The sequence below is a fragment of the Spea bombifrons genome, chromosome 5 (genome assembly GCF_027358695.1).
Source record: "Spea bombifrons isolate aSpeBom1 chromosome 5, aSpeBom1.2.pri, whole genome shotgun sequence".
NCBI classification, from domain to species: domain Eukaryota; kingdom Metazoa; phylum Chordata; class Amphibia; order Anura; family Pelobatidae; genus Spea; species Spea bombifrons.
This window is the reverse complement of record NC_071091.1, coordinates 18,188,252-18,476,609: the sequence shown is the minus strand read 5'-3', so window position 1 is coordinate 18,476,609 and position 288,358 is coordinate 18,188,252. Positions and strand designations below refer to the sequence as shown.

Sequence of the window (288,358 nt, the reverse complement as noted above, 5' to 3'; positions counted from 1 at the left end):
TGTTAACTGACAACGCCCAAAATTCTGGCCTACCTCCAGCTCCGTTATCTTCTATGTCTATTCCCACAGTGTCATTGTACCCAGTAGTTAATCCGGATGGCACATTTGTATTACCTACCCAGATTACAGCACCCAGACATATGGTCCCAATCATGATAATGGCAAGCGGTGAGGAAACAAAGAAGGAAAATATATCTACTAGTGCTGTTATGCTTCCGGCCCAACACCAGGCTGAGGAAGGCCTACTACTCCAGGAAGGCAAAACACTAGAAAAACCTCAAACAGTACTATTTCCACCCACTCCTCCCGTAGTTACACCCCCGGTACCTACACCCAGCACTACTGTCCCGTTAATGATGATGGGCCCAGGCGACAGTCCAGAAGGGGAGGAAATAGATACGACCGAGGGCGCAACAGCTGCCCCAACCCAATCCGATGCCGACAGCAGTATGATACTTAAAAAGGGAAAAAGGTTACCTAGACCGAAACCAATAACTAAACCCCAAAGAAGAACTAAGCCCAAACACACACAGTCCCCCTTGGTGGGTTTTGACCCACCTGTTCTCCATGCTGAGGAGATGGGAGCTAGGCCTAAGCACCAACCTATTTTCACTGATGAAGAAATAGGCACTCATGACAGTCTATCAGAAGAAGAGGGCTCAGAGGAGGGGGAGGAATCCCAAAGTATTTACCAGAGCTTACCTTTTGTACGTTCTCCTATAGGCCATCGCCGTATAAGATATACTCGACAATCTGATACCGAACAGCCCTCAAGTACGTCAGCCCCTCAGCCACCATCCATGGGGAATACAAATCCCAATAATCCGTTTTCTTCTCAATTCGCTGAAATTATGTCTGCAGCTATAGTACAAGCCACCCGACTCGCCACAGAAAATGCTACTCCACGAGATGGTCTCGCTTCCACGGAGCCGCGTTCCAAGTATGTAGCATTCAATCCGCAACAACTGTATACAATCGTCAAAGATCTCCCTGAATCTGATACACATCCAATGCCATTTTATCGAAAAGTTTCACAGGCCTGGACTACCTATGGATGTACCTGGTCTGACCTTGTTAGTATTGTCCAAGCCAAAGCAGGAGACTACGCAGATCTTATTCTCAACCAAATTATACGAGACCCATCTTATCTACCTTGCGATCCCAGATCCACTGAATCAGGTCAACAGTTTATCAAGCAATTGGAAATCTGGGCGAAGGACAGATTGTCCGAACAAACAGTATCTCTACAGGATATAACTCAAGAAAAAGGAGAGTCAGTGGAGAAATATGCCTACAGAATCAAACGACATTTTCGTGATCTAGGATTCTCACTCCAAGAAGTGGCACATATTCGTATGTTGGGTCGTGCCTTTGTAGACGGCCTCCATTCTGATCTCAACAAAGTACTCACTACCTGCCGCCCGGAATGGAGGTCAATGGATCTTGAAGTCCTTATACAGGTTGCTAAAGGATTGGAGGCAGGAAACAGCAAGAAAAAGTCCGCCATCATGGCGGTAATGACCGGAGCCGACGCCACTAATGAAGCCACGGACAGACAGCGACAACCTCGTAAATGTTTTGGATGCGGAAAAGTCGGTCATCTTAAAAGAGTATGCCGTAGTCGCCATCTGTGGGCCGCTTATCAAGCCCAGAACCAAAACCAGAACCAGAACACTCTTCCTCCACCTCCTCCTCCTCAGCCATAGGAAATAGGCGAGCAAATGGAGGAGGGGGACTCTATTTGCATGGCCGTCTCCGCCCCTCCTTCCGGCCCTTCCCCTAAGATCACTCTTGATGTAGCCGGAAAACCTTGCTCATTTCTTGTTGACACTGGCGCTGCTCGTAGCGTGCTTTGTGAGACGGATGCATTACCATCCTGGCTATCTGATATACAACTCCCCTGTAGTGGGTTAGAAGGCGTGGTTCAACACAACCCACTCACACGCCCCTTACCCGTCACAAGCTCTTCAATACATCTGCCTTCATCTACTCTAGCTCAATTTGTGGTCAGTGCCACTTGCCCTTTCAATCTTCTAGGAGCGGATTTTCTCAGCAAAATCCAAGCCAATATTACCTTCACTGACAAAGGAACTGTCACTCTCAACACTGCTCTTGCCCCTGAAGAAACCTGTATGCTTATGGCAGTAGTACATGATCCTGGTGCCGAAACCTGGGATAATCTATTTAATTCTTTGAATACCATGCTAGACCATCTTCCAGCTACCCTATGGGCCTCTGGACCTATGGACATTGGACGTCTCAATGTCCCACCGGTACAAGTTGTGCTTAAGGATCCTAATGTTCTTCCATACAAGGCCCAATATCCTTTATCAGTGGCCCAACTAGATGCAATATCTATTCAAGTAGCTGCACTCCTAGAATCCGGTGCAATAATACCTACTACTTCTCCTTGCAATACTCCGCTGTATCCAGTCAAAAAGAAGCAGATCAAAGGCCAACCTCCAGTGTACAGGATGGTACAAGATTTACGCGCTGTCAACGAAGCCACGGTTCTGGATACCCCTATTGTGCCAAATCCACATACTCTTCTATCCAGTATTCCACCTACGGCATCCTGGTTCACTGTAATTGATCTTGCTAATGCCTTTTTCTCCATTCCATTACACCCTTCGTGTCAATATCTTTTTGCATTCACACATGCTGGTCGGCAATACACCTGGACGGTGATGCCACAAGGAGCTCAAAACAGCCCGTCCAGTTTCAGCAAAGCTATGTCTTCTGTGCTTTCTTCATGGCAAGACGCTCACCCGGAAGTTGAGCTCCTGCAATACGTGGATGACCTACTTCTTTGTGCTCCAGACCCATCCACGTGTCAAGAAACTACCCTGGACCTACTCTATTTTCTAGCTACAGCTGGCTGTAAGGTCTCCAAATCGAAACTACAGTTATGCCTTCAAAAAGTGATTTTTCTGGGACACTGTATTACCAAAGGCCGTAAACACCTTACAATGGCACGAAAAAAGGCCATCCTGGAGTTGGCTCCGCCAGAAACTCCACATCAGCTACTGACCTTTCTGGGTCTCATTTCATACTGTCGTCCCTGGATTCCCGACGCTTCTGTGCTAATGCAACCACTCTATGACTGTATACCTCGAGAACTACCAGCAATTTTTTATTTAACACCAGAGGCACTGGACTCATTCGACGCTCTACAACAAATGATTGCCTCATCTCCAGCTTTAGGAATTCCGAACTATTCTCTGCCGTTCCGTCTCTATGTTATGGAACGGCAAGGCCATGCCACAGGTGTTCTCACTCAGATGCACGGTGGTCGACATCGTCCCCTCGGATTCTACTCCAAACGATTGGACCCAGTTGCTCGCGCGACACCTTCCTGTGTAAGGGCTATTCACGCTGCCAGCTGTCTTCTGGACGTCACTTCAGATATTGTCCTCGGACATCCCTTGACAATTCTAGCTCCACATGACATCTCAGCTATTTTACAACAGACTCAACCCAGACATCTCACTGCTCAGCGTCATCTTCGTCTCCAAGGGAGTCTGTTGTTGCCCGACAATGTTACTATTCAACGATGCAATGTTCTCAATCCGGCTGCCCTCCTTCCACTTCCAAGGGGGGAGTATACTGATATTCCGTCTACGGATTTTATTGATCTAGCCACAGAAGAAGATCTTCAGGAACAGCTATTGTGGCATACACAGTCATCAAATGTCGATTTTCCAGATGTACCACCCGAGGACGATCCACATGATTGTCTGACCATGATGCAAGCGGAAGTCGGTTCGCCTCCGAATATACAGGATACCCCACTCTCAAACCCAGAATGGACCCTATTTGTGGACGGCTCCAGATATGCCGATGACAAGGGTCATTTCCATACGGAAATGGCGGTTACGACTGACACGACTGTACTCTGTGCAAAAGCTCTACGACCGGATCAGTCGGCTCAGGAGGCTGAACTAGCTGCCCTCACCGAGGCCTGCATTATGGCTAAAGATTCTACCGCGAATATCTATACGGATTCCAGGTACGCCTTTGGAGTTGTACATGATTTTGGAGTCATCTGGAAGGCAAGAGATTATATCACCGCAGCAGGGACTCCAATCAAGAACGGGAAAGCAGTTGAAGCTTTGATGACTGCGGCCCTACTCCCGAAACAAGTTGCAGTGATCAAAGTCAAGGCACACTCACGGGCTGACACTATGGAAGCAAAAGGAAATGCCTTAGCAGATAGTGCAGCCAAGCAAGCAGCTCTCGATGAAGACTCAGTGGTCCCTTTAATGACGGTGACCAAGAAAGCACCAATGGAATTAGACTGGGATATTTTAATTCAATTACAACAACAAGCTTCAACCAAGGAACAAAATCAATGGATACAAGAAGGAGCATCCGAGGATGAGCGGGGAGCCTGGGCCAGAGGCCAATATCTTTGTTTACCCCGGACTTTATATCCTTTAGTCGCATCACTAGCTCATGGACCGATGTATCAGTCTAAAACCATTATGAAGGAGATTATCGACAAAATCTGGATCGCACCAGGAATCACCCCAATGCTAGCACGAACCACCGAATCATGTTTAATCTGTGCTCAGTGCAATACCGGAAGGACAGAACCTACACCATCCAAATGTTTACCGAATGCTCAATACCCTTTCCAACGGATTCAAATTGACCATATTCAAATGCCGATGTGTCAGACATTTCAGTATGTACTGGTAGTGGTAGATGTGTTTTCCGGATGGCCAGAAGCCTATCCAGTACGAAACCAAACCGCACCCACTACCGCAAAGAAGCTTATTCAGGAACTCATTTGCCGGTTCGGTGTCCCAGAAGTCATAGAAAGTGATCAGGGACCTGCATTTACGGCAAACGTCACTCAAGAAGTGTGGAAAATTATAGGTTCACATCTTGCTTTCCATACTCCCTACAGACCGCAGAGTAGCGGGAAAGTGGAAAGATTAAATGGCATAATCAAATCAAAGATATTGAAAATGACACAAGAGACTGGTCTAAATTGGGTACAGTGCCTACCCATCGTACTTTTTGCTATCAGACATACGCCAAAGGCGTCACACAAACTGACCCCACACGAAATACTTTTTGGAAGTAGCCCTAGGTTAGGACAATACTTCCCACAACAGTTGCAAATGAATTATGAAACAATGGCAAAATATGTTATTGCTTTGACTACTCAATTATCTAATATATATACCCAAGTTTTCTCTTCTATTCCAGATCCCAATATCCTCGAAGGTACTCACTCTCTATTGCCTGGAGAGTGGGTGGTCGTGAAGAAACACGTCCGATCTACTTTGGAACCGAGATTCGAGGGCCCTTTTCAAGTGCTACTAACGACTCCTACCTCAATAAAAGTTGAAGGGAAACCCACGTGGATACACGCATCGCATTGCAAGAGAGTCAAAGGATACGATCCTCCAATCAATGACTCCTAGAATGCATATCCTTTGCAAAAGAGTGGGCATCCCACTATTATTATCATTCATTTTCCAACATACATGGGGAAAACCAGCCCAAGCTATCAGTCACCAGGGGGGTCGGGTAGCCATTACAAGAGATGCAAAACAAGCAGGTCCTCCCATTTTTTGGTACAACTCCAGTAGCACAACAGTAGCCACATACTCATTCCAATTTTGTCACATTATAGATTGTGTTTCTAAACGCTACACCAATGTATATACCGGGGTGATGACACAAGAAGGGGATACCACCGACAATTTTGACCCCGGGTATTGTGATGTTCAAATAGGAGAATGTGTTGGGTACATATGCTATGTTGGAGGGCAATGTGGGGACGACTGCAGGTATTGGGGCTCTGTTATAACTAATTCAGGAACCAAATGGGGATATAAGCCCCCTGAAGCCCTAGCCCTCAAAGATCAATATGGTAAATCATTGCTCTCACGAATGACTCTCATATCCACCGGAACTGGTGATAACCAACGATACACCCTTACTATAGAGAATCCCCGGCCAACTGATGCTCGAAAATATATTTTCGGGATTTACAAATATGGTTTCATGAGCGGCAAGGCCCCCTTCTATCTTAAAGATATGTACAATAGTTTAGAATGGGAAGAGCCACAAGGTAAACCATCAAACCAACCAGTTTCGAAACCACCGGAAATTCCATATGCTGTTCTGCGCGCCATTCAAAGTATGATAGCTATAGCGAATCCCATTTATGATGATACTTTAGTGTTATGGAACCATTATATATATCAGCAAGAAACGCTTATTGCTTTAATGAATATAAGCTGGCCTCGACCAATAAAGGGTTACACCTCACGCAGATACGTGAGAGACGCAAGTAGCAGTGTATTCAGTTATCTATATTTTACTAACCGCAAGCGCCATTCTGGCTATATCTTGTTGCAGGAAAGTATCTAATATTTGTTTCTAACGGTTTTCTGCCTTTCTGCCTATTTCCGCATAGTTTCAGGATTAACCAATTAATAAGCTTTACGTAACCTGACGTCCCTTTTTTTCTGGACACTATATAATCTATAATATAAACAAAATAAAGCAGAGTGATTTTGGACCTGACCCAGAGTGTGTCGTGTGTCTTATTTTTCTCTCCGTGCACGTACATTTATATTCACATAATTTGGAGCAGTTCAACAATTGAAGAAAGGCTTTATTGGAAAGCATCCAAAACAGTTGGCGCCCAACGTGGTCAGGTGACACCACCCACCAATCAGGAGGCTAGGACTAAGGGGCAGCCCCTGATTGGCCGAGACTAGTCAGCTGACTCCAGCAACCAATCAGCAGCCAGCCCGGTTCCCCCCTCTCTCTGATTGGTCAGCCCTGGTCAGGTGACACCACCCACCAATCAGGAGGCTAGGACTAAGGGGCAGCCCCTGATTGGCCGAGACTAGTCAGCTGACTCCAGCAACCAATCAGCAGCCCGCCCGGTTCCCCTCTCTCTGATTGGTCAGCCCTGGTCAGGTGACATCACCCACCAATCAGGAGGATAGGGCTGAGGGGCAGCCCCTGATTGGCCGAGCCTAGTCAGCTGACTCCAGCAACCAATCAGCAGCCTGCCCAGTTCCCCCTCTCTCTGATTGGTCAGCCCTGGTCAGGTGACACCACCCACCCATCAGGAGGCTAGGGCTGAGGGGCAGCCTCTGATTGGCCGGGTCTAGTCAGCTGACTCCAGCAACCAATCAGCAGCCTGCCCAGTTCTCCCCTCTCTCTGATTGGTCAGCCCTGGTCAGGTGACATCACCCACCAATCAGGAGGCTAGGGGTGAGGGGCAGCAACTGATTGGCCGAGCCTAGTCAGCTGACTCCAGCAACCAATCAGGAGCCAGCCCAGTTTCCCCTCTCTCTGATTGGTCAGCCCATATCAGGTGACATCACCCACCAATCAGGAGGCTAGGGGTGAGGGGCAGCAACTGATTGGCCGAGCCTAGTCAGCTGACTCCAGCAACCAATCAGGAGCCAGCCCAGTTTCTCCTCTCTCTGATTGGTCAGCCCATATCAGGTGACATCACCCACCAATCAGGAGGCTAGGGCTGAGGGGCAGCCCCTGATTGGCTGAGCCTAGTCAGCTGACTCCAGCAACCAATCAGCAGCCTGCCCAGTTCCCCCTCTCCCTGATTGGTCAGCCCTGGTCAGGTGACACCACCCACCAATCAGGAGGCTAGGGCTGAGGGGCAGCCCCTGATTGGCCGAGCCTAGTCAGCTGACTCCAGCAACCAATCAGCCCTGGTCAGGTGACATCACCCACCAATCAGGAGGCTAGGGCTGAGGGGCAGCCCCTGATTGGCCGAGCCTAATCAGCTGACTCCAGCAACCAATCAGCAGCCTGCCCAGTTCCCCCTCTCTCTGATTGGTCAGCCCTGGTCATGTGAATCCACACATCAATCAGGAAGCTAGGACTGAGGGGCAGCTGCTGCTTGACAAGGAGAAGTTTTTTATAATTAAAAACTAAATCCAACATCTCAACCATTGCACAACAGAGAACAGGTATAAGGCCCTACAGAAACAATCCTTTCATTTTTACAGTCCTTTAGCTAGCCTGACTCACAAACAAATTCACTAAATAAACTAAAGAAGGGTGGCTTGTAAGGGCAAAGACAAGATGGCTTATGTTTTGGTCTATGGGCTTACTTAATATAAAAAAAAAAAAAAAACAGAACAGTGACAGATGAAGCCTACGGGAATTGAACCCAGAACCTCAAGTCACCAAGTCCGACACCTTAGCCATTAGGCTACAGAGACTAGACGTAAGAACTGCATTCAAACACACTAAATAAACTAAAGTATGGTGGCTTGCAGGGGCAGAACATGCTAACACCTAACCCAATATGCTACAGAGAGAAGCGTTTTCCAGTATCTCTGACTTGGAGTTGTGGTTAAGGTGTAGGACTTCCACCCTGTTGCTCGTAAGTTCGAATACAGCTACTGCCGCCTTGTTCCCACACCAGTAAGCTTAGGCGTGGTAAATGTGGTGGTAATTGTTAATCATGTTGTAATTACCATGGTAAATTCAAGAGGCAAAAAACAGCCGATGTTGTTATTAATGATTCATTTAACAAATTAATAATTAGTAATAATTAAATAATCATAAAGTGCCATGCAATATGATACCTCTCTCTGTGACATAACGCACTAATCAGGAGGCTAGGGCTGAGGGGCAGCCCCTGATTGGCCGAGCCTAGTCAGCTGACACCAGCAACCAATCAGCAGCCTGCCCAGTTTCCCCTCTCTCTGATTGGTCAGCCCTGGTCAGGTGACACCACCCACCAATCAGGAGGCTAGGGCTGAGGGGCAGCCCCTGATTGGCTGAGCCTAGTCAGCTGACTCCAGCAACCAATCAGCAGCCTGCCCAGTTTCCCCTCTCCCTGATTGGTCAGCCCTGGTCAGGTGACACCACCCACCAATCAGGAGGCTAGGACTAAGGGGCAGCCCCTGATTGGCCGAGACTAGTCAGCTGACTCCAGCAACCAATCAGCAGTCTGCCCAGTTTCCCCTCTCCCTGATTGGTCAGCCCTGGTCAGGTGACACCACCCACCAATCAGGAGGCTAGGACTAAGGGGCAGCCCCTGATTGGCCGAGACTAGTCAGCTGACTCCAGCAACCAATCAGCAGCCAGCCCGGTTCCCCCCTCTCTCTGATTGGTCAGCCCTGGTCAGGTGACACCACCCACCAATCAGGAGGCTAGGACTAAGGGGCAGCCCCTGATTGGCCGAGACTAGTCAGCTGACTCCAGCAACCAATCAGCAGCCAGCCCGGTTCCCCTCTCTCTGATTGGTCAGCCCTGGTCAGATGACATCACCCACCAATCAGGAGGATAGGGCTGAGGGGCAGCCCCTGATTGGCCGAGCCTAGTCAGCTGACTCCAGCAACCAATCAGCAGCCTGCCCAGTTCCCCCTCTCTCTGATTGGTCAGCCCTGGTCAGGTGACACCACCCACCAATCAGGAGGCTAGGGCTGAGGGGCAGCCTCTGATTGGCCGGGTCTAGTCAGCTGACTCCAGCAACCAATCAGCAGCCTGCCCGGTTCTCCCCTCTCTCTGATTGGTCAGCCCTGGTCAGGTGACATCACCCACCAATCAGGAGGCTAGGGGTGAGGGGCAGCAACTGATTGGCCGAGCCTAGTCAGCTGACTCCAGCAACCAATCAGGAGCCAGCCCAGTTTCCCCTCTCTCTGATTGGTCAGCCCATATCAGGTGACATCACCCACCAATCAGGAGGCTAGGGGTGAGGGGCAGCAACTGATTGGCCGAGCCTAGTCAGCTGACTCCAGCAACCAATCAGGAGCCAGCCCAGTTTCCCCTCTCTCTGATTGGTCAGCCCATATCAGGTGACATCACCCACCAATCAGGAGGCTAGGGCTGAGGGGCAGCCCCTGATTGGCTGAGCCTAGTCAGCTGACTCCAGCAACCAATCAGCAGCCTGCCCAGTTCCCCCTCTCCCTGATTGGTCAGCCCTGGTCAGGTGACACCACCCACCAATCAGGAGGCTAGGGCTGAGGGGCAGCCCCTGATTGGCCGAGCCTAGTCAGCTGACTCCAGCAACCAATCAGCCCTGGTCAGGTGACATCACCCACCAATCAGGAGGCTAGGGCTGAGGGGCAGCCCCTGATTGGCCGAGCCTAATCAGCTGACTCCAGCAACCAATCAGCAGCCTGCCCAGTTCCCCCTCTCTCTGATTGGTCAGCCCTGGTCATGTGAATCCACACATCAATCAGGAAGCTAGGACTGAGGGGCAGCTGCTGCTTGACAAGGAGAAGCCTATCTTGGCTCAACAGGCAGTAGAATGTCTCCAGCAGTCACTTCCTTAATTGGAGAGTATTCCCTGGAAGGAGGGTTGACGGGAGACTCCATAGGGCCCATACTTATAGGTTCCTCTTGCTAGAAGGGCTGAGCTGCTCCTGTACAGTGCATAATTAAAAGGTTAGGGATTTTCCAGCGACATCACATTGACTTAGCTATGCATTATACAGGGCCAGCCAAGCTCTTTACGCAGCAGAAACGTATTAATAATCTGGAAATTAGAATGTATAGCAAATTCAAGGAGTTTAAATCAGGTCTCTGCCGTAGACTTGCTTCTGATATTGAGGTGGTCTGTTATAGCAACAATCCACAAATAGCCAGGACAATCTTGCCCAGAGCTGCAAATTCACTCACATTAAACCCCTATGTTTGCTTTTGTACAACAGTCCACGAATCCTCACACTGGAGGAGGGAAAGCAGAAGGCTTCACCAAGCTGGTTCACTTAGCATTTTGGTTACATTAGCATTTTCTATAGCCTCCCTCTAAAGGTACAGGCACTAGCACTTCCTACAATCTGCAGTGACAACTACATACCAAAGGAATATAAAAAATAATAATAATAACACACACACACACTTAAATAATTCATTTGATTTCCATAAAAGATAAAAAATGTGAAGTTCCTTAATGCGCCACGTCAAGTCACTTCCTGGGTGGGAGTTGCGTCTCTATTGGCTCAGCAAGACTCCATTTGTGATTGGGTGTAGCATTTTCCATACTTTGGTTAACTCCAAACTGGGATAGCAAAGGTGGAGGCAGGAAAAAAACTAAAACACAAAAGAAGAGACAGGGGAAATACTGTACAAAGATAAGCCCTGGCCTGGAGACATCCTACTGCAACCACAGCACCTCGATCTCTCAAAGAAAATGGATGAGGACAATACACAAGGGTGTGGGGGGCAATGGGGCATTCATTTACATGGAGGGCTGGCTGAGGGTCATCACATAAATCAATACACAATGAGGGGCTGTCTGGTGGGATAAATACACAATGTGGGGATGTACGGTGGGATAAATATACAATGCAGGCGTAATTTTTAAGTTCATAATTTTGTATGGTCTCTGAATGATGATATAAATATCCAGATGTGGGGGAAATGGCTAATGCTGACAGAGTGACTCAAATCTCTTTGACTAAATCATTCAATTTAAATGCATCAACTGGGTGGCTTGTATTTTGGTCTACCTGGTTGCTAACAATAGCTTTTTTCTCCATCACCAAACAACAACAAAAAAAACACAATGTTCAAGAGAGCTGAGTAAAGGCTCAAGATGGAGCAAAGAGGAATTGAACACATGCCCTTAAGTACTCCAGCTTAGCTCCTTAACCATTACTCTACATAGCCATATGAAAGCAGCCCCTAGCTTGTCTCCCACACAAACACAATTAATAAACTAAAGAAGGGTAACATGTACACTACAGACACTAGCAAACCTATCCCCTGCAAACAATCCATTGTTTTTTTAGCTCAATGCAATCTTGTTGCTTGCCTTCCTCCCAAACACACCAAATAAATCAATTGGAGTAAATTAAACCCAGAACCTCAAAAACTAAATCCAACATCTCAACCATTGCACAACAGAGAACAGGTATAAGGCCCTACAGAAACAATCCTTTCATTTTTACAGTCCTTTAGCTAGCCTGACTCACAAACAAATTCACTAAATAAACTAAAGAAGGGTGGCTTGTAAGGGCAAAGACAAGATGGCTTATGTTTTGGTCTATGGGCTTACTTAAAAAAAAAAAAAAAAAAAAAAAAAAAGAACAGTCACAGATGAAGCCTACGGGAATTGAACCCAGAACCTCAAATCACCAAGTCCGACACCTTAGCCATTAGGCTACAGAGACTAAACATAAGAACTGCATTCAAACACACTAAATAAACTAAAGTATGGTGGCTTGCAGGGGCAGAACATGCTAACACCTAACCCAATATGCTACAGAGAGAAGCATTTTCCAGTATGTCTGACTTGGAGTTGTGGTTAAGATGTGGGACTTCCACCCTGTTGCTCGTAAGTTCGAATACAGCTACTGCCGCCTTGTTCCCACACCAGTAAGCTTAGGCGTGGTAAATGCGGTGGTAATTGTTAATCATGTTGTAATTACCATGGTAAATTCAAGAGGCAAAAAAACAGCAGATGTTGTTATTAATGATTCATTTAACAAATTAATAATTAGTAATAATTATTAAATAATCATAAAGTGCCATGCAATATGATACCTCTCTCTGTGACATAACGCACCAATCAGGAGGCTAGGGCTGAGGGGCAGCCCCTGATTGGCCGAGCCTAGTCAGCTGACACCAGCAACCAATCAGCAGCCTGCCCAGTTTCCCCTCTCCCTGATTGGTCAGCCCTGGTCAGGTGACACCACCCACCAATCAGGAGGCTAGGACTAAGGGGCAGCCGCTGATTGGCCGAGACTAGTCAGCTGACTCCAGCAACCAATCAGCAGCCAGCCCGGTTCCCCCCTCTCTCTGATTGGTCACCCCTGGTCAGGTGACACCACCCACCAATCAGGAGGCTAGGACTAAGGGGCAGCCCCTGATTGGCCGAGACTAGTCAGCTGACTCCAGCAACCAATCAGCAGCCTGCCCAGTTCCCCCTCTCTCTGATTGGTCAGCCCTGGTCAGGTGACATCACCCACCAATCAGGAGGATAGGGCTGAGGGGCAGCCCCTGATTGGCCGAGCCTAGTCAGCTGACTCCAGCAACCAATCAGCAGCCTGCCCAGTTCCCCCTCTCTCTGATTGGTCAGCCCTGGTCAGGTGACACCACCCACCAATCAGGAGGCTAGGGCTGAGGGGCAGCCTCTGATTGGCCGGGTCTAGTCAGCTGACTCCAGCAACCAATCAGCAGCCTGCCCGGTTCTCCCCTCTCTCTGATTGGTCAGCCCTGGTCAGGTGACATCACCCACCAATCAGGAGGCTAGGGGTGAGGGGCAGCAACTGATTGGCCGAGCCTAGTCAGCTGACTCCAGCAACCAATCAGGAGCCAGCCCAGTTTCCCCTCTCTCTGATTGGTCAGCCCATATCAGGTGACATCACCCACCAATCAGGAGGCTAGGGGTGAGGGGCAGCAACTGATTGGCCGAGCCTAGTCAGCTGACTCCAGCAACCAATCAGGAGCCAGCCCAGTTTCCCCTCTCTCTGATTGGTCAGCCCATATCAGGTGACATCACCCACCAATCAGGAGGCTAGGGCTGAGGGGCAGCCCCTGATTGGCTGAGCCTAGTCAGCTGACTCCAGCAACCAATCAGCAGCCTGCCCAGTTCCCCCTCTCCCTGATTGGTCAGCCCTGGTCAGGTGACACCACCCACCAATCAGGAGGCTAGGGCTGAGGGGCAGCCCCTGATTGGCCGAGCCTAGTCAGCTGACTCCAGCAACCAATCAGCCCTGGTCAGGTGACATCACCCACCAATCAGGAGGCTAGGGCTGAGGGGCAGCCCCTCATTGGCCGAGCCTAATCAGCTGACTCCAGCAACCAATCAGCAGCCTGCCCAGTTCCCCCTCTCTCTGATTGGTCAGCCCTGGTCATGTGAATCCACACATCAATCAGGAAGCTAGGACTGAGGGGCAGCTGCTGCTTGACAAGGAGAAGCCTATCTTGGCTCAACAGGCAGTAGAATGTCTCCAGCAGTCACTTCCTTAATTGGAGAGTATTCCCTGGAAGGAGGGTTGACGGGAGACTCCATAGGGCCCATACTTATAGGTTCCTCTTGCTAGAAGGGCTGAGCTGCTCCTGTACAGTGCATAATTAAAAGGTTAGGGATTTTCCAGCGACATCACATTGACTTAGCTATGCATTATACAGGGCCAGCCAAGCTCTTTACGCAGCAGAAACGTATTAATAATCTGGAAATTAGAATGTATAGCAAATTCAAGGAGTTTAAATCAGGTCTCTGCCGTAGACTTGCTTCTGATATTGAGGTGGTCTGTTATAGCAACAATCCACAAATAGCCAGGACAATCTTGCCCAGAGCTGCAAATTCACTCACATTAAACCCCTATGTTTGCTTTTGTACAACAGTCCACGAATCCTCACACTGGAGGAGGGAAAGCAGAAGGCTTCACCAAGCTGGTTCACTTAGCATTTTGGTTACATTAGCATTTTCTATAGCCTCCCTCTAAAGGTACAGGCACTAGCACTTCCTACAATCTGCAGTGACAACTACATACCAAAGGAATATAAAAAATAATAATAATAACACACACACACACTTAAATAATTCATTTGATTTCCATAAAAGATAAAAAATGTGAAGTTCCTTAATGCGCCACGTCAAGTCACTTCCTGGGTGGGAGTTGCGTCTCTATTGGCTCAGCAAGACTCCATTTGTGATTGGGTGTAGCATTTTCCATACTTTGGTTAACTCCAAACTGGGATAGCAAAGGTGGAGGCAGGAAAAAAACTAAAACACAAAAGAAGAGACAGGGGAAATACTGTACAAAGATAAGCCCTGGCCTGGAGACATCCTACTGCAACCACAGCACCTCGATCTCTCAAAGAAAATGGATGAGGACAATACACAAGGGTGTGGGGGGCAATGGGGCATTCATTTACATGGAGGGCTGGCTGAGGGTCATCACATAAATCAATACACAATGAGGGGCTGTCTGGTGGGATAAATACACAATGTGGGGATGTACGGTGGGATAAATATACAATGCAGGCGTAATTTTTAAGTTCATAATTTTGTATGGTCTCTGAATGATGATATAAATATCCAGATGTGGGGGAAATGGCTAATGCTGACAGAGTGACTCAAATCTCTTTGACTAAATCATTCAATTTAAATGCATCAACTGGGTGGCTTGTATTTTGGTCTACCTGGTTGCTAACAATAGCTTTTTTCTCCATCACCAAACAACAACAAAAAAAACACAATGTTCAAGAGAGCTGAGTAAAGGCTCAAGATGGAGCAAAGAGGAATTGAACACATGCCCTTAAGTACTCCAGCTTAGCTCCTTAACCATTACTCTACATAGCCATATGAAAGCAGCCCCTAGCTTGTCTCCCACACAAACACAATTAATAAACTAAAGAAGGGTAACATGTACACTACAGACACTAGCAAACCTATCCCCTGCAAACAATCCATTGTTTTTTTAGCTCAATGCAATCTTGTTGCTTGCCTTCCTCCCAAACACACCAAATAAATCAATTGGAGTAAATTAAACCCAGAACCTCAAAAACTAAATCCAACATCTCAACCATTGCACAACAGAGAACAGGTATAAGGCCCTACAGAAACAATCCTTTCATTTTTACAGTCCTTTAGCTAGCCTGACTCACAAACAAATTCACTAAATAAACTAAAGAAGGGTGGCTTGTAAGGGCAAAGACAAGATGGCTTATGTTTTGGTCTATGGGCTTACTTAAAAAAAAAAAAAAAAAAAAAAAAAGAACAGTCACAGATGAAGCCTACGGGAATTGAACCCAGAACCTCAAATCACCAAGTCCGACACCTTAGCCATTAGGCTACAGAGACTAAACATAAGAACTGCATTCAAACACACTAAATAAACTAAAGTATGGTGGCTTGCAGGGGCAGAACATGCTAACACCTAACCCAATATGCTACAGAGAGAAGCATTTTCCAGTATGTCTGACTTGGAGTTGTGGTTAAGATGTGGGACTTCCACCCTGTTGCTCGTAAGTTCGAATACAGCTACTGCCGCCTTGTTCCCACACCAGTAAGCTTAGGCGTGGTAAATGCGGTGGTAATTGTTAATCATGTTGTAATTACCATGGTAAATTCAAGAGGCAAAAAAACAGCCGATGTTGTTATTAATGATTCATTTAACAAATTAATAATTAGTAATAATTATTAAATAATCATAAAGTGCCATGCAATATGATACCTCTCTCTGTGACATAACGCACCAATCAGGAGGCTAGGGCTGAGGGGCAGCCCCTGATTGGCCGAGCCTAGTCAGCTGACACCAGCAACCAATCAGCAGCCTGCCCAGTTTCCCCTCTCCCTGATTGGTCAGCCCTGGTCAGGTGACACCACCCACCAATCAGGAGGCTAGGACTAAGGGGCAGCCGCTGATTGGCCGAGACTAGTCAGCTGACTCCAGCAACCAATCAGCAGCCAGCCCGGTTCCCCCCTCTCTCTGATTGGTCACCCCTGGTCAGGTGACACCACCCACCAATCAGGAGGCTAGGACTAAGGGGCAGCCCCTGATTGGCCGAGACTAGTCAGCTGACTCCAGCAACCAATCAGCAGCCTGCCCAGTTCCCCCTCTCTCTGATTGGTCAGCCCTGGTCAGGTGACATCACCCACCAATCAGGAGGATAGGGCTGAGGGGCAGCCCCTGATTGGCCGAGCCTAGTCAGCTGACTCCAGCAACCAATCAGCAGCCTGCCCAGTTCCCCCTCTCTCTGATTGGTCAGCCCTGGTCAGGTGACACCACCCACCAATCAGGAGGCTAGGGCTGAGGGGCAGCCTCTGATTGGCCGGGTCTAGTCAGCTGACTCCAGCAACCAATCAGGAGCCAGCCCAGTTTCCCCTCTCTCTGATTGGTCAGCCCATATCAGGTGACATCACCCACCAATCAGGAGGCTAGGGCTGAGGGGCAGCCCCTGATTGGCTGAGCCTAGTCAGCTGACTCCAGCAACCAATCAGCAGCCTGCCCAGTTCCCCCTCTCCCTGATTGGTCAGCCCTGGTCAGGTGACACCACCCACCAATCAGGAGGCTAGGACTAAGGGGCAGCCCCTGATTGGCCGAGACTAGTCAGCTGACTCCAGCAACCAATCAGCAGCCAGCCCGGTTCCCCCTCTCTCTGATTGGTCAGCCCTGGTCAGGTGACACCACCCACCAATCAGGAGGCTAGGGCTGAGGGGCAGCCTCTGATTGGCCAAGTCTAGTCAGCTGACTCCAGCAACCAATCAGCAGCCTGCCCAGTTCTCCCCTTTCTCTGATTGGTCAGCCCTGGTCAGGTGACATCACCCACCAATCAGGAGGCTAGGGCTGAGGGGCAGCCTCTGATTGGCCGAGCCTAGTCAGCTGACTCCAGCAACCAATCAGGAGCCAGCCCAGTTTCCCCTCTCTCTGATTGGTCAGCCCATATCAGGTGACATCACCCACCAATCAGGAGGCTAGGGGTGAGGGGCAGCAACTGATTGGCCGAGCCTAGTCAGCTGACTCCAGCAACCAATCAGGAGCCAGCCCAGTTTCCCCTCTCTCTGATTGGTCAGCCCATATCAGGTGACATCACCCACCAATCAGGAGGCTAGGGCTGAGGGGCAGCCCCTGATTGGCTGAGCCTAGTCAGCTGACTCCAGCAACCAATCAGCAGCCTGCCCAGTTCCCCCTCTCCCTGATTGGTCAGCCCTGGTCAGGTGACACCACCCACCAATCAGGAGGCTAGGACTAAGGGGCAGCCCCTGATTGGCCGAGACTAGTCAGCTGACTCCAGCAACCAATCAGCAGCCAGCCCGGTTCCCCCTCTCTCTGATTGGTCAGCCCTGGTCAGGTGACACCACCCACCAATCAGGAGGCTAGGGCTGAGGGGCAGCCTCTGATTGGCCAAGTCTAGTCAGCTGACTCCAGCAACCAATCAGCAGCCTGCCCAGTTCTCCCCTCTTTCTGATTGGTCAGCCCTGGTCAGGTGACATCACCCACCAATCAGGAGGCTAGGGCTGAGGGGCTGAGGGGCAGCAACTGATTGGCCGAGCCTAGTCAGCTGACTCCAGCAACCAATCAGGAGCCAGCCCAGTTTCCCCTCTCTCTGATTGGTCAGCCCATATCTGGTGACATCACCCACCAATCAGGAGGCTAGGGCTGAGGGGCAGCCCCTGATTGGCTGAGCCTAGTCAGCTGACTCCAGCAACCAATCAGCAGCCAGCCCGGTTCCCCCCTCTCTCTGATTGGTCAGCCCTGGTCAGGTGACACCACCCACCAATCAGGAGGCTAGGACTAAGGGGCAGCCCCTGATTGGCCGAGACTAGTCAGCTGACTCCAGCAACCAATCAGCAGCCAGCCCGGTTCCCCCCTCTCTCTGATTGGTCAGCCATTGTCAGGTGACATCACCCACCAATCAGGAGGATAGGGCTGAGGGGCAGCCCCTGATTGGCCGAGCCTAGTCAGCTGACTCCAGCAACCAATCAGCAGCCAGCCCGGTTCCCCCCTCTCTCTGATTGGTCAGCCCTGGTCAGGTGACATCACCCACCAATCAGGAGGCTAGGGCTGAGGGGCAGCCCCTGATTGGCCGAGCCTAATCAGCTGACTCCAGCAACCAATCAGCAGCCAGCCCAGTTTCCCCTCTCTCTGATTGGTCAGCCCATATCAGGTGACATCACCCACCAATCAGGAGGCTAGGGCTGAGGGGCAGCCCCTGATTGGCTGAGCCTAGTCAGCTGACTCCAGCAACCAATCAGCAGCCTGCCCAGTTCCCCCTCTCCCTGATTGGTCAGCCCTGGTCAGGTGACACCAACCACCAATCAGGAGGCTAGGGCTGAGGGGCAGCCCCTGATTGGCCGAGCCTAGTCAGCTGACTCCAGCAACCAATCAGCCCTGGTCAGGTGACATCACCCACCAATCAGGAGGCTAGGGCTGAGGGGCAGCCCCTGATTGACCGAGCCTAATCAGCTGACTCCAGCAACCAATCAGCAGCCTGCCCAGTTCCCCCTCTCTCTGATTGGTCAGCCCTGGTCATGTGAATCCACACATCAATCAGGAAGCTAGGACTGAGGGGCAGCTGCTGCTTGACAAGGAGAAGCCTATCTTGGCTCAACAGGCAGGAGAATGTCTCCAGCAGTCACTTCCTTAATTGGAGAGTATTCCCTGGAAGGAGGGTTGACGGGAGACTCCATAGGGCCCATACTTACAGGTTCCTCTTGCTACAAGGGCTGAGCTGCTCCTGTACAGTGCATAATTAAAAGGTTAGGGATTTTCCAGCGAAATCACATTGACTTAGCTATGCATTATACAGGGCCAGCCAAGCTCTTTACGCAGCAGAAACGTATTAATAATCTGGAAATTAGAATGTATAGCAAATTCAAGGAGTTTAAATCAGGTCTCTGCCGTAGACTTGCTTCTGATATTGAGGTGGTCTGTTATAGCAACAATCCACAAATAGCCAGGACAATCTTGCCCAGAGCTGCAAATTCACTCACATTAAACCCCTATGTTTGCTTTTGTACAACAGTCCACGAATCCTCACACTGGAGGAGGGAAAGCAGAAGGCTTCACCAAGCTGGTTCACTTAGCATTTTGGTTACATTAGCATTTTCTATAGCCTCCCTCTAAAGGTACAGGCACTAGCACTTCCTACAATCTGCAGTGACAACTACATACCAAAGGAATATAAAAAATAATAATAATAACACACACACACTTAAATAATTCATTTGATTTCCATAAAAGATAAAAAATGTGAAGTTCCTTAATGCGCCACGTCAAGTCACTTCCTGGGTGGGAGTTGCGTCTCTATTGGCTCAGCAAGACTCCATTTGTGATTGGGCGTAGCATTTTCCATACTTTGGTTAACTCCAAACTGGGATAGCAAAGGTGGAGGCAGGAAAAAAACTAAAACACAAAAGAAGAGACAGGGGAAATACTGTACAAAGATAAGCCCTGGCCTGGAGACATCCTACTGCAACCACAGCACCTCGATCTCTCAAAGAAAATGGATGAGGACAATACACAAGGGTGTGGGGGGCAATGGGGCATTCATTTACATGGAGGGCTGGCTGAGGGTCATCACATAAATCAATACACAATGAGGGGCTGTCTGGTGGGATAAATACACAATGTGGGGATGTACGGTGGGATAAATATACAATGCAGGCGTAATTTTTAAGTTCATAATTTTGTATGGTCTCTGAATGATGATATAAATATCCAGATGTGGGGGAAATGGCTAATGCTGACAGAGTGACTCAAATCTCTTTGACTAAATCATTCAATTTAAATGCATCAACTGGGTGGCTTGTATTTTGGTCTACCTGGTTGCTAACAATAGCTTTTTTCTCCATCACCAAACAACAACAAAAAAAACACAATGTTCAAGAGAGCTGAGTAAAGGCTCAAGATGGAGCAAAGAGGAATTGAACACATGCCCTTAAGTACTCCAGCTTAGCTCCTTAACCCCTTCAGCACCGGGACGTACCTGGTACTTCCTGGTTACTGGTCACCGGTAGACCGGGACGTACCAGGTACGTCTCCTCCAAAAAACGCCCCCACATCACCACGATCGCGGTGATCGTGGAGGCGCTGCTGCTACTGTCTGCCCAGGACTCCTGGGCAGACAGCACAGCCTGTCTAAGCCCGCCCCCATGCCTACGATCACTCCCACGGAGTGATTTTGTAGGCAGAAACAGCGATTGCAGAAAGATCTGCAATCGCGGTTTCAGCTGCCACAGGCAGCTTCAGGGAAGGGGTGGGGGTGTTGAATGGGTCCCCACACAAGTGTGGGGACCTGACCCAACACCCCCCTGCTGCCTGATCGCTCCATGAGAGCGTCAGTGCAGCGTTAACCCCTTCAATGCCGCAATCGCGGCATTGAATGCCGCGATCGCGGCATTGAAGGGGTTAATTCCCGTTTTGTAGGGGGCTCTGCTGCTGGTGGTCTGCCTGGAAACCCAGGCAGACCAGCAACAGCAAAAACGAGCCCCCAGAAGTCCTCTGATCAGTCCTGTAGGACTGATCAGAGAGACTCCTCCCCTACAATCTCCAGTCTGTTGGAGATTGTGTCCCAGCTGCCAGAGGCAGCTTCAGGGACAGGGAGACAGGGTTCTTTGGTCTCCACATGAGTGTGGAGACCAGCCCCCCCACCCTCACCCTTCCTCAGTTAACCCCTACCCTCCTCTTCCTCAATTAACCCCTTCAATGCTGCGATTGTGTATGACCCCCATCGCAGCATTGCAAGGGTTAATATTAGTCCCCACAAGCTTGTGGGGACTAAATACCAGTCAATGCTGTGCTTCAATGGAGCATCAGCATTGAAAGAGTTAAAAAAAAAATGTAAAAAATAATAATAAAAAAAATTAAAAAAATTAATTAATTTAAAAAAATTAATAAAATAATAATAATAATAATAAAAAAAATAACAGCACTGACCTGAAAGTCCAGGGTGCTTCCAGGTCAAATGCTGGGCTGATCAGATCGCTCCTGGCCAATAGGAGTGATCGGATCATTATGGCAGCCCACGGATGACCCTGCTCTACAAAGAGAGAGGGGTCATCTAGGGTAATTATGAAAAAGCAAATTATTAATAAATGAAAAAATCATAATTATTACCTGATCACTTGTCGGTGACATTTTAAGTCGCTGATTATTGATCGGTCTCCCTGATTGATGTCAGCGGCCTAAACCTGTCACTTACAAGCAATCTGATAAAAAATATTTAAAAAAATGTAAATGCACATGTTCCAGTTTTGCCCTCATAGCTTCCTCAAATAATGCATGAACCATGCATGTGAGGCCTTGTTGGACTCATGGGATGTTGGTGAACAAAATGTGGTGCTTTCTTTCACTGTTGCACTTATGGTGTGCAAGAAATTCAGTGCAACATTGAAATGTATGCGTTAAAAACGCAATAAAATAATTTCCCTGTGAAGTTTGGCAGACATCAGTGAAGAAATGGCTAACTGAAAACTGTCAAAACTACCCTAGTTGAACACCTTGACTTGTCTACTGTTCATAAATGTATACTTTTATGGGGTAATTTACATTGGGGGGCTTCCAAAATCTCCCAAATGGGATATGGGCCCAGGAAACCAATTTCTGAAAATTCCAAATGTGAAAACTAAAATGCGCATGTTCCAGTTTTGCCCTCATAGCTTCCTCAAAAATTGCATGAACCATGCATGTGAGGCCTTGTTGGAACCGGGGGATGTTGGTGAACACAATTTGGTGTTTTTTTCTGCAGTTGCACATATTCTATACAAAATATAATATAAAATCTAAAGCAACATTGCAACATATGCAAAAAAAAAATAAAAATATAAAAATACCTCAAAATTTGGCAGCAATTGGCGATAAAATCCCTGTTTGAAAAGTGTCAAAATGACCCTAGTTGTACACCTTGATTTATCTACTGTTCATAAACATATAATTTTGGGGGGATAATCAGTATCTGTGACAACTATTGCAGTTATTAGACTACCATGCCAAATTTGAAAAAAATTACATTTCAAAAACGTAATGCATGCCTTGCAATATTTTCCCCTATACTGGTCAAAATAGATAAAAATCCTGGCCATGTTGGGTGGTTTCCAAATCAGGACAACTTAATGAATATATTTGGGATAATTTTTTCCCATTGGTTCAATGTGTGTACAATTTGTATGTATACAAAACTGTAAAAAAATGCATTTTTTTCATTTTTTTCCCCACTTTTTCCAGTTTATTTCAAATAAAACAATGTACTACCCAGCTTAATATGGTTTCAAATGAAAGCCCTACTTGTGCTGAAAAAAACAATATATGATTTGTGTGGGTGCACCACTTGATAAGAGAAAAATTACAGTTGAAGAAAGACATGGCAAAAACACAAAAACGGCTCCGGTCCTTTAGCGACACCCTAGCTTAAAAATCCCGGTCCTGAAGGGGTTAACCATTACTCTACATAGCCATATGAAAGCAGCCCCTAGCTTGTCTCCCACACAAACACAATTAATAAACTAAAGAAGGGTAACATGTACACTACAGACACTAGCAAACCTATCCCCTGCAAACAATCCATTGTTTTTTTAGCTCAATGCAATCTTGTTGCTTGCCTTCCTCCCAAACACACCAAATAAATCAATTGGAGTAAATTAAACCCAGAACCTCAAAAACTAAATCCAACATCTCAACCATTGCACAACAGAGAACAGGTATAAGGCCCTACAGAAACAATCCTTTCATTTTTACAGTCCTTTAGCTAGCCTGACTCACAAACAAATTCACTAAATAAACTAAAGAAGGGTGGCTTGTAAGGGCAAAGACAAGATGGCTTATGTTTTGGTCTATGGGCTTACTTAAAAAAAAAAAAAAAAAAAAAAATGAACAGTCACAGATGAAGCCTACGGGAATTGAACCCAGAACCTCAAGTCACCAAGTCTGACACCTTAGCCATTAGGCTACAGAGACTAGGCATAAGAACTGCATTCAAACACACTAAATAAACTAAAGTATGGTGGCTTGCAGGGGCAGAACATGCTAACACCTAACCCAATATGCTACAGAGAGAAGCGTTTCCCAGTATCTCTGACTTGGAGTTGTGATTAAGGTGTAGGACTTCCACCCTGTTGCTCGTAAGTTCGGATACAGCTACTGCCGCCTTGTTCCCACACCAGTAAGCTTAGGCGTGGTAAATGTGGTGGTAATTGTTAATCATGTTGTAATTACCATGGTAAATTCAAGAGGCAAAAAAACAGCCGATGTTGTTATTAATGATTCATTTAACAAATTAATAATTAGTAATAATTATTAAATAATCATAAAGTGCCATGCAATATGATACCTCTCTCTGTGACATAACGCACCAATCAGGAGGCTAGGGCTGAGGTGCAGCCCCTGATTGGCCGAGCCTAGTCAGCTGACACCAGCAACCAATCAGCAGCCTGCCCAGTTTCCCCTCTCTCTGATTGGTCAGCCCTGGTCAGGTGACACCACCCACCAATCAGGAGGCTAGGGCTGAGGGGCAGCCCCTGATTGGCTGAGCCTAGTCAGCTGACTCCAGCAACCAATCAGCAGCCTGCCCAGTTTCCCCTCTCCCTGATTGGTCAGCCCTGGTCAGGTGACACCACCCACCAATCAGGAGGCTAGGACTAAGGGGCAGCCCCTGATTGGCCGAGACTAGTCAGCTGACTCCAGCAACCAATCAGCAGCCTGCCCAGTTCTCCCCTCTCTCTGATTGGTCAGCCCTGGTCAGGTGACATCACCCACCAATCAGGAGGCTAGGGGTGAGGGGCAGCCCCTGATTGGCCGAGACTAGTCAGCTGACACCAGCAACCAATCAGCAGTCTGCCCAGTTTCCCCTCTCCCTGATTGGTCAGCCCTGGTCAGGTGACACCACCCACCAATCAGGAGGCTAGGACTAAGGGGCAGCCCCTGATTGGCCGAGCCTAGTCAGCTGACTCCAGCAACCAATCAGCAGCCTGCCCAGTTCCCCCTCTCCCTGATTGGTCAGCCCTGGTCAGGTGACACCAACCACCAATCAGGAGGCTAGGGCTGAGGGGCAGCCCCTGATTGGCCGAGCCTAGTCAGCTGACTCCAGCAACCAATCAGCAGCCTGCCCAGTTCCCCCTCTCTCTGATTTGTCAGCCCTGGTCAGGTGACATCACCCACCAATCAGGAGGCTAGGGGTGAGGGGCAGCAACTGATTGGCCGAGCCTAGTCAGCTGACTCCAGCAACCAATCAGCAGCCTGCCCAGTTCCCCCTCTCCCTGATTGGTCAGCCCTGGTCAGGTGACATCACCCACCAATCAGGAGGCTAGGGCTGAGGGGCAGCCCCTGATTGGCTGAGCCTAGTCAGCTGACTCCAGCAACCAATCAGCAGCCTGCCCAGTTTCCCCTCTCCCTGATTGGTCAGCCCTGGTCAGGTGACACCACCCACCAATCAGGAGGCTAGGACTAAGGGGCAGCCCCTGATTGGCCGAGACTAGTCAGCTGACTCCAGCAACCAATCAGCAGTCTGCCCAGTTTAACCTCTCCCTGATTGGTCAGCCCTGGTCAGGTGACACCACCCACCAATCAGGAGGCTAGGACTAAGGGGCAGCCCCTGATTGGCCGAGACTAGTCAGCTGACTCCAGCAACCAATCAGCAGTCTGCCCAGTTTCCCCTCTCCCTGATTGGTCAGCCCTGGTCAGGTGACACCACCCACCAATCAGGAGGCTAGGACTAAGGGGCAGCCCCTGATTGGCCGAGACTAGTCAGCTGACTCCAGCAACCAATCAGCAGCCCGCCCGGTTCCCCTCTCTATCTGATTGGTCAGCCCTGGTCAGGTGACATCACCCACCAATCAGGAGGATAGGGCTGAGGGGCAGCCCCTGATTGGCCGAGCCTAGTCAGCTGACTCCAGCAACCAATCAGGAGCCAGCCCAGTTCCCCCTCTCTCTGATTTGTCAGCCCTGGTCAGGTGACATCACCCACCAATCAGGAGGATAGGGCTGAGGGGCAGCCCCTGATTGGCCGAGCCTAGTCAGTTGACTCCAGCAACCAATCAGCAGCCTGTCCAGTTCCCCCTCTCTCTGATTGGTCAGCCCTGGTCAGGTGACACCACCCACCAATCAGGAGGCTAGGGCTGAGGGGCAGCCTCTGATTGGCCGGGTCTAGTCAGCTGACTCCAGCAACCAATCAGCAGCCTGCCCAGTTCTCCCCTCTCTCTGATTGGTCAGCCCTGGTCAGGTGACATCACCCACCAATCAGGAGGCTAGGGGTGAGGGGCAGCAACTGATTGGCCGAGCCTAGTCAGCTGACTCCAGCAACCAATCAGGAGCCAGCCCAGTTTCCCCTCTCTCTGATTGATCAGCCCATATCAGGTGACATCACCCACCAATCAGGAGGCTAGGGCTGAGGGGCAGCCCCTGATTGGCTGAGCCTAGTCAGCTGACACCAGCAACCAATCAGCAGCCTGCCCAGTTTCCCCTCTCTCTGATTGGTCAGCCCTGGTCAGGTGACACCACCCACCAATCAGGAGGCTAGGGCTGAGGGGCAGCCCCTGATTGGCCGAGCCTAGTCAGCTGACTCCAGCAACCAATCAGGAGCCAGCCCAGTTCCCCCTCTCTCTGATTTGTCAGCCCTGGTCAGGTGACATCACCCACCAATCAGGAGGATAGGGCTGAGGGGCAGCCCCTGATTGGCCGAGCCTAGTCAGCTGACTCCAGCAACCAATCAGCAGCCTGTCCAGTTCCCCCTCTCTCTGATTGGTCAGCCCTGGTCAGGTGACACCACCCACCAATCAGGAGGCTAGGGCTGAGGGGCAGCCTCTGATTGGCCGGGTCTAGTCAGCTGACTCCAGCAACCAATCAGCAGCCTGCCCAGTTCTCCCCTCTCTCTGATTGGTCAGCCCTGGTCAGGTGACATCACCCACCAATCAGGAGGCTAGGGGTGAGGGGCAGCAACTGATTGGCCGAGCCTAGTCAGCTGACTCCAGCAACCAATCAGGAGCCAGCCCAGTTTCCCCTCTCTCTGATTGATCAGCCCATATCAGGTGACATCACCCACCAATCAGGAGGCTAGGGCTGAGGGGCAGCCCCTGATTGGCTGAGCCTAGTCAGCTGACACCAGCAACCAATCAGCAGCCTGCCCAGTTTCCCCTCTCTCTGATTGGTCAGCCCTGGTCAGGTGACACCACCCACCAATCAGGAGGCTAGGGCTGAGGGGCAGCCCCTGATTGGCTGAGCCTAGTCAGCTGACTCCAGCAACCAATCAGCAGCCTGCCCAGTTTCCCCTCTCCCTGATTGGTCAGCCCTGGTCAGGTGACACCACCCACCAATCAGGAGGCTAGGACTAAGGGGCAGCCCCTGATTGGCCGAGACTAGTCAGCTGACTCCAGCAACCAATCAGCAGTCTGCCCAGTTTCCCCTCTCCCTGATTGGTCAGCCCTGGTCAGGTGACACCACCCACCAATCAGGAGGCTAGGACTAAGGGGCAGCCCCTGATTGGCCGAGACTAGTCAGCTGACTCCAGCAACCAATCAGCAGCCAGCCCGGTTCCCCCCTCTCTCTCATTGGTCAGCCCTGGTCAGGTGACACCACCCACCAATCAGGAGGCTAGGACTAAGGGGCAGCCCCTGATTGGCCGAGACTAGTCTGCTGACTCCAGCAACCAATCAGCAGCCAGCCCGGTTCCCCTCTCTCTGATTGGTCAGCCCTGGTCAGGTGACATCACCCACCAATCAGGAGGATAGGGCTGAGGGGCAGCCCCTGATTGGCCGAGCCTAGTCAGCTGACTCCAGCAACCAATCAGCAGCCTGCCCAGTTCCCCCTCTCTCTGATTGGACAGCCCTGGTCAGGTGACACCACCCACCAATCAGGAGGCTAGGGCTGAGGGGCAGCCTCTGATTGGCCGGGTCTAGTCAGCTGACTCCAGCAACCAATCAGCAGCCTGGCCAGTTCTCCCCTCTCTCTGATTGGTCAGCCCTGGTCAGGTGACATCACCCACCAATCAGGAGGCTAGGGGTGAGGGGCAGCAACTGATTGGCCGAGCCTAGTCAGCTGACTCCAGCAACCAATCAGGAGCCAGCCCAGTTTCCCCTCTCTCTGATTGGTCAGCCCATATCAGGTGACATCACCCACCAATCAGGAGGCTAGGGCTGAGGGGCAGCCCCTGATTGGCTGAGCCTAGTCAGCTGACTCCAGCAACCAATCAGCAGCCTGCCCAGTTCCCCCTCTCCCTGATTGGTCAGCCCTGGTCAGGTGACACCACCCACCAATCAGGAGGCTAGGGCTGAGGGGCAGCCCCTGATTGGCCGAGCCTAGTCAGCTGACTCCAGCAACCAATCAGCCCTGGTCAGGTGACATCACCCACCAATCAGGAGGCTAGGGCTGAGGGGCAGCCCCTGATTGGCCGAGCCTAATCAGCTGACCCCAGCAACCAATCAGCAGCCTGCCCAGTTCCCCCTCTCTCTGATTGGTCAGCCCTGGTCATGTGAATCCACACATCAATCAGGAAGCTAGGACTGAGGGGCAGCTGCTGCTTGACAAGGAGAAGTTTTTTATAATTAAAAACTAAATCCAACATCTCAACCATTGCACAACAGAGAACAGGTATAAGGCCCTACAGAAACAATCCTTTCATTTTTACAGTCCTTTAGCTAGCCTGACTCACAAACAAATTCACTAAATAAACTAAAGAAGGGTGGCTTGTAAGGGCAAAGACAAGATGGCTTATGTTTTGGTCTATGGGCTTACTTAATATAAAAAAAAAAAATAAATAAAACAGAACAGTCACAGATGAAGCCTACGGGAATTAAACCCAGAACCTCAAGTCACCAAGTCCGACACCTTAGCCATTAGGCTACAGAGACTAGACGTAAGAACTGCATTCAAACACACTAAATAAACTAAAGTATGGTGGCTTGCAGGGGCAGAACATGCTAACACCTAACCCAATATGCTACAGAGAGAAGCGTTTTCCAGTATCTCTGACTTGGAGTTGTGGTTAAGGTGTAGGACTTCCACCCTGTTGTTCGTAAGTTCGAATACAGCCACTGCCGCCTTGTTCCCACACCAGTAAGCTTAGGCGTGGTAATTGTTAATCATGTTGTAATTACCATGGTAAATTCAAGAGGCAAAAAAACAGCCGATGTTGTTATTAATGATTCATTTAACAAATTAATAATTAGTAATAATTATTAAATAATCATAAAGTGCCATGCAATATGATACCTCTCTCTGTGACATAACGCACCAATCAGGAGGCTAGGGCTGAGGGGCAGGCCCTGATTGGCCGAGCCTAGTCAGCTGACACCAGCAACCAATCAGCAGCCTGCCCAGTTTCCCCTCTCTCTGATTGGTCAGCCCTGGTCAGGTGATACCACCCACCAATCAGGAGGCTAGGGCTGAGGGGCAGCCCCTGATTGGCTGAGCCTAGTCAGCTGACTCCAGCAACCAATCAGCAGTCTGCCCAGTTTCCCCTCTCCCTGATTGGTCAGCCCTGGTCAGGTGACACCACCCACCAATCAGGAGGCTAGGACTAAGGGGCAGCCCCTGATTGGCCGAGACTAGTCAGCTGACTCCAGCAACCAATCAGCAGCCAGCCCGGTTCCCCCCTCTCTCTGATTGGTCAGCCCTGGTCAGGTGACACCACCCACCAATCAGGATTGGCCGAGACTAGTCAGCTGACTCCAGCAACCAATCAGCAGCCAGCCCGGTTCCCCTCTCTCTGATTGGTCAGCCCTGGTCAGGTGACATCACCCACCAATCAGGAGGATAGGGCTGAGGGGCAGCCCCTGATTGGCCGAGCCTAGTCAGCTGACTCCAGCAACCAATCAGCAGCCTGTTCCCACACCAGTAAGCTGACACCAGCAACCAATCAGCAGCCTGCCCAGTTTCCCCTCTCTCTGATTGGTCAGCCCTGGTCAGGTGACACCACCCACCAATCAGGAGGCTAGGGCTGAGGGGCAGCCTCTGATTGGCCGGGTCTAGTCAGCTGACTCCAGCAACCAATCAGCAGCCTGCCCGGTTCTCCCCTCTCTCTGATTGGTCAGCCCTGGTCAGGTGACATCACCCACCAATCAGGAGGCTAGGGGTGAGGGGCAGCAACTGATTGGCCGAGCCTAGTCAGCTGACTCCAGCAACCAATCAGGAGCCAGCCCAGTTTCCCCTCTCTCTGATTGGTCAGCCCATATCAGGTGACATCACCCACCAATCAGGAGGCTAGGGGTGAGGGGCAGCAACTGATTGGCCGAGCCTAGTCAGCTGACTCCAGCAACCAATCAGGAGCCAGCCCAGTTTCCCCTCTCTCTGATTGGTCAGCCCATATCAGGTGACATCACCCACCAATCAGGAGGCTAGGGCTGAGGGGCAGCCCCTGATTGGCTGAGCCTAGTCAGCTGACTCCAGCAACCAATCAGCAGCCTGCCCAGTTCCCCCTCTCCCTGATTGGTCAGCCCTGGTCAGGTGACACCACCCACCAATCAGGAGGCTAGGGCTGAGGGGCAGCCCCTGATTGGCCGAGCCTAGTCAGCTGACTCCAGCAACCAATCAGCCCTGGTCAGGTGACATCACCCACCAATCAGGAGGCTAGGGCTGAGGGGCAGCCCCTCATTGGCCGAGCCTAATCAGCTGACTCCAGCAACCAATCAGCAGCCTGCCCAGTTCCCCCTCTCTCTGATTGGTCAGCCCTGGTCATGTGAATCCACACATCAATCAGGAAGCTAGGACTGAGGGGCAGCTGCTGCTTGACAAGGAGAAGCCTACCTTGGCTCAACAGGCAGGAGAATGTCTCCAGCAGTCACTTCCTTAATTGGAGAGTATTCCCTGGAAGGAGGGTTGACGGGAGACTCCATAGGGCCCATACTTACAGGTTCCTCTTGCTACAAGGGCTGAGCTGCTCCTGTACAGTGCATAATTAAAAGGTTAGGGATTTTCCAGCGAAATCACATTGACTTAGCTATGCATTATACAGGGCCAGCCAAGCTCTTTACGCAGCAGAAACGTATTAATAATCTGGAAATTAGAATGTATAGCAAATTCAAGGAGTTTAAATCAGGTCTCTGCCGTAGACTTGCTTCTGATATTGAGGTGGTCTGTTATAGCAACAATCCACAAATAGCCAGGACAATCTTGCCCAGAGCTGCAAATTCACTCACATTAAACCCCTATGTTTGCTTTTGTACAACAGTCCACGAATCCTCACACTGGAGGAGGGAAAGCAGAAGGCTTCACCAAGCTGGTTCACTTAGCATTTTGGTTACATTAGCATTTTCTATAGCCTCCCTCTAAAGGTACAGGCACTAGCACTTCCTACAATCTGCAGTGACAACTACATACCAAAGGAATATAAAAAATAATAATAATAACACACACACACTTAAATAATTCATTTGATTTCCATAAAAGATAAAAAATGTGAAGTTCCTTAATGCGCCACGTCAAGTCACTTCCTGGGTGGGAGTTGCGTCTCTATTGGCTCAGCAAGACTCCATTTGTGATTGGGTGTAGCATTTTCCATACTTTGGTTAACTCCAAACTGGGATAGCAAAGGTGGAGGCAGGAAAAAAACTAAAACACAAAAGAAGAGACAGGGGAAATACTGTACAAAGATAAGCCCTGGCCTGGAGACATCCTACTGCAACCACAGCACCTCGATCTCTCAAAGAAAATGGATGAGGACAATACACAAGGGTGTGGGGGGCAATGGGGCATTCATTTACATGGAGGGCTGGCTGAGGGTCATCACATAAATCAATACACAATGAGGGGCTGTCTGGTGGGATAAATACACAATGTGGGGATGTACGGTGGGATAAATATACAATGCAGGCGTAATTTTTAAGTTCATAATTTTGTATGGTCTCTGAATGATGATATAAATATCCAGATGTGGGGGAAATGGCTAATGCTGACAGAGTGACTCAAATCTCTTTGACTAAATCATTCAATTTAAATGCATCAACTGGGTGGCTTGTATTTTGGTCTACCTGGTTGCTAACAATAGCTTTTTTCTCCATCACCAAACAACAACAAAAAAAACACAATGTTCAAGAGAGCTGAGTAAAGGCTCAAGATGGAGCAAAGAGGAATTGAACACATGCCCTTAAGTACTCCAGCTTAGCTCCTTAACCATTACTCTACATAGCCATATGAAAGCAGCCCCTAGCTTGTCTCCCACACAAACACAATTAATAAACTAAAGAAGGGTAACATGTACACTACAGACACTAGCAAACCTATCCCCTGCAAACAATCCATTGTTTTTTTAGCTCAATGCAATCTTGTTGCTTGCCTTCCTCCCAAACACACCAAATAAATCAATTGGAGTAAATTAAACCCAGAACCTCAAAAACTAAATCCAACATCTCAACCATTGCACAACAGAGAACAGGTATAAGGCCCTACAGAAACAATCCTTTCATTTTTACAGTCCTTTAGCTAGCCTGACTCACAAACAAATTCACTAAATAAACTAAAGAAGGGTGGCTTGTAAGGGCAAAGACAAGATGGCTTATGTTTTGGTCTATGGGCTTACTTAAAAAAAAAAAAAAAAAAAAAAATGAACAGTCACAGATGAAGCCTACGGGAATTGAACCCAGAACCTCAAATCACCAAGTCCGACACCTTAGCCATTAGGCTACAGAGAATAAACATAAGAACTGCATTCAAACACACTAAATAAACTAAAGTATGGTGGCTTGCAGGGGCAGAACATGCTAACACCTAACCCAATATGCTACAGAGAGAAGCATTTTCCAGTATGTCTGACTTGGAGTTGTGGTTAAGATGTGGGACTTCCACCCTGTTGCTCGTAAGTTCGAATACAGCTACTGCCGCCTTGTTCCCACACCAGTAAGCTTAGGCGTGGTAAATGTGGTGGTAATTGTTAATCATGTTGTAATTACCATGGTAAATTCAAGAGGCAAAAAAACAGCCGATGTTGTTATTAATGATTCATTTAACAAATTAATAATTAGTAATAATTATTAAATAATCATAAAGTGCCATGCAATATGATACCTCTCTCTGTGACATAACGCACCAATCAGGAGGCTAGGGCTGAGGGGCAGCCCCTGATTGGCCGAGCCTAGTCAGCTGACTCCAGCAACCAATCAGCAGCCTGCCCAGTTCCCCCTCTCTCTGATTGGTCAGCCCTGGTCAGGTGACACCACCCACCAATCAGGAGGCTAGGGCTGAGGGGCAGCCTCTGATTGGCCGGGTCTAGTCAGCTGACTCCAGCAACCAATCAGCAGCCTGCCCAGTTCTCCCCTTGGAGAGCCCTGGTCAGGTGACATCACCCACCAATCAGGAGGCTAGGGGTGAGGGGCAGCAACTGATTGGCCGAGCCTAGTCAGCTGACTCCAGCAACCAATCAGGAGCCAGCCCAGTTTCCCCTCTCTCTGATTGGTCAGCCCATATCAGGTGACATCACCCACCAATCAGGAGGCTAGGGGTGAGGGGCAGCAACTGATTGGCCGAGCCTAATCAGCTGACTCCAGCAACCAATCAGGAGCCAGCCCAGTTTCCCCTCTCTCTGATTGGTCAGCCCATATCAGGTGACATCACCCACCAATCAGGAGGCTAGGGCTGAGGGGCAGCCCCTGATTGGCTGAGCCTAGTCAGCTGACTCCAGCAACCAATCAGCAGCCTGCCCAGTTCCCCCTCTCCCTGATTGGTCAGCCCTGGTCAGGTGACACCACCCACCAATCAGGAGGCTAGGGCTGAGGGGCAGCCCCTGATTGGCCGAGCCTAGTCAGCTGACTCCAGCAACCAATCAGCCCTGGTCAGGTGACATCACCCACCAATCAGGAGGCTAGGGCTGAGGGGCAGCCCCTGATTGGCCGAGCCTAATCAGCTGACCCCAGCAACCAATCAGCAGCCTGCCCAGTTCCCCCTCTCTCTGATTGGTCAGCCCTGGTCATGTGAATCCACACATCAATCAGGAAGCTAGGACTGAGGGGCAGCTGCTGCTTGACAAGGAGAAGTTTTTTATAATTAAAAACTAAATCCAACATCTCAACCATTGCACAACAGAGAACAGGTATAAGGCCCTACAGAAACAATCCTTTCATTTTTACAGTCCTTTAGCTAGCCTGACTCACAAACAAATTCACTAAATAAACTAAAGAAGGGTGGCTTGTAAGGGCAAAGACAAGATGGCTTATGTTTTGGTCTATGGGCTTACTTAATATAAAAAAAAAAAAAAAAAAAAACAGAACAGTCACAGATGAAGCCTACGGGAATTGAACCCAGAACCTCAAGTCACCAAGTCCGACACCTTAGCCATTAGGCTACAGAGACTAGACGTAAGGACTGCATTCAAACACACTAAATAAACTAAAGTATGGTGGCTTGCAGGGGCAGAACATGCTAACACCTAACCCAATATGCTACAGAGAGAAGCGTTTTCCAGTATCTCTGACTTGGAGTTGTGGTTAAGGTGTAGGACTTCCACCCTGTTGCTCGTAAGTTCGAATACAGCCACTGCTGCCTTGTTCCCACACCAGTAAGCTTAGGCGTGGTAATTGTTAATCATGTTGTAATTACCATGGTAAATTCAAGAGGCAAAAAAACAGCCGATGTTGTTATTAATGATTCATTTAACAAATTAATAATTAGTAATAATTATTAAATAATCATAAAGTGCCATGCAATATGATACCTCTCTCTGTGACATAACGCACCAATCAGGAGGCTAGGGCTGAGGGGCAGCCCCTGATTGGCTGAGCCTAGTCAGCTGACACCAGCAACCAATCAGCAGCCTGCCCAGTTTCCCCTCTCTCTGATTGGTCAGCCCTGGTCAGGTGACACCACCCACCAATCAGGAGGCTAGGGCTGAGGGGCAGCCCCTGATTGGCTGAGCCTAGTCAGCTGACTCCAGCAACCAATCAGCAGCCTGCCCAGTTTCCCCTCTCCCTGATTGGTCAGCCCTGGTCAGGTGACACCACCCACCAATCAGGAGGCTAGGACTAAGGGGCAGCCCCTGATTGGCCGAGACTAGTCAGCTGACTCCAGCAACCAATCAGCAGTCTGCCCAGTTTCCCCTCTCCCTGATTGGTCAGCCCTGGTCAGGTGACACCACCCACCAATCAGGAGGCTAGGACTAAGGGGCAGCCCCTGATTGGCCGAGACTAGTCAGCTGACTCCAGCAACCAATCAGCAGCCAGCCCGGTTCCCCCCTCTCTCTGATTGGTCAGCCCTGGTCAGGTGACACCACCCACCAATCAGGAGGCTAGGACTAAGGGGCAGCCCCTGATTGGCCGAGACTAGTCAGCTGACTCCAGCAACCAATCAGCAGCCAGCCCGGTTCCCCTCTCTCTGATTGGTCAGCCCTGGTCAGATGACATCACCCACCAATCAGGAGGATAGGGCTGAGGGGCAGCCCCTGATTGGCCGAGCCTAGTCAGCTGACTCCAGCAACCAATCAGCAGCCTGCCCAGTTCCCCCTCTCTCTGATTGGTCAGCCCTGGTCAGGTGACACCACCCACCAATCAGGAGGCTAGGGCTGAGGGGCAGCCTCTGATTGGCCGGGTCTAGTCAGCTGACTCCAGCAACCAATCAGCAGCCTGCCCGGTTCTCCCCTCTCTCTGATTGGTCAGCCCTGGTCAGGTGACATCACCCACCAATCAGGAGGCTAGGGGTGAGGGGCAGCAACTGATTGGCCGAGCCTAGTCAGCTGACTCCAGCAACCAATCAGGAGCCAGCCCAGTTTCCCCTCTCTCTGATTGGTCAGCCCATATCAGGTGACATCACCCACCAATCAGGAGGCTAGGGCTGAGGGGCAGCCCCTGATTGGCTGAGCCTAGTCAGCTGACTCCAGCAACCAATCAGCAGCCAGCCCGGTTCCCCCCTCTCTCTGATTGGTCAGCCCTGGTCAGGTGACACCACCCACCAATCAGGAGGCTAGGACTAAGGGGCAGCCCCTGATTGGCCGAGACTAGTCAGCTGACTCCAGCAACCAATCAGCATCCAGCCCGGTTCCCCCCTCTCTCTGATTGGTCAGCCATTGTCAGGTGACATCACCCACCAATCAGTAGGATAGGGCTGAGGGGCAGTCCCTGATTGGCCGAGCCTAGTCAGCTGACTCCAGCAACCAATCAGCAGCCAGCCCGGTTCCCCCCTCTCTCTGATTGGTCAGCCCTGGTCAGGTGACATCACCCACCAATCAGGAGGCTAGGGCTGAGGGGCAGCCCCTGATTGGCCGAGCCTAATCAGCTGACTCCAGCAACCAATCAGCAGCCAGCCCAGTTTCCCCTCTCTCTGATTGGTCAGCCCATATCAGGTGACATCACCCACCAATCAGGAGGCTAGGGCTGAGGGGCAGCCCCTGATTGGCTGAGCCTAGTCAGCTGACTCCAGCAACCAATCAGCAGCCTGCCCAGTTCCCCCTCTCCCTGATTGGTCAGCCCTGGTCAGGTGACACCAACCACCAATCAGGAGGCTAGGGCTGAGGGGCAGCCCCTGATTGGCCGAGCCTAGTCAGCTGACTCCAGCAACCAATCAGCCCTGGTCAGGTGACATCACCCACCAATCAGGAGGCTAGGGCTGAGGGGCAGCCCCTGATTGGCCGAGCCTAATCAGCTGACTCCAGCAACCAATCAGCAGCCAGCCCAGTTTCCCCTCTCTCTGATTGGTCAGCCCATATCAGGTGACATCACCCACCAATCAGGAGGCTAGGGCTGAGGGGCAGCCCCTGATTGGCCGAGCCTAGTCAGCTGACTCCAGCAACCAATCAGCAGCCTGCCCAGTTCCCCCTCTCTCTGATTTGTCAGCCCTGGTCAGGTGACATCACCCACCAATCAGGAGGCTAGGGGTGAGGGGCAGCAACTGATTGGCCGAGCCTAGTCAGCTGACACCAGCAACCAATCAGCAGCCTGCCCAGTTTCCCCTCTCTCTGATTGGTCAGCCCTGGTCAGGTGACACCACCCACCAATCAGGAGGCTAGTGCTGAGGGGCAGCCCCTGATTGGCTGAGCCTAGTCAGCTGACTCCAGCAACCAATCAGCAGCCTGCCCAGTTTCCCCTCTCCCTGATTGGTCAGCCCTGGTCAGGTGACACCACCCACCAATCAGGAGGCTAGGACTAAGGGGCAGCCCCTGATTGGCCGAGACTAGTCAGCTGACTCCAGCAACCAATCAGCAGTCTGCCCAGTTTCCCCTCTCCCTGATTGGTCAGCCCTGGTCAGGTGACACCACCCACCAATCAGGAGGCTAGGACTAAGGGGCAGCCCCTGATTGGCCGAGACTAGTCAGCTGACACCAGCAACCAATCAGCAGTCTGCCCAGTTTCCCCTCTCCCTGATTGGTCAGCCCTGGTCAGGTGACACCACCCACCAATCAGGAGGCTAGGACTAAGGGGCAGCCCCTGATTGGCCGAGACTAGTCAGCTGACTCCAGCAACCAATCAGCAGCCCGCCCGGTTCCCCTCTCTATCTGATTGGTCAGCCCTGGTCAGGTGACATCACCCACCAATCAGGAGGATAGGGCTGAGGGGCAGCCCCTGATTGGCCGAGCCTAGTCAGCTGACTCCAGCAACCAATCAGCAGCCTGCCCAGTTCCCCCTCTCTCTGATTTGTCAGCCCTGGTCAGGTGACATCACCCACCAATCAGGAGGCTAGGGGTGAGGGGCAGCAACTGATTGGCCGAGCCTAGTCAGCTGACTCCAGCAACCAATCAGCAGCCTGCCCAGTTCCCCCTCTCCCTGATTGGTCAGCCCTGGTCAGGTGACATCACCCACCCATCAGGAGGCTAGGACTAAGGGGCAGCCCCTGATTGGCCGAGACTAGTCAGCTGACTCCAGCAACCAATCAGCAGTCTGCCCAGTTTCCCCTCTCCCTGATTGGTCAGCCCTGGTCAGGTGACACCACCCACCAATCAGGAGGCTAGGACTAAGGGGCAGCCCCTGATTGGCCGAGACTAGTCAGCTGACTCCAGCAACCAATCAGCAGCCCGCCCGGTTCCCCTCTCTATCTGATTGGTCAGCCCTGGTCAGGTGACATCACCCACCAATCAGGAGGATAGGGCTGAGGGGCAGCCCCTGATTGGCCGAGCCTAGTCAGCTGACTCCAGCAACCAATCAGGAGCCAGCCCAGTTCCCCCTCTCTCTGATTTGTCAGCCCTGGTCAGGTGACATCACCCACCAATCAGGAGGATAGGGCTGAGGGGCAGCCCCTGATTGGCCGAGCCTAGTCAGCTGACTCCAGCAACCAATCAGCAGCCTGTCCAGTTCCCCTTCTCTCTGATTGGTCAGCCCTGGTCAGGTGACACCACCCACCAATCAGGAGGCTAGGGCTGAGGGGCAGCCTCTGATTGGCCGGGTCTAGTCAGCTGACTCCAGCAACCAATCAGCAGTCTGCCCAGTTTCCCCTCTCCCTGATTGGTCAGCCCTGGTCAGGTGACACCACCCACCAATCAGGAGGCTAGGACTAAGGGGCAGCCCCTGATTGGCCGAGACTAGTCAGCTGACTCCAGCAACCAATCAGCAGCCAGCCCGGTTCCCCCCTCTCTCTCATTGGTCAGCCCTGGTCAGGTGACACCACCCACCAATCAGGAGGCTAGGACTAAGGGGCAGCCCCTGATTGGCCGAGACTAGTCTGCTGACTCCAGCAACCAATCAGCAGCCAGCCCGGTTCCCCTCTCTCTGATTGGTCAGCCCTGGTCAGGTGACATCACCCACCAATCAGGAGGATAGGGCTGAGGGGCAGCCCCTGATTGGCCGAGCCTAGTCAGCTGACTCCAGCAACCAATCAGCAGCCTGCCCAGTTCCCCCTCTCCCTGATTGGTCAGCCCTGGTCAGGTGACACCACCCACCAATCAGGAGGCTAGGACTAAGGGGCAGCCCCTGATTGGCCGAGACTAGTCAGCTGACTCCAGCAACCAATCAGCAGCCCGCCCGGTTCCCCTCTCTATCTGATTGGTCAGCCGTGGTCAGGTGACATCACCCACCAATCAGGAGGCTAGGGGTGAGGGGCAGCAACTGATTGGCCGAGCCTAGTCAGCTGACTCCAGCAACCAATCAGGAGCCAGCCCAGTTTCCCCTCTCTCTGATTGGTCAGCCCATATCAGGTGACATCACCCACCAATCAGGAGGCTAGGGGTGAGGGGCAGCAACTGATTGGCCGAGCCTAGTCAGCTGACTCCAGCAACCAATCAGGAGCCAGCCCAGTTTCCCCTCTCTCTGATTGGTCAGCCCATATCAGGTGACATCACCCACCAATCAGGAGGCTAGGGCTGAGGGGCAGCCCCTGATTGGCTGAGCCTAGTCAGCTGACTCCAGCAACCAATCAGCAGCCTGCCCAGTTCCCCCTCTCCCTGATTGGTCAGCCCTGGTCAGGTGACACCACCCACCAATCAGGAGGCTAGGGCTGAGGGGCAGCCCCTGATTGGCCGAGCCTAGTCAGCTGACTCCAGCAACCAATCAGCAGCCTGCCCAGTTTCCCCTCTCCCTGATTGGTCAGCCCTGGTCAGGTGACACCACCCACCAATCAGGAGGCTAGGACTAAGGGGCAGCCCCTGATTGGCCGAGACTAGTCAGCTGACTCCAGCAACCAATCAGCAGTCTGCCCAGTTTCCCCTCTCCCTGATTGGTCAGCCCTGGTCAGGTGACACCACCCACCAATCAGGAGGCTAGGACTAAGGGGCAGCCCCTGATTGGCCGAGACTAGTCAGCTGACTCCAGCAACCAATCAGCAGCCAGCCCGGTTCCCCCCTCTCTCTGATTGGTCAGCCCTGGTCAGGTGACATCACCCACCAATCAGGAGGATAGGGCTGAGGGGCAGCCCCTGATTGGCCGAGCCTAGTCAGCTGACTCCAGCAACCAATCAGCAGCCTGCCCAGTTCCCCCTCTCTCTGATTGGTCAGCCCTGGTCAGGTGACACCACCCACCAATCAGGAGGCTAGGGCTGAGGGGCAGCCTCTGATTGGCCGGGTCTAGTCAGCTGACTCCAGCAACCAATCAGCAGCCTGCCCAGTTCTCCCCTTGGAGAGCCCTGGTCAGGTGACATCACCCACCAATCAGGAGGCTAGGGGTGAGGGGCAGCAACTGATTGGCCGAGCCTAGTCAGCTGACTCCAGCAACCAATCAGGAGCCAGCCCAGTTTCCCCTCTCTCTGATTGGTCAGCCCATATCAGGTGACATCACCCACCAATCAGGAGGCTAGGGGTGAGGGGCAGCAACTGATTGGCCGAGCCTAGTCAGCTGACTCCAGCAACCAATCAGGAGCCAGCCCAGTTTCCCCTCTCTCTGATTGGTCAGCCCATATCAGGTGACATCACCCACCAATCAGGAGGCTAGGGCTGAGGGGCAGCCCCTGATTGGCTGAGCCTAGTCAGCTGACTCCAGCAACCAATCAGCAGCCTGCCCAGTTCCCCCTCTCCCTGATTGGTCAGCCCTGGTCAGGTGACACCACCCACCAATCAGGAGGCTAGGGCTGAGGGGCAGCCCCTGATTGGCCGAGCCTAGTCAGCTGACTCCAGCAACCAATCAGCCCTGGTCAGGTGACATCACCCACCAATCAGGAGGCTAGGGCTGAGGGGCAGCCCCTGATTGGCCGAGCCTAATCAGCTGACCCCAGCAACCAATCAGCAGCCTGCCCAGTTCCCCCTCTCTCTGATTGGTCAGCCCTGGTCATGTGAATCCACACATCAATCAGGAAGCTAGGACTGAGGGGCAGCTGCTGCTTGACAAGGAGAAGTTTTTTATAATTAAAAACTAAATCCAACATCTCAACCATTGCACAACAGAGAACAGGTATAAGGCCCTACAGAAACAATCCTTTCATTTTTACAGTCCTTTAGCTAGCCTGACTCACAAACAAATTCACTAAATAAACTAAAGAAGGGTGGCTTGTAAGGGCAAAGACAAGATGGCTTATGTTTTGGTCTATGGGCTTACTTAATATAAAAAAAAAAAAAAAACCAATCAGCAGTCTGCCCAGTTTCCCCTCTCCCTGATTGGTCAGCCCTGGTCAGGTGACACCACCCACCAATCAGGAGGCTAGGACTAAGGGGCAGCCCCTGATTGGCCGAGACTAGTCAGCTGACTCCAGCAACCAATCAGCAGCCAGCCCGGTTCCCCCCTCTCTCTGATTGGTCAGCCCTGGTCAGGTGACATCACCCACCAATCAGGAGGATAGGGCTGAGGGGCAGCCCCTGATTGGCCGAGCCTAGTCAGCTGACTCCAGCAACCAATCAGCAGCCTGCCCAGTTCCCCCTCTCTCTGATTGGTCAGCCCTGGTCAGGTGACACCACCCACCAATCAGGAGGCTAGGGCTGAGGGGCAGCCTCTGATTGGCCGGGTCTAGTCAGCTGACTCCAGCAACCAATCAGCAGCCTGCCCAGTTCTCCCCTTGGAGAGCCCTGGTCAGGTGACATCACCCACCAATCAGGAGGCTAGGGGTGAGGGGCAGCAACTGATTGGCCGAGCCTAGTCAGCTGACTCCAGCAACCAATCAGGAGCCAGCCCAGTTTCCCTTCTCTCTGATTGGTCAGCCCATATCAGGTGACATCACCCACCAATCAGGAGGCTAGGGGTGAGGGGCAGCAACTGATTGGCCGAGCCTAGTCAGCTGACTCCAGCAACCAATCAGGAGCCAGCCCAGTTTCCCCTCTCTCTGATTGGTCAGCCCATATCAGGTGACATCACCCACCAATCAGGAGGCTAGGGCTGAGGGGCAGCCCCTGATTGGCTGAGCCTAGTCAGCTGACTCCAGCAACCAATCAGCAGCCTGCCCAGTTCCCCCTCTCCCTGATTGGTCAGCCCTGGTCAGGTGACACCACCCACCAATCAGGAGGCTAGGGCTGAGGGGCAGCCCCTGATTGGCCGAGCCTAGTCAGCTGACTCCAGCAACCAATCAGCCCTGGTCAGGTGACATCACCCACCAATCAGGAGGCTAGGGCTGAGGGGCAGCCCCTGATTGGCCGAGCCTAATCAGCTGACCCCAGCAACCAATCAGCAGCCTGCCCAGTTCCCCCTCTCTCTGATTGGTCAGCCCTGGTCATGTGAATCCACACATCAATCAGGAAGCTAGGACTGAGGGGCAGCTGCTGCTTGACAAGGAGAAGTTTTTTATAATTAAAAACTAAATCCAACATCTCAACCATTGCACAACAGAGAACAGGTATAAGGCCCTACAGAAACAATCCTTTCATTTTTACAGTCCTTTAGCTAGCCTGACTCACAAACAAATTCACTAAATAAACTAAAGAAGGGTGGCTTGTAAGGGCAAAGACAAGATGGCTTATGTTTTGGTCTATGGGCTTACTTAATATAAAAAAAAAAAAAAAAAAAACAGAACAGTCACAGATGAAGCCTACGGGAATTAAACCCAGAACCTCAAGTCACCAAGTCCGACACCTTAGCCATTAGGCTACAGAGACTAGACGTAAGAACTGCATTCAAACACACTAAATAAACTAAAGTATGGTGGCTTGCAGGGGCAGAACATGCTAACACCTAACCCAATATGCTACAGAGAGAAGCGTTTTCCAGTATCTCTGACTTGGAGTTGTGGTTAAGGTGTAGGACTTCCACCCTGTTGTTCGTAAGTTCGAATACAGCCACTGCCGCCTTGTTCCCACACCAGTAAGCTTAGGCGTGGTAATTGTTAATCATGTTGTAATTACCATGGTAAATTCAAGAGGCAAAAAAACAGCCGATGTTGTTATTAATGATTCATTTAACAAATTAATAATTAGTAATAATTATTAAATAATCATAAAGTGCCATGCAATATGATACCTCTCTCTGTGACATAACGCACCAATCAGGAGGCTAGGGCTGAGGGGCAGGCCCTGATTGGCCGAGCCTAGTCAGCTGACACCAGCAACCAATCAGCAGCCTGCCCAGTTTCCCCTCTCTCTGATTGGTCAGCCCTGGTCAGGTGATACCACCCACCAATCAGGAGGCTAGGGCTGAGGGGCAGCCCCTGATTGGCTGAGCCTAGTCAGCTGACTCCAGCAACCAATCAGCAGTCTGCCCAGTTTCCCCTCTCCCTGATTGGTCAGCCCTGGTCAGGTGACACCACCCACCAATCAGGAGGCTAGGACTAAGGGGCAGCCCCTGATTGGCCGAGACTAGTCAGCTGACTCCAGCAACCAATCAGCAGCCAGCCCGGTTCCCCCCTCTCTCTGATTGGTCAGCCCTGGTCAGGTGACACCACCCACCAATCAGGATTGGCCGAGACTAGTCAGCTGACTCCAGCAACCAATCAGCAGCCAGCCCGGTTCCCCTCTCTCTGATTGGTCAGCCCTGGTCAGGTGACATCACCCACCAATCAGGAGGATAGGGCTGAGGGGCAGCCCCTGATTGGCCGAGCCTAGTCAGCTGACTCCAGCAACCAATCAGCAGCCTGTTCCCACACCAGTAAGCTGACACCAGCAACCAATCAGCAGCCTGCCCAGTTTCCCCTCTCTCTGATTGGTCAGCCCTGGTCAGGTGACACCACCCACCAATCAGGAGGCTAGGGCTGAGGGGCAGCCTCTGATTGGCCGGGTCTAGTCAGCTGACTCCAGCAACCAATCAGCAGCCTGCCCGGTTCTCCCCTCTCTCTGATTGGTCAGCCCTGGTCAGGTGACATCACCCACCAATCAGGAGGCTAGGGGTGAGGGGCAGCAACTGATTGGCCGAGCCTAGTCAGCTGACTCCAGCAACCAATCAGGAGCCAGCCCAGTTTCCCCTCTCTCTGATTGGTCAGCCCATATCAGGTGACATCACCCACCAATCAGGAGGCTAGGGGTGAGGGGCAGCAACTGATTGGCCGAGCCTAGTCAGCTGACTCCAGCAACCAATCAGGAGCCAGCCCAGTTTCCCCTCTCTCTGATTGGTCAGCCCATATCAGGTGACATCACCCACCAATCAGGAGGCTAGGGCTGAGGGGCAGCCCCTGATTGGCTGAGCCTAGTCAGCTGACTCCAGCAACCAATCAGCAGCCTGCCCAGTTCCCCCTCTCCCTGATTGGTCAGCCCTGGTCAGGTGACACCACCCACCAATCAGGAGGCTAGGGCTGAGGGGCAGCCCCTGATTGGCCGAGCCTAGTCAGCTGACTCCAGCAACCAATCAGCCCTGGTCAGGTGACATCACCCACCAATCAGGAGGCTAGGGCTGAGGGGCAGCCCCTCATTGGCCGAGCCTAATCAGCTGACTCCAGCAACCAATCAGCAGCCTGCCCAGTTCCCCCTCTCTCTGATTGGTCAGCCCTGGTCATGTGAATCCACACATCAATCAGGAAGCTAGGACTGAGGGGCAGCTGCTGCTTGACAAGGAGAAGCCTACCTTGGCTCAACAGGCAGGAGAATGTCTCCAGCAGTCACTTCCTTAATTGGAGAGTATTCCCTGGAAGGAGGGTTGACGGGAGACTCCATAGGGCCCATACTTACAGGTTCCTCTTGCTACAAGGGCTGAGCTGCTCCTGTACAGTGCATAATTAAAAGGTTAGGGATTTTCCAGCGAAATCACATTGACTTAGCTATGCATTATACAGGGCCAGCCAAGCTCTTTACGCAGCAGAAACGTATTAATAATCTGGAAATTAGAATGTATAGCAAATTCAAGGAGTTTAAATCAGGTCTCTGCCGTAGACTTGCTTCTGATATTGAGGTGGTCTGTTATAGCAACAATCCACAAATAGCCAGGACAATCTTGCCCAGAGCTGCAAATTCACTCACATTAAACCCCTATGTTTGCTTTTGTACAACAGTCCACGAATCCTCACACTGGAGGAGGGAAAGCAGAAGGCTTCACCAAGCTGGTTCACTTAGCATTTTGGTTACATTAGCATTTTCTATAGCCTCCCTCTAAAGGTACAGGCACTAGCACTTCCTACAATCTGCAGTGACAACTACATACCAAAGGAATATAAAAAATAATAATAATAACACACACACACTTAAATAATTCATTTGATTTCCATAAAAGATAAAAAATGTGAAGTTCCTTAATGCGCCACGTCAAGTCACTTCCTGGGTGGGAGTTGCGTCTCTATTGGCTCAGCAAGACTCCATTTGTGATTGGGTGTAGCATTTTCCATACTTTGGTTAACTCCAAACTGGGATAGCAAAGGTGGAGGCAGGAAAAAAACTAAAACACAAAAGAAGAGACAGGGGAAATACTGTACAAAGATAAGCCCTGGCCTGGAGACATCCTACTGCAACCACAGCACCTCGATCTCTCAAAGAAAATGGATGAGGACAATACACAAGGGTGTGGGGGGCAATGGGGCATTCATTTACATGGAGGGCTGGCTGAGGGTCATCACATAAATCAATACACAATGAGGGGCTGTCTGGTGGGATAAATACACAATGTGGGGATGTACGGTGGGATAAATATACAATGCAGGCGTAATTTTTAAGTTCATAATTTTGTATGGTCTCTGAATGATGATATAAATATCCAGATGTGGGGGAAATGGCTAATGCTGACAGAGTGACTCAAATCTCTTTGACTAAATCATTCAATTTAAATGCATCAACTGGGTGGCTTGTATTTTGGTCTACCTGGTTGCTAACAATAGCTTTTTTCTCCATCACCAAACAACAACAAAAAAAACACAATGTTCAAGAGAGCTGAGTAAAGGCTCAAGATGGAGCAAAGAGGAATTGAACACATGCCCTTAAGTACTCCAGCTTAGCTCCTTAACCATTACTCTACATAGCCATATGAAAGCAGCCCCTAGCTTGTCTCCCACACAAACACAATTAATAAACTAAAGAAGGGTAACATGTACACTACAGACACTAGCAAACCTATCCCCTGCAAACAATCCATTGTTTTTTTAGCTCAATGCAATCTTGTTGCTTGCCTTCCTCCCAAACACACCAAATAAATCAATTGGAGTAAATTAAACCCAGAACCTCAAAAACTAAATCCAACATCTCAACCATTGCACAACAGAGAACAGGTATAAGGCCCTACAGAAACAATCCTTTCATTTTTACAGTCCTTTAGCTAGCCTGACTCACAAACAAATTCACTAAATAAACTAAAGAAGGGTGGCTTGTAAGGGCAAAGACAAGATGGCTTATGTTTTGGTCTATGGGCTTACTTAAAAAAAAAAAAAAAAAAAAAAATGAACAGTCACAGATGAAGCCTACGGGAATTGAACCCAGAACCTCAAATCACCAAGTCCGACACCTTAGCCATTAGGCTACAGAGAATAAACATAAGAACTGCATTCAAACACACTAAATAAACTAAAGTATGGTGGCTTGCAGGGGCAGAACATGCTAACACCTAACCCAATATGCTACAGAGAGAAGCATTTTCCAGTATGTCTGACTTGGAGTTGTGGTTAAGATGTGGGACTTCCACCCTGTTGCTCGTAAGTTTGAATACAGCTACTGCCGCCTTGTTCCCACACCAGTAAGCTTAGGCGTGGTAAATGTGGTGGTAATTGTTAATCATGTTGTAATTACCATGGTAAATTCAAGAGGCAAAAAAACAGCCGATGTTGTTATTAATGATTCATTTAACAAATTAATAATTAGTAATAATTATTAAATAATCATAAAGTGCCATGCAATATGATACCTCTCTCTGTGACATAACGCACCAATCAGGAGGCTAGGGCTGAGGGGCAGCCCCTGATTGGCCGAGCCTAGTCAGCTGACTCCAGCAACCAATCAGCAGCCTGCCCAGTTCCCCCTCTCTCTGATTGGTCAGCCCTGGTCAGGTGACACCACCCACCAATCAGGAGGCTAGGACTGAGGGGCAGCCCCTGATTGGCCGGGTCTAGTCAGCTGACTCCAGCAACCAATCAGCAGCCTGCCCAGTTCCCCCTCTCCCTGATTGGTCAGCCCTGGTCAGGTGACACCACCCACCAATCAGGAGGCTAGGGGTGAGGGGCAGCAACTGATTGGCCGAGCCTAGTCAGCTGACTCCAGCAACCAATCAGGAGCCAGCCCAGTTTCCCCTCTCTCTGATTGGTCAGCCCATATCAGGTGACATCACCCACCAATCAGGAGGCTAGGGGTGAGGGGCAGCAACTGATTGGCCGAGCCTAGTCAGCTGACTCCAGCAACCAATCAGGAGCCAGCCCAGTTTCCCCTCTCTCTGATTGGTCAGCCCATATCAGGTGACATCACCCACCAATCAGGAGGCTAGGGCTGAGGGGCAGCCCCTGATTGGCTGAGCCTAGTCAGCTGACTCCAGCAACCAATCAGCAGCCTGCCCAGTTCCCCCTCTCCCTGATTGGTCAGCCCTGGTCAGGTGACACCACCCACCAATCAGGAGGCTAGGGCTGAGGGGCAGCCCCTGATTGGCCGAGCCTAGTCAGCTGACTCCAGCAACCAATCAGCCCTGGTCAGGTGACATCACCCACCAATCAGGAGGCTAGGGCTGAGGGGCAGCCCCTGATTGGCCGAGCCTAATCAGCTGACCCCAGCAACCAATCAGCAGCCTGCCCAGTTCCCCCTCTCTCTGATTGGTCAGCCCTGGTCATGTGAATCCACACATCAATCAGGAAGCTAGGACTGAGGGGCAGCTGCTGCTTGACAAGGAGAAGTTTTTTATAATTAAAAACTAAATCCAACATCTCAACCATTGCACAACAGAGAACAGGTATAAGGCCCTACAGAAACAATCCTTTCATTTTTACAGTCCTTTAGCTAGCCTGACTCACAAACAAATTCACTAAATAAACTAAAGAAGGGTGGCTTGTAAGGGCAAAGACAAGATGGCTTATGTTTTGGTCTATGGGCTTACTTAATATAAAAAAAAAAAAAAAAAAAACAGAACAGTCACAGATGAAGCCTACGGGAATTGAACCCAGAACCTCAAGTCACCAAGTCCAACACCTTAGCCATTAGGCTACAGAGACTAGACGTAAGAACTGCATTCAAACACACTAAATAAACTAAAGTATGGTGGCTTGCAGGGGCAGAACATGCTAACACCTAACCCAATATGCTACAGAGAGAAGCGTTTTCCAGTATCTCTGACTTGGAGTTGTGGTTAAGGTGTAGGACTTCCACCCTGTTGTTCGTAAGTTCGAATACAGCCACTGCCGCCTTGTTCCCACACCAGTAAGCTTAGGCGTGGTAATTGTTAATCATGTTGTAATTACCATGGTAAATTCAAGAGGCAAAAAAACAGCCGATGTTGTTATTAATGATTCATTTAACAAATTAATAATTAGTAATAATTATTAAATAATCATAAAGTGCCATGCAATATGATACCTCTCTCTGTGACATAACGCACCAATCAGGAGGCTAGGGCTGAGGGGCAGGCCCTGATTGGCCGAGCCTAGTCAGCTGACACCAGCAACCAATCAGCAGCCTGCCCAGTTTCCCCTCTCTCTGATTGGTCAGCCCTGGTCAGGTGATACCACCCACCAATCAGGAGGCTAGGGCTGAGGGGCAGCCCCTGATTGGCTGAGCCTAGTCAGCTGACTCCAGCAACCAATCAGCAGTCTGCCCAGTTTCCCCTCTCCCTGATTGGTCAGCCCTGGTCAGGTGACACCACCCACCAATCAGGAGGCTAGGACTAAGGGGCAGCCCCTGATTGGCCGAGACTAGTCAGCTGACTCCAGCAACCAATCAGCAGCCAGCCCGGTTCCCCCCTCTCTCTGATTGGTCAGCCCTGGTCAGGTGACACCACCCACCAATCAGGATTGGCCGAGACTAGTCAGCTGACTCCAGCAACCAATCAGCAGCCAGCCCGGTTCCCCTCTCTCTGATTGGTCAGCCCTGGTCAGGTGACATCACCCACCAATCAGGAGGATAGGGCTGAGGGGCAGCCCCTGATTGGCCGAGCCTAGTCAGCTGACTCCAGCAACCAATCAGCAGCCTGTTCCCACACCAGTAAGCTGACACCAGCAACCAATCAGCAGCCTGCCCAGTTTCCCCTCTCTCTGATTGGTCAGCCCTGGTCAGGTGACACCACCCACCAATCAGGAGGCTAGGGCTGAGGGGCAGCCTCTGATTGGCCGGGTCTAGTCAGCTGACTCCAGCAACCAATCAGCAGCCTGCCCGGTTCTCCCCTCTCTCTGATTGGTCAGCCGTGGTCAGGTGACATCACCCACCAATCAGGAGGCTAGGGGTGAGGGGCAGCAACTGATTGGCCGAGCCTAGTCAGCTGACTCCAGCAACCAATCAGGAGCCAGCCCAGTTTCCCCTCTCTCTGATTGGTCAGCCCATATCAGGTGACATCACCCACCAATCAGGAGGCTAGGGGTGAGGGGCAGCAACTGATTGGCCGAGCCTAGTCAGCTGACTCCAGCAACCAATCAGGAGCCAGCCCAGTTTCCCCTCTCTCTGATTGGTCAGCCCATATCAGGTGACATCACCCACCAATCAGGAGGCTAGGGCTGAGGGGCAGCCCCTGATTGGCTGAGCCTAGTCAGCTGACTCCAGCAACCAATCAGCAGCCTGCCCAGTTCCCCCTCTCCCTGATTGGTCAGCCCTGGTCAGGTGACACCACCCACCAATCAGGAGGCTAGGGCTGAGGGGCAGCCCCTGATTGGCCGAGCCTAGTCAGCTGACTCCAGCAACCAATCAGCCCTGGTCAGGTGACATCACCCACCAATCAGGAGGCTAGGGCTGAGGGGCAGCCCCTCATTGGCCGAGCCTAATCAGCTGACTCCAGCAACCAATCAGCAGCCTGCCCAGTTCCCCCTCTCTCTGATTGGTCAGCCCTGGTCATGTGAATCCACACATCAATCAGGAAGCTAGGACTGAGGGGCAGCTGCTGCTTGACAAGGAGAAGCCTACCTTGGCTCAACAGGCAGGAGAATGTCTCCAGCAGTCACTTCCTTAATTGGAGAGTATTCCCTGGAAGGAGGGTTGACGGGAGACTCCATAGGGCCCATACTTACAGGTTCCTCTTGCTACAAGGGCTGAGCTGCTCCTGTACAGTGCATAATTAAAAGGTTAGGGATTTTCCAGCGAAATCACATTGACTTAGCTATGCATTATACAGGGCCAGCCAAGCTCTTTACGCAGCAGAAACGTATTAATAATCTGGAAATTAGAATGTATAGCAAATTCAAGGAGTTTAAATCAGGTCTCTGCCGTAGACTTGCTTCTGATATTGAGGTGGTCTGTTATAGCAACAATCCACAAATAGCCAGGACAATCTTGCCCAGAGCTGCAAATTCACTCACATTAAACCCCTATGTTTGCTTTTGTACAACAGTCCACGAATCCTCACACTGGAGGAGGGAAAGCAGAAGGCTTCACCAAGCTGGTTCACTTAGCATTTTGGTTACATTAGCATTTTCTATAGCCTCCCTCTAAAGGTACAGGCACTAGCACTTCCTACAATCTGCAGTGACAACTACATACCAAAGGAATATAAAAAATAATAATAATAACACACACACACTTAAATAATTCATTTGATTTCCATAAAAGATAAAAAATGTGAAGTTCCTTAATGCGCCACGTCAAGTCACTTCCTGGGTGGGAGTTGCGTCTCTATTGGCTCAGCAAGACTCCATTTGTGATTGGGTGTAGCATTTTCCATACTTTGGTTAACTCCAAACTGGGATAGCAAAGGTGGAGGCAGGAAAAAAACTAAAACACAAAAGAAGAGACAGGGGAAATACTGTACAAAGATAAGCCCTGGCCTGGAGACATCCTACTGCAACCACAGCACCTCGATCTCTCAAAGAAAATGGATGAGGACAATACACAAGGGTGTGGGGGGCAATGGGGCATTCATTTACATGGAGGGCTGGCTGAGGGTCATCACATAAATCAATACACAATGAGGGGCTGTCTGGTGGGATAAATACACAATGTGGGGATGTACGGTGGGATAAATATACAATGCAGGCGTAATTTTTAAGTTCATAATTTTGTATGGTCTCTGAATGATGATATAAATATCCAGATGTGGGGGAAATGGCTAATGCTGACAGAGTGACTCAAATCTCTTTGACTAAATCATTCAATTTAAATGCATCAACTGGGTGGCTTGTATTTTGGTCTACCTGGTTGCTAACAATAGCTTTTTTCTCCATCACCAAACAACAACAAAAAAAACACAATGTTCAAGAGAGCTGAGTAAAGGCTCAAGATGGAGCAAAGAGGAATTGAACACATGCCCTTAAGTACTCCAGCTTAGCTCCTTAACCATTACTCTACATAGCCATATGAAAGCAGCCCCTAGCTTGTCTCCCACACAAACACAATTAATAAACTAAAGAAGGGTAACATGTACACTACAGACACTAGCAAACCTATCCCCTGCAAACAATCCATTGTTTTTTTAGCTCAATGCAATCTTGTTGCTTGCCTTCCTCCCAAACACACCAAATAAATCAATTGGAGTAAATTAAACCCAGAACCTCAAAAACTAAATCCAACATCTCAACCATTGCACAACAGAGAACAGGTATAAGGCCCTACAGAAACAATCCTTTCATTTTTACAGTCCTTTAGCTAGCCTGACTCACAAACAAATTCACTAAATAAACTAAAGAAGGGTGGCTTGTAAGGGCAAAGACAAGATGGCTTATGTTTTGGTCTATGGGCTTACTTAAAAAAAAAAAAAAAAAAAAAAATGAACAGTCACAGATGAAGCCTACGGGAATTGAACCCAGAACCTCAAATCACCAAGTCCGACACCTTAGCCATTAGGCTACAGAGAATAAACATAAGAACTGCATTCAAACACACTAAATAAACTAAAGTATGGTGGCTTGCAGGGGCAGAACATGCTAACACCTAACCCAATATGCTACAGAGAGAAGCATTTTCCAGTATGTCTGACTTGGAGTTGTGGTTAAGATGTGGGACTTCCACCCTGTTGCTCGTAAGTTCGAATACAGCTACTGCCGCCTTGTTCCCACACCAGTAAGCTTAGGCGTGGTAAATGTGGTGGTAATTGTTAATCATGTTGTAATTACCATGGTAAATTCAAGAGGCAAAAAAACAGCCGATGTTGTTATTAATGATTCATTTAACAAATTAATAATTAGTAATAATTATTAAATAATCATAAAGTGCCATGCAATATGATACCTCTCTCTGTGACATAACGCACCAATCAGGAGGCTAGGGCTGAGGGGCAGCCCCTGATTGGCCGAGCCTAGTCAGCTGACACCAGCAACCAATCAGCAGCCTGCCCAGTTTCCCCTCTCCCTGATTGGTCAGCCCTGGTCAGGTGACACCACCCACCAATCAGGAGGCTAGGACTAAGGGGCAGCCGCTGATTGGCCGAGACTAGTCAGCTGACTCCAGCAACCAATCAGCAGCCAGCCCGGTTCCCCCCTCTCTCTGATTGGTCACCCCTGGTCAGGTGACACCACCCACCAATCAGGAGGCTAGGACTAAGGGGCAGCCCCTGATTGGCCGAGACTAGTCAGCTGACTCCAGCAACCAATCAGCAGCCTGCCCAGTTCCCCCTCTCTCTGATTGGTCAGCCCTGGTCAGGTGACATCACCCACCAATCAGGAGGATAGGGCTGAGGGGCAGCCCCTGATTGGCCGAGCCTAGTCAGCTGACTCCAGCAACCAATCAGCAGCCTGCCCAGTTCCCCCTCTCTCTGATTGGTCAGCCCTGGTCAGGTGACACCACCCACCAATCAGGAGGCTAGGGCTGAGGGGCAGCCTCTGATTGGCCGGGTCTAGTCAGCTGACTCCAGCAACCAATCAGCAGCCTGCCCGGTTCTCCCCTCTCTCTGATTGGTCAGCCCTGGTCAGGTGACATCACCCACCAATCAGGAGGCTAGGGGTGAGGGGCAGCAACTGATTGGCCGAGCCTAGTCAGCTGACTCCAGCAACCAATCAGGAGCCAGCCCAGTTTCCCCTCTCTCTGATTGGTCAGCCCATATCAGGTGACATCACCCACCAATCAGGAGGCTAGGGGTGAGGGGCAGCAACTGATTGGCCGAGCCTAGTCAGCTGACTCCAGCAACCAATCAGGAGCCAGCCCAGTTTCCCCTCTCTCTGATTGGTCAGCCCATATCAGGTGACATCACCCACCAATCAGGAGGCTAGGGCTGAGGGGCAGCCCCTGATTGGCTGAGCCTAGTCAGCTGACTCCAGCAACCAATCAGCAGCCTGCCCAGTTCCCCCTCTCCCTGATTGGTCAGCCCTGGTCAGGTGACACCACCCACCAATCAGGAGGCTAGGGCTGAGGGGCAGCCCCTGATTGGCCGAGCCTAGTCAGCTGACTCCAGCAACCAATCAGCCCTGGTCAGGTGACATCACCCACCAATCAGGAGGCTAGGGCTGAGGGGCAGCCCCTGATTGGCCGAGCCTAATCAGCTGACCCCAGCAACCAATCAGCAGCCTGCCCAGTTCCCCCTCTCTCTGATTGGTCAGCCCTGGTCATGTGAATCCACACATCAATCAGGAAGCTAGGACTGAGGGGCAGCTGCTGCTTGACAAGGAGAAGTTTTTTATAATTAAAAACTAAATCCAACATCTCAACCATTGCACAACAGAGAACAGGTATAAGGCCCTACAGAAACAATCCTTTCATTTTTACAGTCCTTTAGCTAGCCTGACTCACAAACAAATTCACTAAATAAACTAAAGAAGGGTGGCTTGTAAGGGCAAAGACAAGATGGCTTATGTTTTGGTCTATGGGCTTACTTAATATAAAAAAAAAAAAAAAAAAAACAGAACAGTCACAGATGAAGCCTACGGGAATTGAACCCAGAACCTCAAGTCACCAAGTCCGACACCTTAGCCATTAGGCTACAGAGACTAGACGTAAGGACTGCATTCAAACACACTAAATAAACTAAAGTATGGTGGCTTGCAGGGGCAGAACATGCTAACACCTAACCCAATATGCTACAGAGAGAAGCGTTTTCCAGTATCTCTGACTTGGAGTTGTGGTTAAGGTGTAGGACTTCCACCCTGTTGCTCGTAAGTTCGAATACAGCCACTGCTGCCTTGTTCCCACACCAGTAAGCTTAGGCGTGGTAATTGTTAATCATGTTGTAATTACCATGGTAAATTCAAGAGGCAAAAAAACAGCCGATGTTGTTATTAATGATTCATTTAACAAATTAATAATTAGTAATAATTATTAAATAATCATAAAGTGCCATGCAATATGATACCTCTCTCTGTGACATAACGCACCAATCAGGAGGCTAGGGCTGAGGGGCAGCCCCTGATTGGCCGAGCCTAGTCAGCTGACACCAGCAACCAATCAGCAGCCTGCCCAGTTTCCCCTCTCTCTGATTGGTCAGCCCTGGTCAGGTGACACCACCCACCAATCAGGAGGCTAGGGCTGAGGGGCAGCCCCTGATTGGCTGAGCCTAGTCAGCTGACTCCAGCAACCAATCAGCAGCCTGCCCAGTTTCCCCTCTCCCTGATTGGTCAGCCCTGGTCAGGTGACACCACCCACCAATCAGGAGGCTAGGACTAAGGGACAGCCCCTGATTGGCCGAGACTAGTCAGCTGACTCCAGCAACCAATCAGCAGTCTGCCCAGTTTCCCCTCTCCCTGATTGGTCAGCCCTGGTCAGGTGACACCACCCACCAATCAGGAGGCTAGGACTAAGGGGCAGCCCCTGATTGGCCGAGACTAGTCAGCTGACTCCAGCAACCAATCAGCAGCCAGCCCGGTTCCCCCCTCTCTCTGATTGGTCAGCCCTGGTCAGGTGACACCACCCACCAATCAGGAGGCTAGGACTAAGGGGCAGCCCCTGATTGGCCGAGACTAGTCAGCTGACTCCAGCAACCAATCAGCAGCCAGCCCGGTTCCCCTCTCTCTGATTGGTCAGCCCTGGTCAGGTGACATCACCCACCAATCAGGAGGATAGGGCTGAGGGGCAGCCCCTGATTGGCCGAGCCTAGTCAGCTGACTCCAGCAACCAATCAGCAGCCTGCCCAGTTCCCCCTCTCTCTGATTGGTCAGCCCTGGTCAGGTGACACCACCCACCAATCAGGAGGCTAGGGCTGAGGGGCAGCCTCTGATTGGCCGGGTCTAGTCAGCTGACTCCAGCAACCAATCAGCAGCCTGCCCGGTTCTCCCCTCTCTCTGATTGGTCAGCCCTGGTCAGGTGACATCACCCACCAATCAGGAGGCTAGGGGTGAGGGGCAGCAACTGATTGGCCGAGCCTAGTCAGCTGACTCCAGCAACCAATCAGGAGCCAGCCCAGTTTCCCCTCTCTCTGATTGGTCAGCCCATATCAGGTGACATCACCCACCAATCAGGAGGCTAGGGCTGAGGGGCAGCCCCTGATTGGCTGAGCCTAGTCAGCTGACTCCAGCAACCAATCAGCAGCCAGCCCGGTTCCCCCCTCTCTCTGATTGGTCAGCCCTGGTCAGGTGACACCACCCACCAATCAGGAGGCTAGGACTAAGGGGCAGCCCCTGATTGGCCGAGACTAGTCAGCTGACTCCAGCAACCAATCAGCATCCAGCCCGGTTCCCCCCTCTCTCTGATTGGTCAGCCATTGTCAGGTGACATCACCCACCAATCAGTAGGATAGGGCTGAGGGGCAGCCCCTGATTGGCCGAGCCTAGTCAGCTGACTCCAGCAACCAATCAGCAGCCAGCCCGGTTCCCCCCTCTCTCTGATTGGTCAGCCCTGGTCAGGTGACATCACCCACCAATCAGGAGGCTAGGGCTGAGGGGCAGCCCCTGATTGGCCGAGCCTAATCAGCTGACTCCAGCAACCAATCAGCAGCCAGCCCAGTTTCCCCTCTCTCTGATTGGTCAGCCCATATCAGGTGACATCACCCACCAATCAGGAGGCTAGGGCTGAGGGGCAGCCCCTGATTGGCTGAGCCTAGTCAGCTGACTCCAGCAACCAATCAGCAGCCTGCCCAGTTCCCCCTCTCCCTGATTGGTCAGCCCTGGTCAGGTGACACCAACCACCAATCAGGAGGCTAGGGCTGAGGGGCAGCCCCTGATTGGCCGAGCCTAGTCAGCTGACTCCAGCAACCAATCAGCCCTGGTCAGGTGACATCACCCACCAATCAGGAGGCTAGGGCTGAGGGGCAGCCCCTGATTGGCCGAGCCTAATCAGCTGACTCCAGCAACCAATCAGCAGCCAGCCCAGTTTCCCCTCTCTCTGATTGGTCAGCCCATATCAGGTGACATCACCCACCAATCAGGAGGCTAGGGCTGAGGGGCAGCCCCTGATTGGCTGAGCCTAGTCAGCTGACTCCAGCAACCAATCAGCAGCCTGCCCAGTTCCCCCTCTCCCTGATTGGTCAGCCCTGGTCAGGTGACACCAACCACCAATCAGGAGGCTAGGGCTGAGGGGCAGCCCCTGATTGGCCGAGCCTAGTCAGCTGACTCCAGCAACCAATCAGCCCTGGTCAGGTGACATCACCCACCAATCAGGAGGCTAGGGCTGAGGGGCAGCCCCTGATTGACCCAGCCTAATCAGCTGACTCCAGCAACCAATCAGCAGCCTGCCCAGTTCCCCCTCTCTCTGATTGGTCAGCCCTGGTCATGTGAATCCACACATCAATCAGGAAGCTAGGACTGAGGGGCAGCTGCTGCTTGACAAGGAGAAGCCTATCTTCGCTCAACAGGCAGGAGAATGTCTCCAGCAGTCACTTCCTTAATTGGAGAGTATTCCCTGGAAGGAGGGTTGACGGGAGACTCCATAGGGCCCATACTTACAGGTTCCTCTTGCTAGAAGGGCTGAGCTGCTCCTGTACAGTGCATAATTAAAAGGTTAGGGATTTTCCAGCGACATCACATTGACTTAGCTATGCATTATACAGGGCCAGCCAAGCTCTTTACGCAGCAGAAACGTATTAATAATCTGGAAATTAGAATGTATAGCAAATTCAAGGAGTTTAAATCAGGCCTCTGCCGTAGACTTGCTTCTGATATTGAGGTGGTCTGTTATAGCAACAATCCACAAATAGCCAGGACAATCTTGCCCAGAGCTGCAAATTCACTCACATTAAACCCCTATGTTTGCTTTTGTACAACAGTCCACGAATCCTCACACTGGAGGAGGGAAAGCAGAAGGCTTCACCAAGCTGGTTCACTTAGCATTTTGGTTACATTAGCATTTTCTATAGCCTCCCTCTAAAGGTACAGGCACTAGCACTTCCTACAATCTGCAGTGACAACTACATACCAAAGGAATATAAAAAATAATAATAATAACACACACACACTTAAATAATTCATTTGATTTCCATAAAAGATAAAAAATGTGAAGTTCCTTAATGCGCCACGTCAAGTCACTTCCTGGGTGGGAGTTGCGTCTCTATTGGCTCAGCAAGACTCCATTTGTGATTGGGTGTAGCATTTTCCATACTTTGGTTAACTCCAAACTGGGATAGCAAAGGTGGAGGCAGGAAAAAAACTAAAACACAAAAGAAGAGACAGGGGAAATACTGTACAAAGATAAGCCCTGGCCTGGAGACATCCTACTGCAACCACAGCACCTCGATCTCTCAAAGAAAATGGATGAGGACAATACACAAGGGTGTGGGGGGCAATGGGGCATTCATTTACATGGAGGGCTGGCTGAGGGTCATCACATAAATCAATACACAATGAGGGGCTGTCTGGTGGGATAAATACACAATGTGGGGATGTACGGTGGGATAAATATACAATGCAGGCGTAATTTTTAAGTTCATAATTTTGTATGGTCTCTGAATGATGATATAAATATCCAGATGTGGGGGAAATGGCTAATGCTGACAGAGTGACTCAAATCTCTTTGACTAAATCATTCAATTTAAATGCATCAACTGGGTGGCTTGTATTTTGGTCTACCTGGTTGCTAACAATAGCTTTTTTCTCCATCACCAAACAACAACAAAAAAAACACAATGTTCAAGAGAGCTGAGTAAAGGCTCAAGATGGAGCAAAGAGGAATTGAACACATGCCCTTAAGTACTCCAGCTTAGCTCCTTAACCATTACTCTACATAGCCATATGAAAGCAGCCCCTAGCTTGTCTCCCACACAAACACAATTAATAAACTAAAGAAGGGTAACATGTACACTACAGACACTAGCAAACCTATCCCCTGCAAACAATCCATTGTTTTTTTAGCTCAATGCAATCTTGTTGCTTGCCTTCCTCCCAAACACACCAAATAAATCAATTGGAGTAAATTAAACCCAGAACCTCAAAAACTAAATCCAACATCTAAACCATTGCACAACAGAGAACAGGTATAAGGCCCTACAGAAACAATCCTTTCATTTTTACAGTCCTTTAGCTAGCCTGACTCACAAACAAATTCACTAAATAAACTAAAGAAGGGTGGCTTGTAAGGGCAAAGACAAGATGGCTTATGTTTTGGTCTATGGGCTTACTAAAAAAAAAAAAAAAAAGCAGTCACAGATGAAGCCTACGGGAATTGAACCCAGAACCTCAAGTCACCAAGTCCGACACCTTAGCCATTAGGCTACAGAGACTAGACGTAAGAACTGCATTCAAACACACTAAATAAACTAAAGTATGGTGGCTTGCAGGGGCAGAACATGCTAACACCTAACCCAATATGCTACAGAGAGAAGCGTTTTCCAGTATCTCTGACTTGGAGTTGTGGTTAAGGTGTAGGACTTCCACCCTGTTGCTCGTAAGTTCGAATACAGCTACTGCCGCTTGTTCCCACACCAGTAAACTTAGGCGTGGTAAATGTGGTGGTAATTGTTAATCATGTTGTAATTACCATGGTAAATTCAACAGGCAAAAAAACAGACGATGTTGTTATTAATGATTCATTTAACAAATTAATAATTAGTAATAATTATTAAATAATCATAAAGTGCCATGCAATATGATACCTCTCTCTGTGACATAACGCACCAATCAGGAGTCTAGGGCTGAGGGGCAGCCCCTGATTGGCCGAGCCTAGTCAGCTGACTCCAGCAACCAATCAGCAGCCTGCCCAGTTCCCCCTCTCTCTGATTGGTCAGCCCTGGTCAGGTGACATCACCCACCAATCAGGAGGCTAGGGGTGAGGGGCAGCAACTGATTGGCCGAGCCTAGTCAGCTGACTCCAGCAACCAATCAGGAGCCAGCCCAGTTTCCCCTCTCTCTGATTGGTCAGCCCATATCAGGTGACATCACCCACCAATCAGGAGGCTAGGGGTGAGGGGCAGCAACTGATTGGCCGAGCCTAGTCAGCTGACTCCAGCAACCAATCAGGAGCCAGCCCAGTTTCCCCTCTCTCTGATTGGTCAGCCCATATCAGGTGACATCACCCACCAATCAGGAGGCTAGGGCTGAGGGGCAGCCCCTGATTGGCTGAGCCTAGTCAGCTGACTCCAGCAACCAATCAGCAGCCTGCCCAGTTTCCCCTCTCCCTGATTGGTCAGCCCTGGTCAGGTGACACCACCCACCAATCAGGAGGCTAGGACTAAGGGGCAGCCCCTGATTGGCCGAGACTAGTCAGCTGACTCCAGCAACCAATCAGCAGTCTGCCCAGTTTCCCCTCTCCCTGATTGGTCAGCCCTGGTCAGGTGACACCACCCACCAATCAGGAGGCTAGGACTAAGGGGCAGCCCCTGATTGGCCGAGACTAGTCAGCTGACACCAGCAACCAATCAGCAGTCTGCCCAGTTTCCCCTCTCCCTGATTGGTCAGCCCTGGTCAGGTGACACCACCCACCAATCAGGAGGCTAGGACTAAGGGGCAGCCCCTGATTGGCCGAGACTAGTCAGCTGACTCCAGCAACCAATCAGCAGCCCGCCCGGTTCCCCTCTCTATCTGATTGGTCAGCCCTGGTCAGGTGACATCACCCACCAATCAGGAGGATAGGGCTGAGGGGCAGCCCCTGATTGGCCGAGCCTAGTCAGCTGACTCCAGCAACCAATCAGCAGCCTGCCCAGTTCCCCCTCTCTCTGATTTGTCAGCCCTGGTCAGGTGACATCACCCACCAATCAGGAGGCTAGGGGTGAGGGGCAGCAACTGATTGGCCGAGCCTAGTCAGCTGACTCCAGCAACCAATCAGCAGCCTGCCCAGTTCCCCCTCTCCCTGATTGGTCAGCCCTGGTCAGGTGACATCACCCACCCATCAGGAGGCTAGGACTAAGGGGCAGCCCCTGATTGGCCGAGACTAGTCAGCTGACTCCAGCAACCAATCAGCAGTCTGCCCAGTTTCCCCTCTCCCTGATTGGTCAGCCCTGGTCAGGTGACACCACCCACCAATCAGGAGGCTAGGACTAAGGGGCAGCCCCTGATTGGCCGAGACTAGTCAGCTGACTCCAGCAACCAATCAGCAGTCTGCCCAGTTTCCCCTCTCCCTGATTGGTCAGCCCTGGTCAGGTGACACCACCCACCAATCAGGAGGCTAGGACTAAGGGGCAGCCCCTGATTGGCCGAGACTAGTCAGCTGACTCCAGCAACCAATCAGCAGCCCGCCCGGTTCCCCTCTCTATCTGATTGGTCAGCCCTGGTCAGGTGACATCACCCACCAATCAGGAGGATAGGGCTGAGGGGCAGCCCCTGATTGGCCGAGCCTAGTCAGCTGACTCCAGCAACCAATCAGGAGCCAGCCCAGTTTCCCCTCTCTCTGATTTGTCAGCCCTGGTCAGGTGACATCACCCACCAATCAGGAGGATAGGGCTGAGGGGCAGCCCCTGATTGGCCGAGCCTAGTCAGCTGACTCCAGCAACCAATCAGCAGCCTGTCCAGTTCCCCCTCTCTCTGATTGGTCAGCCCTGGTCAGGTGACACCACCCACCAATCAGGAGGCTAGGGCTGAGGGGCAGCCTCTGATTGGCCGGGTCTAGTCAGCTGACTCCAGCAACCAATCAGCAGCCTGCCCAGTTCTCCCCTCTCTCTGATTGGTCAGCCCTGGTCAGGTGACATCACCCACCAATCAGGAGGCTAGGGGTGAGGGGCAGCAACTGATTGGCCGAGCCTAGTCAGCTGACTCCAGCAACCAATCAGGAGCCAGCCCAGTTTCCCCTCTCTCTGATTGATCAGCCCATATCAGGTGACATCACCCACCAATCAGGAGGCTAGGGCTGAGGGGCAGCCCCTGATTGGCTGAGCCTAGTCAGCTGACACCAGCAACCAATCAGCAGCCTGCCCAGTTTCCCCTCTCTCTGATTGGTCAGCCCTGGTCAGGTGACACCACCCACCAATCAGGAGGCTAGGGCTGAGGGGCAGCCCCTGATTGGCTGAGCCTAGTCAGCTGACTCCAGCAACCAATCAGCAGCCTGCCCAGTTTCCCCTCTCCCTGATTGGTCAGCCCTGGTCAGGTGACACCACCCACCAATCAGGAGGCTAGGACTAAGGGGCAGCCCCTGATTGGCCGAGACTAGTCAGCTGACTCCAGCAACCAATCAGCAGTCTGCCCAGTTTCCCCTCTCCCTGATTGGTCAGCCCTGGTCAGGTGACACCACCCACCAATCAGGAGGCTAGGACTAAGGGGCAGCCCCTGATTGGCCGAGACTAGTCAGCTGACTCCAGCAACCAATCAGCAGCCAGCCCGGTTCCCCCCTCTCTCTCATTGGTCAGCCCTGGTCAGGTGACACCACCCACCAATCAGGAGGCTAGGACTAAGGGGCAGCCCCTGATTGGCCGAGACTAGTCTGCTGACTCCAGCAACCAATCAGCAGCCAGCCCGGTTCCCCTCTCTCTGATTGGTCAGCCCTGGTCAGGTGACATCACCCACCAATCAGGAGGATAGGGCTGAGGGGCAGCCCCTGATTGGCCGAGCCTAGTCAGCTGACTCCAGCAACCAATCAGCAGCCTGCCCAGTTCCCCCTCTCTCTGATTGGTCAGCCCTGGTCAGGTGACACCACCCACCAATCAGGAGGCTAGGGCTGAGGGGCAGCCTCTGATTGGTCGGGTCTAGTCAGCTGACTCCAGCAACCAATCAGCAGCCTGGCCAGTTCCCCCTCTCTCTGATTGGTCAGCCCTGGTCAGGTGACACCACCCACCAATCAGGAGGCTAGGACTAAGGGGCAGCCCCTGATTGGCCGAGACTAGTCAGCTGACTCCAGCAACCAATCAGCAGCCCGCCCGGTTCCCCTCTCTATCTGATTGGTCAGCCCTGGTCAGGTGACATCACCCACCAATCAGGAGGATAGGGCTGAGGGGCAGCCCCTGATTGGCCGAGCCTAGTCAGCTGACTCCAGCAACCAATCAGGAGCCAGCCCAGTTTCCCCTCTCTCTGATTTGTCAGCCCTGGTCAGGTGACATCACCCACCAATCAGGAGGATAGGGCTGAGGGGCAGCCCCTGATTGGCCGAGCCTAGTCAGCTGACTCCAGCAACCAATCAGCAGCCTGTCCAGTTCCCCCTCTCTCTGATTGGTCAGCCCTGGTCAGGTGACACCACCCACCAATCAGGAGGCTAGGGCTGAGGGGCAGCCTAAATTGGCCGGGTCTAGTCAGCTGACTCCAGCAACCAATCAGCAGCCTGCCCAGTTCTCCCCTCTCTCTGATTGGTCAGCCCTGGTCAGGTGACATCACCCACCAATCAGGAGGCTAGGGGTGAGGGGCAGCAACTGATTGGCCGAGCCTAGTCAGCTGACTCCAGCAACCAATCAGGAGCCAGCCCAGTTTCCCCTCTCTCTGATTGATCAGCCCATATCAGGTGACATCACCCACCAATCAGGAGGCTAGGGCTGAGGGGCAGCCCCTGATTGGCTGAGCCTAGTCAGCTGACACCAGCAACCAATCAGCAGCCTGCCCAGTTTCCCCTCTCTCTGATTGGTCAGCCCTGGTCAGGTGACACCACCCACCAATCAGGAGGCTAGGGCTGAGGGGCAGCCCCTGATTGGCTGAGCCTAGTCAGCTGACTCCAGCAACCAATCAGCAGCCTGCCCAGTTTCCCCTCTCCCTGATTGGTCAGCCCTGGTCAGGTGACACCACCCACCAATCAGGAGGCTAGGACTAAGGGGCAGCCCCTGATTGGCCGAGACTAGTCAGCTGACTCCAGCAACCAATCAGCAGTCTGCCCAGTTTCCCCTCTCCCTGATTGGTCAGCCCTGGTCAGGTGACATCACCCACCAATCAGGAGGCTAGGGCTGAGGGGCAGCCTCTGATTGGCCGAGTCTAGTCAGCTGACTCCAGAAAACCAATCAGCAGCCTGCCCAGTTCTCCCCTCTTTCTGATTGGTCAGCCCTGGTCAGGTGACATCACCCACCAATCAGGAGGCTAGGGCTGAGGGGCAGCAACTGATTGGCCGAGCCTAGTCAGCTGACTCCAGCAACCAATCAGAAGCCAGCCCAGTTTCCCCTCTCTCTGAATGGTCAGCCCATATCAGGTGACATCACCCACCAATCAGGAGGCTAGGGCTGAGGGGCAGCCCCTGATTGGCTGAGCCTAGTCAGCTGACTCCAGCAACCAATCAGCAGCCAGCCCGGTTCCCCCCTCTCTCTGATTGGTCAGCCCTGGTCAGGTGACACCACCCACCAATCAGGAGGCTAGGACTAAGGGGCAGCCCCTGATTGGCCGAGACTAGTCAGCTGACTCCAGCAACCAATCAGCCCTGGTCAGGTGACATCACCCACCAATCAGGAGGCTAGGGCTGAGGGGCAGCCCCTGATTGGCCGAGCCTAATCAGCTGACTCCAGCAACCAATCAGCAGCCTGCCCAGTTCCCCCTCTCTCTGATTGGTCAGCCCTGGTCATGTGAATCCACACATCAATCAGGAAGCTAGGACTGAGGGGCAGCTGCTGCTTGACAAGGAGAAGCCTATCTTGGCTCAACAGGCAGTAGAATGTTTCCAGCAGTCACTTCCTTAATTGGAGAGTATTCCCTGGAAGGAGGGTTGACGGGAGACTCCATAGGGCCAATACTTATAGGTTCCTCTTGCTAGAAGGGCTGAGCTGCTCCTGTACAGTGCATAATTAAAAGGTTAGGGATTTTCCAGCGACATCACATTGACTTAGCTATGCATTATACAGGGCCAGCCAAGCTCTTTACGCAGCAGAAACGTATTAATAATCTGGAAATTAGAATGTATAGCAAATTCAAGGAGTTTAAATCAGGTCTCTGCTGTAGACTTGCTTCTGATATTGAGGTGGTCTGTTATAGCAACAATCCACAAATAGCCAGGACAATCTTGCCCAGAGCTGCAAATTCACTCACATTAAACCCCTATGTTTGCTTTTGTACAACAGTCCACGAATCCTCACACTGGAGGAGGGAAAGCAGAAGGCTTCACCAAGCTGGTTCACTTAGCATTTTGGTTACATTAGCATTTTCTATAGCCTCCCTCTAAAGGTACAGGCACTAGCACTTCCTACAATCTGCAGTGACAACTACATACCAAAGGAATATAAAAAATAATAATAATAACACACACACACTTAAATAATTCATTTGATTTCCATAAAAGATAAAAAATGTGAAGTTCCTTAATGCGCCACGTCAAGTCACTTCCTGGGTGGGAGTTGCGTCTCTATTGGCTCAGCAAGACTCCATTTGTGATTGGGTGTAGCATTTTCCATACTTTGGTTAACTCCAAACTGGGATAGCAAAGGTGGAGGCAGGAAAAAAACTAAAACACAAAAGAAGAGACAGGGGAAATACTGTACAAAGATAAGCCCTGGCCTGGAGACATCCTACTGCAACCACAGCACCTCGATCTCTCAAAGAAAATGGATGAGGACAATACACAAGGGTGTGGGGGGCAATGGGGCATTCATTTACATGGAGGGCTGGCTGAGGGTCATCACATAAATCAATACACAATGAGGGGCTGTCTGGTGGGATAAATACACAATGTGGGGATGTACGGTGGGATAAATATACAATGCAGGCGTAATTTTTAAGTTCATAATTTTGTATGGTCTCTGAATGATGATATAAATATCCAGATGTGGGGGAAATGGCTAATGCTGACAGAGTGACTCAAATCTCTTTGACTAAATCATTCAATTTAAATGCATCAACTGGGTGGCTTGTATTTTGGTCTACCTGGTTGCTAACAATAGCTTTTTTCTCCATCACCAAACAACAACAAAAAAAACACAATGTTCAAGAGAGCTGAGTAAAGGCTCAAGATGGAGCAAAGAGGAATTGAACACATGCCCTTAAGTACTCCAGCTTAGCTCCTTAACCATTACTCTACATAGCCATATGAAAGCAGCCCCTAGCTTGTCTCCCACACAAACACAATTAATAAACTAAAGAAGGGTAACATGTACACTACAGACACTAGCAAACCTATCCCCTGCAAACAATCCATTGTTTTTTTAGCTCAATGCAATCTTGTTGCTTGCCTTCCTCCCAAACACACCAAATAAATCAATTGGAGTAAATTAAACCCAGAACCTCAAAAACTAAATCCAACATCTAAACCATTGCACAACAGAGAACAGGTATAAGGCCCTACAGAAACAATCCTTTCATTTTTACAGTCCTTTAGCTAGCCTGACTCACAAACAAATTCACTAAATAAACTAAAGAAGGGTGGCTTGTAAGGGCAAAGACAAGATGGCTTATGTTTTGGTCTATGGGCTTACTAAAAAAAAAAAAAAAAAAACAGTCACAGATGAAGCCTACGGGAATTGAACCCAGAACCTCAAGTCACCAAGTCCGACACCTTAGCCATTAGGCTACAGAGACTAGACGTAAGAACTGCATTCAAACACACTAAATAAACTAAAGTATGGTGGCTTGCAGGGGCAGAACATGCTAACACCTAACCCAATATGCTACAGAGAGAAGCGTTTTCCAGTATCTCTGACTTGGAGTTGTGGTTAAGGTGTAGGACTTCCACCCTGTTGCTCGTAAGTTCGAATACAGCTACTGCCGCTTGTTCCCACACCAGTAAACTTAGGCGTGGTAAATGTGGTGGTAATTGTTAATCATGTTGTAATTACCATGGTAAATTCAACAGGCAAAAAAACAGACGATGTTGTTATTAATGATTCATTTAACAAATTAATAATTATTAAATAATCATAAAGTGCCATGCAATATGATACCTCTCTCTGTGACATAACGCACCAATCAGGAGTCTAGGGCTGAGGGGCAGCCCCTGATTGGCCGAGCCTAGTCAGCTGACTCCAGCAACCAATCAGCAGCCTGCCCAGTTCCCCCTCTCTCTGATTGGTCAGCCCTGGTCAGGTGACATCACCCACCAATCAGGAGGCTAGGGGTGAGGGGCAGCAACTGATTGGCCGAGCCTAGTCAGCTGACTCCAGCAACCAATCAGGAGCCAGCCCAGTTTCCCCTCTCTCTGATTGGTCAGCCCATATCAGGTGACATCACCCACCAATCAGGAGGCTAGGGGTGAGGGGCAGCAACTGATTGGCCGAGCCTAGTCAGCTGACTCCAGCAACCAATCAGGAGCCAGCCCAGTTTCCCCTCTCTCTGATTGGTCAGCCCATATCAGGTGACATCACCCACCAATCAGGAGGCTAGGGCTGAGGGGCAGCCCCTGATTGGCTGAGCCTAGTCAGCTGACTCCAGCAACCAATCAGCAGCCTGCCCAGTTTCCCCTCTCCCTGATTGGTCAGCCCTGGTCAGGTGACACCACCCACCAATCAGGAGGCTAGGACTAAGGGGCAGCCCCTGATTGGCCGAGACTAGTCAGCTGACTCCAGCAACCAATCAGCAGTCTGCCCAGTTTCCCCTCTCCCTGATTGGTCAGCCCTGGTCAGGTGACACCACCCACCAATCAGGAGGCTAGGACTAAGGGGCAGCCCCTGATTGGCCGAGACTAGTCAGCTGACACCAGCAACCAATCAGCAGTCTGCCCAGTTTCCCCTCTCCCTGATTGGTCAGCCCTGGTCAGGTGACACCACCCACCAATCAGGAGGCTAGGACTAAGGGGCAGCCCCTGATTGGCCGAGACTAGTCAGCTGACTCCAGCAACCAATCAGCAGCCCGCCCGGTTCCCCTCTCTATCTGATTGGTCAGCCCTGGTCAGGTGACATCACCCACCAATCAGGAGGATAGGGCTGAGGGGCAGCCCCTGATTGGCCGAGCCTAGTCAGTTGACTCCAGCAACCAATCAGCAGCCTGCCCAGTTCCCCCTCTCTCTGATTTGTCAGCCCTGGTCAGGTGACATCACCCACCAATCAGGAGGCTAGGGGTGAGGGGCAGCAACTGATTGGCCGAGCCTAGTCAGCTGACTCCAGCAACCAATCAGCAGCCTGCCCAGTTCCCCCTCTCCCTGATTGGTCAGCCCTGGTCAGGTGACATCACCCACCCATCAGGAGGCTAGGACTAAGGGGCAGCCCCTGATTGGCCGAGACTAGTCAGCTGACTCCAGCAACCAATCAGCAGTCTGCCCAGTTTCCCCTCTCCCTGATTGGTCAGCCCTGGTCAGGTGACACCACCCACCAATCAGGAGGCTAGGACTAAGGGGCAGCCCCTGATTGGCCGAGACTAGTCAGCTGACTCCAGCAACCAATCAGCAGTCTGCCCAGTTTCCCCTCTCCCTGATTGGTCAGCCCTGGTCAGGTGACACCACCCACCAATCAGGAGGCTAGGACTAAGGGGCAGCCCCTGATTGGCCGAGACTAGTCAGCTGACTCCAGCAACCAATCAGCAGCCCGCCCGGTTCCCCTCTCTATCTGATTGGTCAGCCCTGGTCAGGTGACATCACCCACCAATCAGGAGGATAGGGCTGAGGGGCAGCCCCTGATTGGCCGAGCCTAGTCAGCTGACTCCAGCAACCAATCAGGAGCCAGCCCAGTTTCCCCTCTCTCTGATTTGTCAGCCCTGGTCAGGTGACATCACCCACCAATCAGGAGGATAGGGCTGAGGGGCAGCCCCTGATTGGCCGAGCCTAGTCAGCTGACTCCAGCAACCAATCAGCAGCCTGTCCAGTTCCCCCTCTCTCTGATTGGTCAGCCCTGGTCAGGTGACACCACCCACCAATCAGGAGGCTAGGGCTGAGGGGCAGCCTCTGATTGGCCGGGTCTAGTCAGCTGACTCCAGCAACCAATCAGCAGCCTGCCCAGTTCTCCCCTCTCTCTGATTGGTCAGCCCTGGTCAGGTGACATCACCCACCAATCAGGAGGCTAGGGGTGAGGGGCAGCAACTGATTGGCCGAGCCTAGTCAGCTGACTCCAGCAACCAATCAGGAGCCAGCCCAGTTTCCCCTCTCTCTGATTGATCAGCCCATATCAGGTGACATCACCCACCAATCAGGAGGCTAGGGCTGAGGGGCAGCCCCTGATTGGCTGAGCCTAGTCAGCTGACACCAGCAACCAATCAGCAGCCTGCCCAGTTTCCCCTCTCTCTGATTGGTCAGCCCTGGTCAGGTGACACCACCCACCAATCAGGAGGCTAGGGCTGAGGGGCAGCCCCTGATTGGCTGAGCCTAGTCAGCTGACTCCAGCAACCAATCAGCAGCCTGCCCAGTTTCCCCTCTCCCTGATTGGTCAGCCCTGGTCAGGTGACACCACCCACCAATCAGGAGGCTAGGACTAAGGGGCAGCCCCTGATTGGCCGAGACTAGTCAGCTGACTCCAGCAACCAATCAGCAGTCTGCCCAGTTTCCCCTCTCCCTGATTGGTCAGCCCTGGTCAGGTGACACCACCCACCAATCAGGAGGCTAGGACTAAGGGGCAGCCCCTGATTGGCCGAGACTAGTCAGCTGACTCCAGCAACCAATCAGCAGCCAGCCCGGTTCCCCCCTCTCTCTCATTGGTCAGCCCTGGTCAGGTGACACCACCCACCAATCAGGAGGCTAGGACTAAGGGGCAGCCCCTGATTGGCCGAGACTAGTCTGCTGACTCCAGCAACCAATCAGCAGCCAGCCCGGTTCCCCTCTCTCTGATTGGTCAGCCCTGGTCAGGTGACATCACCCACCAATCAGGAGGATAGGGCTGAGGGGCAGCCCCTGATTGGCCGAGCCTAGTCAGCTGACTCCAGCAACCAATCAGCAGCCTGCCCAGTTCCCCCTCTCTCTGATTGGTCAGCCCTGGTCAGGTGACACCACCCACCAATCAGGAGGCTAGGGCTGAGGGGCAGCCTCTGATTGGTCGGGTCTAGTCAGCTGACTCCAGCAACCAATCAGCAGCCTGGCCAGTTCCCCCTCTCTCTGATTGGTCAGCCCTGGTCAGGTGACACCACCCACCAATCAGGAGGCTAGGACTAAGGGGCAGCCCCTGATTGGCCGAGACTAGTCAGCTGACTCCAGCAACCAATCAGCAGCCCGCCCGGTTCCCCTCTCTATCTGATTGGTCAGCCCTGGTCAGGTGACATCACCCACCAATCAGGAGGATAGGGCTGAGGGGCAGCCCCTGATTGGCCGAGCCTAGTCAGCTGACTCCAGCAACCAATCAGGAGCCAGCCCAGTTTCCCCTCTCTCTGATTTGTCAGCCCTGGTCAGGTGACATCACCCACCAATCAGGAGGATAGGGCTGAGGGGCAGCCCCTGATTGGCCGAGCCTAGTCAGCTGACTCCAGCAACCAATCAGCAGCCTGTCCAGTTCCCCCTCTCTCTGATTGGTCAGCCCTGGTCAGGTGACACCACCCACCAATCAGGAGGCTAGGGCTGAGGGGCAGCCTCTGATTGGCCGGGTCTAGTCAGCTGACTCCAGCAACCAATCAGCAGCCTGCCCAGTTCTCCCCTCTCTCTGATTGGTCAGCCCTGGTCAGGTGACATCACCCACCAATCAGGAGGCTAGGGGTGAGGGGCAGCAACTGATTGGCCGAGCCTAGTCAGCTGACTCCAGCAACCAATCAGGAGCCAGCCCAGTTTCCCCTCTCTCTGATTGATCAGCCCATATCAGGTGACATCACCCACCAATCAGGAGGCTAGGGCTGAGGGGCAGCCCCTGATTGGCTGAGCCTAGTCAGCTGACACCAGCAACCAATCAGCAGCCTGCCCAGTTTCCCCTCTCTCTGATTGGTCAGCCCTGGTCAGGTGACACCACCCACCAATCAGGAGGCTAGGGCTGAGGGGCAGCCCCTGATTGGCTGAGCCTAGTCAGCTGACTCCAGCAACCAATCAGCAGCCTGCCCAGTTTCCCCTCTCCCTGATTGGTCAGCCCTGGTCAGGTGACACCACCCACCAATCAGGAGGCTAGGACTAAGGGGCAGCCCCTGATTGGCCGAGACTAGTCAGCTGACTCCAGCAACCAATCAGCAGTCTGCCCAGTTTCCCCTCTCCCTGATTGGTCAGCCCTGGTCAGGTGACACCACCCACCAATCAGGAGGCTAGGACTAAGGGGCAGCCCCTGATTGGCCGAGACTAGTCAGCTGACTCCAGCAACCAATCAGCAGCCAGCCCGGTTCCCCCCTCTCTCTCATTGGTCAGCCCTGGTCAGGTGACACCACCCACCAATCAGGAGGCTAGGACTAAGGGGCAGCCCCTGATTGGCCGAGACTAGTCTGCTGACTCCAGCAACCAATCAGCAGCCAGCCCGGTTCCCCTCTCTCTGATTGGTCAGCCCTGGTCAGGTGACATCACCCACCAATCAGGAGGATAGGGCTGAGGGGCAGCTCCTGATTGGCCGAGCCTAGTCAGCTGACTCCAGCAACCAATCAGCAGCCTGCCCAGTTCCCCCTCTCTCTGATTGGTCAGCCCTGGTCAGGTGACACCACCCACCAATCAGGAGGCTAGGGCTGAGGGGCAGCCTCTGATTGGTCGGGTCTAGTCAGCTGACTCCAGCAACCAATCAGCAGCCTGGCCAGTTCTCCCCTCTCTCTGATTGGTCAGCCCTGGTCAGGTGACATCACCCACCAATCAGGAGGCTAGGGGTGAGGGGCAGCAACTGATTGGCCGAGCCTAGTCAGCTGACTCCAGCAACCAATCAGGAGCCAGCCCAGTTTCCCCTCTCTCTGATTGGTCAGCCCATATCAGGTGACATCACCCACCAATCAGGAGGCTAGGGGTGAGGGGCAGCAACTGATTGGCCGAGCCTAGTCAGCTGACTCCAGCAACCAATCAGGAGCCAGCCCAGTTTCCCCTCTCTCTGATTGGTCAGCCCATATCAGGTGACATCACCCACCAATCAGGAGGCTAGGGCTGAGGGGCAGCCCCTGATTGGCTGAGCCTAGTCAGCTGACTCCAGCAACCAATCAGCAGCCTGCCCAGTTCCCCCTCTCCCTGATTGGTCAGCCCTGGTCAGGTGACACCACCCACCAATCAGGAGGCTAGGGCTGAGGGGCAGCCCCTGATTGGCCGAGCCTAGTCAGCTGACTCCAGCAACCAATCAGCCCTGGTCAGGTGACATCACCCACCAATCAGGAGGCTAGGGCTGAGGGGCAGCCCCTCATTGGCCGAGCCTAATCAGCTGACTCCAGCAACCAATCAGCAGCCTGCCCAGTTCCCCCTCTCTCTGATTGGTCAGCCCTGGTCATGTGAATCCACACATCAATCAGGAAGCTAGGACTGAGGGGCAGCTGCTGCTTGACAAGGAGAAGCCTACCTTGGCTCAACAGGCAGGAGAATGTCTCCAGCAGTCACTTCCTTAATTGGAGAGTATTCCCTGGAAGGAGGGTTGACGGGAGACTCCATAGGGCCCATACTTACAGGTTCCTCTTGCTACAAGGGCTGAGCTGCTCCTGTACAGTGCATAATTAAAAGGTTAGGGATTTTCCAGCGAAATCACATTGACTTAGCTATGCATTATACAGGGCCAGCCAAGCTCTTTACGCAGCAGAAACGTATTAATAATCTGGAAATTAGAATGTATAGCAAATTCAAGGAGTTTAAATCAGGTCTCTGCCGTAGACTTGCTTCTGATATTGAGGTGGTCTGTTATAGCAACAATCCACAAATAGCCAGGACAATCTTGCCCAGAGCTGCAAATTCACTCACATTAAACCCCTATGTTTGCTTTTGTACAACAGTCCACGAATCCTCACACTGGAGGAGGGAAAGCAGAAGGCTTCACCAAGCTGGTTCACTTAGCATTTTGGTTACATTAGCATTTTCTATAGCCTCCCTCTAAAGGTACAGGCACTAGCACTTCCTACAATCTGCAGTGACAACTACATACCAAAGGAATATAAAAAATAATAATAATAACACACACACACTTAAATAATTCATTTGATTTCCATAAAAGATAAAAAATGTGAAGTTCCTTAATGCGCCACGTCAAGTCACTTCCTGGGTGGGAGTTGCGTCTCTATTGGCTCAGCAAGACTCCATTTGTGATTGGGTGTAGCATTTTCCATACTTTGGTTAACTCCAAACTGGGATAGCAAAGGTGGAGGCAGGAAAAAAACTAAAACACAAAAGAAGAGACAGGGGAAATACTGTACAAAGATAAGCCCTGGCCTGGAGACATCCTACTGCAACCACAGCACCTCGATCTCTCAAAGAAAATGGATGAGGACAATACACAAGGGTGTGGGGGGCAATGGGGCATTCATTTACATGGAGGGCTGGCTGAGGGTCATCACATAAATCAATACACAATGAGGGGCTGTCTGGTGGGATAAATACACAATGTGGGGATGTACGGTGGGATAAATATACAATGCAGGCGTAATTTTTAAGTTCATAATTTTGTATGGTCTCTGAATGATGATATAAATATCCAGATGTGGGGGAAATGGCTAATGCTGACAGAGTGACTCAAATCTCTTTGACTAAATCATTCAATTTAAATGCATCAACTGGGTGGCTTGTATTTTGGTCTACCTGGTTGCTAACAATAGCTTTTTTCTCCATCACCAAACAACAACAAAAAAAACACAATGTTCAAGAGAGCTGAGTAAAGGCTCAAGATGGAGCAAAGAGGAATTGAACACCTGCCCTTAAGTACTCCAGCTTAGCTCCTTAACCATTACTCTACATAGCCATATGAAAGCAGCCCCTAGCTTGTCTCCCACACAAACACAATTAATAAACTAAAGAAGGGTAACATGTACACTACAGACACTAGCAAACCTATCCCCTGCAAACAATCCATTGTTTTTTTAGCTCAATGCAATCTTGTTGCTTGCCTTCCTCCCAAACACACCAAATAAATCAATTGGAGTAAATTAAACCCAGAACCTCAAAAACTAAATCCAACATCTCAACCATTGCACAACAGAGAACAGGTATAAGGCCCTACAGAAACAATCCTTTCATTTTTACAGTCCTTTAGCTAGCCTGACTCACAAACAAATTCACTAAACAAACTAAAGAAGGGTGGCTTGTAAGGGCAAAGACAAGATGGCTTATGTTTTGGTCTATGGGCTTACTATAAAAAAAAAAAAAAAAAAAAAGAACAGTCACAGATGAAGCCTACGGGAATTGAACCCAGAACCTCAAGTCACCAAGTCCGACACCTTAGCCATTAGGCTACAGAAACTAGACGTAAGAACTGCATTCAAACACACTAAATAAACTAAAGTATGGTGGCTTGCAGGGGCAGAACATGCTAACACCTAACCCAATATGCTACAGAGAGAAGCGTTTTTCAGTATCTCTGACTTGGAGTTGTGGTTAAGGTGTAGGACTTCCACCCTGTTGCTCGTAAGTTCGAATACAGCTAATGCCGCCTTGTTCTTACACCAGTAAGCTTAGGCGTGGTAAATGTGGTGGTAATTGTTAATCATGTTGTAATTACCATGGTAAATTCAAGAGGCAAAAAAACAGCCAATGTTGTTATTAATGATTCATTTAAAAAATTAATAATTAGTAATTATTAAATAATCATAAAGTGCCATGCAATATGATACCTCTCTCTGTGACATAACGCACCAATCAGGAGGCTAGGGCTGAGGGGCAGCCCCTGATTGGCCGAGCCTAGTCAGCTGACACCAGCAACCAATCAGCAGCCTGCCCAGTTTCCCCTCTCTCTGATTGGTCAGCCCTAGTCAGGTGACACCACCCACCAATCAGGAGGCTAGGGCTGAGGGGCAGCCCCTGATTGGCTGAGCCTAGTCATCTGACTCCAGCAACAAATCAGCAGCCTGCCCAGTTTCCCCTCTCCCTGATTGGTCAGCCCTGGTCAGGTGACACCACCCACCAATCAGGAGGCTAGGACTAAGGGGCAGCCCCTGATTGGCCGAGACTAGTCAGCTGACTCCAGCAACCAATCAGCAGCCAGCCCGGTTCCCCCCTCTCCGAGCCTAGTCAGCTGACACCAGCAACCAATCAGCAGCCTGCCCAGTTTCCCCTCTCTCTGATTGGTCAGCCCTGGTCAGGTGACACCACCCACCAATCAGGAGGCTAGGGCTGAGGGGCAGCCCCTGATTGGCTGAGCCTAGTCATCTGACTCCAGCAACAAATCAGCAGCCTGCCCAGTTTCCCCTCTCCCTGATTGGTCAGCCCTGGTCAGGTGACACCACCCACCAATCAGGAGGCTAGGACTAAGGGGCAGCCCCTGATTGGCCGAGACTAGTCAGCTGACTCCAGCAACCAATCAGCAGCCAGCCCGGTTCCCCCCTCTCTCTGATTGGTCAGCCCTGGTCAGGTGACACCACCCACCAATCAGGAGGCTAGGACTAAGGGGCAGCCCCTGATTGGCCGAGACTAGTCAGCTGACTCCAGCAACCAATCAGCAGCCTGCCCAGTTCTCCCCTCTCTCTGATTGGTCAGCCCTGGTCAGGTGACATCACCCACCAATCAGGAGGCTAGGGCTGAGGGGCAGCCTCTGATTGGCCGAGTCTAGTCAGCTGACTCCAGAAAACCAATCAGCAGCCTGCCCAGTTCTCCCCTCTTTCTGATTGGTCAGCCCTGGTCAGGTGACATCACCCACCAATCAGGAGGCTAGGGCTGAGGGGCAGCAACTGATTGGCCGAGCCTAGTCAGCTGACTCCAGCAACCAATCAGAAGCCAGCCCAGTTTCCCCTCTCTCTGAATGGTCAGCCCATATCAGGTGACATCACCCACCAATCAGGAGGCTAGGGCTGAGGGGCAGCCCCTGATTGGCTGAGCCTAGTCAGCTGACTCCAGCAACCAATCAGCAGCCAGCCCGGTTCCCCCCTCTCTCTGATTGGTCAGCCCTGGTCAGGTGACACCACCCACCAATCAGGAGGCTAGGACTAAGGGGCAGCCCCTGATTGGCCGAGACTAGTCAGCTGACTCCAGCAACCAATCAGCCCTGGTCAGGTGACATCACCCACCAATCAGGAGGCTAGGGCTGAGGGGCAGCCCCTGATTGGCCGAGCCTAATCAGCTGACTCCAGCAACCAATCAGCAGCCTGCCCAGTTCCCCCTCTCTCTGATTGGTCAGCCCTGGTCATGTGAATCCACACATCAATCAGGAAGCTAGGACTGAGGGGCAGCTGCTGCTTGACAAGGAGAAGCCTATCTTGGCTCAACAGGCAGTAGAATGTTTCCAGCAGTCACTTCCTTAATTGGAGAGTATTCCCTGGAAGGAGGGTTGACGGGAGACTCCATAGGGCCAATACTTATAGGTTCCTCTTGCTAGAAGGGCTGAGCTGCTCCTGTACAGTGCATAATTAAAAGGTTAGGGATTTTCCAGCGACATCACATTGACTTAGCTATGCATTATACAGGGCCAGCCAAGCTCTTTACGCAGCAGAAACGTATTAATAATCTGGAAATTAGAATGTATAGCAAATTCAAGGAGTTTAAATCAGGTCTCTGCTGTAGACTTGCTTCTGATATTGAGGTGGTCTGTTATAGCAACAATCCACAAATAGCCAGGACAATCTTGCCCAGAGCTGCAAATTCACTCACATTAAACCCCTATGTTTGCTTTTGTACAACAGTCCACGAATCCTCACACTGGAGGAGGGAAAGCAGAAGGCTTCACCAAGCTGGTTCACTTAGCATTTTGGTTACATTAGCATTTTCTATAGCCTCCCTCTAAAGGTACAGGCACTAGCACTTCCTACAATCTGCAGTGACAACTACATACCAAAGGAATATAAAAAATAATAATAATAACACACACACACTTAAATAATTCATTTGATTTCCATAAAAGATAAAAAATGTGAAGTTCCTTAATGCGCCACGTCAAGTCACTTCCTGGGTGGGAGTTGCGTCTCTATTGGCTCAGCAAGACTCCATTTGTGATTGGGTGTAGCATTTTCCATACTTTGGTTAACTCCAAACTGGGATAGCAAAGGTGGAGGCAGGAAAAAAACTAAAACACAAAAGAAGAGACAGGGGAAATACTGTACAAAGATAAGCCCTGGCCTGGAGACATCCTACTGCAACCACAGCACCTCGATCTCTCAAAGAAAATGGATGAGGACAATACACAAGGGTGTGGGGGGCAATGGGGCATTCATTTACATGGAGGGCTGGCTGAGGGTCATCACATAAATCAATACACAATGAGGGGCTGTCTGGTGGGATAAATACACAATGTGGGGATGTACGGTGGGATAAATATACAATGCAGGCGTAATTTTTAAGTTCATAATTTTGTATGGTCTCTGAATGATGATATAAATATCCAGATGTGGGGGAAATGGCTAATGCTGACAGAGTGACTCAAATCTCTTTGACTAAATCATTCAATTTAAATGCATCAACTGGGTGGCTTGTATTTTGGTCTACCTGGTTGCTAACAATAGCTTTTTTCTCCATCACCAAACAACAACAAAAAAAACACAATGTTCAAGAGAGCTGAGTAAAGGCTCAAGATGGAGCAAAGAGGAATTGAACACATGCCCTTAAGTACTCCAGCTTAGCTCCTTAACCATTACTCTACATAGCCATATGAAAGCAGCCCCTAGCTTGTCTCCCACACAAACACAATTAATAAACTAAAGAAGGGTAACATGTACACTACAGACACTAGCAAACCTATCCCCTGCAAACAATCCATTGTTTTTTTAGCTCAATGCAATCTTGTTGCTTGCCTTCCTCCCAAACACACCAAATAAATCAATTGGAGTAAATTAAACCCAGAACCTCAAAAACTAAATCCAACATCTAAACCATTGCACAACAGAGAACAGGTATAAGGCCCTACAGAAACAATCCTTTCATTTTTACAGTCCTTTAGCTAGCCTGACTCACAAACAAATTCACTAAATAAACTAAAGAAGGGTGGCTTGTAAGGGCAAAGACAAGATGGCTTATGTTTTGGTCTATGGGCTTACTAAAAAAAAAAAAAAAAAAACAGTCACAGATGAAGCCTACGGGAATTGAACCCAGAACCTCAAGTCACCAAGTCCGACACCTTAGCCATTAGGCTACAGAGACTAGACGTAAGAACTGCATTCAAACACACTAAATAAACTAAAGTATGGTGGCTTGCAGGGGCAGAACATGCTAACACCTAACCCAATATGCTACAGAGAGAAGCGTTTTCCAGTATCTCTGACTTGGAGTTGTGGTTAAGGTGTAGGACTTCCACCCTGTTGCTCGTAAGTTCGAATACAGCTACTGCCGCTTGTTCCCACACCAGTAAACTTAGGCGTGGTAAATGTGGTGGTAATTGTTAATCATGTTGTAATTACCATGGTAAATTCAACAGGCAAAAAAACAGACGATGTTGTTATTAATGATTCATTTAACAAATTAATAATTATTAAATAATCATAAAGTGCCATGCAATATGATACCTCTCTCTGTGACATAACGCACCAATCAGGAGTCTAGGGCTGAGGGGCAGCCCCTGATTGGCCGAGCCTAGTCAGCTGACTCCAGCAACCAATCAGCAGCCTGCCCAGTTCCCCCTCTCTCTGATTGGTCAGCCCTGGTCAGGTGACATCACCCACCAATCAGGAGGCTAGGGGTGAGGGGCAGCAACTGATTGGCCGAGCCTAGTCAGCTGACTCCAGCAACCAATCAGGAGCCAGCCCAGTTTCCCCTCTCTCTGATTGGTCAGCCCATATCAGGTGACATCACCCACCAATCAGGAGGCTAGGGGTGAGGGGCAGCAACTGATTGGCCGAGCCTAGTCAGCTGACTCCAGCAACCAATCAGGAGCCAGCCCAGTTTCCCCTCTCTCTGATTGGTCAGCCCATATCAGGTGACATCACCCACCAATCAGGAGGCTAGGGCTGAGGGGCAGCCCCTGATTGGCTGAGCCTAGTCAGCTGACTCCAGCAACCAATCAGCAGCCTGCCCAGTTTCCCCTCTCCCTGATTGGTCAGCCCTGGTCAGGTGACACCACCCACCAATCAGGAGGCTAGGACTAAGGGGCAGCCCCTGATTGGCCGAGACTAGTCAGCTGACTCCAGCAACCAATCAGCAGTCTGCCCAGTTTCCCCTCTCCCTGATTGGTCAGCCCTGGTCAGGTGACACCACCCACCAATCAGGAGGCTAGGACTAAGGGGCAGCCCCTGATTGGCCGAGACTAGTCAGCTGACACCAGCAACCAATCAGCAGTCTGCCCAGTTTCCCCTCTCCCTGATTGGTCAGCCCTGGTCAGGTGACACCACCCACCAATCAGGAGGCTAGGACTAAGGGGCAGCCCCTGATTGGCCGAGACTAGTCAGCTGACTCCAGCAACCAATCAGCAGCCCGCCCGGTTCCCCTCTCTATCTGATTGGTCAGCCCTGGTCAGGTGACATCACCCACCAATCAGGAGGATAGGGCTGAGGGGCAGCCCCTGATTGGCCGAGCCTAGTCAGCTGACTCCAGCAACCAATCAGCAGCCTGCCCAGTTCCCCCTCTCTCTGATTTGTCAGCCCTGGTCAGGTGACATCACCCACCAATCAGGAGGCTAGGGGTGAGGGGCAGCAACTGATTGGCCGAGCCTAGTCAGCTGACTCCAGCAACCAATCAGCAGCCTGCCCAGTTCCCCCTCTCCCTGATTGGTCAGCCCTGGTCAGGTGACATCACCCACCCATCAGGAGGCTAGGACTAAGGGGCAGCCCCTGATTGGCCGAGACTAGTCAGCTGACTCCAGCAACCAATCAGCAGTCTGCCCAGTTTCCCCTCTCCCTGATTGGTCAGCCCTGGTCAGGTGACACCACCCACCAATCAGGAGGCTAGGACTAAGGGGCAGCCCCTGATTGGCCGAGACTAGTCAGCTGACTCCAGCAACCAATCAGCAGTCTGCCCAGTTTCCCCTCTCCCTGATTGGTCAGCCCTGGTCAGGTGACACCACCCACCAATCAGGAGGCTAGGACTAAGGGGCAGCCCCTGATTGGCCGAGACTAGTCAGCTGACTCCAGCAACCAATCAGCAGCCCGCCCGGTTCCCCTCTCTATCTGATTGGTCAGCCCTGGTCAGGTGACATCACCCACCAATCAGGAGGATAGGGCTGAGGGGCAGCCCCTGATTGGCCGAGCCTAGTCAGCTGACTCCAGCAACCAATCAGGAGCCAGCCCAGTTCCCCCTCTCTCTGATTTGTCAGCCCTGGTCAGGTGACATCACCCACCAATCAGGAGGATAGGGCTGAGGGGCAGCCCCTGATTGGCCGAGCCTAGTCAGCTGACTCCAGCAACCAATCAGCAGCCTGTCCAGTTCCCCCTCTCTCTGATTGGTCAGCCCTGGTCAGGTGACACCACCCACCAATCAGGAGGCTAGGGCTGAGGGGCAGCCTCTGATTGGCCGGGTCTAGTCAGCTGACTCCAGCAACCAATCAGCAGCCTGCCCAGTTCTCCCCTCTCTCTGATTGGTCAGCCCTGGTCAGGTGACATCACCCACCAATCAGGAGGCTAGGGGTGAGGGGCAGCAACTGATTGGCCGAGCCTAGTCAGCTGACTCCAGCAACCAATCAGGAGCCAGCCCAGTTTCCCCTCTCTCTGATTGATCAGCCCATATCAGGTGACATCACCCACCAATCAGGAGGCTAGGGCTGAGGGGCAGCCCCTGATTGGCTGAGCCTAGTCAGCTGACACCAGCAACCAATCAGCAGTCTGCCCAGTTTCCCCTCTCTCTGATTGGTCAGCCCTGGTCAGGTGACACCACCCACCAATCAGGAGGCTAGGGCTGAGGGGCAGCCCCTGATTGGCTGAGCCTAGTCAGCTGACTCCAGCAACCAATCAGCAGCCTGCCCAGTTTCCCCTCTCCCTGATTGGTCAGCCCTGGTCAGGTGACACCACCCACCAATCAGGAGGCTAGGACTAAGGGGCAGCCCCTGATTGGCCGAGACTAGTCAGCTGACTCCAGCAACCAATCAGCAGCCAGCCCGGTTCCCCCCTCTCCCTGATTGGTCAGCCCTGGTCAGGTGACACCACCCACCAATCAGGAGGCTAGGACTAAGGGGCAGCCCCTGATTGGCCGAGACTAGTCAGCTGACTCCAGCAACCAATCAGCAGCCAGCCCGGTTCCCCCCTCTCTCTCATTGGTCAGCCCTGGTCAGGTGACACCACCCACCAATCAGGAGGCTAGGACTAAGGGGCAGCCCCTGATTGGCCGAGACTAGTCTGCTGACTCCAGCAACCAATCAGCAGCCAGCCCGGTTCCCCTCTCTCTGATTGGTCAGCCCTGGTCAGGTGACATCACCCACCAATCAGGAGGATAGGGCTGAGGGGCAGCCCCTGATTGGCCGAGCCTAGTCAGCTGACTCCAGCAACCAATCAGCAGCCTGCCCAGTTCCCCCTCTCTCTGATTGGTCAGCCCTGGTCAGGTGACACCACCCACCAATCAGGAGGCTAGGGCTGAGGGGCAGCCTCTGATTGGTCGGGTCTAGTCAGCTGACTCCAGCAACCAATCAGCAGCCTGGCCAGTTCTCCCCTCTCTCTGATTGGTCAGCCCTGGTCAGGTGACATCACCCACCAATCAGGAGGCTAGGGGTGAGGGGCAGCAACTGATTGGCCGAGCCTAGTCAGCTGACTCCAGCAACCAATCAGGAGCCAGCCCAGTTTCCCCTCTCTCTGATTGGTCAGCCCATATCAGGTGACATCACCCACCAATCAGGAGGCTAGGGGTGAGGGGCAGCAACTGATTGGCCGAGCCTAGTCAGCTGACTCCAGCAACCAATCAGGAGCCAGCCCAGTTTCCCCTCTCTCTGATTGGTCAGCCCATATCAGGTGACATCACCCACCAATCAGGAGGCTAGGGCTGAGGGGCAGCCCCTGATTGGCTGAGCCTAGTCAGCTGACTCCAGCAACCAATCAGCAGCCTGCCCAGTTCCCCCTCTCCCTGATTGGTCAGCCCTGGTCAGGTGACACCACCCACCAATCAGGAGGCTAGGGCTGAGGGGCAGCCCCTGATTGGCCGAGCCTAGTCAGCTGACTCCAGCAACCAATCAGCCCTGGTCAGGTGACATCACCCACCAATCAGGAGGCTAGGGCTGAGGGGCAGCCCCTCATTGGCCGAGCCTAATCAGCTGACTCCAGCAACCAATCAGCAGCCTGCCCAGTTCCCCCTCTCTCTGATTGGTCAGCCCTGGTCATGTGAATCCACACATCAATCAGGAAGCTAGGACTGAGGGGCAGCTGCTGCTTGACAAGGAGAAGCCTACCTTGGCTCAACAGGCAGGAGAATGTCTCCAGCAGTCACTTCCTTAATTGGAGAGTATTCCCTGGAAGGAGGGTTGACGGGAGACTCCATAGGGCCCATACTTACAGGTTCCTCTTGCTACAAGGGCTGAGCTGCTCCTGTACAGTGCATAATTAAAAGGTTAGGGATTTTCCAGCGAAATCACATTGACTTAGCTATGCATTATACAGGGCCAGCCAAGCTCTTTACGCAGCAGAAACGTATTAATAATCTGGAAATTAGAATGTATAGCAAATTCAAGGAGTTTAAATCAGGTCTCTGCCGTAGACTTGCTTCTGATATTGAGGTGGTCTGTTATAGCAACAATCCACAAATAGCCAGGACAATCTTGCCCAGAGCTGCAAATTCACTCACATTAAACCCCTATGTTTGCTTTTGTACAACAGTCCACGAATCCTCACACTGGAGGAGGGAAAGCAGAAGGCTTCACCAAGCTGGTTCACTTAGCATTTTGGTTACATTAGCATTTTCTATAGCCTCCCTCTAAAGGTACAGGCACTAGCACTTCCTACAATCTGCAGTGACAACTACATACCAAAGGAATATAAAAAATAATAATAATAACACACACACACTTAAATAATTCATTTGATTTCCATAAAAGATAAAAAATGTGAAGTTCCTTAATGCGCCACGTCAAGTCACTTCCTGGGTGGGAGTTGCGTCTCTATTGGCTCAGCAAGACTCCATTTGTGATTGGGTGTAGCATTTTCCATACTTTGGTTAACTCCAAACTGGGATAGCAAAGGTGGAGGCAGGAAAAAAACTAAAACACAAAAGAAGAGACAGGGGAAATACTGTACAAAGATAAGCCCTGGCCTGGAGACATCCTACTGCAACCACAGCACCTCGATCTCTCAAAGAAAATGGATGAGGACAATACACAAGGGTGTGGGGGGCAATGGGGCATTCATTTACATGGAGGGCTGGCTGAGGGTCATCACATAAATCAATACACAATGAGGGGCTGTCTGGTGGGATAAATACACAATGTGGGGATGTACGGTGGGATAAATATACAATGCAGGCGTAATTTTTAAGTTCATAATTTTGTATGGTCTCTGAATGATGATATAAATATCCAGATGTGGGGGAAATGGCTAATGCTGACAGAGTGACTCAAATCTCTTTGACTAAATCATTCAATTTAAATGCATCAACTGGGTGGCTTGTATTTTGGTCTACCTGGTTGCTAACAATAGCTTTTTTCTCCATCACCAAACAACAACAAAAAAAACACAATGTTCAAGAGAGCTGAGTAAAGGCTCAAGATGGAGCAAAGAGGAATTGAACACCTGCCCTTAAGTACTCCAGCTTAGCTCCTTAACCATTACTCTACATAGCCATATGAAAGCAGCCCCTAGCTTGTCTCCCACACAAACACAATTAATAAACTAAAGAAGGGTAACATGTACACTACAGACACTAGCAAACCTATCCCCTGCAAACAATCCATTGTTTTTTTAGCTCAATGCAATCTTGTTGCTTGCCTTCCTCCCAAACACACCAAATAAATCAATTGGAGTAAATTAAACCCAGAACCTCAAAAACTAAATCCAACATCTCAACCATTGCACAACAGAGAACAGGTATAAGGCCCTACAGAAACAATCCTTTCATTTTTACAGTCCTTTAGCTAGCCTGACTCACAAACAAATTCACTAAACAAACTAAAGAAGGGTGGCTTGTAAGGGCAAAGACAAGATGCCTTATGTTTTGGTCTATGGGCTTACTATAAAAAAAAAAAAAAAAAAAAAAGAACAGTCACAGATGAAGCCTACGGGAATTGAACCCAGAACCTCAAGTCACCAAGTCCGACACCTTAGCCATTAGGCTACAGAAACTAGACGTAAGAACTGCATTCAAACACACTAAATAAACTAAAGTATGGTGGCTTGCAGGGGCAGAACATGCTAACACCTAACCCAATATGCTACAGAGAGAAGCGTTTTTCAGTATCTCTGACTTGGAGTTGTGGTTAAGGTGTAGGACTTCCACCCTGTTGCTCGTAAGTTCGAATACAGCTAATGCCGCCTTGTTCTTACACCAGTAAGCTTAGGCGTGGTAAATGTGGTGGTAATTGTTAATCATGTTGTAATTACCATGGTAAATTCAAGAGGCAAAAAAACAGCCAATGTTGTTATTAATGATTCATTTAAAAAATTAATAATTAGTAATTATTAAATAATCATAAAGTGCCATGCAATATGATACCTCTCTCTGTGACATAACGCACCAATCAGGAGGCTAGGGCTGAGGGGCAGCCCCTGATTGGCCGAGCCTAGTCAGCTGACACCAGCAACCAATCAGCAGCCTGCCCAGTTTCCCCTCTCTCTGATTGGTCAGCCCTGGTCAGGTGACACCACCCACCAATCAGGAGGCTAGGGCTGAGGGGCAGCCCCTGATTGGCTGAGCCTAGTCATCTGACTCCAGCAACAAATCAGCAGCCTGCCCAGTTTCCCCTCTCCCTGATTGGTCAGCCCTGGTCAGGTGACACCACCCACCAATCAGGAGGCTAGGACTAAGGGGCAGCCCCTGATTGGCCGAGACTAGTCAGCTGACTCCAGCAACCAATCAGCAGCCAGCCCGGTTCCCCCCTCTCCGAGCCTAGTCAGCTGACACCAGCAACCAATCAGCAGCCTGCCCAGTTTCCCCTCTCTCTGATTGGTCAGCCCTGGTCAGGTGACACCACCCACCAATCAGGAGGCTAGGGCTGAGGGGCAGCCCCTGATTGGCTGAGCCTAGTCATCTGACTCCAGCAACAAATCAGCAGCCTGCCCAGTTTCCCCTCTCCCTGATTGGTCAGCCCTGGTCAGGTGACACCACCCACCAATCAGGAGGCTAGGACTAAGGGGCAGCCCCTGATTGGCCGAGACTAGTCAGCTGACTCCAGCAACCAATCAGCAGCCTGCCCAGTTCTCCCCTCTCTCTGATTGGTCAGCCCTGGTCAGGTGACATCACCCACCAATCAGGAGGCTAGGGCTGAGGGGCAGCCTCTGATTGGCCGAGTCTAGTCAGCTGACTCCAGAAAACCAATCAGCAGCCTGCCCAGTTCTCCCCTCTTTCTGATTGGTCAGCCCTGGTCAGGTGACATCACCCACCAATCAGGAGGCTAGGGCTGAGGGGCAGCAACTGATTGGCCGAGCCTAGTCAGCTGACTCCAGCAACCAATCAGAAGCCAGCCCAGTTTCCCCTCTCTCTGAATGGTCAGCCCATATCAGGTGACATCACCCACCAATCAGGAGGCTAGGGCTGAGGGGCAGCCCCTGATTGGCTGAGCCTAGTCAGCTGACTCCAGCAACCAATCAGCAGCCAGCCCGGTTCCCCCCTCTCTCTGATTGGTCAGCCCTGGTCAGGTGACACCACCCACCAATCAGGAGGCTAGGACTAAGGGGCAGCCCCTGATTGGCCGAGACTAGTCAGCTGACTCCAGCAACCAATCAGCCCTGGTCAGGTGACATCACCCACCAATCAGGAGGCTAGGGCTGAGGGGCAGCCCCTGATTGGCCGAGCCTAATCAGCTGACTCCAGCAACCAATCAGCAGCCTGCCCAGTTCCCCCTCTCTCTGATTGGTCAGCCCTGGTCATGTGAATCCACACATCAATCAGGAAGCTAGGACTGAGGGGCAGCTGCTGCTTGACAAGGAGAAGCCTATCTTGGCTCAACAGGCAGTAGAATGTTTCCAGCAGTCACTTCCTTAATTGGAGAGTATTCCCTGGAAGGAGGGTTGACGGGAGACTCCATAGGGCCAATACTTATAGGTTCCTCTTGCTAGAAGGGCTGAGCTGCTCCTGTACAGTGCATAATTAAAAGGTTAGGGATTTTCCAGCGACATCACATTGACTTAGCTATGCATTATACAGGGCCAGCCAAGCTCTTTACGCAGCAGAAACGTATTAATAATCTGGAAATTAGAATGTATAGCAAATTCAAGGAGTTTAAATCAGGTCTCTGCTGTAGACTTGCTTCTGATATTGAGGTGGTCTGTTATAGCAACAATCCACAAATAGCCAGGACAATCTTGCCCAGAGCTGCAAATTCACTCACATTAAACCCCTATGTTTGCTTTTGTACAACAGTCCACGAATCCTCACACTGGAGGAGGGAAAGCAGAAGGCTTCACCAAGCTGGTTCACTTAGCATTTTGGTTACATTAGCATTTTCTATAGCCTCCCTCTAAAGGTACAGGCACTAGCACTTCCTACAATCTGCAGTGACAACTACATACCAAAGGAATATAAAAAATAATAATAATAACACACACACACTTAAATAATTCATTTGATTTCCATAAAAGATAAAAAATGTGAAGTTCCTTAATGCGCCACGTCAAGTCACTTCCTGGGTGGGAGTTGCGTCTCTATTGGCTCAGCAAGACTCCATTTGTGATTGGGTGTAGCATTTTCCATACTTTGGTTAACTCCAAACTGGGATAGCAAAGGTGGAGGCAGGAAAAAAACTAAAACACAAAAGAAGAGACAGGGGAAATACTGTACAAAGATAAGCCCTGGCCTGGAGACATCCTACTGCAACCACAGCACCTCGATCTCTCAAAGAAAATGGATGAGGACAATACACAAGGGTGTGGGGGGCAATGGGGCATTCATTTACATGGAGGGCTGGCTGAGGGTCATCACATAAATCAATACACAATGAGGGGCTGTCTGGTGGGATAAATACACAATGTGGGGATGTACGGTGGGATAAATATACAATGCAGGCGTAATTTTTAAGTTCATAATTTTGTATGGTCTCTGAATGATGATATAAATATCCAGATGTGGGGGAAATGGCTAATGCTGACAGAGTGACTCAAATCTCTTTGACTAAATCATTCAATTTAAATGCATCAACTGGGTGGCTTGTATTTTGGTCTACCTGGTTGCTAACAATAGCTTTTTTCTCCATCACCAAACAACAACAAAAAAAACACAATGTTCAAGAGAGCTGAGTAAAGGCTCAAGATGGAGCAAAGAGGAATTGAACACATGCCCTTAAGTACTCCAGCTTAGCTCCTTAACCATTACTCTACATAGCCATATGAAAGCAGCCCCTAGCTTGTCTCCCACACAAACACAATTAATAAACTAAAGAAGGGTAACATGTACACTACAGACACTAGCAAACCTATCCCCTGCAAACAATCCATTGTTTTTTTAGCTCAATGCAATCTTGTTGCTTGCCTTCCTCCCAAACACACCAAATAAATCAATTGGAGTAAATTAAACCCAGAACCTCAAAAACTAAATCCAACATCTCAACCATTGCACAACAGAGAACAGGTATAAGGCCCTACAGAAACAATCCTTTCATTTTTACAGTCCTTTAGCTAGCCTGACTCACAAACAAATTCACTAAATAAACTAAAGAAGGGTGGCTTGTAAGGGCAAGGACAAGATGGCTTATGTTTTGGTCTATGGGCTTACTTAATATAAAAAAAAAAAAAAAAAAACAGAACAGTCACAGATGAAGCCTACGGGAATTGAACCCAGAACCTCAAGTCACCAAGTCCGACACCTTAGCCATTAGGCTACAGAGACTAGACGTAAGAACTGCATTCAAACACACTAAATAAACTAAAGTATGGTGGCTTGCAGGGGCAGAACATGCTAACACCTAACCCAATATGCTACAGAGAGAAGCGTTTTCCAGTATCTCTGACTTGGAGTTGTGGTTAAGGTGTAGGACTTCCACCCTGTTGCTCGTAAGTTCGAATACAGCTACTGCCGCCTTGTTCCCACACCAGTAAGCTTAGGCGTGGTAAATGTGGTGGTAATTGTTAATCATGTTGTAATTACCATGGTAAATTCAAGAGGCAAAAAAACAGCCTATGTTATTATTAATGATTCATTTAACAAATTAATAATTAGTAATAATTATTAAATAATCATAACGTGCCATGCAATATGATACCTCTCTCTGTGACATAACGCACCAATCAGGAGGCTAGGGCTGAGGGGCAGCCCCTGATTGGCCGAGCCTAGTCAGCTGACACCAGCAACCAATCAGCAGCCTGCACAGTTTCCCCTCTCTCTGATTGGTCAGCCCTGGTCAGGTGACACCACCCACCAATCAGGAGGCTAGGGCTGAGGGGCAGCCCCTGATTGGCTGAGCCTAGTCAGCTGACTCCAGCAACCAATCAGCAGCCTGCCCAGTTTCCCCTCTCCCTGATTGGTCAGCCCTGGTCAGGTGACACCACCCACCAATCAGGAGGCTAGGACTAAGGGGCAGCCCCTGATTGGCCGAGACTAGTCAGCTGACTCCAGCAACCAATCAGCAGTCTGCCCAGTTTCCCCTCTCCCTGATTGGTCAGCCCTGGTCAGGTGACACCACCCACCAATCAGGAGGCTAGGACTAAGGGGCAGCCGCTGATTGGCCGAGACTAGTCAGCTGACTCCAGCAACCAATCAGCAGCCAGCCCGGTTCCCCCCTCTCTCTGATTGGTCAGCCCTGGTCAGGTGACACCACCCACCAATCAGGAGGCTAGGACTAAGGGGCAGCCCCTGATTGGCCGAGACTAGTCAGCTGACTCCAGCAACCAATCAGCAGCCAGCCCGGTTCCCCTCTCTCTGATTGGTCAGCCCTGGTCAGGTGACATCACCCACCAATCAGGAGGATAGGGCTGAGGGGCAGCCCCTGATTGGCCGAGCCTAGTCAGCTGACTCCAGCAACCAATCAGCAGCCTGCCCAGTTCCCCCTCTCTCTGATTGGTCAGCCCTGGTCAGGTGACACCACCCACCAATCAGGAGGTTAGGGCTGAGGGGCAGCCTCTGATTGGCCGGGTCTAGTCAGCTGACTCCAGCAACCAATCAGCAGCCTGCCCGGTTCTCCCCTCTCTCTGATTGGTCAGCCCTGGTCAGGTGACATCACCCACCAATCAGGAGGCTAGGGGTGAGGGGCAGCAACTGATTGGCCGAGCCTAGTCAGCTGACTCCAGCAACCAATCAGGAGCCAGCCCAGTTTCCCCTCTCTCTGATTGGTCAGCCCATATCAGGTGACATCACCCACCAATCAGGAGGCTAGGGCTGAGGGGCAGCCCCTGATTGGCTGAGCCTAGTCAGCTGACTCCAGCAACCAATCAGCAGCCTGCCCAGTTCCCCCTCTCCCTGATTGGTCAGCCCTGGTCAGGTGACACCACCCACCAATCAGGAGGCTAGGGCTGAGGGGCAGCCCCTGATTGGCCGAGCCTAGTCAGCTGACTCCAGCAACCAATCAGCCCTGGTCAGGTGACATCACCCACCAATCAGGAGGCTAGGGCTGAGGGGCAGCCCCTGATTGACCGAGCCTAATCAGCTGACTCCAGCAACCAATCAGCAGCCTGCCCAGTTCCCCCTCTCTCTGATTGGTCAGCCCTGGTCATGTGAATCCACACATCAATCAGGAAGCTAGGACTGAGGGGCAGCTGCTGCTTGACAAGGAGAAGCCTATCTTGGCTCAACAGGCAGGAGAATGTCTCCAGCAGTCACTTCCTTAATTGGAGAGTATTCCCTGGAAGGAGGGTTGACGGGAGACTCCATAGGGCCCATACTTACAGGTTCCTCTTGCTACAAGGGCTGAGCTGCTCCTGTACAGTGCATAATTAAAAGGTTAGGGATTTTCCAGCGACATCACATTGACTTAGCTATGCATTATACAGGGCCAGCCAAGCTCTTTACGCAGCAGAAACGTATTAATAATCTGGAAATTAGAATGTATAGCAAATTCAAGGAGTTTAAATCAGGTCTCTGCCGTAGACTTGCTTCTGATATTGAGGTGGTCTGTTATAGCAACAATCCACAAATAGCCAGGACAATCTTGCCCAGAGCTGCAAATTCACTCACATTAAACCCCTATGTTTGCTTTTGTACAACAGTCCACGAATCCTCACACTGGAGGAGGGAAAGCAGAAGGCTTCACCAAGCTGGTTCACTTAGCATTTTGGTTACATTAGCATTTTCTATAGCCTCCCTCTAAAGGTACAGGCACTAGCACTTCCTACAATCTGCAGTGACAACTACATACCAAAGGAATATAAAAAATAATAATAATAACACACACACTTAAATAATTCATTTGATTTCCATAAAAGATAAAAAATGTGAAGTTCCTTAATGCGCCACGTCAAGTCACTTCCTGGGTGGGAGTTGCGTCTCTATTGGCTCAGCAAGACTCCATTTGTGATTGGGTGTAGCAATTTCCATACTTTGGTTAACTCCAAACTGGGATAGCAAAGGTGGAGGCAGGAAAAAAACTAAAACACAAAAGAAGAGACAGGGGAAATACTGTACAAAGATAAGCCCTGGCCTGGAGACATCCTACTGCAACCACAGCACCTCGATCTCTCAAAGAAAATGGATGAGGACAATACACAAGGGTGTGGGGGGCAATGGGGCATTCATTTACATGGAGGGCTGGCTGAGGGTCATCACATAAATCAATACACAATGAGGGGCTGTCTGGTGGGATAAATACACAATGTGGGGATGTACGGTGGGATAAATATACAATGCAGGCGTAATTTTTAAGTTCATAATTTTGTATGGTCTCTGAATGATGATATAAATATCCAGATGTGGGGGAAATGGCTAATGCTGACAGAGTGACTCAAATCTCTTTGACTAAATCATTCAATTTAAATGCATCAACTGGGTGGCTTGTATTTTGGTCTACCTGGTTGCTAACAATAGCTTTTTTCTCCATCACCAAACAACAACAAAAAAAACACAATGTTCAAGAGAGCTGAGTAAAGGCTCAAGATGGAGCAAAGAGGAATTGAACACCTGCCCTTAGGTACTCCAGCTTAGCTCCTTAACCATTACTCTACATAGCCATATGAAAGCAGTCCCTAGCTTGTCTCCCACACAAACACAATTAATAAACTAAAGAAGGGTAACATGTACACTACAGACACTAGCAAACCTATCCCCTGCAAACAATCCATTGTTTTTTTAGCTCAATGCAATCTTGTTGATTGCCTTCCTCCCAAACACACCAAATAAATCAATTGGAGTAAATTAAACCCAGAACCTCAAAAACTAAATCCAACATCTCAACCATTGCACAACAGAGAACAGGTATAAGGCCCTACAGAAACAATCCTTTCATTTTTACAGTCCTTTAGCTAGCCTGACTCACAAACAAATTCACTAAATAAACTAAAGAAGGGTGGCTTGTAAGGGCAAAGACAAGATGGCTTATGTTTTGGTCTATGGGCTTATTTAAAAAAAAAAAAAAACAGAACAGTCACAGATGAAGCCTACGGGAATTGAACCCAGAACCTCAAGTCACCAAGTCCGACACCTTAGCCATTAGGCTACAGAGACTAGACGTAAGAACTGCATTCAAACACACTAAATAAACTAAAGTATGGTGGCTTGCAGGGGCAGAACATGCTAACACCTAACCCAATATGCTACAGAGAGAAGCGTTTTCCAGTATCTCTGACTTGGAGTTGTGGTTAAGGTGTAGGACTTCCACCCTGTTGCTCGTAAGTTCGAATACAGCTACTGCCGCCTTGTTCCCACACCAGTAAGCTTAGGCGTGGTAAATGTGGTGGTAATTGTTAATCATGTTGTAATTACCATGGTAAATTCAAGAGGCAAAAAAACAGCCGATGTTGTTATTAATGATTCATTTAACAAATTAATAATTAGTAATAATTATTAAATAATCATAAAGTGCCATGCAATATGATACCTCTCTCTGTGACATAACGCACCAATCAGGAGGCTAGGGCTGAGGGGCAGCCCCTGATTGGCCGAGCCTAGTCAGCTGACACCAGCAACCAATCAGCAGCCTGCCCAGTTTCCCCTCTCTCTGATTGGTCAGCCCTGGTCAGGTGACACCACCCACCAATCAGGAGGCTAGTGCTGAGGGGCAGCCCCTGATTGGCTGAGCCTAGTCAGCTGACTCCAGCAACCAATCAGCAGCCTGCCCAGTTTCCCCTCTCCCTGATTGGTCAGCCCTGGTCAGGTGACACCACCCACCAATCAGGAGGCTAGGACTAAGGGGCAGCCCCTGATTGGCCGAGACTAGTCAGCTGACTCCAGCAACCAATCAGCAGTCTGCCCAGTTTCCCCTCTCCCTGATTGGTCAGCCCTGGTCAGGTGACACCACCCACCAATCAGGAGGCTAGGACTAAGGGGCAGCCCCTGATTGGCCGAGACTAGTCAGCTGACTCCAGCAACCAATCAGCAGCCAGCCCGGTTCCCCCCTCTCTCTGATTGGTCAGCCCTGGTCAGGTGACACCACCCACCAATCAGGAGGCTAGGACTAAGGGGCAGCCCCTGATTGGCCGAGACTAGTCAGCTGACTCCAGCAACCAATCAGCAGTCTGCCCAGTTTCCCCTCTCCCTGATTGGTCAGCACTGGTCAGGTGACACCACCCACCAATCAGGAGGCTAGGACTAAGGGGCAGCCCCTGATTGGCCGAGACTAGTCAGCTGACTCCAGCAACCAATCAGCAGCCAGCCCGGTTCCCCTCTCTCTGATTGGTCAGCCCTGGTCAGGTGACACCACCCACCAATCAGGAGGCTAGGACTAAGGGGCAGCCCCTGATTGGCCGAGACTAGTCAGCTGACTCCAGCAACCAATCAGCAGCCAGCCCGGTTCCCCTCTCTCTGATTGGTCAGCCCTGGTCAGGTGACATCACCCACCAATCAGGAGGATAGGGCTGAGGGGCAGCCCCTGATTGGCCGAGCCTAGTCAGCTGATTCCAGCAACCAATCAGCAGCCTGCCCAGTTCCCCCTCTCTCTGATTGGTCAGCCCTGGTCAGGTGACACCACCCACCAATCAGGAGGCTAGGGCTGAGGGGCAGCCTCTGATTGGCCGGGTCTAGTCAGCTGACTCCAGCAACCAATCAGCAGCCTGCCCGGTTCTCCCCTCTCTCTGATTGGTCAGCCCTGGTCAGGTGACATCACCCACCAATCAGGAGGCTAGGGGTGAGGGGCAGCAACTGATTGGCCGAGCCTAGTCAGCTGACTCCAGCAACCAATCAGGAGCCAGCCCAGTTTCCCCTCTCTCTGATTGGTCAGCCCATATCAGGTGACATCACCCACCAATCAGGAGGCTAGGGGTGAGGGGCAGCAACTGATTGGCCGAGCCTAGTCAGCTGACTCCAGCAACCAATCAGGAGCCAGCCCAGTTTCCCCTCTCTCTGATTGGTCAGCCCATATCAGGTGACATCACCCACCAATCAGGAGGCTAGGGCTGAGGGGCAGCCCCTGATTGGCTGAGCCTAGTCAGCTGACTCCAGCAACCAATCAGCAGCCTGCCCAGTTCCCCCTCTCCCTGATTGGTCAGCCCTGGTCAGGTGACACCACCCACCAATCAGGAGGCTAGGGCTGAGGGGCAGCCCCTGATTGGCCGAGCCTAGTCAGCTGACTCCAGCAACCAATCAGCCCTGGTCAGGTGACATCACTCACCAATCAGGAGGCTAGGGCTGAGGGGCAGCCCCTGATTGGCCGAGCCTAATCAGCTGACTCCAGCAACCAATCAGCAGCCTGCCCAGTTCCCCCTCTCTCTGATTGGTCAGCCCTGGTCATGTGAATCCACACATCAATCAGGAAGCTAGGACTGAGGGGCAGCTGCTGCTTGACAAGGAGAAGCCTATCTTGGCTCAACAGGCAGTAGAATGTCTCCAGCAGTCACTTCCTTAATTGGAGAGTATTCCCTGGAAGGAGGGTTGACGGGAGACTCCATAGGGCCCATACTTACAGGTTCCTCTTGCTAGAAGGGCTGAGCTGCTCCTGTACAGTGCATAATTAAAAGGTTAGGGATTTTCCAGCGACATCACATTGACTTAGCTATGCATTATACAGGGCCAGCCAAGCTCTTTACGCAGCAGAAACGTATTAATAATCTGGAAATTAGAATGTATAGAAAATTCAAGGAGTTTAAATCAGGTCTCTGCCGTAGACTTGCTTCTGATATTGAGGTGGTCTGTTATAGCAACAATCCACAAATAGCCAGGACAATCTTGCCCAGAGCTGCAAATTCACTCACATTAAACCCCTATGTTTGCTTTTGTACAACAGTCCACGAATCCTCACACTGGAGGAGGGAAAGCAGAAGGCTTCACCAAGCTGGTTCACTTAGCATTTTGGTTACATTAGCATTTTCTATAGCCTCCCTCTAAAGGTACAGGCACTAGCACTTCCTACAATCTGCAGTGACAACTACATACCAAAGGAATATAAAAAATAATAATAATAACACACACACACTTAAATAATTCATTTGATTTCCATAAAAGATAAAAAATGTGAAGTTCCTTAATGCGCCACGTCAAGTCACTTCCTGGGTGGGAGTTGCGTCTCTATTGGCTCAGCAAGACTCCATTTGTGATTGGGTGTAGCATTTTCCATACTTTGGTTAACTCCAAACTGGGATAGCAAAGGTGGAGGCAGGAAAAAAACTAAAACACAAAAGAAGAGACAGGGGAAATACTGTACAAAGATAAGCCCTGGCCTGGAGACATCCTACTGCAACCACAGCACCTCGATCTCTCAAAGAAAATGGATGAGGACAATACACAAGGGTGTGGGGGGCAATGGGGCATTCATTTACATGGAGGGCTGGCTGAGGGTCATCACATAAATCAATACACAATGAGGGGCTGTCTGGTGGGATAAATACACAATGTGGGGATGTACGGTGGGATAAATATACAATGCAGGCGTAATTTTTAAGTTCATAATTTTGTATGGTCTCTGAATGATGATATAAATATCCAGATGTGGGGGAAATGGCTAATGCTGACAGAGTGACTCAAATCTCTTTGACTAAATCATTCAATTTAAATGCATTAACTGGGTGGCTTGTATTTTGGTCTACCTGGTTGCTAACAATAGCTTTTTTCTCCATCACCAAACAACAACAAAAAAAACACAATGTTCAAGAGAGCTGAGTAAAGGCTCAAGATGGAGCAAAGAGGAATTGAACACATGCCCTTAGGTACTCCAGCTTAGCTCCTTAACCATTACTCTACATAGCCATATGAAAGCAGTCCCTAGCTTGTCTCCCACACAAACACAATTAATAAACTAAAGAAGGGTAACGTACACTACAGACACTAGCAAACCTATCCCCTGCAAACAATCCATTGTTTTTTTAGCTCAATGCAATCTTGTTGCTTGCCTTCCTCCCAAACACACCAAATAAATCAATTGGAGTAAATTAAACCCAGAACCTCAAAAACTAAATCCAACATCTCAACCATTGCACAACAGAGAACAGGTATAAGGCCCTACAGAAACAATCCTTTCATTTTTACAGTCCTTTAGCTAGCCTGACTCACAAACAAATTCACTAAATAAACTAAAGAAGGGTGGCTTGTAAGGGCAAAGACAAGATGGCTTATGTTTTGGTCTATGGGCTTACTTAAAAAAAAAAAAAAAAAAAAAAAGAACAGTCACAGATGAAGCCTACGGGAATTGAACCCAGAACCTCAAATCACCAAGTCCGACACCTTAGCCATTAGGCTACAGAGACTAGACGTAAGAACTGCATTCAAACACACTAAATAAACTAAAGTATGGTGGCTTGCAGGGGCAGAACATGCTAACACCTAACCCAATATGCTACAGAGAGAAGCGTTTTCCAGCATCTCTGACTTGGAGTTGTGGTTAAGGTGTAGGACTTCCACCCTGTTGCTCGTAAGTTCGAATACAGCTAATGCCGCCTTGTTCCTACACCAGTAAGCTTAGGCGTGGTAAATGTGGTGGTAATTGTTAATCATGTTGTAATTACCATGGTAAATTCAAGAGGCAAAAAAACAGCTGATGTTGTTATTAATGATTCATTTAAAAAATTAATAATTAGTAATTATTAAATAATCATAAAGTGCCATGCAATATGATACCTCTCTCTGTGACACCACCCACCAATCAGGAGGCTAGGACTAAGGGGCAGCCCCTGATTGGCCGAGACTAGTCAGCTGACTCCAGCAACCAATCAGCAGCCAGCCCAGTTCCCCCCTCTCTCTGATTGGTCAGCCCTGGTCAGGTGACACCACCCACCAATCAGGAGGCTAGGACTAAGGGGCAGCCCCTGATTGGCCGAGACTAGTCAGCTGACTCCAGCAACCAATCAGCAGCCAGCCAGGTTCCCCCCTCTCTCTGATTGGTCAGCCCCGGTCAGGTGACATCACCCACCAATCAGGAGGCTAGGGCTGAGGGGCAGCCCCTGATTGGCTGAGCCTAGTCAGCTGACTCCAGCAACCAATCAGCAGCCAGCCCGGTTCCCCCCTCTCTCTGATTGGTCAGCCCTGGTCAGGTGACACCACCCACCAATCAGGAGGCTAGGACTAAGGGGCAGCCCCTGATTGGCCGAGACTAGTCAGCTGACTCCAGCAACCAATCAGCAGCCAGCCCGGTTCCCCCCTCTCTCTGATTGGTCAGCCCTGGTCAGGTGACATCACCCACCAATCAGGAGGATAGGGCTGAGGGGCAGCCCCTGATTGGCCGAGCCTAGTCAGCTGACTCCAGCAACCAATCAGCAGCCAGCCCGGTTTCCCCCTCTCTCTGATTGGTCAGCCCTGGTCAGGTGACATCACCCACCAATCAGGAGGCTAGGGCTGAGGGGCAGCCCCTGATTGGCCGAGCCTAATCAGCTGACTCCAGCAACCAATCAGCAGCCAGCCCAGTTTCCCCTCTCTCTGATTGGTCAGCCCATATCAGATGACATCACCCACCAATCAGGAGGCTAGGGCTGAGGGGCAGCCCCTGATTGGCTGAGCCTAGTCAGCTGACTCCAGCAACCAATCAGCAGCCTGCCCAGTTCCCCCTCTCCCTGATTGGTCAGCCCTGGTCAGGTGACACCAACCACCAATCAGGAGGCTAGGGCTGAGGGGCAGCCCCTGATTGGCTGAGCCTAATCAGCTGACTCCAGCAACCAATCAGCAGCCTGCCCAGTTCCCCCTCTCTCTGATTGGTCAGCCCTGGTCATGTGAATCCACACATCAATCAGGAAGCTAGGACTGAGGGGCAGCTGCTGCTTGACAAGGAGAAGCCTATCTTGGCTCAACAGGCAGGAGAATGTCTCCAGCAGTCACTTCCTTAATTGGAGAGTATTCCCTGGAAGGAGGGTTGACGGGAGACTCCATAGGGCCCATACTTACAGGTTCCTCTTGCTAGAAGGGCTGAGCTGCTCCTGTACAGCGCATAATTAAAAGGTTAGGGATTTTCCAGCGACATCACATTGACTTAGCTATGCATTATACAGGGCCAGCCAAGCTCTTTACGCAGCAGAAATGTATTAATAATCTGGAAATTAGAATGTATAGCAAATTCAAGGAGTTTAAATCAGGTCTCTGCCGTAGACTTGCTTCTGATATTGAGGTGGTCTGTTATAGCAACAATCCACAAATAGCCAGGACAATCTTGCCCAGAGCTGCAAATTCACTCACATTAAACCCCTATGTTTGCTTTTGTACAACAGTCCACGAATCCTCACACTGGAGGAGGGAAAGCAGAAGGCTTCACCAAGCTGGTTCACTTAGCATTTTGGTTACATTAGCATTTTCTATAGCCTCCCTCTAAAGGTACAGGCACTAGCACTTCCTACAATCTGCAGTGACAACTACATACCAAAGGAATATAAAAAATAATAATAATAACACACACACACTTAAATAATTCATTTGATTTCCATAAAAGATAAAAAATGTGAAGTTCCTTAATGCGCCACTTCAAGTCACTTCCTGGGTGGGAGTTGCGTCTCTATTGGCTCAGCAAGACTCCATTTGTGATTGGGTGTAGCATTTTCCATACTTTGGTTAACTCCAAACTGGGATAGCAAAGGTGGAGGCAGGAAAAAACTAAAACACAAAAGAAGAGACAGGGGAAATACTGTACAAAGATAAGCCCTGGCCTGGAGACATCCTACTGCAACCACAGCACCTCGATCTCTCAAAGAAAATGGATGAGGACAATACACAAGGGTGTGGGGGGCAATGGGGCATTCATTTACATGGAGGGCTGGCTGAGGGTCATCACATAAATCAATACACAATGAGGGGCTGTCTGGTGGGATAAATACACAATGTGGGGATGTACGGTGGGATAAATATACAATGCAGGCGTAATTTTTAAGTTCATAATTTTGTATGGTCTCTGAATGATGATATAAATATCCAGATGTGGGGGAAATGGCTAATGCTGACAGAGTGACTCAAATCTCTTTAACTAAATCATTCAATTTAAATGCATCAACTGGGTGGCTTGTATTTTGGTCTACCTGGTTGCTAACAATAGCTTTTTTCTCCATCACCAAACAACAACAAAAAAAACACAATGTTCAAGAGAGCTGAGTAAAGGCTCAAGATGGAGCAAAGAGGAATTGAACACATGCCCTTAAGTACTCCAGCTTAGCTCCTTAACCATTACTCTACATAGCCATATGAAAGCAGCCCCTAGCTTGTCTCCCACACAAACAAAATTAATAAACTAAAGAAGGGTAACATGTACACTACAGACACTAGCAAACCTATCCCCTGCAAACAATCCATTGTTTTTTTAGCTCAATGCAATCTTGTTGCTTGCCTTCCTCCCAAACACACCAAATAAATCAATTGGAGTAAATTAAACCCAGAACCTCAAAAACTAAATCCAACATCTCAACCATTGCACAACAGAGAACAGGTATAAGGCCCTACAGAAACAATCCTTTCATTTTTACAGTCCTTTAGCTAGCCTGACTCACAAACAAATTCACTAAATAAACTAAAGAAGGGTGGCTTGTAAGGGCAAAGACAAGATGGCTTATGTTTTGGTCTATGGGCTTACTTAAAAAAAAAAAAAAAAAAGAACAGTCACAGATGAAGCCTACGGGAATTGAACCCAGAACCTCAAGTCACCAAGTCTGACACCTTAGCCATTAGGCTACAGAGACTAGGCGTAAGAACTGTATTCAAACACACTAAATAAACTAAAGTATGGTGGCTTGCAGGGGCAGAACATGCTAACACCTAACCCAATATGCTACAGAGAGAAGCGTTTCCCAGCATCTCTGACTTGGAGTTGTGGTTAAGGTGTAGGACTTCCACCCTGTTGCTCGTAAGTTCGAATACAGCTACTGCCGCCTTGTTCCCACACCAGTAAGCTTAGGCGTGGTAAATGTGGTGGTAATTGTTAATCATGTTGTAATTACCATGGTAAATTCAAGAGGCAAAAAAACAGCCGATGTTGTTATTAATGATTCATTTAAAAAATTAATAATTAGTAATAATTATTAAATAATCATAAAGTGCCATGCAATATGATACCTCTCTCTGTGACATAACGCACCAATCAGGAGGCTAGGGCTGAGGTGCAGCCCCTGATTGGCCGAGCCTAGTCAGCTGACACCAGCAACCAATCAGCAGCCTGCCCAGTTTCCCCTCTCTCTGATTGGTCAGCCCTGGTCAGGTGACACCACCCACCAATCAGGAGGCTAGGGCTGAGGGGCAGCCCCTGATTGGCTGAGCCTAGTCAGCTGACTCCAGCAACCAATCAGCAGCCTGCCCAGTTTCCCCTCTCCCTGATTGGTCAGGTGACATCACCCACCAATCAGGAGGATAGGGCTGAGGGGCAGCCCCTGATTGGCCGAGCCTAGTCAGCTGACTCCAGCAACCAATCAGCAGCCTGCCCAGTTCCCCCTCTCTCTGATTGGTCAGCCCTGGTCAGGTGACACCACCCACCAATCAGGAGGCTAGAGCTGAGGGGCAGCCTCTGATTGGCCGGGTCTAGTCAGCTGACTCCAGCAACCAATCAGCAGCCTGCCCGGTTCTCCCCTCTCTCTGATTGGTCAGCCCTGGTCAGGTGACATCACCCACCAATCAGGAGGCTAGGGGTGAGGGGCAGCAACTGATTGGCCGAGCCTAGTCAGCTGACTCCAGCAACCAATCAGGAGCCAGCCCAGTTTCCCCTCTCTCTGATTGGTCAGCCCATATCAGGTGACATCACCCACCAATCAGGAGGCTAGGGGTGAGGGGCAGCAACTGATTGGCCGAGCCTAGTCAGCTGACTCCAGCAACCAATCAGGAGCCAGCCCAGTTTCCCCTCTCTCTGATTGGTCAGCCCATATCAGGTGACATCACCCACCAATCAGGAGGCTAGGGCTGAGGGGCAGCCCCTGATTGGCTGAGCCTAGTCAGCTGACTCCAGCAACCAATCAGCAGCCTGCCCAGTTCCCCCTCTCCCTGATTGGTCAGCCCTGGTCAGGTGACACCACCCACCAATCAGGAGGCTAGGGCTGAGGGGCAGCCCCTGATTGGCCGAGCCTAGTCAGCTGACTCCAGCAACCAATCAGCAGCCTGCCCAGTTCCCCCTCTCTCTGATTGGTCAGCCCTGGTCATGTGAATCCACACATCAATCAGGAAGCTAGGACTGAGGGGCAGCTGCTGCTTGACAAGGAGAAGCCTATCTTGGCTCAACAGGCAGTAGAATGTCTCCAGCAGTCACTTCCTTAATTGGAGAGTATTCCCTGGAAGGAGGGTTGACGGGAGACTCCATAGGGCCCATACTTACAGGTTCCTCTTGCTAGAAGGGCTGAGCTGCTCCTGTACAGTGCATAATTAAAAGGTTAGGGATTTTCCAGCGACATCACATTGACTTAGCTATGCATTATACAGGGCCAGCCAAGCTCTTTACGCAGCAGAAACGTATTAATAATCTGGAAATTAGAATGTATAGCAAATTCAAGGAGTTTAAATCAGGTCTCTGCCGTAGACTTGCTTCTGATATTGAGGTGGTCTGTTATAGCAACAATCCACAAATAGCCAGGACAATCTTGCCCAGAGCTGCAAATTCACTCACATTAAACCCCTATGTTTGCTTTTGTACAACAGTCCACGAATCCTCACACTGGAGGAGGGAAAGCAGAAGGCTTCACCAAGCTGGTTCACTTAGCATTTTGGTTACATTAGCATTTTCTATAGCCTCCCTCTAAAGGTACAGGCACTAGCACTTCCTACAATCTGCAGTGACAACTACATACCAAAGGAATATAAATAATAATAATAACACACACACACTTAAATAATTCATTTGATTTCCATAAAAGATAAAAAATGTGAAGTTCCTTAATGCGCCACGTCAAGTCACTTCCTGGGTGGGAGTTGCGTCTCTATTGGCTCAGCAAGACTCCATTTGTGATTGGGTGTAGCATTTTCCATACTTTGGTTAACTCCAAACTGGGATAGCAAAGGTGGAGGCAGGAAAAAAACTAAAACACAAAAGAAGAGACAGGGGAAATACTGTACAAAGATAAGCCCTGGCCTGGAGACATCCTACTGCAACCACAGCACCTCGATCTCTCAAAGAAAATGGATGAGGACAATACACAAGGGTGTGGGGGGCAATGGGGCATTCATTTACATGGAGGGCTGGCTGAGGGTCATCACATAAATCAATACACAATGAGGGGCTGTCTGGTGGGATAAATACACAATGTGGGGATGTACGGTGGGATAAATATACAATGCAGGCGTAATTTTTAAGTTCATAATTTTGTATGGTCTCTGAATGATGATATAAATATCCAGATGTGGGGGAAATGGCTAATGCTGACAGAGTGATCTCTTTGACTAAATCATTCAATTTAAATGCATCAACTGGGTGGCTTGTATTTTGGTCTACCTGGTTGCTAACAATAGCTTTTTTCTCCATCACCAAACAACAACAAAAAAAAACACAATGTTCAAGAGAGCTGAGTAAAGGCTCAAGATGGAGCAAAGAGGAATTGAACACATGCTCTTAAGTACTCCAGCTTAGCTCCTTAACCATTACTCTACATAGCCATATGAAGGCAGCCCCTAGCTTGTCTCCCACACAAACACAATTAATAAACTAAAGAAGGGTAACATGTACACTACAGACACTAGCAAACCTATCCCCTGCAAACAATCCATTGTTTTTTTAGCTCAATGCAATCTTGTTGCTTGCCTTCCTCCCAAACACACCAAATAAATCAATTGGAGTAAATTAAACCCAGAACCTCAAAAACTAAATCCAACATCTCAACCATTGCACAACAGAGAACAGGTATAAGGCCCTACAGAAACAATCCTTTCATTTTTACAGTCCTTTAGCTAGCCTGACTCACAAACAAATTCACTAAATAAACTAAAGAAGGGTGGCTTGTAAGGGCAAAGACAAGATGGCTTATGTTTTGGTCTATGGCAGGGGCGTCCAACATTCGGCCCGCGGGACCTTGAGGTGCGGCCCGCGTGAGATCGGCAGCCAGGATCACAAGAGCCCTGCTGCTTACTTGTGGGAGGGTCTATTCTCTGCTCCAGTCCTGCCTCCTCTGTGGGTAGAACGAGGGAGGCCGCGCCCCCTGCTGAAGTCTGTGATCGGCATTGAGAGAGCTGTAGTGCAGGTAAGGGGTGGGGGAGGGTGTTTGAATGAGTATGCCTGATTGAGGGAATGAATCTGTGAATGAATGAATTTGTGTGTGTGTGTATGATAGCATGGATGTGTAAGTGCTGGAACCTAGGCATGATGGGACTGTGATTGCTGTTAACAATCCCACTCCTATCATGCCAAGTCAGCCAGTACATGCTGAAGCCTGGCTAGCTGTCCCCCTTGTGTATTAATGCTGCCAGCATTATGGGGTCTGCACTTACAGCCACCCTGTACCAGCATGTACCGGCTGACTTCGGATGATAGGAGTGTGATTGCTAACAGCAATCTGCTTAACAGCAATCACAGTCCCATCATGCCTAGGTTCCAGCATTTACTGGTTGCCTGGGTATAAAAAGAGTGTGTTTGCTGTTAGCAATCACACTCCTATCATGCCAAGTCATATTGTTGATTTTTTTTTGTCCAATTGTGGTGTGTTACTTTTAATAAAAGCATGGTTACACACTAAAATTGGACAAAAAAATACCTGTACAATGCCCAGCCAACCAGTACATGCTGGAATCTGGGTATGCCTGAGATTGCTGTTAACAATCATAATATAGAATTTTTTGTACAATTTTGGTGTGTAACTTACTTTTATTAAAAGTGTATGGGGGTGATTTTCAGTTTCGGCTAAGTGAACCCTGAATTTTCGGTTTTGGTCCAGAATTTTCATTTTAGTGCATCGCTAAAATAAATAGAACTATTTTCTTTTTACTTATCCAAAATCCTGAATTTGTAGTCACAAAACTTTCTAGGCCCAGAAATCAGTGAGAGGAAAAGTAAAGGTTTTGTGTCATTTACTTTTTTTAAATCTGCATATCTTATTAAAGGCCATATTTTCGCACAGTGAAAAATGAGTGCGGCCCGCGCATGTATACAATTTTGATGAAGTGGCCCACTGCAGAAAAAACTTGGACCCCCCTGTTCTATATTATTATTGTTATTAACATATTTCAAATTGCCCTGTTAGTCAACATAATTCTCAAAGTTACTTCTGATGAAAGATGCGATAATTTTTTCTTGATAAAGTAAATGTAACTGCCAGAAAGCATCAGTAATGAACATATTAACATTTTAAGGTCATTTGCAACACTATAAATTGTTGTGAGATTAAAAAAGACTTATTAGTATGAAGACATTGCAATTATTTAATAATTATAATCTCACTTTATTAGCTAATGTGTGTTAGTCACAAGAAAACAGTCAACAGATTCAGTATCTACTACTCTCTCAGTAAACTAGAACTTCTTTCCGTTACATTCAAGCCGCATACTCTCTAGTTTTAGACTATGATCGCTTGTTTTAACAATGCTCCTCCCTTCCAAAATGCTTGCCTCATGTATTTTATAAAATCCCCTTTAGTATTTAAAGTGAGTATTACGTCTTACCCCTCTCTTCTTTCCTCCAAGCTACATATATTAAGATCCCTCAGTCTTTCCTGATCATTTTTATCCTGCAAACCACTTACCATTTTTGCAGCCCTATCTCCTCCACCCCATCTCCACCCTCACCAGCACTGACCCCAGCCTGTGCCTGCTCAGTAAAGCGTAGGCGTCTCTCCATATTATCAAACATAGAACTTGATGGCGAATAAAACGTTCTTGTGTTGTGTATTATTCAATCAACTTTATTAGAATCTTAGTTTTGTTACAACCTCCTTTTGTCTCCACAACAAACTGCAGTAAGCAAATTATATCGATAAAACTTCCCACATGACAATAAACTATAAACCCATACCCATTCATAATTTTACATGAAACACCATTTGATTACCGCATTTTCCATATGAAACACAAGTCATAAATATAGGTGATTGCATTTTGTTCAACAATAATCTGTGTGAATAAGTTGTTCTCCTGAGCACCAATACATTGAGTAGCATAATAACTTTGGATTTCAAGCATTTGCATTTATTAATTATTCAAATAAAATATACTCCCACGATCCTTTCGTCTAACAGTTTAATACAAAACCCCCCAAAATAAATAGAAAAAAAAAGTTTGCAAGTTCGACAGAATTAATGTCATTGATAATCATTTACTATTAATATATTTATTTTTCCCTGGAAAAAAAATTCTAGAGTAAAACATGAAATGAATACCTATTTATTCTTTCAAAATATCTGTCCCTGCCGGACAAGTTGCTGCATTAGGAGTTAAATGTCCGTATGAGCGACTCTATTGTTCGCCAGCAGGGGGCTCGTCTTCCATCAACCATTGGTTGATGGCAGACGACCCCCCTGCTGGCGACCAATAGAGTTGCTGATACGGTCATTTAAACTCCTGGCGCCAGAGCTGCTGGGGTATGCGTTAACCCCATATTAACCCCTTAACCGGAAAAAACGAAGAAAAAAGAACACGAAGAATGTCCACGAATATTCGCCTGAAGAGAACGGGCAAATATTTGCGGAATACGAAGATTTTTTATATGCCGAAGATGAGCACGAAGAGCCCCCTGGTGCCCAAGTCTATTTAAAACATAATGATGAGGGAATATGAATTTACAGATAAAATGCACTCTGTAAAAAATCAATATGTAAATTATGCAACAGTGTTTAAAGTTTTGAGATTCAGAAAGGCATTCAGACATTTATAAGTATGATTGAATGGTAATGATCTTCCTGTTTAAAGAGGCATATCCACTTAGGTTAGGACTGGAAAACACTGAGGTTGATTGAAGCTCTTGACCTTATGATCTTGGTTGCTTCATTTTTAGTATATTCTGGCATTAAATATCTCTCTTTTCTTACATGGCAGCTTAATTATGGAAACACTTCTTACTTCTTTTTGCAGAAAGATCATACTGAAACCAAACTGTTCTTTTAGCAAAAATTAGACAAAAAAATGTTAAAAAAATGCATAACTGAGATATTTCAATGGAACCCATGGCACAAGTATATTGGTCCTTGTATAATAAATAATATGAATTGTTATACTGTGCAGTTTTGCTATAAACAGGTTGTCACAAAATGTTTTTACATTTTTATAGAGCAAATTTAAGACACATTTAAGACGCTTTCTCTCTTCTTTTTTTTCCACGTCAATGCTACTATGCACATGTGTCTTACAACTGTTACATGTCATTCATCATCAGGAGAAGACCCTGATGGTGAAGTTATCACAACATCATATCTTGATCTGAAAACAACAAATCTATCACATATTTTGTTAGATCATAGATTAAAACATGACTCTGGAACACAATAAAATATTTAATTGAGGATTTGATAGACATTCCCCTATAGATGTTCACACATACATCCACACTCAGTGAAAGAACCCCACAACAACAGTAATATTTTAACCTTAATTTTATGTTGATTAGGTCTCAAGCGAGAATAATGAAATAGTTAAAGCTTTACACTTGATTATCTGACAAGAAGCATGAGACTTGCTAGACTAATACTCAGAAGGCTCAAAGAGCAATTTCCTATTATTATATATTAAAAATTATAATTATTATATTAATAATTTAATTATATATTAAAAATAATGTTTTTTGTCTTTACAGTATGAATGTGCAGTATTTTAGAGCCAATACACATGATTAGAATATTATGTAACAACTGAATGTGAGTCTCAACTGCTTGTGTTAAAATAGAAAAGGGAATAAGAAAGTAAAGAAAATACAAAATGCTAGTTGCAGTTCTCTTTTTACCGACTTCCAATGCTGTAGGGCTTTTTAACAGCAGTAAAAGGTAAAGAGCCGTTAGCACCGTGGGGGTGACAGCGAAGACCAAAAGTATCCAGCCTTCTCACTTCAAAAGGATCACTGTCAGATCTCATCTGGACTGTTTCTCCACTACAGGAGCCATGGTGTGCACCTCAAGTCATATTGTACAGCAGGCTGGGATTGGGAATTGTGAACTTTTAGAAATTATCCAATTTTCCTTCCACCGAAGGAAAGATTCCAGCATTTTAGCAGCCAAATGCACAGATCAAACTCTTACACATACACAAGCATAGCAGTGCACCCAACATCAGAATAATTAGACTGACTGTACTTGATGTTTGAGAAAATAATTTTGCCAAATGCAGTTTGATAGAATGATAATATAGTTCCTCAGAAATGTTCAAGTAGAAATTATTTTCTACTTAAAATTTCCAGTATTGATGCAGTGTTAGTATCCGAGTATAAGTATTTATTTAAATGCTTTTGGTTTTTACTTTTTAATCTTACATACATACGTAATTCAACATGCATCAAATTTCTTTTCTTGTCACTTGCTTGAGTAATAGATTTGGAACCAATATATTGGTTGATGGAGGGGTGAACAATATCACTTATTATTTTTATTCATTGGGCTACACAATCGCGTTATTTTATGATGTATTTCACTCTATTTAAGCATATCAAAATATTTATTCAATATTTTTATGCACTTTTTTGGGAACAACAAAAGTTTACAAACTAGTTTTGGGTTAGTGTGGGTATTGCCTACAGTGAGGTGCTTTTGGCTATTAACGTATTTGCTCAATTATACTGCTCTAGCTAGGTTAAGGGTTTCCTCCTTTTTCCTTTTTCATCTTTATTCCTTACTTCTCTGAAGGACGCCTGCAAAAGACCAGATGCTCAACATTTGTTACTATTTTTGTTTGGATTTTCGGTTTCTCTGATATTAATGGAAGTGCTGGTACTGCGTTACTGTTTGAAAATGCAAATAAAAAGAAATTTGAAACAATTCTCACATGTAATTATAAATGTCTGAAAAATAATTAAATGTTATTCCTGTTGTCCATTTTTCCATTAAAAGTGTGAAAACAGTGTGTTATCGCAATATATCCATTTTAAAGGCAATACAGAATCGGTTTGTTTATTTTTAGTGAGCCTTATAGAAAACCTGAAAAAAGAAATAATAAAATAGTAAATAGCTAGCACTTCATACAATCATTACATTTGTCAAGAAAGTAGACCTTAAGAGCTCATTAATGTAGACAATAAATTATATAAATACAGCAAGTCAGAAGTAAATAGAATAGAGCGTAGAACAAAAGGCCATAGTACAAGAAAAATGAGAAAAAAATGATGCATGTGAAAAAGATAACCATATTGGAATCTTCTTGCATATTGGTATGCAGTAACTGTCTTCTTTAGCCTTCTTGGAGATGTTTGGAATGCTGGTGCAAAGAAAGAACCAAAAAGAAGACATAGTTTCACTACGGAATATTTCACTTGCAAAAGAGTAATTCATCAAAATCCCCTTCAGAAACTTTTATTTTTCGGAAAGTATACAACAGACATTAAAGTGCTTACCTTAATATGCATTTTTCATTGGTGGGATTACATGGTGGAGTTTACTGTCCTTTAAAATTAGTTGTGGGAAATCCATAATAGAAGGATTCAGACAGGCAGCATTGCTCATGTAATGGAAATCAGTCCACGTGTTCTATAACAGAATACCTGCCGTACAAATAGTTTGAATGAACGCTAGAATATCTTTGCTAAATTTACTGGTCTCAGGCAGTTGTAGTAAATTATAAATTAATGTTGCTCCTGCCCTGTCTTGACAGTTTCCTTGATAATTGTTAGAGGCATTCTTCGGCCATTCTTTACCACCTTGGTGAAGGTTAATGTCATAAATTAAAGAAAGTCGTTTTGCTTCTTGGGGCTTAATCATGAGCAGGAAATCACTGATATGACTGCACACTAAATTCTGTATATTAAGGCAGAAACACTTCTAGAGACACTGGGCTAGATTCAATGTTGGAGATAAATCTATCACAAATAATTGAATAGCAATCCTCTCATAGATGGCAGGGGAAAAAATAGATTAAAACCAGATATATTTTAGGCAAGATTAATTAACACATATCAAATGTATCACTTTTGATCAAGTTATTGTTCTTTGTGCATTTTGAATATTTAATAAATTATTTTTCAAATTACCGTATTTGCTCGATTATAAAACGAGGTTTTTTTAAGAGCAAATGCTCTGAAAAATACCCCTCGTCTTATAATCGGGGTCATCTTATAATCAGACCTCAAATAGGTCTGACTATGAGACCAAGATCCAGATCCCCTGCAGGCATTTCTGTAGGCAGAGTGCTCTATGAAATGCCTTTTAACCCCCTTAATGCCACTCTGCCTCCAGAAATGCATTTTAACCCTCTATACGCCACTCTGCCTCCTGAAATGCCTTATACCTCCCTATATGCCACTCTGCCCCACAATATGTCTTTTAACCCCCTAAATGCCAGAGTGGTATATAGGGGTATAAGGCATTTCTGGAGGCAGAGTTGCACATAGGGGGTCAAAAGGCATATCATGGGGCACAGTGGCATTTAGAGGGTTAAAAGGCATATCATGGGGCACAGTGGCATATAGGGGGTATAAGGCATTTCTGGGGCAGATGTGCATAACTGGGGGGACAGGTTGGAAAATAAAAGGAAATAAAAACAAAATATTTTTCTCAATCATAGCTTTTATTAAAAAAAATAGTTTACATAGTTTACATGAATTAACATTTACCGGTAAAACTTTTTTCCTATAGGGTCGTCTTATATTCAGGTTTTTTTCTTTTTTTCCTAAATTAATATTCAGATTTTGGGGGATCGTCTTATAATCAGGGTCGTCTTATAATCGAGCAAATACTGTATATATTGCCTAAAATATATTGTGTTAATTGTATAAAATGGATTAAAAATAAGCACTGTTTGCTTTGAAATGATATATATAAGAAATCACCCTCTGCTCACCTTTTTATGAGAAATAACTGAAACCGTGAAGAATTCACACAATATATTGTACAAAGGACCTTTTGTACATCTGATAATTCCAAAACATCTCTTTCTTATGTGAGCTTCAGAGAACACTAACCACTGTAATTCATAAAAGGCATATTCAGGTAGAACATCAGTATCTGACCACAAAAAAAAAATGGAAATCAACCTTTAGCAGAAGGTCGAAAGATTGCAGCTAAATGATTCATGTACATGCAGTGTAGCCTATAACTAAAGAATAGTTTACATTATAGTTTTGGTAATTATTTTTTATTATAAAGTTACTAGTTAAAAAATGAAAGTGGTCTTAAACTATTTAACTTAAGAACCCTTGGTCTTGAGGCTGCTCTCTTGTCGTCTATTTTGTTATTTTAACTGTTATAGTCATATATACATTCACCATGTTCAGGGCTGATTTTCTAACACAAAAATGGTAACTGTGTTCTGCTGTCCACTAACGTTCCATGGACCTTAGCATATGTAAATCTCTAGGGGATTTGCACTTAAAATGCAACCTGCGTGTTCCTCAAAGGAACCAAATTGTTCATAAATAAAAACAGGTTGTTAATCTTGCATTAAAAATAAAATAAATATAAAATATAAGAATTATACAATGAGAACCAGCAAGACACGAAACCTGCAATGTCTCAGTACTTTTGAAATGAACTTTGAAATGTTTCATCTACGGGATAAAGTAACCATTTTTACCATCATTCTTTGAAAAGACCATTATTTCTAGATTAATATGTTCCTTTGGAAACAGCTGGCTCTCAGAATTCTCTACAGAGTAAAAATCTAGTATATGATCAATAGCTTTTCTTATTTGACACAGAAAAATTAGATCATAATAATATTCCCTATTTAACCAGAATGCTTGAATAGTTGCAAGATTGCTTGGAGTCAGGAAGTTTTCATTATTTTTGAAGGGTTTTTTATTTTCTCTTAAAAATATATATATATTTTTTGGTGCAATACCCTTTTCCATTTTCATGCCCAGGTTTAACTATGACAAATACATCCAATATGTAAATATTAGATGCCTATTTCTTACTATACTTTTATTCTTTCTCTAGATTCATTTCTAAGAATTCTTAAATAAAAAAGCTTACTCACAAATTCATGCTGACCATGGATGGGTGGCTGGGGAGCTGCCCTAGGTCAGGCCTAGGGAAACCCCAAAGGTAAATACACCACTGGTAAAAACGCTACAGGACAAAAAAAATACCCAGGGCTACCCTTAGGGTTGCTGAATCTGAGTAAAGAGGAATGTACAGGGCTTCTTTTTATTTAGGTGGACACTGCGATATTATGTCACACAAGCCTAAGGAAAGTAGCAAGCAGCAGCACTGCAGGGCCATGGACAGGAGCATGCGGTTCTTACAGGGCAAATTTCTGGTAGGCTACTGGACCTAGGCCTATTCTTCCAATCTGAAGATTGGCAGCAAATTTGGAATTCCACTCAAATAAGGAATAGAAGGAAAACACCCACAAAACTATTGTTTCCATGAGAAAATCCTGTTGGTGGGCCCACATACAAAGTTCTGCACATTTCTCAACAGAATAGACAAAACAGCATTTTTTTCTTTAAACACCAAGGCCTATTTTTGTTCCAGCCTGGCCCTGGTTTATATTAAATAGTGTTAGGCTTTGCCAAAAACCGGTCCTTCCAAATTTCTCCTCCCTTTTCTCACCTATGACTATTCCCACCTCTAAGTGGTCCCCTTATGGAGATGACAAACAGATCTGAAGAACAGCATTCCTGGAATGTTTCCAGGTTTGGTGACTACACCTGTATGATCCATCTGTTAGTTGTTCTCTTTGACACTTCATGTGTGCTTGTAAACAACCATATCATTTCCATAGCTAAACTGATAAATACAGCCTCAAGCTTTATTCATGGTGTTTTTGCAGATGCTTGAGTTTTGCAGGTGCATAATCTTTCATCCCACCTCTGCAAAATATGTTCTAGACAAGAAGCAAACTGTTAAATCATGAGAAATATTGTCCAAAGTAAAAGGGCAATGTCCCAAACATTCCGTGCATTGATCCATGTGGCTCCAGTCCCCAAAAGCATCTCTGATTTTATATCATATTTAATCACAGAAAGCACTAAAAACATGCAGCAGTATTCCCTGAATGACTGCTTATTAGTGATGATTAATGCCTTGGTTGGATTAAAGGGCCTCTGTAACACAATTTGCATTAATCACCAGGTAATGCACTGTTGTTCTGGGTCCTATTTTTAATTACTCAAAACAACCAGCACTGATTTCGGTTGATGAACCATGTACTTGAATTGTCTTCCATCCTGTAGTTATTAAATATAACTGAAATACCTTGATTGCTGTATGGCACTGGACAGCACATAGTAGCGTACTAGCTGGAATACTAAACCCCAAATCATCATTAAATATCATTATTTGACGTGGCTGCAATTTTAAATGTATGGGTGCTGCATATTTTTAAATAAATGAGCTTGTGTTTCTAATATGCGTTTAGAATTTTAGTGAAGACGGGAGGTTCCTATAATGGTATTCTTTCTTTACCTTAACCTCACTACAACAAAGAGAACCAATCACTATGTTCACAGGTTAAAAAAAACGAATCCAACAATCCTCCTTATTACAACAATCAGAGAGCAAAGAAAAAAATACCACTGCTCAATTTTTATTTGAATATGAATAAATTTTATGTTATTGTTGCCACCCAGCACATTGAGATTAATCGTGGAGATAATGGACCTGGTTCAATGACCAGTTTAGTTTCTAGACTTTGGGGGGAAAAAAGAATGAGCTTTAGTGATTCAACTACCAGGGCACGTAATCAAGTAACATGCGCTAATCACTCAACCTGGTGTACCTGTTTAGAAAACAATTTCCTCTCAACAAAAGCTAGTTTCAATTAACAATCAAAACTTCTAAGTGGATCAAAGAAAACCCCTGGGCAGCAAATAGAAACCAAATTAATTAAACCATTTAGGTTTAATTAAACTGAACTAGCCATAAAAAGTATCTAGATCCTTTTTTTTGTGGTTTTTTTTTGTTACTTTACCCCCTCACCCCAATGGGCAGGAGGTGTGGAAGAAACACAGATACTACCCAAAGGGGACAGGGTAGGAAGTGCAGTTGAAGCAAACAACTTACTTACTAGTGAATACTGTATGTGACTTGTGTTGCAAGTGTTCAGATTAAGGCTTAACCTCACATAAACTGATCACTTGGCTTCTTAGTCAATAGACCTAAATGTCTCACAAAAGCTATTAAAAGTATATCCATATCTCACTCAGCTTGTGAGATGTTCTCCTCTGCTCCTCTGCTTTCCTTAGATGTCATCTTGTTTGTAAGGTGTTTCCTACAGACAATAGCTTCCCATGTTATCTGTACATGTGTCTTTTGCTTACATTGTTTCCTGCAAGTTAGCTGAGGTATAACGCAACATACTGCTCCTCAAGAAATCTGTTCTTTTAGCTTCATATTTGCTATGTATATGTTACCTTTAATGCATTGGCCATCATTACTCTATCTTTGTTGTATTTATATATTTCGTTTTTTCTTATCCTCATTACTATTTTTTTTCAAACATTGGCTACTTATTCCTTTATTTCACTATTGATACTTAATTGATATCAGTCCCATGCATCAATTTACCCTATTTAATGTATTATTATTGTATTTGTCCATGGATGATGGATTTCCCCAACATCCATGACACTGGCTTCAGAACATATGGCTTTAATGCAATTTTACAACATGGCAGGAGGCCCTGAACAACTTACCATATAAGGAACCTCCCACATGAACAGTTCCTCTTTCTTTCCTCTTCCTCTGCTGCACACGTCAATACAGCACACGTCAGAGTATTGGGCTCCTGAAGACTTTCGAATTTAGTTTATGTTATACTCTGTATTTTTGTGTGTCCAGCTCTTTTTTTTGTTTCCCACCTGATTTTTGATTGATCTGTTTATCAATGTATCTCCTAATTTTTCCTTCTATTTCTATTTTTTCATTGGTTATCAGTTTCTCTGTTGTATTTACTAGTTTTGCCTTTCCTCGTTTTTGTTTCTTAGTATTGTCACCCCTGCTTCTGGCAGTTTTTTCTTCTGTTATTTATATTTTCTGTCCTTTGGACCATCTGTTCAGGCCTTCCTTCTTCTGTGTGGCTTTTCCTCCATGCTGTTTTTCTGTGCAGTGGTCATGTTGTTGGAGTCCTTTTTGTTGGAGTCTGTTTTGTTGTATCTTGTATTATGGCGGCCATTTTGGATCTCGTTTAGCACAAGATTTTGTCAGAGCTCATTTTTGTTGTTTTCAGTGTCACTGCAGCCAGTCTGGTAATATTAAAATTAGAACTACACTAAAGCAAACAATCTTCAATTGTCACTTGATAGTGGAGATTTTGTTATGTCAGGATCCCAGTTCCAGGCAACTAATGGAGGATTCAGTCTCTAAGTCTATTTCTTAGGCCATACATTCTGCCATAAATCTGTTAATTAAACCAATTTGTTCTTGTCACTGAAGATTAGGTTCATGCTCTGATTCTTTCCTCTTGTCCACATGTCTCCTTGATCTGATCCCTTCTCAACTTACTCAGTCTCTCTTATCTAATCTTATCCCTAGTAGCTCATGTTTTCAACTTCTCCTTCTCCATCAAGCATGCTACCATAACTCCTATCTTGAAAAAGTCCTCCTAGGACTTGACTGATCTGTCCAAGTACTGCCTCATCCTTCTACTTTCTCTCACTTCTGGAAATAATTCTTTACACCTAACTAACTAAGGTTCTTAACTCCAGCTCCTTACTTCAATCTGGATTCTGCTCTAAACATTCTACTGAGACGTTTGCTGATGACCTACTCACTGCTAAATCCAAGGGCCACTACTCTATGCTAATCCTACTGGACCTTTCTGCTGCTTTTTACACTGTGATTACCCTCTTCACTGTCAAACTAATTACAATATTGATATCTGGCTGAATGCGCGCTTCAGGATAAATTTCAAAATCCTGGCTGTTACCTCACTCATCTCTAAATACATGCATTCCTAAAAACTTAACCCCCTTTCTCCAATATTCCTTAGCTTATCTTTCGTTCAATCTTTTTTTATCTTTCAATTGGATGTCAGCATTGGATGAAGATAGAAAGTTTGGGTTTGAAACTGCTGTGGTCACCCAAACCTCCAAAGACTTATTCAGAAATCTTTCAGAGATTTACTGTATGTTACCTAAAAATAATTATTTGGTACCATTTTACCACCTAGACCATCAACATGGATATCATGAGGAGACAAGTGTTTGCTCTTTCCTTCCTTTTCTCGGAAAAGTGGATGGCACACTTATCATGTTTTTCCTGTTTTGGCATTCAATTACTTCCAATGGGTTCTTCAAAATACCAGAAGGTACCTCACAGATTTTTTAGCACTTCAGTACAGCAAACCATGCCTTAATTATTTTATTTCAACACACTAGAAACATCTTTATTAAATCAGTTGAAGAAACAAAGGTTTGGGAGGTTCCAATATCTCCTTGAACAATCTACTACTAGTAAACAAAAAGAATGTTGGCTTAACACTAGTCATAAATCTTCAGGAGCTGCATTATTTGGTATGTTATCAGCATTTCAAAATAGAAGACATTCATTGTTTTAGAATCCTTCTCATATCTTTAGATTAGAGGGCCAATGAAGAAATCAAAGATGCTTACTTAATAGTTCCTATGTCCTCACTTCATCAACCAGTATGTCCTTATCTTTAGTCTTTATTTAACTGGAAAAGAAGGATCAGTTTGCTTGTCTTTTGTTCAGTCTTTTTTCAGCATAGTGCTTTACAAAACAAATAAATCCAATTGTATCCATTGGAAGGAGCATAGGTGTGTGAGTAATCATATATCTGGACAACTGAAATTCATGGTAACTTTAATAAATATTTCTTTACAGCTACCCAAATTAAAATCTATCAAGAATGAGATCCAGATGATTCTGAACAGGAAAATTATATCTTTAAGACCCCAGCCAAGAGTAGTGGGATGTTTTTGTCATCCTTCCTTAGTCTTCTCCATTACAGAGTTTTACAGTTGGCCAACTATGTATGTGAATATGAATGAAAATAAATTGTTGGTTTAACCATGTTCACATCTGGTACTACAAATGTATCTTCGCCCCATCTGTAGACTCAATTGTAGAATCAGATGCAAGTCAGCTGGGGTGTCCACTGTGGTTATGTAACAACGCATGGCAAGTGGTCCCTAGGATAGTGCAATCTACACTCCAATTGTTTGTAATACTTAGTTGACTTTTTCCCTTTAACATGTTTTACCGCAAAGTCAATTGCTGGGCTCATTTCAGGATGGAATCCAGAATGGAGTCAATGCTTCAGCTTACAGCTATTTAAATTACCTAGGTGGCACCAAATTTGAAGAATTTGGTGAAAGCCTTTTAACATTAATGCATTGATCACTGAATCAGTCCTCAGGCAGCATATGATAATAGACTGGAATGCCATATACTTAACATATACCATAGATTGGAAGCTTAATGGGTTAGTCTTTCATTAAATTATAACCATGTGGGGACCCTTAGTTGTGGACATTTTTGTTTCTAATTTAAATCAGTAATTACCAAAGTAATTCATTTGGAGAATAGATTCATAAACAGCTGCAACACATTTTTATGGAACTCTTCAACAATAAGAAACGATGTGTTATCACCTTTTCCAATGATCTTAAGGGTGTTGTGGTCTTACAAATAACTGTAATGGTAACTCCATACTGGATGACTTAAACATGGCTTCCAATACTTCTGAACAATGGATTTTCTGCTGTTGATTCAATCATTTCCAGAGACATTAATGAATGTTAGGCAACCCCTATCCCCTGAAGCAACTAGACAAGATTTCATTGATAGCTCATCTTGAGTCTCCCCTCCAGAGTGGAAAACTATTCAAATCGATTACTAACTTGTTATCAAATGTCAGGTCTTCAGGTACCAAGTAAACAGCCTGTAGACTATGGTCTAATTGATGCGTGAAATGGAATTAGCATCAAACACATACAAATATACAAGTTATTGCAAATTTTGTACCACACTTTTCAAACTTGGTAGAGCCTATGTTACTATAATTCTAATCTTAATTAGAATTTGTGTAAGACGTCCATATAAACAAATCTCCAGTTCCAAAGTATTAAATAACATGAGTTACAAAAGTTCTCCAGATTTTTTTTCTGAATGGCCAGTTAATGATACGTTTTCTTTTAAACAATTATTTACAAAACACATTAACTTGTTATATTTAGTTCATATTTTTTTATCTGCCAACTTTGGATGGAAATAAAAATATTTTGGACCAAATAACCACCATCAGCTCAGTGTAGTTAATTGTCCTCTACTCTAAGGTTATCATCTAATTCTCAGTTAATAATTTAATTTCAGTTTCTACCACCACTCTATCTAGTTGGGTTTGTCCTTGTAGTATTGTAGTTTTAAATTGGTATAATGGGAGTATCTGGTCTACAAAAATGTTAGCAGATTTTGTTATTGTAATGAAGGTCAAGATGTTATGAAGGATAAGAGGTGAGTATATAATATAATATTGACTTCACATCACCATTTTAGCAAAACCTACAAATTGTATTTACATTCGATCTTTGACTAAAGGATACGTTTGTTTTTTCTGATCAGACATATTGTTTTTACTATATTTTATATGACCAGAATAAAAAGAAGCTTCCTGACATCTGAAAACCAAACATCTGAAAGTACACAAGGGCTATACTATAAAAACCAAACAGGCAAATACAACTGATCACTGAAAAAAATAGTGTTATCTTTAACTTCTGTTAAAGATAACACTATTTTTTTCAGTGATCAGTTGTATTTGCCTGTTTGGTTTTTATAGTATAGCCCTTGTGTATAGTATAGCCCTTGTGTAAAAAAGTACAAAGTGTGGATCTTTACATTATTCCAAAAGAAAAAAATTGTCTATTTACATTATCAACCTAAACTGGACGTATCCTGTTAAAGGGGTAGTTTTCATGGTAGATGTACCTTGAACCCCTTATCAGCCACTATAGCCTTGAGCTCTATACAAAAGACCTCTCCAAAAAAACGCTTCCTCTCTCTCATGTCTACATCATCTGCTACTGAAAGTGCTGAGTTATGACGCAGACCACGAACAAGGAAGCATTTGTGGAAAGATCTGTGCTGGCTGCAGCCTAGACCTCCATCTAGCATCCAGGTACAGAGGGGGAGGGGGAAAACATGCTAATACTTATTCTAAACTAATATTGAAGGGTGTTGTTTTCTGTTGTAGATCTCATGTACACTATATGACCAAAATTATGTGGAGACATGACCATCATACCCATATGAGCTTGTTGGACATCTCGTTTCAAAACCATGGGTATTAATATGAAGTTGCCCTTCCCCCTTGAGTTTATTACAGCTTCCACTCTTCCAGGAAAAGCTTTCCATAAGATTTTGAAGTGTGCGTGTTGGAATCAGCCAAAGTAGCATTGTATAAGGTCGGTGACGTTGGATAAGAAGGCCTGGCTCGCAATCAATGTTCCAATTCATTCCAAAGGTGTTCAGTGGGGTTAAGGTCAGGGCTCTGTGCAGTTCTTCTACACTAAACTCATAAAACGATGTCTTTATGGACCTGGCTTTATGCACAGGGGCACAGTCATGCTGGAACAGAAAAGATCTTTCCCCAAACTAGTACCACATAGTTGGCAGCATATGATTGTCTAAAATGTCTTTGTATGTTGTAGCATTAACATTACTCTAAGGGGCCCAAACCCTGAAAAACAGCCCTTTACAGTAGGCATTTATGCATTTTGGTAGGTGGCGTTCGCATGGTATCCACCAAACCCAGATTCATCTATCAGACTTCCAGACAGTGACACTTGATTCATGACTGAAGATAACAAGTTTCGTCAGCTGGTGCTTGGCATTAGTGCATAGTGAACTTCGGCTTGTGTGCAGCTGCACAGACCTGAAGACCCATTTCATGAAGATTGCAACGCACAGTGCTTGAGTTTATGATACTTCCAGAGTCTGTTTGGAACTCTATAGTGACTGATGTTACAGAGGGCAGGCAATTTGTAGGCTTCAGGTGCTTCAGCAGGTGGTGGCCCTGCTCTGTGAATGTGTGGTCAACTGCTTTGTGGCTGAATTTTTGTTGTTCCTAGATGCTTTCACTTCACAATATTAGCACTTACAGTGCAGATCTTACAAGGCAGAAATTTCGCAAACTGACTCGGGGCATAGGTGGAATGCTATAGCAGTGCCACGTTTAAAGCCACTGAGCTCTTCAGTATGACACATTCTACTGTCCATGTTTGTTAATGGAGATGGCATGCCCATGTGCTTAGTTTTATATACCTATTAGCAACGGGTGTGGCTGATACGCCTAAACTAGAAGGTTTGGTTATATAGTGTATTAATTTAAAGAAAACTGAAACTATAAGCCCCATACAATGACTTTCATATGTTTAATCCAAGACAAGCAAACCAATATAAATAAGGCATTGAACATATGTAATGTTATTTTATGAATGTACATGTTTATTCTTTTGTTCCACAATGACATTAAAATACTTTTATCACCGTCTATTGAATTTCTGGGCTACAGTTTCCTTTAATATTTTGGGTTACCGATGTTAACAATTTAATACGTTTATTACATTTTTAACCTTACATACTATTTTCATTTTTTTCCTTTTTGCAGTTAGCAGGGCATTTTATTTAATAATTTTATTTTAGCATTTCTCTATTCAAATGGATAAACAGTCCTTTATGTAATTTTAATGATGATAAGATAGCCCTAAAAATGGTACCAATAACCGTAAAATAAATCTTAAATATTATTTGTGATTTTTTTCCATAGATGAAAGATTATCCCCAAGTTCCCCCAAATGGTACCCATAAGTGTCATGACTCTATCTTGGCGTAGCATATTCTCCATGAAATTATTTGTAACCACCAAGCGATGATGTACAAATATACACTGATTTCACATTTGCATTTTTTTCCTCTGATGTACACAATCCTAGAGGAGCATATGAAGTGTCAGAATACAAATTTGTGCAATATAAATATGGCTAAGTGGCCTAGCATTCATCGAATTGCCTGAATATCTCCAAATAACACCTTGTGACATGAATGCCTTTGCACTGAATTACACAGTTTTAGCCGGCTTTCAGCTCTGTATAATTTATTTATTGTGGCTTACCCAATGTGTGTGAGAAAACGTTTCCTAAAGTATCTTTTGTATACAGCAGATTTTAAACGTTATGATGCCTAATCTTTAATGGTGCAATGGTATTTGATTTATAATAAAATAAAGACTTGTCGTTTTCTTTCTAGATGTAGCTATTTCACTCATTCCCTCTATTTTGTATTTTAATTTGATTACAACAAACGTATAACAATATTTGAATGATCCCTTTATATTTTGATAATTTATCACTTCCAGTAACTTGTTTAATACATAACACCACTAAAACAACCACTTGTAAATATTTAAATTCAACTTTATGTATTTTATTTTATATACAATTCTTCTTTTTGTCTCCAGAAATAAAATATCTAAATGCATACAGACTTCAATGTTGTATATGTTTAGCTTTCAACAATACTTTTAGCAGAATAAATGCTTTGTACATAATTATGTCCTTTTTGTAATGAAGTTTACAGCTAAGTCGATAAAATGGATTCCTCATTTCCTTGTTTGTATTTTAACCAATAACAAGCAGAGACGATAACTAGTTATATTAATAAGCTGCTCAAGGAACACTGGTTAAACTATGTACAATACAAACCATTCATACAAATGTAGACTAGGATATTGAAGTAGTTACATTATACTGTAAGAAAGATGTCAGCCACTTATAACTTACATGGTATCTGGTAGGCATTTTCTTTTTTGCTTTTTTTTTTCAGTTTATACCGTAACTTAGAATTCAGACTTTTCTTGAATATTCAAGTACTAATAGAAGCTTAAATATGCCTTTATGATATACGCCAACATGTAATTTGTAAGTGCATTTTTATCTTTAACGATGGGCTCCTTTCAAAGAACAAGTACAACCATACAAGACCTTGAATGTGCCTACTGTAATTTGTAGTTTGGTATTATAGGGTTTCTGGGCTATTGACCTCAAGAAACCTTTTACAATACCACACAGCAGTGCTCTAGCAGTGGTTTATATATTTTCCTATGGCACTCCAGGGAGGTGTTTTATCCAAGAGTATAAGACAGTATTGTGTTTCCATACTAATTAGCATCAATAGCATTTAAAGAATGGCTAATCATTTTTATTTCCTGAAAAACAGTCATGAAACATTTTACCTTAGACAATGAAGGTTGCTCAAACAAAGACCTTGATAAACAACCACTTACAATGTGTATGTTATAGATATATATATATATATATCCACAGTGACCCACATCTAGTAAATAATGTATGGAGTAGTTTGGGAAAAGTAAATTGCATCTGATAAGTTTCTCAGTATAAACATTGTGGTTGCCATTTGCAGAGTAGACACATTCCAGGCAATTGATGTGACTTTCTTCATTAAGGTTCCTGCCCGGTCACCTTTTATTCCATAGAGGTAAAGTCTTGCATACATGTTTTTGTCAACCAGAAGGGAAGTATGGAGTGTCACTGTGGTAGTTGTAATCAGGACACACCTTTTGAACTAGTTTATAATCTGTACTATAAAATGATATATAAATACAGATCACTTTAAAGGGCTTGGAGCACAACCAAGACACATGACTTTGGGTCTGCTCCTGATAACATGTTTTTGAAGGATCATAGTTGCAAAGTGTGTTCTTGGTAGCCTTGTCAACCTTTTCATATTCAATGCGACAATTAAAGGACTTAGAATCCTTTGCATCTATTACTGTTTGTTGAGCCAAGTCAAATTCCACAATTTTAGTTGGGGGAACTAAACTCACAGAGACATTTCCTTGACCAGTAGAATTGTGTCTAAAATAAACACTGAAGGTTCCATTGCCATGATCAACAATTTTTCCGGTTATCAATAAATTTAATTTCACAGTTTTGATATTGGAATGAAAATCTCCCCAGCCAAACATTTTCTTAAACTTTCCTGTCTTAACAATAGGCCGCCTTTTTGCTCTGGGACGAGGTTCTTGTAGGTCTGTGGAGTTCCTCAGCCAGTCCCAGAGCTCTTGCTCAGTATAGGGTTCTGGAGTATCATATCTCATATTCAAGGCTGTCTTATTTTCTTTGCCACGAAAAGTCTGTGAAAGGAGCCGGCTAATTGACAATTCTTTGTTGCTCTCTGTCCATATGTGCTTAAGCGTTGATATGGAACTTCCTGATTTTAAGTTTCCGAGTTTTCCACCACCAGTTGAATTTGCACATGTCACCTACAAGAATACAGAGAGAATAATATGAAACAAACATTCTATAAAATAACATATCAACAAATATAAAGTACATTTAAATAATTTAGATGAATTCTAAAGACACAATAAATGATAAGTGTTTGGGCTTGCTTTTTAATTCTTGTTTTTATAAAGAATTCCTAAATAGACTTTGGTAGCCTTAACAATACAAACATTCCATACACTAGAGTCAAAATGGTAACTGTTGACTGAAATTGACAGTGAAGCCTGAAACTGTTTTTTTCTGTATATTTTTATTAATTAAATTAATTAGCATTTTCATATTGTATTCCTTGCATTATTTAAAATAAGAAGCATCCATTGGAGCTAGAGGTCTAGAATATTAAACTAAAAGTCCGATAAAGGTCAAATGAAGTTACATATTAATTCATTTTTTGGAGAAAATAGTAAGAAGTGTGGCTATGGGGAAATAGTTTTTTATGAGACCTTGGAAGAAACCAATGAAATTTATAGTGGGAAATGGGACAGAGGGATTTGGGTCCAAAACTGGGCACTGTTCAACCTAAAAAGAGACTCTTTTTAAGTGGCAGCTTCTATAGTTGTAATAAAAACAGCATTTGCCTCACCAAAATATTCCAAAAATACAAGACAATTAAATATTTCAAAAGATAGATTTACTTCCCAAAGTTTCAGCCAATACATAAACACTTTGATGCACTCTTAAGATATTTTTTATGACAACAGCAATTAAAAATAAACAACAAAACACATAATGTCATAACTTTCATCAACTGTTTTTCATAAAACACCAACACTGACAGTAGATCCAAGACAATGCTGGACCATACACATGCCTCGTTTATCATTTTTTTTTCACTACATGCACAATTTGATATCAATATTTAAAGATATATTGTTACCAAATTTTTGAGTATTTTTAAAACAAGATTAAAGTTTATCATTACTTTTAATTTGTTTACCTTTTTAGTAATTAATCTGCCTGGCAAATAGATTTAACATACAAAGTGGGAAAATACATGTCATTTTTAAATGAATGAATTAAATTCCAACATTTTACAGGATAGCTCAATGAAGTCTCTTGAGAAAATTTAGGTTGAGATTTATTTTTGGAAACATTAGTCCTTATGATTATGAAATACAGTATATGACAGTGCTACTTGAGAGACATATGAACATTCATACAGAATGCTGATTTCCTTCCAAATCTTCACACTTAATTAACTACATCTGCATTAGAATTCATTCCAAAGCACTGTGGGGGACATGTTATCAGACCCACAAGTCATAGTATCCTGAACATCTTCGCTATGTCTAAAAGCAGCTTGGATGTAGCATACCAATTGTGAACAACAGAAACTTTTTATCAGAATATTCTACTGCTGTGAGATTGATTTACACCACAGATCATGTAATAGCCTCAAGTATTTTTTCAAATATATTCAATGCTTTTAAGATCGGTAATAACACATGGCAATGTGCCATTTAAGACCTGTCATGTTCTCATTGCTAGCATAAGGCATTTATTTCTTTGGGGCTTTAGACAATCTCAACATTTAGTACACACTGCAAGTATAGTATGAAATGTTTTACATATTATAAATGTGGCTTAATATATATATATATATATATATATATATATATATAAATATATGTGTGTGTGTTTGTACCATACTAGCCTGTAAAATGTTTCTTCTACAAATATATATTAATAATTCATATTCTCTACAAAGCATGGTAGTACTATGTATCCCAGTTACTACTTGTGGCTCAAAATAGCCAAAACCAATATGCCTCCAGCAACACAGCTTTGTTTCTTTATAGAAACATGGTCAATTGTTAATAAGCAAGATATGCAAAAGGTTCTTCAGTTTACTTATGGAAAAATTCACAAATAGCCTTTTTTTCTACAATACATAGAGCTGGCAAAATTATTAAAGATAAAAAAGCATTTTCACTGATGTTAATATTTTGATCTGCACCAAAGATCGTCTCCCCTGGAGAAGTAACTAAAAGATCACTGAAAAAGGCCTCGGCGTGGGCAGGACAAACAGGACTGAGGATAACAAGGCCATCCTGGCACTTTAAGGCTGGCGTCCGCCTAATGACGTAAGCCGTCAGCTGGAAATGACAGGCCACACGTTACGTTTTAATGCTTACATAGCATGCAGCCGGGCATATCCAGCCATCAGCCCTGTGCTGCAGCACCCAATCGCGGGAGCAGCAGATGAGATATGGCATGACCTAGGACAGCTCCCACAGTCGGATCATGTCTCCACCACATTAAAAGGAGCTGCGTGCCTTTAAGACACAGAGTGTCGTGGTATGACATCATGTTCCCAGTGCTTCCTTCTTAAGGGCGAGCAGCACCTTCGAATGCAGTCTGTGGAGGCTGTTGAAAGTGTAAATTGGCCAGTTGAGGAGATCAAAGAGTAGGCCTAGGCCAGGATATGTCACTGTACCTATAGCTTGTGCTTTTTGCTTGTCAATTAGTTGTAGATATTTTTCACCTTGTGGAAGCTGAAATCTGTATCATCATGTGATAGAGCCAACAATATCTAGTCAATTTCCTGTCCTAAAGTTCTCTCTTCTTTCTTACCCTTACAAAGACTGCCTGGACCAATCAACAGCTATCAGCAACTTAGACCAGAGATACATTATTGGAAATCAGCAAACAGGTTCCGAGAAAAGGAAAATGCATACAACAAGCTTTTCAATAAATATTTATTCTTTATAATCCTTATGTAAATATTTTTACATATATTCTAGTGTATATATTTCAGGGAATATAGGATTTCAGAAAAACATCAGATCTGCTTAAAGAAATAAATGTGCCTTTAGAGCATTTGGTTCTCTTTGATGCTCTACGCATTAGAGCTTTACTTTCAAGTTTACTACATGGTGTCTGATCCCTCATGAAAAGAGTTGCTACCTAATCTCTTATAATGGGACTTAATGCAGTACAAATGCAGGAACGATCTTCACACTCTGAGGAGAAAAATGGTGTGTGGGATGAATTAACTGTGTGTATTATGCAAATAAACAAATCTAAAACAATTTTCATACATCAATCCTTAGGGTTTATTGAAATTTAAGGCTCTTGTTCTGTTGTTCTGTACTTCATGCCAAAATTTGTCTCGATGTTTTTTGCCTTTCTTTTTCGTTTAGATAACTGATCCTGATTCAAGCAGTAAAGCAGCATTAAACACGCACTGGGCTATAAAATACAACTGATGGCTAATTCCATTCACCTGGATTAGCAATTGAAAGAAAACAATTCTAAAACGCCAGCAATGAGCCGGTTCTAGAGTATGTGTTCATCACGCTTACAGTTACTTGCTTATGCAAAACACAATTCAAAAAGAGGCACGTCCAATTAAGTCAAAGTTAAAAAGGAAATTTATACGTGTGCACGTTTTTTCCATGGTAAAGGCATATTCCAGCCAACCACAACTCATACATCTGTCAAATGCATCTTTACAAACCAAATAAACACCTGCATAACCATTACAATTTGCCTGTGATTAGCACTTTCACAAGCAAAATCACAGAGCTCCGGAAAGAAGGACAGTGCGACTGATACAGAGAGACAGGATACAGATGAAGAGAGGCACTAAAATGTTTTTGGAGAAAGAGCTGTTCAATTGACCTTACACTGCAAATACTTTTTTTAAACGTTGCACTCAACCTAGATAATACACATACAACACTTATACCTCGCTTTACTTTTTATAGAGTGTTATGTGGGAAAAAGTCTGAGTACCTTAGAGTGTGACAGAGCGGGTACGTGTGTGTGTAAAAGATGGCAGAGAGGTAGTTGATGACTGACATTGGGGTTGGTAGTGGGACAGGAGCAAGATGTAAGGTTGTGGGGCAAAGCAAACGGTGGAAGAAGAAATCCCAGGAGTGGGGCGATAGAGAAGGGGCCTGAGATGCTCCAGATGTGCCAGGCACACTAGAAGAGATGGATAAGAAGCAGTGGAAGCACTGGAAGGTGGTCATACACAACCATAGCTAATTAGGTCTCTAGGGGTTTTGCCAGTTGTGTCTCAACCACTGCCACATCATCAGGTTATACAACATTTTATGTACTTAGAGCATATGGTAAAATAGTCTTAAGTATGGCAGTGAGATGAATAAGACGGAAGATTAAAGATGCAGTACTCTGTATTAACAATAACTATTTGGGCATGCTGTGGGAGAACAACTGGAGTAGGCCATTAACATACTTTTAAAATGCCATAGTGTTATAACATAGAAAGAAAAATCTTTTCTTAATGTTTTTTTTCCAAAGAACCTATACATGAAATTATCAGAAGCCCTTACCACACTTTCAATAATTTATATGCTTGATAAGTCATATGAAAAATGAGTTGTCGACTTGCCGATGTAGTATGATTTATCTATGCTTCGTTGAAAATCAGAAATTGATTTTAAAACTTAAAGAACTGATATATGAGCCTAGCCATGTTCAGCCGCAATATAACACTTTAGTATCCTGTTAGTCTGTTTAAATAGCCAAAGTCAATTTCCTAGTGACACTTAACTTCATTACATCTATTTTTATGAGTATTAGTCTGTCTCTAAAGATAACTTGCATGCTGGATAGGTCATTTAATCTAAGCCCCGTGGGGTTTCAGATAAGGATATTCATCATTTGCAGGACAATTACCTAAGGCAATACAGATGCCTTCGAAAATAGATAAAGAGACAACTAATGCAATGCTCTATCGGATCTTTAATTTTCCAATATGTATCTTGCCTGGTGTGATAAATATGTTCATTTTTAATGTTTTTCAATATATAAAAATATGAATTTTATTTAGATTCTTTGGCATTCTGCATTTCCCTGCATTATTTTGAAATATTTTTGTTGACCCTGCTGTAATTTCCAACTTTAAATGAATAATATGTCATGAAACATTTCTGTGCTGTAATAATATTATAGTAAATAATGACCATCATTCAAGACTTAAAAGACACAGGAGCAGTAAAGTGATTGGATATGAGGGAAAGAGTGCAATAAGAGCTACAACCCCAGTGGAACTAGGGTGGGAAGGCACAATCATATGCACGATGATTCTTGCTAACTTTCTAGGCTACTTATTGTGACATCGGGGAAGCCTAGCTGCCCCCCTGGGTTTATTCTGTATTTTATTTACTTTGGAAAATTTTTATTATTTATGTTGGAAAAGTTTAAAAAAATCTGCATAAGCATGCATTGGTTAAGCATATGACTTATATATCTTAAATATAGAATAAGGACTGAACAAAGTTTAAGGTCGTTACAGCAGGGAAAGTGGGCAGACTAGATGGGCTTAATGGTTCTTGTTTGCCATCAAATTGTATATATTGTATTTATTTTAAGTGATGTGAAAAAAATGTATTTATGATTTTTTTTCCTTCAGTCAGTTATATTGCCATCAGAAGTTAAAAAATATGATTCATTGGATAGTTAAAAATAATGATTTTATGTCAGCTGTTGATTGATTTCAACCATTCAGTTTTCTCTCCAAAAATGTGAGTAGTTGGATAAAAAAAAATTGCCCCTGCACAAAAATGAGTGGAAATTTGCATATTTTACAACAGGGGAACCTTGTTCACACCTCCAAGTTTCTACCCAAGTACATGTCATGAGTGTTGTGAAATGTTGCATTGACATCAGTTGGCATAGTTCAATGTTTCTGCCCACCTTCTCTTTTGTTATTCCATAAGGACTAACCCAGCTTTTTGTATTTTTCACCTACTTCTAACTATGATGTTAACATTCCAGTAGACATAATAATATATCGATTGGAAAGAACATTCCTAATTGTAATGCTTTCAAAGAATAACTATGTATACGTAGCAATAAAGATTTATTAAGGACTGTGCCATCCAGTGCCCATAAAATAAAATAAAATATATATATATATATATATAATAACATATAATTGATTAAATGTCTGTGTGTCCTCTCATTTAGGAAATGTAGCACTTGTCACCTCAACTGACTGTATAATTTCAGTATTAATGGTCAAGCCCATTCTTCCATTTGAGTCCTAGGGCAGCTGCCCCATGTGTCCCCTCAACAGCCGCTATAGCTTGGAGGTGGAGGCAGGGCCGGCCCGACAATGGAGCCGAGTGGGGCAACCGCTCCAGGCGGCACTTTTGAAGGGGCCGCCCCAAGCCCTTTTTTTTTTTTTTTTTTTTAGGGAAAGAGAGAGAAAGGGGCGCCGAGTGGTCAGTACCCGCTCGGCGCCCCTCTCTCTCTCCTCTGCGTCGAGTCTCCCTGTTCGTTCTCGGTGCCGGTTTGTAATGCTGAGTGCCGGAAGATTTCCGGCGCTCAGCATTACAAGCCGGCACCGAGACCGAACAGGGAGACTCGCCGCAGGACTGCTGAAAGGTAAGTACAAGGGGGGGGGGCGGCAGGGACGGAGGGAGAGGAAGGGTAGATAAGGGGGGGGCGGCATTTTAAAATTCGCCTCGAAAGACATCGATGTCTCATGCAGGTATGATTGGTTAGAGTGTATGGGAGGACACTTTCCTCAGTCCCCATTAGGTATTAATCCAATTACAAAAGAAAAGTTAAGGAAATTATGAGCATTTTCATGATTCCAGACATAATGTGGTTGAGGGTTCAAGATACAGGTAAGACTTAGTTGAGCACCACCAACTAAAGGGGCACTAAAGCCGTCATAGGCATTTAAATACATAGAGCTAGGTGTCAGCTTTAAATGAATGTTGTTTGCATGCAAATACATAAAGGAAATCATGCAAATTCCCTAAAAGCATTTGCTCTTTTTCCTCGGTCTCAGCTATTTACACTGCAGTAGTTCTTGCTTTCAGACACAGAATTTGAGGCAAATATGAAAAGCCATACGTTATCATGTTATAGTTAGTTAAAGAAACTGTCAATAGCAATAGAAATGTAATGGTTACCTAGAAAATATAAATCCCATAGTACAATATGATAGCATACAAATAGTAACTCTGGGCAAAAATCATCCGGAAATTCAAACACCTTATGATATTTGAAATTACATTTCTTTATTTCAAATCAATGGAGGAACAATTTCCCTTTGCACCTGCTCCCTACAGTACTTCTAATCACGTTATGAGTAGGGAACTAAGAAATACAAAGTAATGAGTCCAAAGTGAAATTGTTTCCCTTCAGTATGCAGGATAAAAGTGACATAGTATCAAATATCTCCGACATGAAACTATATATATTTATAACTAATTTTCGGGAAATTAATACATAGCTAAATATCATACATCTTCTGTTTTACTAAACAAAAGAAAACAATTAATAACCAACATATTAGAATGTAACCATGCACATTCAAATATAGTAAATATATTTGTAAATATTATTATAAATCCTATTTATTATGCTTCAGCTTTTTTTAAAGTTGATCAGTTTTTGAACTTGTTGGTCTGGCCCTGAATAAACTGGAAATTCAATCAAACGTACCTTTGGGGCCTGGATTGCTTTTTGAAACCTTTAAACATCATTAGCACTGGAGTATTTATTAGAAAACATAAAAACATTGGAAGGTTCTTCAAACCTACACAATTTTCTCTTTCATTTCTCCTTTCTATAACTGTAATTCAAAAGATTAAAGTTATGCTAGAGGTTTACCTCTTTAGGACATTAAAAATATTTTTAAAAAATAATAAAAACATTATTAAAATAAGTACCCTGGTAGCATTTTAGTATTAAATTATGTACTGACAGGTAAAAACAATGCTTTCATTTAATAATTTGCCAAGCAAAGTACAGTATATGGACAGCATAAAAAAAAATATTTTTTATTAATATGGCCAATAAAAGAACAGCTTATTTTTAACAGTAAAATGGAACTATTTAATTAGACTAAATAGATAAATAGAAATTTAAAAAAATATTTTACGTACATTTTGAAAACCGAACTAAAGTCGCATTGTTTCTAGAATATCAAATTGTGCTTGGCATGCTTTATTTCAGCTTTGCCAAAAGAAACCCTTTTTTAGTGCACATCTCATTTGTGTATTCATTGGCAAACAGCTAATGTAACATTTAGATTAGCTCAACGCCACAACAGTTCTGATTACATTTGCATGTGTTATGGATGCATCTGGTGAAAGCAGGTCCAACTGGGGCATGCAATTGCTTCGCTGCCTGAATATGTACAGCAAGGCAATAGGGAAGCGTCACGGCACAGACATTACTCTCATCAATTTAACAGCGCAATGTTTCTTCTGTGAAATGATTCAGGAAGTACATTCAATAATAATCACACACATTTATACTTAATATTTAGTATCGTATAGCTATAAAAGGACAAAGTCATTATATGAATTTATCTCTTTTACACAATGCTATCTGTGTTAAGGGGACAGCAGGGAAAATTCGGCCTAGGCATGAAAGCAACGTCAAGTGGCCCCCGACCGTTACATATCAGACCCCCAAGAACCATGAATGTAAAATGTAAGCAATGCATTTGCGTTTACAGCATGAAATATAAAATCTAATTGGAAAATTGTGTAACTACGATAAGAAGACATTTTCCTCATTTCTATTCATGCTTATCATCAAATAGTTATATAAATACAGATAATTAACACAATGCTTAGAGGGAATTGTTTTGAAATCTAAGAAGACATGAATGATGTAGATAGCTTTAACTAACTGGCATAAGAATTACACAGTTTTATAATTAGTAAAGTTTAGAAAAAGAAGAAAACTACAAATCAATAGTTCAGCCTTTGCAAGACACTTTATTGATACAAAAAAAAAAATATGTGAGACCAAAATATTCTTCACAAGACACATAAAATGTTACATCTATTCTACAATATATTTTATATGATATATGTATATTTTGTTTCCATTATTTTAGCAATAAGTATTGTATGTATGGAAAATCTGGCAAATAAGGATATAACTATGCTACTTTTATTTTAATCACAGATAATATTATGATACTATAATATAATCATTTTATATAGATATTGTTTTGGAAAACATTTATTTAGCATTTATTAAATAGTCCAAAATAGGTTTACACAAAGAGGAATACATTACAAAGTCCCTTTGCCATTAGTAAATAAACCATTTCGATGTCCCTTCTCCAATTAGAAGACTTAATTGGAGATTTTAATTAGATATTTCCCTCAATTCATTCTATTAATAGGTCAATTACTATTCATGCTACAGCGTACTGTATTCTTTGCAGACCATGAAAAAGAAAAAAAAAAAATATATATATATATATATATATTATATATATTCTATAATAACCATACATTGATTATCATTGTGAAAATACTTTAAAGTTGCTGATCATTTACTGATATCCTGCACTTAAGCCAAGGAAAATACATGTTCTTCGGTAGAAAAGTACATGTATTAAAGTATCAATGTGAAGAATCTAAATTAAAAAGCAGACCAATGCTCTTTTTTACTGGTTCACTTCGAGACCCTTTGGGTAACTGTTATATTCTCCTCTTCCCTTTAATTCCACCCAAAAGGCTTAAATGTCAAATAGGAAATAGATCACACTTAAAATAGTAATATTTAATGGAATACAAAAAAATAAAAATTACTTGCATGAATAAAAATCTTTACGAGCAGCAGAGAGTTTACCCATCACACCGCCTCCAATAAGCACAATAAATAATAAAGCAAAAATAAATTATGAGTTCCTTGGATAGCCACACAACGCATTTCACTCCATCTAGGGTTCCTCAAGGTGTGCTTTTTTTCTGTCTGATCTTCGCAAGGACTTTATATTTTTGTATTCCATTAAATGTTACTTTTTTAATTGTGATCTATCTCCTATATTACATTTGAGTCTTGTGAATGGAACTGAAGGAGAGAGGAGAATACAACAGTTTCCCAAAGGGTCTGGAAGTGAACCAGCAAAAAAGAGCTGTAGTCCGCCCTGAGTTGTCATTTATATTCTTCACGTTGGTAATATAATAAATGCTTTTACTGTTCTATGATATTTGAGATTTTCTCTCTGTTTTTTTTTCCCCCATATATACATTGGCATTTTTATTGGATATCCCTCTACCATTAATATAATCTAAGTATGTATATATATATATATATATATATATATATATATATATATATATATATATGTTATTTCTCAAGTTAAAAATTTGTAGCGCACCTTACCGGTTGCTTTCTCATTCTTTTCATTGTCTTCTAGTCCGAGACACTAGAGGTGTGTGGTGCTGCTTAGTTAATGCTTGGCGCTCTGTATATTTACCTTGTATTTGTTAATATAAGTGTTCTGATCTCTGTGTCCTTTTGCAACGTTGCTCTGACTATGCTGCATTAAGAGTATATTATGTGAACATAGTAGTCAGACACAATAATCCCTGCATAGCAATGGCAAACACATGTTGACATGTTTAATCTTACTTAATCAATTTGAGCCAATGTATGTCTGCTTCATAGCTCTCCATTTCAGTCTATGGGAGGAATGCTATTCAATTACTTGTGATAGATTTATTCCGCAACAAATTCAACCCAATGACTTTAGTTCTCAAAGCATCCATCTGGGCTTACATATATTTAGATATGACTGCATACTACAATTTTGAACCAAATATCCATTTCATATGCAACAACATTTTGATTACAGTTTCAGAGTATGTAATATTATTCTGCTTTCAAATTAGCCTGCACAATATGATTTTCTCATTACATTTTTAGCAAGACTATAAAAGTAAATTTGAATTGGTTTCACGGTTAAAAAAATCTATATCTATATTATTGTTCCCTAACAAAAAAGCTGCATAAAAGGTTTTCTAGGAATAAATTCACACGTGAGATGCAGCTAGATGTAACTGCAGGTGGCTCATATACATTGAAAAAATAAAAACAGACGTACATTATCTCACAAAAGTGAGTACACCCCTCACATTTTTGTAAATATTTTTATTATATCTTTTCATGTGACAATACTCAATGACACTCTGCTACAATGTAAAGTAGTGAATGTACAGCCTGTATAACTTTGCTGTCCCCTCAAAATAGCTCAACACACAGCCGTTAATGTAAAAACCTTGGCAACAAAAGTGAATACACCCTTCAGTGGAAATGTCCAAATTGGGGCCAATTAGCCACTTTTTTGAGCTACTGTATATTCCATGCGGGTTTCCACCCCACTTACCATTGCCACAGGTATGTGGAAGAAGCAGTTGGGGCATAGCCTCACTACCTGGTATATTAACTAGCTTGCTGGGGTGTGGGGAGGAAAACCCAGTACTTAGCCCTATACCAGCCATTGGGCAATCTGGGCAAACATCGGATGGGCCAGTGCTTGATGGCACCTCTCATGTACCTTAAAATAATGCAAAATGTAAGCAGCAACATATTTTCTCAAAGGTCAAGTATGTTTGGGCCTAGGACGACAGGTCTAGGGGGCAGAAGTCTCCTCCCCCTGCAAAACAGAGGAGCTGATCGATCTCTTGGGTGATCAGTCCACCTAGTTTGCCACTGCTGAATGAGCCAGATACAGCAAAGAACACTGATCTCCCCAACCAGACCATTTACATTATGACTGTGTGCCTTTAAGACATGGCATACCGGGACATGATGAATGTGGAGAGGGCAGCTGAGTGGACTGCTCCTGGGTCAGGTAAATAAACCTCTAGTGTAAGAGTTTTAATGTAAATGTAAATTGCCAGAACTGACTTTAATCCCCAGGTCAGAGCTGCCTGCACCCTTCTGAGAAACAGGGGTTAATCTGACCTATCAGTGTCAAATTATTGTTGTAACCTTTAATGTGTTGAGGTTCTTCATTGTAACAACTAGTGGTGGAGTCTGTTTTTTTTTTTATTACATAACATATCGATTAATTTTTGTTTTGCTACAAGACCCGGTGGTGGGGCCACAAGCAGAAAACCAGGACCTCATAAACAATAAAAGAAGCCTACGGAGATAAATGGAGGAACAACGCTTACAGCACTTACTTAGTAGAAAAATGCTTGTTTCTGAATTTAAAAATAAACATGAAAGAACAGCTGAAAAAAACTTTCAAAAACAAATCTAACTATTAATATACTCCCAGTCGGAAAAAGACTGAAGCCGCAATTCACTTGTAATCGTTTTCTGACAGCTTAATATGTTCCCAAAATGTTGTTAGTGTTATGCACTGTGTTTGTATGACCAAAGTACTTGATCAGACCTGCTATAAACATAGTAACTGCAGTAAAGACTGTGGTTCTACAATAGTATAATAAAAAATGTAATCCTTAACATTGCAAAGTCCCACAGCAATAAAACTCAATTTCATCTTGAGAGCGGATATTCATTGCTATGCGTTTGAACTTATGGAAAAAGATTTATGGGGAATCAGATGGGAATAATTGATGACTTGATTGATGTGATATATCTGGAAGTGTTCCTTAGGGTTTTGTTGGTAGCAGAAAACTTTGAGCTTTAATGTCATGACACAGAAAATCACTTAAATTAAGATTTAAAGCTGTCAGATATTTACTGAAAGCTCTTTAGTGTCTGCCAAATGATCAAGAAATATTTAAGGCAATGGCCCGGCGCATTTTGATGAAATCCTTTTACTACGCATGGAAAATGTAGGGCTGCAAACATGCCAGGAATTCTATGTACCCTGACCTTAAAGATGCTCACTTATTTTTTCTTTATTGAGATGCATATGCTGAAACTGGAAAATCCAAAAACTGTGGCCTGTTTGTAGGGCTGGAGGCCTAGAATTAAATACCCCTGCCACTTGCACAGTATCAATGCTTAGTGTATTGGGAAATCTAGCTACCAATCATTTGACCAAGATAGCATTGAAAAATACTTTGAATTGTTTTTGCTTCAATAAACTCCCTTTATCTGCAGACCTGGAATCTACCATTATTGTCATTTATGCTGTTCTTTATGTCTCCTTATGTGTGTGATATTATCAAGATATACCGTATTTGCTCGATTATAGCAAATGCTCTGAAAAATAACCGTCTTATATTCAAGGTCGTTTTCTAATCAGACTTCAAATAGAGGTCTGACTACAAGACTAAGATCCAGATCCCCCGCAGCGCTACAGGGGATCTGTATTCTCCTCTCTGGCAGCTGGTGGACATCTGTGCGATGCGTGCACACAACCCCCCGCTGCTGCCGGCACTTCCTCTGGGGCTTCTGTGGCGGAGCGCTGGAATGACATGATCTTCTGAAGTGCTGGCAGTAGCAGGTTGTCTGCGTGGATCACTTAGACCTCCACTGGCTGCCCCACTAGACACCAAGGAATCAGAAGCACGGGGGACAAGTCTAGGGAAGCACTGGTAATTTGGGGGAGGGTTAGAGTGGCATATGGGGGTTAACAGAAATATCAGGGAGGCAGAGTGGTATATAGGGGGTTAAAGGGTATATCAGGGAGGCAGAGTGACATATAGGGGTGTATAAGACATATCCGGGGGGCAGAGTGGCATATAGAGGTTATAAGGCATATCGGGGGCAGATGTGCATAACTGGGGGCAGGTTGGCAAATAAAAGAAAATAAAAACTAAATATAAATTTTTCTCAATCATAGTTTTTATTATTATTGTTTACATGTCAATTAGTATTTACTAGTGAAAAAAAATTGTATAGCGTAGACTTATATTCAGGTTTTGTTTTTTTTTCCTAAATTAATATTTACATTTTGGGGAGTCGTCTTGTAATCGAGCAAATACAGTACTTTCATTTTCCAAAGATTCACTGGTGGTAGGGTTTAATAACCAACCTAGCAGGATCCATCTTTACCACTGGTACCCCAGCCACCTAGCTTGTGAGACCTTAAAAAAGGGATGATGCCTCCAAACGAGTGCATGTACTAGTTACGTTACATTTAGAAAACACTGGAGCTGCCAGGGTTAATAATATAAAGGTAAATGGAAACACAAATTATGCACCTTTAGCGCAGAATACTGCTGTGCAGGTTCTTACAGTGCAACTCTAGTGGCATATAATATACAGCATGTTACCTTTGTTGGAATGTGGTAACCTTGTTTTTTATCGCAGCGAAGTTGTTATTTTCTATTTTAAGAAATGTTTTGACACTTGTGATTGTATTCCCAGATTACAATATCTCATATCATCTGCCATTAAAAAATTAGTGTTCCATAGCAAAAAAATAATGATATATGCCAAAGCAGAGCTCAAAACTGTCCAATTAATTAGGTGTGTCAGGATCAATTAAAGAAAAAAAAAAGAAAAGAAAAATTACTTCTTGCAAAAGATGTGACTGTTTAAAGTTACCATGCATAAAACAATATTATTTGATGATACTAAGGCAAATGCAAACTTAAAAAAGCCTCAAATAAAAAATATCCACAAATGTATTGTAGTTATAAAAGATCATATAATCTATTTTATAGCCAAAGGCTGCTACAGTAAATACATGACTTCATCGCTGTCAGAAAATCAATTATACCAGTGATTAACAGAACATGCTTCCATCGCTATCATATTTTTCACTCTTTCTCTTATCAGACAATATACTATTTGTGTGGTTTTTTTTTTGTAATATGCAATGTTTAGATAAAAGGATGCAACTTGCCTCTATCAACATCTACTGTATATTAGATATGTGCAAATGGGCCAAAAATTATTTGGACACATTTTTTGCACTATGTGTTAATATTTAACTTTATATGACTGTTATTTTATGATCTTGACACATTTAGCTTTATTTGTGTTTTGTACACTTAATGCAGAAAACAGCCAAATCAATTTCCACTAGCAGCTCTCTCTTACCTCTAAGCAATTAAGAGGTTAAAGAGTGGTTGAAAAAATATAAATTATAAACTTGCATGAAAAAAAAAAAAGTAAAATGTGTAGCATGTATTCAGTATGTTTCATAAATATGTCTGTGACATATCTACCATTAGGTGAATCTGTAATATAGGATAATGACCAAAAAGTTGCATATCTTCACATTAAACCTGCAAAACTTAAGGTTGCAGCCACTCGCGTGGCCTTGCTTCCTCACAAGCAACTTATCTCAGTTGGTTCTGTTCATACTGGCCACTCAACTTCCTAAACCAACTTGTATTTGACTAAGAAACTGAAATACACATTCAGACACAAACACCTAAACATACACATCAATGCTCACACACACTTACACATACACATCCATGCTCATACAAAAACATTTACACATTCCACGTACCCATAAACATTTGTACTCACACATTTACACATTCGTGCTCACACATGCACATTCACGCTCATGCACACTTACACATACACATTCATACTCACACACACTTATACATACACATCCATGCTGTCAAATGCCTTACTAAAATCCAGATAGTATATATTTACTGCTCCTCCCGGGTCCAACACAGATTTTGATGGCAGATAAGAACCAGCAGTCAAAGCTTTATGTCTAGCCCATGCCTGTTTAAACATTTCTGCTAAGAGACTGTTCCATTTATCTACTTATATTGCATGTAAGCCTCTGACCCTCTAGTTTTAGACTGTGACCTCTAGTTCTAACATTGCTCCCCCTTTGAAATACGCTTGTCTCATGTACTATGTGAAATCTATTTAAATATTTAAATGTTTCTATTGCATCCCCCTCTCTCTTCTTTTGTTTAAGCTATACATATTAAGATCCTTTAATCTTTCCTGATAATTTCTATACGCCAAACCGCTTACCATTTTTGTAGCCCTCCACTGAACTACTGGATATGGGGTCTCCAGAACTATATACAATACTGTAGGTAAGGCCTGACCAGAGATCTGTAAAGCTATTCCCTCTTCCTGCTGCTAATGTTTCTTGCTATAAAACCCAGCACCCTGCTTACTTTTTAAAATTCTTTATTGCGTTGTCTGATTACTTTTAAGTCGTTGGAAATAATTACTCCTAAGTCCCTGTCTTCTGTTGTCACAGACAGAACAGTGTCCCTAATGCTCTATTCTGCCTTGGGACTCATTTGCCATTTGAGTTATTTCACCCAGAATGTCTACCCTGTTCCAGACCTTTGTATCATCTTCAAAAATACCATACCATTAAGGCCTTCTGTAATATTACTTATAATAATATTAAAAAGTACAGGTCCCAATATTGATCCCTAGTGGAGTATTGGTACTCCACTAGTAACACGTCCTTCCTCTGAATTTACCCTATCATTCAACCATTGCCTTATCCATACTACTACTTTGCCTTCCAAACCCAAAGACTGCAATTTATTTATATCTGCTATGGGGGACAGTGTCAAATGCCTTACTGAAATCTAGAGAGGCAATTTCTACAGCTCCTCCCTGGTCTATTATCTTACTTACCCAGTCAAAAAATAAATGCAAAATCATTTACTTCCAGATATTTAACAATCCTATCCTTTAGCATGGTTTACATTAACTTGCCAACTACTGATGCAAGGCTTACTGGTTTATAGTTGGTCGAGTCTTCCCTATAACCTTTTTTGTGCAGTGGTTCTACCATTACCACTACTCCTGTCATTAGTGACTGGTTAAATAGACCTGATAGCAGTTTTGCCAGGACACCACAAAGTTATTTTAATAATTTTGAGTGTATGCCATTAAGTACCATAGATTTGTCTGAATTCTCTTCATTTTTCTTTAGTTTAATTATTCCTGATCTATGTTTTATAAACTCACTTATATATCTAAAAAGGTTTTATCAAAGATTGAGCACACTCAAAATAGATTTGCATTTAAATACCACATTAAGCAATCACCAAGGGGAAAAGATATTCAGTCTTTTTTTTCTTTGGTTTATGATCCTCGAATGTAACATAAATTTAAGTTGGACATAAAACTCCAAAAAAATATGCATCTCAAAAATTAGAAAGAATGTTTTACTATCGTCTAATGTATATTTACGTGGATTCCATTCTTACACTAACTACTAGAACATAAGTTGGAATGTTTAATCACTGATATGAATAGAGACACATTGTTATTATGTTGTTTCTATTTGAGATTAATTGTTGTTCTGTAAAACTATCAAGTACATCAAATTTGCTGCATGTTTCATGGCTTTACTCATTAAGTGTAGCAAATTATGCCATGCATGCTTTTATTTAAGAAGCTTAGAAAATAGGCTACTTTACCACAGTAGTTGTCAACATCTAAATCACAGGGAATATGAAACACAACTTAATCCAGAACGTAGACATGCCATGCTTCAACAACAATAAAGAATCACATTGCTTTGTAAAGAGAAAATTGTAGTGTCCAAGGTATTCAGTTTAATGTAGCATAAAGCATGAAACATTTCTTATGTGTGTATGTCTTTATGCTGTTATTCTTGAGTTATACCAATAATTATGTCTTATATTTGCCACTAAGGAGCTCAATAAAAATGCTGTGGTTTAAGAAAAAACTATCCCTGATATGCAAATGATGTCACGTTAAGTATACTAGCTAATTAGATATTGACTTTGTATTGTAGAAATGGTAGACCACTCATATGCCAAAGGTTTCGTGTTCTAGATTAATGGTGGCAATAAATGAACCTCGTTCACACTTAGTAGGAAATCATAAACATATATTTACAGCAACCAGAGATGACAGATAAAAAAAGAATGATTCCATGAAATCATAATAATGCACCAATCTCTGTTGTATAATTGGAGGATGGGAAAATAGAGTATATGAGCTTTTGGGTAGAATGTAGGAATAATCACACAAACATGCCCAAATACAGTATTATTTGTGAAAATATATATATATGTAAACAGAGCTGGTTTCTGGGCTAGATCATGAGCTATGTTTGCTATGTTACTTACTACTTGTTATGTCCTGTCTATCCATTGTACAGCGCTACGGAATTTGATGGTGCTATATAAAACAAAAAATAATAATAATAATCCCATAAATTGGTGCATAAATAGACTCCATGTCAACTGGACCTCTACACAAAAGCGGTCTGCATAGAAGATAGGGAGATTGTCAGAGAGGTAATAGAGTGAATAAGAATGGGAGTGACTGAGATAAGGGGATTGGCAGATACTAGTAATAAAGAGAGACTAAAAAAGTTAAAATTATATACACTAGAAAATGGCATCTTAGAGGGGATATCATAACATTATATAAATATATGCAGGGCCAACATAAAGAGCTCTTCAGTGACCTGTTCATTAACAGAAACAGAAAGGTATGGAATTCACTGCCAAGGTAGGTGGTGTTATCAAATACATTAGATGCCTTCAAAAGGGGTCTGGATATTTTTTTAGAAAGGCATGGCATACAGGGCAGGAATTCATATTTTAGAGCTTCCTGACCCAAGGAGAAATCAGATTGCCTCTTGGAGTCAAGAAGGATTTTTTCCCCTGATGGTAGAATTCAAAGTATCTTGGGGTTTTTTTTTCCTTCTTTTGGATCAAGAATAGGAAGGTTAGGTAGAAGGGTTGAACTTGATGGACTTAGGTCTTTTTTCAACCTTATGTACTATGTAACTACGTAACTGTGTAACTATGAGACAGTGAGCGAGAACCAGTGGTCTTCAAATATGTAACTAGAAATTTGTGAATATTTAGAAAATCAAACTAAAGTACAATGATTATGTTTCAGTAAGACAACTCACAAAACAGATTGATAGGTTACTACATACAAATGATTTGGAGTATGCAAAAAAATAGGATCATGAATTTTGATCCATGATTTCATTTTGTGTCTTTTTTTACTACTTTGCAAGCAATTGACAGGCATTAGCAACAATTTCACTGCTTTGCATGACTTCATGTCTTTCACATTACGCTACAAGTATTTTTTCCATGGATACAAATTTTATAAATTGACATATTTAACATATTTAAATTAAATTTTATGGTGCACGAATCTGAAGGATTAATTGAAGGAATTAATGATGTGTTAAGTAATCATAGGCCAACAGGACAAGAGGAAGCTCTTTTAATATGCTTTACTTTTGAAATTACAAACTTTAAAAGAATTTGACTTGTTGGGCAACATGGGTGCTCATAATAGAAAGTAATTAAGAAATAAATTCATGATTATTATTTATTTATTTATTTATTTATTTATTTATTTTATTTCTCTGTATAACTCTGTAGACTGAAATCACTTAATTCACTGTTCTGTAAAAAAGGGCCAAAACCTATAGCCTTCCATAATGCATAGTAGACTTATGCATTCAAATTTGTCTGAATTACAAATTTACAGAATTTTGGTAAATTCTGCGATTCATACAAGGCCACAAAAACAAGGCCAGCCCCCCCACAAATCAGACAAAAATGAAGCAAAAATCATGGGTGAATTTTCGAAATTCGCTCACACTCTCTCACACTTCTATTCTTGTTCACTCTCTCACGTTCTCTAAATGTTTCACAACCTTCTCTGCTCACCTCCCCTTCTTTATCTTCTTTCGTCTCCCTTGTTTATTCTAGCTACCTTCTTTCTTCGTCCACATCTCCACGGATATAATCCGATGGGAACTTCTGGCAAAAAGGCGGTGCTTGCGGTGACATGCTCCCCCTATCTTCCAATCGGGGAAGACGATATCACCAAAAGAACCAACTGAGGGCAATATGGCAGCACTTGTGATGATGTCCTCTCCGGAATCTCCAATTAGGGGAGAAGATGTCACCGCGAGTGCCGCCATATTGCCTTATGTTCACGTGAGGGCAAAACTATAGCCTCCATAACCGCCCCCATACTGCCCTCAGTTGATGCTTTTGGTGATGTCAAGCGCCGCCATTTTGGAGCAAGTTCCTGCTGGGTTATGTCTGCAGAGATGCGGAAAGAAGTAGATTGAAGATTGAAGAGGAAAGAAAAGGAAGAAGATTGAAGATAATGAAAAAAAAAGATGATGAAGAAGATGCAGAAGAGGTATTGATTGAAGCATTTTGGCCACTCCACAAATACCGCACCAAACTAGTAATATACTACTAGTAGTATACACTTTTGCGGTGCTCATGTTTAGCTGTAATTTCCTCCTCTCCCATTTAGTGTACCCACACAAGTTATATATTGTTTTTGTCAGGATAAGAAGGGCTTTATGTCGTCTTATATCATATAAAATATATATATATATATACTATGAAAAAATTTAAAAAGCACTTTTTCTTACTTTTATTTGAAAAATCTTTTACTCATCTACAAAAGCTAATGAAGATTCTACTATTTGTCCTGAGTTTATAAATACCCAATGTCTTTATGGTTTTGCTTTTTTTGCAGGTTATAGGGCAATAAGCACAAGTAGCATTTGGTATTTCAAAACCATTTTTTCTAAATCTGGTCATTCTGCTCCTATGTGCTATTTGGGACATCTTTGAAGCCAGCCAATGCAATTTACCCCCATTAAATAATTTATTTTGATGGGTGAGTTTTCAATGTCATTGAATGCCTCGCTATCAATGCATTTCAGCAGCACCCTTTTAACTTAGGAGGCGTCCATTGATTGCCTCCTAAGCTCTTTTAAATCAAGCACCCGCTGCCATACAGTGTATGCTGCCGATCTTGGTGTCGCTGAATGCCTCGATATTGAGGAATTACAGCAACACTGTTTAAGCAAATAAAGCAATCTTAGATCACTTTCTAAGCTTGTTCAATGCCATCCCGTGCCAGGCATGTCATTGGCCGTTAACTGACTGTTTTTGCATGCATTTGTATTTAGTTACTGTCACAGTTCTTATGTACAAAAATAACACATAATAGCAATATGTACAATAAAAATTTAGGCCCAGTGTATACAACACAGTATGTGAAAATAAACAAGGAGATGCATAGAAAAATCTCATTATAAAAACCCCATAAAGGCCATCTGTAGGAATCTCAATACCCTTGTGGAATTTTTTTAGTAATGTTAGAAAAGATAATCCATAGAACCTTCCAGACAGAAATTTCTAGGAGAGATTTGAGATTTCCCAAAAACAGTACATGTTATCCCCTGGTTAGATGTTCTACCCCTCCAGTGTCACAGAGAGACATCCTAGGCTTAGCTTTTGGTATAAAAAACAATATCTTTAATATATATCTATTAAGACTCACTGATTCCATTGTGACCTCAAGATGACCCAAAACAAGCATACAAAGCTGTCACCCTAAATTCCTTATTATAAGGGAGTTACAACTAATGACCACTGAGGAAGAATCTGAATTAATTTATGGCAGAGCTCTGGTATGTAAAAGGTGTGGGTCCGTCTGTGTGGCTTAAGAGGCCAAGCCTTAGGCTATAAGACACATCTGGCTAGGTTAATGTTTCCAATGCCAAGCCCCTGTGTCAGCCCAACATCAAATCTGCATGACAATACTCCTTAGTGTTTAATGGATCCTGTCACATACCTCTTTCAATGGATTTGAGTTATGTGCTTCAGGATATTTCCCCTTGTGTTCTTTTAAAATGAGCTAAGGTGGGCCATGCTTTTATATATGTATATTCATTAACAGCTTTAGCAAGTTTTCAGTGGCATTCTTCTCTTCAGATACTGTATAGAGCTTGAGCTGTTTAGTGATGACTGCTCAGAGAAAAGTGCAGCCATTTCATTAGGTTTAACTACCTATTTAATCTATGTTTTAAATGAAATAATAAAAACTAACCGCAGCAAGATTGTCAAAAAACAGATGGTGACTATAATTGTAAATAGAAACATATGAGAATAGCTAACACATTTAATGATTATATAAATATTTGCTTTTTTTCCCCAAAAAATGGAAGCAATGGGACTAATGTATCATTTGCGCTTTACAAACTAATTTGCATCCAAAGAGATTATGCCCCTATGGGTAAATCCTTCTTTGGAATTTAAAGGTTATTGATTTTATACTCAGAGAAGCCTCTAGTACAAAAAACGAGATACGTGCAATTCTTTTTTTTTTTAGATAGAAACCTTCACGTAGTTATTAGTATGAAAAATGATTACTTTGGAAAACATGAGGTCTCTACCAGATGTTTTGTTAGTGATGGGTAATAGGCCTTATACAGCCCCAAATGTTTTTCCTCTTTGCCTCATAGCTGCCTGATGGTCTGGAAAACGTATATTGGAAAACCCCAACACAGCTGTTACATATCTTCATGAAGAAACTCTAACTCCTTAGCAAAAATCATAAATCCTGGGTGGCTGTTACAGACACAAATACCTCTGCCTTTTAAATCTCAACTAGAATGTGATTAATTGCATCCTTTTGATATTTGCTTATAAACATACTGTAAAAATGAGGGTGAGTGAGGGAAGGAATCGGAAAAGGTACATGCATTCCCTGAAATGCATTGTCAGTTACTTATGTTTAACTAGTTATTATTTATTTCTGCATATGAGTGTTTTTCCTGATTCTTCTTTTTATGTGTGAGCTCTATACATAGTAACATATAGTTACATAGTTATATAGGCTGAAAAAAAGACATGTGTTCATCAAGTTCACCCTTTCCTATATCTGTTAATTTGTTGCTGTTGATCAAAAAAGAAAGCAAAACCCCCCCAGTTTGGCTCCAATTTTGCACTAACCAGGGAAAAAATTCCTTCTTGACCCCAAAATGGCCGTCAGATTTCTCCTTGCATCACGAAGCTGTTTCCCCATAATTAAAGATTATATCCCCGAATATTATGTTTTTCCAAGTATCCATCCAGTTGCAGTTTAAATGTCTGTACAGACTCCGATAAAACTACCTCTGCAGGCAGAGAATTCCACATCCTTATTGTCCTTACTGTAAAAAACCCTTTCCTCTGCTTTAGACTAAATCTCCTTTCTTCCAGTCTAAACGAATGACCACGTGTCCTATGCGTAGTCCTGTTTATGAACAGATTTCCACACAATGGTTTGTATTGGCCCCGAATATATTTATATAACGTTATCATATCCCCTCTGAGGCGACGTTTTTCGAAACTAAACAGATTTAAATTTGTTAACCTTTCTTCATAACTATGTTGCTCCATTCCTTTTATTAATTTTGTCTAACTTTTTAGGTTTCGATTCAAAAGCATTGTTGTTTAATTATAACTTCTATTAATCAAGACTTAAGAGATTATTACAGATAACCTGCATACATTCTTTGGATGTTTTGATTGCACCCTGTCTGTACTTTGTTATGTACAAGATGAAGAAAGCTGCTGATAAAAGGAGAATTGTGAAAAAATATTATGTTGTATGCCCTACCAAAATCATTGAAAGTGCAATGTTAATTATTTTTCAGACAGTATGATGAATTATTAGCAAGCATAACAGTGCTACATTTTCCAGTCTCAGCATTTTATTGGTATTAACCTATTTTTTTAATATATGTTTCTCTCATCTCTTATTTCATACACACATATAAAAAAACACAGATAAACTCTGAAGCAGCTACATCCTTTCTGGGCATGCAGAAGCTTGGTTGTGGCCACATTGTCTATGTATGCCATGATGATACTGACAGGTTCTATTAAGCTGAGTTCTTCTTGCATTCTAATCAAGTTCTTCTCCTACAACTGATATTGAACTTAGATTTGTCCACATGCCCCCATTTAGAATGGACAATTCCTCTCCGGGACTCAAATTCCAATATTTCTTTTTAATTGTTATCAACGATTTCATTAAAAGTCTTGATAATGACCTGCCCCTAGCACTTAAAACAAAAACAAACAAAAAATAATTAAAACTACCATTGTCAGAAGCACATTATTAGGTTTTTATATAAACATTTCAGGAGTACATTTCACTCAGTTGGTGATTTAGTAAATAAACCCCTTAATTGTTATTCCAATCACGGTATCATGTAATGTTACATGCATGATGAACACATATAGAGCAGTGGAAATTTATTTTACCATTTTGTCCGTTAAGCTATACAGATAGCACTGATCTTGTATGTAATACATGCAAGTCACCTGCTATTACATTGCCCGAAAATTGAAAGGAAATTGTAATCTGCTCATTAATCTATTGGTTTTTTTAAAAATATATATTTTTATAATGAAAATGGGTTAAAATTTAAGAAAATGGTTTAATATTTGCCAGCGTTTGTGCGACAGTGAGAAAAGTATCCGGATGGGTTTTTGTGAACCTTTTAATGATTTCTGAAGAAGAAAGGATCTTATTAAAGCTATGAACAGATGTTTGGCAGATAACACAGAGGAGCCACTGTCAGAGACTATAAACTAGGCGTGAAGTCAATAGCAAAGCATGTGCTGAAAAAAAGAAATGTATAGTACAAAATAGGAACTTGTGTAACAGAGATAAAAAGAATGATGAAAAATGGGGTCTTTCTGGTTAGATATACAGAAACTACATGGCATTCTGTAATCTGAAAGAAATAACTGGGATAACGCAGAGTGATATGTTATGTGAAGATATAAAAATCTATGTACAATTTCAATGTATTGAGCCTATGAAGTGTCTGAATTCTATTAACTTTGGACAATGCAACTCTGTAACTCAACAACATCAAAAGCCCTGCATGAATAAAAAAATCTGTGTTTGCTTAGTCGATAAAAACAATTTAAAGGCTCCTCTAGTCTTTTTTGTCTTATTGTAACATAACAGACAATTGATAATCCAAAGAGAGAACATTAAATCATACACTGTCAGATAATGACTTCACATTAAAGGAAACAGAAATTTAACCCCTGTGCAACCGAACAAAAAATGGGCAGCAAGAACATGTCTTAGTTAATAAGGGTAAAAATAGAAAGAAAGAAAAAAAAACACATTGCAGTGTATTAAAATAAAAAACGATAGCTACATGAACTAAGCTAAGGGGAACTGTTACCTCCACACATCATCTATAATACAAGTAATTTGCAAATATTCAGGATTAATGGATATTAATGGATATTTAAAGCAACTATTTTTTCTCAAAGAAGCTGAGACTTTAAGCATCTCTACCCCTCCACACACCATAACCACCGTTAATGGAGTTATTGTTGGTCTACCGGTTAAAGTGGAAATACTTTTGCCGACATAGATCTTTCTTCCTCTGCTCTTCTCTACCTACTTTCTTGCATGGGAATACTATGATACAAGTTCTAAAAACACAATCAGTATATACAGTATAGATGTATTTTAATGTATTTACTTATTAAGAATGTAAGTGCCAAAGGGTGTATCATATAGTCCATTAATAGACCTTAGGATAGGATGGTCACGGCAATATGTAAAGTTTTCATCTTTGATGGGCCAGTATTTTTATTCAGTTAAGCTTCTGTCAGGCTTACCACCCATTAGACAGTTGGGAAGAAATATGTTTTTGAGCAACAACAATTGAATACATAGTCTATTAGTCTTTAGAAAAAATGTTTGTAACACAGAAACAATGTTGTCAAGTCTAGTGGTACTCTTAGGCGAAGGTAAGCTAGGGTAAATACACAAAATGGAATCATAGGATCAGTTAGAAGTTATCAACATGGCAAAGCCATGATAGTAATGAAAGATGATTATGTGGTTTAGTGGTCAGCAGATAGAGCAGGGGGTCTGTTAAGAAGATGATGATGCTGGTTAACTCTGGGACACTGCTAAGTAACTTACAGGCGGGTGGGTGCACACCCAGAAATTTCACTCAGAAATGAACTGCTGTGTTTTTTCCAGTATTCTTAAAAGGTTATATGATGAAGCAGACATAAACAAACATAAATATTATGTTTAATTTATGTACAAGTAAAATTTATGAAGAATGTTCACTGAGCTCATTTACAATATTTTCAAGTTGTGACTTGCTATATTCAGTTGGAATATAGATTAAAGAAATGTAAATTACTGAAAATTAAAAATCTCAGAAAAGGCAGTGAAGGTTTTATGTATTCAATATGCTGAATAAAGTAGTTAGCTTCATTTATTTATTGTGAGACAATATATTTGTTGCATATAGAAAAATATATAACTTGTCTTTATCAAAATCTACATTTGAGTACATTGGAAAAAAAAAAGCCAATAGTTTATTTTAATTTTTTTAGGCAGTTGATGTGATTCTGTATGCCAGGAAAAATAAATAAAATTACTTTTTCTTCCGCATTCTCACACTTCTTTCCATATATGTGTTTCTTTTTAAGCAAAATGTATAAGCAGTCTACATAAGAGATAATGATATTCCCACACCGATTATTAATATACATACATTTGTGAAAAATGTATAATCAAGGAAATATGTGAGGACTGTATTTATGATCACAGCAAATACTACAGGGGCTTGCATCTGTAAATATTATTCCGTTTCCTGCCTTTTCGGTTCAGATGGAATTCGGAGGGCTTTTTACATTCAGAAATTTGTTGTCACTCACCCTCATTCACACTCTTATTCATTCTCTCTCATGAAGAAAAAACAAAGAAGGCAGAAGAAAAAGAAGATGCAAGAGAAGAAGTGGAGTTGCCTGGAGACAGGGACATGGGAGTGCTCAGCATGAGAGAACATTTGTGAGAGTGATAGAGAGTGTGAAAGAACAAGAGAGAGAGCGAATGAGGATGAATGAGAAAATAAAACAGAATTCAATTGAAAATTTGGAGCTCTTTGCTTTTTTTTGTTTGTTTTGTTGGGAGGGTGTCCCATCTCATCTGAGATTTGTACAAATTGGTAAATATTGTTAAATTTAAGGTTGTAAGAATCCAAACACACAAGTATAATATATAGTACAGTACTATGCAAAACTTTTAGGCAGGTTGGAAAAAATGATATAAAGTAAGAATGCATATCATTTAAAAAATGCAAAATGAGTAAACAGAAGACAAATCTAAATTAAATCAATATTTGGTTTGACCACCCTTTGCCGTCAGCATCAATTCTTCTAGGAACACATGCACAAAGTGAAGGTTTTCTTAGGCATATAAATAAGTGTATGAATAAACAATTATACCAAACATGAACTGGTGATCATCAATTTACTGTGCAGGGTGAAACACAATTATTAACAACTGTGTAGGATGAATAAAAATAGGTGAGGAACAGTCAAACTCACTAATAAAGTAAGGCTACTGAAGACAATTTAATGTCAAAAGTCATAAGCCATGGCAAGACTGAGCATAGCAACAACACAGAAGATAGCACGTTCTCCCCCAGGCAGATGGGGGTTTCCAGAGGTTTTATTCACCTTGATTACTAGATGCCTGGGTGCTTCAGCGCACCTCTGTGTCCAAGCAAAGTGACCTGGCCTCTCCACTAATCTAGATTAGAGAGCAGGGATGCCAGGCCTCCTGGTCCACCAAGACCGCTACACCAACAAATACTAAACTGGAAGGAACAGAAATGGAAAAAAAGTTGTTTTGGTAAAAAGAGATATCTCAGAAACTCATGTTGATAATCTGAGGCGATAGGATTTGGGGGATTTTATTTTGTATGTCTTTACAAACCTCTGTTCTTAAAATAATGCTTAACTATCCCTCAGTTGTTTTCAGCCATATTTTCATTAGAAATTGCATTTAAATAATACCAGCTTAGGAAAATAACTAATCAAATTTAAAATCTCCCAAAACTCATCTCTAAGCTTCTGCTTCTTATCGTAATAACAGCAAGATTAACTATTAATTAAGAATCTGTCTGTGAAGTTTCATGCTCTACAAAAGAATGATGGCACATTACTTGTACACAGATTTAATTTGTGAACACATACAAAATGAGATATAAAAAGTAAAATTCCTAATTTCACTATAACATAATTCTTTAGAGCCTTCTCCTTTTTTGAACATGAGCATTTGAGGAGGTCATAAAGTGAACTTGGAAAGTGAGCATCAGTCTTACATATAGACAAAACTATATGTAAGGTAAAGTGGGCACTGCTTGCAAGCTTGTGTTAAATATATAATTCTTTCAAGAACTAACTGGCTGGAAAAAGAAGCAGCTTTGAAAATTAGCTTCTTTGTTGTGTATTTTTTAAAATTGGGTCGATGGCAGGTCTTCCCTAAACCCCAAGGCAATCAAGAAGAACTATTTTTGCATAGCTAAATACAAAGGAGATATATGAGTATTCAAACATGATCTAATTAATTTTCTAGAAAGAGCAGTGTCTCTTTGGTCCCTAGCACTGGATTATCATAATTTTCTCCTTGAGATTTTAATAAATGAAAATGGAGCCACTAAACCTTATATGTAAAGCAAAGAGCTGTTACAATTTACTGAGCAAAGGATCCCTAATTTGAAAAATTCAATTTAAGGTATACAAAATCACTATTTGTTGTAGGTAGAAAACCGAAAAATGATTCATAAATATTGTCAAAACTGTCACCAGATTTCATACCAGGACCTAGAGGCATATACTATAACAAATCAATCTCTTTTCTGGCAACTACCAGAAGAAAGATGACAAGATAACTGTACGAGTAACATATGCGACAACACAGTCTTGTCAGAATCTTGTAAAAATTATAGTTTTTATCCTATATGTCAAAATGCATGGAGAACAAAGCGGAGGCTTATTCATAAATTGTATGCATGGTGTAACTGTTTGTAAGAATACAACTTGAGTTACATATAGGGTCTCATGGCTATCGCTTAATGTTTGGTTAAATCCAGAATATGTGGCTACTCATGAGAAAATTTATTTTTTAGTTTTTTCTGAAGACTGGAGGTAGTTCAGCACCAAGTACTTTGTTTTATATGATATTCTTAAGTAAAAAGTATTAAAACACAAAAAAAAACCACTACAAAACAAATACCATGGTTGCCTTAAAAAAAAAAAAATACTAGTCAGAAGTATTTGGCACGTGACCTTTGTCAGATGAAGAGATGAATCTTGACCTTCAGGACATATCATGTTGGCAAGTTGTATTTAACTTAAAATTTAAATGTGGAACTTTTTTATTAACGTAATTTCAGTTATAAAATAAAAAAAGCTAGGTATTTATGCATTTTACTATTACTAATGAGGGGAAATAATATATTACATACTCAATTGTATTTGTGTGAAACATCTGTTATACTATAATGAAGCCAATTCCTGCTGGAATGGATTGAAAGAGATTTATATGTGTTTGTGTTGTATACATATTTTGCAGTTATTTACATGAATGATTTGTTTTTTACTTGCTATTAATATTGAATTTTCTGTCATCATTGAAACAGATAAAACATGTTAAAATTAGGAAATATTACAATATCTTCATATTTGTAGGTAAATACAGATGTGTAGTTCATTCTTTTTTTTTATGGATGGATCCCTTTATTAGTTTTTCTTTTTTTTTTTTTTTTTTTTTATTGAATTTTCCAAATTTTTCAAAGAACATAAGAAAAGATAATACACGTAAGAATATTGATAATCATATTATAGACATGTATACCATATATGACACTATTAAAAGTAAAAGAAAAGAGTACATGTATGGATATTAGTATTCATATCACCAGCATGTGAGAATTATAAAATGTTGTCAACATTTTATTATAAGAATAAGAGAGTCGTGTAATTATGTGTCATGAGAATGTAAATAGTGTAGTTTTTCAGTGTAAAATGTAATGTAGTTCATTCTTAATGGGAGATGAGTTTTTGTTTGAGCAACAGTGCAGCTCCTCAACACTCATTAGACTTGTGCTCAGAATGTGTGGGTCCACATTCACTCACACTCTCACTCTCTCACAATCTCATTCTAGTTCAGTCTCTCTCATGCTCTCTAAATGTTTCCCAACCACTTCTGCTTCTGCCGACCACTTCCACATCTTCTTCTTCATCTTCTGTCTTCTCCCTTCTCTTCTTTTTTATCTTCCATCCTTACTCTATCTTCTTTTTTCGTCCACGGACATAACCCGGAAGCAGTCAGCGGCAGCAGAAGTTGTAAGCAGAGAAGGTAGGGAAACGTTTAGAGAGAGTGAGAGTGAACAAGAATATGAGTGTGAGAGAGTGAGTGAGAGTGTGAGTGAATGTGGGCACTGGGCAACCTTTTTCATTTCTGAATCAAAAATGCCCCCTAATTTCTGTCTGAAATGAATAGGCAGGCAACAAAAGGCGTTACCCAAAAACGAATGTGACAAAAACGACCCCAAAACTCAGATATTTATGTCGCCATTTTAAGTTGCTAGTTTCTTCCACCCTATCTATGCTCCAATCACAAAACCTTTATGTTACTTTTCAGATCATGGAGTAATATGGACAGCATATGTCCTATGTAGTATATAAAATACATTTAAAATAAGACTGCTGCCCACTCTTCCAACACAGAAAATCCAATTGATTTATATTTTCTCATTTTCTGATAAGCACAGGACTCAGCTTTTTGCTCAGATTGTTGCATTTTGATCAATATGCTTGCTACGGATACAGTAGATATTAGCGTAGGGACACCGCTTTAGCCTTCAGGACTGAGACTGTTACGTTATCTAATTTAATCGTTAATCAATTTATTTCAACTATTTAATGTCACAATGTAGATGGCCGATTACAACTAGGAAACTTAGATGATGTCCCCGAAGGGTTGCCTATTGGACACCAATAATGTAAACTATTATGTTTTGCTTAGAGAAGACGCACTTGTGTCATGCACCAGGCTGGAATCAAATGATAAAGATTTATGTGTAAGAAGTGATTTTAACAGTAGTTTTCTTTATTGAAACAGCAGAAACTTTGATCAGGTTAGTCGATGAACGATATGACTTGTTGAGCTTTTAATGAAACGTGAATATTTTGTTGCAAGCTCACTGGGAGAAATTTTAATTAGTACATTTATATGTAGTGTTATCGATTACGATTTTTATTAACTGATTAATCTTTAGGGGTTTATTTGGGGAGATTAAACATTTTTTTAACATTATGCTGAAATTATATCTGGATTTGTTTTATCCTTGGCAGCCTGGGTATTCTGAAGACAGTTGAACAAAAGTGGTATCCTGTCTTGGAAGATTCCGTGCCATTACCAGTTTTGCCTTTTAGGACTATGTACAAATAATATTTTAGATAAGGTATTTAAATACATTTTAAGGTAGAAATGACATACTAAGTCCTTATTTCTAAGAATCAAAAAAAAAAGTTTGTTTTTAAAAGCAATTTTAATTCATTCTTCTCAGTTAGTCATATGTTATCCCATATTTCTATGGTTTTATTTTCTCTTTCGCTTCCATTTCAAGAAGTGATCTTTCGTGTTTTGTATCCCAGAAGTTGGCATCTCATTTATTACCTGAAGATAAGACAGCTCGACGTACATCAAACATAAGTACCCGCTGGAATAGTCCACATGTCCGCCTCATCTTGGAAACTAATTAATATTTTTCATTTATTTGATAATAGAAGCATGCTGTTAACGGTAATATTTTCCGGATTCTCCTGAGACCAAATATTGTACTTAGATTTGAGCTTGTAAAAACGCACATAGCTCTGAAAGGGTTATATTTAAAGTGAAAAAGAAGGAGATTCAGCTAAGTCAAAACATCTATTGCCACATTGATTGTCAAAAGTACAGCTTGTTATCCCTTTGAGTATATTTACTGTGATTGCTTGGTTCAAGCTTTTTCACACTATTGTATTTGCTATCAAATGACAGCAACGAAAATAACAGCAGCTTTTATTGCGGGTTTTAGAACTTTGCCATCTGCTTTGTATTAGCCTATGCCATGCACCAAATGGTGAGGCAGAATCCAATCGTAAATAGTCACCCGTTTCAACAAAAAATGTTGAATTAATTAAAAAAAAAAACATAAAGCTATGTAGTAGATTCCATTAAGATTTATTAAACCCAATTAGAAAATGAAAAATTTAAATAATGAAAAAAAATTAAAAATGTATTGTTATTCTAATTCTTACTGTAATCTGTAGTAGTTATTACAGTGTTTATACCACTGCTATCTAGTGTGTTGTTGCTTAGATTTAGTTTATACCAGGTCATCACCTGGTATACATTACCATGGTAGACTTTCCTCTAGTACCATTGCACCCAAGGGCACAAACAGGAGAAAGTTTAATTGACACAATCCACTTTTTAAATATATTAAGATCATTAACTAATTTATATCAACAACTTTGTTCAACTTTGTCATCCTTCTATGAAATCTAATCATTTAATGCATACTGGATCCCAACTTATTTTATGTTTTACATAATAATTTCCATTGCCTTTTATGGAACACGGAGAGAGAAGACTTTGAAACCCTCAATGTTTCAAGCTTCTTTCAAACTTCTTTGCTCCAGTAGCCCTAACAGCAAATGTTTTCTCTACCACTTACTTTAAAAAGAATAAAGGCATTCAGAAAAGCAACTAGATGTCCCTGTTTTTTGAACATATGTTCTTTCAATGTCATTAAAGTGATTTAACACAGTTAATACAATTATAAAACTCGCCCTCAGCCAATATATTTTCATGAAATCCATCTTGAGGGGAAAAAAATAAGGTTGTTTTTAAACTTTGCTATACATATCAAAAATTAAAATGTGCAGCTCATGCTCACTTGTATGTTCAGTTACTTACAATAAAAACATTTTCTTTATAAATTTTAATTTTAATTAAAAATGGAAGAAAAAAAATGCCCCCTAGGATTTTACTTAAAAAAAAATCTTGTCAAACTACTGGGGGGGCACCTGTAGTTTTAGGTCCTGACTTATACTACAATCATAAAATATGTAGTAGTAATTAGTATCAGTTCACTAAAATATTTAACTAATTAATTTAAAGTTGTAAAATATATTTTCCGCAGGGGTATTCTCAATCAAATTTGGACAGAAATATCTGATTAGTTATTGAATTCAAATTTATTCTTGGGTAGCTGTTAAATGTGAGAATAATTTCTGTTCTATTGGAAGAGGATATTCACTAGAAGATTCTAAAACTATATTGGGCAGTGGAAATCAGCAAGTTTGTTTGACAAATAGACCTACATAAAATCATTACAATAATGGAATTACTGTATTGTCAAAATGTCATAATACAATGTACCTTTTCTTTCAATATCCTTTAAAATAAATATGTGGGGAGTAACAATTACCTTTGATTGTATTTATAAATTAAAAAAAATAGACAAATAGGTAAATTAACATTAGACATAGCCTATTTTTATAGTAGCTTTGATAACATGGTTCTTAGTAGACCTCTTAATACAGGAAAAAAACATAGTATAACTGGGAATAGATTCCTTTTTGTTAACCTACCAAACCTTTTTTCATTTTCACCTGTAGCAAATTGCATACGTTTGGGAGTGTTGAATGAAAGTGTACGTGGAGCCACCAATAATATAAAAGGCAACACAGCAGATGGATAATATAATCCAAAAAACTATACAACATACACATAGTCAACATAAAACCTTTATTATACACACTAAATGAATAATGAGAAAGTGCTGGTTTTCAAAGATACTTCTCATCCCAATGTAATGAGATGAGAACTAATGAGTAACTAATGAGTAACTAATGTAAACAAGTAGGATGTTTTTATCTTCATCAAAGGGACCTTATATATTACATAAATATTTTTTTCACTTGTTAACAAAACTTTTAGTGAGATCAACCTATCAGGACTAACAACCTTTCCTAAAAATTCTACACATCGCTGAAAAAGTCACTATATATTCTTCAGATAATCAAATTAGATGTTGTACCCAAGTCATATGTGATTCTAAAGGACAATTTGTAAAGATATTTCATTGTGAGATATATTAGTAATATTGGTTGTTATATATTATCATATTATGAATAGTGATGTTTCCAAAGGAAGATGAACATGAAAACTCAGGATTATAGGTGATCTTATAGGGTAACAATAAAATAATCACTAATTATTCCTGGTCTATTCATTCTTAACATTTAGTTTATTTGAAAGGACACATCTGTCCTCAATTGTCATATACCAATTCTGTTTTGTTCCGCGGAATAACAATTTATCCAAATATGATACCAGAGAATTGTTATAGATTAAACAAGATGGGCTCATCGATATTAAGATTAATATCCAAATAATGCAAAGTAGTTTAGATGTACAGGTTTTCACTCTGAGATACTATAATTTTGAAATGATGCCATCAAAGTTAACACCCATACTGGATAACCTTGCCCTTAAAAAGCTTTTTCACAAGATACATGGTTGACAGCTGAAATTGCCAGGTGCCTTTATTTTATGCATAAATCAAAAGCAATAACATTCCGAGGAACCACAGAATAGATTGGGTTCAGATGTCCCGACTTTTATAGCTATGCACAAATCATGTATTTTCGATATTTCAGGATTTACAGAACATGGGTAAGTATTCTAGTGTCTCTTTTGAACAGCAACAAAATCAAGTCCAAAAGTACTTGTGTAAAAAAAGTCAGATCCTAAGGAGTATTCTGAGGACCATTATTTTAAGTATCATTCAAATTAAAATTGATTAATGTTGACAATACCAATCATAAGTTAGATGACATTCACTAAACCACATTTTAATTTTATATTTACTCACACAGTACCACGTTTCTTTAAAAAAATTATCTAAAAACATACAGCCCTTTTAATAACACCCTTGAAACCATGCATTTAATAAATGTATTTCAGTATAATAACATTTTAGTATGAAAAAAAAACAGATATCACGCCATCAACCCCTTCTTTGTATGTCAGAAGCATAAAGTTTGGCCCATCTTACTATATTAAAAAGGATGATATTCATACTAAAACTTTATAGTATGGATATGTTTAATAATAAGGCAGCGACCACTGATTCTATTCTTTCAGACAAAACCATGAAAAGTTCTTATATGTGTATGGAGTGTCCTTTGGTGTAAAATGTTTCAGTAGGAAGAATACATCTTAAACCTCCAACTAAAATAAAGGCAATAGATAAGTAAATCTATTCGTGCTTCTCAGCAGTGGTTCTTGAGATGAGTTTAGAAAGAAATATAATTGTCTCCTAACTTTAAAAAATGTCTGTTTAAAGATAACATAAAGCAACCAAACTGCATTGTAATATATCTTGTTTTTGTCAAGTTCTTCTTGCAAAAAAGGCAGAGTTGATTGTATATGATACATTGTTAAATGTGTGAAGAAGTCTCACTGATCTTGGTAGACATTATGCAAAGCCAACTGAGGCGAATTGTTTCACACTACCTTACCTCACGAACAACCTATGGTTTAGTGAATTAACCCACATTATTTCCTCTGACAGCTAGAGTCAGCAACTTTACTGTGACTTGTCTTGCTGAATATAAAAGTTACAATGAGTCAAACCTTTATTTAAATAATACAACTTGTCTACAAAGAAGTCCCAACTGATGATGTAGTAGTAGACCATACTCCAAGTTAGCCTTCCAGCTGTTATTACACTACAACTCCCATGATTCTCTGTGTCTTACTATACAAATGCTGCAAACTTCAGGGTTATCTAAAGAGACAAATAGTTGCTCTTGAAACACCTTTTGAGGGCCTCACAGAGAATGAAGAGTGATATATTTCAATGCATGTGTGCATTATATATGATGTTCAAGGAGAAATGTCCCAACATTCATTCTTACACCTGTACACAACAAATCAGTAGTGTTTTCTTTTCATTTAAGTCATAATATAAATGTTATCTCTTAATAGTTGTTCTTGGGAGCTGCCATCTTGCTGCTGCATCACATGCTTTAAACTGGAACCTCATCCTAAAGTATTTATGAAAACAGTTTTCAGAGGAACTGCACAGTTATCAGTAATCTCTGAAGCTGGAGGCTCATGCACAGTCTGTTAAAACAATGGGGGCTGACATTAGGATTCTAATTAAGCCTTCGCTGAGGGATCATGAGAAATGTAGCAAATGATGCATGAAATTCCTTGCCTATTCTTCTGGTGGATGTTAGAGATGGAAAATTTTACACTGAATAACTTTGAGACATTAAATATAAAACATGTTTTCTCTATAAATGGTATTTTTATATAGGTCATCTTTGAAGCAGATGCACTGACTAGTGGTATATATGTATATATATATATATATGTATATATATATATATATATATATATATATATATATATATATATACATATATATAAAATGTGTATGAGCATAAGATCCTGACTACTTTCACTGAATTCCCATAGAACCAAGAACTTTTAATTCTATGGAAGCCCCCAAGTATGTGGAGAGCATGGCCTATAAGACTTATTTGTGCATTTTTTTCTTTTCTTTTGCTTTAAAAATGACACAAAATATATCATAGATGTGCAGATGCATAAACACTAATATATATTAAACCAAGCAACCAACTAAGTAAGAGTTATAAATTGAAGCTGGGTCTGCCAGCAATTTTCTTGATTATTCGCAAACTAATTTGATCAAATTACATAGTATATGTGCAGGAAGTCTATTTCAGACAAGTACAATAGTAGGGAAAAGATAATAGAAATCATGAAGCTAAACAAAAGTCTATGAAACATGCAATTTGTCATCAGGACAGGAGCAATTGATCCATTTTATATTGCGTTCATTTTTCTTTCTGCTTAAGTGGTGCATATTGTTTATATTTTTGTGCACCCCTAAATACTGTTAAGAAATTTTTCTGTGTTAATGGATAAATGTGTACGTTGTAAAGGCATTGCTGTGTAGAAAACAAAAAAATACAGTTGCTACATTTTGTTTTGAAGCACCAACAGAGGATATATATATACAGTAGGTAGATTTTCTAAAAATACTAAATTACGTTTTTACGTTAATTGAATAATCATAAAAAAGTATTGTTTTTCCCCTCAAAATCAGACTTCCCCTACATACATAGCAAACCTGTTTACAGCTAATTGCAGGGAAAATACTGTATAAATATATTAGTTTTCTGAATGTATAGAGAGCGTATAGCCACTTCCACGTTACCAAAGTATAAATAAACTTTTCTTTATTAAAAAATGGATAGGAACTGTGTATTGTATGAGTATTATTAAACTAAGTCAGTGGGTACTAACAAAACTGTTATTATTAGTAGTCTTAATATATCTATCTATCTATCTATCTATCTATCTATCTATCTATATATATATATATATATATATATATATATACATATACATATATAATTATTATTATTATTTAGTGCCATTATTTTCCATAGCGCTGTAGAATAGGTAGACAGGACATAACAAGTAGTTTGTAACTTAACAATTTGAGTAACAGAAGTAACAAGTGAGGAGGGCCCTGCTCAAACTAGAGATTGTATTTCAACTTATATTCAACCTAACTCATGAGGGCCATGTCACTGTTCTGTCTCATTTGTTGGTTGTCCCCGATGGTGTCGCAATTATCAAGACACTGAGCACCTATATAAAGTTATAGTTTAAGTGTGTGTGACATGTCATGTAATAGAGCTTCCCTGTAACATAAAATGCCTATCCACGTATTGTTTGAAGACCTGATGTGTGTCACCATCAACAACAACCCTAGTGTTTATAACACCCAAGAGGAAAATGTGTAACCTCCTGTGTCTCTCTCCAGATCTTTGGTAGTTATTACATAGATGAAGAGAATATATAAATAAAACCCTTCAAAAGCCTTCCAGGACTTTCAAAATTATGTGTTTCTATCTCATAAGAGTTCCTAAATGCATTATTACTATTATTAATATTAATATTATTTAATTTATGTATTTATTTGCATGCTTTGCCATACCATAATTTTCCTGCTACTGCCATGATCAGAGACATCCAAATATTTATTATATATATTATTAGAAGGGAATTGATCAATTTATATTCTATAACAATCAATTTAGTTTACTTTAATCTGGAAATGTAATAATTTCATTGAGATTATCTATCACTATTATTGTAGGGACAGTGTACAGCGCTAAGAAAGTCTTATAACATTAGAAAGTGCTTTATTCCATTTTTCTAAATGAATCCAAAGCCAAGGGAGGCTTATTTTATGTTAAATATTCCTCCTCTTATTGGAATGATATGTATTTTCCACCACGCTTCTGTCAGTGAAATTGATGGCAAGCAAAGGATAAATCAAGGGTATTGCATATCTTAGCATCCTTTAAACCACTCAACAGCTCATCTCTGTTTGAAAACAAATGACAGTCCTTTTTAGTGTTTAAATTCAAGTATTTCCAATCAAGAATAAACAAATATAACCATTTTTTCTAGTAGCTGTTAGTGCCAACAACAATATAGCTCAGGATACATAGCAGGCATATCATAACTGAAAGTTGTATAATTTTGAAGATAATTAAAACATGATTATATATATATATATATAAACCAATGTCCAAAAATTAATTATTTTGTTAACAAATCACATTTGTTAACCTGAGAACCTTTCCCTTAAGAGAACGAGTGTGACATAGGGCCACTGGTGCCTGGGTGCAAGATTTCTTTGGTGTCTTTCCAGTGACCCTGTACCATGGACCCATGTGCCAGATTTTAAGGGCTGTTGGTCACCCTGGTACTCTAATACCCAGCAAAACTTCTGAGCTTCTATAAAAGAGGAATAGCACGGGAGAAGAGGTTGCATGGGGTTTTGGGTCTAAAATAAGGTACTGTTAGAAAAATGCTTATGTTATCGTAAATATTATTGCTGACAAAGACATAAGAAAGTAGAAAATGTCTAGTCTATGATATATGCACGAGTTCGCGCCAACATATCTACTCGCTCTCTCTCTCTCTCTCTCTCTCTATATATATATATATATGTGCCTCGGGTCAAGTCTAGGCCATTCTTAATTATGCAGCTTAAAAGGCGTAACCTGCTTGAAAAGTAACCAATCAGAATGATGCATGGTATTAGAAGTAGATAAGAGGTTATATAAACCATGTAATCCAAACATGTAATCAGACAACGCTTCGATGTATGTGTGTTGTGTGCCTTGTCTCGATTATGCGCATGATCTAAATAAATTAAAACTCTTTCTGAGGAGAATTCGACCATTAATTCAACGAACAGGTACTGTTTCTCCTAAAGAGGAACTCTCTGTAGGTATAGTCACACTAATCAAGGCAAGTTGTACCATGAGATAATAATACACACCTAAAATAAAGATAAAAATGTATGTGTATGTATATGAATGTATGCAAATAAATGTCTAATTTTGGAGAAGCCATGTTGTTTTTGTTTTGTTTGTTTTTTATTTACAGGTCATTATACTCTAGGGTTGAAGATAAACACACATATTACAATATGCTCCATTCCCTTTTTCCAAGGGGTCGATGCTACTTTGCTAAAAAGTTATCTTTCTGTTTGTTCTTTTGTGTTCACTGAACGCAAACATGATGTTGTTGTCAATATTTTTGCAAAGACTGGTTTTCCTTCTTTATACGATAGAAGTAGCAGCTTTTGAGAAGCACCACATTTGTTACATGCTGATTCCCTGTCACTTGCTCGGGGATAATAGTCTTCTAGCTCTCGCCTCTTGTATAGCTTTCACTGGCTGCTTCTAATGTTCTTCTTAATGGCATCGCTTAGAAACTGCACATCTCAAATGGCCGTTTCTATTTGTTTTTCCACAAAATGGTTTCACTTCATTGCTAACAACTTTTAATCCATTTGCAGGTTTAATTCAAGTATTAAAATAACATATTTTTAATAGTTCCTGAACAATGAGATCCAAAGCCACGGACTGTTATTGTGAAGTTTAAGCTGCCGACTGTACAACAACATCATTGTTTCACTATAAACGAATGTGTTCTTTTAAACATAACATATTTAATATCATGAGTACGATACTGCTGATTTGCTGATATTTTTTAATCTCAGATCAGAGACCAGTAGAATTGGGATAAGTCAACATATCATAAACATTTGCATGTTGTTTTCTGGAAAACTGAATTCTCATGTTTTCATTTCTCCAAGTCCTTGTCACCTTACATGTATACTGGCGAATTAAATCAATACTTTGTATGGTTACATTCACCTAATACTTTATATCCATTGATACATGGGATACTAGGGGTCCTGGTAAGCTTGGACATGGCAATCTTTTGATCTAAGCCTTATTTTTACAGAAGAATTTAAATTATCTGTTGTAGTAGTCATTTGAAATAGATAGATATGTGCTGAGGCTGAACAGTAGTCAGCTGTCATCTTGGGAAAGAAGATGTATCAAGTTCTTCCTGCAAGGTTGGATTGCCATCATGACTTATAAAAAAGGCAGAGCCATATTGGACAGAGCTGTTCATTCTACAGCCCACCAGCTATCACAGCTATCAAAAATGATGGAAAAAGTCTTACTGTGGAAGAAATGATCAATCATGATGACATATTCTCCAGGTGGGAGTTGATTGATAACAGACATGTGGAAATTTAAAATGATCCAACAAGAGAGAGAGAGAGAACATTGTGTAGATATCTATCTCTAAAATACACATACACTTAGCATAGCATGTTAAGAGAGTCCTAAATATGATTCTTTTTGTACAGTGAATGAACCAGCTGATGTTTTGTTCTTAAAATATATTTTTAGGAGATCAGGATAGCCCATTTCCAACTTCCCTCCATATATTACTAAGAGCATAGTTCAAATTACCTCAATGATACCTCATCTAAAACCAGAATCAAGATATAATATATTGTCCTGTACCATCTTACATAGACAAAGTAATAATCTCTCTAGAAACAAATCTGTCCCAAAAATATATAAAACAACCATCCACTCTACTTAGTACGGACCGTCCTGTTAACCAATTATCCCACATTCGACAGATATAAATTAACAACATTCGTTTGTTTTTTATACATGTGTTGTAAGTGATCATGATGATGATTCCATGAACTTTTTCCATTAAAAAAGGTATTTTGTTTAAAAAAATGAATCTACAAAAATACCAAATTTTTAATGTGGTTTTCCTCATTATTTTAGCAGCCAATGAAGTGGTCTTTAGGGTGAGATCCCATGGGAGATCCAAAGTAGTATTTTTAAAGACACCATACAAAATATGCAGAATACAACTTCTGCCAAAATATGGAGCTTTTGGTGCCATCTTCTACTCCAACTTCAATGGGTCTGAAGAGGTCACTGGAAGGTAGTGAGGCATTCACAGATTATGAGAGACTGGTAGTGAAAGAGCCAGCAAACTTTCCATGAAAAGTCATAGCTTTGTGCTTCGTTTTTGTTTGTTTTGTGGGGGCTCTGTTTTTGTTTTTAGAGATTTGTACCGAATTGACAAAATCAGCAAACTTTATGAAATTTGCAATTTGTACAATCGGAATGCACAATATTAACCAACAGGTTGTATATGCATCCTTGGGATACAAAATAATAACATTTGACAACATAAGACCTTAAACAAACATAATAAGCAAGCATTGTCAAAGTGGCCAATATTGCCTTTGTTTGACGGCACTGTTTCGCCAGCCCACTTTACAATAAGAAGCCAGGTGGTTAGACACCATGGAATTGGATAATTATATATAACTACTTTAGAATGATTTCAGAATGAAAGTAAACTAATTGCATTTTCATCTAAAAATTTAAGTTGCACATTATAGCTACAGGATCCATTTAAAAATGTATCACTGATAAGTAAGGTCAAAGGCCTCATTTCTAGTTACCCTTAAGTGTGCTCGTAAATCTCCAATATAATTATACACTTTTCAAATTTATGTACACCAAAAAATGCCGATCTTTTTTGGCTCTTTATAATAATCTCTCTCATTTTACCCTTTGTTTTTGTGTTCTTTTGCTTTTTCTCTTCTTCATCTGCATGCCTTTTGTTAATTCCCCATCTGTTAGTTAATTTCCTGATCTTTCAGCATGAGGATTACTTCTACATTATAAACCTATTCAGTAAGCCTATATTGTAATCTGATTACTCACTGTAATCAATGTGATTGCCAACAAATGAGAAATGAACATGAGGAGGAAGCATTATATCCTAAAAATCAGCACCGCTCATTATAAACTTTGAGAGAAAATATGTAAAAATGCACATTGTTCCACGGGCACATATTGTATAAACACAAGCTGAACCTTCACACTGCTGAAAGAAACACAATTTGTTTAATTGGCTATTGGATACGGATAATTTAAATAAAATTTGTTGAAAGAAATACATCTAAATGTGTAGGGTACATGTAATTAGGATTATTGAGTTTTGTATTACAGAGTAGGCAATTACCACTCTATACTTTATCATGTAACTCTGTACAAGGTTAATAACCTGCACTTACAAGCCAGAAACAGGGCAATATTGGAAGAAAGTATAGTAACATTAATTGTTATGGTTAATCTTTTATTATTATTGTTATTATTATTACAATAATGTTAACCATTTCATGACCCTTAGGAGGCACTCTTATGTCCTCAGAAACAATTCCCAGGTGACCAAGGACGTAATAGTACGTCCTATGGTTTTTGTACTGGCAGCGATGTTTCCTCACAGGTACACGGGAGATCAAGCTGTTGCTAGTTTCTTGCTTACTGATCCGATGTAACACCGCTTGATGCGGGTGCTGATTACATCATAACAGTGGAGAATGACCGAACTTCTGTGAAAACAACAGTCCTCTGATAGTACTGAAGGTACTGAGATCAGCAATGCAGAGCAATGGAGCCCTGTTTACCGATCACTGTGTGACCAGCAGTGAAAAGAGGAAGAAACTGTGTTTCTTCCTCATCACAACATATAAAAAATAAAGATATTTTTAAAAAAATATATATATATATTTAAATGTAATAATTTATTTTCAAAAAATAAATAGTTAAAGAATCCATTGATGACATCATAAGGGGTATCATCCAGTTCCAAGAGAGATCCCTGAGATCTTTAAAGACCTCAAAAAGCTCTCTGGTTAAAAGAAATGGACAGTTTGCGTCCCAAAGTACTTCTATACCTCATGATGTAAATGAACTTGTGCTCAATAGAACTAAAAATATATACAGAAGTACACAGGCGACACCGCAGTCTTTGTTATAAAAAGCATTGCCTGTGCATGTCTCTGGAAGTAGGTATAATTTAAACATGCTAGTGATCACAATGATTCTAAAACATTAGCTACTGTTATGTATTCAATTGTACCCTGCAATAAAAAAATCACTGCTAAATGAACATTTACCCTAACAACACATTACAATATTTTCTATAATCATCTCTAATACAGCAATCAGAGGATCATTTCAAAATTCCTTTGTATAATAAAATTAAATGTCTCTACAATAACAATATTACAATATAATTACAGCCTGTCCTCCCGCTAAAATGTTTGATAGAGTTGTGAAGAAAACTGGCACAAGTGTGTGGTACAGTTTGATCACCAAGCCAATCATTTTACATCACTATATTATAAAGAACAGAAAAGCAAAAGAGAACAGAACATGCCTGTTGCGTTTGAATGATATTTATAAATAAAAATCAACCCTAAATCCACTTTAATTCTTACAAATCCATTTAACATTGAATTTAGAACATTTAGAAGATGTATAAGAAACAAAAGGTCTGCAAAGGTGTGGAATCCACACTATCCATTCTATTAATCTAATCCATTCCAAACAATTTACCTCCACTTATTCTAACTTTAGTAACTCGCCGGAAAGATCATCTCCCAACAGACTTCTTCATATGACCCTGGGCACAACCAAATCATACTCATTCAAGGAGCCCTTCAACTTCTGTCTCCTCTGCCTAAACCTAAATAGATTGTACATTTGTAAGCTTCTATTTCTCTACCAGAATGGATTAAATTGTGTTTATATTATTGTTATCACACTATGCTTTATATTGTCAATTTTATTGTTATTGTTAATTTTTACTCTTCCTATTGTAGTAGTACTATAAATAAAATGTACTGTGGAATGTCCTATTCTTCATTCCTAGCAAGCTGTTTTTAACTACATATGTGCCATAATGGCACACTTGGTGTGCAGTTCCATTTGAGCTGCCATCTTACTTTTAGGATCCAGAAAAGATCTTTGTAAAATGTTTGTTCGGATGCAACCAACATTGGCTCACTATGTCCCTAGTCCCTCTTTGCTGAGTAATACATCATTGTTTAGAAGTTTAAATTATATGTTATCGTTATAGAACCTATAGGAATCAATCCACTGTGCTTCAGGAGAATAAAAATAAATAAACAGATGCAATGACTTAACACAGCTGTGTCCTAAGTCCAACCATCTTCTGTAGTATTAGACACGCCAGTCACATCTAATGATCTGCAGAGGAAATATCCCTAGGTTAAATACTGCTATCAAATGGCCAAGTGAGCTAGCACTGATGACTGCAGGTGCAGTATTCTGGGACAAACAAAACACACAAGCATCACAGCATATACATCATGATATCCTATATCCATAGGTGGTATTATGTTAAGATTTTCAATCTTTAACCTAAATGCATTACCTAAACCGTCTGGATTTTTAAAGCAACATCTGATATGAAATTACGTAACTATCTTAAACATTGTTATCACCATTCTATAATGGTCTGCCATGGCCCAACGTGGAATCATCAGTTAAATCTAAATTGTCTCACAAAGTACTGAACTCAATAGTAGCAAAAGCCCCTAAATGTGTCATATTCTTCAAATTCTGTATCACCACTAAATTGGTGGGGGTTAATGTAATGACACCGCCTATGAACACTATTAAGGCAAAAGCAAAGATACATCTGAAATATACTTTTTTATTTATACACTGGTCGTAAACCAAATGGCACCCCGGGTAACAATACTGTCTGGTGTCCCCGTCCCATATTTTGAATAGCGTTTCAGCATATGTATTGGTATGTGAAGGCAAACATTAGTCCTACTGGATACATGTATTATGTAGGCCTATGTATATATGACATTTCATATACCTATAAGCATATATTTAGTATGTTATATGCTACATGTGTGTAACAATATATCAACTTGCATAATAAGATAATAAAGAACTTGTGCAACACAAGGTTAGACTTGCGACCGTGGTCTTGCATGGTCAAACAACCTTGCATTATGCCACCCCACTGAACACCTACTTCCACTGGTAATCTGACCCTTGGGTAGTGTCCTGGACTAAGGGGTGGGGGTGTGAGGGCTGAGCATAGACAAATTCCACTCCTCTGTCTGGAGAAAAAAAAAACTGACATTGAGACCTAGGGAAGCCAGGCTTCGCCAGTAGACTCTGGGTCAAGCCTGGACAGTTCCCAGGTATACTGACAGACAGTCCAACAATTTTATTTGCTTTAGTTTAATGCCTTGGGCATCACAAGAACAAGTAACCAAAGATGCATAACAATTTTTCACTAAAAGAAGCAATTGCCATTTTTACTTGCCATTTCTTTAGGACCATTTCTGAAGCACATCTACAGAGCACATTGTACGTTTCTTTTTATCCGTTCTTATTTAGTAATTGACACTCTATGGTCATTACTTGCAGAAGTGACAATGGCTGTTTTCATGGGTCATTTGCACATAACTCACAATGCCTATAATGCAACATTCTGAGTAGAATTTTTCATATTTTCATTTCACTGGTTGATTTAAGCATACATTATTATTCCAAGTTCCTTCACCCAACTAACATTTTTTAGAGCACTTTCCTGCCTAATGAGTGTTGTAATATGTTACTCAGTTATAAACCATTTTTTCAATGTCAAACAGACCATATTTGAAATCAACTTTGCAATTTCATACATTGGTGATATGACGTAAGTCATATGTTAAATATTTATCAATGTTTCAATGGTTTTTGGTTGGGCTGGATTTATTAAATAATCTTGTTCACTTTTATTAGATTTTTTGGGGAGCATTAGGAGAATTATTTACTGCTTATTGATTTTTCCCTTCCTACCCGATCCTACATGTGCAGTGTTTAGTTTAAGGAAGTCAGGATGATTTTATGGAGGTTAAACCATATATATTACTGGTTTAAATTACTGTGACATATCAATGATGTCACTGCTCCATTTTGAACACCAAATTGGAATGTTGGGTTCTTTTAGCCAATAAGGATTATGCTAGCATATGTATTTGAATTTGATTGGCTCATAGTGAATGAGGTAATAATATTGGGTTGGATTTGGGTTTATGTACATTTTTGCTGCAAAATTTCTTTCACTCTTTCATCCTTGAAAAATCCAGTTTTCACCAAAACTACAAATAGCCCACATGATGTGGGCACTATATATTCCATGCAGCTTGACCAAAATAAACAAATAGAAAACACCGGAGACATGAGGTCGTTGGAAAGTGGAAGGCCACAGCACTTACTGTGACAAATTTTCATATAACAAATAAATTAATACACAGGCAAATAAAACATGTTCATACAAAGTTCTACCAAAGTTTAAAACACCTTACAAGTAGATAACGAGAGATGTTAGCTTACTTGTAAAAATCATATCAAACAATAACCAAAATTCTGTAGGGATATCCTGCCAAATGCCAAGAGGATCCATTGGGTCGGAAAATCCTACCAAACGAAGACCACCAGGGACTGAACCCGTGGAGTGATAAACAGAAACAGCATCTTGGTGTAACAACCAATTAAAAACATTGCCTATAACCAATCTCCATAAAATACTGCCAATAACGAGATAAGAACAAAAAAGGGAGAGGCTTTAAACTGGTACTTAGTTGTTTTAAGGCTATACATCTAATCATGTACATATTCTGTATAATGATTTGTATTTTAGTTTGCCTTTGTTTGTCTCATAAGCATGCCCATTTACATACGTCATATATATATACCTTCTAGCAGCGGTTAATTATTGTTCCAACGAATGTTAATAATCCAAACATTTTATTGCCTATTATACAATGTAATCCATGGAATGAGGCAAGATAAAGTGCTAGTTTTATGTGATACAAGTTATTTTTATTTTCAGATTTTGCTGCATATGATGGCGTATCTTAAAATTCTCTACCTTATGGTCCTTCACATTTTGTTCTCCTGTAAATGGAGACTGGTGCATAAGACTTCACAGTCATTCTATATTACAGAAGAAGATGCAGAGACATATTTTTACTGGCTACCGTGGAGGCTATGCCAGGACTGCAGTTCCACCAGCCGCCCCCTAACACTTTATTTGGCCGACATCTGAGCAAAGCGATATGATGTCATATTGCTTGTGAACAGAGTAATATATTGTGAAGTGCAGATGGTATATGCATGTTCATGTTGTTGCTTTTTCCCCTTTGTGCTCAGGTTTGTTATTTTTATTTTTACTATATTAGCACCACGTTCTGACCACCATGTACTCATTGTTTCTATGCTTATAAAACTTTATAGATTAGTCTACCCTTGGTTTTTCCCAATTATTATCATTCAAATATATCTCTCCAGTTTACCTATCTTAAATAAAATATTTTGTGTCACAATTATTCCAAATAAATGTTCTACTCAAAATGACCCAATCAGAATATAGTGTCTTGGCACAGCTTGTAGCCCCTCAATTATACATCTATTATTTAATATTTTTTTTAATGTAGCCTATGTATGAGCAAAGAGAAAACACAGTTTAACAATGAATGTTTCAGTGAACCATGATTATATCCAAAAACGGCTGCATTAGGCATGCTTTCAAGTGAGCAGTGTAGAAATACCATAATTGGTACATGTCAAGAAAGACTGAATGGCTCTCTATCGAAGGGGAAATAAACTGCCAACAGCTCCTTAAAGGAAGCTATATTTAGTTTAGACAACTGTGTATAATGCAAAGCTGCCTATAACTTTTCCAATTCAGAGGTGACAAGAGTTGTTATTTTTCCTTTAATATGACTAGAGCTATATACGGGTAAATATTGATGGGTTTCTGCAGACAGAGTCAAGGGGAAAAAAATCTACAGGTCAAATGGACATGCAAAATGATCAGGGACAATTGTAAATAGGCAGTTCTAAAAGAAATGGTGGCATGGATTGAAAGCAGTTATTGAGGATACATTTTGTTTGGGAACCATGAAATATTTATCACTTATATGTTTGCTATGTTCCTCCTTGATATTTTACCTTACTGATAGGGTGGAAGATAGGTGGTAATGGCTATCCATGCTGTAGGCATACGGCTATCCTTAATCTAAGATGGGAACAAGGACTGATTAAGATTTCAGTTTTTATTTCAGAAGAAAATGGCAAAATTGGTGGGTTCTTATATGACATCGTGTACAATTTGAGGCATTTCCAATTTTTCTAATGCAAAAATGAGACATGGAAAATATATTGGGGAGTAATAAACCCCTTGTAATACATGCCAGAGCAATAAACCACTGTAGTTTATAAAGACTCTTCATGTTAGAAGTGAATTTGAATTTAAGAAAGACTCCAAAGCTGTAGAGCTGATTGGCTAGTCTTTACATTTTTTTTTTTTATCAAAATGGGGAAAAAAAAATATTTATTTTATATATTGAATTTATTTTATATCGGTTTTCAATTATTTTATTCAGTATACTCATTCTAACTTTGTGTTGAACAATGGTTATGTACAAATCTAGGTTTATTTTATGAAAACATTCCATGAATTATTCTAAGGATACACAAGTAGTACATTTTGCTTATTTACAGATAAGTCACTTAGTGTGTAACACATTGCCCATCAATATATCACAATGCCATCAAAGGACAAATGACCAATCACACCCCAAAGAGCAGAATACTTATACACATGCTTCCTGTTCTATTAAAAAGGTTGTTCTGTCCAGAAAAAAATGGGCTCATTGCCAGCACTTCATAGTGAGAAAGAATGACTTCTGTGATCCAAATCAATCAACATCCCAGTAATTGACAAGTCAATGTTAAAATAGCTGGATCAATGTAACACCTATTATCCCATGCCTATTATGCCCCTTAATGATGATAACTCACAGATAATAACCCTTTGTGTGGCATATACCATGAATTGCTTATTCCGGCACTTTAAATGATAAAGTAACATTCTGCATATACTGTTCGGGGAATATACTGTACATTTTTATTATTATTATTATTATTTTTAACTTTATTTACTCCATACAAAATCATACAAAATCATAAAAAATTCTATAAATATCTATAACGTGTATACATTAAAACACAGTTAATATACACTACAGAAAAAAGAAAAAGAAAATTAGTAAATTAAATACAAAGTGACTCAGTTATTCTAACAAACTCTCTGGGCAATCAAACTAAAAATATTGATATATATTTGGGCCTGAGTTGAACAATAGGGGGATCTCATTGAGGTAAGTATGGCTTCTTATCTCATTTTTACAAGGAATTTGAGAGTATTCCCAAGTAATACTTTCAGTGCTCTCTAGCTGAAAGGTGCGTTAGTGAAAATATAAACCATACTTACTATGAGATAAGTGAATGAAAGTGCCACTTGAGATTGATTGAGGAGACATCTTTTTATATTGCTAAAGGTTTTGTCACTGTTATAAAATACATTGGTGTATTTCAGTATTTTTCTTACAGGTTCTAGTGTTTTTCTTTGGGTAACAACCATTTTACTTATTCTTTGATAAATACGGACCTGCCACATTCATTGTTTTCTCACTTGATAAGAGTAAGGACTCGCTATCTTCAGTCGACTTTGATTGTTTTTTTCTTGTATTTTTTTTACTCCCAGCCTGGCCGGCACTGGCCATCTGGCACACCGGGCAATTACCCTAAATATTAATAATAGTATATATAAAACCTGCCATTACTTAATCTGTAGATTTGACAACTTGAATCAGTGAAAATCTGACAACAGCTAACAACAGAAATTAACCATATGAGTATGCCAAGAGGGGTAGAAAGCCGACCAATGGAAATCAACCCATAGGGTAGACAACCAGCTTCATTGGTTCTTCAAGATTAGTCCTTAGGACCACCCAACACTTTTCAAAAAGTGAATGAAGCAATGTTTCAATCGTTTCTGATATTTCTATGGTCACATGAGAAGATTCCACAATTTTTATTTTTATTTTGAAAATGTATTAAAGAAAACCAAACAACACCAACAAAAGCATTAATATAGGTTAAAACTATCCAACAATGTCCACCTCATGGGATTGCATTGCTAACCTTATTTTCAGGTACGTTTAAACATATAATTGATGGCAGATAAGAACCATTCAGCCCATCTGCCTGTTTTTCATGATGTAACAACTCAAACTTTATTCAGGTCATAGTCTTGTTTTAGATTGAGATTAGCCATATGCATGTTTAAATTACTGCATTAATCTTTACTATGGGTTTACCGCCCAGTTGACATGAGATAAAACATTTCTTCACATTAGGAAAGCTATCCATTATAATGTGCTAAACTTGGCAACTTTCTCCTGATAGAATGATGCAGAGTTGCCCATATTTAATACAGAGTTAAATCTCTTGAGTTTTTGGGTTAGAAACTTTCTAATGCATATCTAAAAGACTTTTATCAGGCATTTCCCCAGCACTTACCGAATACGGCTTGTTTTCTGCTATGTGACTATTATCAACATGGAAAACTATAAATCAATAAATCAAATCAATAAATCAAAGGTACTGTTGAACCAAAAATTAAATTAATTGAATTCTGATGGAAAAGTATACATACAGGCTGAATTGATTCTTAATAGTAAATTGTATTACTTACACCGATTGTAATGGGATTTACTGAATGTGCACAATAAAAATTAGTGATTAATAGTAGCTGGATATGTATGATGATTAATGTTTCTCTCTTTCATCTATTCTAGTTTGGATTTAAACTTTTCCAAATGAAAAGTCTTGCAGATTAATCAAATCCTGCATTGCTGTGTAAGGAACTGACTATCAAATTAATATTCCGTGCAGACTGTTATAAACCTCAATTATTTTAAACAAGGATTAAATTTCACTATGCGAACAGGAATTTTTATTCATAAAGCCAAGGAAGTGTTATGATCATACAATGTTAAGCTCACTACTTTGTACGTTGTTTGTTATAACCACATATATTTGTTACGATTCTTTTTTTTATTTATCTTTCAAAGATTGTATCATAATTTCAATATCAATCACATATTTATCCTCATCATTTCCTATCCCAGGTGCTCGTTTTTCTGTTCTTCTAAAAATGCATAAACTAAGATCTATTCAGATAACCACACAACTTTCACACCAACATAAAAGCATTCTAAGCTACACATTCCCCTCCAGCTGCTGCAGGACTACATTTCCCATAATGCTCTTTCAGCTAAGGGGCTGGCTGAGGAGTATGGGAGATGTAGTTCTGCAGCAGCTGGAGGGCCGCACGTTGGACGCCCCTGACATATACAAAAAAATAAATTACAGCCACAATATATGTTATTGACATGAATGTCATTTGATGGAATCTTCTGATAAGGAATGGGTGTAGGATTTCTTTGATGTGCACCCACCTTATCCCACTCATTGTTGTCCTAGATGTAGAATGCCAAACTTTTCCCAGTGTTGCTGTATGAGAGAACGCCATTTTTCTTGCAGGAGTCCCCCAAGGTCATGTATGATGGGCTAAGGAGATTTATTTCCTTAGAATGTTTGCTGGGTATGAGTATATCTAGAGTGTGCTACAGTCAAAAAAAATTACAATAAAGTGTATGGAAACAGCATAAAATTTGCTGTAAGTTGTAAGTCTATAAATTACATTTTTTTCCTAAATGACTTATTTACGTAAAGAGCTAACATTGGAAACATTGGTGCTATACTCCACAAAAATATATTACTAACAAGGGGCCATTGATGAGACTCGCCTGCATTACTTTGAGAAGGGTTAAAAAAATGCATCTGAACAAAGCGTGTATTACAGTAAACACACTGAATGTTACATTTGCAAAAAGCGTCTGTAATTAACTAGTAGAAGAGCAGCGTGAAATCACAACAGAAAGAGAAAAGGTCAATACTAATGAAAAGAAGGATGAGAAAAATAAAAGAAAAAGATTTGTGTCAACCGCAGTCTTCCATGGTCAGAATACATATACATATATAAAGATCCAAACCGCTTTACATCCTACATAGGCTGTGTTTGAAAGTTAATAATTTAACAACAATATAATCATAGGGTTTTTAAGGAAGCAATAAATACAGGTGACAATCATTAGGAAGGCTAACAAAATTCAAGTGGGGGAGGGGGGCAATTGCAGTTTCATGGCCCAATAATAAACAGCCCAAATTCTATCTGGAAGACAACATGGACAATATGCAGTGTACAGGCTGTCCTAAACATATTAACAAGAAGGAGCTTTATAAAACACTTAAAGGAACACATAATGGATTCAGTCAATGAGTAAATTCCAAAAAGCCAATGTTAAACACGCTAGTGGCTGTATGTACAAATGCATGTAGAACACAGGCTTTAGGCTATGGCAAATGCCCCCTGTTCCCATTAGCAGCCATCACCTGATAGTGGTTTGACTTTTACCACGTGATACTTTGAAAAAGGAAACCAATCTTGTGACCTTCTCTGCTATAAAATAAGTATGTAAAGTTTTTCATTTACCAACTGATTACTGCACCAGTTACCAATTTGGGAGACTATTAAGAACTATTTTTTATTGGAAAAATTTTTTATTATTTTACCAAAGTACTGTTATCACATTGCATAAAACAAAACATCCTTTGTCATTATTTGCAATAGTAGCCACCATCTTTCTATTAGTGATTCAGGAGCCATCTCATTTGTTTTTGAGCAGACCATAGAACGATCAACACTATGGCAACGCAATAAGGTATTGTACATGTACCAACTCATTTCACATACCCTTAAAAATAAGATAAAAATATATAATAAAATATTTTTCCAATCAAAAATAGTTCTTAATAGTCTCCCAAATTGGTAACTTAGAAATGTATTTGTATTTAAAAAGAATATAAGTATAAAATAAATAATTTTTGTGTAATACTGCCACCTTCTGACCACAGGTGGAACACAATCAATTACTCTTGCTTTACAACACAGATATAATATTTACTTTTCATATTTCTGTTGATCTGTAAACATCAGCTCAAGTTTCCACCTTGATTAAAATGTTACATTTAATTATTCTGAGAACTGAATTTGTTTCTCAAACTAACCTACAATAAATCTTACAGCTTGAGTGTTGCAGACCATAATGGGTGTGCCGTCAGCGCTCACCACTTCATTTTATAATGAGGTTTGGAATACATTTCAGGCAAATATATTCACACAATGAACGTGTTCTCTAATTACAATGAAAAACATTTTGGTTTCTCCTCATCTGTAAAAAATAGTTAACTAGAATATCGTAAAAAAAAAAAAAAACACTTTTTCTTTGGTAATTTTAACAAAAGTATTTCTTTGTGGTATTAATCATTATTTTTTTAAATATTTCATATTTTTGTATCAGGCATACCGGCATTTTATGCCAGCTTTATTTTATTCATTGTACATTTTTCTGTTTTTATATATATGTTGTGTTTTTTGCTTAAAAGTAAGACCTTTATAAATGGTTTACGAAAAAAAGGTTATGAACAGGTGCATTAATAGAAATAATAAAATTAAGTATTAATTAGTTAGGAAAAGCACTTCTTGTACATAGACATCATTTAGTTTTTTGGTTTATGATCTGTTTCTACTGATTAATTTAAGCAGGTTTTGATAAAAATTACAGCAGTGCTTGTTAATGTACATTAAATGATTTCTAATATCCTATCTTTTTACATGCCGATGGTGGGCCAAAACAAGATGCCTGCAATCTCTGTATTTGTCTTCAAGGGCTCAAAATTGCTTGCATGTCCTTGCTGAATAAACCAATGAAATCAAAATACCGCAAATTGATTCAGTGTAGATCTGAATCAGCTTCGTAAGGCCAAGGTGCTTAGAAGGAAAGTTTCCATTTCAGTTATTTCCTCTTCCTTTCCAGTGTTTTCCCGCTCTAGTAGGCAGCCATATTGGTAGCTGCGCTACTTCAGTGTGGGAAAGGAAAGATCCACGGGGCAAGATAAATGTATCTCTGGCTTTTGCACAGCTATACTTATTTTAGGTTCAATATGCAATATATAGAATATTCAATATACAGATTTGAAATGAATCATTGATTTCATGACAAGTAATGATAAACCATCTAAATTGCACTTTATAACAATTGCTGCTGACGGCTCAATACTGAATATGTGGTCACAAACATCAACCAGTTTGTCTACCCTTCTCTGGGTTTTTATATGATGCTTAAAAAAAAAGCATTAATAAGTGGTCTATTAAAATGAACGAAGAATTTCCACCATTTCATTGTCCCATTACATGAACGCCCTCAAATGTTTTAAACTTTACATTTCTCATCTAAAATGAGTACTTTCCCCAAATATGTCAAAACAAATCAAATCTGTATTACCTGTTAAAGACGCAGCAACTGGCCCAGAGGTCATGGGGCTATTTGTACCCCCTGGGAAGGGGCAAAATCTATAAGCATGGTCAGCCTAAACTATTCTGTGATAGAGACATAGATTGAGTGTATGTAAATGTGGTTGAGGGGTCAACTTGGCACCCCATAACGGACAGTGCAAGTCCTCTCCTGGTGTTAATCCATATTCCATTAAGAATGCATGAAGTAGCAGTAGTAATTGCCACTATAAAACCTTTCAGTGGGACAAGGGAACGCAGGACAAACCGATGCTCTGCTTTCTTGCTCTAATAAGGTGAGACTATTAAACATGGGCCTGAACACTATGTCAAAACTATGGATATTTATATTGCTTATTCAATCCGAAAGATATGCGCCTAGTTGTTCTTTATGATTCTATGGCAATTTTCTTTTTAGATTTTTGTTTGTACAGACCCTTTGAAATATGCCAACCTATGAGCTCATGGCATTGCAACAGATAGCAAAACTAATTAAGCTCCTTCTCTAGTTACACTGTAGTAGCCATTCTTAGGTATGGATTCATATCATGTCCAATTGTTATACATAGGCTATCTTAATATTCCTTACATTGAAGCGAGGCTATTGCAAAGATCTTGGTTAAACTTAGTTCTAGATTTTACACTACTGAAGGGCTTTGTTAATCTTAGCCTTAAGTGTTTTCTCCAGTCTGATGATGATGCCTGCTTTTTATTGGTTTAAATTTAGATTTTGGTGGTCAGCTGAGGTGGCTTGTTTAATTTCATGTACATATCGCATATGAATTGTTGTTAAATATGGTTTTCCTTCTATAGTCTCTATATCTGTTCAGACAAGCAGCATTACATTTTGTAAGGGCCATGAGACAGTTATGGACAAGGTACTTACTGACCTTGAATACATATTGGATGAGCATGATGTGGCACTGCTGAGCATTCACTCTCTTCAGGTTATTGAGTCTGAAGTGCTTGCTATGATGTTTCAGCATTTCCATGGAGGTGACTGTGTGATATGCAAAGGATTTCTTAATGATCCTTTCAGTTGGCACTCAATATTTTTCCCATTTTCTGTTGAATGACCAGTATCATTGCATTGCTCACTGATAATGCATTGCGTAGGCACCTTTAAAGTAAAATGTTAACCCGCCATAGTTATTACTATTTTTTTTAAAACGAGGATCCTTTTGAAAAATAATTTGTGTTTCAGCAATGTATTTTCCCAAAATGCAATTCTTGTAACGTGTAAAGTGTCTATTTCTGTGTGTTTACGCCTATTAAATCCCTTGAAGTAGAACATTAACACAGTAAGGTCTTACTGCATTGAAGTTAACAATAGAATGCATTTGGTCTTAATCATCCAAATGAATCCTCTGACTAATGGAGGTATATGTGGAAAGAGACTTAATAAGCATAAGCAGGGCTCCATTAGCAGTTCTAAAAGGAACCAGCTCTGTTAAGTGACTGTTTTCAAAAGCCAACCCTCAGATCTAGAGATAAACAATGTTGTTTGGAACAATGTGAAACAAATCCCAATGTTCTTCAATGGTAAAATACATTACGGTATACAACATTGTATTGAGTTAAAGAATTTATGAATGTGATGGATCTGGCTACTTCACAATAAGTTAGCATTATCCAGACTTTCTGGAGGCATTCATTTTTGTAGTCTATGATAAATATGAGATTATGTAGGATTTCTATTTATTTCTAGTACTTTCAAGTCCAGGAAAATATGAGTAGCATACAACTTCAAGTTATAACCTTGTTAGTTCATGTATATTCATACTTAGAAGTAAAAAAACACTAATGTATACCATGAGCGGGTCTTATTTTATACCAAAATAAGCATTCTTCTGTAAAGTAAAAAAAAAATACAAAAATCCCAAAGTATTTCTCGAGAAACCAAAATAAAGAGAATGCTACCATGTTGTACCCTAATGGCCCAAAGGTTGTGCTAACAATATGTTAAACATCTGTCTAATCTCGAGTATAGAGGATATAGTTCGTATACACAGCTTTATATTACTAGTTGTGGATGATAGTAAGGACCACCTTGATGCAGACCCTAGGTATTCTTGTGGCTCTTCTCCATATGGCATCCATATTTTCTACAGGTTTGGGTTACTACATTAAAGCAATGCAAATCTCCATATAAACTGTTACACATAGTTTCCCTACACTCACAGCCGGATTATATCTCTGAAACACTGTATTTATATGCATACAGGTCACATAATAAGCGACATAAGAAGAACATAGTGGTTAAAATAAATCAGTCTACATGGAAGATCCCTCACAATCATGTGTAAGGTTGTGAGAACATAAGGCATCATGTTTTTGATATATTTTAAGTGATTGATAGCAGCAGAACCTTTCTGTGAATTCTGGATAAAATGATGTTTTATTTTTTAAATCTAAACTCACAACCTATTTTAGACTTTGTGGTGGATACCTCTGGTGCTAGATATTTTTGGATTGAAATGTATTTTATGTGGCTGCCCATATAAAAAAATAAACTCGGCAGTTTGTCCATTAATGTAATGCTCTTAACAAGGGGCTTAAAAAAAGGGAAAATGTGATTGGAAGGTTAACGTGCAAAATTAGAGAAGACTTTCTGTTTATGCCTGGAAACCTCTTGGCAGCATACATATCTGTTTTAAATGATGATAAGCAAGGTATAAGGTTGGTGTGTTAGGGGTTGTTGAGCTGGTATACAGCACAAACAAGAGCTATTGTTTTGTTGTCACTTATGTTGGCACACTTCGACAGTACCATTTTCAGGTTCAAGCTCCTTGTGACATTGTTGAGCAGCTTTCATCACTATAAATATGAGAAATGAATGCACCTACAATTCTGCTTTTAAGTCTTTATGGATTGTTTTACCAAGTTCAAAATGTACTTTTCTTTGAGTTTATTTGTTTTGTGTATGCAGCTAAAAAAAACCAAAAGGTCTAGGAGTGAAGATAAACATTTCATAATGTTTCCATAAACGTGAAAATTGTGATGGTAGTTAATTCAGCCAACAATCCACCTTAGGACTCAGGCTCTAAAGTTTAATCTCAACATAAAAAAATTGATGTAGAAGGTTCTTTCTGAATGCAATATGTTCTTATTAAAAGCAGCATGTGACATGTGTCCAGTAATGATACAAGAAGGAAAACCAACCCAAAGTATGTCAGTAATATAATGGATGTGAAAGAGGCAATACATCAAGCATTGTGTGGTGTGTGACTTCCAATACCAGACTGTAAAATATATAATTTTACCAACAGTGCTATTCATGTTTCAGTGTATTGTTCTGATTTCAGAAGGTTGGCAAAAGAACTCAGCTAAGAGAAATGGATGTAGTGAAAATTATATTGCAAATTACAAAAGCAGAGACTTTTCAGTGTGTCTGTAAACTGCCATTAAAGTTTCTTTCTATAATGGGAAAATAAAAATATGATATTTCATTGTCCCCTTGATTTTGAACATTTTAGCTATTAAACAACCTGGTCTCATATTTTGTATTGATTATTCATATCAAATCTAATGTCCCTTGTTGTATCCTTTGTGCATTCATTGATCGTGAATACTCCCATACAGATTTTAGAACAAGTTGCATTGACTGCAATAAATGTCAATGTAAAAATTCCAATGCATAAATGAACAAATGACATAGTCACAGGCCCCAAGTTATGGAGCACTACATCACAGTCCACTTAGCTTTTTAGTGTTTATTATATAAAAAGAAAAAAAAGAAAAGAACAATTTCTAAAATGTACTAGAAAAAATAATTGTGCAGGTAAGCACTGAATATCAAAGGAATAATTAAACGTAAACAAAAATATAAGAAAGAAAGAAAGAAAGAAAGAAAGAAAGAAAGAAAGAAAGAAAGAAAGAAAGAAAGAAAGAAAGAAAGAAAGAAAAAAGAAAACAAAAAAGCAGAGAAAAAAGAGATTTAAGTGGGTGTAATGGGTTTCCTTATAACCTTTTCAAAAAATGTCAAAAAAGAGAAAATAACTGGAATCATAAATGTGTCAAGATAACCCTAGAAGGGCAGTTTTCCAAAAAATACTTTTTAGTTTAGTGTAGCAGTTATATATAAACTTTAACTTATCCTGCGGACGACATGTAGAACATACAATATTTAAATCCCATAATTTTTATGTCAGTAAACAGTACTATTACAATAGGATTCTTACATGTAGTATTATAGTAGAGGTTATCTAAAACTGAGTGGCACTTTATGGTATTTTATGTTCAAATGGTTAAAAACATGCATTTTCTTATAATGAGTGGTAGGGATTTTCACAAAGGCAAATCAATGGGAGGTAAACTCCCATCAGCAATTTACTAAAAGTCAATTGTAAGAATATTTTTTTGCCAAGAATTACCTTATTGCTTGCGATTAACCCAAAGTTTAGCATCATCCAATCCATTTAAAATGTTTTGTGGATACTCCACACTGAATAGGGTATGCAATATGTAATTGTAGAGGTTAACACATTTGGTAGAATATACATTTGTTTTATAGCGCAAATAAAATGGTTCTACATTTGAATTGAAAATAAAATGTTATATAGTACTTTTCCTGCATCGTAATAAATATCAATCATCATTCCATGATTGGCTACACAGGCTTCATCAGCCATATACTATGCGTCAGGCTTGTCATAGTGATTTCAAGATCATCACTTCCCTGATTTTTATTGCAGGAGCAGAATATGTAGTATATTTTATAGACACAAACTATTTATTTTATCTTCAAACTAAACATTTTATTTACAGCTCACATGTAATTGTGTTTGCTAAAGATGCTTATTTTCTTTGTAAAATAATTCACAGGGACAAGCAGTGAAGAAAGAAGACAGAAGAAGAAGAGGCAAGAGAAGAAGCAGAGCTGCGGGGGGAGAATGGTAGGAAGACATTGAGAGAATGAGTGTGAGAGCGTGAGAGTAAATGAGAGTGTGAGTAACAGAGACTGAGAGTGTTAGCAACAGTGAGTGAGAGTGTGGTTGTTTTTACATGTTAAAGTGTGAGGGGCAGGGGGCAAATATAGGATCTGTCCAGGGTGTCAAATACTCTAGGTACGCCCCTGATGGGTGACAAGAGGGGACACTTTATTAAACCATTTTAAATGCTGATTTCTTAGCAAATAAAAACCATATGGCCCATCTAGTCTGCCCATTTTTCCTGGTGTAAGTAGTCATTGGTCTTGTTGTGTTTATGCCTTTCCCGTGCATGTTTAATGATAGTCTCTATTATTTCTGATGGGGGGGCTGTTTCATTTATCTACCATCATCAATACATTTATGATATGTGTTTACAAGCTTAAAAATGTGGATAATGTTGAAATGTATAATTGTGTCAGTTTGGCTGCATGTTTCATAGATGGCATGGTTTGAACATCAGCTAAATCTATGACTAATTAGCATTATAAATATGTGCAATTTACATATGAACATAAACTTGGATTGGCATGATGCCCCTATAGTTCATTTCTTGCCTTTCGACTATCAGATGCCAGAACTTGACATAATTATGTTAAGTGATGCCAGTTTGCTTTTCTTCCATAGATTAAACAAGAAACATCACAGCAGCAGGGCAGACATATGCTCAGTGCCACACATCAATGAAGAAGAAGCATTGAGTTTATTCAATGTTATCAAAGTTCAGATGGATTACTTATGCTGAGTCATCTTCTTTAAAAACGGGTACAAAATGGCAATGTTTTGTATTATAGAAAACAAATTTAACATATTTTGTTTTTTATATTTTGCAGATAGATTGTGCCAATCAGTCGCACACACATTTGTGGCACACATTTATGACTAATTTTAATAGAGGCAGAGGTGGTGTTTCCATAGAAACAGATAAAGCAGCTTCTTAGCCCCCTATTGATTTAATAAAAAATCCTCCAGAGATAAAGGGAGAAACCCTATACAAGAGTATAGATTCCTTTATAACTGATATTACTGTAGGTTGATTATACTTTAAGATACGTTTTGGTTGTTTGCATTGTGTGTTTTTTTTTTTTTTATAAATTATTATTATTTTTTCTTTTAAATGGAGCACTGCTTTTTTTGTTTAGGACCTCAAAAAACCCGAATAAACAGTTGTTACAGTTATCATGTCAAACAGTTTGCTGTTAGAGAGGGGCACAGAGAACACATGGCTTACTCTCAGAGACTAAGCGGGTATAATTGCTACACATTGTCTTTGAATTATCCTTTGATTTTCATAAAGGAAGGGACCAACCAAAAAATAAAATTATATTTTCAATTGAGTTAATTAGGCCAGGTAGACACTTGGGCCACTGGTGCATGGTAATGTAGATATCAATGCATCCCAACCAGTAGCCATTTTACAATCAGCTAAATCCCACACCATGCATCTTCTACCACATTAACACCAAGGTTGAAATGGTTCAGTGATCCATCCCCCTTTTTTCTGGTTACTATCTTGTTGGCATGTCTAATAACTGCAGATGACATCCAATCCATTGAAAAATGAATAACTGAATAATTGTGTCCTTCTGGAACATGTTTCCTATTTGTCATTAAACAAAAAAAAACTTGACTTTTCATAGAATACCTAAATGACATTTAAAATATTCACCTGTATTGTCCTTTGACTTCTTATTTTTTTTAAATCCCTTTTTTCCCAATGTTTTCTAGTGCACTATTCCTAAAAACGTCACATATTTTTACATTGTTTAAATGAAGGAAGCTAAAGGTTCTGCATACCAAACCTAACTGGTGCTGTATTATTGGTTTCATCATGCATTAGTTTGCAGATTCTCAAAATGAATCAATATACAAATTTTCATGTTTCCCATTTTTTAGTAATGGAAGAGCCTCAAACAGCACAACTGAATTTCATATTTAAAAAAGGTATGGAGCTGGACCGTGTTAGCCATAGAAAGTGAGAAAGGAAATTTGGTAAAGATGATACCTTTATGGGCTAACTGACGTATAATGGATTGTAAGCTTTCAAGACTATCTAGGTCTCTTCTTCAGAAATGTTATACTGTACCTTGCAATCCAAGGTTTCAATCCATTATATGTCAGTTGGCATTCACATATCGAAATAAGATATAACAACATATATATAGAAATAACATATATAAAGATGTAGAGGCACATTCGAGTATGGGAAATTCCATATATTGTGCCTAAACAAGAATGCCCCCAAAAATGGAAACTAAAAGAGGACTGTTATTAGGGGGGCACAACTATAAATCATGTAATAGCATTATTAATTTAAGACCAGGCTGGCAAGGGTGGGAGGTTAGCCCCCTAAACTGTCCTGATTTCAGGAATTGGGCTGCTAGAAGACATTCTTTTCATGTTTACTTGCATCTCTGCATATAGTCAGTGGGGTGTGTAATTTAATATGGGCTTTTGGCAGCCTTTTACCCTGGCTATATGTTTTCTATGCTACCCCTTCAGACAAATATATGTAACCAGGAACGGACAGCACCCTCCCCTTGTACTCCGTGCTGGACTGGCAATTAAAGGGTGGTCCTGGCACTTTAAGGCCAATAGCTGCCTGATGACGTAAGTGTGACTGATGGCTGGATATGTGCGGCACCAGCCTTTGCACTGTATGCCAGATGTTCTCTTTACTTATATATCTGTCTCTCCATCTTTTTTTGGCTATCTATATATAAGTCTGTTATTACATCTGTTTATATGTCACTAACAGTTTCAGGGGAATTAATATACTAATATCCTTATCTAGGAGCATGTCATCACATGACCTATTTCAAACATAACAATCGGGGAGGGAGAGTTAACTGTACAAGCTGCCTGTCTACCTACATGTATTGGCAAAAACCACCGGGGTAGGGCGGACACCTGGGATTCAGCGATGGAAGATATTTCATAAAAAACAACCCTACAACTGATAGAACAAAAGGATTGTTTGTTCAAATTATCTTCATATTTCAAAATACCAGCTGTTTAGATTGTATATCATGGGATGATGAGCAAAACAATACTGGGATGGGATGTGTCGCCACATACCATCAATAACAAATACTACATCGATTCCAAAGGGTATATTTGCAGATGTAAGGAAATCAGTGTCTGGCTTTTGCAGTTAAAGAAATAAATGCCTCAGACGGCTTAAACTGAAAGCTAGTGAAAGGCTGTCATTTCCCTAAGTAATTAAATACTTTGACAGAATAAGTGTAGGAATTTCCTGGTCTCATCCAGCCTGTCTTAATTTAATAAGATATAATTTTAACGGAATGCTTTCACAGTCAATTCTCATGATGCGTAAAAACTATTTTCTTCTCTTTCCACTGAAAGCATAATCTGTCATCGTCTTTCAATCTCACTGACCTTTAAGCACAGTCAAAAATAATGTATTATATTGTTCTATTTTATATACATGCCATTTAGCATAAAACAATTTGTTTACTAGTGCAATCTGCCATTAAATGGGCCCAATGTCTTCATTTCTATATAATCTCTCAGCATCTACTTTAAACAGCCATTCATTTAGGCTTCAGTACTAAATTTTGGGTTTTTTCCATCGCTGTTAGTATTTTCAGAATAAGAAATTTATCTTTTGGTTTCCGCAGGTAGTCAACTGATAGCTGATCAGTTCCAGTGCAGTGAGCGTCTCATTATGAAGAGCTGGTCACACAGACAAAGCAGCTTGCAACTTCTAAAATACAAACTGCTTTCTCAAAATTCCATGTGCATTATGAAAATAATGTTAGCTCTTTCCAAACTAACCATTTTCTTTTAGAATATTAGAGACACTTTAGCTTCTCTTAAGCCATCTAATTTCTCCTCCCTACCACCAACGTTGTCTACTCTTTCCTTGCTACTTTCATGCATGATTCCTACTTTCTTCTCAGCATGTCTTTCCTCTTTGTCTTTCCCTCTATCATTTCTTGTTTCCAAAACATCCTCAAATCCCATAGTCCCATCAGTAAGACGTTGTATAATATCCATTGTACAGTGCTACGGATTATGAAGGTGTTATATAAAACAAGACATTATAATAAAAATTAGCGTTGTGGCATTAATAGTCATTATGATGGTTCCCATTATTAGAAATGTTTTCAGAGATTTTTTTGTATAAACCACATAAAATATAGTATTTCTTTATCATATTTTTTTTAGTCATGAGATTATAAAGCTAAGTATCTAGTGTAAATTTTTATTCCTACACTTTATTTATACGATTACATGTTTAATTATATGTATAATGTGTTATTGACTGGCTACAGTCAATAACTGCTGCGCCTTCGGTAGGTAAACTCATAAAATGGGAAATAAATATAATGTGAATGTCTCTGAATAATCCTTAATGTGCCTTACAGTCGTATAATATATCAAATAATATCATTGGCATAGTTAAGCTATCAGCATTTTAAACTAGGAAACTGTGTTGTTTAGTGTCACTTGGCTTCATTGTTATCTTATTTTTTTTATTTTTATATTAAATATATTGTGAGCAGAGGAACCTCCAGGAATTGTAAAAAAAAAGTCCCACTCCTAAGAAAGTCTTGAATATATATCCCGTGGGTCCTCTCTGGCACCTTTTGCTTTAACGGAGTATATCACATCACTGATTACAATCATCTTTAATCCACTGCAATCTTAGGCAGGTGCATGTACACAGACAACACGAGAGAACAGTAATTGTCCTTTAGGGAACGCAAGCATTGCTGGCTTTCATTGGCATCTCAGGATGTTGGTATTCAAATTAAAGACTGGCTGTAGGTCTTATTTTTATATTACTTTTAAGTTCATTCTTTTAAGTCTATTTATGCAAAATTAAGATGAGATTTGTATACATAGATTCAGATATAGCTAGATTTACTATTGCAATGTATGCATGTGTTCTGCACCCTGACTTAGTTAAAGAGTAAATCTTCCATGCGATTCACTAGAAGTTGGTTATTAAATTCAGGTAGACGTTTCATAGTCTGGCAATATCTGCCATTCCGATCATGGTCAAAATCAGGATGTACAAATTGATCTGTCATCTAAAGTGCCCAGAGGATAGCTGTTCCAGAAATCTGATAAAAACAGCTAATATTTTTAGTTGGCTATAGAAGAGGAGAGAGCATTAATACGTCCTGTGCATTAGGCTTGTCGGATGGAATATTAATTGCTGTCCCATAATCTCTAGGCTTTCAGCGTGCAAGAGAAGGAGAAGACGATTCAGTAACCTTCCCTACATGTAAAGAGCACCCTATAGCACCTTCAGCCATTTTAACAAACTCAGTTTGGAATTAGTTTGGAAGGCAAAACATTTAAATTACAAAGAATAAATATGGCAAAGCCTTATTAATTAGGACTTACAGTAAATGATGAAGAGGACTGAAGAGGAGTGAGGTGTGATAGGTGTGATGCGCCACTGGTTATGTCCTGTGTACCCATTGTAAGAATGAACATTAGCTTTTCGCAACTTTTATTCCGCTAAGAAGTTTGCATCTTGACTGTGTTGATTGTAAATATGTGCATTTTTATGTTTGTAAAATTGTTATGCATCAATAGTGGAATATATTGGTATTCTCTGTTAGATATGTAGACCTCTGCCTTCCACACAAATTCAAACTGTAGACCGACCAACTAGGTCATCTGCCTGCCTGTTCCTGCTGGAAATACCAAACATTTTGATATTTTGAAATACTAAATTATGCACTGTGATAGTTCACCGTATGGCAGCACACAAGAAAAAGTTAAATATTCCAAGGCGACCCATAGAGTTATTTCAGTTAGAGAGTGTTTACTGTTCTCTCATTCCAGATTATGTTATGTTTTATTTACACGTCACATATGGGCTGATTGCTAAAGCTTTCAAGAAACCCTAACTGATCCGAGGCATCTGTGCTGTGCATCCTGTTTTATTCAGAAAGTTAAACAATATAGTAAATGCACTGATTTTTTATCGTTCTTAGTTGCCATATCGTCTTTTTTTTATGCCTAATTATATTAATCACATTAATTATATAATAAATATAACAACTGTTTGGGTAGAAGTGAAGATGGCTACTCTCGCAATTTGCAACGAAGGTATATTTCTATAGATATATATATATATATATATATATATATATATATATACATAATTTTGGCAAACACCATTGCATAGGTTTGTTTAGTGTATAGAACTATAGCATGTAACATATCGGAAAGTGACAATGTTTTAAGGTCAGTTCTGGAATAACTTCTCTATTGGGTTTAAAGCAAGAGTAGCTTAATATTGGAATTTACTATATCAAATACTTCATTGTAGATTATAAACTGTAGAGAGTAAAGCTCTATCTGCTGCAAAATATAATGAAATTATTTGTGTTTTAACCATTACCATGGTGAGCTCCTTGTCCTGAGGCCTACAGATGTTATTGGAACTAAATTTGATGAAGAGTATACGTACAATTTACTTTGCAATTGTTATCTTAGGTTAAACCGTTTCATGCACAAATATAAAGCAAATGCCAAGCACTGAAAAAAATTATGGAAATTATATGTAACTTCCACATGTAATGGAAATTCTCTTACATTTCACTCATATGTTAGTATCAATAAAACAAAATACTGTGAAAGTATCCATAATATCCATAAAGGAAAATGTCACTTTGAACAGCGACTTCACTTGAAACATTTAAGCGGTAGTGTCTAAATAATTTAAATGTTTGGAAAAAAAAGAAACATGATACAAATTCAGCTTTAGCAAGAAAAAAAAACAAACAAAAAATCTGAAAATGATTGCTAGGGAAATAAGGATCAGTTACTGGATTTATTAAAAATATCCTTTAGGGATTCTTTAAGGGTTTCCGCACTTATTGTGTACAATATTACTCAGAATACTTTATATTTTTCTAGGCTTGCTCAGTATAGAGCTGGTTTGGTTTGTCTACAACACAATTTAATAGTAGTGTGTAGGATGCATGGACTGCAAACCTGGCTTACCAACCAATTTTATATATAAACATATTACTCTCGCACACACTGAAAAACATTGTAACATTTTATACAATTTTCAATGAACTTCAAAAGTTGCTAAATATGTTTTTTACATAGAAACACAGGAAGTGACGGCAGATAAGAACCATTAGGCCCATCCAGTCTGTCCAAATTTGTTAGCAAAATGTATTAGATAGACATCAATTTCCATGAAATGTAATATTTATATTAAATATTTATGTATACTCAGTATATTATTCTGTATAATATAACATACTCTAAAATATGCTGTTTACTTCTGTTTTCTACATTTGTCCTGTCTAATAGTTTATGTTGTATGCAAATAAATTAAGGGTTATTTTTCCGAATTCTGTCTTTAAATACCAGTTTGGCAAACAAATACTGCTGATAGTGGAGTATCATGTAAACAGAAAATAATCAACAGACGGTTATAGAGAAAAAAGGACACGGCATGGTATTCACTTTTATTTAAGTTATCTCTTATCACTAAAAAAATAAAATGTTGGGGGGTTTACAACATCTGGGCTGAAGTACAGGGAACAATAATTGGGAAAAGGGCCACGTTTTGAAGTAAGAACCTTGCCTTATATACAATATGCAGATGTTCTCAGTAGAAAGGAATGAGCTTTAAAAGGCTCCATCTGACTTATTACGATTTAGAAAATAAAAATGTTATTACTCAGAGTATGCAAAATTGCTAAGTCAAAATGATGGCAGGCTTTAAGCATTTACTGCTATAACTGTTAATGTGCATTATGATAAAAGATGATCTTCTATAAAAATCGAGTAATATCTTAGGTTAATATCTTTTTTTTATATTTCTATGAACCTGAGTTGCAGATGTGTTATAAAAAAAATGGGCCGAAATGAGTAACATATATTTCTGGACCAGGCTGTGCTTGTTAAAGAAATAGTAATGTCTCAAACCCTCTAGATAGGCTAAGTATGTACCTAGGGTACCATAATTTTAGTAGAACAGTGGAAGACAAAAGGGTAGTCGCTAGACATGTGCAAATGGGCCAAAAAAGATTCAGAAACATTTTTCGGTTCGTTTTTGGCCACTGATTTTGTTTGGATTGAAAATTTGAGGGCATTTTTGATTTGGGAATGAAATTTGTTTCCTGTCATGCTCATACCACTGGACTGGGTGCCCCCAATACTGGGGCTGTGGGAGCTTTTATTACACCAGTGGGTGAAGGGGAGTGAGGCGATGAGAGAATGTGATGAGATTGGTGTGAGGGTGTCAGGGAGTGAGATGTGATGAGAGTGAGTTATGATGATAGAGTGAGGATGTTAGCGAGTGTCTGTTTGTCCTATTGCATTCTAGTGCACAGGGGGTGGGCAAAGGGCCGGGAGCCACTCAGCTTTACATGCTCCTCTGGGTCAAAAGGTGCCAGCCCGCCCCTGGTTAGTATTTTGCATGTGTGCGTAAATATATTAGTGTGTGTGTCGGTATGTTAGTGTGTGTACGTATTTTAATGTGTGTGTATGTTAGTGGCCTCTCAGCATTAAAGTGCATATGAAGGCTGGAGTGTACCTTTAAGGCAAAAAAATCCCTGGGAGGCAATAGATCATTTTACTATTTTTTACAAGATTTGTGACACGTAAAAAAAAGCCATTCAGTTTGGAGAGCTTAGACTTTTTTTCATAAGGCATTTTATAGCAAATAAAAAATGTGAATTTAGTAATAATATCTAAGATACATCAAATTAGACTTAATATGAAGACAAGTGAGCAGGTGACTGGCTTGTAGGTTGAAATTCTCATTGGAGCTAACATTTCACAGAAATCCTGATAGGAATACGCTATGAACTATACAAAAGTGGAAAAGTCTGCCTAGTAAACTAACATTTTCATTAGGGAGAAAATCCTTGTTCTGGACATCACTCAAAGAATAAATCTTACAGTGAAACCTAAATGAATAAATGTACGGGTTGGTTCTGGTTAGACAGGATGCTATAAAAAATATTATTTAATGGAGAGAGTGATCACAAATACTAGAGATATTTCATGTAATAGCCAGTGAGAGGAGGCAAACACGTAACTCATAGTTTGCGATATGTGGAATTATCAGAGGGATATTTTGGTTTTAGGGTATATAGTAAGAGGCATATCTAGGGAACTGGACTTTACTGAGACATTTGATATCATTAGCTATTTGAGCAAGACATTTATAACAGTCATACAGTGATCAGTTTAAGTTGTAAACCAATTGTCTGCTGTTATTTATACATTCCAAATTTAAGGTCTATAGAACACTATTATATACTCATATGTAGCCAACATTCTAAATTCTTAGTAAATAGGCACATTAAGAGACTTGGGAGATATGTATTATGGCACCCAAACAAAAAACACATTTAGCACACAAAGCACTCGTTAAAAGTTTATAAAATACATGCTACAAACTCCAGGGATGAACCCAGGGTTAGTGAAGCTTGAATGCAGTATGCACCCTCCCAGAACTCACAGACGAACACACCCACACACTCACTCTCTAACACCATACGCTAACATACTCTAGCTACTCTAACATACTCTAGCTACCATAGCTACATACTCTAGCTTACATAGTAAGTTTAATTAACACAAGTTTGCATTAACACAAAACCATACATTGGCAGATCATCTAACACCATACACTAATACACACACACATACACATAACACCATATTCTTACACAAACACATGCTTACACATGCACATGCTTTAACACCATACAGTAACACAGACTACCACCATACACTTACATGAACACTCTAACACCATATATTAAAACATACACACTCTCTCCCTCCGTCTCCCCCTCTCTCCCACTCTTCCTCCTCTGACTATTCCTTCTACAGTGCAGCTTACACAGCTCTTCCTCCCTCTCCCTCTCCCTCTCTCTTACCTCATGAGGGTAAAGCAGTAGTTAAGGAGAATAGCAATACAAAAGTCAAAACCAAGACAAATCAGCACTGCGTTCATCGACTGGCTGAGGATATTGACCTCAGCTGAGCATCTACTAAGAAGCATGAACACCTGGAAAATATGGAATATGTGGATCTAAAGAGGAATATAAAATATGTGTAATCAAGATTGAGGAATTTGGAAACCTAACAGAAACATGGAATATGTGGTATAACAAATTAGGGGTTAGGACTCTCAGTGCGCACATCTTATATTTCTCTTATTCCTCATTAAACATTTTATATTAGAAACAACATCCTCAGTATATGATGATGTCCAAACACTTTACAGAAGTAATTCTTTAATCATATGCAATTGTGCCTTATTCATAATGTTACTTTTAGAGTGTCATCTCGTAATGAAAGCATTTGCTTTATAATTTGTCATTTAAAGTTTAATTTATGGAAACTTTAGTTAAATAGTACTGTTGTGCTACAGTTGGTATTTTGCTTTTGAAACTCGTCATACGATCATATTTTTTAAATGTCTGTTAATTAAATAGTTTAACTCGTGTGCATTAATTAACATAACCTAATCAATTTTTTTGCATATTGTTAGTTCTGAATAGTCTAGAACAAATAGAAGACCTCAGTCAACAAACAATGCTTGGTCTTTGGATTCGCTGTTTAATTTAGAAGAGTTTGTGAGCCCTCTGTGAACCAATGTCCTATTTCCAAATGTATGTTGTTTTATTGTATGGGAGAAGCACCATTTGTTACTAAACAATACAAGAAATGGACAATTAATTTCCTTTTCTATCCCAGGAGGACATTTCTCTCCAGGTCAAGGTTGAGGTACATTGTAAAAGTATAATAGAGTAGTTTATACTGCCCTGCAGGTTCATAAACAAAATGAATTATCCCCTGGTGTTAATATTCCCTGGTTGCTCGAATATGGAATGCTTAACATTATGAACATGACTGCAAAGACCCGGAGAACAGTATTTTAATAGAACCAATTTTGGCTAACATAAAAACAATTAAAGATTCAATCTAACCTTGAAAGTGAGCAAATTGATCTTTCTGCTGCATAATAAAAAAAGTTGTTCTTTTCACATAATTTAGCGTATGAATCATGTGGAACCTATTTTTTATGCTTTTGATTTTTTTTTGGTCTATGTAAAATTCTCGCTGAAAGCCCATAAAATAGATCACAATCATAATTTCCATTTCCCATACCCTTCTACCTATATTATTGACTTACAGCTGGTCTTAGAAATCATTTTGTATATATCTTTTCAGAGGAACTTATAAAAAAAGACAAAGTATAAGTTGTTACCTTCCGTTTTACCCTGTGATTTTTAAGAGTATTAATCATTTAACAAATTTGTATAAATTTGCAAAAGGAAACAGGAATTTATGGTTATATTTTTCCTATTTTGTACCTTCTTCCATTATTTTTCAGAAAACACTCACAAATATGGAATGTATAAAACATATACCTATTTTGCATTTCCCCTTTTTTCATCTATCAGATGTAACATTTATAATGATATCATTATTGCATTTTTCTGCTTTGTAGTCCGAGAGAATCCCACCTAATTTGATTATTATATTATACTTTATTTCCGGGATTTTTTTTTTTTTATCATGACAAAAAGACTTCAAAATAAAAATACAAAGCTTTTCTCTAATAAAAAAAGCAACACCAAAGAGACAAGACATGGAACCAAATGAAGATAGGCAGGTGAAAGTTAAACAACTAATCAAATGTCAGAGATCTGAGAAGAGAAGAAAATAGACTAGCATATAATTTAGGAACACAATGCCTTGTATTTAGATTGGAAAATAGAAGGTGAAAACAACACAAAAAATACTAAGATTAAAGACAGATATGCACAACTAGAAACGGATCAATTTGTGTATTAAAGAAATGCAATGGAATTCTTAGATAAACAGGAATATAAGTATATCCAAAATGCATTATTAAATATTTGCATTTGGGTTCTATGCCCTTGTGGGTAGGATTAGACTAAAATGCTGGTGGACATATTTCCTCTGTAATGGAACAAGTGATCTACAATTTGAGACTCTGGAAAGACGGGATTCACCATAGGGCATCCAACGTAAGCCAGACTCATCTTTTTGAGTATGTATAGTTCTACTTATGTATCTTAAACCTCCCTCATGCTTCACTAAAGCAGAAAGCCTATAGGATTTTTTCCCTTTAGGATCATTTACAGTCCAGATACACGAGGGGATTATTTATAAAGAGCAATTATGGTGCAAAGTGAAATAAGTGGAGCAGCCAGCGGTAAAATTCCATTTCTTCCTACTGATTGCTTTACTTTTACCAATTTGAACTAGAAATGCTCTGTAAAAATAAAAGGTCTTAGTGGCTGCAGCTTTAGCTGCCCTTAGCCATGTCAGTGATGAATCACATGCATGCACACATATTTGCGTTGTGTGTGTGTGCGTGTGTGTGAATGAAAGACTGAAGCCTTTCCCAAAACCGTTAAGAGGATCACATCGCCATGGACCTCATACCATGAGGTGGCACTTTTGGTAGGCACCACACGATAAATCAGCCTCTTTAATTTTATTCTATTTTTAATATTTTTTCTAATACTTTTTTGGGGGAAGATCACGAGTTTAATTGCACATGCTATGGAAATTGCATCACCTGATAAATATAAATGAAAAAAGCTGTGTAGTTCCACTTCTAATGTATTTAAAATGAAGACATTTAATGAAGTATTAAAAATACTCTGAAGGGAGAGAATTTCAGTTGATTTTCCCTTTGTTGTTAAAAATGTAATAGCCACAAAAAAAAGATTTGTATTTTCTTTATTCAAAGTCACTAGCAGGGTGTTCAGTAACAGAATATATAACATTTTTAAAAAAAAATATTGTCATCATGTGAGTCCGGAAAAATATAAAAGAAATATAAAAGTTAACAAACAGATATATTTTATGAATAAAGCAAACACTTTTTCAAGCAATATTTTTTTGTAAAATAGTGTGTAATCTGTACATACTAAACTAACAAACCATGTAATGCGGAATAATCACAAATTCTATATATAGTTGCAGACTTTGTTTGAATATAATACATCCATGCTTTAAGGTGACAAGCCAAACATTTAATGTTAATGCAAAAATATTAGGCAATTTGTATGTGATATAGTCCAAATATAAAGCAACATTAAGTATAGCATTGTGTTTATTATAATATTTCTTAATAAATCTAGCCTTATATTTGAGCATATTAGATAATAAAAATAATATGTATGTTACTGGTAGGCTTTTGTAAATCTCATCTGCCCCTTGTCCTGTTTGACCAGCATATATACCTTTGTGCAAAGAAAAAAAGGTAACGCAAAGGTCATTACTGTTCAACGTATAAATCAGGCTCAATAACTACATATATTGTTGAACATGTAGACTTTAGGCTTTTTGTAAAGCACTCTGTAATGAAGATCAATACTCCTTTGGAGTAAAATGGCATAAATAATTCCTCAACGTATACACCGTGGGATCTTTACTGTGTGTTGTATACAGTAATTGCATTTTATAGATGGCTGTGGAAATCTTCAGTCTTCATTGATTTTGATCATAAACTAAAAGGCTACAAGAAGAAAGAAATGGCACTTTTTATGAAGAAGTCAGTCAGCTGAAGCTGAAGGTATAATGAAAATGTAGCTTGCTGCATGTGATCAATTCATATTTCTTGGAAAATGAATGAAGGATTTGAGTGCTTTCATTATGGGCCGCCAGCAAGATTTTAAGAGTGCAATAAAATAGTCAATGTGGTATAGTACCCATCTTTCCCATTTAAGACTTCCTGAGTTACAGCTTTTTTAATACCTTTTGATGCAGAAAATTATATTTAGTGCAACACGTTTTGCGATTTTATTAATCCCTCTGGTTTACGGTAAAGCTGCGACTGTAGCCGTCTACCCTTTCGTTTACAAGTGTAGCCTTCTATTTTTGCCTCGTGTCGATTTAATCTAATTCTCTTATTCATACCCTTCAAAGCTAGCAATTCATTTGGGATGTTAGTGTAGCCCAATGACATCTTACTCTTTTCCAAGGCCAATCCTGCAATATGGGCAATATGATTGGAAAGCTAATACTTTGGAAAAAAAACTTAAACCATCTGTCAGGGACTCAATTATGGAGATCCACACTGTTATACAGCCAAAGCTCCAGATAAATTATGCTTGGATTGAAATGACCAGCACATGAGAGGTGACGATTAAAGCTCATTAAAATGCAAAGCTGGCGTTTTTCTTCCTTATGATACCTTATCTTATTTTTCTTTACGTTATACATTATTCTTGACATCATTTACTATGATACACTTCATGATTATATAACACGTTATTGTTTTACGCTAGTATTTCTCCTGTTAAAGTAGTTGTAAGTACGACTGTGCTTATCCATCCTTCTGCACACCAGTAAAGGTAAATGTGTGGCTGCCATGGCACCGTCAGAAACATGCCCACCACACATTTGCCTGGATTTCCAGATGGGTGGTCAAGCTTGTTCCCTCTTCATAAGGCGGTACCATTTATCAAGAGGTTAGATCCACAGTAGCTAAAATTGATTTTACGGTATAGCCATCTATAGGCGTTATGTTAGCTATTGATGAGGGTTTGTAATTTCACATGGGGTTATAGGAACTACAAATAAGCCCTGTATGAATATGTCAGCTGCTGCCCACCCTGAAGAAGCAGGAAGAAGCAGGAAAGAGATAGCCATGATAAAGAGGAAGGCTTAGTCCCCGTTAGACTAATGATCCAAAGCCCCTGAGAAACCTGGAGACTGCTGTAGGTTAAATCTGGCAAGTTCCCAGCTCTGCCTTTTAGTTTCTCGAAGGTTCTAATGACAAGAAGGGTTAATCTTTATCAGTCTGGCTAATATAAAGGGCCATATTTTAAAGAGTAATTTGAATGTTGATGTGGAGCAACAAGCAGAAGTGTTCCAATGGTTTTAATAATATTGCTCCACATTTAGATCTGTTCCCCAGAATCCACCTCCATAAATACGGCATGTAGCACAAAATCTATCAACATATATGACAAAAATGAACAAGTTTAATCCAAGTTTATCTCACTTTTTTGTCATTTTTTTCCAAATATATCTAACACGATTTATTTTATATTCTTAAAGTTAATGAATAAAAATAAGCATACTAAGGAATTTGGGAGCATGTGCTACACTATAGCACACAATTGGCAGGCGGCTTGGCATTACTTCAAGCTTGAAACAATCTGTTTCATACAGCTGTCTCCTCCCCAAATTTGCAAAACATTGTAAACATAAAGCTCTGAGTAACAATTTTCTGAGCATAACATTCTGAATAACAATCATTAATTAACCAAGATCTCATTGTTTCTGGATAGTAGTACAATAGATGGACTTCCAGGTATTATTCATCATTCCCCACTCAGTTCTGTTACAGAATAATGTAGTTACAAATATGGACGATGCAAAGTCTTTTTTTGCCAAACTGTAACTCGTTTATTGTCAAAAAGTTCTGTGAATACATGAACTTCCTCACCACTATAGAACAGATCACAAAATTATTTTATACTTTTTTTTATCCTTGGGAATAAAATGCTGGGAAAAACCACAAAACTTAAAAACAATGTTTGAAAGTATTTTTAATAGGGCTGCAACAACGAATTGATGAAGTTGATAATAATCGATAATGAAAATCGTTGCCAATGAATTTTATTATCGATTAGTTGAATCGATTTTATCAAATATAAGATAAGGGGTTTTTCAGAGCATTTGCCGTCATCTTATAATCCGACCTCAAACAGAGATTGGATAATAACACTAAGATCCAGATCCCCCGCAGCGCTGCAGGGGACCCGGATCCTCCTCTCTGACAGGCGGTGGGCGTCTGTGCAATGCGCTTCTATGATTGAGCACCAGCGTGACATAACAATCCGGTGCTCCACCATAGAAGCCTTGACGGAAGTACCACCGGCAGAGCTTGTCTGCACGCATTGCACAACGTTCGTCGGCTGCCAGAGAGGTGGATCCCCCGCAGGGCTGCAGCTGACCTACATCCTACTCTCTGGCAGCCGGGGGCGTCTGTGCGATGCACGCAGACAACCTCCGCTACCGTCAGCACTTCCACTGGGGCTTCTATGATGGTGCGCCGGCATCACATGACTTTCTGGTGCTCATTCATAGAAGCTCTAGCGAAAGTGGCGACCAGCAGCAGAAGTTTGTCTATGCGCATCGCTCAGACCGCCACCGGCTGCCCCTTCTAGACGTCAAGGAGTATGTAGCACGGGGGGTAAGTCTAGGGGGGGCAGAGTGGCATATCAGAGACACAGTGGCATATAGGGGGAATAAGGCATATTTGGGGAGCAGAGGGGCATATCTGGGGTATAAGGTATATCTGGGGCAGAGTGGCATATAGGGGTATAAGGCATATCTGGGGTGGGGCAGAGTGGCATATCTGGGGGTTATAAAGCATATCAGGGAGCACAGTGGCATATAAGGTGAATAAGGCATATTTGTGGGGCAGAGAGGCATATCTGGGGTATAAAGCATATCAGGGGGGCACAGTGGCATATAAGGGGAATAAGGCATTTTTGGGGAACAGAGGGGCACATCAGGGGGTTATAAAGCATATTGGTGGGCAGGGTGACATATCTGGGGTTTAAGGCATAGCAGATGGCACTATGCCATATAGGGGGTATAAGTCATATCTGGGGAGCAGAGTGGCATATCTGGGGGGGCAGAGTGGGGCAGGCGTTTTGGGGGTCTAGGCAGCTATTCAGACCCACTGTTTTGCACATGTTTTACTCCTACCATATATATATATATATATATATATATATATATATATATATATATATATATATATATATATGTGTGTGTGTGTGTGTAAATATGCAGTACATATATATATATATATATATATATATATAATAATGGGTTATTAATTTGCTACCGATCATTGTATTTCTATAAACGTTCTGCAATGATTCTCTGCTGAAAGCATAAAGCAAGTGGATATCAAGTACAAGGACAAGTAACTATTTCTAATTCCACAGAGCTCTACACACCCTTGAACATTTATTGCTGTTGTAAAAGTATTGATGAATCATACCGAATGAAGGATTTTACAAAAGATGCTCAAACTGCTTTAGCGAAGAAGTCAATAAATAAATGTGCTTCGAGAGACAGTGATTTTCTGACATTTAAACTATACTGATTTATAATTTAGAACAAAGACTCTTCTAATATCTATAGGAGAGTAGAGGGCTGTTCAGATCTGAAGTCAATGCACAGCTGCCCTTGCCTTATAGAACTTGTCATTTAGACATAATTGATCTCTGTCCCTTGACTGGATAGATATTAGTGTAAATCTTTTTGTGCTATGGAAAATGTTAATATCCTATTCACAGTAAACTTTCAATCAAATGCTAATCCCGCCAAAGATATTTTATTGAAATGTACCAGTTATTCCTTGTAAATAATTTTAGATGCGTATTAATTAATTAAAACCACCAAAATTTCATTAAAGCCGTTCATTTGTTTGCTTGCTATAGATGAGTTTTTTCTCCTCACACATTTTCTGGCGTGGTTACCAGTTATTACAAAATGTTGCTTTATCATACAGGCTTAAACAAGCTATGCTTAGCTTTTTTGGCAGCATTCCCAGAAAATGTGGTTAAGATTCAAAGTGGGTACATGTGTTAAGCATTCAGAGCTCAATAAAGTATAAGCATTATAGTATTAGCAAACACAAATTCTAAAGGAAACAATCAAGGACAGGGTGCAAAAGATTACCTACAGCAAAAAAAAAAGGATATAGCTAAAAATTGCAATGCTAGAGATATTTATACTGAAAAATGATATCTCACATCATTCTAAAATTTAATTTTTAATAATATCTTTAAAAAATCTCAACCAAAATACCAACTTATATTACTGAGATGCAAAGACAAGCAAAAGAAAATTAAAGATCTTAGAGGTTCTGTGCAAAGAATGGTAAAACTGTATATAAGAGGTTGATGGAATCACTCCTCAACTCTTATTTAACTCTTTCTTTTCCATGTTTCCCCGTGTATTGCTTTCTTCCTAGCTAGTATTGTTTTACCCCCATTATCAATCAAAGTGTAGACATATACACAATTAATGAAAATAAACACCACAAAAAATATCCCACATGCAACTCATCAGTAAAATATTATGTAAGTTTGTATGCATATAACTTGACAAAAGTAAAGGATCCTAAAACTGTTACTTTACACCCCAAGGGCTTTCTCAAAAAGATAACATTTACTGTAGCATATTGTAAGTAGGTTATTGAAAATGTACTGAGTCTTTTATTTCCTTTTGGGGTTATTTTTAGTTACAGATCTTTGTTCATGGATGTAAAATTACAATATGCAATATGAATACTAGGAATTAATATCAAAGTCAGTGTTCCATTAAACCGTCTTCACATTCACATCTTGTGTTATACATTACAATTGTACAAATATTTTTTATATACCTAAGGAAATGAATATCACTAAGGTATGGCAGATGAAGCATCCCCAATTAAGTTCAAAGCAGTGAATAAACTTTTGATGTATCGTTCCGACTCTATTTTTACTGGAGCCTTCCTAAAGTAAATTGAAAGTGGGACATGAGCCGTTGTTTAAATATTTTTGCCGTTAGCATGGAATAAGAAAAATAATTTCAAGCTGTGAATGTGTGCTCAGTCAAGTCTTCACTGCATAAATGAACAAATTCAGTGTATCGTTTCAATAAGAAAACCACATTTCTTCTCGGGACTGAAGGGGGATTAAATGTTGGACACATCTCAGTACATTTTTTTGATTAATTAATTTCTGGCAAGCTACAGTAGCTTGACCTTTTCTTGTCTTCATGCAATTTTCGTTGTGGTGCCTGATATGCCTTTCTTTTAGACATTGACTGAGGAGAAAACGACAATACGATGACTGAAAATCCCAAAATCTCCATCAATGTCAATCGCCCAGCCTACCAGGTCTCATTAAGAATTGGTCACAGTGTGTGTTACACTCCTCACTGGATGCTGCATTACAAATGGTACTGTGCTACTGAGAGTGCTTATGTGCAGTTTTTGTCAGTAATTGAAGTGTCGGGAAGATAAAAGAATCTGACCATGAAAGATTAGAAAAAAAAAAAAAAAGTTGCTCGAAATGGCCTTTTCTGCCCATAAAATGTGAAAAACCAACATGCATATTTTACCTAATCCAGAAGAAGAGTACATATTTTTGCCAGGCTATTGTATGTCATTTATCAAACCTTTTTTCAGCAAGAATGGCAACAAAGGAGACTACATATGACCCTTGCAATACCATATCCTGAAAAATGAAGCTCCTAGGGAAACATGACATCACCAAATTCATTCTTGGTCTCTTTGAAGGCAAATTCTAGACAATAGAGCTCTATCATTATGGTCAACACAGATCCAGTGTATGAATATTTACATATTGGAGACATATCCTTTAAATGATGCTCCTTATGTTTAATTGGCTCATCATACCTGCTTTTCCTAAAAACAATACCTATAATAATCATACATTTAAAAAAGTTTATTATAGGAACTTAATGCCAGACATACTCTGTTCTAAATGTATAAGAAGCCAGTGCTAGACGGATTCAGATAGTTCCCCCACCAGTGTAAATGGTTAAATTGTCTTACCCTCCAGACACATATACACTTGTGCACTTCTAGAAGGGTGATGCAAAGCCTCCCTCCTACAAAAGCAGGGCACAACTTAGAAGGAGAATGCTATATTTAATTCACACAGTTTTTTTAATTATAAACATATTTTCTGGTCTTTCTTATACACATTCCTGGGAGCTCTCTAGGTTTGACCAGCAGAACTCCAGGTAAAGCATCAGTTCTCTGGTTGTCCTGGTCAACACTCAAATCCTCCGAGTCACAGGAGCAGGGTCTTGCCACGCTCCGCTCCCCTCACAATGTGAGCAGGAACGCCCACTGACATCAGCGGGACCACCCACCGACGTCACTGGACCACCCGCTGAGATCAGTGGGCAGTCCTGGCTGCGTCTGACAAGGGAAGGCTCCGGATAGCTGGAGCTCAGAAGTTCCCAGGTATTCTTTTACATGTTATTGTGTCTTGGCTGTAGAGCACTATGATGGGGATTACCAACGGGATTAAAGAGAGGGAGCTGAGTGCAAAAGAGGGACTGTCCCTCCTAAAGATGGACACTTTGGTAGTATGCATTGTTCCTACACTGGTCTGCCCCTTCATACAGTAGTTTTTGGTTATTCTTTGTTGTAGCATCCTGTCACGCACTTCCATATTGCTGAAACACAATTAAGAGACAGGTTTTCCCCCTGATTAAATGTTTCCACATATATTTCTTTGCTTGTCTAAAGATTTAAAACCTATTAACTGTTGCAAAAGTCATAAAGTGTGTCTTCCTGTTCATTTGTGTAGAAGACTGGATATTAACAGAAGGACAAGTCATTCAAAGTAAGTAAGAAGATGAAGACGAGGAGGAGGAAGAATCCTTATCTTAAACAACATCCTAAGAACAAGAAAGTGTTAGCATTTTATACATGTTTAATGATTTGAGGATTATTTGTGTTGGTAGGCAGCTAAGAAAATGTCTGTAAACAGAGTGAAGAGTTTCTTGTTAGTAACATTGTTTTCCTATCAAACGTGTAACCTTTTAAATGAAATAGCAGGTAGAGTTTATAAACTTACTTTAACCACCGGAGTCAAAAGGTACAACAATAGCCGCGAAAGGTTTAACAATAGCACTTTCCCACTGTGATTGACTGTCGCTTATTATTAAGAACATCTAGAGAAACGTGAGATATTTCTTCTCTAGTTAGAATCCTCATTTACTGCCTTGGTATTCTACAACCGCATGCATTCATTGACTCTGACAGATGGCTGTGGCATTATGTCTGTATTCCCAACAGACTTTGTAGTAAAGAAAATAAAGTCAATAAACAACATAAGCAGTACGGTATATCTCTCTGCAGCTTTTGAATAAATCTTTGAGGAAACAGGCTCCTGTAAAACATATCATGTTCATAAATCATTTTATTAATCAGATCTGATGCTTTGAAGACTTTAAAGACAATAACCAATTTCACTATGCATTCTTAACAGCTAAAACTAGAAGAACCATACACGAGTCGAGATTAAAGTGTCAGCTTCGGGGACCCAGTGTACTTTTACTTAAATATATCTAATACAACAAATTATTATCTGTGAGGCACATGCTCAGTAAAAAAATATGTGCTAGTCATTTTATTTTTTAATGCAAATAGTAAAAAAAGTTTTTCGCTAGAATCTAGAATTTAACAGTGGATATCAGTGTTTGTCTCCAATATACCAGCAGGAATTCAATGAAAAGTATTGTGTGTAAAAGGGTAGTAAACCCTGTTTTCTGCTGTTAATCAGATTATGGCGCTATATGCAGTTTTTCCACATCAACCGATATAGTTATTTTATGCCCAATGTGCTAAGGGTGCTCCTATCCACATAAACTCATGATAACTACAGAAGCTGTGGATAGACATTGAGCAACATGGTTAGACCAGGGAAAGACCTGCTTAGTTTTAGATACCTTATCTACTTGGAGCTTACATTGTTATGAACACAGGGTTACTTCATTTCTTTCCTATGAGCTGCCATTGGTTGGTAATGAAGTCATTATGCATACCTAACATGGATGCCAACTTCCATGCCTTTTCCAACATGGAGGGTCATGATCAATACAAAACATATTTACTGATTGGAGATCACCCCCGACATAATTTTTAATGGAGTAGGTCTCAAAGCTAAAGAGATCAGACCAATCTAGGCAAAGGTCTTCCTTCTCAGACAATTTAACAAATCACTTGGTTCTAATCTCTAGGTCATAACTCAAACAAGCACTTGATTGAAACATTCAGGAGGTCTGTTTCTTCTGACATAGGGAATCTGTCTCAGTAGCAATCACTCATTTGACCTTAGTGTTTTCTTTTGCTATATTCATTTGCTTTTTTCTACTACCCTTCTATTTTTTCTATAGACCCAATCTCTTTCATTTCCTTATCCACAGCAACCAGACTCAATCTTCAGTCTTTTAACTGGTACATCGTACTCTAATTCAAACCCACAAGCCACTCTCCTGCCTTTTGCTAACACATAAATATTAGCTACCAAAAATAAGGAGACAAAATTGGCTTTTTTTGAATGACTCATAAATGGAAGCAGTAATCATACATATTATGGGAATTCTATTCAATTCATATATGACTTGTGAACTGCAAGACTCTCTAAACATGGATTGTACTACTAAAATATATCGTTCCTTACTGTCTTATTTATTCAAAAAATAAATTATGGGTAACCAGTGCAACACATGTCACTCCTAGGTTTTCAACCCATAACTTTTTTGTTTTTAATCATTCCATTCTCCATATATTCTGCCATTTGCTAACACACAGAGCATTACGATAATTACACCTATTATAATCATTGTGTTTAATGGGAAGGACAAAGCCGTAATTGTAAATGACATCAAGTAATAAGATCTTATTTCAATTAAGATTTTATTTCACACTTAGATTGGATTGGAAAAGCTAGTTGTTACTTGGCTGTTGGAATCAAAGTTTAAAAAATTCTGTTCATGTTAAAATCCTTTCCTGCTGTGATGTTCAGATTTTAAAAGGCTTAAAGCAGAGAAGCCAGAAAAAATGAAGTGTGCTGTCATTCATCGGAGACCCGCTACCGACAGCCAAACTGCCGCTAGCCAGAGCGATCCCTACCTGACGGGCGTCTCCTGTGCGCTCGTTTCTTCTGGCGCCGAAATTAAAAACCTGGAACTGCTGTATTGAAGCACCCTAGTGTGGTCTCTTGATAGTTATCTGAAGCTGTGTTTGACTCCTGGCCTATTTGACTACTCTCTGCCTTGTGATTTTGTACCTTGCTGACCTGAACTGTGTACCGACTTGGCTACGTCTACTCGCTAAGATTACCAAACCCGACATTGACTGATTACCTGTCCTATGTATCTGACCTAGCATCATGGGGCTACCTGTCCTTAGCAACTACCTGTGGCTTCTCCTATATACAGCAAGCACTTTGCTATCTACACTCCACACTATTGGGAACATCAAAGTCCCTGGTCTCCTATCTTAAGGCTCAACCCTTTGGTAAGATAGTCTAGGTGAATTACTCCTGTGATGTGTGTACCTGCTGCTGCCATTGTGACAGGTGCTTTGCCTTAAATGTTTAGTTGGGATGATTTGTAATATATTTCAAATACTATAAAAATCCCAAGCGCTAATTTTACACAATTGTAAGTTGTGTATATCAGGTTATACTGTAGCCCTGATACCTTGTTTTATTGAGATTTTAGGTTGTCAAGATGGGGAAAAAAACAGGGCTACACCTAACCAGGTGGGAACTCCAGTTACACATTATCACTTTACAGTAATATATGCCAACCGTTTAATTACTTCAGTGTTTCAGAGCTACCATGTAGTACTCATAAAACGTCTGGTAATATGTATGTTAATGACTGCATACATCAGATTAGAAGGGGATTAAGGACAAGACGATTCATTATGGAGCTGTCTACAAGACGAGGGCAGGCTAAGCACTTGCCTTCTATTTTACATATTGCTAGTTCTATATTGTTCAGTATAGCGATAGTTATCTCATATGTGCTTAATTTTGGCAAAATCCTCCTGTATCATGATCTGGTTGGAATGCTGGGCCCTTGTCTCTCTACTGAGATATTTGAGCACTCCTGTAAAGAATAAATTTGCTGTCGTATCCTGATGTTTAAGCTTTTCTAAACAACTGTAATCTTTTTCCATAATTATTTTTTTATGTTATTGTCACACATTTTTTAACTTTTGCTTCCCCATTTATGTCACTTTTATTGACAGAAAATCTAAGATCTCCTTTCAGAAGGTCTTAATTTTGCTTTGGTTGAATTTTTTTAATTGGGGAAAAAACAGTATATTCTTGGGAATATAATAATCTCTCTTTGTAAAAAAAATGTCTATATGTTTTATTTCAAATGCAGTATCTTTAGCATTTATTTTTTTACCCTATTTTTTCACATTTTAAAATTATATAGATTTATATTTTAAAAAAAATATTATAATTTCAATTTTAAATTTCATGCTTCCCAAAGAGCTACATGTGAAATAAGTGGATTGGTTTCTTTAACATAATATAAGCCTGTGCTAATCAATACATTACATTTGAGCTTCCGTACATTTCAGTCCTAACAGAGCCCACCTGCTTTTTGTCATATTTGTTATTATAATAAGATCTATTAATCATATAATGTTCTGGTTAAATCCATCACTGTTGCATTGACCTGACTACAATACTTCTTTAGAGTTGATTAACAAAACCAATAAAGGATACAATGATCATATACATCCCTGCTGTGGTTATAACACAAATGAAAGAGCAACTTGTTAAATATATCCCACAAGTCATCAACCTACAAACGATTTTCATTAGGGAAATTTCCTTAAAGTTATTCATTAAATTGTCATGGTTTAAACTGTTTAGTGTCTGCAAACTGAAACACTGCTGAGATCAATTTCTTCTTAGGAAAGAGCAAGAAAGATCAGCTTCAGTGGGTTTGTTCACCTGGGACTTAAGGAGGCTAAGGTTAGACATTATATACTTTCAGGATGCTCAAAGGAATTCACAAGAAAGACTAAATACATTTATTTGATCCGTTCTCTGATAGAACTAAGAACGGGATTGTTTCACCGGAGGGAGGCATTTTAACAACATAAAGACCTGGGAGTCAGTGAGACCAACGCTGTTAGCTGAATAATAAGAACTGTTCAGAGAATTTTCACTTGTCATTTGATAAGGAAATAAAATAAGGTGATTCTCTGCATTTACATTTGCAAATGTTTAGATTTTCTAAATGGGAAGAAAGAAATAGTGAAAGAAAGAAAAGAAAAGAAAGGAAAGAAAAATAAATAAGAAAGAAAGAAATGAAGAAAGGGAGGGCAGAAGAAAGGAAGGAATGAAAGAAGAAAGGAAGGAAGAAAAGAAAGGAAATAAATAAATAAGAAAGAAAGAAACAAAGAAAGGAACGACAGAAGAAAGGAAGGAAGGAAAGAAGAAAGGAAGGGAGGAATTAAGGAAGGAAAAGAAAGAGTAATTTAGAATTGCTTATCTCAAAGGTGTGAATTCTTAACTCAGCTTTTAGGAGATAATGCACTGGGGCATGTCATATCAGGCATTGTTGCCCAAGTCAGGTATTGAGTAAGAGAAATGCTGTCCAGTTTATTGAAAGATAAGGACACTGAATGAAACATAGTTTGCTACACTGATTCCGTAGAACATTAACATTCCTACTCATTTAATATGCCTATTGATGAAGAATCAGGGTGCAGGTCCATTTTTATAAAAAGATGGTCACAGTCTTACCTTAGCACAAACTTATTGTCAATGCATTGTTAATTAAATTACCTGTCACCTAGATTCTATACTGTGCTTTGTTAGCAAACTCCTTGAATTAATATATCACTTGTAATTTTCATAATATCCACAGGGGTGCCATTGAAGTGCAAACGAGGAACAATTCAATAGCACTCTTGCGAATACTCGGAAAATGAAAAGTGACATATTTATTGGCTGCGCCTTGCCAACAAACTAAGGATTTTCTGTTACTTGTTATAATATAGTGAAACCATTCTCTAGATTCGCTAAAATGACAAGTGGATTTGATAAGACTGCTATTGAAGCACAAGTGAGAAAAGTCTCTGTAACTTTATTGTATCTGGCAGCAGCCCAAAAATAATATGATTTTCCAAAATGCTTGTTACATACCAAAAATGTTGAAATAAACCAATGTACTCAGTATACAGTGCTTCCATGTATTGATTATGTTTAAAATAATGTTCCGCCCTACTAACAAGACAATGGCAACTAATAAGAATCTAATATCTATCAGTTTAGGTACGAAGTCATAATGCTATGAGGTCATATTTTATTATATCAATAAAACTCAACAAGCACAAACATGTATCAAACCTAAAATATTCTATTTTTGGGGTTTTTGGACTCAAAGAGCACAAACAGACATATCCACCTAAAATAATTTTGAGGGTTTTTTTGTTTTGTTTGTTTTGGTTTTTGTGTGCGCATAATTTGCTCTGTTACAAAATACCGATTTTCTGCAATGTTTTGGCTCATTGAAAGTTAACGGTCATCGTAGCAGCATTGGTGGCATAAAACCAAAATCAATATGTTATATCAAGGAACACTAAAAAGATGTAAGGTTTAAGAATCGCCCTCTGGTATAATTAACACAACCTAATTTTCTACTAGATTGCTCCTGTATGCAGTGTATAAAATATTACCTGATTATATTTCAGGTGTACGGCAATTTCCTAAAGGTTCATCTCACATTTTTCATTTTTTTTTGTGGCACAGAAATGGGGAATACATTCAACCCATTAACAAGATAACATGACGTATGTCTAAAGTTTTTAAAATATTTAGTTATGTGGATCAAGCACGTGAATTATATTCTAACTCTCCCTCTCTATACAAGTATGTATATATATATATGTATGCTGTATATATCACAGAATCCTTTATAGTCTTTATAGCCACTGTCCTTAATTTTAGGCTTTAAATCACAACTTTCAGAAGAAGGGCATCATCATACCTAGGAAATCTCTGGGTTTGACCCGGAGATTGCCGGGTGAAGCACCGCTTCTTCAGTTCTCTGGGTCAAGAGTCGAATCCTCCGGGTCGCAGGAACGGGGTCTTGACATGCCCCGCTCCCCGCCTATTTCTCCTTTAAATGGGGGCATTCCCGCGGATGTCAGAGGGAAACGCCCCCATTGACATCAGCGAGAACGACTCCGATGTCAGCGTGGGCACCTACCGCCTCAGCTGGACCGCATCATGCATGTATGCTTAATGGCAGTATATAATGTAGTTAGAAGTGTAACCACAGTGGTTATGATGAATATAGTATCTGCAGACCTGACGGCTGCCATTGTTGTCAGTCATGTGGTATTTTGGTTTACTTACCCTGTTCAAATACTACACTGAGCTGATTCTTTATGGCAATCATAATTAAGTCCTATTTATGTAATGAGGTAATTTAATCCATACCTTATGGTCAGAGGCTTACTGTCAATGATTAAGACACGCCTAAGATAACAGAGCCATAAAACATTATACACAACTGTCTAAAATTAGTATCTGAAAACTAGAATTGGCTTTAAAACTAGAAAACATAATATTAACTAATTTAGCATGGGATACCAGTAATAAAAGAAAATTGAGTTTAATACCCCTGCATTGATCTTATTGTTCTATACACCAGCTCCTTTTATTTTACATACATATGCATTTTTTTATTTTAATTATGGTATTTTGGCATCTGAAGATCAGTGTGTGTGTTTTTCTCTTAAAATACATGTTTTATTAGAAAAAGTGGGGCTCTGCATGCATAGCGTTTATGTGTGGCCAAACTGCCCCTAACACGGAAGGTTAAAATGTGAACTTTAAGCCTATACGGAGTAACAGTTCTTGGTTTAACAGAAAGGTATTATAGGAAAAAATACTATATTTTGATGATTTACCAATAATATATGGCTATATTTATGGCAGAGCCCTTATTGGAATCCACAGATCAAATGAACGCTACAAATCGTTACATTTGTAATGATACATACATTCATGCATATGTAATTCCTACATACTGTCATTAATTTATCAAATAATTTATTAGTGACAGTTCATTTCAGTGGGCAGTTGATAAGACTATTTTTTATCGCACAATAGCCATTAAACGCCAAGTATTCCAAGTCAGTTCTAAGAAGCCTGTTCATAAGAGTGACATAAATTGAGACAGATTGGGACAGCCTAAGTGAATGAATGAAACATATGAATTCTATCTTTTACAAAGAGAACTAGGTAATGTATGATATTTGCCGACTGACTGTTTGGCCAAAACAGTTTTCAGACTTCTTTGTGTTTCGTCAAACAATTCAACTTCAGTAACAGTTTTTGAAGATACGCAATTCCATACTTTTAAGGACTACTAATTTTAGACTAATTTCTTACAAAATTGGCAGACATTTTTCTTAGGCTTAACATTTAAGTATGGCACGATCTACATGTTTATCTAGAGTCAATGGGGTAGATCTATCTATGTATCTGTCTGTCTCTCTATCTATCTATCTATCTATCTATCTATCTTCTGTAAATATTCTACAAATAATGTGTTTTTATTTAATAATGCTAAGTAAGTAATAGTAATTCAACTAGCCAAATCACCTGGGATTTTATTACTTTCTTTTCTCTACATCAGCTACGACAGAAACGAGCATTTGGACAGTAATATCAGAAGATGACATTTCTGACAGCTGTGCTCATGGATTCCCACTGTGCAAGTGCTTTGTACCGTCGTATAGAAATTAGTGAAATGTTCATGTTAGATAAACTGACAGCGACGTTCACTTGCAAATGCCTTTGGATAACCAGCTTTTAATCATTAAACTACTACTTGGAGAAACCTGCTATGGAACAGGCATAGAATGAAACTAAATATTTTTCCCAACCATTATAGTGCCACGAAGTTTGAAATCAATCCCTGTTCAATGGTATAAAGGATAGTTAATGCTCTCCTTAAACATTACCGTATGTATACAATGGAAAACATTCTTTCACGCTATATAAAGTTCTAGATATATTATTCACTTAATTTTATTCAGAGAATGTTTCTGTAAGGAGCTGAAATATTAGATCTACAGATAAATTATCGTCATCTGAAAGTGTATGTTTTGATGTTTTCAGGAAAAAGAATAAGGTTGTTTTTAATAAAATTGAATTTTTACAAGCTTTTAAATGGCTGATGGCTTATGATCTTCAACACCAGTTGGGGGTTAAAAAACTTTAAAGATTTGTTTTAAAATTGATAATTTACAGTTACAGAGCAGAGCCTGCATGTACTACCATCAGTTCATGTTTTTTCAGATCTTGTCACATGAGCATAGGTGGTTCAGTCGGTATCTGTTTGCCAGATCTCTACTACTCAGACCCTAACTGGCACACCAGCAAGTCTCCGACCACATGCTGCGGGAGTATGAAATAGTCTCGTAAATCGATCCATTGGCTGCCCTTACATCATTGGCGGCCACTGGCCTTAAAATGTCTGGGCCGCCTTGTTGCCCCTAGTGCAGCCCTAGAGCTAGGGAGGCCATTAAGGGGTACAGTAAGTATTGTTGTGAAAGGTCTAGCCTCTGGAGTGATCCAAGGGCTCAACTGGTGTACATTTACTACACTTGACTATGCAATGTTTTTAAGGCAGGGGCTTATAACATAGGGGGCCAGGGTGGAGATGTACTTCTTTAACACAGAGGCTCTGGGGAAGAGGTGGTGAGTAAAAAAAAATCAGAGACCCTGAGGAAAGTCTGTTTTTTTAAATATAGAAAGATCTGATGGAAGAGGAGTTTTGTTAACATGGAGACACTTCTAGGGATTAACATGATAGACTTTAATGGGGTAGATGACTTAAATTGATAAATGGCCTGAAACCAATTCCCTATTCCTCCAATCAGGGCACAGGTTGTCCCCGTAGTGCACGCTGAGGTTCCGCCCTGATTCAGGAGACCAGGGTAATGCAGCTAATGACCGGGAGAAAAGTGATCACTGGAGAAGAAAAGGTAGTGGAGAACACGAAGGAGAAGCCCAACTAGATGAGAACAGGAAAACGGAATTTGTTGTGTGAAAATCATTTTGGTCCATGTGGACAAGTCTAATAGATATAGATTAATATATAGAGAGACCTGGAGATAGATTAATAGATGTAGTATATTAACCAGCAGAGTTAACCATTCTGTTTGTTGCATGTTAGAGTGCCATTGACACCTGATTAAACCTGTGAAAATAGCTCACCATGTGTTTAAATCCTATAACATTGTTAGATATTTATTGAACACGAGCCTCAATTATGATTTGCTAAATTAATTTTTTTCTAGCTGTATTGTTTAGTCTATTTTTTCATGCAAATACAAAAAACTGATCCCACATACACAGGTTTACAGTGCATAATAAAATGTTTATTTGTGTTGTTTAGGCTGCATTGTTCCTTGTAATTAGTTTTTCTGTTGTGCATTAGCTATTTAAACCTGGCTGTGATGTGGTTGTTAGATTCACAGTGGGGGCATTTAGGGCTCATCAGCTCTGCTTCAGGGAGGTATCTGTGATATAACAGGCCAGTCAACCTCATTTTTATGTCCAGATGCTGCATCTACAAATGTGTGTTTTCTTTTCCTAACATAACATTTTACATATGTTAAATAAAGTATTTTTATACAAGACTAAACGGTCTGGTAGCAACTATTTATGACAAAAAGGGAAAAGGCAATATTAAAATAATCACGAGTTTTTGTTAGGTTTTCTTACTTGCATATTTAAAAGGGGTGAGTGTTTGTCACACAAAAATCAAAATCTATCAAGTTCCGGGTAAATATATGACTCAAAGACACAAAAACAACATCATTTGTAAGGCTACATCATTTTACATTCTTATGGTAACAGATTTGGTAAAGCAAATGTAAATATCTTAATGCTTAAGAGTTTAAACTAGCAATTCAGTATATTATCTTCATTTCTCTCTCTCTCTCTCTCTCTCTATATATATATATATATATATATATATATAGATATATATATAGATATAGATATAGATATAGATAGATATATAGAAAATAGCCTTTAGAGATATGTGGAAGGTACCTGAGACACATTGGCTTAGCTGATGTTGATGTATACTTTCTGCTAATGTACATTTCCTTGACAGATAGGATCTTGCTGGCAACTATTAGACCAAGGCTTTCATCCATAGAAATAACATAATCATCATATAGAAAAGCAGGCTCTACATAGTGTGAGGTGGGGACGTCAGGCGATTGTATGAATGAAGGAATCGTCATTCCTGCTCACCTTCTCTGTTTCTTTATCCACAAGACTAGGCACCAAAGTCATAGACTGATTCTTCCCAACCGCCACCTAATTTACCTCAATATCATATATGTCATATCTGTGTGTTTGACTTTTGGCCATAATTAGCATGCAATCTGATTACAAGATTTGAGTCCTTTTTTGTTTAAAAAAAATGATTATAATTATCAATAATGCATGGGCCATTCAGATCTACATAACAAAGTAGCTTATCACTTATTATGTAGAACTAGCATTTATTCATTTTATACCCAATATTGTAGTGGTCAATCTTCATTGTCCGCACCAACGGTGAACGGTAAAATATGTGCAAGATGTTTTAGGAGATGATTATTGAGATCAATTTAAAAGTGGGGAGTTTCTTATTTAATATCTGGATACTTGCAATATGTGAGACCTTTTATTTTATAGATTGTTATAACAAACAGTGAGCCGTTGCTCTTTGAAATGGTGGGCAACATATTGCCTCACATAGCCCCTGATTTCCATTGTTTAAATATTGAGTAGCATAGAACTGAGCAGTGCATTTCTTTGCGATTCACATGTTAGCCTTCAGAAAGATACACAACGGTAATTCATACATACGTTAAGATTCCAAGCATTAACCCCTTAATGACAAAGCCCCTACATGTACGGGCTCAAAATGCATTGTTTTCAATGGGTTTAAGGACTGCCCATTGTCCTTAAGGGGTTAAAAACCATATCTTCAAATTTAATGTCAATGATCTACACTGAAGCAGAAGGACAAGGATGTCTATTGAATAAGAATGTATATTTCTGATTTATTGATGCTGAAAATTCTCAGTGAGAACTTTCCGTGGGCCATATCACCCGGCAAGAACTTCATTTTATTTCCCTCAGCATTTCACTACAAGCATCCAACAAACGGTGTACTGTCACAAAGACTTCATTAAAATTCAGAATTAATTAATTACGGCTTTATCTGTATTCTCGCCATGTCTGACTTTGACCATAAACCACCCAGAATTCATTGCCAACAGCTGGAATGCCTCATTTTATGAGAAAAAGCAGGACTGTTTTTTCAATTGTGGATTTCTTATTAAAGCTTAAATTGCAACTGCCAAAAAAAAAATCTTCTGGGTTATGGGCACTGTAATCTTTGAACAGAAAATGGGCCTTTTTCTCTTTGGGATAATCTGCCGGGTTTCAGGATTATAGTTAATTTTGATTGATCATTCAAATAAATAATGTATTTGAATTCAAATGAATAATTTCAAATAAATAGTGTATTTGAAGTCAGAAGAAACAAATTATTAAAAGCAAAATCAGGCATGTAATTTAATAACCTCCATGTATTTTATTTATCAAATTAGAGCAGAAATATTTTGTTGGTATGTTTTGCCAAATCAGCACTTTTTTTTTCTAGCTTTGTCCTGAGAAATAAAGTTCCAGGCACATATGTATCCCTCGTGAGCCAACCCGCCAATAAAATATAAATTGTTAAAAAATATGAATAGTCATTTTTATGCAAAAATAGACATAGCAGCTATTTTTAAAAAGAAAAATTATTAATATTTAATGTCATTTTCTTAGATACATTTTCAAAAGTATTGTTTAAAGCACATCAGTTATCATATCAGGAAATGTCCTGGAGAATGAAATATCTCTGTAAAAAAAGTGAAATAGCAAATCAATGTACCCTAGTACACTGTGAAGAGGTACAAGGAGAGTAATTTTGTTCTCAAATGAGTGGCAAGGGACAAGGAGAGTAATCCTGTTCTCAAATGAAATTATTGGTCCCTATGGTGATCCATAATTCTGCGGGTTGCATTGTTTTGAATAACATGGCGTATTACGTTTTCAGCATGGTGGGTCCGGTTTAATTTGCTGCTCGGTATCCAGTAACTAAACTAGTTAAGATGAGGGAGCTGGCCCTGAGCTAAACCAAGAGACGCTATTTGCTTAGCTGAGCCAATTCCCCCTTGACAGACATTGGCCTTGTGCTCGTTCCAGCAAATACTTTCGGCCACATACTGAGAGCATGCTATTGTTCTACAGCTATATCTATAGCGCTGCAGCTTCTGCTCTGGAACTTCACTTTGCTGCCACGCTATGCATGTGGTCCAAATTCACCCTGCCCTGGCCTGTCAAATATAACGACAAATAAAAAAACAAGAAGGAGAAATTCTACAATTTTTTTTTTATTCCACAATATTTTAGTTTAGAATATGTGAAAAATATAGCAAAATCTTGTTGTTATCCATCAACATCAACCAATATGCCCCAACAGATTTGTCACCACACTGTGATCAAATTCATACCACAGTTTTTTTAATACAGTTCTTTATTCTTCTTTCTTTTTTTTATTATTCATGTGTATTTATTATTTGTGAAAGATTCTTATTTTGTTTAATTGGTAATGGATATTTGTTCATTAACAGTCACAGAAATGCTTTCAGTGATTTAGTAACCAGCATCTGAAAACATTTCCTTCTGTAGTTTGGGCAGCAAGGCATAAAGGCAAGGAGGAAAGGTCTATGATAAATTATACGAGTACAGAACTGAATTGCACAAGCTGCTGTACCAATATATGTGCGAGTTATACATAGATAACACAATACAGAACAGGAAAATCAACCTAGTGACATTTTGATTAAGTGCGCTCCATTCTAAGTCGAGGATGATACGACAGAATTACTGTGTGACACAGGAAGATAAAGTACACTTTCTCCTGGCATGATTGAGGTCCAGTGACAAACTGGCACCATAATTCACACTGTCTTCAGCCAATCGCAGAAGAGGCAAACAGAAGGAAGTATATAATGAAGAGCAAAAGGGTGGGAAAAAAAGTGTTTTCGCAATGATTACAAAATTATATCACGTTTCTTTTTGAAAGCAGGGCCTACCCTTTGAGATTTTCCTTTGGAAGAATGCTAACATACTGTAGTCCACTGACAGAGCACATACAGGTCTGTACTAGGATTACGTCTTTATATTTTAGCAAGCATTGTATTGCCACAAAACTTTAAACTGCCAAAAGTGATTAAAAAAAACTTTAAAGGATACACCAGTGGATTTTCTCCTTCGTGAGCTCTTTCCGCATATGTACATGTGGGGTCTTATAAGAGAAGGTAAGTAAATTATGTGGCAAGAAATGTGTTTGGTTGAACACGCCTTCCGCACGCCAAAATGCCAAGGGTCGGAGAAAATGGCAAATGTATATAATGAGATTCGGCTGAATGCCCCTATACATTTGCAATACGGACCAGACAGAAATGTAAAGGGGTCACACAACTATTATATACATTAAAGGGCAAATGATGGTTGTATTGGCCTTCTAAAATGCCGGCTTTACACTTGAGGCCACATATTGTGCACAGATTACAGTTTAAAAAAACACCAGCAAGGATAAGCAGTAGGGCGATCGTATAAACTAATTATCCAGCTAAAGCCACAAGGAAAACACTACTAAATATAATGCAACAATGCCACAAATGCGGCAAAACAAAACCAAGTATGCGCTGTATCTAGAAACTGCCATGAAAAGGGGCTATTGATGGAAATTGATAGGATATAGCAGATGTTTGGCAATGAGATACAAATTTATCCTGCTCATTCTTTGCACAGATGTAAACAGTGTGCCACTATTAAAATGCAATTATATGTATACGTTTGGAGCAGGGAGGGTATTACAGCAATGACTAACAATTAGACTTTGGAACTTCCGACGAGTACCGCCTCTGAGTGAGTGAAGAAAGAACGGCAAAGTAGACAGACAGTAGCCTTGTGCAGGGAGAGAGGGAAAGAAAGTGAGTAAAAAAAGCCCTCTGAATTTTGTCTAAACAAAAACAAAACTAAATTTGTTGTCCAAAAATGAATGGACAAAAAGTCAAAAAGTAAAATTGTCCAAATCATTTTTGGACCACATGCACCAGTCTAGTAGACAGACTTTATTTTTCTAATTTGAAGGTCATGGTTGATGCAATGACTCAAGCCCCAAGCCATTGGAGTTGGCCTGGAGGTCTCGAGGCTCACAAACAATCCATGATTTTTGGATGTTTTACCTTGAGCACAAGCATCTCAGAATTGCTGGTCTGTTGGTAGCCCACTAGCCCTCAATATATGGCGCTTGCCCTAAGGAAACTGTATTTTCTGTACACTGTCAATAAATTATTTTATTAAAATGTATTGTAGTCAACGTCAATGTCAAATTATCCCCTTTAGTTTGGCTCTCAAGGAAGCCATGAAAATACCATGGAAAGCTGAGCCGGATTTGGCAGTGTAACAGGATAAAATCACAACATTCTAGAGAGCAGTTTGTATTGTAAGTAGCATTAGCATTAGTATTATAAAAGCATGCTATGTTGAAAACTAGTTGCCTACCTCAATGAAATCGCGCCCCATGTTTTTTATTGTCTTGTTATTCTTCCATAAGCACCTTTCAGTTATAATGCTAAATGCAATTTTCATAAATAAGTAAAGCACACATAAAGCAGCAGAAAAAAAAACTGTTAGTTCTCATACAAAAGATTACTCACAAAAATTATTGGGTTTATTCGAAGACAATTTACTTGCTATTAGTCTAAATCCGCTATACAATTCTTCTTATTAACAATATTTTTCATTCTACAAAACATAATGGTGGATTAACTCTGACACTCTTTAAAAGGGACTTCTATTCAGAATTAAAAAAAAAAAACCTGACTAGGATTTGAATCAGAGCGATGAATGCTCCTGTTTAATCTCGATGGTTCCTATCTTTATCCTATTCAGTTCTGCCCTTCCTGTCTATTCTTAGCTAGCTACTTTCCATAAGCAGCTGAATTACCCCCCTCCAGGGGTAGGTTTCCACTGTTGATTGTGGGCAGCTGCTGGATTTATTTCTTGACATTTCCAATCCATTTCTTCCTATTACCACTCTTACATCCCCTCTCTAGGAGTGACTTCATGTACTGTGTTTCTTGGTGGTCCCGTCTACGTAAAGCATGATTCATAGACATAGCTGGTGATACAGGTGATATTGTGTTGTCGCCTTGTAACATGGCATATTTTTTTTTCATTCTACATATTTCATTCTACATATCTACATATTTCATTTCATTCATATTTTTCATTCTACAAAACATAATATACATAATAAAACATAATTTCATTCTACAAAACATAAAAAAGTAACATACTAGCAAATTATTAACCGGATCCCTACTTCTTGATTTAGCTGTAGTTTGAGTTGTGTGATTCATACTGAACTTGATGATCATGGCGTTTAAATGTTTAGGGGTATGACTTTATTTCTAAATACAAAAACTGAGGATTAAAGCAAAGAGGTCATTGCCAGTGGAAATTGCCCCCGGGGCAAGCATGCTCCTGCTTTTAAGCTAAACTGTGTTTGTATAATTATTATGTCATTTAACCCTTTATTTAGTATGTGCTTACCCTGCCCTATGCTCTGTGCTGCTGTGCAGTGAAATGTCATGCCCTGTAGATTTCAAAAAGCATACCTTGTATTCCCGTTTATTGATTTGATTTTGCACCATTTGAATAATTTTATATTGAGTTCTGTTTCCGCATATTTTTTTTTTATAATAGTTTAATGTAAATGTGACACATAGCGGAGTACAGCCATTGCATTTTGTTGTAATATCAAAAAAGATGTTAGAAGTGCGATGATTTACAATGAGCTAATCTCAGGATTTCGTAGGTTGGCCTTTTGTTATTTATCATTTTCAATCTATTCCCAACAAAACAACAATAGAAAGAAAAAAAAAGTTGAAAGGAACAAAGAGATATGGCAGCCAACAAACAACCCATATGTTGGTTTTATATAGAAATTCCAGGCCCCTTTTTTTCTACTTAGCTAGTTTTGAAGTGTAAATAAGTTTGACAGTCAACGTGGGATTTATGCCAATATGTTCTCTGTAATGTCAAAACAGAGCTAGCACATCCACGCAAAAAATGTCTACAAACAGAGGACTCAAAATTCGTTTAGATAGCATTTTTCATTGAAGTGTTTTGTCTCTGCAAATCACTTTACCCTTGAGAGATATTTGAATGACCCACGATGACAGTTTGTAGATGACCTGTGAGAACAACAAAAGGTTTTTCCTTTAAATTGCCACATGCGAGTCAAATACCAAAATGCTTTCAAGGCCGCTGAAATCGGCTTGCTTGTGGCGAATACGCACCTAGCACAAAAAGCACTTCTAACCCTTTCTTTTAAAGATTCTCACATCTCAAAAGGCAAAACCGTATCGGTTACACATCTTTTGGGGTTTTAACCATTGAAACACAGATTTGTTACACATTTTATTGTACTAAAGAAAAAAACGGATCAGCATTTAAAGCAATCATAAATCTTTGAAGAAGACCAATTACAAGCAAATGTTGGGTTGGATATTATTTAAAACACCTTTTTTTAAACCGTCACTTAAAAGTATACTGCCACAATCAGTTTCGGCATTAGCTTGTACTTCTTTTGGAAGTGTTCTAACCCAAGAGACCTTTATAAATAAATCATGCAGTGTGTTTACAAAAGAGGAAAGCTGTGGTCCACACGGTTATGGCCCATTGCCAGTGGATATAGTGAGGCTCATGTGGTAGATGTCTCAGATTTTTCTCAATTGTAGGTGTATGGTCTGCCATATGAAGGGTTCAGGGTCATATTATTTACACCCCAGGCTCCTCTAAGCATCTAGTTCATGTCCATGAATTAAAATGGTAAAAGGGTATAATCGGTGTGCAATGAGCAGAAATCAGTAGTATGAGGCCTAGGCTGACAAAACTGGGGAATAAATCACCCACTCCTTTGTGCTGCCGCTCAATATGGTGGGTATAAGTGAGTGCACAGCGAGACAGCATATGACATCATATCCTCGCCCCACGGTGACGACGAAACCATGGCGGCGTTGCTCTGGGTCAAGCCTAGGGCAATGTCCAAGGTAAAAATGCCTCTGGAAAGTGGGTGGAGAACAGTCAAGGTGTGAGGGGTTTGGGTATGAGGAACGGGGTTGGAGCAGACAAGGCTGCCTTCAGACCTTGCCCATTTTTACACTTTCTAAAGCACCTGCAGTTTAGGCAAATGCTTAGAAAATAGCACTGCCCATAAGTAGTCAATAGCTTACGAATATTGGTTATGAGTATACACGACAATCGCATTAACTGAGCAATTCCATTATTCCTGAATCTTCAGTAATGAACTAGCATAATACGAAAAAATAACCTAAAATGTGCCCTATACTTATAAAAAATGCTACATATCATAGTTTTATAAAAACAAAATGAATTCCCTTCCTTTTTTAAAAGAGCGTTATTTTAATTTAGTTTCACTCATTAATGATAACAGTTCATATTCTCCCTGCAGAGTGATAATAAACCCTATTTAACACTTTCATTGCCAATGGTGTGCGAAAGATGGATTGCTCTCCTAACTTGCACTGAAAGGAACTGCATCTATAACATCCATTTCTATGGTTTATAGGGGAATAAGTCTGTTGTCAAGCAGAGAGCTGTGTCACTTACAGGCTGGAGAGCATCTGGCGCTGCTGTAAGTATCATTTTGTCTTTGTTCGTACTCTTGTATTGTGCTGTTGTGTAAGGTCACATCAGCAGAGAAATGCTTCATTAAGTGACCGGAGGAAACTAGTCTTATTGAAGTGGCCCAGTATGATAAAAAAAAACAAACCTTCATGTGCCAGATGGGTCTGCGAGTCTCTGGTACAAAAAGCCAAAGAATTGTTAATTTGAGACGTGGACTGTGATTATTTTATTTGTAATGCAATAGTGACTTTAACTTTTTTATCTTATTCATCTGTCTTTTTATTATAATCTTGTTTACAGAACACTTTGAGCTTATCTTTTTTCCACCAAACATGAATGGGTACTAAAGTACCTAGTAAGTAAATTAATATGTATTCATAACTCTGTAAAAACTGCTTACCTGCTGAAGAGGCTGCTGATCCATAATGCCCTTCTGCGTTCCTCAATGTGTGCCCCTTTTGGCTGCTAAAAGCAGCCGATCACTGGCAGGAAAGCATGAGTGTATATGTGTAAGTGTGTGTTACAGTGTACAGGGAGTATGTGTTTGAGTGTATGTTAGGGTAAGCATGTAGATATATATTAGCATGAGTGTGTATGTGTGTGTTAGCATGAGTGTGTGTTAGCGTGTATGTTTGTGTAAGAGGGTGTATGTAAACATACGTGTGCTCAGTGGCCGTTGGGGCCAGTTGGCTTTGCCTGCCACCTCCCAGGCATGAAGGTGCCAGTCCTTCTTCTGATGAACCTCTATGTACATATGCATTCAGAAAATGCTTTGATATGATGGTTACATTAAGCTATCACATACATTACAGTGCCTTTAATCAGTTTATAATAACATATACTACTGATTTCAATGTAGATACAATGAGTCTACTAGAACTTACATTATTTTTCAAATATGCACCATAATTGACTGAACAAACTCACTCCATCTTCAATAAGGATTTTGAAATTCAATTGCCTATTAAAGTAAATATGACACCAAAACTATTTTATGCCAGGCATATATAGAAAAAAATCAAACCTTTGTAACAGAATCAAATCATGTTTTGTAAAATTAATGTATTTTGAATGTATTTTTTATATTAATGAATTCTAAGGGTTAAAAAAGTCAAAGACCATTTATAAATGGGCCCCTTGTCTTTCTCCGCTAACATACACACTGGCACACATATTTACACACACACTCTAAAACCTACACAATCCTATACTCTAACAAACACATAAACACTCATGCAGGGGGGGTTGGGGCGGTGGGGAGGGCATGATGCCCCACTGAGGGCCACTACATAAATTTTAACGCCACCATCCCATTGGGTACAGGGGGTGAGGGGGAGGCACAGCTAGCTTGAATTTAAAGTCGCAGGCAACTGACACAATAGAGACTTTGTGAGTTGCCTGCTTTTTAAACATCTATGCACTTGCAGACATGCTCCTCCTGCATTCACTAAAAAGGTATTTTGTTTTTGTCGAACAAATCTGTTATAATTAAAATATTATAATATAGGACCATAGACATAAAATGATGTGAAATGGGATGTTGACATGTGGAAATAAAATAGATAATATAGACAAGCACAAATCTGGTATTATGCAATTTACCTGGTTGTTTAAATTATTTAGATGGTTTCTAATTGCGACTGTGGCTCAGACTGGTAGGCCAAGGGAAGGGGTAAAGGGTAATGGAAGGCATATTCTTCAATTAACATAATTTTATATTTTTGTGCATGAAAATTTGGTTCTGGTTAATTAAGGTTGAAATTAGAGTAATAATGTTATATCTAGATTGAAATGTATGATAACTGCCATGTCACTGCTAATTTTATGGAACATTATGGCCTCATCTTCTAGATGTTAAGTAAAAGAATCACTTACTTCAATCTTATCTGGCACTACTTGTAGTTTCTATCAGCGCACTCTAATGTGCGCTGACAGTCTAAGTTCACCAATAAAGCTCACACTCTAATGTAACTCATTTCTCCAATAATGCTCACCCTCTAATGTAACTCAGTTCACCAATAAAGCCCACATTCATATACAATTCAGTACACCAATAAAGCCCACATTCATATACAATTCAGTACACCAATAAAGCCCACATTCATATACAATTCAGTACACCAATAAAGCTCCCATTCTTATACAATTCAGTACACCAATAAAGCTTACACTCTAATACAATTCAGTAGACCAATAAAGCGCAAACTCTAATGTAACTCAGTTCACCAATAAACATACCTGAGAACTTTGTGGCTTCTGCTACCCAACCAACCAAACACATACTGGAGCCCCAGAAGAAGTTCAGTCGGAGCACCAAATTGCCGCTTCTGTCAAAGTGCTGCCTGGGCCCCACGTAAGGGCCGGTTCTTACCTACTGTTTTTCCTCTTCCTATGAGCTAGCTATTACTACCAGCGGTAGATCCTGGTCAAAAATTAGCAGGAGGGATATTTAGAAACCTGACAGCCTGTGTCAGTTATCTATGGATTTTCCTGCATTTTTGTCTCTCCCCTAGCTTGCATTTTTACCTCTCTTCACCCCTCTCCAAAATTACCCATCTAGCTTTATATAATAGAACTCCATCCAGCATTTTGGAAAATAGCTGTTTTGCTTTCCTGTACTTTTTGAATAGCTGTGTTGGCGATATTATTGTTAGTATTCTTTTTTGGGGGGTCAATTAAATTATCAAGAGCGACTTAAAGAAAGATGAACTTAGATGACTCGATACTTCACATGCAAATAATGCTTTTTGCATATACCCCCCTAAATTTTACCATTTTTTTCACTTTCAGTTTTGGATTAAATGATCAGGCATTCAACAGGATTAAATCTGAAGTGCCACTGTGTATTGATTAAACTGCCCATGTCAATGTTTTCCCCTTAGTGATCTTTGAGAGAGCTTGGGGTTGTTATGGTCTATGCCTCTTATCAAAAGGCGTAAGTAGAAATACTTCTTGGAGGAGTTGTAAAACACAAACTATAATAGAATTGCACTTGTATTACACTTTTTCTTTCTACTTTTAGCTTGTGTGGAAATATTCCCCTTGGTGGGATAACATGCCGTTTCTTACAATGCACTCTTAAAACATGTTCGGGCCAAAATGTCAAAGCTCCGTAGCAGCAAACTAGGATAATAAAATGGACCATAAATTGTACCTGCTTTCATCTGCTGGACTGTTATTCATGCTTCCCACTGTTTCTTTCATTTGCAAGGAAATTTTATTCTAAAAATAATTTAATATGCCAGACAGCCTTTATAACTTCAGAATATCATTTGTAGGTTATTCTTGCCTATTTGAAATAGTCTCTAAATAATATTCCCCATTAAGTAATATGACAAATACATATTAATAAGCAATCATAAACCTTTATATTATTATTACTATTATTTTTATTATTTATATTATTATTATTATTATAAATGTTGTTGTTGTGATCAGATTTTTGAAAGATTACAAAGCCAAAATTAACTCAATGAAAAACCCCTGCCTAGGTTTGATAAATAAATATGTAAACAGAGTGTGATGAACAATTGCCGAGCTGTTCAATTATATTTAGTATTTATGTTAAACAATCTTCTAGTGTCCAATGTGACTTCTTCACCTTCAAGAAATCCACGAGTGGAGTGGAGATTTGGAGATAGTGTTTCTTAGCCAAATCAGGTCATATACTATCATCTGTTATATCTATTTAGAACCATCTACTAAATGTTTCTACACTTGCATGTGCAGCGTTGGGCATTGTATGGAATATCTGCTTTGGATTGAGTTTGCAGACTCAATGGGCTGTTTTACAATGTATGTATCATTTAAATGATTGATCATGGAGGATTGTATTTGTGAACATGTAATCCCATAAAGTCTTGGGGGCCTTTCCAAAATATGTATCTTTTCTTGTTAAGGCATGCTTTTCCTTGTTAGAGTTTCACGCATCTGGGTTCCTGACTCCTTCCACCCCACAGGTCCCTCATTAATGGTGTCCAAAGAGGGTAACAACTTGTGGCAGAGTCTCGGTTTACTTGGACGATTCAGCTACATTGTAAGCAATGCAGCTATTGTTAGGGTCAGATAGGACTCACCTAAACTGCGGTACTTTAACATAGTGGCTGACTAAGCAATATTTGGCTCTACAGTGTGACTGAATCCCCTATATCTGTAATTGAGATAGAACATTTGACATTTATATCTTTCATGGTATATATCTACCAGGTGTGTGTCGATACCTTGTTTTCTTATGTGTACGTAATAATACATTTTGGCAGCACCCAAAATGCAACTTTATTTAAATGCTTGGTAGGTGAGTGCTAACTCAGCAGAGATGACCAGAACCAGACTGGTAAAGACAAGCTGGCACTTTAAGGCCAACAGCCACTAAATGATGTACGTGCCAGTGACCACACACTGTAGAACCCGATCTGCTGCTGGAGTGTCAGAAAAGGTGAATGTGCAGTGCCATTGGCCACTGGCCCACCAGGCATTTGCCCAGCTTGCCAGTTGGCCAGTCAGGGCCTAAAGCTGATACAACTACAAACCCATGAACAAAAGTATTGCGCTATATAGTCAAACCACTATAGACAACTCCCATTCGTTGTATTTGTCATTATATGTTGTGTCCTGATTTACTCTGGGGAAACTTCCATGATCGTCTTTTAATTATTTCACTGAGAAAACTTTTAATTAGGTAGCGGCTGGAATGCTGTTAGCATCTTTTCATCTTTGTGTTTTGTGCAAAGAAGAAATCTTCTTGTTCAGCAAGTTACAATGGACTCAGATATAGGTCAGACAAATTAACCTAATTATTGTACTATATTTTTTAAAAAAAATCAGGCAACACATTCAAAATAGAACAAAAAAAGCAATTTATATTATTATTAATATTAAATATTATTAATATTATTTGAAATTTATAAACAATAATTATTTTTCCAATGTCAAATATTAATGTCAGAAACACCACATCAAGGCTTGCCGACCAGCCTTAAAAGGCTTAAAAATGTAGGACATTTCAATAAAAATATTGCAAATATCGATAGCTTGTCTTATTGTTTTTGATTATTAGTTAATAAATGGTAACATTTGCTGTTATTCTTTGCTGTAGATCACTAGGGGAATTTGTCTCTCACAGCAAAAATGGACCCCAGGGTGTATAGTATGCTTGCAACTTAGATACCAACCATCTGTGTTGATGGAAAAAGACAAAAATAGGCAAATACAAATATAAAAGCTCACAAAGAGTGTCTCTGATCATTACCTTTATTTTGAGGGGCTCCTGTTGCTAATGTTGCTAAAAGTTGTTGCCACTAATACAAGGCTAGCACCAGTTACCACCATCACTATATGTAGTGATGAAGTAAGAAGTGGGAGCCATGACCATAGGGATTCATATTTATTTAGCATAATATCATTCTGAAAGTTATATTTTATGACTATATTCTTCGTTGTATTAAGTTGGGAATAATCATAATTAAAAGTCAAGAGATATTTTGTTCTCATAAAGATAATTATTTAAGAAACAATGTCATTTTTGTAGGTATTTGTCTGTGTACATATAACTGTCATAAGGATTATTGTATTCCATGGTTAATGTATGTACATCAATGGTACACTGATCTAAATTAATTTTGTGACATGTTTACAAGGTTCCGATGAAGAGTCATATAATGATACAAAGTCTTTGGGAGTTTTATTGCTGAGATACAGATACTTGTACCGAGAAAGCCATCAGCTAGATGAGCTGCAAAATATTGAATATTGATGTGACAATTAAGAAACAAATTCAACATGATGATAAAAGTCCATGGAGGAAGATTAGCGTAATATAGCGTAATGTTGGAGTTTCATTTAGGCAATTACAAAATGTCCTCTTGCGCGAAACATGCTTTAGAGGATTTAACGCTGGCTGTTTCAAAACAAAGAAATATAAAAAAAAAACATACAACCCTCAGGTGAAACTATTATGAAACACCTAAAAATATTTTAAACCAGTAGGAAAAAGAAATAAAGTGAGAATGTTGTCATCCAGGATGTTAAAGATTTTTTTCATAGTAATATGCAGTTGAGGTTCCGGGATCTTAGTCAATATTTTATTTGGTTTCTACATTTGTTTTCAAAATTGAAGATCAAAGTGGTAATGTTTACGTTTTGTCACATTTTTACACGAATGTACGCAACATATCCTTTTTTCTTTCAGTCGTTGGCATTTTGTAGGAGAGCAGCAGCCGCTAAATCTATATTCAGTGCAATAGGTCACTCATAATCACTATGTCAAAGAGGCCAATTTTCCGATATGCCAATAATACACATTCCTCTCATTTTCACCTATGGGATTAGTTACCTCTCTTTCCTTCTCTATACTTAGTGTTCCTCCTGTTCACAGTAGGTCGTTTGACCTCAGTTATCAGTATTTTTTATCAGTCTGATTATTTCATATCCTGTGCTCCAACCTTGGATAATATCCTCTGTTATTATTCTATATAGTATTAGACTCTAAAAATGGAGGGTCAAAGGTTTAGTTGTAATGTAAGGACGTTTTACCTTACTAAGAGGGTGTAGATACATGGAACAGCTTCTCATCAGAGTGGAAGTGGCTAATAGAGTGAGGGAATGTAGATATGCATGGGATACATCAGGAAAAATGGGCAGACTAGAATAGCCAACTGGTTCTTATCTGCCATCAAATTCTATGTTTCTGTGTTAGAATGGGTCACAGTTCTGGAGTAAAAAACTTTTTTATCTTGACTTACAAGTTTCAATACCTTCGCCTCAAGAATTAGGAAGAAAATAGACAGAGATATCCATTGATAATCAACAACAAGTCTTATATGATATTGAATAGGTGAGAAGGAATCTGTAAGTAAACCAATAAACACGGGAAGGGAAAGAAAAGTGTCAAGGGAGATCATATGGAAACTGATTTTTGTTTCCTGGTGTCATACGCCGAGTGTCTATCCAATTCCCAATGTTAACCTAATACGATAACACATTTTACAAAACAAGGCAAGTAGTTCTTTTGATTCAAGAAATTATATTGAAAGGTGATATTTGTTAGTATTGTTATTCAAGCTTAAATCTCAGTGTGTTTGACTTGTGTTTAATAATTCAGCGAGAAAATGGATTTCTACTGTATTTATTTTGTTGTGATAGATTGGATGAATTGGGAATATGAAGCAGACTGAATGTCAATACAAATAAGAAAATATGTTAATTTAAATAATTGAAGCTGGATAGGTAATCTGTGCTTATCATTAAATGCATGGTTGAGTGGTGGTCGGGACTCGGTTCTCTTGTTTAAAGAAAGATTTGTAAATCAACATTATGCCATGGGAACCAAATACATTTTTTAATTCAAACGTGCTAATTCAGTTTCTCCTGCCCACCCTGTCCAACAATTCAAGTCGGAATTAAAATTGGAGCTGATTTTGTTAAAGCCAAACACAAATTGTTGTCTGCCACCACCACGTTCCCTCTCACAATCTCTCACACTCTCATTCTCGTTAACTCTCTCTGACGCTCTCTGAATGCCTCCCTACCTTCTCCGCGGACGCTCATGTCAACAGAGACGCGAACAAAGAAAGAAGATGGAAGAGAGATGAACAAGAAAACGAAGATGATGCTAGAGAAGAAGCTGGAGGTCCTTTTTCGGAGACTTGTACAAATTGACAAAATATGCAAATTTTGTTAAATCAGAGTAATGTTGTCTGGAATTTTTTAAAGCTTTATATCCTTATTTAAAAAAGGGGGGGGCACCCAAGAACTGGAACTATTTAACACGCATTTTCATTTTGTTTAGAAAATCTCATCTTCTAGTTTCTAATTTCAAATTAATATTCTCCATTGATTTCTCGATTTGGACTGCTGTGTCTACCCCAAGATCTTTCTCTGTATTTATTATTTATTTATTAATCTTGTAAGATTATATCCTATTTCCAGTTTGGTCTAAAACATGGAGATATTACATGTCTCCCTTATTTTTTTATTATTTTTAGCAGTAGTAGTAGCCAATGGTTTTAAGAATATTTTCTAGAAAGAAGATCTTCTAGATGATTTTATTATTTCGCAATAATAACTAATTAAATACATTCGCATTGTGAAGTTCAGATTTTCAGATGTAAAAACAAAATACAATCAAGGGGTTATTAGTTTAAAATCATTTATTTTCTATAAACACTGGTATCGTGTCAGTCCATAAATGACATATTTATAAAGATGGTAATAATTTACTTTCAGTGGGCAATGACTTCCATAATTCAAAGTCATTAATTATTTCCTGAAAACACAATACCTCTTTTGTTTTATATTACTTTGATCAAATGTGCTTTCTATGTGTATCTGCCATCATTGATATGCCTATTACAGTTCATTAGCAGTAACCATGGAAATGACATTTAGAGACACTGATTAATTACACCATCTAATGAATCAAGTCTGAAGATTAGACAAGCTATCAAAGACAGGAAAGTTATATGAAAACACAATGACAAAGGCACAAGCCGGCGGTCTGAAGCCGAGCGTTATTGAATGAACGCAGCACACTGTGGGCTGTGTTAACTAAATACAGTGCTTAGCCGATGCTTGGTGTAATTCAGTGGCATTTAAATTTCTGCTGTGTAATTCCTTGCTCAAGCTTCCAGCCTATAGTTAAAGAAAAGGTCATGACAACTTGTTTTTCTTTCTTTAAGTGCAATGTATCACTCCTTCCCACCACCTCTTGTTCTGCAGTTTCAGTTTTATGAGCAGAAAGTATGGTGAATTAGCTGTACAGGTTAAAAAACGGAGTAATTGACAAGGCCAGACTGGCCATGAAGAGGCGGCTTTGACACTTTAAGGCCAGCGGCTGCCTGATGACATAGGTCCGGCCATTGTCTGTAGATCCTTCGCTCCACTATACATTATGAAGGTCCAACCCCAGTGAGTGTCTGCTGCAAAAAAAAGCTTGACTGACCCTATATAATGTATGGTCATACCAGTGGGAGTCTTTAGTCACCTCATCCATTAAATTATGCATTATGCAGGGCTAGCTCAGTCCTTCTTGCGGAAGACTTGCAGAAGACACTTGCCAGCGATGGGCCTGAATAGTGAGGGAGCTGAAACTACAACTCTCTTGTCAACTCATAGCTCATTATCTTTGTTCAAGGCCATTGCAGAAGTACATTTTAGGTATTGATCTTATTCTACAGCACATTCCATAAAAAAAAATAAAAAATCAAATCACATTTCATAGTAAATAGAATCTAACGTGGCTATGGCAAGTTAATGTTAACATTATATTCACTAAAAAAATAACATGATGTTAATAGAGGTTAATTAAGTCTTAAACATGTTCAATTAAAAATGATAGACATTAATGAAAATAAGCTCCAAGTTGAAAACTAATATGGCAAAATGATATGCATATCCTATTCCCCAGTCTCTGATAAAACCAAATACAATTTCATTATTTAACCAACAGCTGAAATTACATGGACAAAATATGTATTATGCCTCCTTTCTACATATTTTTTAACATAATATATATGACAAAGATCATAGTTAACAGTTTTTGAATGAAGAACAGGGATATTGCTTTAGCAAGATAACAAGTGAATGAATAAAGCAAAATGAAAAACACACTCTGAGGTGTTGACGGGGCACACTTACATCACAGAAAGGGTTACAAAGCCAAATGTAATTATTTTTTTATTGTATTTATATAAGAAACTACAATATGTGATATTAGGCAGAATTATTGTTGCCTAAAAACCTTTTTTAATGGTGCTGTAAAATGGGGAAGGGACCTTTCAGTGACTCCACCCATGTCCCCATATGCTCAACCCACTTTTTGCCAAGCCCCACCCACTGTCACATATTCCCTGTCCCTTTTTATCCCCTGTCGCTAGCCCATCTTCTACTTATGCTCTGCATTCAAAGCCTTTTTTAGTTTTATTTTTTTAGTATACAGGAAGTTATGTTCTACCTGCCTAAGTGAAAATGTTATGTACTAATATTAAGCACAACCTCAGATTTTGTAGATCTTGACAGTATTGATAATTTTGTTGTCACAGTGGGCGAACTACCTGAACATACCTGAAAACTTCCCGGGGTAGGCTACTAAGAGAGAGAGTGAGTGTGTATGTGTATGTATGTATGTGTACGTTATATGGTTTTAGAGTGTGTGTATGAGCGTATGTGTAAGCATATGGTGTTAGAGTATGTGTTACTGTATGGTGGTAGAGTATGTGTGTTAGTGTATGGTGTTATCATGAGTGTGTGTCAATGTATGATGTTAGAGTGTCAGGCATGAGAGTAGGGTTAATAGTGAGAGGGAGATTATGTTTATATATATGTAATTGTATGGTATTAGAGTTAGTGGGTGTTAGAGCGAGGTGGCCACCCCTGGTTAGCACCCAAGATAGCCACCTAGGTCGACTATAAGACTGAGAGTCAAGTATGCTTTAAAAGCCCTAAGCAGTCTTTTCTTCTAATGCTCAAAAAACACATTGAAAGTTTGTGTGATTCTACATTTTACACTATGAATGGCGGTTCACTAAAAGATATGACAACTGCTATAACGAGTACAGAAATATCTGTTTTTGCACTCAGAAAATTACCCTATAGCTTCTTCCACTACTGTATATAGAGCCAAATAAGAAATACTATGCTTGCATGACATTGTTTTAATAATACTAGCAGCCCAGGAATAATTTACAAATATTTTTCTTATATGTCTTTTTTTTGAGATAAGGTGCTTTGATTTTCATTGCAGTCCAAAATGGTGCCTTACTTTTCTTCCAAAATAGTTTATGTTACATAATATTGAGTGGTTAATTTGGGGTAATTTTGTGAAAAATAAGGTAACACTATGTACTAATGAAAAGCGTAAATCTTCTCTAGAATGAAAAAGCATCTTATTAAAATAGTGAACTCCTAAGTGGGTTATCTAAAACAGGAAACTTAGCTACTCGAAGCTAATTGAGCAAGACATTCATCTATAAGAAACAACTCTTATAAACATATTAATATAGTTGAATCCATATTGTGCTGTGGGAATAAACTGTTTTATTTTTTTCATTATTTAGACTTCTACAACTACTATATTTAAAGTCTTCCTGTACTGCTCGTGTTACTTTTATCTATTTTGCTACATCATTCAAAGTAAAGAAGACTATGTACTTTCCCAGACAAGAGGGAATTCACTGGTGGTGGCAAGCTGATTTACAACCATTTACAACCATTGAAAATAACCAGGGATGGACTGGCCTGGGGGGTATTTCTCCCCTGTGTTGATACAAGATTGTTTACAAAGGTCTGGTCCGGCACAGACCAGTTCAGTCCTGGAGGTGGGAATGCAGCAGGGTCACATAATGGGATGTTATGGGGCCCTGCTGTAAAAGTGAGGAAGAATGCTGCCCACGTGGGGTAAGAGGGTTGGGAGGCAGGGAGGGAGTGAGAGTGTATGTGCTAGTCTGTATCTATAAGTGTGTGTGTGTTAGCATGTATGTATAAATGTCTGTGTTAGCATCAATGTCTATGTGTAACTGTGTGTTAATTTGACTGTATATGTGTAAGTGTGTGTTAGCAACAATGTGTATATGTATAAGTAGGTGTGTGTTAGAATTAGTGTGTAAGTATGTGTTAGCATGAGTGTGTACGTTAGCATGGATTTCTGTGTGTAAATGTTTGAGTGTTAGTATGAACATGTATATGTACGTGAGTATGTTTTAGCATGAGTATGTAGGATTTTCTTAGTGTGAGAATGAGTATGTGAAACTATGTGTGTATATTTGTGAAAGTGTGCATAAATATCCATGCCAGTGTGTATGTTAGTTATCAGGAGCAAGGGGCTGATTGGGCTACTTGGCTTTACCTGCCCCACAGGTCAGATTGTCAGCCCTCCCCTGACAATAACCCACCAATTTCCTTTAGAAAACTATTGGTAAACTATTGTTGTTTATTCATCTGCACCAAAAAAGGAACTTGATAAACTGAATATTTTGTACAACTTTCTCTGCCGCTTTACTGAATGTGAATACAATACCCATTTTTGTGAGAATGCTAAAAAAAAAAACCTTAACTGACTTCTGCTTGAATCCAGACGTACTGTTCACATTTTATGTTTAGTGTATGACCACTTCTCTGGAAATGTACCCACTATACAAGCAGTATGTTCACTTTAGGCATCTCCTGTTATCTTACAGCTACTTACTCATGGTTTCATACTGCATGAAGGAAGCCACCTTGTAGTACAGATCTCCCCAAATGTAGATCAACTTCCATTATTATTGATATATTGATCATTGATGCATTAAATGCAGCTGGATGACCTCATTTGTCATTTGTCGAATTGCATCACAATGCAATTTTTAAAAGATTGGCCATAATCCTAGACTGGACTAGATAGTACATATGCCAGACTAGACGTGTGTAGAAGACCTTTTTTTGCTTTAGAGTTAACGCAGGTGAGGTTGGCTGTATTCATATTATACTTTCCCATTTCATTTGAATTAAATAGAATTGGTGAACTTCAAATGCAACAAATATTTTCTTTTATCCACAAGCTTTTACTTATTTCTTCTGATGTTAGAAGTAGCTAAATGGATTTTTAAATGAAAAGTGTTTTAAAAGCAATGGACTTAACAAAGTATAGTATATTGTGTCAAGGGTGTTCGGAATGGCGTTATAAACCATTTTAAATGTTCCTCGGTAAATCAAACAAAATATACCGTTTTAGGCACAAAAACACCTAAATCATTAATGCTAAAGGAAATGTCATCTTTCACCGTACAGTTTTCCTGTATTTATGTCATTACAAAAGATGTATCTATGTTATTGAAATAGGTGTTTGGTAAAACATTTCAAGAATTTTACACAATAGAGAGAATGGCAGCAAATTACACATTTTTGTAGGTATAAACTAACATTACTTTGTGTTTATTCTTTAGGTGTGAAACAGTTATTGTAATGTATGACTGGAGAACACGAGACATATGAGTTTTTTTATTATTTTTTTCTCTAAAAAGATGCCATGTTGTAGTTTCTACCTTCACTTATTCTCAATAATGGAATTTTAATTTGCACTAAATTAAATCATTTAACTGAATATCCCATGGAAGTTTGCTTGGGATGGTAAGTGTTTGGGAGGAGTTCATCCAGTTTTGCATGAAATATTAGGGACGGTTTAATATCCCTGACAGTATAGAAGAATGCATATTAAAGTAGGATCACCATATGTGAGTATTTTAATATGAATACTTACACAAAAAAAAAACCTTTTCCTGGCAATGAATTTGCCGCCATAGCGCAAAATCTTCATTCTTACTCCATGAAATGAAATGTCTTGCCAATGACTGGCTGCTTAAGCTGTCAATCACTGGCAGTAAGGTACTTCCAATGAAATCAATATGAGTATTCTGTCACTGATTGACAGCCAATCATTGGTAATAAAGTTCCTCTATTGAAATCAATTATTGAAATCAAACTTTACACATGTGCATTGGCGTGTTCATCAAAACGAGTACAGGAGCTGACTGGAGGTAAGTACATTGCATGCAGAGAGATGCATTCGGCCAAATGCATCTTCTGCAGGGCATTTAGCTGGGGGGCAAATGCATTTAAGGGGGATTCTGAAGAATGCATGTGCATCATGAAAATGTGCAAATGGTGGCTCAAGTGCCAAGAAGCTCTTTGATACCGTGAGCTTACACACTGCTTCTTCTTTGCCAAACAACATAGTAGAGTCCTGGTTAGAAGCGTAAATACTTTATGTAAATATATTTCCGCAGTATAGTTGAAACAGTACTTTAACCCAAAAATGAAGAAATAAATGTCTTTGCAGGAGTGTTCTATAATCCATGGCTATTAAAATCCAGACACCTTCCCATAAAAACTGTTGTCTCCTAAATTGCTTGCAAAAGAAGAATTCACGGTGTGCACAAGGAACTTAATTACAATAAAAGTGATGAGATAAAGAGTAAAATTATTTCTAGAGAAAAATCGTTAATGGAGAAAAATCATTATATTTTTATAGCGGTTCAGCCCCATACCGCTTCTGTCCCTAGAAAGCTTTGCAGCTTTTGCCAAGATGAAAAAGATCAAACTATTAATTGTTCCCTATTAAGTGCAATCTATATTTTTTTCGTGCGATGTGAATGAAACCTTGCTATGTCTCAAAGAATGGATTCTGTGTAAGGCATTGTACAGCTTGTGTTACAAAACTCTCCTGGGTAGCTACTCCAGATTCATTACAATATCCGCAGGCACAGTTTGCCGTGTCTTAGCACTTTATATGATTTATGGACATTGAAAAGCACAAACATCTTTCAAATGCCTTTCGTATCCTGCTTATACTGCTAATCTTTAATATTACCTATGATCAGCAAAGACTGCCAAGGCCAACACGCCATTTTCTGAAGATCACAGATTGAAAACCATGATGGAACATCCTGTCATTAATAACAAAAATGGAGCTTTTCACGATTAATACCACGTATCAACAAACGTGTAAAGCAACATAAAAACGGGAGACTATAAAATGCTTGAAAGAAAGCCTACTGCAGTCCTATTGAATGCATTACCTTCTAAAGGAGTGATCGGTCAAATGACATTTTGAAATACCATAAAAGACTATGACCTTCATACATAACATTTTCAGGAAGTAATGTTATTTACATTTAAGTTCTCCTAAGGGTGAATTATTTCTTTGCAGCAAAATGGAACTTATATTTATAACATGATCCATAACCATAAGAAGATTTCTCTCAAGGTCAAGTAGAATACATGCACAAAATTAAGATGGTCTGTTCTTTTTTTTTTTTTTTTCTGGAGAACCAGTATATTTTGCATTATTCTTACAGTTTGTGCTCACAGCCTCATTAGATTCCGTGAATAAGTGAAGCTATGAAGTAGAACATGACATCTTGTTAAAGAAAAAAAAAATGTTAAAATTATACACATCAAAGAATATTTAAATTTAACTGTTTCTCGTTTCTGTTATTTTTTTTTTTATAAATATGTTATGTAGAAGAAACTATGGATTTTATGTTAGTTAACCGAGAAACAGTAACCCAGAGGTCCATGACAGTTCCATAATTTTGAATTAGAAAATGCAAATGCTTTCAGTACGTGCAGAATACATACATTAATTAGTCTTATGTATTTTTAGACCAAGGTTAGTCAACAATAGTTCTTTAGTGGCTGATGAGAAACAAGCCACCTTTTTGTGGAGACTGGTTGACAATCTCAGGAATTATAGTTCAGCCACAGGAGGTGGTCTACCCGTTTTAGACAGCAGGTTGATTCCTTGTAATGTTTTTGCAGCTCAACACATAACCATTAAAAGCATTAAAATACTACGTGAATGCAGCTCAACAAGACAAACCTTGCCTGGATGAGTCCCAAACATGGATGCGTTAATGATGCCCCAGGATCAGCTTGCCCATGGCTAATCTAAACCACTTGGAGTAGTTATGTGGCTTTTGGTTGATGATTTAGGCAGCAAATGATCATAGTTTTCAGTTAGCAGAATTTTACTGCAAATGAGCATCTTAAAGCATAGTACAAATCTATATTTGAGCTATGGCGATACAGACATCTGCTTAAACTAATCCTATATTAGTCAACATAGAAATAGCCTATTGTTTGTGCCTTAAAAGGCTTAAAACGTAATCAGTCCTTTGTCTCATCTTAGATTTAGGATAGCTGTATGCTTACCCCACGCATGCTTAAATTCCCTGTATTAACTCCCACTACTTCTGCTGGGAGGCTGTTCCACTTAGCTACCAACCTCTCAATAATATAAAACTATGTTACAACACATCTGACCCTCTGACCTTCTTGTTCTAATATTTCTCTTTGTTTGAAATAAACTTCCCTCCTTTACTTTCTTAAATCTCTTTTACATTTTTCTATACTCCTCTCTTCTCACCTACAAGATATATTGACATCCCTTAGCCTTCCCTGATATTTTTTTATCCTGAAAACCATTTACAATTTAGTAGCTGTCCACTGAACTCTCTCCAGAATGTCGATTTCCTTCTGGAGGTTGGGGGGGGGGGTCGATTCAAGGACCTTAATAAAGTGTAATTTATGCAATGCAGTAAGCTATTCAATGATCTGACTAAACTACATCCCACGATGGTACGTTTAATGGTATGAACGCACAGAAAATGCTGCTCTGAAAGCTATTCAATGAGGTGTGCAGTTTGTATGACTACTAAAATGGATACATTTTCGCATATATAATTCAGACCATCCGTTTTTTTTCTCTAACCTCCACTAAACCTAATTAAGCTTAATGTAGACATTGTAGAAGAAAACAATAAAACACACTGCACATGCGCAGTAAACCAAACCGAAAACGCAGCAAGGATATTTCTGCATTTCAATGCTGACACTGTTTCTGAACAAAAACTTCAATTAACATTAATCAGAAGAGACACATGTTTCTAATCTGAGCTGGCTGAGCTCCCAGGCCTATTCTGGGATCTCTGCCAACTCAATTGTAACTTGAAAAGCCAATTATTGAGCTGTCAGAGATTCCAGAATAAGTCTGGGAATGCAGCCAACTGCTGTAATCAGCATTTGCTATGTCAAATGAGCCCCTAAAGTCATTTCAAATCTTTCATTTCATCTCATTGGTGGTTTAAGTGGCTTTGCTATTCTCAATGCACATGTTGTGCCAGTACGGTAGAGTTTTGTATGAGACTCGTTGTTGTGCATGTGCTCAGGAGCATTGAATTGCATTGAATTTGTATCTTGAATAAACATTCTGTATTTTCCAATCATGACCAAATTTAATCAGGAGCACTGAATAAGCCCAGGGTCTCTAGAACTATACACAATACTAATAGTACGTAATACTGGCTCTATGTCCTGCTTGGTTTTTCCAAAGTCATTATATTTTAATCCCCATTAATCATGTTATCTTTTCCACTACGTATAAAAATATAATAAACTCCAGATTTGAAATATGCATTACACAATGTTCTGATTTAATGCATGTGAATTGGTGATGGATAAGTGATTGGCTGTGTATTTCTACCATGTGTTCTAAGACAGGGTGTGAAAGTCAACAAAATCAGTGGGTAAGAGTATTACGCACCTCAATATTGGCAAACATCCATTTATTTCAATAAACTCATTCTCCAGAAACTTCTTCTGCCTATAGAAATAGTTCTGTCCGTGAATTTAATGGAGTGGGCCAAAGACAAGTATATAGATGAATGGAAAACTTTAATAAAAAAAAGTAACTCTAACTAAACATACTAAGAAGTCACACAGAGTGCTAGCACCATAGGCAATGCTAGGCACATGTTAAGCTTTAAATAAATGGAAAAAAGAATATTTCAGCAATTCTTTGCATCATATCATTATGTGACATCATGTGACATGGCATATGTTACATTTCAGGAAATTATATGTGAATAATCAATTAATGGTCCTGAGGAAGATATTATGGAAGCGAGCAGAAATGTGACCAGATTTGATGGTCGGTAGTTTTCTACATTGAAGCATTTGGCTTCAATGCATTGAGACCATCCTCTCCAGAAAATACTGTACTTTATAATAAAAATCAATGTATTCTTCTTGGTAATTTTTTTTTTCCGAAATATAGACATTTGGGAAGATTGGGTCCAAGAAAAGATGCTTTATCTTATTGCACAAAACATTGTACAAATTAGAGGACTGCTTTGGGAGGCGGGTCCCACGGGACCCGCCAAAAAACTTGCGGGCGCGGGCGGTCTTGCTGGGGCTGCGGGCGGGAGCGGGCGGTCAGACACTGTACCTGTGGGTCCCGGTAATCCCGCGCAGTCCCGCAAGGCTGTCTTCTCGCTGCTCCATAACAGTGTCTCCTATCTTGCTCCGCCCAGGAACAAGGCGGAGTCACATGATGTGACGTCACTTCCTGTGACTCCGCCTTGTTCCTGGGCGGAGCAAGAGAAGAGACGCTGTGAGGGAACAATTTGCGTGACTGCGCGGGAAATCAGGTAAGGAGGCGGGCGGGATTGGCCACAAATGTGGCGGGAGCGGGCGGGATTGGCCACAAATGTGGCGGAAGCGGGCGGGAGCGGGCGGGAGCGGGCGGGAGTGGAACACCCACATTGCGGGAGCGGGCGGGAGCGGGATTAAAAACAGCGGGAGCGGGATTAAAAAAGCAGTCCCGCGCAGTGCTCTAGTACAAATTACAAGTTCAAAATACACATTATTTGAAATGCAAACCTCTTTGTCTACATTCTCAATGCTAAGCATAGAAAGCAACAAGACAGTTTAGTTTTGGCACAAGAGACCTATGAAATGTGTCAAAGAGTATGAAAAGGTGAACTACATCGTGATGAGAGCTATTTAATACTATGTTTCTTGGAGCATATCCACTCCATCTGTTAGTTCAAATTAGATTGCTGCTAATATACCTTAACATCCCTGAGAGGTGGCTATTGGAATAGGGACTTCTGAATTAGGTGCGTTTTTTGGAACATTGTAAAATATCAAATGTAATTATTCTAATTTCCCAGCTGTACCCATTGTCCAATACCTCTGTGTCGTATAAATAATCACAAACTTCTGACCTAAATGAATAGGTTAGAATTTGGAATGGTTTCTTACAAATAGGATCAATGGGAAAAAAAACAAGAATAAATGGAATAAATCCAGGCTTTCAATTGTAAAAGGACAGGTACAACTTCCATAGCACCCTATGCTCATTCATATTATCTACTGTAGTCTACAGAAGAGGGGTAGAGATCAAGTTATACATATTGAACAAGAATTGCCTTGAGACATGTTCGTATAGACCACACATATGTACGGAAACAAATGTAATCATCAATGCAGAGTCAATATTGCATTAAAAAGTAAATTAAAGCATAACATACAATTGTGAGCATGTAGCAAGTCAATATGAGTCTAAGTGTTCAATACACAAATAGTTGCCTCTAGCTATAAATGTAGTCCAGCCACTAAATTATGAGTTTATTATGACACTTTCCGCAATAAGCAAACCAATTTAATCCTAGCGTTTACAAGTAAATTGGTATCTACGGCACAGAACAAGTACTGTCATCAAAGAAAAATGTAACTCCGTAATACCAAAAAAATAGGGTAAATGATGAACTCCCAACATCTATTTTTACATCAAAGCAGGGCCAGATTGGCAAACCAGGCAAATGCAGCAGATCTTGTCTTTTAGTGTGTGGCAGCGGGCTAGCTAGACGTGGCAGCACACCGCGAGACTGAAAGAACACGGCAGCACACGGCTGATTTATCAGCCACTGGCCTTAAAGTGCCAGGACCAATTTTATGTTTGGAGGATTTTGTTTCGGAGATTTGTACAGAAACCAAACACATGGCCATATATATTATTTGTTACATCAGCAGAAGAAATGTCGGTCCCTTTCATGAGTCCGTATGTGATATTGGTTATAGTTACATGAATGACCACTGCTTGTGAGAAAAAAAGATAATCCATGAAAGGTCATATATTTTCAAAACACACATAATTTAACCATACTACAGCCAGGTCCCCCTTCATTACAGATCGGATGACTAACTCATAGCATACTCTGTTAAACTCTTCCGGTAGCCAGGCAATAGGGCCAATTTTAATCCCAAATGCATTCCTAAATGGAAGCAAGAAGTAACATTTTCATGAAACTAGAACAGATAGAAAGTTTCATTCTGACTTTCAAAGAGTCTCTAGTCTATGTATTTTTACAGTGAATTATACAGCAAAATAGCTTATTCACTATAGACACTGATGCAAGATATTACAGACACCGGCTATAAGATGTATTTTATGTTTATTAAAGTGATGTTTTTTTTTAAAAAAAAAAAGCAGATCAAAGTGTAAAGAGACCACATGTGAACACACAATGTTCACAAAATAATTGCAACAAATCTCTTCTCTCTAGTCCTTTTATCAATCAAAGGCTTTGAACTAAGGATTCACACGATGAATGTTGTTAAAAGAACAGCTATGCATTATTCTATTGTGCAGTAACCCAGACAAAGGCAAACTACCGACACACAGCTGATTCTGTTAACGGCAGAAACGTCTGAAAAAAAGGCGAGTCTTTCTTTTTTTTCTCATTTTAGGAAATCAAAACCAAGCAGAGGAGGCATGTAATAATGTGTTAGAATTAGACACATACGTCACCAGGAATCCGGAGAAGTTATACATATATATTCCGTGTATTAAATATATATATAGCACTAAATACTAAAGTACATGCACAACCTCCACATAACGTTGTATGAAAATAAAAGTTGAGATGACCTGTTGAAGTAGCCAGTGACTAATTTAAATACTTGTTTGCAAGTCAGGAGGTGAGAGACAAACTATTTATCTTTCCAACTTTACAAAGAGCCAACTTTGGAAAGTTTTTCTTGCAGGAAGTGTTGTACTCATACTAGGCAAGAAAATGACCAGTAGCCACTAAATGATGTATGCATGGCTGCTGGCTGGATATGTGTGGCCTGCCAACAGCCACACATCAACACACCTGATGCTGGAGTGGCAGTACCGTTAAGTGTGTGGCTCTGTTGGCCACCAGATCGCTGGGCATTTGTGTTGACCATGATTTAAGTAAAGCTAAATTCGGGAGATGACATTTCAAGTCACTACAAGTCCCTTGTTGGTTTAATTAATCACCAATATGAATGGGGTTTTCACCTTATTTCTGTAAATTCACAGTACTGCATTGTTCTACTGAAGGCAAGTTTTGCACCAAAGGAATATCCTCATACACTGCATCTAAATTGGAGGGGGCCTAAGGGTCAGGTTTATACCATCTGAAATTTCAGATCCATCTACACCATTTACTCTGGAATTAGAAACTATTGAACATCAAAGGGACTGGGGAAAGGGGGTATATTAGGCTAGTTACAATGAGACAATTAAGAGAAAAAATAGTACAAATTGGCAGAAATTGGAAGTAACTAAGAGAACTTTCCTGTTTAATCTCAATAGTTTTGCAGAAACCACGTAAAATACAATAGGAATAAAATGTGCCGTTCCACTTAAACAAAACATTAATAACGCTCTGTGGTATGCTAGATGTAGGCAACTTAACAGACCAATTATGTTTTCATTTTAATAATTTATGTTTAATCACAGCGAAACAATACAGAAACGTTTAAGAAGCTTTTCTGGTTTCTATGGCAACCACTGATCAACACCTGGTGTTCTGTCACTTAACAACTCAATTTGACATGATTAAACAAGTATCGGGAATAGTTTGGGGTATTCAGCGGTAGTAGGATTGGAGTCGGTAGAAGAGTCGTTTAAAGACTGGGGTTATCTGGTGTTGCTTAGACATTTTAGCTGACCATTGTTTCACGGAGCGGTTTAACTTGTGTCTTGTATTCCTCAAAACCTGGGAATCACTTTATTTATCACACTGTGATTATATTGGCCACCGAAGAGTAGAAGAGTAGAAGTGAAATTCATGTTAGAAGTTGTTTCTTTGTGATTGTGCTGAAATTGTCATTGTTGAAAAAAATAAAATCCAAAATCTGATATTTGACTTCTGTCACATTCAAGCTTTTATTGCACTAAGTTGTTTCTTTCAACAACATTACTATATTCACCGTGAGCAATCCCACACACTTACTGAAATACTACCGACTGCTCATTTTCTACTGCTTGGCCTATTATGTTTTTCAATTACATCCCTACTTGCAGTTCAAAAACTATTTCACACTTAAAGGCTGCTTTTAACTTTTCCTCCCACGTGCTTCGATATGGAATTGTGCATCGGCTTTCAGTTTGGAAGGAAAGCTAGAAAAAAAAAATGTATTACCTGTAACTGTTTTGGAGACTACAAAAAAAAACAGATTCCGGTCCAAATCAGTTGTTTTCACCCATCGTCATTGATGGAGACAAATAGGTTAATTTAGGTATGTCACTGGGTAAGAACAGGTGGGTAAGCTGCAATAACTAGTCATTGACCTGCTTCTGCTTGTCCGTGGATACAGGGCAGGGCCGAGGATGACTAAGCGGCCCCGGCACTATAAGACCAGCCACTACCAATGGACATACATGCAGCCACTGTCTGGATACATGCAGCCACATATGACATGTTTAAACCCTTTCAGTGTGCGTTCGCTCGTATCCAGCTGCCGGACCCGATCTACTGTTGGAGTAGCAATATGGGCCTTTTCAGCTTGGCGTGCCAGCTGGCCGGTTCGGGCCTACATGGATACACTGATGGCTGCACTGCCTTGAAGTCTATAATTGGTGTTGAAAGCTACTAGACATGATCACTGTAGTCAGGCCCCCCCCCCCGGAAGACATTCTTCCACTAAAAACCTAGTATCACTGGTGATGTTTGAAACAGCAAAATATAGCCGGTGTATCTGTCATCTCATACACTGTTTTGACTTCCATAACATAATTGCAGAAGACCGTCCTTTCTTTAGTCTGAAATGTATTTTGCTTTTTTCATACAGAAAAACAATGACATTTTCTCGCGCATTGTATTATGCATAAAGAATAAAGACAAAGTTGAAAAAGTTAATTTATATCTACCAAACAGGGAGCCTTGCTGCCATTATATCTACTGGGTTAAGTTCATTGAATGTTTTTACCAAACAATGATTACAATGACATAGATAAATCTTTTGTTGTGACATAAATACAGCATATGAAAATGTAAGATAAAAGATGACATAATATCCATTGGTATGAATTTATCAGGTACTGTAATTTTTTTGCATAAAAGAGAAATGCATATTTTGTTTGCTTTATTTAATGAATAGTCTTTATAAACCAAGGGTACACATGGCATTTACAGTGACATATAACTAAATTGCAAACACCCTTGACATACTATACTTTGAGATGTCAATTGCTTTTAAACACTTTTCATTTAAAATCCACTTAGCTACTTCTAACATCAGAAGAAATAAGTAAAAGCATGCTGATAAAAGAAAAAAAAATATATTGCAGTTGAAATTCACCAATTTGATTTAATTCTAAAGAAGTAGGAAAGCATAAATAAGAATACATGATGACTAAACCGGGCAATATCCGCAGATATGAAGTATTCCCTGCTATAATTTTAAACATTCTTTATCTATCTCATCTAAAACCTATATATATATATACAGTAATAAGGTAAGTGTATATATATATATATATATATAGATAGATAGATATACACTTACCTTATTAATGACCCAGGGTGATCTAGATATATATATGTATATGTATATATATATTATAGACAAGCCCATTGCATTGTTCCTAAAATGATTGCTCTTTTTTATAACAGCCCTAAAACAGATCATTACATGGAAATAGGATTCAAAATCGTAAAAATCAAAAGAGTAACCTAAATCCCTAAAACAATCCCAATATCAAGACTGACATTTTTTGTTTAGAAAGCAGCATTATAAAATTGGTTTTAGAAATACCAAATCCATAAGTCACTTCCCATTTACTCAAAAAGAAAATACAAATATTTTATATGTAGGCCATGGAGTGCTCTCTAACATAGAGAGACATATAAAGAGAAATACATATTAATAGTCAGTTCATAATTTTATTAAATAAACTGGTCTATCTGCAATAGTTCAACTGCTCTGAAGCACTTAGTCTTCTGGGTAGAATGATAGATAGATAGATAGATAGATAGATAGATAGATAGATAGATAGATAGATAGATAGATAGATAGATAGATGATAGATAGATAGATAGATAGATAGATAGATAGATAGATAGATAGATAGATAGATAGATAGATAGATAGATAGATATTGATTGCTCCCTGAAATAGGATTGCCATCTTGGTCTACTGGTACCAGTAGCTCCCTAGTCATTCTAAAAATAAGTTGTTATATTATGTACTGGACTATTTGCAATAGTTAAAATAAACTGCTCTGGAGAACTGCACCACACAGCTTTAAAACAATGGATAACAATCAATACAAGACGTACACACTCTATATTAATTAAACCAGCCAAATACTAGTAATATCAAAAAAGTAGGAGACAATTAGCTTTGATACAAAGTGACAGGTGAATATTATGAGACATTATACATTATTTAACACAAGCAGTAGAGCAGATAGCAAAGGCAACATGCCAACAGTGCATTCTATTTAACATGGGAGTGTAATATTCCCTCTGGGTGTCTCTTTCCAGAGCACAATAGAGCAGCTCTGTCTATGGAAGGTAAGGATTTATGTAATGACTGGATATGGAAGATGATTGCTGCTTATTTAAACTACCGGTGAAATGAAAAGTCTAACAACCTTTTTATTGAATAAAAATCTGCTCCATTTAATGTTTCGGATCCTTCATGGAACTTTTATATCTTCTTGCTTGATAGTAAGTGGCTTTGGCTGCTTGTTAAATCAAATCTGCTGTGCTCATAAAAGGCTTTCACTAAATAACAGAAGGTTGTTAGAAGTCACTCACAAGAGGGTGAAGTGTCAGTATTAATGACTAGGAAACCATTCTAAGCTGTGGTTTACTTCAAGCAACATCTGAACCACCAATCAATACTATGCTCTGGGCACATTTATCAAAATTAAATGGAGCTCATTGAATTCTTATGACTTAAGTATTGTATCAGAGTTAAACAATGAGGCAAGAACAAGACTGTGTTGGAAATCAATAAAGATTCCTGTACATTTCTGGCAAATGTCTCATTTTTTTCATAGATTTAACACTGAGGTGGCCTCTTTCTATTTTGTGACAAGCCTACCCTGTATAGCTTCAAAGATAACAGAGACACACTAAGTACAGACTGAGTTCAGGGCAAAGAAGAATTGCAATCCTTCTATCTGCTGAAGCCATCAATCAGTGCCTTATACTCGAGTGCAATTAAATTACTATTTTAACCCTATGTTTCCACCCCTCTGGAAACTCATATAAGACATAAAATAAAATAAGGCTACAGGGAGGAGAGAAGATGATAATGTAAAATAAGGATGAGATTATCCCCACAGTATAAATTTCCTTTTAAGACAGATCTTCTTTATCTTTTACTGGTTTATTCATTTTAGAATCAAAGGGAATGATTTTCATTTTGTCCCCCAAGGAACATGTCTTTTTTTTTTCTTTTTTCTTTCTAACTCGACAGGACCTTCCTTCTCTGCTTTATGGAAACTTATGAATCAATAGTGCCGGCTTGTGAGATGCAGGCGGATTGAGACGGTTCTGATCTGAGAGGAATCAGCTGTGGGAGCTCTCCGCGGTCCTGAAAGATCAGCTTCTCCGGCTGCAAACGGCCGCTGATCTCTACATAACGTCCGCTAAATGACAACAGCCCGAACCGTCACTCGGGGCTAGGTCCGTGTCTAAGCATGACATGCAATTTACTTTTCTAGCTGCCCCAGACAGTTTTCTTATCTACTGTATGATAATGCAGTTTTTCATCACAACTCACTAAAGCAATCATGGGTAACAATAACGTAATGTTATATGTTATATATGATATATAATAGATATCAGATATCATATATTATATATAGCACATAATATATAGTATTGTATATTTATATATATATATATATGTATATATATATATATATATATATATATATATACATACATATATATATATATATATATATATATATATATATATATATATATAACATTATGTTATATGTTTCCTATATTCATTTAAAGGCCATGCCCTGATTTACAAATTATAGGCATATAGAATTATACACACATGCTAGAAACACACATACTGTATTGGATAGATGGAAAGATAGAGAGAGATGATTGATGAGGTAGATTGATAATAGACAGATAAGGCTATATATATATATATATATATATATATATATATATATATATATATATGTGTGTGTGTGTGTGTGTGTGTGTGTGTGTGTGTGTGTGTGTGTGTGTGTGTGTGTGTGTGTGTAGATAGATAGATAGATAGATAGATAGATACACACATACATACATTTTAGTGGGTAAAACATTTTAACAAAATGATAACCGACCCCAAAAGTTTAGCACATATTGTCTCCTATGGTTTCTAGCCAGAAATGTAGGAGCCAGAATAGACACTGTCAGTATATGTCAAAAAATTCATTTCACTTATATAGATGCAAGTGACCCTAATGCATTTAGTGTTTTTCGCTCTCCTTTGGATGGTTTTAGATCATTTATCTGTTACCCATCACTGGTAGCCTTTCTATGCCTCAGTAACGCAGGGAATTATAAAGATTCAAAACCCCAAAGCACAGATGGTTTCTAAGGAAACACCATTTTTTTCCAAAGCAGCAATTTATGTTATTGTGAGTAAAATAAATAGACCAAGACAGCCCTATAACATGGTCAATTCTGCAGCAGCGTTCATTTGGGGCTTTTTTTAGGGGATGGTTTTTTGTGTGCTTTTCTGTTTTTTATGTATCCTTATTTTATTCTTTTTCATAACATTTTAAATGTATTTTTCATTATTTATTTTAACCACAACCTTACCAATTTTTAATATATGTATATATATATATATATATATATATATATATATATATATTTAATTATGTATAATTTATATATAATTCTTTTTAAAAAAATAGTCACATTGAAATTGCCAGACAGGGTGTCTTGCAACAGACAATGAGGGTGTAATTGACATTGAGTTTGCAGAATAAAACACTCAAGAAAGATTTTCAGTTTCTGCATAATGTAAATTCGCTGGTTGGTGGGGAATTAACCAGATATTTTATCCCTGCTCCAGAAAAGATGATTTGGGTGGCACAGAAATATATCCTATCAATAAAGCCTGCTCTTCAAAAGCATGCATAGTAATTGAGATTGGGGATAGCTTTTGCTGTGGGTTGGCATTTCCTCATATCAATCTGACAAGAGCCAACTCAGGAAATTGCTGGTAATATTCATCTGGGGACCACTTTCATTAAACGTAATTCATTCGACTTTCACAATAAATTGAGTGACATCCTTAGAGCACAAGCTCTTTATCTTTGACGGAGTGCTAGGCAGGTCTTGTGTTTTCCTTCTCCCTTTATTGTCACATTTCTTAAAGCACAGTCATCAACATGTCAATCTGATGCTTAAAATTACTAAATCCGTATTTACAAAGCACCCATGAGGTTGTTTGAAAGCTCACTTACAAGAAGAGCTAGTCCAGAGCAAACTGCCTGATAAATCACAACCATAACTTGCCAAAAAAAAAAAAAAAGGAAAATGAAGTCATATGTTATCAGAGGCAAGCACCCAGAATCAGATTACAGAAGAAGAGGTGACAGCTCGGTACAAGTATAGGAAGGCTCCATGATGGGAAATAATTCTTAGGGTCTGGGTTTTGTTAATTACCCTTAAAATACTTGGTACAACTGATTATCCAAGTATCATATATAAGGATTCTCTTCTTAATTTACAGGGACCATATTGCTTGAGAAATACAATCAGTGTATTTCAGATTTGTTATAGTTTCCCGATAAGCAGACTATATTTATATATATATATATATATATATATATATATATATATATATATATATATATATAGTCTGTGACAATGCGACTACATACAGCGTTAGAATAGCGTTACTGAGCGGCTAGATGCGTAAATATAGCGCTACACAATTCTAAATCATGAAATCGTGCTCGTACAGGATTACCTATGAAATTCAGATAGTAACAGATATTACAATATTAGTTGTAACATGTTACTCTAACCTCCTCTATATAGAATTAAAGCTGTTTAAAGGGACGGTAAAGGGTTAAATCTATGGGACCAGTATCATCTATAAGAGAGCTATTTGAGTGCTATCAACTACAAAAAATCCAAAAGGTAATTTACCTTCCAGCAAAAGACTAAATAGACGGTTACTTTATTACTAGTGTGACCTTTAAAAAAGAATGAGCTCAGCCTATGGTTAATATGAAATATATCATTATATAAGGTCTATTTTAAGCTTTAATTAAATGTAAAACTTTCTTCCTTCTTTAGGAAAATTATACACTACTCCCAGTGAGTCAGTATAGAACAGATAATCCAGTAAATGTACTATTTTCACTTAAATATGGCTAGATATTTTGGGGAGTCCCATTCTTAACCCATTGAATGCCAGTGGGTTGATCTGGGCATCAACAAACATATTGAGCTACTCAATATGTTGTGTAAATTGTTTAAATTGGTTCGGCTGTTTTTTCATATAATATCATTTCACAATCCAGATTTTAGTTGTTTAAATAATATGTAATATTGTGCATAGATCACGTGGTGCCCATAAATAATGATTTAAAATCTTTTAAGTGCTCGGACTAAAATCTGTATGGAACTTAATGTTCAAAACTTTCGAAGTTTCGTTCACTTACTTATTTCTAGGTGTGTGCTCAACATAATGTTGAGAAATGAGATTTGGTTCTGTAACTCCTCACAAAGTGTCAATTAATTACACTAAAATGTATCTAAATTATTTAGAAACACAGAGAGCTGAGTTTAAAAGCTTTAAAGGCGGGGGGGGCGTGGCTTGCCTGGCTCGAAGATGGCTGCTTGAGTCTTTAGCTCCGCGGCCGACTCACAACAATCTGCTTCCATCCGACCCTACAGAACACGATGGGCAAGCAGAAACGCTCGTCCCAGCGTCCTGACACCCCAGACACTCAGTCCCGGCCGGCTGGATCCTCGCTGCGGGCTTATTTCCAGACCCCTGCGGTCCTGGATACTCAGCCCCCATCGCCCAACATGGCGCCCTCTCCGGCGAGCACGACGACCTCGGATGAGGCCCCGCACTCACCTCCACCGGCTGCTGCCGCACACTCATCCGCGGACCTGCAGGAGTTGTTCCGCTCTCTACCCACAAAGGCGGACTTCAGTAACCTCATCGTGGAGGTCAAACGGGCCCTGCACGAGGAGGTAGCGGCTCTCCGGGCGGATATCACGGGAGTGGAGCAGCGCACTTCCCGTCTGGAGGATTCGCATGCCCAGGCTGCTCGACAGCTGCAGGACCTGCACCACTCCACACAACGCCTGACGGGCCTTGCGGCTGAGCTCCGCCGCTCCGTGGAAGACCTCGAGAACAGAGGTAGGAGGAACAACGTGAGGGTGAGGGGGCTGCAGGAATCAGAGGGCCCTGAAGATCTGCGGGCCTTGCTGCAACGGCTTTTTAATACTCTGCTGGGCCGCGCACCTGACGCTCCGGTGCGCCTGGATAGAGCACACCGCGCGCTGCGGCCCCGCGGGAGGCCCACGGATCCGCCTAGGGACGTAATATGCTGCTTTCAAGATTTTATTTTGAAGGAGGAAGTTATGTCTGCGGCGCGCAATATGCGCACTATTACGTTTGAAGGCCATTCTCTGGCGCTTTACCAGGATCTCTCCCCCATTACGCTGCGTAGCCGGCGGGCGTTGAGACCGCTTACTTCCTTGCTCCAGGAGCGCAACATCAGATACCGTTGGGGTTTTCCCTTTCAACTGACAATCACGCATGCTGGCTCCACCTTTTCTGTGCGTAAGCACAGCGATGTTGCGGGAGTGGCTTCGGCCCTCGGGTTGCCTGTGCCGCAGGTGCCGGACTGGTCCCTTATGGAGGATGATTCGCGGTTCCTGCCCCGGGCGGTTCCTGCCCCGGCTCCTCGTGATGCTCCGTTGCCACGGCGTCCCCACCTGCGACGTGGAAGGTCCACGGATGACGGGAGAACCACCGCGCAAATACGTGAGGAGTAGAGGACCACGCCCATCGACCGTCACTTGGACGCTGTGCCGTCATGCTGCGATCCGTGGGGAGAGTTTTTCTGTTTTTTTTTTTTTTTTTTTTTTTGTTTTTTTTTTTTTTTTTTTTTTTCTTTTCGGCTGCCTACAAGTGGGACGGCAATGTACCACGGCGCACAACAGAAAGTCCCTACGTTTCTTAGCCCTGGAGGGCATGCTGGTCGGCCTGAGCTCTGTGCATCGGACTGCCGCTATGTGGACATTTCTGTGCTTCTGCAAGTGGGTTTGGCACGCTGCTGCACTTGCTGCTTTTCCCGAATGTGCCTTACTCTTCCTGAACACTCGGCGTGCTCGGACTCGTTACATTTGTTATTCTTGTTGCGGCACTTTTTTTTTTTTTTTTTTTTTTTTTTTTTTTTTTTTTTTCTTTCTCTCTTATGTATTATTATTTTTCTTCCGTTGCGTGTGCGCACTAGGTCTCCATGCCTGACTGTTACATTCATACTTTGCCGTTATTGTTATATATTTTTCAGTCTACACTACTGTATAACTGCTACCTGTTTGGTCTCTCTCCTACACCATGGCGGCTATCTGTTTACTAGCCCGGAGAGGGCACGCTGGCTGGCCCGGGTGCTTACTTCCTAACAACACTTTATACTCTGTGCATCTGATTGCCTTTGTGTGCCAACTTATGTGTTTATGCAAGTGTGTATAACAAGCGGTTGACCATATTGATTTTCAAGCATGTGCCTTACTCTTCCTGTACATTCAATATGATTGGAGGCTTCCAAAGGCCGCTTTCATCTGGTGGGCTCACATTTATTTCTCGCGCTGCAGCATTGCATTAACAACCCCCCCCCTTTTTTTTTTTTTTTTTTTTTTTTTTTTTTTTTTCTTCTCTCTTATGTATTATTATTTTTCTTCCGTTGCGTGTGCGCACTAGGTCTCCATGCCTGACTGTTACATTCATACTTTGCCGTTATTGTTATATATTTTTCAGACTACACTACTGTATAACTGCTACCTGTTTGGTCTCTCTCCTACACCATGGTGGCTATCTACGTTTACTAGCCCGGAGAGGGCACGCTGGCTGGCCCGGGTGCTTACTTCCTAACAACACTTTATACTCTGTGCATCTGATTGCCTTTGTGTGCCAACTTATGTGTTTATGCAAGTGTGTCTAACTAGCGGTTGAACATATTGATTTTCAAGCGTGTGCCTTACTCTTCCTGTACATTCAATATGATTGGAGGCTTCCAAAGGCCGCTTTCATCTAGTGGGCTCACATTTATTTCTCGCGCTGCAGCATTGCATTAACACCCCCCTTTTTTTTTTTTTTTCTTTTTTTTTTTTTTTTTTTTTTCTCTTATGTATTATTATTTTTCTTCCGTTGCGTGTGCGCGCTAGGTCTCCGTGCCTGCCTGTTACATTCATGCTTTGCCGTTATTGTTACATATTTTTCAGACTACACTACTGTATAACTGCTACCTGTTTGGCCTATTTCCTACGTCATGGCAGCTATCTACGTTTACTAGCCCGGAGAGGGCACGCTGGTTGGCCCGGGCGCTTACTTCCTAACAACACTTTATACTCTGTGCATCTGATTGCCTTTGTGTGCCAACTTATGTGTTTATGCAAGTGTGTATCACAAGCTGTTGAACATATTGATTTTCAGGCATGTGCCTTACTCTTCCTGTACATTTAATGTGATTGGAGGCTCCCAAGGGAGGCGCTGCAGCACTGCATTAACACCCCCCCTCCTTTTCGCGGCTGTGCCTTCATCTTCCCGCACACTTAGTGCGCTCGATAACGCTACATGGTAGCTTTCATTTCGTAGGCTCATAATTGTTATTATTCTGTGGGGGTTTCTTTATTTATTTATTTATTTTTAATTATTATTATTATTTTATTTTCATCTTTGGGTTTTTTTTTTTTTTTTTTTTTTTTTTTTTTTTTTATATTCCTTTCCTCTTTCTTTTTTGTTTCTGCTCTCTCCCCTCTCTTTTCTTTATGACCGAGTGGCGGGTCGGGTGGTGGGAGGTGCTTGTGGTGTTCTTCACTAATATAGCCTATATTGTGGTTTGTGTTCTGTTCTGTTTACGGTTGGTTCAGCTAATTGATTCTGATTATGTGAGTGGCGGCTGCGGGGTAATGTGGAGTTCTTGTTGCCTCTAGTTTTTGGTTTCTTCCGACTCATATTGGCTCTCTCCACCTTGCTGCCACTTTGGGCGGGGCTTCTACTACCCCCCTAGCAGGTCGGACTCCGTCTTGCTGGACGCCTGGCCTTGTTGCCGCCGTCCTTTCCGACAACTGCTGTTACGCGCTGCTTGCGCGGGTTCCCGTTGGTGTTTTGTGTGTTTCTCCTCCCTGTGTTTCCCTGTGTTTCTCCTCCCTGTGTTGTGTGTTCCTCCCTGGTCTTTCTCTTTTGTTACCAGTCGTCTACCCCTTTTCTTTTTCGCGTCTTGCTCCCCCTCTCCCTCTTTACCTCCCCTTCTCCCACCTCCTTGTTGTTTTCTTTTGTCTTTTTCTTTATTTGTTGGTACATTTTTTTTTTTTTTTTTTTTTTTTTTTTTTTTTCTCCCATTTATTTCTTTTTCTCCTCTCCCCCTTCCTCTTCTCTCTCCTCTTCCTCTCTTTCTCTCCCTTTCGCGTTTTTCCACGCTCCCGCTCCCTTTGCTAGCTTCTCCTCATGCCCCGTCTCGCCTCCCCCTTTCGGGCAGTGGATTTGGTTGCTCTTAGCCTCAATGTTAGGGGCCTTAACTCGCCGGAGAAACGGTCTAGGGTTTTCCGGACTCTATGCAAAGCTGCCCCTTCGGTGGTGTTCCTCCAGGAAACTCACTTTCGTGGTGGACATGCCCCTGTGTTTCGTCACCCGGCCTTCCCGCAGATATATACGAGTAATTTTGTGGATTCTAAGTCCCGCGGCACGGCTATCCTGCTCTCCCGTCGCGTTCCCTTCCTTATGACTGCTCAACAGGAGGACCCTGGGGGCAGGTTCACGTTTGTCAAGGGCACTGTCCATGACCAGGTGTTCACCTTCGCATCGATATATCTCCCCAACAGGGGTCAGTGCTCCGCCCTGTCTCGTATCCTTCGTGCTCTTATGGGCTTCAAGGAGGGCATATTAATTGCGGGAGGGGACTTTAATGTAACGCCCGACCACAGCTTGGATTCGACATCGCGCTCGTCCCCTACTCCACCATCCCATGTCAAGCAGTTTAACTCCATTCTGCGCCGATACAGGCTTGTTGATTGTTGGCGAGCGTTTCACCCAGGTGAGCGGGATTTCACTTGTTATTCTGCTCCGCACCGGTCGTATTCTCGGATTGATTTGTTCTTGATGGAATACTATCATTTGGGTCAAGCTGAAGGGTGTTCTATCGGTGTTGCTGAGATATCAGATCATTCCCCAGTGACCCTGCGACTCCGGGCTCCCCTTTATAAGCCTTCCACTAATTCCTGGCGCCTTAATGACTCTCTCCTGACTAATGACGACGTGGTTCGGGCTGCTTCGGAGCTGCTGTCCCACTTTTTCCTAGATCATGCCGCATCGGAGGTGAGCTGCCCTGCAGTTTGGGAGGCTCACAAGTGCACGGTCCGGGGGCTCTTTATCAGTAAGGCGTCTTACTTTAAGAAACTCCGCTCCCAGGAAATCTCCGATCTTTCTCAGCGCATCGCGGATGTGGACGCTCTCCACAAACGCACCTGCGACGATCGCACGTATCTCGAGCTGCTCGCCTTGAGGCGACGCTTGAATACTCTTCTCAACCACGATGTTCAGAGGTCATTCCTCCGCACTCGTTCCCTCTTTTATGAGCATGGCAACAAAAGTGGCCGTCTCCTCGCTAGAGCGCTGCGCTCCAAGCAGCAATCTCTATATGTTAGTAAGGTTAAAACTCCTGGGGGCCTGGTTTCCTGCTCTCCCACTGACATAGCGGACGCCTTTTGCCATTACTATCGCTCTTTATATAATCTCCCTGTTGGCTCCTCGGGTTCTGGACGGGACTCTCTCATACATGAATACTTAGGAAAACATATCCGTCGTACGCTGACTGCGGATCAGTCGGCGGCCTTGGAGGAGGAGATTGGTGAGGAGGAGGCGTGGGCGGCGGTGAAGTCGATGTCGGCGGGAAAGGCTCCAGGGCCAGACGGCCTCCCCTTGCGGTATTATCGCATTTTCTGGGAGCAGTTGAAGGTCCCGTTTGTGACTCTTCTTAACGCTGTGCGGAAGGGAGACCTCTTGCACCCCCATTCGTTGATGGCGACGATTGCTGTGTTGCCTAAGGAGGGGAAAGACCCTTTGCTGTGTCAAAGCTATCGGCCCATATCCCTCCTGAACGCGGATTTAAAAATTTTTGCTAAGGTCCTGGCTTCTAGACTGCAGGGTGTGTTAGGCTCCTTGATTCATCCTGACCAATCGGGTTTTATCATTGGCAGGGAGGGGCGCGACGGGACCTATAGGGCATTGAATTCGATTCACTTTGCCCAAGCGACGGGACAAAAAATACTTCTATTGTCCACGGACGCCGAAAAGGCGTTCGACAGGGTGGCCTGGGACTTCCTGTTCCAGACTCTCCGGACCATGGGTTTCGGACGGTTTTGGCTTCACTGGGTCATGTCGTTGTACTCTGCCCCTTCTGCGCGCATTCGCCTGAATGGAGCCCTCACAGATTCCTTTCCGATCCGCAATGGCACCAGGCAGGGATGTCCTCTGTCGCCCCTCCTTTTTGCCATCGCTCTGGAGCCTTTCTTACAGGCGGTTCGGGATGACCCTGGCATCCACGGCCTGACTTGCTCTGGCCGCGAACTGAAGGTGTCGGCGTACGCTGACGATTTGCTTTTTGCGATCTCGCAACCGGTTGTCTCCCTCCCGCATTTGCATGGCGCGCTCAGGCTGTTTGGCTCCCTCTCCAACTTCAAAATCAACACGGACAAATCTGAGGTGATGGATGTTTCTTTGTCAGCAGCTGAATCCCGTGCTGTTGGTGCTTCCTATCCGTACCGATGGTGCCGTGGTTGTCTCAAATATTTGGGGGTCTGGATCCCTACGGACCTCTCCTCTATCTACAGGGTCAATTTCCCCGGCCTCTTACTGCGCTTACGTCGCGACCTCCGGCGCTGGGATCTCTCCCACGTGTCCTGGCATGGGCGTGTTAATGTCATCAAAATGAATGTCCTGCCGCGGCTGTTGTATCTCTTTCAGACGCTGCCGGTGACAATTCCGGGTTCCTTTTTTTCTGAGTTGCGCACGCTCGTTACGGGCTATGTTTGGCGGGGGTCCCGCCCTAGGCTACGCTATGCGGTGCTTACGCGCTTGAAAGAAAGCGGGGGACTTTCCTTGCCTGACTTTTTCAAGTACTACTGTGCTACCCACTTATTGCGCATGTTGGAGTGGAAGTTTCAGCCGTCTTCTAAACTCTGGGTTGCTATGGAGCAGGCTGATACGCCTTTCTCCCTGCCTGGTAGCATGGGGCTCCGCCCTGAGTCCCTCCGTCTCTCCTCTTGCCCAAATCCTTTTGTGCGGGCTACTCTGGGGACTTGGCGTAGGCGTCAAGTCGGTGGGGCGCTTTCTTCCTTCCCGTCCCCGTTGACCCCCGTTGCTGGGAACCCGGATTTCCCTCCGGGACTGGAGAGGGGTTACCTCGATTCTCTTACGCTGTCTCCGGACACTGCTCTGTCCGCCGTGTGGGATGGCGCTGCTGTCCTGCCTTTCGAACGGGCTGCTCCTGCCGCTGAGGGCACTTTGATGCAGCGCTTCCGCTACGCGCAGATCTCTCGTTATGTTCGATCGGTTCCGGGCAAGCATCATCTTTCTCGACCTCTTACCCCTTTTGAGCAACTTGTCCGGCGACCTTGTGTCCCCAGGGGGGGGATCTCCATCCTCTACCGCATGTTGCTAGCAGGAGATTCTCTGGTCCCTCCGGTGTTCATGGGACGCTGGGAGGCTGACCTGGGGGAACCGCTCTCGGAACCCCAGTGGTTGAAGGTTTGCGTCTTGGCCCACAAGTGCTCTGTTGCAACTCGCTACCAGGAGACGGCTTACAAGCTCTTATCCCGATGGTATAGGACTCCGGTGGCGGTTAGTCGGGTTGTACCGGGGAGTGATCCCACCTGTTGGAGATGCGGGGTGGATAGTGGCACTTACCTGCACATGTGGTGGAGTTGTAGCACGCTTCAGCCCTTCTGGTCTGGGGTTTTCCGGTGTTTGGAGGAGGTCTGGGGGGAGGAGATTCGACCTTCCCCAGGCTTTGGGCTCCTCCTCCACTCTGAGAGGTCGTTGGGTAGTATGAAACGCTCCGTTCTCCGTCATCTTCTTCATGCGGCCCGTAGCCTCATACCGCTGTATTGGAAGCGCTCTGTGGCACCGCCCCTGCGCTTGTGGGTTTCGCGGGTGGAGGAGATCCGGACTTTGGAGGAGCTGATCCACCTGGCTTCTGACAGGATGGAGGCGTACACGATGACGTGGGCCTGCTGGCTCTCTTTTCTCTCCTCTCCTGTGCTTGTGTCGTTGCTTCAGTGATGACACTTGGCTTCCTGATATCTGTTTCTGCCTTACTGGCTCTTGGCTCTTTGCTTTTTCTTCTCTTTCTCTTACTTCCCTTCCCGCAATTCATTTTTTTTTTTTTATATACTGTGTGTGTTTAGGTGTTTCCCTCTCCATCACATGGTCTCGCGATAATTAGACTAAGGGCTTTGATTTTTGGCTTCCATTGCCTCTTACTCCACATTGCCTCGCGTTGCTTGCCATCTTTTGTGCTCCTCCTGAAGGAGGTTGCATTTGGAATGTATCTATTACTGCCAATATCTGCCTTGTTGTGTGCCTGACTCTTGGCCATGTCGCCGACACTGCGTTATTCATGTGATGTTTCCTACTGTTTTTGTGTTGTCCGTGTCCCTCAATCAATAAAATGTTATTTACCAAAAAGCTTTAAAGGCAGAAGGCGTAAAAGCTCTTTTTTTTGCGAACTCCAAATAAAAAACTCCTTGATAAAATAAGACTAATCAGACTATGAAAGTCTTGTTGCTTTGTCTTTGCAGTCCTTTAATGGAACATATAAAATATAAAAAAATATTGAAATATTGAACATAACATTTTTTTAAAAATATCAGTTGCAAAAACCACCTTCTGAGCTGTGTATTTTCTGTGGCTTTTTCCTTTATGTTCCTTAAGAATAATATTATAGGTGTAAGTACCTATGCATCTAATACTGACATTGGGCCTGTCTTGTCTCCAGGGAGTATGGATTTTGAAACTCACAGAAATTCTGAACGTATGGCTAGAAATAAAAGTTAAATTTCTGATCTCAACACCCTCTCCTCTATGGAAATTTTTGTATTTCCTATATATATATATTTATATGTAGCAAAAAATACATTTAAACACAAGACCAGGTAGAAGAGATGGTTATTATGGTGTTTTAGGTCCTTGGCATATTATGTGTGTGATTTTTGGTATTGAGAAGTCTTCTGACTTTCCAGTTGTAAAAATGAAAACAGTGTATTATATGCTGATAAGGCTTCCTGTATATCATTATGTTGGAAATGTATTTTTAAGTTTTGGGGCAAACACAGGAATTTTATTTATATTATTTAATGTATCAAATTAATACAGTATACTGCAATACGTATAATACAGCCTAACTGGCCTATTAATTTTCTTGGTGCAAAGTATGCTACTTATATTGAAATATTGTTTAAATCCAACATGTGGGGTCTATGTATAGGGCAAAAATAAAATGAACAGGGTAAATTATATCCTTTTTTTCTTGCCATTCACAGAACTCATTGTACAAAGACTGGGCAGTTGGAATACCCTGGTGAAATAGAATGGTTTCCTTTGGTCCTATTTTTATGGCACCCCCTAAATAATTAAAACATATATATATAAAATAACAACTTTAATTTTTTAAACTTTTTTATTTTATTGCTCCAGAAATTGTCTTGAGCGAAATTGGAAAATTGTATTCCTATTCCACAATTGCCAACCCCCTGTGAAAAGGCATTCAGGTAATGAAGTCTGTAAGTAAACGGTAATTGAATCAGCATAATTTGCACACTGAATGGTTTTCAAATGCTCCCAGTTCACAATTAAAGCAGAATTAATACGCTTGTTGTTCAGACTGTACTGCATTCGGATAAATCCAGCACAGTTCTTATAATGAGAGAAAATGGTACTTTAAAGTGCCAGAAAACACATTTCAAATTTAACATAGCATATTGATTCCATTCTGCTTTTGGGTAATTATTTGCCCATGTTATTACAATGTTAAATATCACTAAGTACCATAGAGGAGGAAACAGCCAGTGGTATCATTTCTAACTTCACATTTTTATACACACTGATTCAGACTGTTACTAAACAGAGTTCCCAAGTCTAGTTTAAGACTAGAGTCTACTTTCGAGCCTAGTTTAACATGATTCTACCGAGTAAAGTTAGATTTAGCTGTTCAAATTGTCAGTCCCATTTAAGAGGTTGAAAGTCAGTCTGAATGGATAATACTTCTTATTCTTCTTTGCTAAAGTAAAAAAAAAATCAATGGGTCAAAATATTTATGTTTGCACATTTCGTCCCACACCATCAGCTCTATAAAAGAAAAAAAGAAACATAATGTCTTTGGAAGACATTCATTTCTTGAATGTAATAGCATTCTGATGAATATTAATCAAGGGAAGATAGGGGTGTTTGAAGGGAAAACAGCTGTGTCTTGTGGTTAGTCTTCACCTGGCCAAGCCACAGTGCCAAGTACCTCTAAGTGTGATGCGCAGCGCCCTCTAGTGGCACAATTGGATCCAGGTCCCTAAGCGCAGGCGAGTCATACCTGTCTGGGTTTCCTTAGTAGCAAAGGTTAACTGCCATTATCAGTTCATTTCAGACTACAGCACCGGGATCACTAGCAACGCACTGCTGGGTGTTTGGCATTTATATGCAGACAGAATTCAGAGGTCATTGACTTCATGTGAATAATACCCCGTCACATGAGCTCATCCAGACACACGATTATGGAAATCTCCCAATCCAGCCCTCACACACATATGCTACAATGACACCTTCTACCACCACCTGCATATGAATTAACCCTTTCTGAACAGAAGTGGAAGGCTACCAGCAGTAGATCAATAAGAGTGTGACCCTTAAAGCTCTTTAAATCCCATAATTATTACCATGGTCATCATTGATACTGTCATTTACTAGATTCATTAATATTACCTGGACATAAGCATTATGACAGGTAACCCCTGTCTGAGACCCTTTTCCAATTTAAGAGAAATAGTTGAAAAATACTATCATGTCTATAGCTTATTATTAGCATCTTGTAACTAATCATTCTATAACTGGAGGTCTTGTTAACCAATCTAATAAAATAAATGATTCTTGACAATAGTCCATGTTTCAATGAGCTATACACAACTCCAGGCACCCTTTGGTGCATCATTTTGAAATTTTAGCATTTTAGAATATCTGTATGGAAGCTAAAGTTTATAATGGAGAAAAGTCACTGATATTTTTGATGTCTTTGGCATAAACAGGTTAACTGGAATGTTAGGTGAAATATATATATATATATAGTGTAAAGTTCTAACAGGAGATTGATAACTTTTGGAATTCCAGACTCCAGAATGACTTTGTTAAACCTTGGCTGGCTGAGCATACTTAGTGTTGGCGTGAAAAGCATCTGGGCTACCAGAGAACTCTAAATTGCAATTCCCTGGTCTGGGAGCCTGAGAAAAGTAGAGTCTTTTACTTGGACCCCTATAGTGGAGGATGGAAAGGGAAGGGTGTTCAGCTAACACTGAGCAATCTAGATGAAATGCAGCAGGGGCATATGTACTTTTACCCAAAGCTCCTTAAGAAGGCAATCAGACTCATGAAAAGGTGGTAATTGCGATGATTAGCTGAGGTTATTACTTGTAGATTTGTCTGCATACATTATTAGGTATATAGAGTCAGGTAGGAAACTTACCAGGTGGAGGGTGGACTGAAGAAGAAGAACGGAGAGCCAATACACAGCCTGCATCCTCCCGGATCAAACTTACTTGGGATATCCTGCTTGATCTGTCTGTTCCTTCAAGAACATAAATCCAAGACTGACATTCACTTTACAGAACCAGGAGAGCTCTCACCAGCCTAGATAAAAACGAAATTATAAACCCCATGACCACAAGACACAAGGGGGGAGAAACAGTAAAGTGGAAGGGGTTGGAGATGAGAAAAATACGGCTAGATCGGTTAAAATGAAGTTAATCCAGCAGGGAAGCAAGGCGATCGCACCGATGTTGGATGCCAGGATAATTCTGCAGATAGATCACTCACGAACAGTCCAAGTGTGAGTGCTTTTGGAGGGTTGGGTGGAGGGGGTTGAAGCCAGAATGCAATAGGTTGCTGAGTATGAATAGGCAGCCCTTGCTTGCTGGGACTGAGCTCTTACTGATTGCGAGTCTTGGCTTTGCTGTTTGATATCTCTCGGGCTAAAAGCCTGCAAAGAGAATCACAGCCACATCCAGCAGCTCAGCATCAGAGTGACACAGAGACAGAAGGGGACAGAGCTGCTGGAGAGAAGATACCAAAGAACCAAGAGTAGGGAACAGCGACTCAAGACTTTCACTAAATCTGAACATCAAACAAAGTCAAGCCCTATTTGCATATAGGGGACAATAAAAAGCAAGTCTTGTGCAGTAAAGAACAAGCCATGCCCCCACCCACATACACGCAGTTCAACAAACAGTGATCACAACACAGAGGAACTTGAACCCACTTGCCTCCCTTTGCATCTGGGTGTGTGATGTGGCACTAGAGATCCACTAGCATGGTGCACCTGGGGTGATCCAAGCTGTAAGGTTTAGCAGATGGCAGTCTGGGGCAGGTTGGTCCACCTTAGAAGGAAGGTCGGCAGGAAGGTCGACCTGTGGCCAGGTAGAGTGCTGCAAGGATCTCTAATACACTCCGATGAGGTTAGTGGACACTGTGGTAGTCCAGAGTTAAGAAGAAACGAAGTGTGGGTGACTTCTGTACTCCAAGTCATATAAGTTGAAGGGACTGGTCATTTTTGGTTTGGCTGCACAATCTTTGCTATAGGTAACCATGTCCTAACATGCCTTCTACAAAGTGAAGTGTGTGGAATCAGAAATAGTCAAGAAAGGTCAGAAAACACCCAGGAACTGTTTACGCAGATGTGTAACGAATTGATATACCGTTCTTCTCCAGAGCGCAATGGGGACAAGAAACGTTTGCTATATTACATAACCCTACCACTAGGGGCGCCGCTTCCATTAATATCCTTCAAGATGTAGCTGGCAGTCTAAAATGACGAAAACAATCTGAGCAATAGGTGTAGGGGGCTCATTTAAATTAATTATCACACAGAGAGTAATTTTGATTTGCATGTTGGATGAAACAGACTCTGCTTGCAAGAGAACATTTTTTTTCTTGGATTCTTCCATGCTGGTCTATGGCATCAGGGAGGGTGGAGGAGATGTGAGTTGTGCCAGCTCTGTGGAGTTAATGGATGATTTCTTCATTGAGAGGTACAATCAAAAGCCTACAACAAATAAACACAGTGAATATCTGGCTACCACTCCAATCTAACACTAATGCCAATCTGGGGACACTGCTTCAATATATATATATATATATATATATATATATATATATATATATATATATATATATATATATATATATATATATATATATATATATATATATATCTATAGATATAGATATATATATATATATATATATATATCGTAGGTTTACACTGATTGTGTATTATTTTATCATTATTTCAGTTTGTTATAGTTTGCAATATGTCCAAAGGCCTTTACATATGGAATGTCAGATCACTAGCATGTCTTGAATTGAGTAGTGAGCCCAGGATCTGGAACATTGGTAGCATTATTACTTTAAGATTTGCCCTCCATTGATCCCTGCTAAATAACCCCCTTTCCATGTGATGCTATATAGAGTATGTGCTGTCTTCTCAATGTGAACACAATGTAAACAAGGAATTGCATTAACTATAGCAAATAATTTGTGAACGCAATCCTGGGACTTTATATTAACTATGGAACTAGATAATAAAGCAGTGTCTGTTATTTACATGAACTGCACTTTTTCTGTCTCTCACTAAGAGGTTCTGGCATAGTAATAGGATGTGGATGATTTCCAATTTTACATGCAATGTATCATGTTTCCTCTATTGGTGTGAAATTTAATTGAATGCATTAATAGCTACATGCAATGTCATGAAAGATTGTTTCCTCTTAGCAAAGGCTAGACAGTCTCTAGTATTGCTAGGATCTGCTGCTTGCACAGTGCTTAGCCAAAGGTTCAGTAAGCATGATGGGAGTTAAGCTTAAATGTACAAAATTACAGGTAAAAAGACTACAAATTATATAAATAGTGCTTTTGAATCTGCTGGTGCTCTATAATTCAATGTGATGATATATATATATATATCTATATATATATATATTATAGTATTTATATACAGTATATAAATATCTGTTTATATATACACACTAGTGATGTAATATTTAAGTGTGATATTTACTATTCTAATGATAACATGACATATGAAATGGGAAATAAATTCATTGCTCATAACATGGCACTTGTATTTTTGTTATTTTAATTTTCTTTCTCTGTATATATTTTTTTTTACATATAATAAGACAACATTCAAATATTACCTTCTACTGTTCTTGTTTGCTGTATCTATCAATCATATCCACAATATGCTGCAAACAATGTCATTGAGTGATGTCTATCCATGAAATTAGAAGGGCACCTTTTTCCCCCTAACATATATTGTAACTAGCCACAGACATCAACAGGGCCAATTGACTGAACCCAAAAACTTGCAAAAGGGGAGTTCAGCTGATCCATGCTATAAATAAATAAATCTGCTTACACACAAGGTGAATATAACCAAATCCTAATAGGCTTTCTTAGCAGTGGTTAGCTTTCAATGAAAATTGTTTTGCATGAAAGAGAGAAATTTGAGTGAATTAAATGAGTAAAAAAATAGCATGATTTTAACCTTTTGTGTGCCAGAGATCTTAAGGAGAAACTTAAACCTCTGCTACTTGCTCAGAATCCATTAAAATTATGGTATGCCCAACCATTGTCCTCATTCTGCATTTATATTATTTTATAGAGATTTTTTTATATGCTGAAAAATAGTAATTATTGAGCATTTAAATGATTTTTAATCCCTGTTAGAATCCACTATTTTTCTCTTATCCTAATAGTATCTGCACATTCCTGGTATGTAGTACAATATCTGATCCGCAGTCTCTTAGCAGTGTTATTGTCTGTAAGATTGTATTGGCATTATGGAAACATATTACCATATTTCACCAGATGAATATCTTCTAAAGGGCAAAAATACAATAATCCTTCACATTTATGTCCATTTTATTATAGGTTTAAATTGGGGCCTATTTATATTCAAATATCCTATTGCTGATGGTTAATATGCTGTGACCAGCATTAATATTCTGCAGAATTGAGATTCTAATACTACAGTAGTTTTATTTCCATCATAGATATGGATTTCTGCTGTACACAGAAATTAGTTATCAAGACAACACCCAATATGTATTAAGGTGTGGGGAAAAAAATATGAAATATACCTTCAATACACTAATGAGCCAGGCTTTACAAATATTTAAATGTGACCAATTCTTATTACATAACTTAAAGTAGATTAGTATTACATTATTACCTAGAGTGCAGATAATTCACTTGGTCTTACAAATACAGGAGGCACTTTTAAATGTCCTCATGTGATCATGTTTGCAGCACACTCAGCTCTCTATTATCTACCTATCAATCACCTATCATCTATTTCTACCTAAAACTTAATATTGTATATTATTATATTATGATGCATACATGTATGTATACATTTTTACACACACACACACATATATATATATATATATATACACACATTGTAGCTTTTCTCTATATCTTCTATCTTCCTCTTTATTTTTTGTTTTTGTGCGTTATATTTTTTTGTGGGGGGAGGTTTCCAGTTTTCACAATGCTATAACTTTGTAATTTAGCTGTTTTCCAACTGGCAATGTTCAGTATCAGTAGAAGTATGCAGAATAAAAACCTTAAGGCTCACTCTCCGCATATTGCATTTAGATGCTTTGCTGGTTCTACTTCAGTTCCTTTAATGTAAGCTACTTAATTAACTTTAGATTAAAAAAACACAAAGCGATGGAGGCACCAGGGCTGAAGATGCTGAGCTTGAAACACAAGAATTCTAGGGTCAGGGGAGCAGAGTTCAGGGTGCAGCAGTGCTAGTAGTCTACAACAGAATTTTTTTTATTATATCAACTTGTTCAGCACTGTAACATGCTACATTAATTTTTCTTATAAAACTTGAATTTTATAAATATGAATTGACTTCCTCTGTCACATCATTTTTAGAAGGTACTAAACTTCCACATTGGGAGCAACCCTTTTCATAGTTAGGTATTGATATATATGTGAAAAGTCAAGAACTGCCTTTCGTTATTAAATGGTTAATGCTAGATCTTACTCCTGTTTGCCTGTGTATCTGGAAAAGAAGTCCGTGTTTACACTTGGTTTCTTTAGCCTTGTATTTAAGGCTATACATGTTGACAACCTCCCTTGACTGTACAAGCAACCTTTTTCTGAAAGGCATCCTTGTTAACAGCTAAACCCATTTACTGCCAATGCCTGGTGGTGTTACACTGCCACACAGTGTTCCACGTGGGTAACAACACCCTATTTCATTGTGTTTAACCAATTGCCTTATGATTGGCACCTGTGCTGTGCAAATACTAATAAAGTTGATAGTTCAAGGAAATTAGTTCCCATTTTTTTAGAACATTTTATTCTGTGTTGGCTTTACACATTTCATAATAATATCAGTGAACAGTATCTTATATGTACCATTTGTAGTACTATTAATAAAAAATCAATGGATGAAAACCTGATGAAAAGCCATTCGAATGGGTAAATGTGTGTAATATTTTTGTAAAAAATATACAAAAAAAATAGCGGTCTCAGTCATGAGCGTCGAATTTCTGGACTCAATCATGGGCGTCCACAGGAAGTGGCAAGAGGGGCACTCTCCCCATGGAAATTTTCTGACTTAAATTTCGCCCATCAATCATAAAAACACAGGGGCATTTCAAATAATTCAGTTGTCTATCTTAACGAGCAGAGATGGTGCTGGACAACCTGCACTACAGCAGAGATAAATCTATTTCAAGCTTTCCTGTTTCCAATTTCATCTAAAAACCAGGCTCCCTGCCGCATGGCCGTTCTGGCTGAATCTTCCAATTTGGCTCAATACCAGAGAGGAGCCGCAACATGATGTGCAGACGCACTGCATCGCCATGCGTGTCCCTCTCCAGGAGATCACCGCTGAGCAGTGCTAGATTCCTGGACAAAGCAACCCCTGGCAGGAGTAATAAATAAAATAGACATGGTGATCTGTGTACTGAGTAGGTTAGGCTACTACAGCATCAACTGTAATGATCAACGATATTGGCAGTGCCAGTGTTTCATATCATTCTAATAATACTATGCCCCATTGGCATGAGTGGGGGATAATAGCCCCACGCATGCTCCACCATCTGCTTATGCCCCCACCTCTTGGGCAGGGCTAGATTTTGCCTCACTGAATGTACTCTGTGGACACACATGAAAGGGGATGTATAAAATCACCTAAAAGGAAGACACAACTGATTCAGTCTATGAGTAAATTCTTCCTTAAGCACTTCTTTTTCTGGACACACTGTTTGGCCAAGTAAAACACACAATAAAGGTTCTGAGAGTGGCCCAAATCACAGCAGCCCTCCTTGTCAGTGAGGGAGAGCTGTGTGAGCTGCAAGGATGATGGGAGAGGGAGTACTGTATGTGTGAGTGTATGATATTAGAGTGGGACATTGTGTATCTCTGTGGTAAGTGTATAGTGTTGCAGAGTGTGTGTGTATGTGTAAGTATATGGTGGTAGAATGTGCATGTGTTAGTATATGGTGTTAGCATGTGTGTATGTTAGTGTATAGTGTTAGCATTAGTGTGTGGTGTTAGTATTATTATTCGGTGTCAGTTTGTGAGGGTGTTGCTGTATGGAATTACAGTTAGTTTATCAGCATATGGTGTTAGAGTGTCAGGGGTGAATCTACAGTTAGTAGTGTGAGGGAAAGAGATTGTGTACGTTTATGTGTTAGTACGTGTGTGTGCGTGAATGTGTAAGTATGTGTGAGCATGAATTTGTATGTTTATGTATGGGCGAGAGGGAGTGTGTAGCATGAGTGTGTGTGTTAGCATGAGTGTGTAAGTGTGTGTGAGTACGTGTGTATTAGTGTGAGTGTGTAAATTTGTGTGCCAGTGTGTATGTGAGTTACCAGGAGGGGTGCAAGGGGCCGATGGGGCCAGCCCCCCATTCTTGTACTGCAATACAGCCGATGGCACAGTGAAAGAACAGTGCACATGCTCTGAAGCCAGAAGAACATAGGAGATAAGGAACATGGAAGCTAAGTACCATTATTAATGTGATGTGAGATTGTACATTTTGCTCCAATGCAGTGTTCCACGCATTTGAACAGTTATGTAAGGTGTGATGCAAATAAATCTTGCAAAGAGATTATTTTGTGCATATGCTTATTCTGCACTTAGTTGTGCTGTCTCTGAACCTTAAGGCTTGTTTTATGGGAAGAATCAGTGATGCAGAAAATTGCCAGTGAAATGTGTTTTGGGAAATATGCAATAAATTATGTCTTAAACTTAAGATCATCACAACTCAACATTCTTTTTATTGAAATAGTTGAGGTTCCAGAAGAGCAGTAAGTAGAAGAAACCTTGAAGATCCAGGTCAATGGGCCATCGCTATCTACTGATGTACCTTGCGTGTTAAATAAAAAAAGAGAATAATCAGAGAGTAATTTTTGTATACTTTATGAAATAATAATAACAGATTTATATAGAACCAGTATATTCTACAGTTCTGTATGGCGGTTGTAAAATTGTCTATTTTTTTGCAAGGAAAGGCTTACAGAACACACGGCACCTGGCTACCCAGAGCCCCCCCTTTCGGGATGCGTGTCAAGGTCGCGTGACACACACTATTTTTAGTGGGTAAGTGGGGGGGGGCGGCACGCAATAAACATAACCCCGCTCCCGGGGGCCCTGGAGTTTCCCCTTAGTCACCCGGAGACCCGAGAAGCAGCGCTTTAGTCTCTGGGCAAAACTCAGAGCTTTCCTGGATATGCTTATAACTTTTCTGCAATCCTATTGGATGAAATGATAGACATTTAGGTAAACAATCTTGTGTTATTTAACACAAAGTAACTGTTGCAACTGCAAAATCATTACAAAAAAATATTTTTCGTTGCATTTCTTCATATTATTATTTTTGGACCCCTATAACATAAAAGCCCATCATGTTCCATCAAGGTGCCCTCCATATAGAAAAAATCCTCTCTTTTGCCAGATTCACACAGACAACCTCCCCCCAGCATAGGGTGACCATATTTTATAACTGTGATTCTGGGAAAAGGGTGTGGCTTAAACAGGGGGTGTTACCTCAACTGGTGTGGCTTCAGCCTGCACATACATACATACATACATACATACATGCACCCTCCGCCCGCACATACATACAATATTGAGCACAATGCACTTTTTGTGTGCTTTTTCCGTGTAAGAGCATTAATCCGCTGCATCAATATACAGAATGTCAAGGACTGTCTGCATGTTCTAAGCACTACGTGGTGAAATAATAGAAAAGAATAACTTCTGTGCGTAGTCTTTATACACCAAGCCACTAAATATAGACATGCGAATAATCAGAGATTATTAAGCAGACATTATAGAATTTGACATGAATATTGTTTTCACAGATGTCTGGACATTAACAAACAGCACAGCTGGTTAATTCAAGGTAATAAAGCGATACTAGTCACAGGCAAAGAACAATGTGTGGGCTTTACATTGTTTCCAGCATATGCACATCATTTTAATGAGTGTCTCGGAGTGTACGCATGCCTATTCTATTAAAATGTGGGTTTCCTAAAGATGATGAAGCTAAACTACGGAGCATCTGCTGCCATGATATGCTAAATTTGACTGCGGGTCATGGAAGATCAGATGGCTTGTCGTTATCACAAGCTGAGCTGATGCGTATGATAGAATGAAAACCTACTTTAACATGAACATAGTGATAGGGCTGCGACCCCCGCGGAGAAGTCTGTTAGGGTGTGCATCTGATCAGAAGCCCACAGCTAATGGGAGCCATCCGCTGATTAATTAGTGTCACTCACATCAAGTAACGGCGCACAATACCTCGCTACATAGCAGGTACCCGGGTACCACTCCACTAAAGGAGCTTAAAATCCCTGTAAATGTATTTTGTAGAACGCTGTGCAGCACAGCGGGACAATATTACTGCAAGGAACCCCGCTGATTTAAAATCCTTGCCTCTTATCCCTTTACAGACTTTATTCTCTGAGTAAATGCAGCCAGTTGACTCCAGGTTCTTGTCTGTTCTCGTAGAATATTATTAGTAGGTCACAGGAATATACCTGATAAGGTAATCATTCATTATTATTCCACAGCATTATTACAAATTGTATATTTGTTTTGGTTGCTATATTATTATTATTATTATTATAATTTATTTTATTTATTAAGCGCCAACAAAATATGCAGTGGTGTACAATTTAAATGGAGCACTTAACACATACATAACAAATATACATTAATACATACAGACACATCAGGAGTTGAGAACCCTGCCCGGGAGCTTGCCATCTAGCCTTATATTACTAATGGTTCCTGGCAGGACTGGTGGGCTTTTGAGGTTACAATCTATCTTACACATAAACGTATTAGGAAATACTGGACACGTTTTAACGTTGATTGAATATCAGTATCAAGTTTTAAAAGTGAAATAAGAAAAGTGCTTCTAATACGATGCAGCTCATTTTGTCTACTTCTTGCAAAATTGTCCGATTTCTGTTTCTGATGTCCTAACTTTTACCTTTTAAAAAAAAAAAGCCATTTACTGTGTTTGCCTCCCTTATATTTTATGGTGAATTGTGATAGATTGCCAAAAACCAGACTGAGGAAATATTCTACCCTTTTACAGAAGACATTTCAAGCACAAAAGGTACGTTGTGCCCTTTCACTATGCAATTTATCAAGAACGAAGCAGTAGAGCCATAAACAGCGAAATAACAAGTGCTATTAGAGGTGTACAAACCACTTCCCCAATAAAACATGAATTATGGTGAACGCTAATTATGTGTAGGCCAGGCATGTTTTACCAGAATAATTACTGACATTCTTTTAACTATGCATACTCTGAATTGTCCGTATCATGGCTAGTTTTAGTACCAAAATAGCTTAAAGACACAATTTGGGCTTTGGGAAAAGGTTTATTAGATTGAGATTCAGGAGTGTAGCTTTCTTGGGTTTTTCAGCCATTTTTGGGGTCTACAGCGGGCAGAGATTAGATGTCCACCGAGTAGCTTGGTTAACGTGATCTGCGTACTGGAGGAGTTTTTAAACATGGTTCACTAGCCCACAATTGTGGAAGCGTTTGCTGGAAAGCTGAATGTTTCCTATTTAAAGGCCAATGCAAGATAAAAAAAAAGTATAAAGTCCACACATTAAATCAAGAAAATTAGCCACCCTGAAAAAAGGAATTGTTTTTTTTCCGGTTAAGTTATTAAAAAAATTGTATTTAAAAAAGAAAGGGAGCTACATTAGTTCCTAGCCTGCTTGGTTGTTATCCAATAAAAAAGCTAGTGTTTCTAATAGAAAATGCTAAATAAGAACAACTCCCTGCTGATAAATCACCACTATGCGTTACTGCCTTACCTTGGAACTCTCCAGGCTTCTCCCAGTCTCCAGGGTAGTTTCTTCTTTCTCAAGGCAGGGACATGGTGTTTGGTCATACCCACTCTTTGCCCGCAGCCCTCTTAGTAAAGGCTTTCTAGGGCTCCCTCGTTCACAATCTCCCTCCCGTAGAAGATAGAAAGCTCCAAGTAGCCTCCTTGATAAGGGCGTTCATGCCGAAACCGGTCGGTGTTTCCAGAAATAAAGAAAAGAACTGCTTTGACTATTATCCTGGCTGATGTTTCTCCTTTCTTCTCATTCATGATTGAGGATGATACATTTGTATCCAGTGAGTGCCTACTCATCTGTTTCCCCTGTCGCTCTCTCTTTAATCTGAGAAAGTCTTTTCTATCACACCTCTAGTGATTAGTAGTTTTATAAACTGAATGGATACCTGTAATTTCATATTAATTGAATTAATTGAATTAATTGAATTAACTTGCAATGTCGTCGAAATTATATTGTGCCGCGGATTTCACTTATCGTTTTGTAACTGATTTCTCCTGGTTAGACTGTCTTTTATTTTATAAATATCATGTTTTTAATGCATCCATCAAAATGAATGGTGGCTTTAAAGATTGTACTCAAAAAACATTATTAAGACTAATTTATTTCTGGAACATAATTTGGGAAAGCTAATGAGTTGAGCAAAACACTGACCAGACTAAAGCTTTTTATGGGGTTCCTGACATATTTCAAGATTCCGATTAATTGAGTAAAATAGGTAAATAATGTCTAGGGACTGTCTGGGGTTTTTTCAATTAAATCACATTGTAAAGAGTCCTGCAGCTAAAGTATTTCAGTTCTAATAATCAGATGAGGCAGATGAGAACTGTAATTATTACAGAATTGCTACAGAGGTCAGTAGTAAAAGGTAATGATATAAAGTCTAAGATTCTATGGCCATGGGTGATCCATAGGTCATGATTTAATTAGTACAAAACACCCATTACCCAGGTTTTAAAAAATATTGGAATATTATAACTTAAAGCGGAATTGTCACAGCTGTAAGTATCATTATATTCTTTGATTTTTTAAAGATATAGTTTAAATGTATTAATTTAATTTATGGAAGCTGAGATCTGTGGTCAAAGATGCACATTCATTCAATTCATTCAATTCTCTATCCTGGTGTTCTCTTCTTTCTCCGCACCTTACCAAGGTTACCTGATTCTGCCAACAGCAATCATCAACCTAACCATGGGATAGAGATAAGTTAATGAGGAAAAATAATCATAAATATGTTGAGAGTATACATATTAGTTTCTTATTTTAATCGGTGAACAGAATTACATTCACTTAGTGCAACAATCTGTAAACAGTGGTGTAAAAAGTGCATAATTATAACCACACACATCTGCACCAATATAGAGGATGGGGGGGTTTCATAGTATAGATTAGTTTCACATTCTGGATTACAACTCCAGGGGTCCATAGAAATTAGACCATAAAGTCGTTTGAGCAGGACCCTGATTATCTTTTGTTTCTTTAAATGCAAAATATAATGCAATTCACTTGTTGCTATGAACTGCTTACCCATTTTACAGAGTGCTTCAAAATATGATGACATTATATAAGTCAAAAAATAATAAATAAATAATAAGGGCTACTAACCCTTCACACTTAATAATAGAGGAAGAAACATAAAGCAAAAATGGAGAAGCAGAGGGAGAACCCTTTATGATTCCTAAAGCTTTTGATGCTCCACAATTATTATTATAATTATTATTATTTAGAATAATGAGCCTCGTCTTTGTGATCTAAAAAATGTGTAATAAATGGAAAACAGATTAACGGTGATGTATTATATGACAGCCAACGCTAAGACTTCCTTTTTTGAAACTGGCATTCACCTTTTTTTAATGGATGGATCAGAGACTCACATTTGTCAAGCTACGAGATGTTTCATACATTACCATGAACACATTGCATATGAAGTTAATAAGTGTAAGGTATTTGTCTGTCTTGTCATCGTTCATTATTTAATTTGAAACCTGCAGAAAGTCATTATTCTCCTGCTAACTCATGTAATTTTATTCTTCAAACATAAATCATTCTAAAAGGAAATTTTATGTGAAGAAGTCTACCCCAAAACTACCCAGTTCAACTCCCAACTGACCGATCATTTACACAACCCATGTTCATTCCTAAAACCTTAAGTTATCAATGAAAAGGCGGGTTTAACTTTCCATCGTTAGGTTCTTTGTTGTTTTAAACCCCAACAGTGGCTCCAATCACTTTGCTACAAGACATTTTTTTTCGAAAGTCGTACTTTTTAGTCTACTGCGAGATCGTTGGAGGATAATCTTTAAATTTATGCACCTAGACAACTAAACCAGAATAAAGTCATCTTGAGACTCAGGATTTTCAAATGGGATTTGTCAATTTCATTTTCTACAGACAACATCCCTTTTCTCTGAAGATTTGCTGCTGTGCCCACAACTCAGCGCCCTGATGAGCTATCTGTGTTGACAAAGATGGAACGTGGTGACAGTCGCTGTACAGAGAAGATGCAGGGGTCAGCACGGTTTCAGAACTGACAGTTTAAAGCACTCTTGTGTAGAATTGTTCTTAAAAACACATTGCATGTAATAGATTTAGATGCATGCGACCAATTTCTTTTAGAACAACTGAGAATGGTTCGCTAAACTTTGAAATATTTCCCTTCATCTTCCATTGATACAGTTCCACATGGTAGCACAGGATCGCTCCCTTGGGTCATCTCCTACCATACCCTTCCTACTCACTTTTAAACTATAAGTATAGATTTCTTTTAGACTTCCATAGTAAGATGCAGTTTAAAAATACAATTTAATTTAAGATTAGTGATTTTCTTTCTTCAAAAAATCTTACTTTATTGGGTCTATAACTATCTCAGTATATCAGGATAGATATTCAATTAAAAACACCCAGAAGAAATGGACAATAAATGATACATGGGAAGGAATATACCGGTAATCAATTGCAAATATATTTATTAGTATTGTAAATAGGTTAAGCATGAAAAAGGTAGAACCCACATTTTGCATGTCCAAGTTAAAAGTACAGTGATAGAGCCTACCTGATATATTCTAATGTACATATCTTATTTATAATGATGTTAGAATAATTTTGCGCATAGACACAAAGTGACGGCTTTGCCCATTTGTTCCCTGCTGTAAAAACTTCAGACCTTTTTTCGTCCTTGGACTTTTCCAAGTCCATCCCATGTATGTTTAAAGTCTCTCTGTGTTAACCTCTACTACCTCTCCTGGAAGGCTGTTCTGCTTATCTAACATCTTTTCAGTTAACTGAACCGCCTTACATTACCCCTAAATATATGACCTTCTAGGTTTAGACTAGGACTGCTTGTTTTTATATTCCTCCTGTTTTGCAATATACTTCTCTAGTAACATATTAATTTTGGGTTGAATAAAGGCACCACTCTTACAATATTGCAGTTGATCCAGAAAAGGCCAAAAAAAAAAATATTGAAGTAATTTCCAATTGTGCCCCAAGAAGGCGAAAAATTCCTTCTTGACTCCAAAACGGCAATCTGATTTCTCACTAGATCCAAAAATGAATCCTGTCCTAATTACCGTATTTGCTCAATTATAAGACAACCCTGATTATAAGACAACCCTGATTAGAAAAAAAGAAAAAGCCTGAATATAAGACTACCCTATAAGAACTACATTTTATTAGTAAATATTAATTCACATGTAAACTATTTTTCATATTTAATAACAAATTTGAGAAAAATGCATTTTTTGTTTTTATTTCCTTTTATTTGCCAACCTGCCCCCCTAGTTATGCACATCTGTCCCACGGCTTGCTACCAGATATGCCTTATACCCCCCCTATTTGCCACTCTTCCTCCCAGATATGCCATATACCCCCCTCTTTACCAGGTAAGCTTCGTGAAGAGGTGGGGCTATCTATGTGTGAAGCCAGGGCTAGTTGCATGTATGGGTGGGACTAGACTTGAGTGGGAGGGAATGGAATAGGGAGCAGGGTAAAAGTGGGCAGGGGTAGGCAGAACATGGGTGTGACCAAATGCCACTCCCCTGTCTGGAGAAAAAATAAAGTGACCCGGAGACCCAGGGCTTTAACCAGAGACTCCATGTAAAGCCTAGAGAGTTCCCAAGTACTGGAAGATAACGATTCGCGGTCAGCGGCAGTTCTGCTGGTGGGGGCTATACAATATTAATGTAGCCACACAGCAACTGTGGTGATCCAGTTGCACACCACAGAAACACATCTTGTATTTTCCATATTGTTGGTTACTAAATCAGACATGATCCAATACAAAGCAAATTATGTTTTGTCTAAAGAGGCATTTAAAAATGTCACATGAAAAGTAATATAAAGAAATATAATTTGAGTCTATTAGTCTTTCTTCTGCTTATCTAATGCCATTCATTAGCATTTTACTATCTTTATTACTACCAAGAATAATGTACACACAGAGATCATTAATGTATTTTTTTAAAAAGGCAATTTTTTCTTGCAAAGGAAATACATATTTGCGCATGGTTTGTTTAAGAAGCTGGCATGGTTTGTTTAAGAGCTTTCTCTTATTTTTTTTTATTTTAATGCTTAATGAACTAATCTTCATGTATCTACAGGAGATGATTCTCATCTCAAAATAAAATTAAAAAGAAAAACAATAAATTGTGTGCGATCTGTTTTACTTTTTAAAGCTTTTAAGATTGAATTCCACCTTTTCCGTCTTAAAATCATATCCTGGCATTGAGGCGATTGGATGGTTATTCTTGAATACTTGTATACGAGGCTTTTTCCAGCGATGGACTTGTCTTTGTTTTTTTAAGCAGATGTTCTTTCTCTCTTTGTCTGGAGACTGCTAGCATCGTGGCACCTTATTAAACAGCTCCTTCTGGTAATGATGCCAATCCTGCCTTGCTATCAGCCAGCAGAGTGGCTGAATCAATGAGACAGCTGGTGCTATCCTCCCATGAGAGTAAGTGCGTTACCTACATGATTCATGCAGTTTGTGCTCGCTTGAATTCAGGATCACATAAATGATTTTTCTTAGAGAGAGGGAAATAAATGAAAAGAAGAAAAAACGCTTTGTAAGCCTAATTCAGTAGGAGTTGGGAGCCCAGATGCTTTTTAAATGTTTTCAGATGATATAGTGAGATTGTATTTTTCATTTTATCTTTCTGTACAATTTTGGTATGTGGTTTTATCTGTCAGCTAAAACGTACAATATCTAAATCTCCAGATTTAAACCTCAACTATAATAGAATATCATACGGTAGGTCCAGCTGAAAGAAACATAAAAAGGGGATGTTGACTCTATGTTTCGGAAACAAAATATTACCTTTGAACCAAGATAAATGTGGCATATATTACAAACGTGCAGCTTCAAAAAATACATGTGAAAATAAATAAAATAAGAAAAATTAAAGGTGGCAGTGTTTTATCTAAATATATCTGTTGCATGAATATCATATAATACCACAATGAAAATGTAAATGTAGCTTATGAGTATTTCAAGAAACTTGCTTGATTTTGGTATTATGTGAGGAAGACGCTCTTTTATAGAAAACAAGAGTCCACCAGATCCACCAGTTTCACAGCAAGGTCCCAGTTCTTTCCCAGTAGCATTCCATTCAGACGCGGCCTGTTTTTTTTAACATGCTCAAGATAATGATTTCAGATTTAGTATATGGTACAAAGAAGACGACCACAGGTGTCCATTCACTAATGAACTCAGCAAGACTAAGAAAGCAGAGAACAAGTTGAGCCATTCATTCAGCAGTGTATTTACCATGGGCAAGGCCTAGGCCTCGACAAGTGTAGCACCACCAGCTGCTCTGTCCATCCATCTTCGTTGAGGAGCACCAGGTTATAATGTCTTATCCTGCTTCTCCATGACTTAAACACTACTCAGATTGCATGGAAAGATGGACAATGATTTCACCTATCCCTGAAAACAAAACAGTTTGTGGATGGTATACTAACGAGTCTGGCAGGAATTTCATCTATCTATCTATCTATCTATCTATCTATCTATCTATCTATCAACATCAAGGATGCCACTAATCATATCAGAGGAGCTCACAACACTACCTTCTACAGCAGTAAACAGACTGATAAGCTTTCAGAGAACTGGCTAAACAGAGCTGAGGCACAAGAAACACTAGCCGGTGCACTTTTCTCTCAGCTATCAGGAGAAGCATGGAAGGCCCTGAGATTCACCTGCTTGGAGCTTATAAAGCCCATTTCTTTAATTAGTTTTGGGTAATTAGTTAGTTTTGGCATTTTACCACTGCCTGATCTCATGTATTACCTGCTGAGAAGTGAGATCGGACAAGTGAGAAGTGAGTGTCACTGTCACTGTCACTATATATATATATGGACAATGTTTATCAAGGATTTATATTCTTGAACATATACCAAAATCTTCAACAACTTTACCCACTTCCAGAATTTCTATATTGGTAAAAAAAGGTTTAAAAAGTCAACAAGTTTTGCAATCACATAACTTTCTATTGCTGCAATTGAATTACCGTGTCTCTAATTTCTTCAGTTCCCATTACATAGCAAAAAAACAGCCTCTCCTAAGTTATACCTTATATTAATAAAGAAAATAACTAAGCCTGTATAAATTGTTCCAAGCTTTTGTTTAGCCACAACCACGGACACTCTTAGCGAACTATCCTGTTTTAGAGAACATTGCAACTGATAGAAGGATACATTGGAAAAAAAATGTTAGGTTTATTTTGAAAAGTACTGGATTTGTATCAAACAAAAGTGAAATAAAATAAAGTCAGCAGCAGTAGACAGGAAAACCGCAGTCAGAGTGAAATATACAAAAAAAAGAGGAGCAATGGAGGAACATTTCTTCTTTTTATTTTTTCAAGTGGATATCAGACTAATTTTTCTCTACAAATGTTGACAGGCATGGAGCACAAATCCAAACACAGTGAATATTATATCCTCTTACAGCTACAGAGGACAAGAAACATTGACTCCACGGGGTGTTAAACATCAGCTTGCACTGTTGGAAACATTCCTTAAAACCCTTTTTAGTATGGATTATCAGAGCATTTATGACCTTCTGTGTACATTTATTATTGAAATCCCATGCTGGGGCATTCATCCTCTGTTAATGTGTTCAGATGGGTACAATATCATGGGTCAGATCGAACAGTAACTACCGCTATGCTCTGGTATACCTGTATTAAAGAAATACCATCTCTCTGGTATTCTAAGGTACTATTTAGTTTATGCTTGTTTATAAGATAATTTGTTTACAAAAATCTTTGTTTACTTAAAAAAAAAACAGGAACGTAAATAAATGGTAAATGTTGCACCAGAAACGGTACTATTTCAATATGTCTATATCCAGTGTTCAATTTATATAGGATCATTGTATGTCATAAATTGTACTTATTTTATTTATTGTCATGATTACCAACAGTTCAAATGTTTTTGTACTTAAAGGCATTGTCCCATAAGGCAAAACTTAGGCCCCATGTTAGGAAAAGCTCTGCATGCAAGGCAAGAAGGACTGCTGTGTGAGCTGCAGGGCAGATGGGATGAGGAAGATATAGGAGGAAAGAGGAAGTGAAAGAGAGATGAGAAAGGGGAGAGGAGAGAGTGAGAAAGGAAATGTGTGTATATGTACATATACATATACATATGTGTGTATACTGTAAGTGTATGGTGTTAGAGTGAGTGTGTGCTTGCTTGTGTGGTATTTGTGTGTGTGAGCGTATGGTGTTCATCATGAGTGTGGTATCTGGGGTACGCCTATGGTCAGTGGCCCCTAGGTGAAGAAAAGAGAGTGTGTGTCTGTGTATGTATATGTAAGAGTGTGTGTGTTAGTATATGGTACTAGAGCAAGTTTGCATGTTAGACTATGTCCCATTTCTGAGTCTCTGCTCCCTTTGTGTCCGCAGGCATCACACAAAACGATTCAGGCTTGCACAATCTCACTCTTTTTACTCATTTACTTACCAACTAGTGACCACTTCTTCCTACACCTCTCCCCTTATTTCTTAGTACATTTAGCCAGTTTTTCATAGTGTAAGAAATGATGACCCTTTTAGGGAAATGTGTGACCAATAAAGCACAAATACAAGCGTACAGAAAAATGTATATTTATATTGAATTAGGTCACGTGGGTTATAAAACATATAACATACACAAACATTTGATATTAATACAAAACAAAAGGGATACTTATTATTATTATTACCTTTTATTTATATAGCGCCAACAATTTACGCAGCACTTTATACAATACATATATTCAAGGGGTATGACAAGACGAGAATTGACAGACTAAGACAAACCGATACATTAGGTGGAGAGAGCCCGGCTCACAGGTTTACAATCTAGAGGGAATGGGGTGGCAAACATAAGGCATAGAGAAAGGGTGAGAGGTAGTGTGTGGTTGTATCAGTGAGTTTTGAGATGTTTCTTGAATGTTGGGAGGGTGAATGCTGAAGGTACGGTGGAAGTAGATTCCAGAGATATGGGGAAATCTTGTAGACGGGAAAAGGAAGAGGTGATAAGTAAGGAGGAGAGCCTTAGCTCTCTAGCTAAACCCATGACACCAAGCCTGGCCTGGCCTGGTCATGGCTGGCCCATGATATATGTAAAGATTTATTTTTATACTGTTATACTTGATGGCTGCTGTGGGTGTGTGGGGGGGTAAGCTTGCTTTGCATGATGCCCCCAACTTTGTCCGTGGCCCATTCCAGCGTCTTGAATATTATTCCTGGTACCAGGAGTGCTCCAGTACCAGGCTGAATTATGTTCTGACTGTCTGTTGGTGAATACAAAAACAACATAAAGGCAATGTAGGAATTTAACTACATTGAGCAGCCAATGGCTTGCTAATGCTGTGTGTGTATAAACATCTATGTGTATATTTATTCTGGAAAGGGCCCCTTGTACCCGTGTTTCCCCATGGCCCCTGAGTAAGGAAGTAAAATCGACAAGGTATTTCACATAAAAAAATAACCTTCGGGTAAGTTATCAATGAAATTGGAAACCAAAAAAGCACAACTGAGGTTTTATCCATGAAAGGAGGTCCAGACAAGATGACTCAAGGATTGTCAGAAGAAATGAAAGACATGTTTCATCCACAGAGGAATATTAGTTTAGCGAGAAAAACAACAATGACACAATATAAGTATGTATGATTGAATTAGCGCATAATCCAATTGTGTGATTTTCACTAGGAGTAGGTTTACTTAGTGAGTCTATGAGATTATTTTTTGGTCAAACAAGGAAACTCATCTATATAATCGACAAGTCAATTATAATCTTTTATTTATAACTTCATATTAAACACACAACCATACTTTTATATTGGAAGATGAATTTCATGTAATAGAACTGTCTTTATTTTGGGGGGGTTGTATTTGAACAGCAGACGATTCTGACATTCCCCCTAAAATCTAGAATCCAATCAAGCTCCAGATCCATCGATCTCTTTTTTGTTACAAAGCTATACGAATCGCTGAAATGTTCTAATATTTTTTCTGCGCCACTTATTTCAATCATTCCATTTCTCCTTACATAAATTAACTTTATCTGTAATGGTAAATATATGATTGCCGAGCATGGGAAAAGAAAGCCCCAAGGGTACCATCTTCTGCTTTGCAGCATGGTTCTAGTTTAGCAGTTGATATAATTTTGAATTAATATAACTTATGTCCATTAACCCCTTGCTGGAGGGGTTTTTTTTTGCATTACAACAAGACACATTTACAGTCCCTGCAGCAAAAGATTTAAGTACAAATGTAGATAAACTCATCCATGAAATAATAACTGCATAACATACTGTGCCAATCCGTGCTCTTCTTAAATCCCAGTTACTTATTTTTCATTTGATATATTAACCCTATGTATTAAACATAAGCTCAAATAAACGCAGTTAATGCTACACAAAATATTACCAAATAGACAGCTAAGCAATTTGAATCTGTGAGTCCTGCGTCAAATAGTAAGCGAGTAAAACATCTAAACATATTCTCGAGTGGAAATCACCGAAAAGGATGTGTTGAGTTTTATTGCTGGGAAGAAGCAATATAGATTGTAGGTCATTACAAAACGGCATCATGTGGACAATGTGCCTGATATATACAATCAAACTGTCCATTGAGGCATGGAACTACATCGCAAAGGCAATCACCGCAGAAAGCTATATGGTAACAATACAATTTGAAATCCATTTGAAAGGCAAACTGGATCAGTTGAAACTTCTAAGGGTGAATGGGTTTAAAAGTCATTATCAATATTGTGGTGTGTCCCAAGACACCAAAATGTTTATCCTGATAGAAATTCAGGAACATTAGTAGACAATGGGAAAATCTATTTACTTAAATCAACGTTCTTTGTTTGTGTTCTTTGCGCAGGGGTTTACAATTCATCAATATTCCATTTAAAAATAACATGGTGGAGTATTTATCTTTTTACATGGTCGGTAAGCACATTCAGGATCACAATAATGCCACGTCAAAGAGACTATTGGATTTGTGACGCTTGTCATTAAGTGCTCTTGTATTACATATTGGTTCTTTTGTTTATTAATTTCACACCACTTTATTTTTAGCCGTGATTAACCATTCACTCACAACAGGCAATTTCAAACATTATCTCCTACACTCTTTTTTTCCTTTGGTTGAACCACACTGACAAAATTACCACTTTTCCCCCAGACAACTTGACATGTATGTGCTGCTTATCTGTTCAGACATAAATAATTGTTAATTTGCACACAAAAATACTGAAGTTAAAACAAGCGAATAACCGCCTCTTGGGAAATACCACAGTCCAGTAACTACAGCATTTATCTGTATGCAGCTAAGCGAAATGGCATTCATAAAACTGACCCTTTACAAAACAAGACCAACCATCCATTGTGTTGGTCTTGTTGGTCCATAAGTTTACGTTTTCACACATTTTTGAAGATTCGGTAAGTCAGAAAATTCTAGGACCCAGTTTGATTTTTTTAGACATCGTAATGGGATTCAAACATAGATAGCATTTAAAAAAATACAAAAAGTAAAATGTTAAGAGCCATGTTTTCTGACTGGGACCTCTAGACAAGGAATACTTTATAGAGCGTCAGATTGTCAGAGAGAGATCTGTAGTTTTAACCACTTCCTTGCCACCTTTGCATTGTTCTACCTACAGAACACTCTTAGGGAAAATGATTAAAAGTGTATTTGAGTTGCTTGAATCTAAGCATTATGTGAGGCTGACAATCTGGCAAACCAGATGCTATCATATACAGAATGGATTTAGGTAATAATATGCCTCTTTTATTAAGATATCTTCCTTACTTGTATATATTTGATCATGGGGATATTCTTGACAATTATGCACTGCAAACCAATATAGATGTATACTGTCATCTAAATAATGTATTTTTAATTGTTGTTAGTGCTGTATATAATCACGTGAATACTATATAGTGATTCTCTGCTGTACAACAGCTCCATTGCCTGGTTCAGAAAACAGAAGGATACAAAGAGTGAACTGCAAGTGAGCAAGCAATGTGCGCTGTACGTTATCGCGAGTGGGTGATTCTGCAGCCTGATGATGCATCATATTCAAGCCAGGCTTCACCCTGTGACATAGATATCTGCACGATAATGCTAAAACTGAGAAAAATAGGAAAGGAAAGAAGTAGGGACAGGATGAAAAGGAGAGGACAGGAAAAAAGACGCAGAAAACGCAATACCGATGGAGCTAATAAGAAAGAGAAGAAGAGATGGGAAAAGGGAAGAAATGTCTGGCTAAAAATCCCGGTCAAAGAATTTACAATTTCTGGCTTTCCTCCTATACATTTTGCTGTAATAGTTGAACCCCATTGGATGCTTAGGGTCCTGGGAGGTAAAATTAGTTGTTTAATGTCAACTTAAGCTTTTCACATTGGTGGAAGTGTCTATAAAAAATGAAAGTGCCTAGTTACACACATACAAACGACTCCTAATAAATTAATCAACAATTAATGTGAAATCGTACCAGAAGCAACATACTTGTTTCGAGCTGCATTTATTTTAATTGATGTTTCATTATCTGTTGGGAGAGTTGACTGAATTAGTAATACACTATTTGAAACATCTTGATGCGTTTCACAGTGATTTTATTTCCCAGACATACAAACCTCACAAATAGGATTTATCCAAGCATAGCCTATGAGACGAAAAACAAACTGTTAGCATTCTGGAAACTGAATTATGCTATCCTGCGCCAAAAACACAAGATTCACAAAAGCAATGTGGTTTTCATTGATGAAATAATGTACGTCTTTCAGATTTCTTTTCTGAATTTTATAACGCATTTATGTAGTTTGGTGGTACCTCCGCTGGATGCTCCATCTTTGAGTAATAGTTTAGTTGCTCATTTGCAAAATGTGTCCTTCTCACGGTAATAAAATACCTGTGAAGTTAAGTGACATTCCAGCCAACATAAGCACTTTAATATATACGATAGCTGCAGAATCTCTCCAGCTTCCGTGCAAGAAATGTGTTTAACCAAACATATATCCCTGTATGTGATTAAGCTTACCCTTAGTCAGCCACAGCGCGGGTGGGGGGTCTGTTCAGTTGTCCATGCACAAGCGCGGCAAGTTCTGCCATTGATTTCAATGGGAGTGCATTTCTGTCACTGATTGGCTGTAAAAAGCCAGGAGTTTCACAAAAAGCAAGCAAGTAAGTTTGATGTGACCGAGCACTCTTAAAATACATCATACTGCTGAAATATTATTGTATAGAACAACTTCCGATTATGGATGTTAGGCTTACCAGTCTCTAATTTGCTGGCTCATATTACAATGCACCTGCGGGTCCCAGTAATCCTGCGCACTCCTGCAAGGTTTGCCTTCGCGTTGCTTGCACACAGCGTCTCTTCGTTCCACCCAGGAACCCAGTAGAATGATTAGTATCTGTGAATGAGGAAATGAATGAGTATCTGTGAATGAGGGAATTAAATTCTTCACTATCTCTAAAAGCTGTGACAGAATGTTTGCGGGAGCAGACGGGATTGGACACATATGTTGTGGGAGCGGGCGGGAGTGGAACACACATGTTGTGGGAGCGGGAGGTAATGGTCAGAAATTCAGCGGGAGCGGGATTAAGAAAACAGTCCTGTGCAGGGCTCTACATGGGATTGAAGGGAGGTATACTGGGGGACAGTACCCACCGAGGTTGCTTTAATTGCTCCACACAACTCCACACATTCATTTCTTTCTCTTTTATAATTATAAATAAAATAGATTCATTTATTACATAAATTGGAGGTTGGCCAGTTTTAGGCAAGGACATGCAAGTTTTCATTCAACTTGCAAAAATGACACTCTCAAACAACTCAAGTAAGTGCTTGCACACAAAAAGATGTGACCTCATTTGATTCTGCTCAGTTGACTTAACCCTTAACTTTACCGACCACTTGACTTTTTAGCAAATAGACCTTGAGTTGGAGCGGTGGATACACCTACACCTAATCCCAGTGATAGTAAAATCCATGTTTTGGCACCATCTGAGGTTTATGAGATGATTTGGCCAGACATTGTGCCTTATTTTAGTGAGAATGTCCTGTTATCTTGCAGCCCGGGTGAGGATGACGAGGAGGAGCCTTGCTGCAGCAGATACGATGGAGAGCTTGTGGTGTTTCAGGAAAGCTTTGATATCATCCAAGGGGCTACTCTTAACTATATTATCCTGGCAACTTTATAGCATGTATACAAATATAGTTTGTTCAAGGCACCCGTATTCATATCTTCTATTGATGATAAACATACAAAGAATGATTCTGACTTTTTAACATAAGTAAGAAATTTAACCTGAATCAAATGTAACTTCAATTGGACATGATGTGCAATACAAAAAACACACCGCATAAGTGAACTCGAGAAACTGAATTTGTAACGGCAATAGCTTCGGCAGAAGCTTACTGATTAATATATGCAACCTGAAAGCTTCAGGCCACAAAACAACTACAGATAAGAAGGTAATTTTCCTATAAGCAGTTAAAAGGAGGTAGAGAACCGGGAGAAATGTTTATGAGCCAGAATAATTTCTAATCAGAATTTTAATATAGTTATGGAAATAGAAATACAAAGTCATTCTGCTTTTTATTAAACGTTAAAGTTTTCAGCAGTTGTGAAAGTTCTAAACATAGTTTTCCAGTGTCTAAAATAGTAAAAAAAAAAAAATAAGCATTTTAAAACCATGGTAAGATTCTGTATGATTTCAGTACAAATATGTAAACAAATTTACCTGAAAATGTGCACTACATGTACAGGCATAATGTTTATCATTCATTTTATTATTCTTGGTATAGTAACAAGTAAAAACATATGTACTAGTCTTCTCAATTATATTCATTCTGAAGTTTACTCTGATGTCAATATTGAGTATTTGTTCATAATTTAAGGCGTAATGGAAAATTGTCAGAGGAAAATGCAGGGACATATTCCGTGAGAACATCAGAGAAAGAGTGAATGAGAGTGTGAGAGAGCATGAATGAGAGAATGAGTGAGAGCACCAAGCATTCAGTATATATTATCATCCATATTATATGCTCCCATATAGTACAGCTCAGCATATAAGCCTAACTCAATTGTCTTCGACAGGCTCAACTTCACAGGACACATTCTGTTGAATTATTTTCTAAAACAGACAAACATTACTTGAAAAGTTATGCAAATGTCCATACTATCAATATAATTGTTATATTAAATATACCTCTGGTATGTGCTCCTGATATTTTATTGCTGATAAGCCTGCAGAGTCCAATGCTTTGTCCCACAAGATTCAAAAATAGCTATTGTATGTGATATGAATACCTAGTTTTTTATTTTATGGGAACTACTATATTGAGCCTCTATGAAATGTACTGCTTTTATTAGTGGCATTTCATCTCATTCAATAGATTTTACACATGCTACTGAAATCAGTATGCTTACTAAACTAACACTTGCTTGGTTAGCGTTGACTTGTCCTGGTCCACAATCATTTGGGATCCTTCCCATGTTACCAGAAATATAGCCTTACTCATACTCTTAATAATTAGTGCTGGATATAATGTTGCTTGTTTTATGAGGATGTGAGAGATATTCACATAGGAGGGACTCTTACGTTGGGTTAAGAGCTTTTTTTTTTGTAACCAGTAAAACATATTGAGAATTATTTTCCCCAGACACTTTTTCACAAGGAATGCAATATATACATGACTAGATATCGTTCACAACATGTACAATCTCCGTGAAGACTTGACTGGAGTGTAATTACAAGGTGTGCTATACAAGGTGTGGTATATTCAGGCTGAACAGTTAAACACAGTAGTCCCACTAAGTATGTTTAAAAGCCACCCACCAATTATTTTCCGCAAAATGAGCTGAGCTAGCCCTGCATCGCGCATAGTTAAATAGGTGAGAAAAATGGTAAAAACGGCTATTTACCAATGTGCCGTACTTTACTTTTTTATTCTTTAGTTGACTTATTTCTGATGGTGTTTGGCATTACCACTACAGTAATTCAATTACTGCTAAGGTGCAGAAGCTATTATTTTTAAAGTTAGATTGCCATGATTTAAACCCCAACTTTAGCACATGCCAGATTATTATAAATGTCAAACCAATTTATACAGTGCCTTAATTTACTCTACATGTCATGACGGGAGTGTCACATAGAAACCTAGGATACCTCTAATTGCTTTGTGAATGTAGAATTTAAAGTGTTGGCCATTAAATCCGATTTTTATCTAAATTTAAAGTTCCGACATTTAAGAGAATACGTATTTGCTTGGGATTTTTTCTGTAAAGCAATATAATGACATTATACTGTATGACATTATGGATATTTCAGAACAAATGTTTACTATAGTAATAAGTAAAATATATATTCACATACACAATAACCATTGCTATAAACATCGCTATAAAAGGATATTTTTGTGCAAATATATATATATATATATATATATATATATATATGTTGGTTTTATAAATGGTGCCATATTAGGTGCTCTACATTTGTTTTTACCAAATAATGCAAAATAATGAATTTCGTTTTCTCGCAAGCTACAACACATTAAACCTTATATTAAACCTTATATAAGGTTGGCTATGGTGATTGATGCATGTATGTGACAGATGTCACTAATTCTTTCAAAAATAATCAATTAAAGGTATCCATGGTGGATAACGTCCACCAAACAATTAATACATGTTTATCAAAGTAAACTTGGTGTTCTTATGAAAGGATTGAGGCGAGAAACCTAAACTTAAAGTGACAGTGACACAGAGAAAGCACGATGCAGTTTATTCATGATGATAAGAATGTATTTTGAGCATATGTAATGGATTCCTTAGATCATGTAAGGATTATGTAAACATAAATCAATTATTATAACAACTAGACAACTAGGAAATCCATATGGATGGATGATCCGGGCCGTCTGTCTCAGGTGAACCAGTAGGCAGCCGGAAGCTCTCCTATTTCCTACCAGCAGGGGCAATTGCCCACCAGGCCGCCCGAAATCTAATCTAAACGGCCGCTGGGTGCTGATGCCGCCGGCCGGCGCTACTTTAATACTTTTTTTAAAAAAATTTATATGGCAAGCCAGATCGGCTATTAAATGGAAAAAAAAAAGTATTAAAGCAGCGCCGGCCGGCGGCATCAGCACCCAGCGGCCGTATGCGATGGCCGCCAAGTGATGGGAGCAGCGTGAGGGGTGAAAGCTCCACCCCCTCGCACTCACCTTTCACCCCTCACGCTGCTCCCATCACTATGCGGCCATCAGATTGCTGGAAATCGAATCTAAACGGCCGCTGGGTGCTGATGCTCCCGGCCGGCGCTACTTTAATACTTTATTTATTTTTAATATGGCAAGCCAATCCGGCGTATTAAATAAATAAAAAAAGGATTAAAGTAGCTCCGGTCGGTGGCATCAGCACCCAGCGGCCGTTTAAATAAGTTTTCCAGCAGTCTGATGGCCGCATAGTGATGGGAGCAGCGTGAGGGGTGAAAGGTGAGTGCGAGGGGGCGGAGCCACTTCACTTGACTTGCCCCCCAGGCCTTAGGCTGCCAGCCCTCCCCTGCCTACCAGTATGGATTTTGCTACGGACCCTTGGGGTAGAATAGGGTGTTATAAACATGTACACCGAGTCATTGTTCTTGCTGTTTCTAAGCCAGTTTACCATCTAAAGTGGTTGAAGTTGGTACTAAACTCGGGTGCACCCCATGGGAACCACAATTTCAAGTCTCGCTTAGGAACCAGTAAGAAAAAGCAACCTAACCATTCAATTAAAGTTGAAGCATACTACTTTATTGTGGACAAACTGAGTATGTTATTCTAGGTACATGTTTTACTTTACTCTAATTGAGAAAAGAATAAGAAGATGATATAATTTGTATGTACTCCAGAGTATAGAATCATTTGCTTTGTGGGCTATCTTGTTTGGACTTAATTCAATAAAGTGAAACTAATAGCCAAGATGTCAAATTTTATGACTACCATAATAAAAACAAATATGCCGAGTCTATCCTTCCCAAAAATTTGGAATGTGAATTCTATAAAACATGAGTAATGGGCATCTTTTACTCTCTAATCATGCACTTCAATGTGCTAAAGAATAGATAATCAGAGCATTTGACATTTTCCTGTACCCTTCTTCTGCTCTTCATCTTTCTCATTGGTTTTCATGGTTGCTTTGTTGGATCACTATGTGAGTCACAGATTGAAATTTTTAATATACCTGAGGGAAATTAAGGACAAGTTAAACCATTTTGATAGCACACTGGCTGAAAACAATCAACTAATTCCGTGACCTTTCAAACAATTCTTTTGTACCTGTGCTGATTTAAGCCTTCAGTAGCAAAGTGTTTGACTAGTTTTTTTCCAACTAAAAACATGCTCAATTAATTGTATTTAGATGTTATATATATATATATATATATATATATATATATATATATATATATAGTTTATATATATAGGGTTTATATTTTCAGTATAGTGTTATTTCTACTTGTAGTGTGTCCAAAGAATGAAGAACTAATTATACAACCTGTAAAACGGGCTATCGTTAATTCATAATAGAACACACAAGACTAATCACTAGAATAAATATATCTTTTAAAAATGGTCTCACACAAACATATTAATCAATGTATCAGCTTAAGTAAATGTTCTTCATATATGCGATTAATGGACCATGTCTATAGCACTGGGAATATAGTCTTGTATAAAACAAGTACATTTTTAAGAAATATGATTTTTATTGTGATTCAGAAGAAAAAAACAAAGAATCTTAAATATTGTATATCGCCTATGTGGGAATATACCTGATGTATTCTCCAAACTTCAAAGTGCAGAAATAGTTTTTGTTGTTAGGACATTTTTTCGAGTTATGGAATGGATTTTTCTTGTCAAGAGAAGGAGAACAATGCACTGATTCACAAGGTCACAATCCTATGATGTGGAATAATGAGGCACAATAGGATTCATGTTGTGCTATTTCCAATTTTCATGTAACCTTTGACACCGGAATGAGGTTTCAGAATTGAGATAACCTGTGTATTGTGTGAAAGATACTTTGACCTTTTCAATAATCTCCAATTTGATTTCAGGCCATTTTAACTTTCCATAGCCTTAGTAGCCCCAGGCCAAAATTGCAATAAATGGCTGTTAAAAAACAGAGAAGATTGGAAAAAGACAATACTGTAATAAGTGGGGCATTAAAATTCATTGTCAGGAAAAAGGAATGTACAATAAACAGGACAAAGCATAATGCGAAAGCGCTCTTTGTGAAAGTGAATGCAGATGGCACTGCTTGTAGAAGTCAGTATGTCTTAGAAGCTGTCACACTGCCATCTTGTGGTGAAGTTTATTACACTTCACCACACTCAAGGATGTAATTTCCTTATCTACACCAGTCAGGTTCACTCAGGAAAGTGAAATCATTTAGTAAGTGACACAAATGGTTTATGTGCTTCCCTATGTTAGATTTCAAAAATAGAAATAATCAAATGTTGCTGTTTTCCAGTCTTAAAAATAACTAGGAATTACTAGTTAGTTATACCGGTAATTATATTTTGGTTAGTATTGCTATCTAAATTCTACTTTAAAATGTATCTGATATTTTCAGCTGTCTTGATCAATTTTTGCATTTAGACACGCATGCAGGTAATAGCACGATGTGGTATAAACAGGAGGGGTGCTCCTGTGAAGCTTATGTAGGTAATGAAAGCTGACCAGATGATTTAGGTTATTCCTGAAGGCTGGTAAATTGTGATTTTAAGGTGACTTTTCCTTATATATAAGAATGCATACCTAACTGAAGATTGCAGATCCCTGTGCAGAAGCACTATAAACAGCTCAAGATGTTAGCACTTCCTTTGGTCTCAGAAAGCCCTTTGTCTGACATCTTGCACACAAAGATCTTCCCATGAATATCTCTAGTGGACATCTGTTCCATTACCATATATGGGCAGAGAAAGAGGACATTGACACATAAGGATGTTAGTGGAACCCCATGGTGGTGTGAGCTATGGTAACCCCAAAAGGCTGTGCATTTTGTGAAATCAAATGCAGTATACTTTTGGCAACAGTCAGGCCCAATTTCCAAGAAAACATAGATAGGCGGAAAAGTGAAAGAACTGAAAAGGTATCTAATTTTGTTAGAAAATAGCATTTTCTTTATTGGCAGTCTGAATGGGCCAAATGGTTCCCACTAAATCTTATGTTTATATGTGAGTCAAAATGAAAACTTGCCTATACTCTATTTTTCTAAAGTTCTTTATTTGTACAGGTATGATAAAGGTATAAGTATAAGAAATAAGGCCAGGATATGATGTCATGGCATTACCCCTTTTGAGGCAGGCCAAAAATGGTGACTGGGGGAGATGCCACTGGCCAGGCTTAGAGAAGCAAACCTCATAAATACATCACTGTCAAGAGGAGGGTTGTAAATGTTGCTTAAAACTCTAACTTCATTAGACACCCCAGTAGCTATAAGTGGAAATGTTTGAAAAGCATATAGAAATTGGCCCAAAATACTCAAATTAAAGAGTAATTAATATCATGTTGACTGCTATATTCATTCATCTGGCAGAAGTCTTCCATTGCTTAGATGCGATATATTGGATTTGTAGAGAAAAAAAGAACCTATATGGAAAACATGTTGCATGAACAGTACAAATAAAGAAAGAACATATTTTCCTTTCAATAACCTGATAAGGGGAGGTGCTATGAATAACGAGAAAGTATTATCTCAGTTGATGAATGAGTCTCATTAACGAGCTCTGACAGGAGTCCCCGGTATGAGGTTGTAAACAGGAAATTAATGATTGTATTATGAATGTTTACCTTGAGGGCACTATCAGTAAAAACATGAATGATGATCACACTGCAGATAATACAATCACCCTGGTCTCATATTTACTGTCCAGAATTAAAAGGAATGCTCCATGGTCCCATTGTAAAACCAATACATCGGCAATAGCCACCAGCCAAATTAATTAATCAATACCTTTAGTTCATTGCATGCTTGATTAAAACCTATTTAACATGATAGAATGGATTTTCCCCTAATTTGTCACAAAGTAGCCTACTCAAGAAGCTGGCATGCTGTGCATAGCTAATGTGCACGCACACATCATGAGTTATTTGTGTAGCTATGAATAAGTATTCTTATTATAATTGATATTGTGCCATCATATTCTGCAGCTCTGTATATCTAGCTTTCCAAGTGCGTTGTGGTTCATCCTTGACTTTTTTAACATGTGTAATGAGTATGGTATTCAGAATGGTTTGGGATATATTGCTTAGTGGTACCCAATTTCATTTTATTGTGGCTGTTAAGATACAGTTGGACGTCATATCTTAGTGGCTTTGAGGCTTTTTCAAAATGGCTGCATCTGTTGATGTTTAGAGAAAGTAAAAAGTATTGTCCAAAAGAGATAAAGAGATAACCAAGCAAAAAGCTCTGAACTTTCATCTGAAATTCACAGGCCTCACACTCACTCTCTCGCGCTTTCATTCTCGTTCACTCTCTCTCTCACGCTCTCAAAATGTTTCCATAACTTCTCTACTGACCACTTCTGCCGACCACTTCGGTTTCCACATCTTCTTGTTCTTCATCTTCTATCTTCTCTCTTATCTTCTTTTTTCCATCTTCTATCTCCGTCCGCATCTCTGCAGACATAACCTGACACGCTTCTGGGGATGTCCTCTCACCCAATACTCCAATGGGGGGGGTGCTTTTTTTGTGGAAGTTCACCTTAAGGCAAAATGGCTTTCGGTGACGTCCTCCCACAGTTGACATTACCTGGTGTGAACATCCGTCAAAATTGGCGCGCTTTCAATGACTTGATGCACCACTGGAAACACAATTCGTTGTCCGAAAATCAATGTTTTTTTGTTAATTTTTGGTACATTTGCACCTGTCTGATGAATACTCAAGGTATGCCATGGTATGAAAAACAGTGAGAGACCCCCAACAAAACAAATAAAAATAAAGCAATATTTTCTTTTGCATTTCCTTTTTTTTTTACTCTCATTCACTCTTACTCGTGATCTCTCAGACTCTCTCTCATGCTCCCTTCCAATGTCTCCCTACATTCACCACCAAACGCTTCACTGTCCTTGTCTCC

The 288,358-nt window shown here is 41.1% G+C and overlaps 1 protein-coding gene across 1 annotated transcript; it reads right to left on the bottom strand.

Annotated features, from left to right (window-relative positions):
- Positions 1 to 118,853: 118,853 nt before the first annotated feature.
- Positions 118,854 to 257,471, bottom strand: NXPH1 (neurexophilin 1). Its single transcript, XM_053468336.1, has 2 exons — positions 256,804 to 257,471; positions 118,854 to 119,940 (listed from the first exon to the last, which is right to left on the bottom strand). The coding sequence occupies exons 1-2, from the start codon at positions 256,855 to 256,857 to the stop codon at positions 119,179 to 119,181; spliced, it is 816 nt and encodes a 271-aa protein (XP_053324311.1). The 5' UTR covers positions 256,858 to 257,471; the 3' UTR covers positions 118,854 to 119,178.
- Between the last annotated feature and the right edge of the window lie 30,887 nt (positions 257,472 to 288,358).

Excerpts from the sequence above, each read along its gene's own strand:
- NXPH1 (XM_053468336.1), bottom strand. The coding sequence starts at position 256,857 with ATGCAGGCTGTGTATTGGCTCTCCGTTCTTCTTCTTCAGTCCACCCTC. Across the intron at positions 119,941-256,803 it reads TTCAGTCCACCCTCCACCTG|GTGACATGTGCAAATTCAAC; the intron begins GTAAGTTTCCTA and ends GTATTCTTGTAG.